The 274,161-nt window shown below is 40.0% G+C and overlaps 1 protein-coding gene and 1 pseudogene across 3 annotated transcripts; both read right to left on the bottom strand.

Annotated features, from left to right (window-relative positions):
- Positions 1 to 107,028: 107,028 nt before the first annotated feature.
- Positions 107,029 to 253,931, bottom strand: TTC39B (tetratricopeptide repeat domain 39B). 3 transcript variants are annotated; one of them, XM_041761387.1, is made up of 20 exons: positions 253,877 to 253,931; positions 204,425 to 204,459; positions 162,794 to 162,889; positions 158,116 to 158,226; positions 155,033 to 155,164; positions 153,866 to 153,942; positions 149,904 to 149,971; positions 146,899 to 146,963; positions 140,193 to 140,298; positions 138,809 to 138,874; positions 137,454 to 137,562; positions 136,742 to 136,809; positions 136,597 to 136,656; positions 134,767 to 134,928; positions 133,821 to 133,912; positions 130,114 to 130,240; positions 127,335 to 127,443; positions 119,129 to 119,246; positions 117,098 to 117,214; positions 107,029 to 113,993 (listed from the first exon to the last, which is right to left on the bottom strand). In XM_041761387.1, coding segments are annotated over exons 2-20 (1,776 nt in total). In that variant the 5' UTR covers positions 204,427 to 204,459; positions 253,877 to 253,931; the 3' UTR covers positions 107,029 to 113,902. The 3 variants fall into 3 exon arrangements, with proteins under 3 accessions (XP_041617321.1, XP_041617319.1, XP_041617320.1); XM_041761385.1 differs by lacking the exon at positions 253,877 to 253,931 and adding an exon at positions 241,826 to 242,092; XM_041761386.1 differs by lacking the exon at positions 253,877 to 253,931 and adding an exon at positions 240,725 to 241,614.
- On the bottom strand, positions 163,296 to 166,056 carry LOC121494688 (annotated as a pseudogene).
- Positions 253,932 to 274,161: the final 20,230 nt, after the last annotated feature.

The raw sequence follows: 274,161 nt of genomic DNA, 5'->3' as shown, positions 1-274,161 counted from the left end.
TAGAGTGCAGCCACTGCATGATGATCGTGCAGATTTTACAGCATAAAAAATAAAGGCTTATTATCCAATGTATGTGAAATAAAGCAGAATAATGAATTGTACCTACCTAAATGATTATAACCATGTATGCATTAGAAATGCAAATCTTTAAGGATTAGATATAAACATTTTAAAACTCCTAATTTGTGGATCCCTGGATGGCTCAGCGGTTTAGTGCCTGCCTTCAGCCCAGGGCGTGGTCCTGGAGTCCTGGGATTGAGTCCCACATCAGGCTCCCTGCATGGAGCCTGCTTCTCCCTCTGCCTGTGTCTCTGTCTCTCTCTCTCTCTGTGTCTCTGCCTCTCTCTCTCTGTGTCTCTCATGAATAAATAAATAAAATCTTTAAAAATAAAAAATAAAACTCCTAATTTGTTTTAATTAAGAAATTGTAGAATGATTTTTTGGAATTCAAAATCCATTATTATTGTTATAATATTATCAAGGCAATAAATCATAAAGGACTCAATAAGCATGAATTCTTTCAAATCATCAAACATTACATTCCGAATGAAATGAATCTAATAGTTTGTATCTAGGACCCACCCTATTAAACCATCTAAAATCATACTGGATGGATAGCAGGGCTGTTAAATTAGTCTGATACTCTTAGGACCTGAGATTTCTTGGATGGGATGAATTTCTAGAGGCAACTTTTTCTAATTTAAGAGTTAATTGTGACATAATATACAATTAAATAAAATTAAATAATAAAAAATAAAGAAATAAGAATCAAATACTTAAAAGGGACCACTTGAAAAGCCAAGTTTAAAGGCACCTGGATGGCCCAGTTGGTTAAGCATCTGTCTTTGGCTCAGGTCATGATCCCAGGGTCCTGGTATCAAGTCCCACATCAGGCTCCCTGCTCAGTGGGGAGTCTGCTTCTCCCTCTCCCTCTGCCTCTCTCCCAACTCGTGCATGTGCGCTCTCTCCCTCTCTCTCTCTGTCTCTCTTCTCTCTCTCTATGTCAAATAAATTTTAAAAATATTTTTTTAAAAAAGTTTCAGAACTAGATAGAGCACAACATTGTGAATGTATTGAATGCCCCTGAATTAAACATTTTTTAATTAAACATTTTTAAGGATTATTTTGATAGTATGTGAATCTTATCTCAATTTATCAAAAAGGACAACACCAAGTGAGAGATGAATACAAAATCTAGACGATGGCAAACAAATGGAGGAATGGCAATTGATGCCCAGAGCAGAGTAAATGAAAACTTACATGTGGGATATTGGAGGTTTCTTCTCTAGGGAAAATTAACAGCTGAGAAAAAAAATAATAACTAGTCATGAAGTCTTAGTACATTCTTCTCTGTCAACAAGGCCTACACATAAGTGACCGTTAGATGCCTCACTCCTAAATATGAAGGAAACTGAGAGCCTCAAGACTTTTGAGGAAATAATACACCCATGAAATAAGAACAAAATGCTATATTTTGGAGAGTATTAAGAAAGCAAGAAGTAATATTGGGAAACAAAATATATGACAGGAGAAATTAAAATTTCAAAATATGGGGCACCTGGGCGGCTTGGTCAGTTAAGCATCCCACTCTTGATTTCCCTTCAGATCATGATCTTAGGGTCATGTAGTCAAGCCCCACAATGGGTTCCTCACTCATTGGGCAGTCTACTGGAGATTCATTTTCTCTCCTTCTCCCTCTTCCCCTCCCACCCCCCACGCTTCCTTTCACTTTCTTAAATAAATAAATAAATAAATAAATAAATATTTTTAAAAATAAAATAAAATTTCAAAAGAAGTTTTAGAAATACAATTGAGAAGAAAAAATAGAGGAGGGAAATAGGAGAGAGAACAAAAGTAGAGGGACGCCTGGGTAGCTCAGTCAGTTAAGAGTCTGACTTCGGCTCAGTTCATGATCCCAGAGTCCTGAGATTGAGCCCTGTGGTATCATCGGGCTTCTCACTCAGCAGGGAGTCTGCTTGTCCCCGTCCCTCTCCCCTGCCCCTCCCCGTAACTTGTGCTCCCTCCCTCTCTCTCTCAAATAAATAAATAAAATCTAAAAAAAAATTTTTTTTAAATAAGTAGAGAGTTTATCCAACTTGTATTTGAGAAAGAGAGAACAAAGATAGATTGAATACTGGCCCACAAAGATATTTTGGTCTTAGCTCCTGGAACCTGTGAATGTTGTCTGATACAAAAACAGGGACTTTACAAGTGTCATTAAATTAAGAATTCTGAAATAGAGAGATTATCTGGATCATCCAGATGGGTCCTGAATTCAAGCACAAATGCTCTTATATAAAGGAAGCGAAGTGAGCTGTGACAAAAAGAGGAGCAGGTGATGTGACCACAGACACACTAGGATTAAGTGGCCACCAGTGGAAGAGTGCCTCATCTCCCGTGGGGGTGGAAATGTGCAGAAAGGTTCTTGTTTTATTAGTTTTGTTTTCTCTTTGGGGGATTTGGGTGGTTTGTCTGTCTTGTTGTATGTTTCTTTTTTAAAATGTCATCAGTAGAAGAATCCCTGAAAAAGCCAACACAATTTCTATGTGTTCATCAGAGCCCTGCTAACTTTCTGAGCTTTTGTTTGCCCTTGACATTATTCTTTCACACAAGTTTGCACATACTCTTTTCTACAGCACCAGTCCATTACAACACCCACGACTGGCTAGAGAGCTTCTAGAATAGAGTGGCAGCTTCCAAAACTGTTCAATAAACTGAGAGATCCCTGGCATGATGGTAATCCTAACAGTGAATTTCACCCATTCAGTTACCACTGGCAAGCATTATCTACAGGTTTTAATAATTTTTACTGGAAAACATACCATAATAAAACTAGAAACCAGTCAATATTTTTCCTGCAATACAAATGAAATTATTCTTCTTTGAATTAAGCTAGTTACAATTGCCTATTCTAACAAATACAAAGCAACAGGAGCAGAAACAAGCGTTTAGTCAGTTAGAGCTGGTTCTGCACACAACTTGAATAAAAAATCCATAGTGGAATTTATGAAATACGTAGTATTCAAATAACAACCTTGAACATTTCTTTCTGGTGCAGACAACAACAAAAACTCTATTAAGCATGTAGCCTAGGACTGTAATTTGATACCTGTATATCATAAACTCTAGTCAGGTACATAATTACACAGGCAGTATCAAAGACCTTTTACCCACTATGATGGATTTGATCTTGATTCATAGTCTTCTTCATACTTACAGGGTTTCACTGCTTCTAGGAGGTTATATACTCCTAATTGTTTTGTCACTCAGTGATAAAGGATACCATCTAAAAAAAAAATTTTTTTTAAGCCTTAACCAGGGTATATCAACTGAACACCTGAATGAGAGATACCCAGTCTTTCCCATCCCACATAATTTCATGTAGTAAGTGGAGTTTGAGGAGCGCTCAGAACTGCTCGTTTCTGATGGGATCTGGGTGGATACTTGTCATTACAAAACAGAGTCTGTGAACTAACAGAGTTAGAAAACATAGAAAGGAAAATGTCGACTTGCCAGATATCCCCACTTCGCTCAATATGTATTTATGTATGTGCATATGCACGTCCACCTTCTTCCAGAAAAAACTGAATGCATCCTTGACATTTCTCCATCTGTACAAAGCAATTCGTTCCTAGTTCTATTCCACAACCTGCAAATATTTACTTCTATTCCCCAACCCAGGGAAATGTAACAATAATATCTACATCTTCTGGAAATTTACTCTCTTGGAAGAAAATGGTTTGTCTTTCTAATTAAAGAAATGCATATAAAGGAAAAGTCTGAAGAGGTGGGGGATGTTGGAGATGTTGGCTATGGTAGAAGAAAGACACTTTGAAGAAATTAGGAAATTAAAAAGAGCCATTAAGATGGATATAAGACCCTTACAAATTTAATGAGTTGGATCAGTTTCCAAGTAAATACACTATAGATTCTATGATTCCATGATTAGGAATTTTAAAAGAATTCCCTGGGGATTGGTAAAAATTCCTGAGAGCACTCAGATCACCAAAAGCTGTGGAAGTGGTGGAGTCCAAGTCTGTATCTCTAAGAAGTAAAAGGGAAGCAGCTAATATCTGGGTCAGTGAGGGGTGGGGTGGTAATTACACTAAGATATATATATATATATATATATATATATATATATATATATATATATATATACTGAGGAAAATAAGAAAGACCAGGAGAGGGGAGAGATCTAGGGGCCATGAACTGGTGGTAGATCCTGCTTGACTGGATGGTAAGAGAGAGCTTGTGGGTTCACTGTTCTTTTTTTGTCCTTCATCTGTACTCAAGGGCCCTTTGTGGCTGTCCCACAATCCTGTGATGGGGGCCTGGCATCGTAGACTGGAGCATGTAATCCCTGAGGCCCATATGCCTGAGACAGGAGTGAGCTTCAGATGGTGGAGAACATTGGCTGAGTTCTGCCTTTTAGTGGGTCCAGTGGCTTTGGTTCTATCTTCTATAATCTGTGTGGGGTTGGGGTCTTCTTTCTGTCTTGTTACCACCTCAAGTAGAATCCAATACTTAAAAAAGACCATGATACCAATCAGGTAGGGGAGTTCTAGATCCAGCTCACAGAAGAGATTGACTCTTGTCTTTTCTTTTTCTTTGCCTTCCCATTTCTCTAAATCAATTATTGAAACAGATATACTCCAGGAATGGGAATTCCAGGGAAAGATTAGGGTATCTAGGCTAGGAGAACAGCTTGGGCAGGGCAAGGGGGATCAGGACTTCTCTCCAAAGCTCACAGACCATCTACCTGTAAGAAGGTTACCTGGTAGAGGACTCCAGAGTAACCCCCAAACTCCATGCTTCAGTGTGGAAGCATGAAATAAACAGGTCCTCAGCATCGCTCATCAGCTGTCTTCCCATCTCAGGTGTCACTAGGCCACACCTCCCCATTTTGTTAGGACTGATCTATGAGCAATGCTGAGCTCCTGAAAACCTCTGATCAGATACCACTCCATCTCTCCTAAGAAAACAGAAGCCCATAGAATGGAGCATAGATGTTCCTAGAGATCTGAGATTCTGTGCCCTTCTTCAGCAGACGACCACTGTCTAAACTATCAATGAGGATCACATACAGAAAATGCTTCTTTGAGTTTTCCAGGAAGGATCAGTAGAAAATACATCCATCCCCCATTAACAATGGATAACATGGAAAGAATAGAGATCACAATTAAATCAATGCAGAAAGTCACATAATTCATTCAATAATGAATACCTTCAACTTGCTTAGAAAGAGGAGAGTGAAAAATGGGTCCCAGACTCTCATTGTTCTTACCTCTCAGCATCAGTTTAGAGGCAGGAGGGATAAAGTGAGAGCTTGAAAAGGAAAGGTTCTACTATTTAACTCCCAGTGCCAAAAGGGTTAACATTCATCTCTCCTCTCCATGAGGTCCCAGGGCCACTAGGGCCAAGGATATCAGAGCTGGATCTCAGAAAGCAGAGGTCCTCAAGAAGAGGCATGTAACAAAGAAAGCCCCAGCTGATGCCCAGGTCCTGCCAGAGTTTCCATCAAAGAGCAAATTTTAAAATAGCAGTGGCATCTGCTACAGAGGCTTCATCCCTGGAAAAAAAGAGAAGGGACAAACAGATCTAAGGCTCAAAGCCTAAACAATGTCCACCTCTATGCAGAGCCCACGGTCCACTAGATATTGATATTAGAGTTGCCTCTCTGGACAAATTTTAAAATAGCAGTGGCATCTGCTACAGAGGCTTCATCCCTGGAAAAAAAGAGAAGGGACAAACAGATCTAAGGCTCAAAGCCTAAACAATGTCCACCTCTATGCAGAGCCCACGGTCCACTAGATATTGATATTAGAGTTGCCTCTCTGGAATCTTGAAACTCACAAACAAGCCCATCACTGGCCAGATCCTAAGAAAGAAACAGGCTTGTGCATGGAGCTCACGTGAAGACAGGGAGTCTACTCGAGGAGGTACTCAAGGACCTGGAAGAGCCAAATATACAAATTCCTGTAGTGACAGCACTGCTTTCTCCCCTGAGTAGAGTTAGGGCTGAGGACCTCATCCCAGCCTTCAAGCAGGCTCTGCTTACCCTGAATGCCCTAAGCATTAATATACAGGTCACAGAGAAACTCAGAAAACCCAAAACAATTGCACAATTCTAAATAAGCAACTGTGTTTGAATGGACCTCCTCTGTGCTCCCCAGGAGCTTATGCCCGCAGCTAGGCCTTGAAGCCCAGACCAGAGATGCCCCAGCCATCAGGCCATGATCCCCGGAGCCCCAGACTCTGTCACGGGAGGTGTGTTTCCTCTGATCAGCCAGAAAATTCTGCTCCACCCACTACCTATAGCAAAATCTCTCTCCAAGAAATTCAATTAGGGAAAATAAATTAGTTCTCACATTACCACACCCTCTGAAGAGGGCAGTCTCTGTTTCCCCTAACTCGCATTGGTTACTTTCATTCTATTGTTATCTTCTTGTTTCTTCCATCTGTGGTATGTTTGGGGGAAGATTTAGGGAGTTCCAGGAGCTCAGGCCTAGAGAAAACAAGGTTCTGTTTCAGCTCCTACTGGGAGGCAGCTTTGGCTTCTCGAAGGCGACCAGAGCCAAGGAGGAAGTCTGACAGTGGCATTGCATACCCACTCTGTTCCTTCATGTGTATCTCTGAAGATAATCCCATTTTCAAAATTTGTGATTATAATACTGCTATTATAAAAACATAAACACATGCACAAATATCCTACCTTATAAACATTCACAGTTTCAAGCAATGGGAAAATTCAATAAAGACCAGAGCCTAGGGGCACCTGGTTGGCTCAGTGGTTGAGTGTCTGCCTTCAGCTCAGGTCATGATCCCACGGTCCTGGGATCGAATTCTGTGTCAGGCTCCCCACAGGGAGCCTGCTTCTCCCTCTGCCTATGTCTCTGCCTCTCTCTCTCTGTATCTAAAATATTTAAAAACAAAACAAAACCAGACCCCAGGAGCTATATCATTCCTCTACTCCCTCATCATTCTGAATGTTACACATCTATGGGGTGGAGTAGGTGTGGTTATACGCCCAGAGTTACTGACTCAGCCCCCAGAAAACCTCACATACCCTAAAAACTAAACTGGAAGTTTGGGATATGAAGCCCTGAGTTCAGAAGAGCAAGGAGAAACCTCCAACAACCCTGAGCCTGTTGGTGGAGAGCTTCACCTGCCCCCAAACCCTCTTCCATTCCTGGTTGAGGCTGGGGAAACAAGCACTGCTCCCCAATTCTCACTTTAGAATTAATGAAAAGGTAACGCTGACTGTCACCTCACCGTCCTTTCTCCATGTGACAGGTTTTAGAACAGCAGGGAAATGAAAAACTCCCCCCTCTGTTTGTGGTTTCACACCAGGGACAGGAGGAGGCCAAAGGAAAGGCAGAGCAAACGTGGAGTAGAAGGGGGCACATGCTGTTCATACCATGGCAAGGAAGTTTCCACAGACCTTCGAGTAGCAGTTGGGCCACTCTTCAGACACCACAAGAGACAAGAACAGAAGAATGTCTTACGGCCGGGTCACCTTGCCCCTCCTCCCATCTGCCAGAAGACAGTCCCTATCTGAAATGATTATGAGAAAGAATATTTTCCTGCCAACAGTACCTTTTTGCATGTTACAAAACCAAGCCACTTTCCAATGGATACCGAGCCGGGTAAGCTCCTGTGGGGAAGGGGTTTGAGGGATATTGTTGAGCAGGGCCCTGGGATGCACGTGGCAAGGCGTGGGAACAGGGTCATGAAGCAAATTCTGAACTCAACCATGAATTCTCCCCACTGAGGAGGTACCTTGGAAAAGGGAATCCTGTCCAATGTGCACTGTCCCAAGTTAAAGTCCTGATTAGCCTTCAAGGAGGATTCTAGAAAATCCTTTGGCTCACAAAAGGTAATATCTATACCAATGGATAACACCTTGATAGTCAAAGCCCCTTGGTTCTTGTTGCTAAAATAAATTCAGTTGATGGCAAAAGGTGGCTGATAGACCCTCAGAGAAATGTTCAGAGTATTTGAAACCAAGTTGGACCTATTAGAACAAGCTAAAAGAAGGACTAAATAGTGGCCTTGAAAAGAAGAGTAAAAAAGTAATCTTCCTCTACTCTAGTTTCTGAGGATTTCAGAAACCTACACAAGGTGAATTACAAAGGAGGAAAATGCAAAAATAGGAATCCCAGATTGATGTCTGACACCAATAATTAGAAACACAGAAGGAAGGAAACACTAAAAAAAAAGAAAGAAAGAAAAAAGGAATGTTTTTTAATTCCAAATCCACATACCAACAATGACAAATCTTCTGCAAAGTGGCAGAGAAGTCGATGCCAAATGTTGCAGAGAGGTGGGGGGGAGGAAAAAACTCAAGAAACCATCCAAAAGGAGACCGCATCAGGTGCGGTGTCTTCCCCCCACCAATTGCTAAGTGAACAAGCCACATGCTAACGTCATAGCAGAAGCAGTTCCTACGAAGGACTGACTACTAAATCAAAGAAAAAGAATGGGAAAAGCAGTGAAATGTAATTACCTGGGTTCCTCCCATTCTTGCTTCCACGGTTTCTTTTAGTTCAGGGAACGAAATAACAACAGATATTTTAATAAAGTTTGCCTGAGTTTCCTGCCCATTAGAGCTTTATGACCTTCACCAGAATGTTAAACTTCCTCCCAAAACATTTGGCCTTTGTAAGGGCTTCAGATGGATTATAAAGCAAACCATGTGTCGCATTTCATATTCAATCACAACTCACACGGGCCTTTTAACAAGCGCTAAATCACAGTTTCTTGGAAACCTCCAATTGGAAACAGTCACTCGGACATCTTGTCTGGGGCCAGGATACGGGTCCCCTGCCCTATATAGCTAGCTACTTGCTCCGTTTCCTTTTCATTGCCTTCAGGGATGTGATATTTTTCTTCTCCACGTTGAGACACCGCCTGCCATCCTATTAGGACCCACTGCGAGGAGATGCTCTGTGAGGTTTGCCTTCTGCTCTGAATATTCTAATATTTCTCATTAGTGAGTAACTCTACCCAGCAGGAAAGAAGAAGGAAGCTGTGAATAATGCAGCTGGAGATTTCAGAAAGAACACAGAAACTGGGGGCAAAATACACTAGTGAATAAATGGGCTCCTTATTGTCTAGGTGCTCACGTTCACCGCCTCCTGCCCCAGGACTGTCCATCTCACTCTGTTTAGCACTGTTGTGTTCATGCCTATTTCTCTCCGCTCAAATGGGAGCACACTGAGTTCACAGTAAATACATGTCACATGTGTACTGGTGTGCCCAGTGAAGAGAACTTAAATTCCTTTATCATGGCAAGGAAATGACTGTTTGGGTTTTGCTGGGTGATTCTGGTTTCCAGAGATGGAAAGGATAACTCATGTCAGTATAGAAAGCCTTGTATGGGGGTCAAGCATCAGAATGGTCCGTTCGTTACCTAAACATTAAACAAAAGGATGCACGTTATTCTGGTTGCGGGGGATGTTAGCAGCTCCAGGCTCTGACTCTTCAGACAGAGAGACTGTGATATCTTCCTCCGGTCACTGCTACCCCAGCCTTGCCTCAAGCTTCAGTGGGAAAACAGAAACCGACGGACAAGCCTCCAAACATGCTTTGACCACCAAATCCCCAGGCCGGCTGTGGCTGTGACTCCCCTTCATTAACTCCTCCCTGATGAGAGAGCGTCAAAGGCAACTTCGCACTCTGGGCCAGGACTCTGTCCCCTCTGTCTCTCTCAGAAACTTCAGTCCCTCACTTGGCTGCTCCTCCTCTGCAGAGTCCTCCACTTTCCCCTCCACAGGACCACTCCCAGGAGCATTGTAGAGGCTCTAGTATCATCTAGTTGAAAATACAGCCCTTGACGTCACAGCCCCCTACAGCTATCAGCTGTTCTCCTTCTCAGCTAAGACTCAGACCTTTTCTGGGCATCAGCCCTCTTCATGACACCAAGTCACCAAAGCATCCCTCATTCTAGTCCACTCAACCATTATCTTAAGAAGACCACCCTCCCCTTCACGAAATACTCTCCTTTCCCTCCTCGAACTCACTTGTGTTTCTCTCCTGACTCTCTGGTTCTTGCTTAGTCCCCTTTGCTGGTTCCACCTGCTCATCCGAGTGGCTCGGTGCTCAGTCTATGCCTCTTCTCTTCCTCCACTGCAGCCCATGCAGAGGTGACCCCACCCAGTCTCTTGACTTCAAAGAAATCTGCTGGCAACCTCTGATCCTGATTCTCCACACCCCAGAGTCATCTACAACTGCCCACTTAACACGCCCACTGGCATGTCTGAGACATATCTCAAAAACTTGAGATCTACAAAACAGAACCCTTGGTTTTCCTCTTCTTCCCCCAGGACCCACACAACCAACTCACTCCCCAGTCTTTTCTGCCTCAATAAATGTTTCCCCATCTTTCCAGTTTCTCAAGCCTGACACCTGAGTCATCCTTGACATCTTTCTTTCACAAATTCCCATAACAGAACATCATATCATATTGATTTTCGATATCCAAAATATATTTAAAATCTGTCAAATTCTTGGGGCACCTGACTGGCTCAGTGTGTTAAGCGTCCAACTCTTGGTTTCAGATCAGGTCATGAGATCGAGCCTCTCTGCCAGCTCAGTGCCCGGCAGAGAGTCTGCTTGGAGATTATCTCCCTCTGCCCCTCTCCCCACTAGCTCTCTCACTCTCTCTCCCTCCCTCCTTCTCTCTTTCTCTCTCAAATAAATAAATCTTTGAAAAAAATTGTCAAATTCTTTACATCTTATAGGCTATAAATGGTCTTCCTGTATCCACTCCTGTCTTCTCTAACCTCCTTCCCATATGTCAGCCATTTTATTTTCCTTTTTGATTTATTTATTCATGAAAGACACAGAGAGAGAGAGGCAGAAACACGGGCAGAGGGAGAAGCAGGCTCCATGCAGGGAGCCTGTTATGGGACTCCAACCCAGGACCCCAGGATAATGACCTGAGCCAAAGGCAGACACTCAACCACTGAGCCACCCATGTGCTCCGGCCATTTTAATCTTCTTTTAAAAACATTGGACTATGCTGGTGCCTTGCTTCCCATTGTATTCTAGATAGAATATAAATCCCTTAACATGGCCATATGGTCCTCTTGATGTGGTCCTGACTACATCTCTCCCCTCCCTGTCACTCCCTGCACTCCAGCCCCATTGAGTCAGTTGGAGTCTGGGGATCATCTACCCATGCCCATCTCATCTGCCTTGCATGACAGGAAAGCTAAGAACTACATTTCCTGGACATTTTCCCCTTTGCCCCCCTTGCAGCAAGAGACCAGCATATGGTTTCATCCTTTCAATCACAAGCGCTTGACTTTGGGCCTCAGTTGAGGAGGGGAGAGGCAGAGGATGAGGCATCAATTTGGCTGGTGCAGATTGGGCCAGAATCAGCACGGTTCTGAAGTCCCTGGCTTCCAGATTTGGCGGTTTCCTGTAGCCAATAGTGGTTTCTCAGTCATAGAAGAAACAACGTGTTTCTGGGAGCAGGACACTGTCTCTGGAAGCTCTGCCTGGACCATATGCCCAAGAGCCTCACTCCGGTTCCTTCCGCACTCTTTAAACCACTGACTACCTGATAAATCTCTTCTTCCTTAAACTAGCTAAGGAGGTTCCAGTTGTTGGCAACTGAAACTTCACAGATGGACTGACCAACTTTTAGTTATTTAGTTGAACCAAGATTGCAGTTTAGAATGTGAGTATTGAATCATCCTGGCTGAATTTGAAGCCTGGTTCCAGCACTTCCATGCTGTATGACCTTAGTTTAATTATTTAACCTCCCTAGCCTCAGTGATCTCATTTATAGTTGAGGAATAAAAATAGCACCTATTCCAGAGGGCATCTGAGGATAAAATGGGATAATACTGGTAAAATACATAGTATAGTTGCTGGCACATAATAAGAGTTCACTAAATGTTAGCTTTTATAATTACTATAATTAAGTAATATTATTATTTCTTTGCTCTGGGCCTTAAATTTTGCTCTTTCTTATGCCTGGAGCATTCTGACTTCACCAAAACCAATTAACTGCCCCCCTCATCTTCAGTTTACAAATTATTTCCTCAAAAGTTACTTCCTGGCCCATTTTAATTATGCCTGCCCTCTTGGTTTCCTCTTATAATAACATTTTCCCCTCTTAGAACATGCATCAAAATTTTCAATTATGTATTGTTTTGTTTGTTTATGTTTTTATGTTTTTAACCTAGTCTCCTCCAAGGAGCTTCCACGAAGGTGGCTGTCATGACTACATATGTCCTGTCATATAGGGAAGACCTAGCATTTTGTTGACACACAAATGAGCTCAAGAAATGTTTCTTAAATGAGTGACCCAGTCAAATGTGGTGGCAAATATAACAGAAGTTGTTGAACGTGTGGAGACCTGTGTGACCAGCCAGTTCTAATATAGAGAGGCCAGGTCTGCTTTGCCATAAAACAGCCCAAGATGAGTTCGGGTAATTACCCATAAGTTTTCTCTATCGTATTAAACATTAATAGCACTCCACAGTTTTCTATGACTGTTTAAATCTATTGATTTTTTTAATCCTTCTAGTAAACCCAATTATCTTTTTATCTCATCTTACCGAAGGAATGCAAGCTTCAAAATGTCTGCAAGATGCACATCACACAGAGAAGAAGGAACACATTTCACAAATCACTGGTTGACATGAGTTCCAACACTGGCTTTGACATTTTCTTGCTGTGTGACGTTGGGTAAAACTCTCAATCTTTCTGAGATTTTCATCTGTGAAAAGGACTAATTGTGTGTTGCTGGGAAGATTACATGTATAATATCTGAGATGTGCACTGTGTAAAGAGCAGATAGCCTACATGTCATCATCATCCACATTGTTAAGTACTCACTTACACTCAGCAACGTGGTGAATCAGGTTTTTCCACTAGAATCTTGGATTCTAGGCCATTGATACCTTAGGATTACATATGTTAATCAAAGCTGTGGCATGAATACCATCCTTCATTTTATTTTTATTTCTTACAGATTTTATTTATTCATTTGAGAGAGAGAGTGCAAGTGAGCACAAGTAGGGGGGATGGCAGAGGGACAAGCAGACTCACTGCTGAGCAGGGAGCCAGAGATAGGGCTCGATCCCGGGACCTTGAGATCAGGAACTGAACCAAAGATAGATGCCTAACCAACTGAGCCACCCTGGTGCCCCCCATCCTCTATTTCATTAACTGAGAGATTTAATGCCCCACATATCAGACACAAATGCACAAACCTAGCTTTCATATGAGCTCACTCCATCTCTGCAGACTGTAACTCCTTGATGACAGAAACTAGAGCTGCCTTTTTCCAAAGTGCTCTGCACAGAGGTTGTGATTATTTGTTAATGGATAAATGAGTGGGGGGGGGGAGCTATGGACAGGAAATCCAAAGCGCTTTAAAAAACCAGTATTTCAGAATGAATTCTGCAAGGTAGATGATCTAAATCAGAGCCAGGGGCCCCTGGCCTCACGCTCAGAGCGTCTTTAAACCTTAGGCCAGAAAAACCAGTCCTGCATCCTGTTTCTGAGAGGAAACTGACTCTGATGAGTGGACTGTTAGGCCAGGAGCCACAAACAACATTCATGGTTTTTGCTGTTGTGCAGGCTGACCGGGTTGGGCCATCGCGAAGCAAATAGACTGTCACAGGGAACTCAGTGGGAGAACAGATGGCAGTAATTAGGAGACAAGTGATGGGGTGAGTACTGAGGTTTATGTGTTCAGTATCCTCTAGATGGTATCTGCTATAACCACAAATAAACTGCATATAACCAATTACAGGGGTTCCCAGTTCCTTCCTCAGGGCCATGACTTCAACATCTCGAGTATCCATGTTAATAAGGATCCCTGGTTTTAATCCTATGAGATTGACCACATCATTTCCTGTTTGTAACTTGGATGAACACATGGCTGGGATTTCTCTCCAGCTCCCCCACCACAGCAAATCCCATGTCTTGACGGACCCTCTCTGAGGTACCTGGCTGCTGTGTTTCCACACTGACGAGAGAAAGCTCCTTCCTTTCCTGAGGGGAAAGGCTGCTCAGGTACAGTGAGGCCCGAAAAGCAATGAGTATGTGGCCACACTGTAAATGACAAGAAACCAGGCTTATTATTAAATCAGTCTCTGTGGTGTTACTTCAGAAATTCACGTCTTAAATGGGAAAACAGCTAATGTGTCTTGCAATAGTATAGCCAGTATTTGTTTAACACTTAGCCTTGCCAAGCACTGTGTTAGATTTGGGAGAAATCAATTCCTTAATCTTTATTACAGCCAGGTGAAGTAGGTCTCACAATTAACCCCATTTCACAGATGAGAAATGAAGGCTCAGAGAAGTCAAGTAGCTTTTCTGAGGTGACACAGCTAGTTAGCAACAGCAAGAGCACTCAAACTCAGCTCAACCTGACCTGAAAGCCATCCCTAGTGTAGATCTACCTATACAAGGTCTTTCATCCCTGAGCTACCCAGCCCTAAAGTCAGCTCAAACGGGATCATATTCCTCTTCTCCTTTCATCCTTCAGCTATCAACTTAGCAGTCCCCCTCCTCCAGAACCCCCCCCGCCACTGTTCCCGACTTGACTTAGGCTCCTCCTGTACTGATACACAGCACTTGTAAATCTGATCTCTCCCATTAGACCAGGAGTTCAGAGGAGGCTGGGGCCAGGTCTGTCATGTGCATGGTGAGTAAGAGAGTGTCTTGCACCTCATAGGCACCATGGACATATTTGTGGGATTTATGGATTCATGACTAAAGATGACACTCCACAAAGGTTCTTTCTGTAACATGAGAACAGGAACTCACTGCTTCTCTCCAGAATTTCCTTTGTCCCAGAAATCAGAAAAGCAGGTGAAAGCTGGTGGTGTGTTTTCTGAAAATGCTATAAATCCCCTGAGATCAAATTTCTTTGTAGTATGTGAAAGCCTTAAGCCCAAATTTCTTTGTAGTATGTAGTATGCCTTAAGCCCACCACCTGCGCAACCAATTTTTAGCCTTCTTAGAGTGGCAACAGAGGGAAAGAAAGGCTGGTGTCCTAACACCTTCACAAAGGTAAAGGTTTAGAATATGAAGTGTCATGTTATCCTCAGCAACAAAGATTGCGTTAAAGGATAGTACTAAGGGAAGAGCATAGTCTGTCTGGCCTCTTTACAGCCAAACAGGAGCCAAGATGGGTTATGCGGACCCCAGTGCAAAACAAAAATGAGGGGCCCGTGTTCAGGAATTATTAAGAATTTCCGGAGTGACAGCAGTGTATTAAATCAAGTGTCGGCTCTTCGAAGCCTGAATCCCTCCCTGTGCAAAGGCCCAGGTCATACACACACAACCTCAGTCCTGAGATGGATGCCTGCAGACCTTGTATTAAGTCCTTTGATTATTTAATTTATTTCATTTCATTCTCATGGCAGCTGCATGAGGTCGATGTTTACACAGACAAGACATTTGAGCACCAGACAAAGAAAGATTTTGCTCTAACTGAATGGAGGAAAGGGGCCCATGGAATAACCAGCAAAGGAAGTGAGGTAGATGATGAAGACAAGAAGTAGAGGCTGCTGTGCCACCCTGACCCATCCCAAATGAAAACTCAACTGGATCTTTCTTTTTCTGACCTTCAGTAAGGAGAGAAGTCTTGAGGTAGAGTAAATGGCCTCAGAGAGTTTAACCCAAGGAAATTATTCTCTGCCCAGCAGATAATAAATACTAATAACCCCCTCCCTCTGTTTCTCAAGAACCAAGACCACTGCAGGTCCCAAATACTGTCCCTATGGTCTGACCAGCCTCCCTCACCAGCCTCTCACCATCTAGTAAATTCGACCCCAGCAGCACTTTGCAACCACCACAGCAGTGGGACTGGTGTGCTTGAGAACTGGAGGAGTAGAAAGTGAAGAAGACAAAAGCCACTTCTCTCTGGCCACCACTGACTCCTGTTACAACTGCCTGGCTGCCCTCTGCTCCACCCAGAGGGTAAACAGTGGGTCTGAGCAGTGCCCCAGGAGATCATTCATCTTTTCCCGACACAGCACTTTTAATTAAAAGCTCTAGGTTTGGCAGGAAAAGCCTTTAAGTACTTGAAAACACAAGGAATATTTCAAAACAAGTCTCAGTCTCACTCAGGGTGCGATCTACATGGACTCCTAAGGTTTAACTCAAGAGCCATCATTGGGAAAACATACAGTATTACCCAAGGTCTCTGGATGTGACCACCAGCAAGACCAAGAATCCCAGATTCATAAGCTTGAACAAGATCGACCATCAACTGATGTGTTGCTCATTCTTCCTACAAAATTATTTCAGTGAAAGAATATTGGGCTGCTTTTTAATTACAAAGGTTATTCTTAACCTTCAGTTAAATACCATTAGGAATGAGAGTCCCACAAATACCGAAATACTGGCTTTATGGCTTCTGTGCTTTATGACTCTGGGCTAGTGACTTCACCTCTTCAAGCTTTGGTTTTCTCAAAGTAATAATAAAAATAGTATAACAATGGCAACCAGGAGTGTCATGGGGATTCAATAAGATAATTATGTTAAAACACTTAGCATGGTGGCTGGTACATCATGAACACTGAACAGTAGTTCTCTATTACTAGCATTACTATGACACTGAGGTTTCAAGTTGGCAATGCTTTTCTCACTGTTACCATAGTCTTGTTGCCTAGAAGCCAGGAAGGTGCCTGTCAGGAACATACACTTAATAAATATTTGTTGAATAAATGATTCACTGAAAGTCAGTGTCTATTTACAACACTAGATTTCAAGTTTTATTGAGATTGGGACCATCCCAATCTCTAATCCAAGAACTAACCATCCCTGCATTTTTTTCAAAAGATATTCATTGGACTTCTATTAGATTCCAGGTACTATGCTTTGTGGTGTCTATTTCAGACAAAACAAGTGCTTAAAATTTTTTTTTTCATTTTAAAGAAGAGCTCTTGGGGTCTCTGGGTGGCTGTCAGTTAAGCGTCTGCCTTTGGCTCAGGTCATGATCTTGGGGTCCTGAGATGGAGCCCCATATCAGGCTCCTGTAGTCTGCTTTTCCTTCTCCCTCCCCGCTGTCCTCCCACTTGTGCTCTCTCTTCTCTCTCTCTATCTCTCTCAAATAAATAAATAAAATCATAAAAAAAAAAAGAAAAGAAAAAAAGAGCTCTCAATCCTGGCCCTACAATTCAGTTGCAATACAATGGCTAGTCCAGTGGACCTTTAAAAAGTCCTGATGGGGGACACCTGAGTGGCTCAGCAGTTGAGCGTCTGCCTTCGGCTCAGGGTGTGATCCTGGGGTTCCGGGATTGAATCCCACATTGGGCTTCCTGAGAGGAGCCTGCTTCTCCGTCTATGTCTCTGCTTCTCTCTCTGTGTCTCTCATGAATAAATAAATAAAATCTTTTTTTAAAAAAAGTCCTGATGGTCTCTTTTACATAGCCCACAGTTTCCTGGGATCCTTCATTCCAAAGAAACCAAATCTGTAAAAAAAACCACAAAAAAGTTTTCCCAAGGAACATAGCCACTGGATTAGGTACTACTCTGTCAAAAGTGAACAAATGTTCACGGAAAGCAAGGATGTTGGGTTTGGTTTTTAGTTTTATCTTTAAAAAAAAATTGAGGGGTACCTGGATGGCTCAGTGGTTTAGTGTCTGCCTTTGGCTCAGGGCGTGATCCCAGAGTCCAGGGACTGAGTCCTGCATGCAGCTCCCTGTAGGGAGCCTGCTTCTCCCTCTGCCTATGTCTCTCCCTCTCTCTGTGTGTCTCTCATGAATAAATAAAATATTTTTTTAAATTTTAAAAAAATAAATGAATGAACACACACACACACACACACACACACATACACACCCTAAGGGGTTGTAAGTAACTAGGATCTCCTTTAGTTTATGACCATAATTCCAAACCCTCTCTGAGCTCTAAAAGTCTAAGAAAAGGGCTCTTACTCTACTGATTGAGGTAAATTTCAACAGCCACTGTTCTCAGGGGCATTCGGGAAGGGAACTAGGTGTACATGTCCATGCCCCAAGAACTATCCATTAAACAAAATACCACAAGACTGCTCAACTCCCCATCTGCCATACCCACAACTCTGCCTCTGGTGACCTTCCATGAGATGCCATTGCATAGTGTATCAGAACCAGAAACTTGGCCCAGAGGAAGCTCCCAGGTACCCAAATGCTCTCTGGAACAGAGGAAGTATAAGGAAATTAATTTTGCAATGAGTACACTTTTCGAGAATAAGGCCAACAACTTGCCTTTGTAACCAGCGCACAGTACATACCTGATATTTACTGATTGATTGAATATGTGACTTGTCAAAATGGAGATTTTTCTGGTCTTCTGGGCAGTTGTCCAATCCTTAGTGGCTGTTGAGTTATATCAAAGCCTACAATCTCTTTCTTCATTTCTTTTTGTTGTTGTTGGGTTTTTTTTAGAAAACAAAAATACAGAATTTTGCAGTAATCACTTATATATTCTGGCAATTTGAATAAGAAGAGTTAGTATTAGAATGTCAAAATATATGCCTGGCTTAACCAGGCTTACCTCTGGGCTGGACATAATGAACTGCTAAGGGGTTGCTGTCTGGGAGGCATTGGCAGGCTTTAGCTTGTCAGAATCTTGGAGCTTTTCAGTGAAAAATCTCCCAGATAAGGTAAGTCCCTCCATTTAATTACAAGTGGAGGCAAGGCCACATAACAGTCTTTCCAGACTCTTTGAATAAAATATTTTTTTAAAAATAAACACACGAGGTATTTTTTATGTTGGATTTGCAAAGCTTATTATTTTTAAGAATTCCAGAAAGCAACATGTCACTGGAAAAACACAATAGACAATAAAATGTGGTTGTGTCTAATTCTCTGGTCTGCTTTAAGGTACTAGTGAAAAATCATCGAAATGAATCTAGGGATAAAACATTGCCTTCTTCATGTTGCCTTGATTTTGTTCATTCTCCAGGCCATATGGGTGTAAAACGGAAAGGCAAACACCAAATATATATTATTTTTTCCCTCAGTTTCAACTAGCAGCATGTGCATCCCTTGAAAAAGAAAAGCAAAACTATTATTTTAAAACATCTGAGACCAGGTTTTCTGTCTGTAGAGCACACTCAATGAGAAGCCAGCAAAGAAGAGAGTTCTAGAGGCAATGCCTTTCATGTCTAGGCAATTATTTTAATTGCTCCCAGGATTGGCTTAACAAATGGCTTCATGGCCTCTGAACAGCTAAGAATGTTTGGGACACAGATCAGACGCAAAAAGAAGATAGGAAAGTTCCACAAAAGACCACGTAGTGTGCCGGAAGCAACACAGATTTCAAAATCAAAACTCTACGTTCAAATCCATAACCTGACACTTCCTGGCTATGTGGCCGAGGGCGCGTGTCCCATGCTCTTTGAATGTCCAATTCTGATGTAAAACACAAAATGTAGATCCTAGTAACCAGAATATAGGGCAGAATTTTTCAAAATGCAAGCTGCTATACGTTAGCAGATCAAAATGTTATTTTGAGGTGCACTTGACATTTTAACAAAATGAAAGAATATAGAATAAAATGCATTGAGGGTGCATTATATGTTTCATAAAGTAAGTATTGTTTCACGAAATTTTTCTTCCCCGTTCATATATGTCTAATTATGTTACATACATACATTACAAATACGTGCATACATACACATAATTGAAATGTAGTTCTTGCTAAGGATCACAAGCAAAGTTTAAAAACAATTCTTGTACATATTTCATATAGATTAGAGAGATTATGAAAATATGTAGCACGTAGTAGATGCTCTGCTATTGGTGATTTTCCTTTCCCGGGAGAAACTACTATATTTGGACAAATTTGTTATGAAATCACCATTTGTTATGGGCTGAATGTTTGTGCCCCACCCCCAAATTCATTATTGAAATCCTAACCCCCAATGTGGCTGTACCAGGAGGGAGAGCCTTTGGGAGGTAACAAGGTCATGAAGGCAGAGCCTTCACGAATGGGATTCATGCGCTTAGGAAAGTTGCCTCAGAGAGCTCTTCCACTGTTTCTATCATGTAAAGATACAACCAGAAAGGGCACCTGCATGGCTCAGTTGCTTAAGCGTCTGCCTTCAGCTCAGGTCATGATCTCGGGGTCCTGGGATCGACGCCCACATTGGGCTCCCTGCTCAGTGGGCAGTCTGCTTCTCCCTCTCCCTCTGCCCCTCCCCCTGCTTATGCACTCTCTCTCTCTCTCAAATAATAAATAAAATCTTAAAAAAAAAAAAAAAGGTAGAACCAGAAAATGGAAGTCTGCCACAAAGGGGTCTCACCACTACCCAACCATGCTGGCACCCCGATCACAGAGTCCTAGCTTCAAAACTGTGAGAAAATAATTTCTGCTGTCTCTAAGCCATCCAGTTTATGGTGCCTTGTTATAGCAGTCTGAATCAAGACACCGTTTTTACATATATGCCCGTTGTTTCTCTTTTCCTTCTTTTCTTTTCTTTTTTTTTTTTTTTTATTAACTTTTATTGGTGTTTAATTTACCAACATACAGAAAAACACCCAGTGCTCATCCCGTCAAGTGTCCACCTCAGTGCCCGTCACCCATTCCCCTCCAACACCCGCCCTCCTCCCCTTCCACCACCCCTAGTTCGTTTCCCCGAGTTAGGAGTCTTTATGTTCTGTCTCCCTTCCTGATATTTCCCAACATTTCTTTTCCCTTCCTTTATATTCCCTTTCACTATTATTCATATTCTCCAAATGAATGAGAACATACACTGTTTGTCCTTCTCCGATTGACTTATTTCACTCAGCATAATACCCTCCTAGGCTCTATAATTAGCCCTCTTTTACAACTCTGTGAGGTATGTATTATTTTTGCTTTTGCACCCATGAAGAAATGAAAGGTCAGAGGAGGTGAGTTACTTGCCCCAAATCATTCAGCTAGTGTAAAGTGGAGCCTGGATTGAAATCCAAGTCTGATCCCCAAGACTATGCCTTTCTCATCTGACAAGTAATAGCTGTGACCCCACATTTTTCAAAGCAATTCATTATTCCCTTTGACTCCCAGAGAAAGATGGCTTTTACCTCTGGTGACACAAAAGGTGGCTTTTTCCACCAGTAGTGGTGTTCTTGATCAGAAAAAATAACCCACCGCCAAGTGCATGAAGAGCTGTCAGGACTTCATTTATTCCCAAACATGTGAAGACTACTTTTCTAGCCTCCTCACTCTTTCTGTGGATGGCCGGGTAATTCCCACACTTGTTCCCCAATGAAAGTATTAAAATGAAATTTAAAGAATGGAGAAACCGAAGACCTCACATAACTGCACATTTGTCTTACACGTGCGCGCACACACACACACACACACACACAAACCCCATGCCCCCCCACGAGTTCTTCTCCAAGTGGTACCCCCCAGGAGCATAAAGAAGTTCAGCCAACGTTATCTTACATTTGACAAGAGCTGGAATGGGCTGTCTATTCTTGACAAAAGACAGACCAGGCAATGCACAGAATGGAAATGTCTATAAATTCCAGTGTCAGGAAAATAGAGTGTTCTTATCAATGAAATGTGAGGGGATGAATAAAAACTCCTGACATAGCTCCAAATACCAGGATAGAGCACTGTCATACATAGATAAATGAATAAGGCTTGTCCCGCACTGTGCCTGAATCTAAAGGTGAAAACAAGGGTTTTACAGTACATATCTTCTGTATCTTCCATAAGAAGTGGTGAAGTTTATCCCCCCAACCTCTCACTTGCACTCTTCTTTTTTTTTTTAAGATTTTATTTATTTATTCATGACAGAAAAGAAAGAGAAGCAGAGACACAGGCAGAGGGAGAAGCAGGCTCCCCGTGAGGAGGACTTGGACCCCAGGATCACGACCTGAGCCAAAGGCAGACATTCAACCACTGAGCCACCCAGGTGCCCTTGCACTCTTCTTGATCAGAGATAGTTTTGACTTCTAGGTTTCTTTTCCCCCTCCTTTCATCAAAAACAACTCTCAAAAATAAGGATTCTTGCCTATTTGTTCCCATTAAAGTGAAAATTAATGATGTGACTCGATACGCTACCTATTCCAGGGGCTCCCACCTCATATACAAGCAGGGACAGATAGAGCAAACACTTCTAATTTCCTCCTAATTTTGTTCCTTAATGGAGAAAATAGTTTTTCTTCCTGATTCCTTTTTATCACAAAAGGTAAATAAGCCATGAGGCTGGGAAGGAAGAGGAAATGACAGAGACAGTCCAGCCAATCAGGGAGGAGAGGCCCAGAAATGCCTGCCTTTCCTTGTTGAAGGACTAGAAGGGGAAACTAGGGTAAAGTGAGACAGTTAAGCTCCAGATACCTTTCCCTCTTCCACCAGCTAACCTCAAAGATGAGGTAAGTTCAGAAACATCCAGAACATTGGAACTGGTGGCCCATCTTATTCAAGCATTATATTGGGGAAGTCTGGATTTAATGTACATCCAGAGGTAAACCTTCGCCTTCAACTATGCATAATATTCAACCTAGTCTAGAAAAAAGAGGGGCTGGGCTGGGGTGTCAGTGGGAGCTTATAAGCAGACCCAGGAATAAAGAGACTGTTTAAATGATCATACCTGGATGAATTTACTACTGGGTTGACCATGAGAAAGTATTGATATTCAACACATTTTGATCAACGAGCCAACAATTTGTATGGCTCGACCTGAAAACATGGAGCAGGGGTTCATAAGAAAGATGAGATTAGTTAAACTACATTTCAGATCCTTGTACATGAGTATAGTAATATTAAATGATTAACCTTGCTACAGAAAGGACAGGCACGGAGGAGATCGTTGGCCCCCATCTCCCAACCCACCTCCTTCCTTCTCCCCCTGTTCTGTAGCCTGCAAAGCTGACTTCTGTGGGCTTTATCCACAGGCTCCTTGGCCCTGTAGCTTGGGAGGGACCAGAGAAGGGAGGACCCTGAGTTGACAGTATTTATTTCCATGTCCCTCCCTGCAAGGTCACTTAGCTGTGTCCCTCCACCATGGGTCACTGGTCCTCCCACATTCTCTCCAAGACTCTCTGCTATGAAACCTCTTCCTCCCCTCATCCTATCTGGCCTAGAATCAGCTGCCACTCCACTGTTACTGGCCCCAGACCACTCTGCTCTTTGTACTTCTCTTATGTGCTGCCCAGCTTTGTAAATTATCCTAATTTCAGTGTGTCAACTGCTTCTGCCAGGACCTAACCAATATGAAAGGAAACTAAAATTTTTTTTAAAGATTTTATTTATTTGAGAAAGAGAGAGAATCTGAAGCAGACTCCATGCTGAGCACAGATCCCAATGCAGGGTTCAATCCCAGAACCACGAGATCATGACCTGAGCTGAAACCAAGAGTCACACCCACAACCGACTAAACCACCCAGGTGCCCCAGGAACTAAAATATTGTAAGCAGTGCCTCTGTATCAAGCACTGAGCTAGGCATGTTACATATGTCATCTCATCCCATCTTCATAAGAGCCCAATGAAGCAGCTATTATTCTTACCATTTTACATATGAGAAGATTGAGTCCCAGAGAGTGTAAGTCATTTGCCCAAGGATGCAGAACTAGTGAGTAAGTCAGACTGGTTCTGAACCCCATGCTCTTGCCTTTGTTACAGAATAACCTTGCAAGGCAGAGGTTGGAGATGCCACCAATGTTTGAACTAAATCCTAAAGGATATATTTTTGTTGGGCAAGCAATTGTAGAAAGAGAAGAACATTCCACTATGAGAGAACACAAAGGCACGAGAAAGTGCCCTAAGCTGTATCCCGGCAAAATACTTGTGACTTGGATTCCATTGTATCCTTGTCAAATAGTCACATCTGAAAACAACCAACAAATGCCAAGGGTCTACTATAATTTGGTATCATCAGGCTTTTGGATGTGTCTGGCAATGGGGTGAGATGATAATGCGCTGGATCTGATCCAGGAGATAAGGAAGGTTGATGCGAACATTGGGTCAGCTAGGGTTGTGACTGCCAACAACAGAAATCAGCTTGGCTAAGATAAACAGAGAAGGAATTTATTAGAAGGATATGGGCTAGCTCCAAGAGTGAAGAAGAGCTGAAGAACTAGCATAGAATGTCAGCCCCATGAAAGTAGCGACTTACCTATCTTAGCCCCAGATCCACAGGACCTTAAATAATATACAATAAATATTTACTGAATAGATGATGAATGACTAAATGCATCAGGCTTCAGGAGAGATAGGAACATAAGCCACTCAGGATCTAGAACAGAAATTAAGGGACAGTATCTTCAGGGTAGGACCCACCCACGAAGGACCTCCATGCTTTTAAGTTTGGGGTCTTTCTTCTTAAATTTCCCAAGACAGACTGGCCTTCTGGCCTTACACCTCATACCCCCTTTTTGGCTAACTGGCTACAGAGTTGGTGCCTTCACTGACTGTCCGACAGGAACATATGATAAGGGAGAGATAACTCTCCAAAGCAATTCAGGAACCTGTTACCAGGAGAAGGGAGAATGGATGCTGGGCTGCAATTGCAAGGACAGTCCTTATACCTGCCCATCCCAACTACCACCATCCCAACTAGCACCCATCCCAACTACCACCACCCCAACTACCACCCATCCCAACTATCACCATCCCAACTACCAAGAGAGGTTTTAAAGCTCTAGTAGTATAAGCAGGAAAGAGATTAATATCTTTCAGCAGATGGCTGCTGATTCTGTTGAGCCCCCTTTTCACTTAGTGACATCTAGGACAGATTCCATAACTTCCTGGCCACTTTCAATTATCAGAACAACTCCTTTTCAAGATTAAAGGCTCAGTTCTATTCATCATACTCCTGTAACTAATCTCAAACTTACACCAGTTTTGACTGGATACAAAAAACGTTATACGTGCTCCTGCTGTGACAAATGCCAAGGGCTAAGAGATGGCTAAGTCATGAGTATTACCTTCATGATCACTCAGAGTATCTCCAAAGCAGCAGACAGGGAAGAGTGAAAAACTCAGCCATGGAAGATATGTTCGAGATGTGGAGGTTGGGTAAGGGAAACAGAATGATCAGCTCCTCAGAAGGGGGTCAGGAGTAAGAGGGGGCGTTCTGGAAGTAGTAACATCTGAACTCCAAAGCCCTGAGAAGTGAAGCTCAAGGGGGCACTTCGGCAGGGAAGTAGGTGAAGGCAACTGAAGCATACTGTTTTCAGGTAAGCTCAGTGGATTGGAGGGAAGACAAGGGGGACGTAGAAGCCTTGGGCTCTCTCTCTTTCACATGGGTCACTCATTTTAATTCTCCTTTCGGGAAGTGGCAAAACCATCATCAAAGAAAAATAAATAAAGGTGCTCTCTGGGATGCCCAGGTGGCCTAGAGGTTAAGCACCTGCCTTCGGCCCAGAGCGTGATCCTGGAGTCCCGGGATTGAGTCCCACGTCAGGCTCCCTCCATGGTGCCTGCTTCTTCCTCTGCCTGTGTCTCCACTTCTCTTCTCTCTATGTCTCTCATGAATAAATAAATAAAATCTTAATAAATAAATAAATAAATAAATAAATAAATAAATATAAATAAATAAATAAATAAATAAATATAAATAAATAAATAAATAAAGGTGCTCTCTGGTGAACGCTAGAGAGACATTTGTTCAAGCTTGTTTCAAAATATAACAAGCATGAGGCCCATATAACCCCATGACCCAAGCCAAGAGGGGAGATGGTTGCTTCAGTTCTCTTTCGAATCCATTCATTTTTCTGGAGGCTGAGATGCTCAAGGTGATGGGTGAAGAATGTTTGCCTCATGTGTCACGTGGGTAAGTGCTTAAGTAACTTGACAATTCTTTCCAGTCTGACCAGTGGATCATAGCTAAGATTATTTATGAGAAAGTGAATTTCCAGATGATGTATTTCCCTATAACAATCCTTATTAATTAATATTGTATGGACAATTCTCACATTCTGCTAGACATAATAACTAAGGATTTGGTTAGCCCTTAAGGTTAATAAAGACTTAGGTTCATGTGACAATAAAGATTATAAGAACACCATTTTTCTGGTTTTGAATCATCATTTCTTGGATTTTCTCTAGAGTGGGTGCTCTCAGCTGCATTTAAATTCTTTATTGCCTATCTTTTCCCATTCAGATGGGGTCTGGGGAAGCAGCATTCTTGTCTCCTTTCATTCAGAACAGTGCCTGGCCCATAGCAGAAGCTCCATAAACATCTGCAATTTAACCAACCAGACTGAAAGAGGTTGGGTTATGGGTTTAGAAACCTGATCCAAATCCTAGTTTCACCATTACCTATTTGTGTAAGCTTGAGTGGGCAAGTCACCTAATATCTGGGAGATTGGTTCCTTTATCTTTACTGTGGGAAAAAATCCTTACTTCACCAGATAATTTATTGTTCTGTGAAAGAATGTACATGAAAAAGCCTGGTGCCACTACAGGGGATCAATAAATCCTAGTGGAACTGAAACTTTAAGTAGTCTTAAAATTGTTATTACCTACATATAGTTCTAGGATATCATAACCTCACAGTTTAACATGGATAAACCTTTAGTTAGTACCAAGTGATTACAAAAGACCTCAAACTTCGGTATGCTTTGGAATCTCATTAAGTGCAGATCCCCGAGCTCCACCCATGAAGATACGCATTCATAGGACCAGTGTGGAACCTGAGACTCTACATTTCTTTTTTAAGAATTATCTATTTCTTTGAGAGAGAGAGTGAGCACAAGCAGAAGGGGCAGAGGGAGTGGGAGAGAGAATCTCAAGCAGACTCTGCACTGAGCACGGAGCCTGACTCGGGGCTCGATCTCACGACCCTGAGATCACAACCTGAGCTGAAACCAAGAGTCAGATGCTTAACCAATTGCACCACCCAGACACCCTTGGGACTCTGCACTTCTAACAAGCACCTTGGGTCGTTTTGATGCAGGTGGCCTATGTCCCAAACTTGGACAAAAATTAAACTAAGGACAACAGCATGATTTAATTGGCAAAAAAGAGGTTGATAGCCCATCGTCAACCTAAATCCTAAAATACAGGGGGCCAGAGAGAGAAAGAGAGATGGAAAACAAACAGGAAGATGTTCACCAGCTCCCCAAACTCACAAGAGTCGTAGGATTCTGGTTGAATGGCAGCATTGCTCAAAGAACAAGGACATCTGTACTGCTGGGGGAGACCGCCCTAAAAATATTTCTAAGTGTTTGGATATTACACAAAAGGCAAAACTCCTTTTTCTCCCCCTCGCCCTGTGCTACCACTACCACAGACAAACCTTAAAGCCATGTTTATCTCAAAACAAATCTAATCCATACATTTGTCCTGTTTAGACTTGTGTCAAAAATGTTTTTAGTGTTAATTTATAAGCAAGAAAAACCTTTTACCATGAAAAGAGCAAAGAGGAATTAATCTACCTTTGGTAAACATTTTCACAGTAGATATTCAGAATTAAAGACAGGGGGCTGAAAATAGGAAATGGAATGTTGCAACTCAAAAGCAGTCCAGAATGATTCTTCTAGAGCTGCTTAATCTTTCATTTGGTCCAAAGCAAACATTCTCAACTGCTTTGAACTCCTCATTTACTGCTCTTGTGCACACATCTTTTTACTGTGGGCATATAAAAAGGGCACATTTTAATTAAGAGTAAATTAGTTTTGATACTTCGTCATGATAGTTAGATTACTTTCAGCTACTTTGTAAGAGATAAATTTTTTTCATGCAAGAGACTTGCCTTTAATCACAAAGCAGCTACAACAAGGTTATTTATGTTTATTTCTTGGGAATGAGCCAAGCACATCAGGGAAGTAGGACAGCTGTGCTGTCCTGTAGGTCTAAACATAGTCGATGCTTGTGTATGGCTCTTTTCATAATCAAAGCTAACATCATAAGAGCTTGATGTACCAAAGACAACCAAAGTATTTTTGTCACTAGGGACAGAATAGGTACTTACCCATGGCCCAAAGTCATACTCTACCCTCCATGAGGGGAGAAGCTGATGAGAGAGCAGGGATAATCTGCCAAATCCTAGAACAGAAAAACAAAAACAAAAACAAAAATTCCGGCATCCTGATGTATTTTCCATGCTGCCTTCTGGAGCCAGGACAATGTATGGGGACAGGACCAGTGCACACCTGCTGCACTAGCCCGAAATTGTGACTCTCAGTTCCTTGCCCACAATGTCCTTGAGTGAGCCTGGAGTGTCCTTCTAGGCTCATCTATAATCCTTATAGGGTGAGGACACCTGGGTGGCTCAGTGTTGAGCATCTGCCTTTGGTTCAAGGTGTGATTGTAAGGTCCTGGGATCAAGTCCTGCATCAGGCTTTCCAAAGGGAACCTGCTTCTCCCTCTGCCTATGTCTCTGCCTCTCTCTGTGTGTCTCTCATGAATAAATAAATAAACTATTTTTTTAATAAATAAAATCTTTTTTAAAAATCCTTGTAGGATTATTCTAAGTGGTAAAAAAGATAATATATGAAAAGTTCAAAGCAGTGGCACATCAGGCTGGGTCCCGAGAGGCATTCACCCAGGTGCAGGCAAAAACTTGGTACATTACCAGAGAGAATTTAAAAACAATAATAAGATCCACTAGAATTTTACTTGTTTCTTGTTATTACAACCCACAGATGATTCTAAATGAACCCAGTTATTGAATACTTCTCCCGCTGGGGCGGGCAACTCTCACTGTGCCACTCCACCACCATGGTATGTAATTGGCTTAGTGGCTGGTGCGTGGTAGGTCCTCAGGAAATGTTAGTTCCCCCTTGGTGGAAAGAGGCCAAATCTGTGTGAAAATAGATCTAACATAAGAGAAAAGCCTTTGGACATGAATCTTACTTACTACGGCTCCAACCGAGCCCCAGTTAAGGACAGTAAAAATGACATTTATGGGATTTTAAAAAATGATTCATGTAACCCAAGTGTTGACTGCCTTTACACGCTGTCTCTGTTTTCACCCTACACTTCACCTCCTGCACAATGAAAAGACTATGTAGCCCAGAGGTGTCAGTAAGCAATATGGATTTTATGATGTCTCGGGGGAGATGGAGATGGTTTCTATCACACACAAAATATTTCTCTTCAAAAATCCCCATTACACATTTCCATTTCCCCCAAATTCCTCTTGAACTACCATTCAAAGGGTCATCTCTCTATCCTTCCCCATGTAGACTTCAAGTCTCCTCAGGTTGCAGCACCTAACTGTGGTCTTTCCTCTGAGCCTCCCTGTATCTCTCTCCTGTTTTTACCAGATCAATTTAGATCCATTCCAGATCCTTCCTGCTGTCTTCAAGACTGAGAAAGACCAGCAAACATCAGATCCTTCAGTTACCACGTGTTGAACTGGGCTAATAGTATATAACCATATAACAACAATGATAGCAACAAAACCTTCCTTTTTTCTTGTTCACATGTGGCAATTTTTATATGTTGCCTCTGTGATCATTAATACCCAGAACAGGAAGGTACAGAAAGAAAACCACTCCATTAACTTTATAATAAATCACTCAATTGAGTTTTAGTTCATAAAATAAACTTTAAACAACCAAAAATAGTTCTGTGGCTGTTAAATATCATACTGATACTTAGTTCTCTGCTCTTTACACTTATCTTCTCAAAAGACAATCCCAGGAAAAACTAGAAACTTAAGCTTAATATAACACACTGCTTTTATTTCTTAAGAAAAATAAAAACTTCACTACAGCACATACACTGATGAAACAGAAGCAGCATAACAATCAAGTGGTAAAAAAGATGAGATTATCATGTAGAGATCTATACATTTTTAGCCTAACTCTCATTTTACAAAGTTAGAGCTCATGGTTGCAAACAGTAGGAACTACTTAAGCAGAAAAGTTATTTACTGGAAAGCTATCAGATAGCTCATAGAATCAACATGAAGATTAAAAAATAAAACTGAAAAAATGGTCAGGAATCAAGAGAGTAGCCAAATGAGAGACATCAGAATCATTCCACAGGAATGGCTTTGGACTCTGCCATTGGGGGAGCCAACACCAACACTCATCATTACACCACTGGACTCTTACATCCACCACTACTTAAATAATCACTGGATGTCTTCCACACCTCTGTGCCACACCTTCAGGGGTCAAAGTCCTATGGTCAATTAATCTCTGACAAAGCAGGTAAGAATATGCAATAGCAAAAAGACAGTCTCTTTAATAAATGATGCTGGGAAAACTAGACAGCTACATACAAAAGAATGAAACTGGACCAATTTCTTACATTATACACAAAAATACACTCAAAATTGATTAAAGACCTAAAGGTAAGACACAAAGCCCTAATACCCCTAGAAGAAAACATAGGATATGAAGAAAAAGCAACCCTAATGCATTGTTGGTGGTAATGTAAACTGGTGCAACCATTATGGAAAACAGTACGGAGGTTCCTCAAAAAAAAATTAAAAATAAAACTATCATATGATCCAGTAATTTAATGACTGGATATTTACCTAAGGAAAATGAAAACACTCATTTGAAAACATATATAACCACTATGTTCAATGCTGCATTATTTACAATAGCCAATATATGGAAGCAACTCAAGTGTCCCTTCATAGGTGAACGGATGTGTGTGTGTGATGGAATTCAGCCATAAAGAAGAATGAGATCTTGCCATTTGCAACATGAATAGACCTAAAGGGTACAGTGCAAAGTGAAATAAGCCAGAGAAGGACAAATACCATATGATTTCAATTATATGAGGAATCTAAAATATAAAACAAACAAACTGAAAGCAAAAACAGACCTATAAATACAGACAACAGCGGATGGCTATCAGAAGGGTGGGGAGTAGGGAAGATGGAAAAATGACTGAAGTAGCATGGGAGATACAGGCTTCTAGTTGTGGAACGAGCAAGTCATAGGGAAAAAAGGCACATCAGCAGATACACGGTCAATGTTTTTGCAATATCATTGTGTGGTAACAGATGGTAGCTACACTTGTGATGAGCATAGAGTAACAAAGACTTGTCGAATCATTATGCCATATATCTGAAAATAATGTAATATTGTATGTCTATTATACTTCATTAAAATTAATGAATAATAAGATCCACTTACTTGGAAAAAACAAAGAGGCAAAGTCTTAGGTTGGCACACCCAACTGGATCAACCCTGGGTCACATTTCTAGGAGCAATGAGCAATGACTCCTTTACCCTAACATCATACATGTATAGGAATGCCAAGGGGGTTTCTGCAGGTGTCCCAGCCTGCAATGTCAGAGAGTCTCTGAGTTGGGGAGTTAATGGCATGTGCTACAGCCTGGATGAAGTGCAGTCAGATTGTACCAGCATGAAGCTTGGTCAAAGCCCACACATATCTGGCCATCTTTTTCAACAGTGGCCAAGGAAGCCAAGATGATTTAAAATATCAACAAGAATGTGGGGTTTTTTTTCACATACTTCAATATTAACATCAATGATACTGGGTTTATCAAAATATGGCAAGATCACAGTAAACCGTATTGGGATGCATTGGCCCTTTCAACAATTAAAAACCATAACTCTAAGCAGTAGATCCCACATCAGCTTTACAGGTATTAATAATACAACAATTAGAAAATGAATATGAGCCAGAGGAAGAAAATGAAAATTGTCACTGGTAAATATGTTTTCACATAAATGAAAGTCATTCTACAACATCGTTTTTCTAACTCTGTTTAAGCTATTAAAAGTTTGGCTAAATATGATTCACAGCAAAATATAATATTTTACTGGTCAGCAGATTGATAGTTATGATGCTTAAAACTGTTGATTATAGTAACAGCCAAAGTACTGCTTCCAAGAACAGAAATAAAATTAATAGGGAAAAATAAAGAAAAAAAGTCACTGCTAAGTACCTAATTGAGCAGTGTTAATGATCTTCTCTTAAGACTGTCTCAAGGACATGCTTGGACAATTACTCAGGTTAACTCCACCTTAACCCGAGAAATCCTATACCACAGAAGTGTCACTAAGGAATTAAAGGAAAAAAAAATAAAGAAGTGATGGCAAACAGCTACATGATTAGTTACTATACTCAATCAGATAATTAAATCTCAGCAGCCTGCGCAAGGTAAGTATCAAACACTTGTTGACTGATAAGTAAACGGTTGAGAAAGTCAAAAGGAAACCCAAGACCTCTTCTTGGCTACGCGGTTTCAGCATTTCTCTATCAGACAATATTAATATATGGCACACTGTATATATGTGCTCTGTCTTGACCTTTAAAATAACCACCAACTTTCTTAACTGCAAGGTAACAGTATCAAAGTCATGAGTTTACTAAAACTGAAGCATAGGACAAGGCGTATTTGTAAGGGAAACTTAAATTAGACAAATCATGGCAAATTGTTCATGTGATCAGCAATTTGGGGTAGAATGGATAGAGGGTGATGATACTCAACAGAGGTATACACACTCTGGGGATATATGATCCGCAAATAATATAAACTCAAAAACCTTATGTTAGAAGTAGCCTTAGAACTTAATCATCCCAACGACCCAATTGAGGAATTGGCTTAACACAACCTCTAGAAAATGGTACTTACAGAAGTCTCTGGCAGAAAGAAAATGTATGTAAGGTTTAGCAAGGTCAAAAGATCTTGAGAACATATAAGTAAAGCTCTTTTCCAGCTTTTCAGGATGAAACAAACAGAAAATAGTTACAGGAATTTGATTCACAGTGAAAGATTTTAAAGAAAATTGGAACACCATTCAGCCTTGAGAAAAGACAATGACAGTAAACTTCAAGGTTTCCCCTCAGGGTATGATCCATTTCTAAATACCCACAGAAGGCCACAAAAGGAAATTTTTTAAATGATAAGCCATTTCATTCTCTTTTTTTATTCTATTTAAATTATAAAACAGAGAAATGACCTAAAAGGGGAAAAAAATGAAACAGACTCCTGAGGGAATGTAGCTAACTCACTCATCCTGTGAAGATGTTTGAAAACCAGCCTGATTTAAGTATAGCCTAAAGGCAAGAATGGCTGGACCACCTCCAAGACCCCAAACAGTCTGGTATCAAACACATCAGCACTCTCATCAAATCTTTCATGTGCCTCAGAAGAATTCAGGAAGTTCACTGATTTTAGAGGTCAAAGTTAAGGAGTCCAAGAATTCTATCTATAGCATTGCCAAAAACCTCAGAGTTTATGAATGGTTTTTAAAGATGAACAACTTCATGAGAGACAGAGGAACAGAAAATGCATTGGTGAAGACTCACGTTCTTTCTAAACATTTCTACAAATAATGCTTAGAAAGAACATGAGTTTCTTTTAGGTCTGCAGTTTAATTTTAACCTTTAGGTCTGTGGTTTAATTTTAACCTTTAGGTCTGTGGTTTGATTTTAACCTAGCTACAAACTAATAAATCAGCTCGTTACTATTTCATGGATGCTGGCAGGACTGAGATCTCTGGGTTAGACTCAGAGGACTTTACTCATGGCAAAGCACACAGCATGAGCATTAGTATTTGGCATCAGTCACTTGCCCTCCAAACTCTGCAGAGGAACAGAGGGCCCAGAGGGCTGCCTGCACACAGTGGTGGCATGATTGGCAAGGAAGGCGGAGCGTGGGGAACTCCTCATTCCATTGGAAGCAAGCCTCCACTTTGTCCCAGAGGCAAATCTTACTTCGTCCCTCGAAGCTGTTCACTGCAAACCCAGCCCTGAAACATGGTCTGGGTGTCAAGCGATCTTGGCCTTGCTTTCTTGGGCTACTTAGCAAGACATGTAGGAACACAGGACACCAATGGAAGACTGTCTCTCCCATGATTTTCTGTCACTATCCCATTCTCTTCCCTGATTCCCCTTTCTCTCCTGAAATGTGAAGAAAAGGAAACTTCAGCAAATGGACTCAGACCCTTCCCACAGCCTCACTCATCCAATCTTGAAGGTCTGTGGCCTGAAGAGAACCCCTCAAATTCAGAGTTTCTTACACCATTTCAGATTTTGAGAAATCAGTGTCATCCTCTTCTGCGATCCCCCAAGAAGCGAAGTGGCTGTTCTGTGTTCTCTTGGTTTCCTCAAAGACTAGCTGTCTGCAGTTTTAACCTGCACCCCTTCTGGTGTCTAACTTCCATCTCCTTATTGTCTCAACAGCACTAGAACTATCTTATATTGCACCATATTTGGATCCCCTAAGGATCCATTTTCATACTCTGTCCATCATTGAGACCCTGTATCCATAGGCATTTCTGAGAAGAATGAATTTCAGTAAACAACACATCGACTTAATAAAGCATTATGGTTCTACTTCAAAATAATTACTGGCAGGGCACCTGGGTGGCTTAGTGGTTGAGTGTCTGCCTTCAGCTCAGGTCATGATCCTGGGGTCCTGGGATCGAGTTCCGCATCGGGTTCCCCACAGGGAGCTTGTTTCTCCCTCAGCCTGTGTTTCTGCCTCCCTCTCTCTCTCTCTCTGTCTCTCATGATAAGTAAATAAAAATCTTAAAAAAAAAAAAAAAAAAAGAACCATTACTGGCTCAACACATCCCATTTTCTGCCAGTTTTATCTTCACACAAACTCTTCACCAGAGCCATGACCAATAATGTCCACATCTCAGGTCAGGGAGGATTCCTACCCACCAGCCATCACCCCACTCTCCTTTTGTCACCTGGGAAAGCATAATAAAATCAGGTAAAAGTGATGTCATTGTAGAGACATTTTTTATTTCGTCTTCATTTATTTGGTTAGAAAGTAAATCGCTTGCAAGCTTGCCCACTTTAAGGACTAATGATGTTACCATGAAGCAGTTCACACCCCAGCTCACGGTGGTAAATGCTGACCTGCGATTCAGACCTATTGAAAGCTTCAGAGTATTGCCAATATAAATGTCTGTGAACACATTGCCTGACTGGATTGGCTTGAGTCTCAGCATTTTAAGGTGAATTTGGAGAAAGTACTAAAAACCTGTAGCCGAGATTTTTCTTTTTTTAAAGCTTTAGAAGTATTTCAAGTATTGCTAAGAGAAGGATTTGATTCTATTAGCTTCTAACAAACACACACCCACACGTACAAACACAGAAATGCAAGACATTGTCTCAAGTAAGTCTTACACTTGAAAGAGAGACAGCTTATCACATTTGCTTGGCTTTTCCACCAACCAGATACTTGTGCGATGCCTATGGGGGGAGGGTGGCAGGGAGGGAAAGCAACCCCCTGGGGTAGGCTTTCTTCCACAATGTTTTGGAAAGAAGTTAAATCAGCAAGTGATAGCTCCACTATTTCTCCTGTGTCTATATGGGGAAGCTCTCAAGTTTAGTCACATGGCTGTCAAAGAGGCACAAAGTGTGAAGGCTGATTGGCTGTCTCTATTTCTCCCTTTCTCTCAATATCTAATGCCCTTTGATCTCTGATTTCAATATTCATAGATCACACTCATTATTTATGGCTCATGGAGAGGTAGGAAGGAGAATCAGTAGCATTCCCGTGGGAAGAACCTTCTACCATGGTGGTTCCAGGAACTTACAGTGCCATTTACCAGGATCTCACCACATGAGGGCGCTGTGCTAAGTGTTTTGTCAGTTTAAATTCTTTTAATTCTCACAACCATCCTCTGAATGTTTTCTAATAGTGGAGGAATCAGATGCTGAGAGGTGTAAAGCCTTGCCCAGAGACCCAAGTGTCAGGCTCCAAAGCTCATGCTCTGTCCATGGACTATACTACAAAAGGTCCACTTTTGTATCTTGGATCTTTCATTCATCTACAAAGATAGCCCTAAGGGCCATTTTTTAGAACTTGAACCGTTACCTCAGGGAGGACATTGCCCATTTGTTCTTTCCACTAAAACTAAAAAGAAAGAATATGAGCATACATTACACTGAAAAAAATTGGGGTAGACAAGTTGATAATGATCCACTGAAACAGGGAGCTGGGAAATGGGTGGTCACTTCATCTTTAAGAGCACCTGTAAGGGCAACAGCAACTGCCCACCTTCAGTTGTATAGAGAAAACACAGGAAATCTTTTTTCTTTCAAGGTTAAGTGATCCAAAGGGAAAAACAGAATCAAGGGAATACTAATTGCAAAGTTCTAATGTACTGATATTTCTGTGCTCGACTTTATTCAAGTGCTTTAAATTAGATAATAAAACTAAGATCAGAACAAGTGAGGAGGTGCTCGGGTGGCTCAGTCAGTTGAGCAGCCAACTCTTGGTTTCAGCTCAGGTCATGATATCAGGGTTGTGAGATCAAGCCCTGAGTCAGGTTGGGTGCTGAGCATGAAACCTGCTTGAGATTCTCTCTCTCTCTCTCCTGCTGCCTGGTCCCCTACCCTGAAACCACACACACACACACACACACACACACACACACACACACACACACTTCTTGTGCACTGTCTCTCTCTAATAAACAAAAACAAAAAGTCAAGCACAATTTTTTCCTTGGAAAAAATTAAGGTTCTCCTCAAACTCTTTTAAAATTACAAATAATAAAACTCCGTTTCACTAATTCTTTAGCTCTGTGGGCAGTTAAAAAATTGGTGGAGGCAAGAGTGAAGAAAAGGAAAAGAGTGAGGGACACCTGGGTGGCTCAGGGCCTGATTCCGGGGTCCTGGGATCGAGTTCCACATCGGGCTCCTGCAGGGAGCTTGCTTCTCCCTCTGCCTGTGTCTCTGCCTCTCTTTGTGCTCTCTCATGAATAAATAAATAAAATCTTAAAAAAATAAATTTAAAAAAAGGAAAAGAGTAAGAGAAAGGCACGGGGGCAGCAGTGGGGAGGAAGGAGTAAGGAGAATATGAAAATAAAGGAGAAAGATTTAAAGGGGAGAAAAGAAGAGAAAGAATCAGAAGGAAGAACAGGAGAAAAACTGGGAAGCAAACAAATCAAAACAGAAGCCGAAGGAAAGGAAACCCTGGGAAGATCATTTTTACTCCACACTCTGCTATTCAGTTAGGTTGTAAGTGAACTTTAGGACAAAATATCAATGGGTTATTTGCCTCTACGATGGTTTGTTAACTGCTTCACTATTGTTCACAAGTCTCCAATGTCTCTTATTAAGCTTTTAGAGTCTTGGCTCCAACTGATGTAACTACAGTGGCTATTTGGAAAAGCAATTGTTCAGGCCACTTGCAGGGAGCTGAGAACTATCACTTTCACACTGAACAAAATCAAAATGAAAGACAAATTGACCAAGTCTGAAGCCACTTTAAGGCTATCTGAGGAAGCAAACTGGACCACATGGCTTATACTTCAGTTCAACGCCAAGAAATAAAATGAAGTGAAAGCGATCAGAAAACCTAATATAATTATGAAGTATTTGCCACCAAAAAAGCAGACCCTGAGCTGGATTCTAGATTTCCTCCCTTTCCTACATCTGTTCCTCAAGCCAGTCATGGTCTATTTATCTTCCTTTTGCTCTAAGTTCTGTTGGCCAGTTTCATCACCTCCTTAAAGCAATTCTCCAAGGTGTTAACTACATCATAACAGTACAGGAGGTGGCTTTCCTGACCTCACTCATCTTGGCTTCCCATTCATTGCTATGTTCCACCCCAGCTCAAGATATTGAGGAATAGTAGCACATATTTTTTTAAGTTAAATTGAAAATTTTCCAACTTCCATACTTCTCTGCAGTCAACTTTACAGATTTGTAAAACACAAAATAGAATTTTGAAAGTAGTGTAGAGCTGCCTTGGAACAGTCAGAAAGTCACCAGATGTTACTGTCACAGAGAATATAAAACGCTTTCTTCTAAATGTGCATGTGATTAGATCTTGGGGGAGCTACTCTATCATTATAGTAATGGGGATTTTTTTTTTCTTACCAAGTTGCATTTTTCCTACTCAGAGTCTCTTTTGACTAAATGAATTTCATATGTGTAATCAAAGCATTATGCATGTCATTGTACTTGGAGTTAATTTGAGCAATTTTTGTTAAAATTTACCCACATGGCAAAACACTCTGAAAACAATCTCATGAAAGAGACTTTTTAAAGTTATTATTTTAAACATAACCATGCATCTTTACTTTAGCTGCAATATTTTTTCTCTTCAACCAAACGAGTATCCTTAGACACAACGTGTTTTTATATCAGTGTAGGAATTACATTTTGGTTCTTAAGCAATGACTAGAAGCTTGTTTATTGCTACACAAGAAAATTTTAAAATATCAAAACCTCCTAGAAGTAAATAATTTTTTAAAAATAGTATTATTAGTGAAAAATTGAAAGCAGCTTCAATAATATTCATTCATTCATCAATGAATATTTGTTGAGCCCCTACCTTTTACTAGCACTGTTCTAAGCACAGGGAAATCACAGGTCAGGACTTGGAATAGTTCCCATTGCATGAAGCTCCCATCCTAGAGGAAGATAAAATTGGTTATATAAATTACACTCTATTCAAAGAGTAGAATATTCTAAGGTCCTATTAATAGTGTGGCACAAGTATATTTATCAACCAAAATGATGTTCATAGTATAGTAAGTGAAGCAGATAACAAAGAGGATTGCAGTGTGATAATTTCTATTTAACATATACAGTAATAGAAGAGTTCATTATTTGTAAGAATACTTTGGCTTAAAGTTTTGGTTAGAAAAATTATCCAAGTTTTACTATAAGTAGCAGTGTTCTAAATGCTTCACATAGGGGCACCTGTGTGGCTCTCAGTCAATGAAGTGTATGCCTTGGGCTCAGGTCATGATCCCTGGGTTCTGGGGTTGAGCCCCACATTGGGCTCCCTGCTCAGCAGAAGTCTGCTTCTCCCTCTCCTCTCCCCCTGCTCATGCTTTCTCTCTCTCTCTCAAATAGAAATAAAATCCTTTAAAAAAATTATTACTTCACATAAATTATTTTCTCTTATCTTCATTCCAACCTTGTGCCAACTTTGGGGTTAATATCTTATTAACCCCATTTTTAAAATGAGAGAATGGGGATTGAGGAGAGATTAATTAGCTTGCCTAAAATCACACAGCTTGTTAGTGAAGGAACTGGGATTTAAACCCAGGAAGTTCAGCTCTGGAGAAGTGCACATTGATCAACGTGTGGTTTTGACTCGCGAGTGCTTAGGCTCACACAGTGTGAGTTCAAATCCAGGATAAGCTACTTGTCAGTCATGTGATCTTGAGCAATTTCTCTAACCTCCCTAAGTCTCTGTGTCTTCCATTCTGAAATGCAGCCAACAGTAGTCGACCTAGCACAGATTGTTAACATGTGGATTGAGTGAGGAAATCCAGATAATATCTGGCACACCATAATACTCAATAAATGTCCTTCTTCTTCCTCCTCTCCTTCTTTTCTTCATCTCCTTCTCCTCCTCCTCCTCCTTCCATCTTCTTTCTTATCCTTCTTCCTTCTTCTTCAAATTCTAGGGGAATAGATGCCCAAATATTAACAATGGTAATCTCTAGAAAGCATAATTACAGACGACTCTCCTTTTCTTTTCTTTTTTTTATTTAACAGCATTTTCTAGTTTACAATATATATGTATTGTGTGGTTAACAAACTATTGGATATAAAATAAAATCCATACTTCTCAACTGTTGCATGCTACAAATATAACAACTTTTATAGAGATAGGCACAATGCTAACAATGCTAAACTTTTATCGAACATAATCCTTTTATCAGGCACCATTCAGGTTGAGGAAAACATAAAAATGAAAAGACAGAACAAGTTCTGACAGGACTTACATTATAATAGGTAAAAAAAAAAAAAAAGTATAAAGGGAGAACTATCAAGGCAACCAAGGAATATTTTAAGAGAGACATGTACACAATGTCTTATAAGTCCACTAGAGACTGGGAACCTGCCCAGGAAGCAAGAGAAGAATTCACACTGAAAAGGATAGGAGTCTGAGTCACAGGGATCAAGAAACACTTCCCCATAATCTTTCCCAAGAAAAAATAGAAAATAAAAAAATAAAAAATAACTATAATATGACAGAAACGCAAAAAGTAACAAAATCAGCTGCATGAACTATGGGCTGTAAGTCATACTTATATTTATAAGAGACATAAAACATACTAGTACCATATCTGTGTGCTCCCCTACCTCTCATCATGCCTACAGTTGAGCTTTTAGTTTAAGTCCTAAGGATGGTAGGAACTCACTAAAAGGAGAAGTCAGGCTGGGAGCAGAAAAGACTTTTCTGGACAAACTAACTAAAGGCAGGGAAAATAACACAAAGTTCTTAAAGAAAAGATTCAGGGAGGCGCGCCTGGGTGGCTCAGATGGTTAAGCATCCAACTCTTGACTTCAGCTCAGGTCATGATCTCAGGTTTGTGAGATTGAGCCTCAAGTCAGGCTCCAAGCTGAGAGTGGAGCCTGCTTATGATTCTCTCTCTCCCTCTCCCTCTGCCCCTTAAACCCCCTCCCCCCACACACACACTTATGTGTGCTCACTCTCTCTCTCTCTCTAAAAAGAAAAAGAAAAAGATTCTGTGATAAAAAGAGGCCTGACTCACAAGGGGTGTCCATGCTATGAGAAAGACTGATGTGAAGCAAGATAACAGGTCTTATTTGAATTCCCAGAACACCGCAGGTGAGAGAAAGAGGGGCTTGGCAAGAGAGAAGAATGCTGTGTTGGATTTTGAGGGGGGACATAAGCTGGTAGATCATAGATTGCATGTTTCATTCTCTGTCCCACCACTCCCTGAGAGACCAGTATTGACCAGAAACTCTCTTCTGATCAAAAAGAGTGAAGTGCCTGAACTAAATCCAAGGATAAAGTGTGATTACCAGTGGAGAAAGTCAATTTTGGATGTTACTTGGATGCTGTTGCTCATATTTGTTATTCTTTCAATTCTTGAAGAGTAGATGTTAATTTTTTTAAAGACAAACAAAACTCTCACATTCTCTTAACATATCAAACATAAAATCTCCAAGGTTGTCAACTGAGATTCTTAATATAAGGGCAAAAGTTGGAACTACATCAATAACTTGATAGAAATCACTAAGATAGATGAGAACACTCCCCAAAGTAAAACATGTAGAAGTCATAAACAGGTAATTTACAAACACAGAAAAAGCACAAATGTGTGATAAATGTAAGAAGATTAGGATTCGCCTCAGAAATAGAAGAAATATAAATGAAAACAACAATGAACTACCATTATTTTCTATCAAATAGAAAAATACCTTAAAAATTATAATAACCAATGGTTGTATTAGGGAAACTTCACAGAATAGTTTGATAATAGGCATCACAATATGTATACACTTTGACTCAATATTTTCACTTCTAGGAATGTATTATAAGGAAATTAATAAGCATATATACAAAAATTCATGACAAAAATATTCAATACAAAGTTATTTTAAAAAAGAAACTTTAGAAATGATCTAAATGGGGCATCTGGGTGGCTCAATCAGTTAAGCATCTGCCTTCGGCTCAGGTCATGATCCCAAGGTCCTGGGATCAAGTCCCATATCAGGCTCCTTGCTCAGTGGGGAGTCTGATCCTCCCTCTCCCTCTACCCCTTCCCTTGCTCATGTGTGCTCTCTCTCTCTTTCCAATAAATAAATAAAATCTTATTTTAAAAAATCTAAATGTTCAACAGTCAGTGAGTAGTTTAATAAATTTAACTTTTTATTTTGAAATAATTTTAGACTTATCAAAAATTTGTTTAAGAGCACAAAGAGATCTTTATAATAACTCTGAAATAAATTCAGACTAAACTTCTAGAACCTAGAAAACCTAGAACCCTAGAAATTGTGGTTAGAATTTTCCAACTGGCCAAGGGGAACTTGTTTACCAATTCTGGAACTTTTTCGTGGGGTGGGTGTGGACAAAGTGTACTTCTGTGCATGCTCAGAAACTCAATGGTCATATTGACTTTGACCAGGCTAATTAGGGCTGTGAGCTCCCATACTGCTGATGACTTAGTTATAAAATAGTAATACTGACCCTCCATCCACTGTGGACGGTGCTGCCCATAGAGGACAGTTGGAGAAATGTAAATGATCAAACAATATTCAGATAAAAATTCTGAATCATACAAACCAGTGAAATCAATAATCCCTGCCCAGGAAAATTCTAGAATTGACTATTACTAAGAATTTAGAAAATTTTATTAAAGAAAATAGCATCACAGGGTTCCTGGATGACTCAGCCAGTTAAGCATCTGACTCTTAATTTCAGCTCAGGTCATGAGCTTAGGGTGGTGAGATCCAGATGTGTGAAACTCTGCACTCAGTGGGGAGTCTGCTTGAGATTCTCTCTCTCCCTCTCCCTCTGCTCCTCACCTCCCACTCACATTATCTCTGTCTCAAATAAATAAATAAAAATCTTAAAAAAACAAGAAAGAAAGAAAGAAAAGAGAAGAGAAGAGGAGAGGAGAAGAGAAGAGAAAGAAGAGAAGAGAAGAGAAGAGAAGAGAAGAGAAGAGAAAGAAGAGAAGAGAAAGAGAAGAAAATAGCATCTCATTGTGAATAGGTTCACAAAAATGAGTCAGGCCAGATTAACCTCTCTGACTTTTGTCAAAGGGCCTCAAAACTCATAGAACAAGAAACTATCATAGACACAGTAAATCTAGATCTCATCAAAGTACTTTGTCTTTTTTGATATCTTTAACCAGCAGCAATTGATTATTTAACTAGCAACTAGTTGATTAAAGCACTTATCATAATTTATTAAATGTAATTGTGTTGATGTATCCCACTCTCATTTTTCTATTCTTTGCATAATGTCTACATATAGCAGGTATTCAATAAATGCTTACTGAATTGATGAGCAGAAATGATGCTACATTTAATTTTTGCTGGTGATTCTAGTAAACTCTTCAATGGAAGATTAGTTTTAGAGAAAATGTCCTAAAAAAATGAATGTGAACAAAGGGCTCTCATTTCCTTTAGCACTGGAGGAGGAAATAGAGTTTTCCTTTCTAGTTCCTACATGAGAAAAAAAAAAAAAACATATTTCACTGAGCCAGATGAGGGGAGGAATCTATTAGTGCTTATAAAACATAAACTTTAGTGGGGAGCACCTGGGTGGCTCAGTCAGTTAAGCATCTGCCTTCAACTCAGGTCATGATCTCAGTGTCCTGGGATGGAGCCCCGCATCAGGCTCCCTGCTGAGTGAGGAGTCTACTTATCCCTCTCCCTCTGCCTCTCCCCCACCCAGGCTCATGCTCTCGCTCTGTCTCTCTGTCATCAATCAATCAATCAATCAATCAATCAATCTTTTTAAGAAAAAGCACTTGGGGTTCCAGTATAGTCAATCAGTCCATAATTACTACACTCTGCACCCCTCTTTCCAATCCTTGTACCTGAGTGGTGTCAGCCCAGCTCACTTTCTCTAACATCCTTGGAAGCCAATTTTTCAGGATAATAAATTTTACTATGTTCTGAACTATAACAAAATAGTAAGGAAGCTGAACAGTTAGTGAGAAAGAGGCACATGATATGATGAGCTTGGGTCTCATAAACCGCTTAAGAAATGTCCTGCCCTCATTTAGACAGATAGTTTGGTTAGCTTTGCCTCATTTGCTTACACTTTCCTAGATTGAAACTACACATATGTTTACCTTCTGAAATGCTACCATTTTAACAATTCGAACCAGAGAACAGAGGTCCTGATTTTCTAACCATCTTCCTGGTGGTTAAAAATTCATAGGAGTGTTGAGCTTCAGGAAGAAGAGAATAGAAAGAGAAGAGAGAAAGAAGAGAAGAGAAGAGAAGAGAAGAGAAGAGAAGAGAAGAGAAGAGAAGAGAAGAGAAGAGAAGAGAAGAGAAGAGAAGGAAGAGAAGAGAAAGAAGAAGAGAAGAGAAGAGAAGAAGAGAAGAGAAGAGAAGAGAAGAGAAGAGAAGAGAAGAGAAGAGAAGAGAAGAGAAAGAAAAGAGAAGAGAAAGAAAAGAGAAGAGAAAAGAGAAAACGAATTCAGGTCTTGAAATGAAGGGAAACAGCTAATCTTAAACATTTAAGTTCGAACATAAATTACAGGTAACTCCCACCAGAAACACAGCTGCACCATCTCGTCTTGTGACACGGAACGCAAACAGTCTTCTGTCAGGATCTCCGGAAAAGCAGCAGAAGTCTGCCTTTGTGGGGAGCAAATTAAAACAGTCCTGCTGGCATCCCCAAAATGCAGTATGTTTGAAGATGTGGGCAAACAAACTCCTCCCTCCCATCCACTCTCTCTGGCTTTGAGATAAGTAGGAACATTTCCTTTAAACAGCTTCTACATGAAAGGCAAGGCTTTCCAGCTGGAATGGGAGCCTACGTGTCAATGACACACACATGCACTGAATGTCAACAACACAACAGTTTGAAACATTACAGGAAGCGCCTTGAATGGCTCTGTTCACTGTCGGCCTGACTGGTCATGCTATTGAGACATAATTATAAAGGACCCACAGGCAAAGCTCCAGAACTGGCCCCATGCAAGCAGAGGCTGGGCTGAGTGAGGACAAAGAGGCAACAAAGTAGCTCATTCTTGAACAACTCCCATAATCTCTGTGTCACTGAGCCAGTCAAGAAGTCCCTAAGGTAAATTTAGATTAAGATGAAACTGTTTTGTTTTGATTTTTCAATAGAACTATGGCCTTGACTTCTCTACTCCCAATGGCCAAAAATAGAGACAGGGAAGAACAGAGGAAAGAGGAGGAGCCAGTCTTACCAAATCTTGGGTTACCATCACAGAACGTTAGATCTAAATGGAACATTAATGATATGACTCAGTGCTTCTTAAGCCTAGTTGTATCTCACACTTACCTGAAGAGATTAAGAAGAGTGAGATATGTAGATAGGCAGACCAACAGTCCCCTGTTCCCCACCCCAAAGAATCCAATGGGCTTGAACTAGAGTAGGGCTGGTGGAAGGTATAGTGGAAGCTCCAGAGCAGAGCAGAGAATTCTCTACTAAATTTGAATCCTGCATGCACACAGGAGTGTGTTCTCTCTCTCTCTCTCTCTCTCTCTCTCTCAAATAAATAATAAATAAAATCTTTAACAAAAAAAAAAAACTGTCCAGGTAGACAAGGCATATATAATATGCTAAGGAGTTTGGTGATTATCCAAAGACATTTGGGAGCTGTTGCAAGACGTTAAACATGGAATGTCATGTACATCTGTTGCGTTTGCCTGCCAAGGCTCCCTTCCCCTCATTAGCTAACAACAGCACCCATCCGTGAGGTTTGGGTGGGGCTGACTCCATCCTCCAAGCCACAGGGGATGATTGTATAACCCGGGTCAGCCCAAAGAAAGGCCTTCATGACTGGAGCATGAGCAATTGATTCATGGACCAGTCTATGATCTTCCTTGGACCCATTCTGCCAAAACCACATGGGAAGATGTTCTGTTTCTTCTGGATTGGCGGCTAGTAGAATCTGAGTCCTGGCCTGCCAGTGACCAATATATCCAGCAGTATCTTTGAAACTTTATGTCAAGCTGGGCCTATAATCAAATTCACTTCTCTAGATTTCCCACTGACGTGGGCTAATACATTTCCTGATTTTCTTAGTATAGTTTGAGTTAAGTTTAACTCACCTACAAACAAAAAACCCTAAAATAGGATGCATGACTATAGGACAGAAAAGGCAAGCCGGCTGCAAGGTAAAGAGTAAGACACCATCTCCGAGGCCATGTCAGTAAAGCAGGTGAGAAATAATGAAGGCCAGACTGAGGCAGTGAGGACAGTGAGGAGGCGATAAGAGACAGACATGGGCCGGGGGGTGGGGGATGGGGGGAAGTGTCCGGGAGGAGATTACTGGAGAAAGAGAAAAGAATGGATAGATTTACGCAAATGTTCATGTAATGCTTACTGTACCTAAAACAGGGAAAATACTCAGGAGGAAGTTGTGAGACTCCAGTGAGTGGAGACACATACAAAACACGCCTCCGCAGCCACCAGGGTGCAGGGTCAGTGTAAAAGAGAACTTGACTTATAACAGCTGTACTTTGGTGTCTTTGGTTCTGCAAGCAGTGCTCCAGCCCTTTACTCTTCCAGTATTGCCTGATGTATTTTGAGGTATCCTGCAAAAAGAGCTACTAAAACGGAATTGATCTAATGAATATTTCAGGAAGAAACTTCTTTCCAAATCCGCCAACAAGATCATCTCATTATATCCAGCCGTGTGATATTAGTAATGACTTCATAATTTAAAAGGAAAGCATTCTATTGATGAATAGTTGTTTTAAAGCTAGTTTCACTAACTTAAGCTACTGTAAGGTAATATCCAGGGATAAAAAGAATCAAGTTCAGTGGAAATAAATGAGATTCTCGTAGATCTCATTTCAAAAAGTTGGAAAGGAAAACCATTTGTGCCTGCCCTTAGATGGATTTGCGAACAGAAAATTAACGGACAGCAGTATTGGAAATTCGTCAAAAGAAAAAGATGGTTTGATTTCAGAGAAACACAGCAATTATGCATGTTTGACAAAATTAGAAAGTCTAATACAATGACTCAGAGAGACCCCAAGAGATCTGAAGGCACACAGCAAGGAGATAACATCAGTATGGGGACCCCTCAGATCAAATCTCCAGTTTTAAATAACAAGTTCCTACAAGCTCAGTAAGCTCACTGATTTGTTCAAGGTGAGTGAAGAAGGCACCCTGAGCCTGGTGGGACTCACGAACACTACAGCATGGTACATATTGACAGGAAATATTTCTTTTTTTTTTTTAAGATATTTATTTATTATTTATTTATTTATTTATTTATGAGAGAGAAACAGAGACAGCAGAGCAAGAGAGAGAGCATGAGCTGGGGGGAGTGGCAGAGGGAGAGGAAGAAGCAGGCTCACCACTGAGCAGAAAGCTGGAAGTGGGGCTCCTTCCCAGCACCCTGGGACCATGACCTGAGCCAAAGGAAGATGCTCAGGTGCCTCAGGAAACATTTCTTTAACATAAACCCAGACATCTGCACCTTGGTGCCTGATTGTCAGCATAGAGAATTCGATGTGACTTATATAGGAAAAAACTCCAAAAGCTCTTCTTCTCATCTGTTTTGCCCCATGCATCCTCTATTAATTCAGTAAGATATTGTCAACTACCTTCTGGGTGTGAAGAGCGATCCCTCATAAACTGAAGCTTTACTTCACAACGTATTGACATATTACAAAAAGCAAATGAACAGAAAAACTCTGTTGTGGCTGGATCCATCAGATTCGTGTCAGACAGACACAGACAGATTTTTCCACCTCGGGAAACTGGATATGATTTCTTGTTTGGCTTCATTATCTCTTTTCCATCATTGCATGGCATTTAAATGTAGTAGACCTTTTACATGCATGTTTTAGCTTCCACATGCAATAATCACGGATCAGAATCCTTCACCAGGTTCAGAAAACCCCAGATGCAGACAACATAAGACAGCCTTGTCCAACCCTTCTTCTAGGGCAGAAATCCCTCCCACATCCCTCTCCAGTGATTTCTCTGCTTCTGCTTCTGACTTCTGAAGATGGGAAACAGTCCCATTTATGCTATAACTATACTCTATGCTTGCTTTCATATCTTCCTGTTTGTAGAACAACTTCTATCACTACTTAGATACTACTTTCTAATGAATGTTTATTTTCTCCAATAAGCCACCAAGTAAAGAGGTGCTTTTCAAATCTCCCCTATCATGAGGTCAGCGTGCACTCAATCACAGCTATAATTTTGGATACACTCAGACTGATATGCTTAGATTGTTGAAGCAGATCCCTCAAAATCCCCACTTCCTGAGGATCACAAGAACCAGAGTTCTCTGCAGCTTTCTCTACAAATCTCCTTCCCCATGAAGTGCAAAAAGCAGTCCTTTCTACAGCTGCTCCAACTTCCCCTAGACTGAATTTTTCTTTAAGATTTTATTTATTTATTTATTTATTTATTTATTTATTTATTTATGAGAGAGTGAGAGAAAAGAGAGAACACAAGCAGGAAGAAGGTCAGAGGGAGAAGTAGACTCCTTTCTAAGCAGAGAGTGTGACTCGAGGCTCAATCCCAGCACCCTGAGATCATGACCTGAGCCAAAGGCAGACGCTTAAATGACTGAGCCACCCAGGCACCTCAGACTGAAATTTCTTATCTACTTACTTAGTCCTTCTCTCTCGGAGCCAAAGCCAGTAAAGCTTTCTCTTCACTACAGATTCTACCCAGAAACACAGATGCTGAATAATTTCCATCTTAATTAGTATCATATTCACAGAGGCAACAGTTCTCAGCTAGAGTCAGAGATAATTTGATAATCACCTAATGCTTTGGTTTTTAAATTTCTGTGGAGCCCTTTCAGAAGCAGATGAAAATAATGGTCCCTCTTGTCATAAAAAACACATAGACCTTACATGTAAAATTTCAGAGTCAAAGGACACCAACTGGAGGAAATCTCATGGGTGAGAATGCTGACAGGCCAAGCTTTACCCTTAAGAGAGAAGGAAAATAAGGAATATAAAAGACAAACACTTGTCCAAGATCTTAATGCTTAGTAGTGGCAAAACTTGCATTATACTTTGGGTCTCCTGATTTCTGGCTCTTTCTACCTCCTCATGTTGCTGCTTATGTTGGAGGCTAAACTGTTATTAAAAATTGGGCAGATAATGGAACTGATTCAGTTGCAACAAAGGCCTCTGCCAATCCTGCAAGGAACTGAGGAACCAGGGTGGCCACTCAGAGTTGTCCTAACTTTAAGCAGGGATGGAGGGTGAGATGGATATCCTAGGCCCTTATCTTCCCACATCGATCAGTCAAGAGATGTGCACTGCCTAGAAGACATATGACCTTGGGCCAGGAGGGCCTCTGCAGGGCCTCAGCTGAAAGCTACCAGCCATCAATACTCCCAGCAGGACAGTGGAATCAGCACCTCTGTCCTCGAGAGCAGGGATCCTGGGCAGGGCACCATCAATCTCACTACAGTGGGCTTCGGAACACCTGCAAATAGCCTCCCCTTCCTTTTCAAAAAACCCTCAAAGTGTTAAGGTACCAACATATTCCTCTCTTCCTTTCCCCTTTCTCGAACAACTACCATCAGCCCATGGACCATCAAGAGAAGAAAAAAAGCAACTACAATAGCCCAAATATATCTGAACTATGCTGGGGACTCCTCTAAACATTGTAATGACAATTGACCTTGACCAAATCAGGGAAGTCCATTTCTAAAAAGAGTCTCTGGGGGATCCCAAAAGTAATGGGATGAAATTCATCGAGCAATGCACTGTTTCGCTTTATAGCCTTTCCATTTGTCATACAAATTATAATGAATACTTATTTCTTGATTTACATTTCAGCCTCCACACAATTTGCAGACCCTGCCATGTTTTCATGCACCATCTGGAAGAACTAATGAGCCCAGGAGCACCAGAAATTATAACTTGCTTTGACTAAACCTAGAAGATTTTGCTGGCAATAAAATGAGTTTGCTTTTTTTTTTTCCTCCTTTCTGGATTTGCAAGGAGATTAAAACCTGAATTTCACTGAGTATAGGGCAGAAATCTGCAAAGCTAATTTTAATAGAATGAACCTGAAGGCATCTGGCATTCCTAATCAATTCCGAATAATTTAGGCATAATGGCAATCGTCTCACGATAGAAAGTCTCTTCTGACATTGGCATTCTTAAAAATGATTACCTAGCCCATACGCAAATGTCACCATGGGTCTCAGTGGACATGAGAGGAAACACACAGGAATGCTGAACAGCAAAGAGTCTGAGGACTTGGAGTCTGGCCCCCCATGGGTCTGGGCCTGGCTCTGGCACTACTATTGATAGGACTCAGGACAACTTACTTAGCCTCTTTAGATACCAAGTGCGTTGTACATGAAACAGGGATAATAATAGGAACTACATCATGGGCTTAAGGTGAGAATTAAATGAAATAATTCAAGTGAATATAGTTGAACTATATTCATAAAGTTCACTGTATATATAACAAAGTTTCCCTGGGTGGAGAGTAATTCAGGATAACATGGATGAATTAAATAAATAATCTGTAATTTAGTCCAAGCACTCCTTTTTGTCACATGACAGAGTGTGACCTTCTTCTAGTTAGTCCTGATGTTGCCACCTAAGTCCAGTGGACTCCAGAAAATGTAAGTAGGTATACAGATGGGGCCAACTGCTTAGCAGACATTTCACATTCTATTCTTCTTAAAAGCTAAATTTAGAAAGGGAAATAAGTGACTGTCCTAATCATTTCTCTTGCCATAGCAAACATCTTCTCCAAGGGCCAAGTGAAGGAAGGAGGACTAACCATGAAGTCCAAAAAGATGGAGTCATAGTCCTTGGAAGGCTCTTGTAAAATTAATATACTCAACTCAGCATGTCAACATTAATGTGATTTTGTAGTTTTTGTGAAATAGTATTTGTTATTTATGATTATAGAACAAAAAAATACACATATTGCATAAAATACATTAAGCTTTGAAGGAAGATAACAGAAATCACCCAAATTCTATAACTGAAATTACCCAAATCCTTCAATTTGTGGTGATGAAACACCTAACATATCAATGGGTTTCTTTCTAGTTTTTTTCCCATGCGCAAAAAGAGTTGCTTTTGTTTTTGTTTCAAAATTGTGATCATACTGCCTATTTTGTATTTGATTATACTTTTTTTCATTTATATTATATGTAAACACCATTTTTTGAAAATGTGACTTTAGCAATATATGGTATCCCCTTACATAGATTTTATCTATGAATCATTAGTTGTTTTTAATTTTTTCCTGTAAAAAAATAAAGCTGCAATAAACATCCTTATGAATTAGTTTTTATCCTAATCTCTGATTTTTTAACAGATGGATAACTAGAAATGGTAATGCAGCAAAGAATGTATTTTTAAGCCAATTACTGTCCATTGATTGCTTTCCAAAAAAGACAATACCAGCTTATATTCCCATCAGCAATGTATTAGTACCCATATTAGTACCCACCTTACCAAACCTCTTCTCACACCAAACTTGCAATTGAAAGAGTACCTCATACAAATAATCGATATCTTGGTAATAAGGGTACTTAATTACTGAAATTAAAGTTTTAATTACCTACACTAAAATGTGAAAGTGAATTCATGACGCTTAGATCAACATTAACTGTGTTTCCTACTTTGATCGGTCTCGTGATCAAATAGTGGCTTGAATCACCTACTGCACCATCACTAGTCTAGGAGTCTCTGGAGGGCAGCAAACAGTTTTACATACCTCCCACACCTCCGAGCACAGTGTCTGTATGCAGCTCCTGCTCAACAATTATTTGTGGAATGCAGCCTATTATGCTATCCAGCCTTTATGGTGATATCAGCCCATCTTGTGAAAGAGGCAGATACAGATGACAAAACCCAGAAATGCCTACCTCCCCATCACCACAGTGTTATCTGGACCCGGGAAAAATGAAAACAAACCACAGGAAAAAGGCTCTGCAGTGATAACGTGGCACATCTTATGCTACAACAATAGCTTTCCAACTCTTTTTTGACCATGACCCACCATAAGAAAAACATTTACATCATGACTCATCACACACAAACGTATAAATACTGCACACTTCTCTTATTATGATGCACTCTGGTGTTTTCTATTTCAATTTTTAAAGAGTGTTCATCACAACTCACCAAATTATCTCACCATATAAGGTTTGGAAAAAAAGTCAGTAAAGCAGAATCAGAACAGGCCACCAGCTGCACGACAGCATCAGAGGCCATCAGCTTCCATATCTTTCAGGAACTGGGGAGACCTTCCTTGGCCTTCCACTACCCCTTCCCACGTAGGCAGGTCTGTGGAGTATGCTTCCACCATCTGTGGTCTCACTGCTGTGCCCTGGTTTCCTTAGACCACAGATCCAGGCTTATTTGGTAACCTGTACTAGTGTCACAGTCTGGCTTGTGATTCTAGGCCATCCGATGAGAATATTCAATCGTCAAAGGTAAAACTTAACACAGTGAGAATGGATGGCAACTATAACCAACTGAAATGATGAAAGTCCTCAGGAAAGAGGCATGATTTCACATCAAGCTCGCAGATTCAGCTAATTAGTTTGCTTTAAAAATCAGAGCAACTCCAAAATAGGAGACTTCTAGCTTTATCATCTACCAAATGTCAGTGTCCATCACTGGCTGCTGAAGGCCATGATACCCCTCATAGGATTCCAGGAGCTGCCTTCTTCTTTATATGCTCTGGCAACCATTTCCTGACTCTGAAATTCACAACCAGTCTACTCTTTCCACTGTTTGGGATGCAGATTTGGCAGCAGGAGTTGGAGCAACTGTCTCGGGCCACAGAACAGAAGCTAGTAGAACAACAAGAAACTAGATACCGTAAAGTTGTCTCATCAATCCTAAAGCATGTACTCTGTTATGTATGAGAGATAGAAGCTTCTATTGAAGCCACTTTGCTGCATCCTTTGCTACAACAGCTGAACGTGTATTGTAACTAATTCATTATCTGGGTCATACCGTGAATAAATAACAGAGTCGGTCATTTGAATCCAAATCTGTATGGCTCTAAAGCCCAGTTTCTTACTGACTGTACAATGCTGCCTGCAGAAACCAAAAAGAGAAAGTATATCAGAAGGAGGGCAAGCTGGCACCCAGAGAGTGCTAAGTGCAAACTCATTTTCACCCAGTCAATGCCTAAAACAAGCCTGTGGCACATCACATTGAAAGCTTGCTCAGGCCCCCCTGATCTTGGATGATAAACCGGTCCACAGCTAGAAGGTCAGAGAGGCATGCCATAAACCCCAACAACTCTGATAGTTACGGATAAGAGTTCAGGTTTGCTGTGGGAATCAAGCACTGTAAACACCCTGTAGAGGGAATAATACTATGTCAGTGACACTTCCCCGCTGAAGTCCCAGGTGGCAGCGCCAAGCTACTCTGGCTGTGGCTCCCCCTCAGCCTGTTCACCAAAGGCATGGCTACCACCCAGCTCCCAGGGGCACCCTGGGGCCTGACACTGGAAAGTAGTCAGTCCAAAGTCTCCACTTTGAAAGAACCAAGCTCGGCTGGTTTCAAGCACCCGAGCACTCCTGTCAGCAGGAAGGCCTCACTCTTCACACAAAGGTGATTTGAGGGGATCCCTGGATGGCTCAGAGGTTTGGTGCCTGCCTTTGGCCCAGGGTGTGATCCTGGAGTCCTGGGATCGAGTCCCACGTTGGGCTCCCTGCATGGAGCCTGCTTCTCCCTCTGCCTGTGTCTCTGCCTCTCTCTCTCTCTCTCTCTCTCTCTCTCTCTCTGTCTATAATGAATAAATAAATAAAATCTTTAAAAGAAAAAAAATTCTTTTGAGGCATCCATTGGTGTGGCTGAAACAAACCAACAAACACTGAGTGACCTGCTCTTAGACCTGACAGACTTTCAAATCCGGCAAGGAGGCACTCTTCCCATGTCTTTATATGGGCGCCTCGCCCCCGAGCACCCTCACCCCTTCCCTGCCACCCCGTGACACTGAGACCCCATGAGGGAAGGCTTTAATATAAACAGGGGGAATCTTGAAGAAATTATAGACATTCCTTTTGTTTCTCAGGACCTGAGGGAATCACGAAAATCGATTCTGACCCAAATGTCAGAACTAAGAACCGCATGTCACAGCCAAGCAACAAGGCTTCCAAACCAAATGAGCCCAGCTGTTTGTCCCTGTGGAAGAATGGAGGCCGAGAATGGTTTCCAGCCAGCCCACGGGCAGAAACAGAAACCCAACACCCCAGAGAAAGTCCCAATTCCCTGTAAACAAAGAAGGGAAGAACTGTTCATTACAGCCACTGAAATCTTTTAATATCAGGCTCCAAGTATGTCAAGCACACCAAACAAATTTAGCTTCACCACCTGTTCCGGAAAAGAAACACCCATGCCAAAATCCCCCTAAAAGCGCATAGATATTCTCAGTGTGGATTAGCTGGGAGTCTTTTCAAATATGTTCTATATTAGAGTTTGTAAACTGGGCACTGGATGTACACCACATGGCTGCCGTGGAAGACATGTGAAGTTTTTGTTCCGTGCCTTAAAAAAAAATAAAAATCACACTCCTTTGCTTTACAATTTTTAGATGAAATTTGACAAAATGGTAAGAAGTCCTAAAAAACAAAAAAAAAAAAGTACCTCCTTTGAGTGTGACTCTGAGTTAGGGTCATGGGGAACCAAGGAGGGAGCCTATAGTCTTACCGCAGGGAAAAGACATATACTTGACAAATCCCATCATCCAAGAGAGGTGCCAAGAGAGACGGTGGTTAATTGCCAATGGAGAGGGCTAGACGGTAATGGATAAAACACAGATGTGTAAGTATGTTGGTGCCAAGGAGTATAAAATGCCATGTTATAAGCAGATGACAGAAAAAGCAATGCCTTATTTAAGCCATATAAAAGGGTTCAAAAGACAAAAGTTAGAGAAAATACCTTAACATAGTTCCACTCAACAACTTATTGTAAAGCACCTTCCAACCTATGGATTCTGATAGATTAAATAAGAAAATGTCTTTAATGGGTTTAGTAAAATGCCAGGCACGTACCAAATTTTCAATACATGCTTGTGACTATGGCTACTGTTGAAATGAAACTGTGCTCCTGGGTATCTCCTTTCCCACCCTGGAACTTTGAGCTCCTATCCTTCCACTAAGACCCAACCCAAAATGCCTCTTGCAAGCCTTTCTTCCCTGCCCCAGGCAGTGCTAGGAGCTACTCAGCCAGCACTCCCCAAGCACGGGGAGTTTTACATACCCAGATCCCTTCCTGTGAATTCAAGAATAATTAAAAAGCAGGATGCTTGGGTGGTTCAGTGGTTGAGCATCTGCCTTGGGCTCAGGTCGTGATCTCGAAGTCCTGGGATCGAGTCTGCATCGGGCTCCTTGCAGGGAGCCTGCTTCTCCCTCTGCCTGTGTCTCTGCCTCTTTCTCTCTCTGGGTCTCTCATGAATAAATAAATAAAATATTTTAAAAAGAAGAAAAATTTAAAAGGGAGGCATGTAGACTATTCATCTATGCATCTAACTCAGTGAATGAAGGAGCCCTAGATGTTAGAAGGAAAAAAGTCGGGAAGGCGGGCCAGTGCAAACGTGCTTGAATGTGCCCCACCCTCGCCAGCCTCTGGCTGCGTAGGAGACCTCACCAACCTTAATACCTGAGCATGGAGAGCAAGGAGCCTATCCGGCCGCTCAGGCAGGAATCCAATCCTTTGCAAAGTTCCTCTGAATTATGTCTGCAGTTCTCGGGAGCGGCTCTCACCTGCGCTCAGGTCAGTGCTGACCACCACCTCTCTTTGTCCTTGCTAATCTAAGCCCACTTCTGGTGTGATACCCCTGCCTCAGCAGCGCCCCCACCTGGGCCCAGATCCCCCAGGGATTTGCCCAGCGCAAACTCTCTCGATTGGGGCCTAGCGTAAGCAGCCTGAGTCCCCAGAAAAGTGAGACTGGGGAAGCAGGCTCTCTTGGCCCCACATGACACTAGGGAGTGGGTGGGGGCTGAGGATGGAGGTGGGTTAGAGGGTCAGAGAGCTGAAACAGGTTTTTCAGGCAACATACAAGGCAGCCACTTCTCCCCTTTCTCCCTGGGGTGCCCGTGAGAACTCAGAGAAGTGGAGCTGGGGTGGGGTGGGCACAAGCGCCAGCCCCAGAGTCCTCAGGCCTACTGCTAGAGTCTGCACTGGATGACAGTCCCCTCCTCCTCCGTGGGAAACTCCCAGGGGGCCCTCCCTCCAGGGCTTTTAGGCGCTAGGCGCTAGAGACACAGTTCCCACGGCCTTCCAGCTGTTTGATCAATAGCCTCTGAAAATACTGAGTCTTATGCAGACAAAAAAAAAAAAAAATGTATTTGTTCCAATTTTTTTTTAAGTCCTGCAAAATTAACATGAAGAAATATTCAACTAAAATGTTTACCAAATGTAAAATTACATCAGCTCAAATGATATTTCCACATTAAGGAAGTTTATCCTAGAACATGGTGCATTTTCATATGTTAGAATGATATGAGATGGGTTCTTCAAAGAGCTCTGAGAGCCTCTGAGGGTCAAAATTGGCCATTTCTCCCCACAGCCTGGTTCCTCAGACCATCTCCAGCTTCCTTGTCTGCCAGATTTGTCTGAAAAGACAGAAATGCAATTGTAGGTACACTTCGGTGCTTCAGGAAAAAAAAAAGTTCTGTTAGAAAATGTTTGAATATACCCAAAAGAACGCAGCAAGCAGGAGAACCTTCCTCACTCTGATAGAATAATTGGCGGTGATCTTTGATGGCACAAGCACCTCCATGGAAACTTCATCAACTCTCACATAATAAGCTTCATAAGTCTGCTCCTCTTGAGGAGAAAATATGTTTTTAAAGGGTTTCATTTTTGGGCACCTGGGTGGCTCAGTGATTGAGCATCTACCTTCAGCTCAGATCGTGCTTCCCCGGGGTCCTGGGATCAAGTCCCACATCAGGCTCCCTGTAGGGAGCCTGCTTCTCCCTCTGCCTATGTCTCTGCCTCTCTCTGTGTGTCTCTCATGAATAAGTAAACAAAAATCTTTTTAAGAAATAAATAAATAAATAACTGGGTTTCATTTCAAAGTGGGCTGGCAAGTCAACAGACACAGGCAGGCACACATGGTACGGCGTCAACAGCAGTTTTTTTCTTCTCATCCACATTATGCAAAACATTAACTTGAAGTTCTTACCAAAATGTTTTCCCTTCACAACGTTCTCATTGAGAAGGAAACATTTGTTCTCCCTCTTTCTGCTGAGAAAGACCTGGAAGCACTATGCAAGCAAACACAGACTTGTGCAACACTGAAATGTACTCATAGCCATTTCCATCATTCTTTGTTCTTCATGTATAGTCACATGGTGGTGGCTTCTTCCTCTCTGTGCGACAAAGCAGTCTCTTTGCCCTAGAACCCAGTCAATGCCCACCAGACCCAGCTGACCTCAACTGTTAGCATTCCCCAAGAAATACTCCTTTCATCTTCTTCTATCTCTCTTTCATCCATTCCCTTAACCCTAGCTTTGTCCAAATCCTGTCCTCTCCCGCGCACCACCTCTTGCTAGGAATGAAGCCTCATTTTCCTCCCACAGGCTTTCTGTCTGGCGAAACTACAACAGCCCTCCTTTCTCTCAAGTCCCAAAACATAGAGCTTTACTCCCACCTTTAAGTTTATGCTCTTGCATATCATCGAGAAATTATTTCTGCTTATGTCTTATTTTGCTAATAAGATTCTCAAAATCCCTCAAGGGAAGAACTGTGACTCACACATCTTTTCTATCTAGCACAGCGCTAAGTACCTGGTAAACGTGCATTGCCTGTTACTGTAAGTTGGAATTTCAGATCTAATGTGGGAACTGGCACTTCAGCTACTTGTAGGCTCACCCAGTGGGATTTCATAACTACATAAATACATATGCAGAGATTTACATTATGATACGGCAACAGTGAAGTAGAGCAGCATCTTTCATTATAGTCAACTTGACATGTTTCCATTTAAAGTAAAAAAAACTACCATTGCCATTTTGGCCAATTCATTTATTAGAACCAGAGAGGAGTATCCCAATATGGGCTCATATACAAGTATCTGTCAGTGTTCCCCAAGGAGAGTGCATTGAGCTTTCCTTTTAGTTCTTCATGTCAGTATCGACAAATATACTTCTGGCATTCTATTCAATGAACTCCAAAAAGAAAGAAGAGAAAGAAAAAGTATTTTGTAATTTATCATTAGTTAAATTTGATGTAACAAACAAGGTAGGGAAAAAATGCATCATTTTAGCAATTTTATCATACCCTCCTAGGAATGGAATAGTCTCTGAGAAACATTTTGATGAGCACTTGGAGTGTAAACTGAAACAGTAGGGATCTGGCTGTCCAAGAAGAGCTTGAAATTGCTCTGAGGGAAACAAGGAAAGGAATTTCTTTGTTGTTTTAGAATGAGTGGGGGAGGCCGAGGAGAAAAAGAAGGGGAAAGAGTGGAGCAAGGACACTGCCTTGTGATAAAGTCCTTCTCCCTTTTCCCTTTGGAAAGAGACAAAAGATGACCCCAAAAGGATGTTGGGGAATTTGTTATGGACTTCTGTTTGTTTATTCTACTGTGTGAAATATGACCCCTACTCCATAGGTCCCCCAAATCTGCCACCATGCCATTCAATTAAACCTCTGTATAACTCACTCTTAATAAAACTCAATCTCTATATAATTCAAACTTTTCTCCACTCAACCTCTACCCGAATCAAATTCTTCTCCCCTCAATCTCTACTCAGTAAAGACCCCTCTCAATTTGATACTGACAGATGCTTTGAGTGAGGGTGGTTTTTTGGAATTTGAAGAGGTCTGAATTCACATGCAGGCTGTAGCAGTGTAGCTCAAATTAAAACACACATGCAGTTGTCAGAGAAGACCATCCAAATGTGAGTTCCTTGTGAATTTTCAGAAATCTTACTGGGGATGGATTTCTACAGGCCACAGCTTCAAGGCACTAGAATAAAAGTATTGGAAATTAAAGGAAGATCTCTAGTTGATATGACAGTTACACACATTGTTTAAAATTTGGAATAGGCCACATGAAGACTCCACGAAAGTAGGAAAAAATCCTTTAGTCCAAGGTGATGTTTAATGTTGTCTATGCTTCTAGAAAAATCATTTCTAGCTATGAAGATACTCTTGATACCAAAAGAAATAGAAATCCTCCTGGAACCTGTGTGACCACCATGCAATGCCATTAGTACAATGTGAGAAGAACTCGAACCCAGGATAGGGCCTGAAGGTGCCCAGCCCAGAAAGCAGAGGTTGGAGAGCAAGGCTATGACAAACAGCAAGTAGAAAAATAAGTCATCGGGATCCCTGGGTGGCGCAGCGGTTTGGCGCCTGCCTTTGGCCCAGGGCACGATCCTGGAGACCCAGGATCGAATCCCACATCGAGCTCCCGGTGCATGGAGCCTGCTTCTTCCTCAGCCTGTGTCTCTGCCTCTCTCTCTCTCTCTCTCTGTGACTATCATAAATAAAAAAAAAAAAAAGAAAAGAAAAATAAGTCATAATCAGTAGTCAGCAACAGACATTTATTTTACAGAGCATCCTTGAAGGGGTAATAAACCTTCTTCGGAATAACATTCCTGAAATCTTTATTATTTATTTATTACCTTAAAGGGTACATCTGACATAACAAGTAGAATGAAGAAAGGATATTATCTACTACCTTTTGAAATGCCACTAAAATAAATTACAGGAATTAAAAATGTACAAATGCACAAAGACAAAAATTGGGGAGGAGACCACTGCCAAGGAGTGAGATCAACAAATTTTCAACAATGGAAAGCAGACAGGGGAGTGTTAGCAGCTCTAACAAAGGGGAGAAATCCAGTATCTAAGACAGAGAACAATGAATTTAAAAAACAAAGTCAGATCACCCATGGTACTGCAAAAAGGCTCAGAGGTAGACGCACCAGGAACCAGGAAATGAAATGAGATTGAGGAAGAAAAATCTGTATACAAAGTAAGGAATGATCAACACCAAGGGCCCTTTTCCTTTCTTCAGTTCCCTGCAGCCTGGCCCTGGCCTTCTCCCCTTTGCTTAGGAGACTGGAAATTTCATGTCTGAAAAATATAGACCAGAAGGACTCAAAATTATCAGGTAGTGGAGAGTCGGGCTGAAGCACATAGCTTTGGAGATGAAGAAAGGCCTTCATAGTAAACATTGGGCCTGCATCCCCTTGCCCTGCTGCTGGGAGCCATATAGCCTGTAGGAAAGACAGTAACATATACTGATAGAAACTGAACAGCACGAAAGGGGAGAAAACTCGACATCGATAATGGGATTCTCTCAGTGAAAAATGTTAGATCACAGCCCTAAGCCCATGTACTCTTCCTCTAGATTCCAATAAATAACAGTGATTCCAATTATCCAGTAGTGATTTTTGTTTTAATGAGAAGATAGACAAGGATCTTCTCACCCCCAAGCAAAGTTGGTAGCCTTTCACTAATGCATTTCAAGACCTAGGATAAGTTGCAGTAATGTTCACATAGGATAAACCTATAGAATAATGAAACAGAAATGGAGTCCTATAAATACGGTCAGTTGATTTTTGGCAAACTCAATAAGGCTCAAACTTGATAAGTCTGAGAAAAGAATAAAAGAAGGATATCCATATAAACAAAATTAACTTCATTGTGTGCATAGAATTAACAGATAAGAGCTAAAACCACAAAGCTTCAAGAATAAAACGTAGGAAAAATTTCTCACTATCACGGATTGGCAAAGATTTTTCTTTTTTTTTTTTTTTTTGGCAAAGATTTTTCATACACAAAATCATTTTTTAAAAAACTTAAACTGAAAACATGTTTTAAGATGAAATTTTTAAAATTTTTTTGAAAGTCATGTTAAAAAAAAAATGAAAAGGTCAGCCACACAATTTGGGTGAAAATATGCAAAAGATTTGTACCCAGAAAAGAACTCTTAGTTCTCAATAAGAAGACAAATAACCCATTGTTTTAAATTAGCAAAATACTTTGACAACTCACAAAGGAAGCTAAACAAATGACAAAGAGGCACAGGAAAATATTTTGAACGTCCTTAGTCATTAAGGAATTTCAAGTTAATCTCAATGAGATATTACTACTTACCCACCAGAGTAGCTACAATTTTAAAAAGTAACAATACCAAGTGCTGACAAAGATGCAGAGCAACTAGAATGCTTATACATTACTGGCAGGATTGTAAAGTGGTACAACCACTTGCCAATTGACCGTATACTTTTTCTAATTAACCATAAAATGCCATACATAACCCAGCAACCGCTCTCCTAAATATTTCAAGATTAAGTAAAACATACATCTATACATAAACTTGTATATGAATTTTATTACAGTTCTGTTCATAATACCTCCAATCTAGAATGTCCCTATAACACAAATGTCCATGGATAAAGGGATAATCAAAGGTGATATATCTATATACCACTCAGGAACAAAAAGTAACAGATGTAGATACAATATGGATGAATCTCAAAAACATTATGGTGAACAAAAGAAATTGGACTACATCATGGATGATTCCATTTATATGAAGCTCTAGAACAGGCAAAACAAATCTGTGACAAAGAAAATCAATGTTTGCCTGGCACAGGGGCAGATTGACTGCAAAGGAGTCTGCGGGAGTTTCAGAGATGATGGAAATGTTATAAATCTGGCTTGCAGTGCTGGTTACCCAGGTGTACAAAACTCATCAAACTATATATCTGTATATAGGAAATTATTTTATTATATGGAAATTATACCTTAATAAAGTTGATTTTTTTTTAAAAAAATCTCTGATACTATCTTTTCCTTCCACTACTCTGCTCCTTGACAGCCACACTCTCAGAAGGGCTATTGCTTCTGAGCCCACTGTGAAAGTCAATGTTCTTTCTTTTTTGGTTCTCTTCCTACTTCATTAGCTGTTACCCATTAGTCAACTTTACTGGTTCTTCCTCAGCTTTCCAACATCTACTTGGAACTTCCCCCGACTTAGAAATCCTCTATTCTTTCTCTACACTCATTTGCTAGGTGATCTCATTTAGCCCCTGACTTTAAATATTACATGTAAGCTGATGGTTCCCAAGGCTGACATGCCAGCTGCCACTTGACATTCTACTTGAATGTCTAAAAAGTGTCTCAGACTTAAAATGCCAGTAGAAGGCTGAATAATGTACCTGCATAGATATCCAGGTCCTAATTCTTGGCACCAGTAAATCTTAACCTTGTATGTTAAGGATCTTGATATGGGGAGATTACCCTGGATTATCCCAATTGGCTCTAAATGTAATCACAAATGTCCTTATAAGAGAGAAATAGAAGGAGACTTGACTATAAAAGAAAGCAAAGATATATTGACTAATGATGGCTAAAGTGAGACACAAGATTGCTGGTTTTGAAGATGATAGAAAGGGCTGCAAGTCAAAGGATGGAAAGAATAAAGTTCTAGAAGCTGGAAAAGTCAAGGAAACAGATGCCCCCTTAGAGCCTCTATAGAAAGCGTATGTAGCCTTGCCTACTCCTTGATTCAGGCTCAGTGAAACAGATTTTGGACTTGCAACCTCCAGAACCATAAGAGAATAAATTTTTGTTTGTTTTAAGCCACTAAGTATTATGTGGTCATGTGTTATAGCAGCCACAGGAAACAAATACAGTTCCTAAACTTAACTCCTAATCTCTCTCCTCCAAGTACCCATGCCATTCTGATTCTCAGCAAATAGCTCAGGCCCCAAAAACCTTGGATAAACGTTCTGTGAGAGCAGGGACCATGTTTCATTCACTACTCTATCTCTAGGTATGAAATAATGCCAGACTCCTAGGAGGTATTCAAAACGCATTCTCTGATGGTAGAATGAATACAGAACACAGAAGATCACTATCATACCATCCTTAATATCCTAAAAGTTAATGGCGGATCCTGCATCCAAGAAACAAGAAAGAAAACAATGCAACATTAAAAACCAGAGCACCTCACTAGCTCAATCAGTGGAGTGTACAACTCTTGAGCTCAAGGTTGTGAGTTCAAGCCCCATAACGGATGTAGAGATTATTTAAAAATAAAATCTTCAGGGCACTGGGTGGCTCAGTTAGTTGAGCATCCAACTCTTGATTTTGGTTTGGGTGGTGATCTTAGGGTCATGGGATCGAGCCCCACATTGGGCTCCAAGCTGGGCATGGAGCCTGCTTAAGACTCTCTCTTTGCCCAACTCTAAATAAATAAATAAATAAAATCTTTTTTAAAAATCAAAAATAAAGAGCTCTTTGAAATTGAAAAATGTCTAGGCTAAAATTTTTTAAAACTCAATATGAGGGTTGGAAGAGTACAATGAAAAGCCAAGACTCATATAGAATAAAAAAATATCAGGTCTGACTCCTAATTCTAACTCAAAATTAGGCTTGACACCTATGATCCAATTAACAGAAGATCCAGGCAGAGACAGCAGAAAGGAAGAAAGAAATTGCTAAAGAAATAAAGTTAAAAATTTTTCTAAAAGCAAAGGGCATGGGTCTCCCTGATGAAAAAACCCATCACTTTAAGTATCTTGCAATTTTATCAGTTATACCTCAATAAAGTTGGAGGGAGAAAAAAAAATACCTAACTTATGAAACACAGTAAGCAAGGCTTTCAAAATCCTGGCAGATGTGAACAGAATTCCATACCAGGCAACACTATTTTTTTTTTAAGATTTTATTTATTTATTCATGAGAGACACAGAGAGAGAGAAAGAGAGAGAGAGAGAGAGAGAAAGGCAGAGACACAGGCAGAGGGAAAAGCAGGCTCCATGCAGGGAGCCTGATGTGGGACTTGATTCCAGGTCTCCAGGATCAGGCCCTGGGCTGAAGGCGGCGCTAAATCGCTGAGCCACCTGGACCCAGACAACACTATTAATTAATCAAGGTGTGGTGTACAATAAAGACATTTTCCAACTACCCAAGAATTCAAAAACACGCTTCTCAAGCAAGTTAATGCTTCAGAAAATCAATATATGGACAAGAAAGACAAGGAATCCAGAAAATAAGTGCTACAGGCCCAGAAAGAAAAGTCTCCAGGTTGAGTGAGGAGCCAGTTGAAGATGGGGAAGATGGAAGGGAAGGAATCCACAGATTTTTTTTTTCAATCGTTTACATGTTTAAAAAAAAGTATTGAAAGATGCTTGACAAATCTGTTCAGTCACCTGGAAAACAATCTATTAATGCATACATAGCAAACAAGGCAAATGAAAAAATAAAGCAATTATTAACATTGAGATTAAAAAGTTATACAAGAAAGGAAACACAATTTCCAAACATTACTTGCTTCTGCAGTGAACAACTTATATGGTCATAATAATGGAAATGCTGAGCAATGGTTTAACCAAAACTGTGGGACATCTAGAATATGAGGAAGGATACCGGAGCAGAATAAGCAATGAAGATGGGGGAGAGAGAAAGAGAGCTAAAGCCTCATCCACAATAAAAGAATAATGTCTAAAATTGGGAACAGATACAGACTATCAGCATAGGCATATCAGTTAGAAATACTATAAAAAATACTAAAAGAAACAACTAAAAGAGTTTAACGCCATCTCTTTCAGGGAGGGCTGGGTTGGAGGGTGGGAGGAATGGGGCGGGGGCTTTAGAAGTCCTTAGTCCTGTTCCATTATGTTTACGTATGTACAAGTATTACGTTGATACAAGACTTACTGATAAAGTCAAAACTAGTAAAACTAAATAAAGGGCTCAGAGCCAAGATAGATAAAAGAAAGAGAATTTCCCCCAAAATATAGTAATAAGGGCTGTGATGCAAGGGAGTGACGTCCCTCAGTCACCTAGAGTAAGAAGAGCCAGAGAAAAGGTAATAAAGGCAAGACAAAACAGAGACCATTTTCTAGACACAACTGGCTCAGAGATTTTTATCGATCCTTTTGTGAGGAGACCAGCGAACCCTAAAACCAGATGTTGTTTTAGTGTCCTGCACATCTGCTTATTCCCATGTAAAAACATGTGTTTGGTTCTCTTCCCCCGTGTAGATGCAACCACACTCAACAAATGTGCTCCTTATCCTCAATAAGTCCTGAGGTCAAGAGCCTTTCGGGCATGTCATAGGTGGACACCTGCACTGTCCAGAACCAATGGATGAGTTCAAGGAGATTTCCTCTGACAGAATGCTAATATGAATTGACTCTGTTTTAACCATGCAAACACACACAAACACACACACACAGTGTGTGTTCGTGTGTGTGTGTTCTTGGGAGGGATTTTTTTTTTTAATTGTTGTCTTCTGACTCTTTTACTCAGTAGTTGCAGGACTTCTTAATTGAACATTCACTTTCGTCTTAAGTAGATGATGAAGTGCAAATTGCATTGCGTGAGCTGAGCAAAAGCACAGAATGTCCTAGTCCATAGCATGACTTGGAACAACAGATTATGATAATGCCATAACTGACCACAAAAGCAATTAAACCATACCAGAAAATTGTTCTGATTTCAAAGGATCCTGCTATATTGGAGACTTCTTACAGCTAAGACTCTATGTTATTGCTGTACAGTTACATCTTCATAAACATATATTCATTATTGAAAACAGCCCACCAAGCTTGAAGGTCTGCCATATATAGTCCGTAAAATAAACTATGACTTAAAAAAAAATAAAGCTTTGTTTAAAAATAATACAGTTACTTTTTTAAAAATCAAATTATGTTCAAAGAGTTGCTTGTGTAACCCAAAGGCAATACAGTTTAAAAAAAAATCTAATGGCAAACCCAGCATGTGGGCCCATACTAAGTCTCCAGCAAACCCTGGCTGGAAAGAAAACAGGCAGTAAGCTGGTAAACACAGAGGGAGGTATTTCTAAGTAAACTGGGGGACTTGTAAGCATTTTTAAAATCTAAAACCAAGGAGGCCTCTAAAATCCTTCCTTTCATAGTTACAAAAAAGACCATTTTGCAATAGTCATTACCAAGGCCTGTCCACCATGACGAATATTCCAGGTGACTTTGAAATTCCTGTGGCCCTGAGAAGCCATTTCAGTCACTTCTTGCCAGCAGACTGTGCAAGGCCAAGCATGAATAACTCTAGAACAACCCCAACAAAGCCTGTACCTCATGTGCAGTTGCTCCATGAATATGCACATGCATGTTGACACATGGAAAGGAAGTACTTAGCTATATCTGGCTAAATAGCGTGGAAGGAAAAATAAATAAATAAATAGCGTGGAAGGAGGGAGTTATCATGTGGATGGTTACATAGTGGGGGTTCAACTATTTAGTGTCAGGATGGCATGGTGATTCCTGCCACGAACCCTGACACTCAATCTGGACTCAAATCCCAACCCAGCCACCTACTTGATGTCTCTGTGTTTCTGATCCCTCACCTATAAAATAAAATGATATCTCCTTCACAGGATTTTGTGAAAATTAAATGAATACATATATAGCACTTAAAATAGTGCCCTGCACAGAATAAAAACTACATGAGGATTGTCTCTCACTACTATTCTCAGCTTATATTTTTGTTACCGTAAAGTCTAAGCTAAAATATGGCAGATTAATGAAAGGGAACTGAATATGGTGCAGACAACCAAACTTTGAGGCCAAGACGGTCATGTCCACATTGGGGTGCCCAGGGGGGCTGGACCTCTGGGTTCAAATCCCACCTCCCCCAATTTTACCACTGGAATAAAATAGAAATTACTCTAGTAATACCCAACCTGAAAAATGTTGTGAGGATTAAATGACATTCCATCAGGGAAAGGAGCTGAAAGTGAAAGTAACACAGCAGGTGCTCCCCGAACAGTATTTTACTTTCAATTCCCTTACAAAAGTGGCAACCTACCAGACAGCAAGCTCCCCTGGGACTGAATTAGCTCAAGGGTCTTGTTTCCTGCTGTTGTCACCAATGCAGTAATAAATGGCTGCACTGAGTATATGCTCAGTCGATGGCAGCTGAGTGAATGAATAAATGAATAAATGAACATACTAGCCGATTACTGATTAATAAATGAGTGACTATATTTGCAAACAATATATTCCTATGAGCTTGTGCCATCCCTTACAAACTGATATTCAAACAAGAGATTTCACTGAACTGATCACCCCTAAGCAATTGATACAAATGAAATGTAATTAATATACGAGGTGCTGAGGGACGTCTGGGTGGCTCAGTTGGTTAAGCAGCCAACTGGATTTTGGCTCCAGTCATGATCTCGGGGTTGTGGGATCAAGACCCTTGATGGGCTCTGCATTCATTGAGGAATCTGTTTAAGGATTCTCTCTCCCTCTAAAATAAATAAATAGGGATGCCTGGGTGGCTCGGCAGTTGAGCATCCGCCTTTGGCCCAGGGCATGATCCTGGAGTCCCGGGATCGAGTCCAACATCGGGCTCCCTGCATGGAGCCTGCTTCTCCCTCTGCCTGTGTCTCTGCCTCTCTCTCTCTGTGTGTGTCTCTCAAGAATAAATAAATAAAATCTTTAAAAATAAATAAATAAATAAATAAATAAATAAATAAATAATCTTCAAAAAATATAAGAGGTGTTGGGAGTAACTACAATAACTAAAATAGGTTTTGGATATAGGAAATTATAAAAAGATTGAGATTAACCTAAATTCTGTATCATAATTCATATTTAGGCAAAACACTCTCTAAGAAAGCATGGCAAGACTTTATGAAGAATGAAAAAAATTAAAACGGACAGAGTATAGGGATATATTTATGTATATTTTTCTGTAAATTAGAAAATATGTTTTCAATCCTAAAGATGTCTGACCTCGGAGATGTGGGAGTCCAACGGAAATTAAAGATCCACCCACAAGTGGTGTAGAGACCATTGAAGTTCCTCATTTCTCAGGTCAGACACCAAGATTCTAAGGAGTAAAGTCTTCTGTACCCAAATTGCAAATGAGAGAATGTTCGAAGCCCGTCCTGAGAGATTAGAGGAGACATTAGTGCATTTGTTACTCCTAGGGTGATACAAAGCTCAGGAGATAAATACCATCTGGAGAGCACAAGAATGCTAAGGGGTGTGCAGAATTAAGACCTAAGGATCCATGGAATGACCTCAGACCCGAGCTTATTCCACCACAACAGGCTCTGAAATAAAACCTAAAGAGAAGTTTTAAAATGTTTTAAGACACTGATTTCAGCGCTAAAATAAATATATGGCCCTTCCACGTTGTTTCTCTGAAGAGCACAACATATATGTAGAAGTACACATTTCCATTTGCTTGCTAAATTTCTATCTCAACTCCTATTTACTGTACTTGTTTTGCACACATAAATGAAGACAGTTTGAGGTAAAGTGATTCTAGGGGTTGGATGATCTGAGGGAAAACAACACAGGAAGTAAAATTTACAGTAGGGAACCAAAGCCCTGGAGGGATACTACAAGAAAAGGAAGTGCACCTGTCGTCCAAGCAAGACGCCTTAGTGAGTAGCCACAGTCAAGGTATGAACTGAGAGAGAGAGTGATCTTTATCAAGTGCAATGCCTATGTCAGGTTTCCAGAAGGCTCCGGGCACCTAATGTGCCAGTGTCAGGTACCAAACTTCTCCATCTCATAAAGCAACCAATTCTCAAACATTCTTGTTAAAGACAGAACAAATCCTAAGTGATATGCCCCGTTTTTTTATGTTGTTGTCAATTAGCCATCTACCGTTGTCTTTAAAAACATTCTCCCCTTCTTCTTGCTTTTAATGATAAAGATCCCTACATACAACTTTAATATCTTCATCATTTTGTGAAAAGAAAAACTGCATACCAAAATTGAAAAAAAAAAAAAAAGGATCATGATTCCTCCCTCACTCTCTGGGAAAATAATAATAATAAAAGAAGAGCTTTGTTTTGGTATCTTCTGATCTTCCAAACACATGAGCGCTGGAAATGGAATCACTTAAATGACAACTCAGACTGTTTCCCTTCACAAAACAGAATAATAGTGGGAACATTTTTGTGACTCCGAGGAAGCGAATGTTTCTAATTAGTGAACAAGATCAGCTGAGGTAGCTGCTCGAGGCATCTGCGCCTCTCATTAGGGACACTAGCCTGTAGAGCAAAACCACCAAATGCCTGAATTCCGTTTGTGAAGGCTGCCACCTGCCGAAGGACGCGCGGTACTGCAGCCCGCTTCCAGGGCCGAGCGCGGCGGGACGGTCGGGGAGGGGGGCAAGGCAGGCGACCCTGCGACCCCACCCCACCCGGGAGGCTCTGGCCGAGAGGAGGCAGGACGGGGGGATGGCACTGGCTGGGCAGGTGCAGCTGTGGGTGCAGGAGGGTCAGCCCAAAGATACAGATGCCGTGAAACGCAAGGACACCTGCACCCCGATGTTTCTAGCAGCAATGTCCACAGTAGCCAAACTGTGGAAGGAGCCTCGGTGTCCATCGAAAGATGAATGGATAAAGAAGATGTGGTCTATGTATACAATGGAATATTACTCAGCCATTAGAAACGACAAATACCCACCATTTGCTTCGACGTGGATGGAACGGGAGGGTATTATGCTGAGTGAAGTAAGTCAATCGGAGAAGGACAAACATTATGGTCTCATTCGTTTGGGGAATATAAAAAATAGTGGAAGGGAATAAAGGGGAAAGGAGAAAAAATGAGTGGGAAATATCAGAAAGGGAGACAGAACGTGAGAGACTCCTAACTCTGGGAAACGAACGAGGGGTGGTGGAAGGGGAGGTGGGCACGGGGTGGGGGTGACTGGGTGATGGGCACTGAGGGGGGCACTTGATGTCATGAGCACTGGGTGTTATGCTATATGTTGGCAAATTGAACTCCAATAAAAATAAATAAATAAAAAATAAAAACCTAAGTCAAAAAAAAAAAAGAGGGTCAGCCTGAAAAGCTTTGTGCGGAGAAGGTAGATACTGGGCCTTACGGGGCCACTAGGGTTTAGCAAAGGAGGAGAGCGTGAAGTGGAAGTAGTTTGAAGTCAGATAGAGGGAAGAGAGGCCACAATGAGGACAGAGTCCGGGGAGACTGGCCCTAGAGGAGCCTTTACACTGGACACTTGCAGGAAATGAGATGAGATGCTGAGGGCCTTGGGCTTAGTGCGTTAGGCTTCTTCCCCAAAGCAAAAAAGAAACCCCCAAATATTTACCAAGGCCTCTGCAGAGGAGCCTCAATTAAGAACACTGGGGTACTCATTTCAGAGTACATATGTGGACCAAGTCATCAAGCTGTACACTTAAATTCACATGATGCTATTTGTTGATTATACTTCAATAAAGCTGGGGGAAATGTAAAATTAATAAATAACCAAAAAATGTAAAGAACCAAAGGATTATGGAAACAGAGCTCTGTGAGAAATTACTGTGCAGATGGTAGACCTCTTGACTCTTTGGAAACTGTCTCAAAGGAAACTACTTGAAGATCAATGCAATGACCTGACAGAAGAGTGATCCTAATGCCATCCTAGGAGCTACACACCTGTGGCTGCCCCCCAGATCCGTCCATATGGGAGCCCCAACCTTGCCCCCAAGACACTGAGGCCCGGATTCTTCCCACAAATGCACCTCTCTCTCTGCTCCCATAAAAGCAGAGCCCCCACTCATCTGTTCTAAATATATGAACGGAGACCCAACAACGCTCCTGGTGGGGGAACAAAGGTGAAGACAGAGAGGGTCCTTTCCCCCACGGAGCTTACGTCTAGTGAAGCACGGAGACAGTAATTACGTTATTGCACAGATGCTAGTATGAAAGTCACGAGTACTCTAAATTCAAGGCTGTGAGAGCCTAACGAGGGGCAACTGAGCTAGTCCGAGGGCGGAGGAAGGCATGTAAGGGGATTCTTACTAAGGAAACATTTGAGCAACAGGCATTGGTTACCGCTACTTGCGGGGGGGGGCAGGGGGGGGCGGACCGGGCCTTCAGGAGCACTGTTGCCACAAGGGGGCAGGGAAGAGCACAGGGTTCGGAGGCCTCAGACCTGGTTTCACATTTTAACAGCTCTATTTCTCTGGACAAGTCCCTTGAATTCTTAGTCTCAGTTTGCTCATGTATGAAATGGGGAAAGTAATGGGAATTAAATTATAAAATATACAGAATATGCAATGACTAGAACATAGTATACCTACAGTTAATATTAGCTGATGTTATTTTTGGTATTATTCTCTGCTTTCAGCTGGAGTGTGGACAGTGAGGAAGAAGAGGAAAAGAGAAGATTTGCATTTAAAGACTAGCGTGAAAAAAAAAAAAGAATAAAGACTAGCGTGGCTGTATGCTATTTATATGTGATATGTTACTGAACTTTTAAATTCCAGATAGAACATAGGATCCATTATGACACAGAAGCAAATAAAAACCAATGATATTATTAGAACTCTGTTAGCCATCTAGCTGGAAATTGAACCATTATGTTTAACATTATTTATGTGGGAAAATGTTTCTTTTTTTTCTTTTTCTTTCTTTCTTTCTTTTTTTTTTTTTTTAGATTTTATTTATTCACGAGAGACATACAGAGAGAGAGAGGCAGAGACACAGGCTCCATGCAGGGAGCCCGACATGGGACTCAATCCCAGGTCTCCAGGATCAGGCCCTGGGCGGAAGGCAGGCGCTAAACCACTGAGCCACCTGGGCTGCCCAGAAAATGTGTTTCAATCCAAACTGAATTAACCAAAAAATCCTTTTGAATACAATGCATTTGTATTTTGGTGACAGAAGAATTCTATAGGTGAGAGCAGTGTTTTACATACAATGGAAAGTCCCTGAAACATGGCCTAATGCCTTTCCATGGCTGTTGGCTATTCCACCTGGAAAGGACCACAGTAATACCCTGTCCAGTCCCTCATCACACCTGGGAAATTGTCATGGAAGTTACATGACTTACCCAGGGACAGGTAAATGCACCTGAAGGCTAAAGTCTCTTCATCAGTTTCCTTCCTTACATCTTATTGAAGTGCTGCCCCTATCTAAAGGGGATGTTTTCTCTCTTCTAAGCCTATTGTTATGTTCACAGGACCAGTGTATGTCAGGAAGAAACAAAAACAAGCAATTTGGTGAGCTCTGATGACTCAGTACATTTGAATAATTGGATAATTCAGAGAAATGTCTGGCTAATTTCTTTGAGTAAACGTAAGTGAATATCCTACCTAAAATGAAGTCTAGGATGTTAAAATGTTTTAACTCTTTCAGAACGATTTACAAACATGTGAGAGAAACCTATACACATAAAGAAAAGATGGGGGGAAATGTATTAAAATGTATAAAAAGTGATTCGTTTCCTGTGAAGATGACACAAATAAATGGAGAGACATTCCATGCTCATGGCCTGCAAGAACAAATATTGTAAAAATGTCTATACCACCCAAAGTAATCTATACATTCAGCTCAATCCCTATCAAAATACCAACAGCATTTTTCACAGAGCTAGAACAAATAATCCTAAAATCTGAGTGGAACCACAGAAGACCCCACATAACTAAAGCAATCTTGAAAAAGAAAAGCAAAACCTGAAGGCATCACAATTCCGGACTTCAAATTGTATTACAAAGCTTTGTAATCAAAACAGTTTGGTCTTGGCACAAAAATAGACACATAGATCAATGGAACAGAATAGAAAACTCAGAAATTAACTCGCAATTATATGGTCAATTAATTTTTGACAAAGGAGGGGCGCTTGGGTGGCTCAGTGGTTGAGGTTCTGCCTTCGGCTCAGGGCATGATCCCGGGGTCCTGGGATGGAGTCCTGCATCGGGCTCCTTGCAAGAGCCTGCTTCTCCCTCAGCCTATGTCTCTGCCTCTCTGTCTCTCATGAATAAATAAATAAAATCTTTTTAAAAAATGGTTTTTTGGGACACCTGGGAGGCTCAGCAGTTGAGCATCTGTCTTCAGCTCAGGGTGTGATCCTGGAGTTCTGGGATCGAGTCCCGCATCAGGCTCCCTGCGTGGAGCCTGCTTTTCCCTCTGCCTATGTCTCTGCCTCTCTGTCTCTCATGAATAAATAAATAAAATCTTTTTAAAAATGTGTTTTTTTACAAAGGAAGAATGAATATCCCATGGGAAAAGGATAGTCTCTTTAACAAATGGCATGTGAAAACTGGATAACTACACACAAAGGAATGAAACTGGACCACTTTCTTATAGCATATATAAAAATAAATTCAAATGTATTACAGACCTAAATAAGAGGCCCTGAAGCCATAAGTATCCTGGAAGAGAGCACAGGAAGTAACTTTCTCTGACATTGGCTATAGCAACTTTTTCCAAATATTTCTCACATAAAAAAGATGCTCAACATCACCCATCATCATGGAAATGCAAATCAAAACTACAGCATAGACCCTACCCACTCCTGGATTCAGGAGCTGCCTTCAGCCTTCTCCTCTGTGAATGAGTTCCACACCCTAATGTCCCGACCCCTTGCCCACCGTGATTGCCAGCAGAGGCCCGAGAGCGGTTGCCACCCAGGATTTCTACTAGCCTACAAACAACAGCATGGCAGACATCCCCTCCAGCAGCTAGCTCATGGCCACTCACGATTACTACCAGCACTACTTGGGGTCTACTTCCAGTAACTGTTCCTGGGGAAGCACCTGGAGAACCTCCCCCTCACCACCCCAGTCTCCCCATGGCCCATCAGGGTCACTGGTGGGCAAGCTTCTTCTTTAGAAATCGCCATTCATGGCTACAGTGCTGGAGTCCCCAGAATGCTCAAAGTCTTCTCAGGCCTCCAGCTGCACAATCATCTGTGACTTGGCTCTGGAAGCCATGAGGAAGCAGTCTTATGGCCAGCTTGGCAAAGCCAACAGCAAGCCTAATCCTGAGTGGGCCATCACCAGGCTTCAAGAGGCTCTAGGCTCATCAGAGTCCCCCTTCCCCTCCTATAGACTAAGATAGGCTGCAGCAAGCAGTAATGCTTGGGTTCTTTTATATCAAAACAGCAAAACACCAAGAAGGAAGTTGAGAGAACCCCACTCTGTACTATCCAAGCCACACTCAAGCCTTCATGAAACCCTGTAACTGTGTACTTAATACCTAGTGGAAAATAAACTCCAAGCAGCCAATAAAAAAATACAAACAAAAACAAAACAACCTGCATGCAGTATCTCCTCACATCTGTCAGAATGGCTAAAAACAAAAACACAAGAAACACATGTTGGTGAAGATGTAAAGAAAAAGGAATCCTTTTATACCACTGGTGGGAATGCAAACTGGTGCAGCCACTGTAGAAAGCCACAGTATGGATGGAGGTTCCTCAAAAAGTTAAAAATAGAATTACCCCATGATCCAGCAATTGTACTACTAGGTATTAATCCAAAGAATACAAAGACACTAATTCAAAGGGATACATGCCCCCCCACACTGTTACAGAAGCATTATATACAGTAGCCAAGCTATGGAAGGAGTCCAAGGGTCCATTATCTGATGAATGGATATATACATGTAATGGAATATTATTCAGCCATAAAAAAGAACAAAATAAGTAAATCAGAGAAAGAAAAAAATCATAGGATTTATGGAATATATGTGGAATTTAAGAAACAGAACAAAACAGCATAGGGGGAAAAAGAGAGGGGCAAACCAAGAAATAGACTCTTAACCACAGAGAACAAACTAATGGTTACCAGAGGGGAGGTGGGTGGAGTATGAGTGATAGGTGATGGGAGATTAAGGAGTGCACTGGTTGTGATGAGCACTGAGTACTGTAGAGAATTGTTGAATCACTACATTGTACTCCTGAAACTAATATCACACTGTATGTTAACTAACTGGAAATAAAATAAAAACTTTAAAAATATGTGTTTTCTCTATTTTTCATATTTTCTCCAAGGGGTGTATCAATTTAACATAAAAAGGAAAGTCTTTTACTACATGAGACAGAAAAAAAAAAAGGCATATAACAGACCCAAAACATGAGACTTCTCATAACTGAGGAAAGGATACTACTCACTTTCCACAACTCTCAGTAATTTCTCTTTATACTCAGGCACCATGGAAATGCCAGAGGACTGGGGTAAATATTTTTTATTTTTTAATCATATCATCTGGAAGCAGTCCAATTCACTAAAAATCAATTCCCACAAAACTATTTCAGTGAATCGCCAAATTAGAGCAAATTAGTTTTCAGGAAAAAATAAAAGGACCTAAAGCTGCATTATCCAATTGTTGGATAAAATACACGCAATTCATGTTATAAATAGCAGTGCTGACAGTGAGTGGATGCTCCGTGCTTCTCCTGAATTTAACTGCTTATCATTTACCAGGAAGAGTTCAGTGATTTCTAAGACTGTTTCAGTAAAGTGTTGACGCTCACAAGTGCTCCTGAGAAAGAAGCTCTTTTTCTTACTTAGATGTTAAAACAAGACAAAGGATTGGATACTCTCAGATCAGGTTCACCGGAATCAAGGATTTTTTTTGCCCTTAGGTGTTATAAACAGCAGGGAGAGGCCCAGGACCCCTGATTCAGCTTCCTAAGTCCTTTCTTGTGTTGTTTGTCAATATCTAACATATGCAATCGTCACTTACACCAAAAAAGCTATCTCTGGCATCAAATATCTTTTTTATTCCTATAGTTACATTGCTGTGGCTGTCACACTGGCCCCAGCCCACGGGAGGCAGGGAGAGACTGGGGAGAGAGGCCGAGCACCCTAGATGGACAGCTGGCAGGTCTAATAATCAAGGGAACTTAACTTACAAGGCTTGTCTTGGGTGGCCGTGAGACGAGTCCATCTCCACACCCGGCTGCCAGTCTTTACAGTTTATACAGAGGTCTCAACTGGGTTTCAGTTACATATTCAGTCCAGATGATCTCAATAACACATTGCTCTCTCCAGGCTATGTCCTTAAAACAGCTCCAGCCACAGGAATGCTGGGCCGAACGTACACTCCCAGGACAGGAGAGGACAGGGGAGGACAGGGGAAGGGGTCACGAGCCTCGGATCGCTGGAGTCCAGCTGGAGGGTCAACCAGCAGTGGTGTCCTCTCGATGATCTCCCCCAACCATAGCTTATGTGACTTTTTCCAGGAAGCCAGGCCCCATAAATCCATAGATCCTGGTCTGTTTACCATAATCAATTCTAGACAGACCAGGTACATTCTGCTATGCTAAAAATATTCCACAATTAAGACTCTCATCTTAGAAAGCCATTAGGGCGGCTGCCAAGAAGTCTGTCATTAATATGTTTATAAAGACATTTGACCAAGACATCTTTCTTGCAAGGGAGTCTCTCAGGAAAAGGGAGACTGGGTTGCATGCCTGTGCCACCTTCCCAGCCATCAAGAGAAAAACAATCTGTATTTATTTGCTTCTTTTATTAAAAGCTTTTCTTTCTCATTTCAAAAAAAAATTGAGGCAAAAAAAATACAGATAATAAAATAATTTTTAAATGTTTAAAGTACTTAAATCAACATAATTCCTCATCCCTCTGGATAACAATTAAGAGACTGTGAGATATTTTTTCCATCTTTTTAATAAATGTGTAGTATTAATGAAATGACATCAGGCTAATGGTCCTTGAGACACATATAAATTATAAACAAGACGGGGAGGAGGATAGATTTCTAGAAGAGCGGTGAAAAAAGCTCTGCAAACCTCCCCAATGAAACAATTGTAACTGGTCAAAATTATTATTTTTTAAAGAATTTTATGCCTCTAGAAATTCTCCTAAGAGCATACAACACTTTAAGAGCCCTTAGAGAAATATTTACTCGAGAAAATCAACTAGATCTCAGTTAGAATAGCAAGAAGTAGTGGCATTTCCCTTCCCTCCAGCCCAACATGATGGAGACACTAATTCAGTGGGTGCAGCCCAGCATATGGGGTGTCCGAGTGCCCCAGCCCTCAGTGTGGGGCCCCAGTATCTCTCTGGGAGAACCAGGCCACCGGCATTAATCCCCCCCAACTTGGTTTATGTTGCAGAAGTTCTATCCCAGGCAAGAATAGCTGAGAGGTCCAGGGCTACTTTCCATCACCCTCAAAGCATTTAGACAGAAGCTCCATCCCAGGCAGAGCAGGAGAGGCAAGCTGAGAAGACCACAGGCTACTCCCCCAAGCAGCACCCAGCTCAGCAAGCAGGGGCATCCTTCAGAGAGACATAGACCATGTCCCTGCCCCAAGCTCTACAGCAGTTGAACATAGACCTTGCCCAGAGACAAGCTGTAAGAACAGAGAGCTTAGAATCTCTCCCCGAAGGAATGATTTTATTTGAAACAGGGTATGGGGAAGTTTCAACCCTGGGGCACTGTGGGAGCAGTGGAGATTTTCATGGTAAGCATTTAAGAGAAGGCTGGTAACTTTATAAGAATAAGCTAGATGGTAGTGGAAGTTAAACAGAGAGAACGAAGGGAAAAGACAGCTAAAAATAACCCTCTTGGATCAAAACAAAACCTCAAATCCTGACCTCAAAGACTTTTACTCCTGAAGAAGGACTCAAATTTAGTTAGATAAGACTGTAGACCAATTCAGATCCCAGCAGAGTGTTCCAAACAAGAGAGCAACCAGCTCGATATGAGTGAAGACTATTAGCTGGGTGTAAAACCAGCAGAGGGGACAGGCTAACAGGGAGATGAGGGGAGAGATAGCCCAGGCCAGCCCTGCTAAAGCTACTGTCATCCCACAGGGACCGTGGGCATGCCCAGGGCTATACAACATCAGACACTTTACCCTGGAGCACGGAAACTTCTAGCCACATCACCAAACAACTAAAAAAGAAATGACACATGAAAGTAACTTAAATCCAAAGGGACAAAAGAAAAGAAGCAGAAAGTAAGTAAAGAGGGTTAACGTAACAAATACTACCTGTAAAGGGTTAAAAGGCCTGATCTATGAAAACTGGCCCTTCAGTTGACATTCTAGCTCTATGTTCTGGAGACGTGATTAAGGTAAGGGGTCTGACTCCACAAGGCAAATACAACACCAGGTGGGAGGTGCCTTTTCTGGCCTCTTGCACTGAGTGAATAAAGGCTGGACTGTCACCCCAGCCTGGCTCCTGTCTTAAACTGACCACCAAAACACCTGATTCCTCAACAGGTGGAATGTGAATTATGACACTAGCGTCCATCCATTTTGGCATCCGTAACAAAGATACCAAGGACTCGGTGGCTTATAAACAACAGAAACTTATTTCTCACAGTTCTGGAGGCTGGAAAGTCCAAGATCGAAGTACTGGCAGAGTCTGATGAGGGCTCACTTCCTAGACCACCTGCTGTAACCTCATAAGGCAGAGGAGCAAGGGAGCTTTGTCAGTCTTCTTTTATAAGGGAACTAATTCCATGCATGAGGGCTCTGCCTTCATAACTAATCACCTCCCCATGGCATCATCCCCTAATCTTGGGGGCAGGGATTTCAACCTAAGAGTTTGGGGGGAGGGACACAGCTATTCCGTGTATAGCGATAAGCGATGTTGTTTAATGATTCAGATGAGCCTTGGCTGGTAAATTTCATCTGGGGTGGGGAAGGCTGTAAATGAGCTTTATTTTTTTTATAGTTTTAAAATTTATTCAGTTGAGAGAGTGAAAGAGCCAGGGAGAAAATGAGCAGGGGGTAGGGTTGGAGGGAGAGGGAGAAGCAGACATCCCCCACCATCGTAAGCCCCGCACTGAGCAGGGAGCCCAACAACACGGGGCTTGATCCTAGAACCCTGGGATCATAACCCAAGCTAAAGGCAGATGCCCATGTGATTGAGCCACCCAGAGGCCTCTGTAAATGAGCTTTAAATCAGAAAGGGAGGTGTAGATTCCCTTGAGTATGGTGATTCTTGTTAGTGGAACGTCCTTTAGAGACCTAGAAGCTTATCGAGTTGTTATTTAAAAAAAAAAAATTAGCTACTGTCAGATATGAGACGTCCAAGCAAATGGCAGCTCTGGCCTTGCCTGGTGTGGCTCTTCTGTCCTCCCCCAGAGCAGAGGAGCTGCAAGGTCTCCCACCAGAGAGGAATGCCTGATACTGCCTTGCAGATGAGCTGGGGCTCCCGACCAACACCCCCCAAGCAGCCTGGGCCAAGGGCATTCCTGGCTGTCTAGGCTTTCAATGTTTAGTTGGCTCTAACAGACCCCCTGCTGGACCCTGAAGACACACAAACTTTTTTCTATTACTTTACATAAAGCAAATCATACCACAAAGGCTTGCTTTGCCCGTTTTTACCACTTAAAATATGATGGCCATCTCTCTGGTATTAAATATTCTATATTAATTGCAATAAACTACATAATATCCATGGGGTGAATATACCATAATTTACTAAACCTGGTATTGGGCATAAAGGTTTTTTCCAGTTTTTCTACTATTTTGAACCACACCCTAAGAAACAAGTATGATACTAAACATTTTAATATACACATGATTTATTCCAAGGATATATTCCTAAAAATGAGAAAGCCATTTCTATCCTGCCTGGATTCAGGATAGTCCTGAAATTTCTACAGAAAACCTTCTATGACTATTTCTTTGAAATGAGTGCTTTTACTCAGCTCTTCAATTCACTAGGTAAAGGCCTTTAGCCATACCTATTTTTTTCAATTATCTGGTACTGGATTTGTAAGATTAACTAAGTAGTAAATATCACTTTCCAGAAATTTTCCATAGAATAAATCCACTTGATCCAGGCAAACATACTGCTTAATAGCTTTATAAATCTAACAGCCATAGCTTTTTAGTTAGAGTTAAGGAATAAAATTAATTTTATAGCCCATACATTTCTTTTTTCTTGCCAGTAAAATTGAAACAAGAAGAAGTTTCTTTGGTTCCTGGAGCATGTTTATAAACCTCTTCTAAAATTGGAAGTAATTTATGACTGAATGTTTTGTACAATACAGCTGTGTATCCATCTGGCCCTGGTGCTTTATTACCTGATATGTCTTATAGGGCACTTTTAAAAAATTTCTTTTCATCCACAAGGCTTATTTAATTTCCCTTTGCGTCTGGCCTCAATAACTCCAAAACTCTATTTCATCCTCATGGCAAACACACAAAATAAATCCCATAATCCTGCAAGCAATCTTCCAGTGGTCATATTTATAAGGTCCATAAATAAAGGAGAAGCTTTGAAAAGAATTTTTCTTATATGTAGAATTTGTTCAATCCCATGCATGAGCTAAAAACTAACTGATATTGAAGTTGGCTTTTGTCCTAAGTGGGAATATTCCTTTTTAGAATCATAGATCTATCTGGAAAGAAATTGCCAACATCATACAGATATTTCTTCTCCAAGAAAAGACTTTCTAAAAAGTTACTCACCATATTTTGAGGGGCAACACCAGCAGGTCAGTTAATTTAATAAGCGTTTATCAGGCTTTCTCTGACTTTTGAGTGAGTAGTAGGAAGAAAACAGTGATCACCATTGGTTCCAACAAGACTGACCTGGAGAACTATCTTGTGGAAAGACCAGGAATCCTGAGCCATAGCTGCCAGGTGTACACTGTGATTAATTACCAGGGTGGGGAAAAAATTTTTTTTAAAAACTACCAGAGTGGACCAGTGTGGGAGGTTTGGTACAGGCCCCAGTCACTGTCTTTGAGGACCCTCACTCCCACACTCCTCTGCTTCTCGCCTTGAGGGCACAACCATAGATAAGCAAGAGGAGGAAGTCATTTTTAATGCCTAATGTAAGTACAAATGAAGGGAACCCCTATCCACTGTGAATGCAAAATGGCAGTATACTTGTGAAATGGCATATCCTGGATCTTGAACTCAAGCAAAACCTGAGAAAACACAGCTAATTACCTTGGAGACATGGTGAACCCAAGAGATAGAGGCTGTGATCTACTTGGGTCACTCCACTGATCCATCTCCCACAGTAAAATCAAACTACCACTTGGTCTCAATGTAATGGGAACTATGGATCATAGTGATCCCCCCAAAATGTAGGTGTATTGACTGAATTTGGAGAAGATGGAATTGGGCGTGTGAAGGACTGCTTCCTACAGGTCTTCCTACAGGGCGTGTGAAGGACTGCTTCCTGTAACACAATGTTACACATTCTAAAGAGAACCTGACCCACAAGATCGAAAGCCACCTATCTGGGTTTTGTTTAGTGTTCCTAGGCAACAAGGAAAAGAAATTTGAAATTATGAATTATCCATAACATTCTCTTCAACTCAAAGCATCTAACTAAATAGCTAATCATACCTACCATTATTTACTTAAAGCTTAGATTATTCTAAGCACACGGGTAAGCATATCATGAGTGATATCTCATACACTAAGTATCAAAACCAGCAGAGTATGAGTTAAGTAGCATAAGACTATATAATTCTCCCTAGATTTCCTTTGGAGCAAGAACTAGGTCTTATTTGTCTCTGCGTCTGTGAGATGGTACTGGGCTTACAGTGAGCACTCAATAAATCTTAAACTAAATGATCTCAAGCTAGAATGAATTCAAGCAGCGAAAATTCCTCCAAAGAGAAGAAAGTCCTACAATTTTGGCAGTAATTCAGTATTTATTTTTAGCAGTGTAAATGACATCATAGAAAAGTTCTATCCCCTAGAGTATATTATTCTATTTGCTTTAAATATGCCATCTCAGAATACGAAAATCAAAGCCTGAGCCTATTCTAGGATCAGCATTCAATTTGACTTCCTTGCTAAGGGGGGACTTGTCAAGCTTTCCCGCAGCAAGAATAGTCCCCAAAGCACATCCTGCAGAGTACCTGTTCTAAGGGACCCTCCTAGGTGGTGTGCACAATCAGCAATGCCCTTGAATGGGTTCTGTGGCAGATGAGAGTGGCTGAGAACATTTCAACCAGTTTCTTTGCTGGGATACATATTGGAATCTTTACACTGCCCTAGGTACACTGTAAGCCTCCCCCAGAGAGGATCCAGGCTGTGGCATTTCTCAGATTCCTTGGGCAGGGAGTTGCTTTTTCATGATATATCTCGAGAACCGATGTTTTCCTGAACCCACTTTGGGAAGCACTGGCCAAGGTGAGCCGTGCCTCTCCACCTACACCTCCAGTGGCAGTCTTTAGGTTCTGTTTTCCTAATTGGCCATCCATTTGTAGTAGCTGGGACTCTTCTGCTTGTGGTCTAGAATATAAAGAGAAGAGACAAGAAACTGAGTGTTCCAGAATTGTCACTTCTTGAGCACCAGTTTCTGTTGAGGTGGCTTAAGAAATGCCTTCGGAGGCATTGGGAACTATGGCAAAGATGAAAGGATAATTGAGACAAGAGAAACTGAGGACAACCCAGTAGAAGAAGAGAAAAAAGGAAAAGACAACATAATAAGAAGGAATATCTGGTGAGAAGGGAGGTGAAATCACAAACAATTAACACCCACTTTAAGGGCTCCCTGGGTGGCTCAATGGTTTAGCACTGCCTTCGGCCCAGGGAGTGATCCTGGAGTCCTGGGATCAAGTTCCGCATAGGGCTCCCTGCATGGAGCCTGCTTCTCCCTCTGCCTGTGTTTCTCTCTCTCTCTCTCTCTGGGTCTCTCATGAATAAATAAATAAAATCTTTTAAAAACAAAACAAAACACCCACTTTCCACAGTAACATGGTGGTCCCAGAGTTGAGTTCAACTGAAGCCATTAGAAAGAGGGTGTCCCCGCAGGAGCGGCTGACCAATGGCCTGAAGGTAGCCTTTTCCCTCAGTCCTCAGCCTCTCAGCTTGAGCCTCCTGAGCAAGGGAAGTCATCTACATACACAACAAACCTTTACCGTCCCTGTGATGTCTTCTTAATGTCCCTCACTATCCATTTGGCTCTAGACTCTCAGATTCATAGCTGTGCAGAGTGTTCAGGAGGACCTCAGAGGCAACTGTCTAGGCAAGTGACCCTCAGAAATGGGTGTGTGTAAACACTGTTCTTTATCTGAAGAGCATTAAAGGTAAACCACCAACTCACCTGTTCACTGAGGCTTCCTGGCAGGAGGGACAGTTTAGGTGATTTCTTGGCACCTGTCCGCTGTTACTAAAATACTCATATCGCCCTGTATCAGATGCTACCAAGGAACTTGAAATGTTGCCTGCAACAGTGACACCCGGTGGCTGCTATGTCCTACTGCATCCCCTTAAGGCAGGAAATAGGGCCTAGACTATAAGCAACTGATATTCGGTGACAACATAAATGTATTACATGGATTCTGGAAAAGAAATTCAGAAATGTTAAGATTTAACAACTTCCACTCAAAGCTTATGCTTATGCTACTCACTATATTAAAAATTATAACAAAAGAACTATTGTGATATAAGTCCTTGTCCCTACAGGGGACATAGCCAGGGAAATATCCAATTATTTTGCAAGGGGTACAGTCTGTCTGCAAGTGATATTTTAAGTGAGATTTGTTTTCCATGATCTGCTCCAAAATACCCCTCACCCACACACCTGCTAAATGAGTGGCAGCCAGGTGACCCTGCCCATGCACCGAGACTTTAGAAATGAAATGGACAACATGCATTCTCTCCTGAGAACTGAGGAACTGGGATAATAAAAAAAATAATAATAATAACATCATTTATCTGGAGAGATGAAGATAGAGCATCCCACGAGGTAGGTAGGCAAAACGGGCGCAGTATGTGGCAAGGTTTTGAGGAATCAGGGCCTAAGTAGATACAGACAAAGAGTGTAAACAGCGTGCAAAGAGAATAATGAAGCAGTAAATCAATGGAGGGAGAGACAGACAGAAGCAGCTCCCCTTGGTTTCTGCCCTTCTGTGAGCCTCATTTTTAAAAAATTTCATTTATTTATTTATTTGAGAGAGAGAGTGTGTGCCCATGAGGGAGGGGAGGAGCAGAGGGAGAGGGAGAAGCAGACTCTGAGCTGAGTGGGAGCCCCACGTGAAGCTCGATCCCATGACCCCAAGATCATGACCTGAGCTAACACCAAGAGTCAGATGAGTAACCGACTAAGCCACCCAGGTGCCCCGAGTCTAATTTTTCTTTAATTAAAGAAAGAAAAAAAAAAAGTCACAGAGGTAACTTGAGTGATTTCCAAGGCACAAAAGGAGTCTTGGATCTCTTAATTAAAATATCAAGTCTTTCTTACAAATCTGAATTGCTTTTCATCCTGCACTAATTCCTCAGTACTCTTGTTGCCTATTTTCCTTATTTATCTTCAGTGCTCACCAGGGCTGATAGAAAGGGCTTTTCAATTGGAACAAGATTGGACACTTTGCTTCCATGTAGTTGCATTAAAGACTCAGCCATCTGAGAAAAATACAACCTAAGGATTTCTCTGTAACTCAGAAAGGCCCAAATCAGTTCTGCTCCGGTGCTTGTTTAGAGTCAAACTGAACACATTCAAATCCACTCACCCATCTTCCCTGTCTTGCCCTCAAGACCCATTCTCCCCCATATTGCCAACTTCCTCCCCAGCACCCAAGCCAGAAAGCTAGGACTCATTCTAGATCCTCTCTCCTGCCCTACATCCGTTCTGGGGTTACCAAATTTGTTTAACTCAGAATTGCAAAACCATAAATCTTAGCCACTCCTCTAGACTGTTTGTGTCCCCCTCCAAAATTAATATGTTGAAGCCTAATCCCCAATGTGTTTGTATTTGGAGATAGCGTCACTGGCAGGTTCTTAGGTCATGAGAGTGGAACCCTCAAGAACAGGATTAGTGCCCTTATAAAAAGACGCCAAAGAGTTTGCTTGTCCCTCCCTATGAGGGCTGTCTATGAACCAGGAAGACCCTCACTACAACCACAAACATCTGGATCTTTGACTTCCCAGCCTCCAGAACTATGGGAAATGAATTTCTGTTGTTTAGAAGCCACTCTGTCTAGAATATTCTGGTATAGCAGTCCCAATAGACTATGACAGCCACCAACTTGCTTTGTGTAGTCTTCTTACCTAGTGCTTCATTCGCTTGACCTACAACAGGAATGCTTCTTAGATAGTTAACACAAAAACCTAATCAGTTCTACCACCATTGTTGACAGTCAAGACCAATGGGCATTTTTCCTATTGTAAACTGATATAGCTCTAAATCAAAATTGTTTTGGCCTTAAGTCAACATTTATTTATCCAACATATAATGTGACTAAATAATACACATCAGGCACTCCGCTGGGTATGCAGATAACAAATATGAATCAAACACCTTATTTTAAAGAGACATACTTTCAAATAAACTGCAATTCGATGGTTGGCATGCTATAATAAATGTCTGGATGAAAAATACCAGGTAACACAGGAAGAAACAATGACTTCTACCTAAAGAACAGAGATGAGAAAAGAATATTAATGTTTAGAATTGAGAGGGTAGCACAAAAAAGTGTTAGGAATATAATTTGGGCCTGTTGTAATTTGGGCCTTTCCCTCCCGAAGTAAGAAGGAAAAAAAATGATCCTAATACATGATGTATGTGAAATAAATCCTAATACGTGATTTATCTGATGTGTGACTGACTGCATATAAAATGTAAATAAACATTATTTCCCAGTCGCAAAATGGGAGGGAAATGAGATTTGGCTTTCCCAAGGGGAAGGTGGTAAGGCCAACAATTCTCTAAGTTCTCTCAGTGAGAGGACCTGGAAGCAGAGTGGGTAGTCCATGTGCTGACCTGTCCTCAGGTGCTGTCCTCCACTGACCTGTGCCCCACCCTCAGTCAAAATGTCCTCGATGTTCATATGCTCATGATAATGGACAGAGTATCTGGAAGCCTTGTGTAGAGACAGAGGTGTGCAGGAACAATCTTGCCCACTGACCAAGATAGAACAGAACAAATCAGTGAATCACTGAAGAATTTTTCCATGGATCAGAGCTGTAGGAAGCAAATAAGCACTGTCACACTGTATTTTCCTTGTTGGTCAGGGTTGTCAAAATGGATACCATGGCAAAAGGAGACAAACAACACAGCATTTTCACACCAAGACTCATTTTCTGAGAGGAACAGACAATATACTATGCCCCATGTTTTCTTGTCAGGTCAAGGCCATCGTAGGAGGATGTTGGCCGTACTGATACCTAAGTCATCGTAGACTCTTCCCAGAACTTGCTAGCAGTACAGTTTCTTTACTCTTGCAAACATCACAGTTCCCAGTACATCAAAAACAGTGACTTAGAATCGTTCGAAAATAATCCAGGAGAAGAGAAGGAGGGAGAGGCAGAGTGTCAAAAGTCTTTATTTGAGATGCTACATTGAGTCTGAGGTAAACTAAATCAAGTGACTTTTGGCCTCACCTCTGGAGAAGCTATGTCCGCCAGGTAAGGGAGCTATCTTCCTCCTCTGGGGTGAGCATACGACAATTAACAAAGTGATATGGAATTTGAATACAAAATAAATTGTGCTGAATCTCACATATGGTGCCCTAAAAATGTCCAAAATGATGTCATCCAAGGGAGGGGGGCAGCGCCTGCAATTAGATGGATGAGGAAGAGGCATTTGAGAAAACAGATTAATGATGCCTTTGACACAATCAGCCTGAGAGGAATACTGGTTTCCATGACAACCAAACCACTTAACCTAAATTAACAAAGCTGTTAAAAAAGAAAAACTTAAAAGATGGGGAGGGGAAACCCAGTGCATCCTCTTTGGGGAAATTAAGCAGCCTGTCCCATCAGCGCCTGTGAGAGGTGTGTGTGTGTTAACTACATATCCGCAGGGTGTGTATTCTCTTACACTCCCTGGTTCCCAGTAATTAGTTTTCAGAAGCAGTCCAAAGATGTTGAGAAATTGCAACTAATTAGTGCAGTTTTCTGATAGAACGGCCCTATTATCCCGATGCAGCCTCAGCCAGGCAGCAAGGACAGGGAACAGACAAAAGGCCGCTCTTGCTTTCCCCCAACTTTGTGTTGATGTTCACAACATCTTCCCAGAACCACTTTCTCTAAATCAGGCAGGTCAGGCTGAACTCTGGAATTTCATTTGTGGCAGGGAATCCCTGCTTTTACAGAGAAACGCACAGGCCATTCACGAGACAGTGTTCAAATCAAATACTAGAACATGTATGCATTATTGAATGTCTCCCGTGTCGTGAGAGAAATTGTATTTTCCTGGGCTGCTTTTAAGACAGTGTAGAATTATCCCCCAATTTTCCTGGGTCTGAAACGAACTTGTCTGAGGAGGGGTGGACACAACTGGAGGTGAATCTATCAGAGGGAGGCAAGCGGGGAGAAAGCAGGACAGTACATCTCTCTTAGCTTGAAATTCTGCATTACTAATTCCAACCCTGGCCCCCCACTCCGACTGAGCCTGAAAATGACTGAAAACGGGGACTTTGCCTCTTTGTTGTCTCTGTTAAAAATATGTCTGTATGGATAGTCGACTGCTGACATATGCAAAAAAGAAAAAAATAGAAGCCCTAAAATATTGAGGCAACTGTCAAGTTTTTGCATTTCTGATAAGTGATTCTCTGATTTTATGAGAAAATAATATGTAAGTATTATAATCAATTACGTTACAATAAACTCTTAACACATATGGTAGTCCTTCCAGTGGATGCCTGAAACCATGGAGTACCAAACCCCACACACGTGATGTTTTTTCCTACATGTACATACCGATGATAAAATTTTATCCATAAAATTAGACACAGCAAGAGATAGATCAACAATAATGACTAATATTAAAGGAGAATGATAATAATATACTATAATGAAATTTATATGAATTTGATCTCTCTGTCTTAAGATATCTTATTGCGCTGTACTCTGCCTTCTTGTGAGATGACGCAGTGAGATGACAAGATGCCCAAGGGATGAGATGAGGTGAGGGCAAGGACATGGGCACCAGGACACAGCATCAGGCTACCAGTGACCTTCTGACCATATGTGATATGTCGGGAGGAGGATCGTCTGCTTCCAGCCCAGGGTTGGCTGTGGGTAACGGAAACCGCAGATAGCGAAACCATGCAAGAGGAGAACAAGTGTATTAAATTTTATGAAAAAAGGATAAGGTGTGAGGATTTTTAAAAATAAATCTCAAGTTTCTATCAAGTTAAATTTTAATAACTCAATCTAAAAGATAGGAAATACGCAGAGTGGATTTTTTTTTTTTTTAACAAGGAGTATGTTGCACACCCACACAGCATCTATGCGGTTTATCTCCTGTTTCACAACTTCGTTGTAAATTTGACTCACATTTTGCTTCCGATGCTGGGGATAAGAGAAACATCACTTTAGCTGAGAAAGAGAGGCACTGTTAATGTGGTAAAAGAAAAAAGTACCTCATAGCTTAAGTTTTGCCTTGCACTTTTCACACGTCATTGATGACTTTTATTTCTTCCTCCGTATTGTCTGTGCATTTATTCTTCTGCGAGTGTCTCAGAATTTTTCTTAGAACTATTCACCATTTTTAAATTCACCATTTTAAAGTGTATAATTCAGTGGTTTTTAGTAGATTCACAAAGTTGTACACTATCAACACCATCTACTTGCAAAATATCTTCAGCCCCAAAAAGACATCCTATCTTCCTTCAGAGACACTCCCCAATCCACCTTTCCTCCAGCCTCTGGAGACCAACCTACCTTCTGTGTATTCTGGACATTTCTTCAGAGTAGAATCATGTCGTATGTGGCTTCTGTGTTGGGCTTCTTTCACTTAGTATGATTTTTTTAAGATTTATCTATGTCTCAGTACTTCATTCCTTTTTTGAGTAATATTTCAATGTATCCACATTTAATCCATTCAGCACTGGAAGGACATTTGAGTTCTTCCTACTTTTTCACTATCTAATGCTGCTATGTACAGATTTCTGCGTGGCCATATGCTTTTAATTCCCTTAGACGTATACCTAGGAGTAAAAGCACAATATTTTTGTTTCATGATGTCTTTCCCACAAATTTTTTATTTTTGTTCTTACATTTAAATTCCTATCTATATAAGGATCGGTTTCAGCATTAATCTTTTCCACTGTCCTGTCATTCCTTTTGTAAATACTACGCATTTTCCATTTTAATAGCCTTATGTGTTATTAGCTCATAGAGCAGGTCACTTTTAATTTTTCCTTTCTTAATTTCTCCACTATCATTGCCTTCTTACTCTTCCCTGCCCACTTTACCATCATTTGCCTTGCTACTTAATTGGGAATGGGGAGTCAATTTGGGAAAACTGATCGATATCCTTCACAATATCTCATTTTTCTACCCACCAAACATGGTATCTCTTTTCTTTTATTTTCTCTACTGTATCTCCAATTAAGATGTTGTGGCTTCCCTCACATAGGGCTCACCCATTTCCTATGAAGGGAATAACCCAGATAACTCTAATCTCTGAGTAAGTGACGTTAGGACTTAGTTGATGAGAGGAAGTTAGCCAAGCATGGTGGACCTGAAGGAAGATCACTCTAGGCACAGCAAATGGTGAGGGCAAAGGCTCTGAGGAAACACAAGTTAGCACATGGGAAGAACGGAGAGAAGGTGAGGACAGCCAGGACAAAGTGAGCAAGAAAAATAGAAGAAAAGAAGTCAGACTTAGGCAGATCCCAGAGTAAATAAGGCCTCCGTGGTCATGTAAGGAATGTGGACTTGTGCCTCACACAAATAGGAAGTCATGAGAGATTTTAAACCATGCATTGAGGGCAGCCCAGGTGGCTCAGCATTTAGCGCCGCCCTCAACCCAGGACCTGATCCTGGAGACCTGGGATCAAGTCCCATTTCGGGCTCCCTGCATGGAGCCTGCTTGTCCCTCTGCCTGTGTCGCTGTCTCTCTCTCTGTCTCTCATGAATAAATAAATAAAATCTTTTTTAAAAATTAAAAAAAATAAACCATGCATTGACATGATCTAGAATAAAGGCAGCTGGTGCCCTAGTCCAGTTCGGAAGTGACTCTCTCTATGTGGCCAGCGCCAAGACTGAAGAGCCACAGGAAATACCTGGGTGTGGGGAGAAGCTGGTCCATAAACACTCACCTTTTCTGAGTGGCTTCTCAGGACCACTAACCCCTCTCACCACCCACAGGCCACCAAACTGCTCGTACACTTCTGCTGGAGGCTGGTACTGAAGCCACCAGTACCACCAGAGGGAAGTTCAGATCCCAGGAGTACCCATTACCCCTCTGCCCACTCAAACATCTCTGAAAAAGCCCACATGAGGACAGTAGCCACCAACACTTCTGGAAAAAAGCTGTCAGCAAATACCATTCTCCCAACTACTTATTTATGCTTCTCCCTCAAAGCTGCTACCAGAGGGGATCCCTGGGTGGCTCAGCGGTTTAGCGCCTCCCTTTGGCCCAAGGCGTGATCCTGGAGTCCCAGGATCGAGTCCCACGTCGGGCTCCCTGCATGGAGCCTGCTTCTCCCTCCTCCTGTCTCTCTCTCTCTCTCTCTTTTTCTCTCTCTCTCTATCATGAATAAATAAATAAATCTTTAAAAAAAAAAAAAAAAAAAGCTGCTACCAGAAAGAGCATTGCAAGATGAGGGTTTCCACTACATAGAAATGACCCAGAAGTCACTGAAATCACCCACAAGCCCTAAGGGGTTTGTCGTGGCCTCTTATCCAGCTGGAAGCTGCCATCTTCACAGCAGTTATAGCCTTGACCTCATTCCTTGCTGTTTCCCCAACTGTAAACCACAGCAGGCACACAGCACAGGGAGTACCACCGCACTCCCGTCCTCTCACCTGGCAAAGAAGCTGAAGCTGCTGCCAGGCTAAGCAGGCCTCTCCACAGTTTGATCTGTTTCAAATTCTAGAGAATTGTTATTCAGATAACCGCCTTCTAGTAGGCCTTCCTGAAGAAGCCCGAAAGCTAAAAACTACATTTCCCAGATATCCTTGCAGCTACACATCCAGGCAAGAATTCAGTTGGACACCCTAACAGGAACTTGAAGGCAGAAGTGAGGCAGACCCATCTTCCTGTAATTGGGGGCTGTTTCCCCTGGCAAGTGAGTCGTAGAGACAAGGATTTTTCTGCAGCAGGGTTGTGTGTACCATATCTAAAGGGCAGGTGACTTCCTGATACCAGGATTACAGCTACACAGCATGATTTTTAACTCAAGGTTAAATGTGGTAGCCTCTTAATTCTCCACCTTCCTGATTGTGTCCCCTGTTGAGTCGCTTCTTTTTGTCTTCTGGAGTCATTTCTGGATGCCCAGCCTGGAACCTACTTGTCCAACCATTCCAGTCATTTCATAAGCACCTGGTTTCCTGGACAATGTCTTATTCTTCTTAAAGTACCTAGAATGCTGGGACGCCTGAGTGGCTCAGCGGTTGAGCATCTGCCTTCGGCTCAAGGCGCGTGATCCCAGGGTCCTGGGATCAAGGCCTGCATCGAGCTCCTTGCAGGGAGCCTGTCTTTCCCTCTGCCTATGTCTCTGCCTCTCTCTCTCTCTCTCTGGGTCTCTCATGAATAAATAAGGGTTAAAAAAAAAAGTACCTAGAGTGCTGAGAGAGAGAGAGAAACCAAGAAACAGACTCATAATTATAAAGAACAAGCTGATGGTTACCAGAGGGGTGACAGGTGCAGAGTGGGGTCAAACAGGTGATGGGGATTAAGGAGTGCACTTGTCATGATGAGCATAGATGATGTATGGAATTGTTGGATCACTATTTGAATACCTGAAATTAATGTAACACTATATATTAACTAATGTGAGGTAAAATAGAAACTTTAAAAATAATTTAAAAATTTAAATAAAAACACTTCTATGTTAAATAAAAGTACCTAGAACGCTTTCTGTTGGACCCCATCTGATATTCAAATAGCAACAAGCAACCATAAGAGAATCAGCAAGGGAGTTATCTCCTCAGCAATCCCACACCGCCTATTCACTGGATTAGTAAGTCTATTTTGCAAGGATTACTGTCCTAGAGAGGAAATTGCCTACCTCTCCTTGTCTACGCTCAGACTTAGTCATCTATCAAACCTGAAGGAGCCTCCAAGCTTCTCTTCTCTTCTCTGACTCTTCTATGTATTCTACATATTAAATGCCCATGCTTTGCCAAGGCTGTTTGTAAGAGATTACAAAAGTTTTCAAAGTACCCCAAAGCAAATTCTTGGTATAACAGTAATCATGGCAGGGACCAGGAAGTAGCCATCCAATTGTCCCTGCAGATCAAATCTATGTTAACTCTGAAAGAGGAAATGAGCACTTGAGTGTTTTGCTCCAAATGGAGTACAGCAGAAGTGGACTTGGGTGTCTGCCTGAACCTGCTGCCCTCTCTGCAGCTCTAAAACCAAAAGAAGACTTTCAGCAGTGCAGCCTCCTCCCAAGAGATGAGCATCATGCAGCCTAAGGCAGGTGGAAATGTGGGAAAGCCACAGGGCAGCCCATCTAATCTTGAAGTGAAATGTTTCTGCAGAAAGCACACACTCTACATGTGTGTGTCCATGTGTGTGTAAACACGTATATGCATGTATACACACTTTATATTGGTAGGGTCCTTATGAGGGGAAAATAAGGGGGCACCTAGGAGGCTCTTTCAGTTAGGAGTCTGCCCTTGGCTCAGGTCATGATCTCAGGGTCCTGGGATCCAGCCCTACGTCGGCTCAGTTCAGCAGGGAGTCAGCTTCTCCCCCTCCGTCTCTCCCTCTCACTCTCTCTCAAGTAAATAAATAAAACTTTTTAAAAAATAAAAGAGGGGAAAAATATTTCCTGGAGCCTTAGAATTCCAAGCAAATGCTACCTGGCAATGGAGACTTTTTCCTTTGGCTAACAGGCTGCCATCTGAATTGGTTTAAGTCTATCTATAGGTTTTAACATACCAAATAAATTATAGATAGATATATGATATGATATGATATGATATGATATAGATATAGATGAGATACCTCAAGTTTGTTAAAGTAGAGTGAGTTTAATTCTGTTAAATTAGGAATGAAACTTTTTTTCAAAAGATTTTTATTTATTTATTCATGAGAGACAAAGAGAGAGAGGCAGAGACACAGGAAGAGGTAGAGTCAGGCTCCCTGCACGGAGCCTGATGAGATACTCCATCCCAGGACCCCGGGATCACAGCCTGAACTAAAGGCAGACATTCAACTGCTGAGCCACCCAGCACCCCGAAACTGGGTTTTTGAGAGGACTGGTTGGGTGTATCCCTGTGGTCTGCCCTTCTGAAAACTCAGCCACTCTAAATAAGTGCCATGATGACCACTAGTCTCTCTCACTCAGAAGGATACCATCAGCCTTCCCCTAGGGCATCCTGAGATAACAGACTCACTGTGGTCCAGGCTGCTATGTGACCTGCCCAAAGTTCCTCTGACAGGAGTCCTCATGGAGTCAAGGAGTAGAGGTTGATGATGGTAAAAATAGTTTCATTTAACGTATATCTGATGATCTGGGTTCTCGTATATCTGATGATCTGGGTTCTCAGGCTTACTCAGAAAGGAAGGCTTGGAACTAAGAAGCAAACAACTATGTCCAAGGGCAACTGCCAGGAAATGTTACATGATGGCCTTTCCCCAAAAGGATGGGATGTCCTAGATGTAGACGATCTACTCTATTCTCAACATTTCAATTTTGGTATCTGTGTTTTGTTTTGTAAATAGTCATTTTCACTCTTTTGATGCTGCATAATTGCCTATAGTTTTAAATGTTTCTTGCCTCAGTAGGTGTCAGCATTATCTGAATGATTTGGTATAACAAAACAAAATATATTGCAGAGAAGAAAGTGTACGTTTGTTTAATGACACAGTAACAGCCACCGCAACCATCAACCATCTACATTAGACATGAGTTAGAGTCTAACTAAACCCAGGGACTTGAGGAAAGGACAAAAGGCCCTAGAAAGTTCCCAGCTTTTCATCTATTCAGCAGCCTGTAAAGACTGGAAGCATGACTTACCTTCATAAACATGAGTGCCAGAGCAAGGTCTAACAGAATCTCCTTCAGTCCTATGAAATCCTGTTTTCAGGGCTCTTACTAAATAAAAGCCTATGCTACAGTGCAAAACAAGGAAGCCCAGGAGACAACTTGGAAACCCAGTCGGAGTGCCATCACCAGCTCTACTCATGAACTATCTATGTCATCCTGTAGCTACATGTCCAACAAAGACAGGAAAGGAAGCAGCCTTAGCTTCATTTCCAGGTCCTCCCCCAGGAAGGACCACTGCCAGAAAAGCTAAGAGCAGCTGGAGAGTCAGGGATTGCTCACAAAATTCACGGGAGAGCCAACAAAAGGCAGCAATGAGAGGACAGATGCTAGAGGCTATCTGGAGAAAGAAATTGCTGGTCTTGGAACTGAAGACTTTTCCCTTTGAACTAAGCTTTACAAACCACATTTCCTTCAGAGGGCAGAAGATTGCTCAAATAAATCAAGAAATCAACTTTATGGTGAAACAGGTGAAAAGGGAAAAGGTGAAATAAAATATCTGATGCATCCTAAGATTCTGGAAGACTTCCATGGGAAATGAAAATTGAACATTTACTATTAATGGAAAAATCACTATAAGGAATATGGAAAAAGAGAGTTTATCTAGAAGGAAAGATGAGATAGTCATTGAACTTGTACTTTCCTGTGGTTTGATGTTTATTAAGTATGAGCCACGAAGATGGCCTCTAAGCCTAGGAGATTTTGTTGACCTGATATTGACTTGTTGCTCAATAACCAATAGCAGGCATGGGGTTTTAACATCAATAACTAGTAATTTGTGCTCCCTTGGTCTGAAAATTCTGTATAGTATCATCCACCAATGACATGGATTTTGTTAATCAAAATCTTAGACACTTACTGTTCTTTAATGCATGTGAGTAAAGTAAGGCTATGGACACAGAATTCGTCTAAAAAGATGAGGAAGGCATCCTGGAGGCATAGAGAGATACATCAATCTGAAATACTGTCCCTCCCCACAAACCCCACCATCGCACTTTCTACTTATTGGGTGCCTCCTCCCCACTCCACAACCAAAAATCTCAGAACCACTACACTCAACCATGCCATGGCCAGTACTCCGTACACAGATTAGCTGAGGGACAGCTTCTGGTCCTGAAAAATGAATGAAACCTGGTGGCCAAACTGTCCTTGTTCTACAGGTGAGCTGAACCTCCCCAGATGGTTCCAAAAGAAGATTCCTTTCCAACAGCCAGTTTCATTGACAGGGAATAGCACGCAGCTATATTAAAAAGCAGCATTTAAAAACAAAACAAAACAAAATAAATAAAATAAAATAAAATGAAGCATTCATTTTTCTGATGGACAGTCACTAAGTTCCCTTGTAGTGTCAAACTTTGCCCAATTTGGCCTTAGGAAGATCACCTGATTGAGAAGCAGTGGAGGAGGAATGCGTCCTGCTCTTACTGGATAAAAATCCCCAGTGGATATTAGGAAAAAAGATTCTCCCAAAGCACTGGAATGTCAAAATATACATATTTCCTACTAGATTAATGAGCACTATAAATATTTACATGATCCACAGATGGATCTAACTTGTAGGAGGAGTACAGGAACAGTGGAAGAAGTGGACAGATACCAAGTAAAGGTAGATTTCTTAGTATTTGCAAAAAATGCTAAGTATATTATCATAAGTTTAAAAGTATATTGAGCATATTATATATTATAATAGATATATATTATATTTACATATACTAAGTGTATAACATTATATTATTATTAAAATAATTATGCTGCAATCATTTCTTTAAAAACTGCTTGTTTTAAAGGATTCCCTCTCTTATCAGAGAAGCTATCTTATGAACAAGAGACAAGAGGGTTTAGTTCCATCCCTACATCCATTCCATTTTTGCCACTTTCATCTCCATGTTCACCCATAGTTCACCAAATAAACATTTGCCAAATGAAGATAATGGAGGGAAATAAGGATAATACTTGGTGCCTCAGGCTTTAAAAGATCATACACTTTAAATATGGATTTTAAGAAGCTTTAGTGCTATAAATAACTTCAGACCAAAAAAATGAAAAGAAAAAACATTTCCTCTTTTAATGAAGAAAAATATAAAGTCCGCAAAATATTAAAATAACTCTACTTTTAGTCTCAACATAGAAGTGTTTTGTTTAAAGCTATTAATAGTTTACTAACATGAACCATTAAGTGAAGAAAAGGAGAAAAATAAAATGGAAATTTTTAGGGCTAGAATGAGATCTTCTTAATTTCCATTTAATATTTGGGTAGGAACAATTCTTAGAAATGATCACAAACACAATAATTACTGGCTTAATCCTAAATAGATTTGCAGTCATTTCTTTTCATGTTATTTTTGGCATGCTGGCTGTGGTGGTGGCATGCCATAATGTTGATATAACTGGTTTCTCAGAAAACAAGATTTGTGACAATTTGCTCCATTCTGCTCCAGAGACAATCTGAGGCTTTCAAAAGGGGCTAAAAATGCACACAAATCTTCCCCCTCACAGCTGCTTCTTGTTTAACATTGTCAAATTTTCTTAATTAAAATTTCAGATTTTATGCTTGGTGTTTTTTCTCCCCTTTAGCTCAAATGCCATTCTGCCCCTTTAAAAGGCTGCAAAAAAAAAAAAAAAAAAAAAAGCCAGGTAAAGGCCTCATTTTACTGGAAGATCTCATTTTTAAGTTTATCCTTAATATTATTCATCTGTATTAATTTTATTTGAGCCCCAATAGGCTCAATTAAGCTTTGAGAATGCGTAGAGCATGTAATTCACCCCAAATCATAATTATTGATGAAATATCACGGTCACTCCCTGAATCCTCCTTATAAGAGTCTCCAGTCCTATGGCTTTCGACACCAGCTGTATGCAGAGAACTCTCAATTTATTACCTCAACCCAAGCCTCTCCTCCAAATTCCAGAGTCTCTTATCCAACTGCCCCCCTCAATATCAAGACATCTCAAATTCATTCTGTCCAAATCTGATTTCTGAGTATCCCCCCAAATCTGTTTCATCTGTCACTTACCCTATCGCAATTGCGGCAATTACATCCTTCCGGTCGACCAGGTCCAAACCCAAAACATCACACTCTGGTCTGAGTCACCATTACCTCGTTTTTTTTTTTTTTAATTTAAATTCAATTTAGTCAACATATACAGTATTATTAGTTTCAGGGGTAGAATTCAGTGATTCATCAGTTATATACAACATCCTGTGCTCATATCAAGTGTCCTCCTAAATGCCCATCAACTAGTTACCTCATCTCCCACCTACCTCCCTTCCAGCAACCTTTTCTTTGTGTTTCCTATAGTTAAGAGTCTCTTATGGTTTGTCTCCTTCTGTGTTTTCACTTTATTTTCCCTTCCCCTATGTTCATCTGTTTTGTTTCTTAAATTCCACATATGAATGAAACCATATGGTATTTGTCTTTCTCTGACTTATTTCACTTAGCATAACCCTCTAGCTCCATTCACATCATTGCAAATGGCAAGATTTCTCCCTTTCTGATGGCTGAGTAATATTCCATAGTGTGTGTGTGTGTGTGTGTGTGTGTGTGTTGTGTGTGTGTGTGTACCACATTTTCTTTATCCATTTATCTGTCAATGGACATCTGTGCTCTTTCCATAGTTTGGCTATTGTGAACATTACTGTTATAAACATTGGAGTGCAGATACCCCTTTGAATCACTATACTTGTATACTTTGATAAATACCTAGTAGTGGGGATGTCTGGGTGGCTCAGTGTTTGAATACCTGCCTTCAACTCAGGGTGTGATCTCAGAGTCCCGGGATCGAGTCCCACGTCAAGCTCCCTGCATGGAGCCTACTTCTCCCTCCACCTGTGTCTCTGCCTCTCTCTCTCAGTGTCTCTCATAAATTAATTAATTAATTAATTAATTAATTAATTAATTAAAAATAAATAAATACCTAGTAGTGAAATTGCCAGGTCATAGGGCAGCTCTATTTTTAACTTTTTTTAAAAAGATTTTATTTATTTATTCATGAGACACACACACACACACACACACACAGAAAGAGAGGCAGAGACACAGGCAGAGGGAGAAGCGGGCTCCATGTAGGGAGCCTGAGGCAGGACTCGATCCCGGGACTCCAGGATCACACCCTGGGCCAAAGGCAGGCGCTAAACGGCTAAGCCACCCAGGCCTCCCTATTTTTAACTTTTTGAGGAGTCTCCATACTGCTTCCCAGAGTGACTGTTTCAGTTTGCCTTCCCACTGACAGTGTAAGAGGGTTCCCCTTTCTTCGCATCCCTGCCAACATCTGTTGTCTCCTGAATTGTTAATTTCAGTCATTCTGACAGGGGTGACATGGTATCACATTGTGGTTTTGATTTCTATTTCCCTGAAAATGATGTTGAGCATTTTTCATGTGTCTATTGGCCATCTCTATGTCTTCTTTGGAAAAATGTCTGTTTATGTCTTCTGTCCATTTCTTGACTGGATTTTTTGTTTTTTTGGTGTTGAGTTTGATAAGTTCTTTATAGACTTTGGATACTAGCCCTTTACCTGATATGTCATTTGTAAATATCTTCTCCCATTCCATAGGTTGTCTTTTAGTTTTATTGATTGTTTCCTTTGGTATGCAAAAGCTTTTTATTCTGATGAAATCCCAAAAGTTCATTTTTGCTTTTGTTTCCCTTGCCTTTGGAGATGTGTCTAGCAAGAAGTTGCCATAACTGAGCCACCATTATCTCTTGTCTGGATCACTACAATGGCCCCCCGTCTCTCTGTTTCTGCCCTTATCCACCTCACTCTATCCTCAAAATGGAACCCAGGGTAATCTTTTCAAATTATAAGTCAGCTCACATCACTCCTTTGCCAAAAACTCTGCAATGGACCCTCTTTTCAGTCAGGGTAATAGCCAAAGTTCTTTAAATGGCCCCTTCACCTCATGAACATACCTTATAAACCTACCATTGGGAGACAATTCCCCATGGGTCTCTTGCTTTTCTGCACATCTTGCAAGAAGAAATACTTTGTTCCAGAGAACCTTTTCAAAAATATTTGGATAGCAAGCAGCTTTGGAAAATAGAGCATTTCCTTCCAGAGCTGAGAGCAGTTTGCTTACTCTCCAGTGTGAAAAAGATCATGTCTCCCTCCATGCAAAGGGCAGGCAGGTTTCCTTATAGTCCATTATAAGAGACTCATGGTACCCTGCCTGTGGCACAAACCCATTGGGCATGTTGCATCCACCTGGCGCTTCACATCGCCTCCCTGAGACATGGAGGGCAAGGGAAACTGATGTAAATATGCTGCTGTCATGCTGCTTGTTGTGCCATGAATAATGATAAGTCTTATGCCTTCTGCCAGAATCCACAAAACAGTGCAGGCTAAACTTGTTATCTTGCAAATAGCAAAATTTCAGCCCCTACACAACCCTGAACACCTATCTGACCCATCTCCTACTATCAACCCCTCACTCACTTTGGCTCAGCCACACTACTTGCTGTTCTTTGATTACCTTTGGCACATTCCTCTCTTAAGGCCTTTCTCCTGGCCTTTGTTGTCTGCCTGAAATACCCTTCCCCCAGATATCTAGTTAGTTCCTTCCTCTTTGCCAAGTCTCTGCTTTTATTTCACCTTCCCAATGGGGCCGACTCTAATTATCTCATTTAAAATTGCAACTGACCCTCCTTCCTTCCTCAACATTCCCAGTTCCCTTTATTGGCTCTAATTTTTCTTTTTCTTCACCACACATATCACTTTCTACATACTGGAGGGTCTGCAAATGTTTTCTTGAGGGCCAGATAATAAATATTTTAAATCTATGGGCCTAAAGGTCTCTCTCGCAACTACAGATGGTCCCAATTTAACAATAGTTCAATTTACAATTTTTTGAGTTTACAATGATGCAAAAACAATGAGCATGCGGTATAAACTGTACTTGGAATTTTGAATTTTGATATCTTCCTAGGCAGATGCTGGAAAGTGACAGTGATCCGCAGTTGCCAGTCATGTGATCATGAGGGTAAACAACTGATAACTTACAACCATTCTGTACCCATATAGCCATTCTGTTTTCCACTTTCAGTATGTATTACATGAGATGTTCAACACTTTATTATAAAATAGGCTTTGTGTTAATTCTGCCCAACTGTAGGCTAATCCAAGTGCTCCTAGCATGCTTAAGATAGGTTAGGCTAAGTTATGATGTTGAGTAGGTTAGATTTTTTTTTAAGTAGGTTAGATATATTAAATGTATTTTTAACTTAGGATATTTCCAACTTATAATGCATTTACTGGGTATAATCCCATTGTAAGTCAAGGAAGATCTTTAGTCAAGTTTGCCACTGTGGTAGCAAAGCAGCCATAGGCAATACATACATGAACAGGCATGGTCATGTTCTAGTTATCACTTTATTTACAAAAATACACAGTTGGCCTGTAAGCTTTAAATTGCCAACCTCTGTATTATATAATTTAGTTATCACATTTACTGTTTGTTTGCCTTATCCCACTAGAATATAAGAAATTATCCAAGAAATTATCCACCAAAGAAAAGTACAATCAGAGAACACATACTTGTAGATCAATTTTCAAATAACCTAAACCAGAATTATATTTGAACTCACAGACAATATTTGAGATAGACAAAGTCAAGTAAATCTAACTTCATAATGATCCCTTCCCCTTAACTATACATCCCACTTATGAGTCAATAGGGACAAACTTTCCAGCCCAGTTTGTTCCAAATGAGCCTGTTCCTTGGTCACAGTTATTTGACAGGAGGTTCAGAACCTCTCCCAAGCTAAACTGATAACCCTCCTTCCCTTGGAACATATGCTGAGAAAGCCAGTCATCTCTGTAAGGCTAGAAATGTGACATGTAAGTTTAAAACTATAGACACATGTGATAGAAATGTACTTAGCTGTCCCCTTGAAGCTGGGCATAACCACATGACTTGCTTAGAACAATGAAACATGAATGGAAATGATGCATGTAAAAAATCTGAATGAAAGCCCTAAAAGCCAGTGTGCTTTTTAACAAATGGTGATGGGATAATTGGACACTCACATGCAAAAGAATAAAGTTGAACTTCTACTTAACATAATACACAAAAATCAACTCATTATGGACCAAAGATCTAAATGTTAGAGCTACAATTATAAAACTCTAAGAAGAAAACATAGAAGTCTTTGTGACAAAGAATTAGGCAATGGTTTCTTAGATATGACATCAAAATCATAAGCAGCCAAAAAAAAGTTAAACTGTACTTCATCTGTGTCAAAGGACACTATCGAAAAAATGAAAATACAACTCCTAGAATGGGAGAAAATACTTGCAAATCATATTCAGGCAAACCTGTAGATCTTGCAGATTCAGTTCCAGACCACTGTAATAAGGCAAGTCAAATATTTTTTTGGTTCCCAGAGCATATACAAGTTACGTTAACACTGTACTGTAATCTATTAAGTGTGCAATAGCATTATGTCTAAAAAAGCAATGTACATACCTTAATTAAAAAATACTTGCTTGGGATCCCTGGGTGGCGCAGCGGTTTGGCGCCTGCCTTTGGCCCAGGGCGCGATCCTGGAGACCCGGGATCGAGTCCCACGTCAGGCTCCCAGTACATGGAGCCTGCTTCTCCCTCTGCCTGTGTCTCTGCCTCTCTCTCTCTCTCTCTCTGTGTGACTATCATAAATTAAAAAAAAAAAAAATACTTGCTTGCTGAAAAATGCTAACCACCATCTGGGTTTCAGAGTCATAATCTTTTTTGCTGGTGGAGGGTCTTGCCTCGATGTTGATGGCTGCTAAATGATCAGGGTGATGGTTGCTGTGGAAATTTCTTCAAATAAGATGACAATGAAGTTTGCCTCATTGATTGACCCTTCCTTTCATAAACAATTTCTCTGTAGTATTTAAGTCATAGTAGAACTTTTTTCAAAATTGGAGACAATCCTCTCAAACCTTACTGCTGCCTTACCAACTACGTTTACGTAATATTCTAAATTCTTTCTTGGCATTTTAACAATCTTCACAGCATCTTCACAGGAGTAGATTCCATCTCAAGAAACCACTTTATTTGCTCATCCATAGGAAGCAACTCCTCAACCATTAAAATTTTATAATGAGGGGCGCCTGTATGGCTCAGTTAGTTGGTTAAGCCTCTGACTCTTAATTGCAGCTTAGGTCATGATCTCAGGGTTGTGAGATCAAGCCCTGCATCAGGCTCACATGCTAGGAGTGGAGGCTGCTTAAGATTCGCTCTCTCCCTCTCCCTCTGACCTTCCACACCCCCTCACCTCTCTCCCTTAAAAAAAAAAATTATCGTGAAATTGCATCAGTTCAGTCACATCTTCAGATATTCAGATATCTTCAGGCCCCACTTCTAATTATTTGAGTTCCCTTACTATTTCTACCATATCTGCAGTTACCTCCTCTTCTGAAATCTTGAGCTGGTCAAAGTCATCCATGAGAGCTGGAGTCCACTTCCAAACTCTTGTTCATGTTGATATTTTAATCTCTTTCCATGAACCATGAATACTCTTAATGGCATTTAGAATGGTGACTCTTTCCTAGGTTTTCAATTTACTTTCCCAGAGCCACCAGAGCAATCATTATCTATGGCACCTATTGCCTTTTTACAAAATGTATTTCTTAAATTGTAAGATTTGAAAGTCAAATGAATCCTTGATCTATAGGCTGCAGAGTGGATGCTGTATTAGCAGACATGAAAAAACATTAACCTCATTGTCCATTTCCATCAGAGCTCTTCAGTGACTCGGTGGATTGTTAATGAGCAGTAATATTTTGAAAGGAATCTTTTTTTCTGAGCAGCAGGTCTCAAAAGTGGGCTGACAATAGTAAATCATGTTGTGAACAGATGTGCTGCCAGCCAGACTTTGCTGTTCCACTTAGAGGGTAAAGACGGAGAAGAATTAGCATAATTCCTCAAGGCACTAGGCTTTTTGGTGTAGTAAATAGCTTCAATGTAGAGTCACCAGCTGCATTAGCCTGTCCCTTGGAACTCTGAAGGCAGGCCGTGACTTTTCTCCAGCTACGAACGTCCTAGATGGGATCTTCTTCCAACAGAAGGCTGTTCAATCTACACCGAAAACGTATTGTGTAGTGGAGCCACCTTTCTTAATGATCTTAGCCAGATCTTCTGGATAATGTGCTGCAGCTTCTACATCTATAGCACTTGCTGCTTCACCTTGTACTTATATGTCATAGAGATGGCTTCTTTCCTTCAACCTCATGAACCAGCCTCTTCTAGCTTCAAGTTTTTTTCTGCAGCTCCCTCACCTCTCTCAGCCTTCACAGAATTGAAGACAGTTAAGACCTTGCTCTGGATTAGGCTTTGGCATAAGGGAATGTCATGGCTGGCTTGATCTTCTCTCCAGACCACTGAAACCTTCTCTATCTCAGCAGTAGGGCTATTTCATTTTATCATGCATGTGTTCACTTTGAGTATCACTTTTAATTTCTTTCAAGAACTTCTCCTTTGCATTCACAGTTTGGCTGTTTGGCATTAAGAGACCTATCTTCCAGCATATCTCAGCTTTTGACATGCCTTCCTCACTAAGCTTGTTTCTAGTTTTTTATTTAAAGTGATAGACATGTGATTCTCCCTTTCACTTGAACACTTAGAGGCCATTGTAGGGTTACTGATTGGCCTGATTTCAACATTGTTGTGTATCTCCTCACGGAGGCCTGGAGAGAGGGAAAGAGACAGGGAATGGCTGGCAGGTGGAGCAGTCAGAGCACACACAACAATTTATCAAGTTTGTTATCTTATATAGGTGGGTTTGTGGCACCCCAAAACAGTAACAACAGTAACATTAAAGATTACTAATTATAAAAAAAATATTACTAATTATAGATCATGACAAATAATAATTGTGAACAAGTTTGAACCACTGAGTCACCAAAATGTGACACAGAGACACAAAGTGAGCAAATAGTGTTGGAAAAATGGTGCCAATAGACTTACCTGATGCCACAAACCTTCAATTAGTAAAAAATATAGTATCTGTGAAGGGCAGTAAAGCGAAGCACAACAAGGCATGCCTATGTCTGATAAAGGTCTACTATCCAGTTTAAATAAAGAACTTTTACAACTAAACAATAAAGAGACAATGACATTTAAAAATGAGTAAAGAAAAATTAAGGAATGAATGAATGAATAAATAAGAGTAAAGAATTGGGGTGCCTGAGTGGCTCAGTCAGTGTAGCATCCAACTCTTACTTTCAGCTCAGATCATGATCTCCGGATCATGAGACTGAACCCTGTGGAATCTGCTTCAGATTCTCTCTCTCTCCTTATGCAACCCCCATTCACATGCACTCTCTCTTTCAAAAACAAATAACATCTTTTTTAAAAAATGAGTAAGGAATTTAAATGAATGTTTCTCTCCAAAGAAGTTGTATAAATGGCTAGGAAACATATGAAAGGATGCCCCAAAACAGTAGACATTAGAGAAATGCTAATCAAAGTTGTGATGCGCTACCACCAGGATAGCTATACTCAAAAATTAAAAAAGAACTTAGCGAAGATGTAAAGAAACTGGAACCCTCATATGTTGATTGTGGGAATGTAATGTAGTATGGATACTTTGGAAATAGTTTGGCAATTCCTCAAAAAGTTAAATGTATAGGGATGCCTGGGTGGCACAGTTGGTTAAGTGTCTCTCTTCAGCTCAGGTCATAATCTCCAGATCCTGGGATCAAGCCATGAATCTGGCTCCCCATTCAGCAGAGTCTGCTTTTCTCTCTGTCCCTCCATCCCGTCTTGTGTTCTCTCTCAAATAAATAAAATATTAAAGAGAAGTTAAATATACAATTACATATGACCCAGCAATTCCACTTCTAGGTACATATATAAGAAAATTGAAACCATATGTATGTGCAAAAACTCACACAGGAATGTTCCAGCAGCATTATTCATAATAGCCTAGTAGTGAAAATAGCATAATAGCCTAATAGTGGAAATATCCCAAATGTCCCTCAGCTAGTAAACAAAGAAAATGTGGAATAGTAATACAATAGAATGCTGTTCAGCCATAAAAAGGAATAAAGTACTGATACATGCTACATCATGGATGGAACTTGAAAACATTAGTCTAAATAAAAGAAGCCAGTCACCAAAGGCCATATATTTATATTATTATATTCATATGAAATATCTAGAATAGTCAAATCCACACAGACAGAAATTAGATTAGTGGTTGCTAGGGGATGGGAGGAAGAGGGAATCAGAACAGACTGCTAATGGGTATAGTATTTCTTCTTCTTCTTCTTTTCTTTTTTTTCTTTTTTTCTTTTTTTACAGGACTTCTTTTAGAGTGATGAAAATGTTCTGGACTTGTCAGTGGTGATGACTATGACATAGTGACTACACTAAAAAATACACTGAATTGTATACACTTAATTTTGCACTTTAACATAGTGAATTTTATGTTATGTGAATTATATCTCAATTTTTAAAAAACAACATACAAAAAACCCCAATGAGATACCACTTCACAATATAAGACAGTTAAAATAAAGACTAATGATACCAAGCATTGGAAGATATGGAAATGGGAGCCTGCCTACATTGCTCGTGGGAATGCAAAATGGTACTGCCCATTTGGAAGATAGGAAATTTTCTAAAAAGTTAAACATATACTTATTTATGACCCAGGAATTCCACTCCTGGTTATCTATCTACCCAATAGAAATGAAAACGTATATCCACACAAAGACATGAATGTGAATGTTCACAATGGTGTCATTCATGAAAGCTCAAACCTAGAAAAATCCAAGTCCATCGGCTGGTGAATGGTAACCCAACATATGGTATGTTTCATACAATGGAATATAATTCAACAATAAAAATGAACTACAAATATATCCAACATGGATGTATGTCAAAAACATTAAGTGAAAGCCTAAAACCACAGACTATGTATTGTAGAATTCCACTTATATAAATTTTGTATTAAAGGCAAGATTATAGAGACAAAATGTCATTGTTTGCCTGGGGCCAGGGAGTCCAGAGTGGAGACTGACATCAAATAGGGCAAGAGGCAACTTTCTGAGGTGAGTGCAGTGTTCTGAAGCTCAACTGTGATTATGGTTGCACAAAACTATGCATTCCCTAAATGAAAACTTGTATATTTAAAAGGAGTAAACTTGATGGTATTTAAATTATACCTCAATAAGGCATTTAAAACAAACAACGTTAGGGAGCCAAATTCCTTTTCCTTTGCCATGGTGATGAGTATCATTCCAGATGGTGGAGGTTCCAATGGCCTCCATAATAATGTGTAACAGGGTGTTCTCTTGACCTAACATGCATATATAACAAGAGCTAGAAGTATTGTTATTTTAAGCTACTGAGATATGGAGGTTGTTACTAAAGCATATCCTAGCCCATTTTGATTAATACAGAAATTGATTCCAGAGGTTATATTGACAAGTCAATATTGTTTAGTCAGTTAAGTCAAAGGAGGTTGGACATGGGAATTAAAGTGATGTCTCAGAAATACCGTGGTGTGGTTATATAATACAGAATCAAATAGACAAAAAATAGACTAAACTTTTTAGAGAACTGTACTGCCAAAGAACTACCTGCCCTGAAAGAGATGGGATTTTCCGTGACAGAATGATCATTTGGCCTCATCATGAGGCAGGAAAAGTTCTGAGAAAGCTGCTCATTTCCTAAGGAGGGCAATTTTCCTGATAACCACTTGAGACGTGAACAAATAAATCATGGAAAACAAAGCATCTTTCAGCAGGTGAAGCCAGATGCCACAGAGAATGATGAAAAAGGGCAACACTCCCACTGCTTTCTCCAGTTTTTAATATTTTATTTATTTATTCATGAGAGGCACAAAGAGAGAGAGAGAGAGGCAGAGACACATGCAGAGGGAGAAGCAGACTCCATGCAGGAAGCCCAACGTGGGACTCCATCCCAGGTCTCCAGGATCACGCCCCGGGCTGAAGGTGGCGGGGCTAAACCTCTGAGCCACTGGGGCTGCCCTCCAGTTTTTGTTTTTAAACTAGTTCAGGTTGATTTTACTAACACCCAAAGATTTATAACTAATGCAGTCCCAAATTTATCAAGCCCCTTATGTCAAAGAACAACAAAAAAAAAGACAAATGTGAAAGCATAGGTCACACTGGGAGAATCACCATAGATCCAGCCCAAACGGGAATGTAACAGAAACAAGCCAATTGTTGGCCACACCCATTTCCTCTTTTTTCCCCTGAGCTCACAGACTACATTTCTCTGTCTCTTTTGTCATTAGGTGAAGCAAGATGACTGAGCTCTAGCCAATGGACTGTGAACAAATGATATGCACCGTCTCCCTCACACAACTCTCCATGCTTTTTCCCCTTTGGCAGCTTGATGCAAAAGGACAGTGTGACCTTACCAGCCATGCACTGAAGACAGCAGAGCCACAAGACAAAGAACTTGGGTTGCTGCATCACAACAGGAGAAATCACCCATTGGCAGGAACACCTGCTTTATGGCAGATGTTAGCTTAACCTAACTCATCCAAGGGAGTGGAAGAAAGCATTTTATGCTAGATTACCCATTGGTGGCTCTTATATACCTCCTCTTTTGATCCTTCCTGCAGCTGATGAGGCACTGAAACTATCCCCACTCAACAGAGGACTTATGCAAAGTTCAGAGAAGTTGCTGGGGAAGAGGATTCCAGGGCACTACCTTGCCAAGACCAGCCTCAAATACAGACTTCCTGATTCCCCGAGGCCCATTTTTTCCCACTGTGTTATACTGAATGCTAAAGATTCCACGTTAAACTGAACATATTAGCAACTTATCTAAATCTCTAAACTACTAGGTTATAAAAAGATGAAAGGAAGGTGATCCTCTCTCAAGACAACTTTGTCATCCCCCATTTATCTTCATTCCTAGTGTTCAGTCAAGAACATGACACAAAGAGAGACCTTTCCATTTGCTGAAAAGGTTTTAAAGTCTTACCAAGAAACAAAAATTTAAGTACACATCACATTAGAGTTAGAGACCAGCAAAAGAGATGTTGGGTACATCTTTTAAGTGTAGACCAACCACAATAAGAGTAATTTCATCAAGTGGAATTTACTTAAATAACATTTTAACAATTCAATTGCACATTGTAGGTAAATGAGCTGTAGCGATATTAGAATTCAGAGTTCTAAGAATACCTGGCAACTTAAACAGGCATCTAATAATGTAATACTGAGGAATGAAAAATAAAGCATGTTGACTTTCAAGATGGGATGTTTTATTTGCACTTAAAAATACAACTTCTAAGATGGCATCTGTTTTCAAAAATGTCTTAAATGTTAAAAATATGCTACAGGAACTGTTGTCTTCATGTTGAAAATGTAGATGTCATATCAGCATTAGCTTACAAATCATAGGTGATAACATTAACACAAAATCAGCAAGCAAATACTCATGAGGAACACAGTTTTTATATTAAAAATATCAGAGGTTCACAGTTTTCTTCTTTCTTTCTGACTTACATTGATAAAATACTTTTATAGATATAATCTATTTCACTTTCTGGTACCAGATCCAATGCCTATTTGATCAGCAGATGGATGCTACTAACACATTCATCTTACATAGAACTCATACATCTTAAATTTCTAAAAATGTCTTGCTCTGTAAAACTGTGACCACTGGGAATGGAAAAGATATGAAACTAAATTCAAGTGTAATGAGAAGAGAAAGAGGGAAGATAAAATGTTGGCAATTTTTACTAATAAAACATTGAATGATAAAGTACATTCCACAGGAAACCACACACTGATTTACAAAGTCTATGACCTCTAACTATTTTTGTTTTATCCAAATGAAAGTGAAAAATATACATTTTTGAAGAATTTCAAAATTCACCTACATGGCAAGGAAACATTAAAGGTTTTTAGGTAAGCAGATCACAAGACAGGTTTATTTTGTTTGTGTTTTAAGGCAAAGCAAAATTTCCCAAGTGAAATACCTACAAAATAAATTTGCTTTAGAAATAAATTTCAGTAATAAAATAATACTTCTCCCTTATTAAATATATATTTTACCTTTACATCTGATTTAGCAACTTGCATCAAAAAATTCAAGAGTTCTATGAATATTTGCAAATAAATACTTAAAACACTAGCATATAAATGCCTCAGCTGGTATTCATTCAGGTGTTTGGATGTCAACAGTTAGCAATGGGGAAAAAATAATAAATAATAAGCTATTTAAAAATTTTCCCCTTAGACAACATGAGAATGTGACATACTGGTTAAGAATGAAGTAATTTTTCTGGATAGCACATATCAGTAGAACATGTGTGTTCTCCTTTTGCAAATCAAAGTACCCAACCATACTGTTTTCTTCAGCCATTAAATCAATAGCCTAAGATTTATAATGTTTATCGTAATCTCTTTTTTCGTGTAAACCATTTCCTTAAAAAACAAATCACTGCATAGAAAGCAACTGTTTACTATGAAGAATAAAATCATTTCAGGTAAAAAGAAAAGTAATTAATGGAAATTGTTTAAACGCATTTACTAACCTGGAAACTTATTTCCAATAAAGATATGAATGAATTAAAATGTCTGTATGATTTCCCAAGCAGGGAGTGTCATCCCTTCAAATTGAGGATGATCTTCCAGCATTTCAAAATAACATAATTTCTTTAAAACTGAAATGATAAGCAATATTCTTTAACATATTTATTGGATCCAATTTCTCTGGTTATCAGTTCTGTTACACTGAGACCAACTTTTTTTCCTAAATAATGTCAAACAGACTACCAATAATTAAAACAAATTTACTAGAAAATGTTAAGTAGCAATAAAACAAAAGTGCCCACTGGGATATGCCAGCATCCCGTACATTCATCATTTAAATTGTATTTCTAAGAACTATTGGATTAACACACAAAGTATATTGTATATTAATATACAAGATTTACTTTATAAAGCTTAGTATTATACTTCAAAGTACCTTGAGATTTCCTATTAAATACCTGATCTGTAGGCATCAGTATGCATTCTTTATTAAATACAGTGAGAGGGCTGTTTTGAATTTTCCATGCAAGGTCATGTTACAGCATTAATGTGTTGATACATTTATAAACTGGACAGAATGGGGGTTGGACTTCCACCAAAGCTGGATCCACCTACCCCTTTGGGATGGATCAGGCCAAGAACCTGCTCAGCCTTCTGAATCCACTAAACAGTCTTGCATCATTTCTTTCTGCAGTTTTCAAGTCATAAGCAGATTGGAATGGACTTCCACGCCATCAAAATCAGACAAGAATTGCTCCACAGAGAAGGTATTTTCCCCCATGATAAATTCTGATATGTCCTTCCTTACATTTCAATTTCAACAATCTGAAACAACTAAATCTAATAGCAGATATAAAAAAGACAAAGCTATCAACAATGGGAAGCAGGAACAAGGTTTCAAACAAGCAATCTAATATGTAAAGAAAAATATATAAATAACTGGTCTGCAGGAAGGGAGACAATCTGGAGAAATATCTGCATTCTTTCTGAAAGAACAAAATAAAACATTGTCTACTTCATATTTATAAACTGTTTTTTATCTACCTACCTATCTGATCTAAAGATGCCTACAGAGAATAAAAATGTCAATTACATGAAGACAAATCACTTAAGTATATCATACACATTAAAAATATTAGTAATAGGCAGCAAAAGGCTTAAAATATATAACTTTAAATAAACTATCTGCCAAATTATTCTATAAGTGGGTAACCAGTACCTAATATTCCTTAAATAGTCATAGAGGCATAGCTGAGTCATGTCAATGGGCTGAAATTTTCATGAGCTGAAACATTAAAGCTTCAACACTGGATGCCAATTCTTCAGAATAATGTTAATCTTAGAAAATATTATTTTAGGGGCACCTGGGTGGCTCAATCAATTAAGTATCTGGCTCTTGATTTCAGCTCAGGTCTTGATCTCAGGTCATGAGTTCAAGCCCCATGTTGGGCATGGAAACTACATATATATAATATATATATATATATATAATATATATTACACACACATATTATTTTAATCATAAAATCTACTAACATCTCAAGGTGAGTCACTCTACAACTCTAATAGTTTGTGTTGTTGCATCTGAAAAGCAAGGAATGTCTATAAAATAAGACTAAAAAATGTTAAAAATAAGGTCTCAGTCTAGTATTTAAGGAGCTCTGGGAGAGTGGAGAAGAATCAAAGATGACCTTGATCATCTGCAGAATAAAATGATGAAATGAAAGTTTATGAGCAGTTGAACAGAAAAAGCAATCCTCAAAGATACATATTTAAACCAGAATTGAAAATGCAACGATGGTGATTGAATGATCATAGTAGACAGCAAGTAAAAGCCAGAACTCTAGGAAACATGCTTTCAGGGGACCTTTACTTTAAATAGAACTGCAGCATGTATAAGTGAGCACTTCCTGACACTCGGCATCATTCCAACACAGGCCACTAGCCATGTTTCAAGTGCTCGATAGTCCCATGTGGCCAGTGGCCACCATACCAGACAGAGCAGGACTGCAGAGGAAACACCATCCAGAGCCAAGATGGGTGGGGGAGGAGATAATTTCCCAAGATCCATTCCAGGCCCGATGAATCACGTAATCTCAGGGCATCTAAACAATCACTAGAGTTTTCACTAACTAATTTTAACTAAATGCATTTGAATTTATGATTTATAAAGATAGAGAGAATAGGAGAAAAACAGAAATATGTAAAAAGGAAAATCAACAAAGAATTAGAGTAATGCCAGAAATTTTTCCAGTTAGTCACAAAGACCTTTTCAATTATTATTTTCAGTGTTTAAAGGAAGAAAAACTTTAACCAGAAAATATCAATAGACAAAGAATCAATAGATTCATTTTAAAAGAAGGATGAGAAGTAGATTCATAATGGTCAAAGGGACTATTAGTGCCTATCATAATGTAACTACGTCTACAGTAGCTTCAAAAGAAGAAATACTCACTTGTCTTTGAAAGCGGGGAAACCTTCTTTATACACATCCACTGAGTTGAACCCCTTTTCAGTGCTTGCTTCAGTAGTACAGATACTAAAATTGAAGCTCTTATCAAAGACCCATAGAGTGACCTCAAAGTTCAACTGTAAGTTCCCAGGCCAGGTAAGAATGACATCACATAGCTCTGCTAACCTGCCTACTTTGCCAAAGAGGAAGTTATGTTAGATTGCTTCAATGATTAAAAATCTTCCTTGTCTCAGATTAATTTGAAATTCACCCCCCTACAGCTTCTACCCACTTATAGATGAAACAGAATCAATGAGCTTCCTTTGTCTTGAGGCCTTCTTGCATCCAGGAGAGGCACAAAAACATTAAAATATACATCCATGTAAGAGTCAATGTAGTTATTCTTCCATTAATTATCAAGCAGAAATAGTGCCTTTCTAGTTACAGATCCTACAAAGCATAACCTCTACTTGAGTCTTAAATTTACACAGCACTAATCAGAACCCTGGCTCTCCATTTAAAAAAAAAAAAAAAAAGAATGAAAGAAAAGAAAATTATACCAAAAACTACACAAATTGCACAAACTGTCAGACACATTGGCAGTCCAAACCCGTCACATATGCCCCTCAAAACATTAGATAAAATATTGTCACTTCAACACTCATTCTTCACAAAGCAGCCTGAATCCAAAGTAATTCCAAAAATGCAATATTAGCTGGTGCCATATGAAACTGGTGCAACCGGGGTATCATGAACAGGCCCAGGAAACAGATACTTATTTGTAGCATTAATGATATTACAACAATTAAACAGTCAATGGATAGAGTATCCAAATTACCAGGTAACTATAAAAAGATTAGGAGGTAAAAATGAAAACAAAATAAGAAAAAAATAACAAAGGAAAAACTTTATGATAGGAATTTCCTTTATATTTGTTTGGTAATGCAGATTTAAAACAATAAAAAAATAACCACGATAGCTTATATTGTTTTCAAATTTCACCAGAAAGATACGTTTTTACTGACTTTTGTTCTGACCTGCAGCTTCTCACAAAAACAATATGGGAGTTTATACTTTAAAAAAATAATGCTACCAAAGCTCTTCTAAGGAATTCATAAACTATTTCTCAAATTGTATACAAAATAGTTCTGACACATATTTCACTGCTGATATTTTAATAACAGTTCATTTTATTTCCTCTTGTCTGGATCTAAAATAAAGCTACGTAATTCATATTAATAGCACATAGTGAGAGCTCCCACCATGCTGTCTGAAGGGCTAGTTCTCTAACTCAGGTTGTATTAATCATCTTCCTTTGGAAACATACCCTCAGTATTGGTCAAGAATTAGTACCTTAAAGAAAACAAGACCAAAATTCCTGCTGGGTACCGACTCATGTAGTAGGGAATGAACAGCAAGGAGCAAATTCATAATCTGGGTTATTGTCAGTGTCAAACACAAAAATAAATTTAAAAGTGTTTGAATTTCTGCACTTCTTTCATTTCACATCAGAGACCACACACTCAGCCAAAATTTTTGTGTTGATATTGTAATCAGTGCATAAAAACCCTAATTATTACAGCAACTCATAAATTCACATAGCCTTTCGCAGTTTACAAAAAGCTATCTGTGCATTGTCTAACTGAGCCATCACAAGCACCAAGCAGTATGTCACCATCCCCACTGGGGAAACAGAGTCACAGAAAGAACAAATGACTTATTCCACATCAAGGAACTATTGACTACCAGAGGTGAGCTCCAGACTCCCAATCTGAGGCTATTCTGTTTAGCGGCAGAAGTTTCCATGATAGGTTACTCTTCAAAATAGAATAGAAATGGGACCAAACCCTGATTTATGGATCCATGAATGGTTTCTCTTCACCCTGGATGCAATCCTGTCATTAGCCCCAACAATGTACAAATGCGGGGAGTAGGGGTAGGCAGAGACAACTGTAAAATAAGACACGCACTTTGTGGTGATAGTTTGCGTTAAACAGTTTGACACTGCTGAAAATACCTATTACACAGACTCACAGTTATAAAACTGAAAGAGACCTTGAAAAGTCATCTGTTCTTTTTTCCATTTCACAGATGATGAAAATATGCTGATGCAGAGAACGGGGATCTCCCTCAAGGTTACCCCGGCAGCTGCTAAGCAGTAACAGAACAAGGCTTGCTTCCACATTTGGCCCTGACTGTGTTTCCCCGGTAAAGGACTAAGCACAGCCCAGATATTTAGAAGGAACTATCACAGTGCTAGACAGATTAGAAAACTAGATCTCACCAGCATCATGAGTATAAAAATTATTGATATTTTACATTATCATTTAAAGCAGCAGGAACTTTGTTTCCTATAGAAAAAAATAATCAACATTTGCATTTTAGACTTTCATTGCTAAGGTTGAGGATAATTTCTAAAATATGACTTTTTCTTCCCTTTAGATACTTTTTTGAAGTTTGTTATTATAATAGACTTAAGTACATTCAAAAAAAGAATAGTCACTCAAAAATGTTACCATCTTTAAGTTACGTGAAGAATTAAAAAAAAAGAACCCAAAACCTAATATTTCATCATCTTTTCTGGATAAAGTTCCCTTCAACCCATTAAGGACATTATCCTGTCCCTATTCACACACACTACCTGTCTTATTCAGGAGACTTCAGGTTATTGTTAATCTACTTTGAATGTAGGTGATTTTTATTTTCCCTTTTAATTAAATTCAAATACTAGCCAAATCTAAAAATGGCCCAACTTATAAGCCATTTGCTACTTAAACATTGATTTCCACATTAAAAAAATAAATAATCTAATCAGACTTTATTGTACCTGTGAGTCCTTTAAAATACTTCTTCATTCTCCAAATCTAATATGAAATTATTTTTGGAGAGGCAAAATATAAGAATTTTCTAGATAGTACTGAACATTGAACATCATTTCATATGAAAAAAAACCCCACATTTACACAGACCAACAGTAAACCACACAGATAATAGAAAATATTGACAATAAAATTAATTTTTTGTCCCTCGTTCAAAAGATCATTTTCCACTTTAATACAAGGTCTAATCTATAGCAGATGCCATTGCTAACTGAGGCAAAACTCCATCCTTCACGTTCTGATCAATCGGAGGAAGTTTTTTTCCAGAGGTGAAGAGCTGCCTGAATTCGGAAGTGTAGTCTGGACTCCATGGAGTAATCTTTGTAGTTGTTTCTAAAGATAATAACAATAAAATTGTAATGTCAAAATTGTTTTGTATCCAAGGGTAATACTACCACCTCCCCTTCTTCTCATCTTTATTCCTTATTTGCTTCCAAACGTGAATAAGCATTAACAGCAAATTTGTTAAAATGTAGATTCTGATCCTGTGACCGAAGGAGGGTGGCAATATTCTGTATTTCTAGAAGCTTCCTGGCAGTGATTTGAAAGTCATACTTTGAGTAGCAACTTTCTATTTAATGACCAAACCACTCAAACAGAAAGAAGCTTATGAAGAGGGTTTAACAAATTCTGTGAACTATTCCTAAATAGTTGACCTCCTTTTCTAAACCAAGAATTTTAAGGCAGCCTCACATTAACATGATCAATCACCATCCCTCCTGCAAAGAAATCATTCTGAAACTCTCATGCAACAACTACAACAAAGAAAAGGATTATGGTGACATCAAAGTTACTCCAATTCTCAGACAAATTAGCAATGGTTTGGCCAATAATTATTGTGTGACAATGTCAGAAGGGGCCACAGAAATCCATGGATTAATTAAAAACTTTACTTGGATCATCCAAGTTCGCTTCTGTCTGCTAGAATTGTTAAGAATCAGCAGAAGAGAATGGCTTTTGACTTTGGGCTCCTGCTTTCATACACTGCCTTGGCCCGTGGATGACCTGTAACCCCTTCCTTTGCAGTAGCAAAGCCTTCTTGTTATAGCTCTTCATTCTCTAAGAGCTGCTCACTGATAACCTGGATAGGGGTTATTATTCACAAGATGTAACTGAACACTTTCCTAAATGTCTGGCCACTCATTTTAGCAACTTTGTGAATCTCCAATTGCAAAAGGGAAAGTACAGACAATTGAAAGTGTTTTGAAATTACTGGGAAGTCTGTTTAAGGTGGCTTCATTAGCACTGGCTTGAGTTAGTGGTGACTTGTGATCACTGATGGTCTTCCTTTCTAGTAGTGAATTGCCAGTCTTTTGTTTTCATCATTATAAATTTGTCTTACTGTGCACTGCTTAGGTAACACCAAGTAGGTCCAAATAATGAATACTTTCAACAACAGTAACAATTGTTCCTAATTTTCCAATAGCTAGATTTGAAGGTACATATATGTCAGTTGAAATATGAGTCATTCTCACTTTCAACAAATTAGCTTTATTTTTTTTAATCTTTTTTTTTTTAATTTTTTATTTATTTATGATAGTCACAGAGAGAGAGAGAGAGGCAGAGACACAGGCGGAGGGAGAAGCAGGCTCCATGCACCGGGAGCCCGATGTGGGATTCGATCCCGGGTCTCCAGGATCGCGCCCTGGGCCAAAGGCAGGCGCCAAACCGCTGCGCCACCCAGGGATCCCAACAAATTAGCTTTAAATATCAGAGTGACTCACTCTGATATTACCCTTAAAAAAAATAAGCAGCAGCAGCAGCCACCTTTCTCGGCTCCATGAAGCAGCTTCAGGGAGCTTCCTTCCTGTTACTATGCTTTATTCACAGCAAAACATCCTGAAAAGTTACCTAAAGTAGCTGACTCCATCGCCTCCCCTCACTGGTCAAAGTCATTGATGATTGTCATGCTGTCAAGTTGAGCAGCCACTTCTCTGGGCTCACCTTGCCTGACCTCTCAGCAGTCATTGTCACAAATGACCACTCTCTTCTCTTTGAAACACTTTGTTCACTTGGCTTTCCTGGGTGTCTTCCTAACTCACTGGCCACTTCTTCTTAATCTTATGGTTTCATTTCTAAAATGGTGGGATATCCCAAGGCTCTGTACTGGACCTCTTTCTCTAGCTATATTATTTTCCCAGAATGATTTCATCAAGTATCATGGTTTTAAAATATCACTGTCTCTGTGCAGGTGACTTTGAAATGTCCACATTCAGCCTTGATGTTTCCACTGAACTCCGTGCTTTTATATTTGACTGCCAATCCATCATCTCACATGGACAACTAATAAGCACCTCAAAATCCCAGGGTGCTAAACATAAGTATTTTTTTCTCCTTTCCTGGAGCCTACTCTTCTAAGCATACCCCATTTTGGTAAAGAGCATCATTTACCACCTAGAGGCTCAACCTCCCAGTTTAGAAGATTCACAGCTGTGGCTTCAGCCAGGAATGCTCCCCACCCAGTCTTCTGTGATTGATCTTCCCAAGACTGATTTTAAATATGCAAATCTCAACTACAAGATCATCTCCTCAAGGAATCTTTCCAGATTCAACCCATTTTAAGGTAATACCCAGGGACTCTTATCATATTACATAAATCTCAGGAAAGCGTATACCATTGATGGTTTTCCTATTTGTTTATTTAACATCTCCCTTGAATTAAGCAAGGGGAAATGTTGCCTGTTTATACATAGATATCTGTCTGGAGCCTTAATAGTGCCTGGCACATAATAAGTGCTCAATGCATACTCACTGAATTTGAATAAATGAACAAACCAATGAATCACTAGGCTTAAAGCCATTACGTCATTTTTTCTCCACTGTAAGAAGTACTCAAGGCAAATAGATCACAGCGTTTAAGTGAGCTGTGATCACAAGTCTGAGAGCCATTGCCTAGTAGAAATGAAAATGCTCTGAAATTACCACAGTGGACAGAAAGAAAAGAGAGCCAGGGAAAGATACAGAGGGCTTCTTCCAATCAGTGGCTCTTCAAGGCAATGAGAGATATAGTTGAATACACCAGGGGGTCAGCAAATTATGACCAAAATATTGGCCAAACCCAGATACACTCATTTATTAACATGTTTTCTATGGCTGCTTTCAACACAATTAGAAGTTGCAATGAGACCTTATACTGTAAAACTAAAAATACTACCTGGCCCTTTACAGAAAACATTTGCCAATCCCAATACAGAAGAGAATAGGTTAGAAATCTGTCATAGAGATGCCTATAATCACAACATTTGTACACAGTCACAGGGTCAGGCATTAAAAAGCTTGGAAATAGCACAACTACAGCAAGAGTCATGAGCATAACATTATTCCTCATTTTTCAATAATGTTTTAACTTCTAAGTATATAATATTAATGCTGTGGTTATACTGGTATAAAAGTTCCTGACTTCATAGCAAGCAGGAAAAGCTGCCATTGTCACTCACCTTGCAGTTTCTAGGGTCTTTATGGCCTTATCAATTTCCCCTTGGCTTTTGTACAAAAAGGCCAATTCAAACAGGGTAAATGGTACCAGGTAGTGGTCATACTTCAGTAGCTTTTCACTGAAAGAGTGAATAAAAAGTCACTAAGTTTTAACAGAACAAGAAACAAATAATTCTTTTTCAACAATACACTTTCCTCATTCCTCAGGAAACAGGTACAGCACTAAGCCTATTATCAGAGAGGACTGTCATTATATAGTTAAGGAATCTAATAAGCTATGGCAATAAACAGCATGTTTTGCATAATTTATCTTCTATTTTATTCCTTAATCTAAACTCAGCACTGAGCATTGTTTACACATCTTAGGAAGATGAATGTGTGCAGATCCTCAAAGATTAATCCTGGAAAGGACAAGGTCATCCTCCTAAAAAATGACTGTGTTCATGAAATGACTCCATTTAGAAATAAGAACACTATTACTTTATATTGTTAAGTCTCATAAGGCTAAAAAAAAAGGTCAATAAGGAAGTGATTAACACTTCTGTTTTCAGCAATATTATGAAGTCTAATGATAAAATATCAAGAAGCAAAGATATTTGTTTTTTGTTTAAATTAGATCTTTTTTTAAGATTTTATTTATTTATTCATGTGAGAGAGAGAGAGAGGGAGAGAGAGAGGGCCAGAGACACAGACAGAGGGAGAAGCAGGCTCCATCCAGGGAGCCCGATGTGGGATTTGATCCCAGGTCTCCAGGATCAGGCCCTTGGCTGAAGGTGGCGCTAAACCACTGAGCCACCTGGGCTGCCCAATCAAAGATATTTGTAAAGTAATGCCTTCCAAATGCATAGCTCAGATCACAAGAACATAAGAAAAATTCTCAAACTGAAAATAAAACAAAGCCAGAACTCTAAGTATATGGATGATGTCAAAGCAGTCCTGGGATCTGCTTTGGCTTTAATCAACCAGGGCTTTATATCTCAATGTCCATGCTTATGAAGCCTTGAGTCCACATAAGAGCAGAGACTGAGACCTCTATATAAAGCTGGGGCCATTCTCCAACAGAGAAAGGGTGGCTTGGAAAAACCCACTCCCTGGCATAGGAGGACTACAAGGGCAGTTGGCTCCTCAGCCTGCACTCCAGGTTAGAAGGGGAAAAATGTATTCCTTGGGAAATTAATAACCAATTGGCCTGTCCTCAAATGAATTGGCAGTTCATATTTATATGGCCCAAATGACCTAATGACCTCTAAGCAATGACATTAATATGAAAGTAAGCCTGGGCTGAAAAAGCTTTGGGGGCACCTGGCAGAAATAAAAGCAAAAATCACTTTAGAGAGTCTTCAGTCCTAGCCTCAAAAGTGTCTCAAGATAAAACCTATTGAAGGGGAGCTCACGATCCAAAATTACAGAACACATGAGCAAACAATTCACTGTAGATTCGACAAACATAACAGCATAGCACAAATGGGTCATACTTTTGATCCTTCTAGAAACACCAGTAAAACTGAACTCAATGTATACTTCTTTTACTAAAAAAGGGTGGTATTAATTTGGGAAATAGAAATGGTTTCTTTCCTCTTATAAGGACACCTGTGTTTAGGGTGAAAATAGTGTTTAGGGATGCCTGGGTGGCTCAGTGGTTGAGCATCTGCTTTTGGTTCAGGTCATAATCTCAGGGTCCTGGGATCGAGTCCCACATCAGGTTCCCCACAGGGAGCCTGCTTCTCCCTCTGCCTATGTCTCTGCCTCTCTCTGTGTCTCTTATAAATAAATAAATATCTGAAAAAAAAAAAAAGAAAGAAAACAGTGTTTAGTTTTCATGGAATTCAGTGTTCCCCTTAAACACCAAGTGCAAATGCATAAAGCCATGTTCTACCGAGGCTACAAATTTGCTCTCAAAGGACAAAGAGAGCATTACTGGATTCTCTTCCTGGTAATGTCAAACACTAGCAGTGAGAGAGAACACATGACTTTCTCATAGTAACTCCCTGGGAAGTTACTGCACTCAGCTGGGCTTCCTTGCTGGTCGGTACCTTTGGATGACATGATTGAAGCAGAGTTCAGCTTGCAAGGGCCGCTGCAGGTTCTTCAGACAGCATCCCTTCAGCAGCTTCACCAAGCACTCATCATCCACAGAGTAGTCACTTATATCTTAAAACCAAACAAACAGAAAGCACACACAAAAGGAAAAACACTTTGAAAAATCCCAAGGAAGAGGGAGAACTAATAGCTATTTAGGTTTCAGAGGGATCACTGAAATATAAGGAGAATATTTCTAGCATTTGTTAAGCCTTACTTAATAAAACACAATGAAAGTATTTTAAATTAAAAGAAGAATGAGTTACCACATTTCTACACCATTTTATTAAAGGAGTTCAACTCTCTCCACTTAAAACTCTTCAGGTGCTCATTCTCGGAGTTACATGACCTTAGATATAACAAGAGGAAATCTAAACTTTGAGGAAAGGGAGAGCTTTACTAATTCTATAAAAGGTAAAGCAGCGAGAAGCAAGAAGGCTGCCTCCTCCTCCTGTGGTTCTGGCATCTAACTGTGCTGGTTTCATGCAGGAGAGGATAACACTTCCATATGGAGAAGCAGATGGCTTCCTACCCATTAAAAATTCAGGAAGTAGGATACCCTTTCCAGATCATTCTGTTTACAACCTATCAATTCTCCCAGGTTATGTTCTTTTGGGGGTAAATTCTTTCATAAAATTAGACAAAATGGTTTTGAAGTACATGCAAGGTACCTAAAACCCTCGCAAACTTGCAAGTGCTTGAGAACAATGTAAAGGTTTTTCTTTTTTTTCTTCTTCTTCTTTTTTCTTTTTTTTTTAAAGGTTTTTCTTTTACCATGTTTTCCCTTTCAAAAATGACTCTGCCTTCTCCAGCCCAAAGCTATAGAATATTAAACGAAAGGAACCGTATTATGTATGACATCAACCTGACAAAGGTAGCCATTTCACATCTATCACTCTTGAATTTGGGATCTCGTGCAAGTTACTGCAACAAAGTCATTCCCAAGACAGACTGATAATTTAAACAATTCAGGCTGTGACAGTACAAAGGGTGCAGGGGAGTAAACCAAACCAATGAGGCCTGGGAGTCCTCATATTGAGATCCCCCTGGCTTTCAGTACAAACCTCAGAAATTACCATTAACACATGCTGGGGTTTTGGTTAGTACATTGCTTGTTTATGGGAGGTTAATGATGCTACTTAGCCAACTGGAAGGGAATCACTTTATTTCTAGGTGCTGAACACAGCTGATATTCACCTCTCACGTCTGAGCTCTGATGGTTCATTCACCAAGAAAAATCACAGATATCAACATCTTGTTATGTTTCCTATTACTTAAGGACCATTTTTCAATCCCGTGCCACACACACACACACACACACACAAATATATGTATGCTTCTAATCATGGATACTCGCTGACATGTATATATATATATATACACACACACACACACACACACACACACACACACACACATATATATACACAAGAAGCAGCATCTTTCCAGGCCTAGAATCAAACCCTGAGGGTCCATCCTGGATGCTGGTTTTAGTATCATTTGTGTGCATTCTAATGAGTTCTGTATTAGCATTTTATGAAGGTTTGTCTTACCATAAACTTCTGGTGCTCAGTGAATGGTGGTTTTACTGAGGAACAGACACAGCATTATGGAAAATTAAAGTACCAGTTAAGCCGCACTTAGTGTTTATTTGGATCATGAGTTAAGGATGTGGAAAATTGGCCCCGAAGATACCACCTTCCTCCAAACCTTAGCAAAACCATTATTTCCTCTGACCGCAGAGTACTCTCTGTCAGATGATTATTTTCCCTTAAAATCTGAGCGCTTTATCATGATTCTCAACCTCATGGGTGAGTTCACAGATGCGCATTTCAACACACAATTTCCATTTTACATTCCAAGAAAATTATACAGTAATGCCGCCAAAGCACATTTTCATCATAAAAGATCAGCTTAACTTAATAAAACAGAGGGTAGGCTGATGAAAAAGAAAGTTTGAAGCCCAAACTACAAAAATACCCACAGTGAACTTTTTAGAAACTAGCCGAAATGTACCAAAGGAAAAATTCAAAAACAGGTTTAGAAAATGAAAAGCCATAAAGTAGCATTTTCCCTTTTATGTAACCTTGATTGTGTTTGCTATATTATTTCACAAAGCAAATTAACTGCAACAAAGAATCAGAGAAGAACCACTGTACTGACTTTTGGCTACATGTTGAATTTAGTTAGATTTCAAACAGAACATTAATGGAATTAGTGGCAGACACTGACTCCAGGCATATTACACTAAGTGTTCTTTTCTTATTAAACTATCTTTCCCTTTGTATCCATAACCAGCCTTTCATAACCACATTGTCAGAGTAGAATACCAACTGGATCTTCTATCGTCTTTTACTTTAGAGACATTTGCCAAGGAGAGAAGAAGCAAAAACTCAATTTCCCAAGACTGGGGAGAAAGGGGGTGAAGGTTGAAGTCACGTTGGGTTTACAACTTCATTTCACTTTTTCAGATTTTGGATTTTTCCCCCATTGCTCTGAAATAAGAGCTAAAATACTAAAAGGTCATTACTGAGAGGGATGGAGGGAGCAGAGAGGGAAATCTGGTAATTTTCCTGCATAACACAATGGACCTAGAAGATCCTTTATCATAAATTTCATGTACAAAATCTTCAGGAAGGAAAACTTGTTTTTGAAACCCAGAGGGAATGCATACAAAACTAGAAATGTACAAAGTACAGTGCATCTGCCTGTCTGAGCTTTCCCCAGTCCTCCTTGAATATCTCTAAGTCTATCATTTCAACAGATCATTAAAAGAGGAAGGAATTGGGCACCTGGGAGGCTCAATCAGTTAAGCGTCTGCTATCAGCTAGGTAATAGTCTCAGGGTCCTGGAATCGAGCCCCACACTGGGCGCCCTGCTCAGCCTTTCCCTCTGCTCCTGTTTTCTCTCTCTCTTTCAGTCTCTCTTTCAAATAAATAAATAAATAAATAAATAAATAAATAAATAAATAAATAAATTTTAAAAAATGTTTTAAGTAAAATAGGAAGGAAGGAATAGAGAGAGTAGTCTGGTTTTCTAAACTTCTATTGCATTGTATATACTTAATCTGATACATATAATACTCCTTTACATTTTTCCCCCAACCAATAATGGGACAAAATAAACTTTGAGGTAAAGGCTGAAGAGCCTGCTCAAATAGAGAAAAACCCAGAGGTCCCTCAGGACTTCTTAATATACAAAGGCCCCACTCTCTGGTGGTAAATATTAGTCTATAGTACAAAGGATAGACATTCAAACTTCAGAATTTATTCAACTGAACCAAAGTCCTTACATTTGTAGGAAAACACAAGAAACAAGCTGGTCCACTTTCCTGGGGGGGGTGGGGAGGGGGAATACTCTACATATGTTTTTATTTAATAAAAAGAGTTTTTCCTTCACCTCCCAGTTTTAACATATCCATTTATTAAAAACATATCCATTTTCCCATTTGGTTTGTGGATATGTGGGTTTTAATTATAGATAATTCCCCTACTGGCAGGAAAAATGTTTTCTCAGTCTATCACAATTCTATATCTAGTATAGAAAATCTAAGAATGTTCAAATGAGCAAGTTAATAAAATGTAGCCAAATTAGTTGAACAAAAATGAATACTAAAATTTGTTTAAAAATCCAAATGGATCTTACAAGGTGCATTTTGTGAAATCTCATTTTTTCAGGTGAACTTTCATGGAATTTGATTTCATCTAAATTTCAAAATGATGTGACTTTATGCTGACTTTACATGCAAATCAAACTGAAATATTTTTCCGTCTTGAAATTACTTCATGCTGAAAATAGTAAAGATCATCTCATATCCATTAAGATGACTACTACCAAAAAACAACAACAACAAAACAAAACCCCAGGATATTACAAATATTGGTGAGGATATAGAGAAATTAGAAGCTTGTGTGCTGCTGGAGAGAATGTAAACTGGTGCAGCCACTACAGAAAACACTGTGGTAATTCCTCAAAAAATTAAAAAAAGAAATGATACATTATCCAGGAATTCTATTTCTGAGCATATAAGAACTGAAAGCGATTTCAAAAAATATTTACATACCCATGTTCATATTAGTATTATTTGCAATAGCCAAAAAGTAGAAGCAACTCAAATGTGCAACAGTGGATAAATGGAAAAACAAAGTTTTATATCAACAAAGTGATATATACATTCAATGGAATATTATGCTTAAAAAGGGGAAAATTATCACACATGCTACAACATGGATATACCACATGGCCATTATGCGAAGTGAATTAAGCCAGTCCCAAAAGGACAAATAATGGAGGATTCCACTCATATGAGCAACCTAAAGGAGTCAAATTCATAGTAACAAAAAGTAGAACTGTGAATGCCAGAGGCAGTGGGGAAAGGGAAATAGAGAGCTATTTTTAATGGGTATGGAAAAGTTCTGGAGACTGGTTGCACAACTATGGGAATATACTTAACATTACTGAACTGTACAATCAAAACTGGGTCACAGGGTAAATGTTGTGTTATATATAGTTTTTACTACAATTAAAAATTAAAAAGAAGGGCACCAGGGTGGCTCAGTTGGTTAAGCGTCTGACTCTTGATCTCAGCTCAGTTCTTGATCTCAGGGTCGTGAGCTCAAGCCCCATACTGGGCTCCACGCTAGGCATGGAGCCTACTTAAAAAAATAAAAATAGGGACATCTGGGTGGCTCAATGGTTAAGAGTCTACCTTCAGCTCAAGGCGTGATCCTAGATCCCAGGATGGAGTCCCACATTGGGCCTCCTGCATGGAGCCTGCTTCTCCCTCTGCCTATGTCTCTGCTTTTCTCTCTCTGTGTCTCTTATGAATAAATAAATAAAATCTTTTTAAAAAATAAAAATACAATACAAAAACTTTTAAAAATTAAGAAGATAAAATTGTAAAAAGAATATTAAAGAAGCTTAATACAACTCTATACATAGAAAAACTATGCAGACAATGTAACAATAACGGAACATCTAGGACATACAAAGCAAGTCTAAAATGTCCATATAGTGAGTCTGTAAGTCTGTACTTATACATACACTCCAACGGTTCTCTGTTAAATAGTAAAAACTTTGGATTTCTCTTTTGGATTACAGTTTATTGAGCCTTTTCATCCACTTGTTTCCCTGGTGCCCAGAAAGCAGAGAGTCCATGAAGATAAATAACTCAATATCTTGGCTACTCTACCTAAGTTCCAACTCATAAAGGGCTGAAGTTTAAAACTTTTCTGTAAGTGGCAGGAATAAGGAGAGAAAGGGAACCATGGTTCTTTTATAAAAATGCTGCCTTTGGGATCCCTGGGTGGCGCAGCGGTTTGGCGCCTGCCTTTGGCCCAGGGCGCGACCCTGGAGACCCGGGATCGAATCCCACATCAGGCTCCCGGTGCATGGAGCCTGCTTCTCCCTCTGCCTGTGTCTCTGCCTCTCTCTCTCTCTCTGTGACTATCATAAATAAATAAAAAATTAAAAAAAAAAAATAAAAAATAAAAAAAAAAATAAAAATGCTGCCTTTGACATGAGAGAGTGACATTAACTCACTCTCCATCAATCGATGATCTTTACAGGTACCTTTTTTTCAATAGTAAAACAGAATATCCCATTTACCTGATCTTCCTGTGATTACCAGTTTATATTTCTTCCTGTGATTATCGGTTTAACTTGCAGAATGATTATTTGGGAGAACTGGGGTAGGAGGTACCTGTCTGTGGCCTCAGAACATCATTGCTTTTTGTTCTATTGACTTCTTCTGCTATCCTTCCTGAAACTTTGACCTTATTAGCAAATAAGGCAATTGATTTACTTTCATTCTTTTATATTTTTTTTTCCTTATTGGGGGTGAATCTGAAGCTAGAATTATTTCAAATATGGAAAGCAGCCTATATGCCCAATAATACTAAAAGAGTTGACTAAATTATGATACACTAGCTCCATGGAGTACTATGAAGCTTTTGAAATTATTATAGGAGCCATTTAACAACAACTTAAAAGGCTATGATAAAAATAGAACTACCATATGATCTAGCAATTCTACTTCTGGGTATTTATCCAAAGGAAATGAAAACACCAACTTGAAAAGGTATCTGCACCCTCATGTTCATCACAACATTATTTACAATAGCCAAGATATGGAAGCCACAAATGGATGAATGGATAAAGATAATGTAATATAGACATACCACAGACTATTTATTCAGCCATAAAAAATAAAATCTTGCCATTTTGCAACAACATGGATTGACCTTGAGAGCATTATGCTAGTAGTGAAATAAGTCAGACATACAAAGACAAATACCATATGATCTCACTTATATGTGGAACCTAAAACAAACAAAACCAAACAAAAAAAACCAAGCTCATGAATTGGTGGTTGCCAGGAGTAGGGCATGGGAGGTAGGAGAAATGGGTAAAGAGAGTCAAAAGTATAAACTTCCCATTATAAAATAAGTAAATCATGGGGATATAATGTAGTATGGTGGATACAGTTAATACTGTACTGCATATTTGAAAGTTGTAAGAAAGCAGATCTTAAAAGTTTTCAACACAATAAAAAATTTTTGTAATTATGTATGGTAACAAATGTTAACTAGACTTATTGTGGTGATTATTACAGAGTCCACAAATATCGAATCATTATGGTATACACATGAAACTAATATAATGTTATATGACAATTACAGTTCAATTAAATATAATGTTACATGTCACACTTCACTTTTAAAAAGTATGATATATTAAGTGAAAAAAAAGTAGGCTAGTATATGCCCAGGTATACTCTGATTATAACTATAAAAATAAAGCTATGATGGAACAAATAAAAATTCTGAATTAATTGTTATAATAGCAAAAATATGGGTAACTTTTTTCACCTACATCTATCAATCATAATTGTGTTTAATTTTTTAGCAATAATTATAAACAAAAATCTCATTTAGCATTTCAGCCTCATTTTATAGCTCCAAATACAAAAATGAAACAAATGAGGTCCTCATTCCTGGAGCTATATTCAATATTTAATTTCCCATGTGGAGAATATACTGAATATGAGGCTAGCCACTCTGTCAGTGCTCATCATTTTCAAGTTAAGAAATATGAATTAACTTATAATTTTTCCAGACTTTTCCTGAATTTCTATGCCTTTTGCCATGTTTGTTACCATAGAAGTTTTCATTTTACTCCTGTGGTTAGAACATTCCAAAGGATAAATGGTTGGGGAGGTTGGTAAGGAATACTACAAAAGGCTATCATTTATGGCATCATTTCTCAAAAGATAAATCTTCTGTTTGAGATAGAGAATTAGACAATGTCAGAGAAAGAAATCTTTGGATATTATCTGTGTATCTTTGGATATCATCACCCCATTTTAAAAGAAACTCGAGGCCCAGAATGATAAGGTATATTTCCCAGAGTTTCATGCTAGAGCTGGGACAGTAAGCCCAGATGGCCTGATTTTCCTTCTACTATGCCAGATGCTTCCAGGAAATGGAGCTTCCAGGAAACTGGAGAGGGGCCTCCAGTACAACCAGCAGTAATTAGTAAAAAAAAATTCAATTTTAATAAAATTTCAACTTGAAAAGTTCTGTGTCTTCTGTGTCTGCAAAAACATAATAGTCATTACAGAGCAAAAGAAGGCATGGAAAGAGTCACAAACTAAAAACCAGAAATGCACCCTAGAACTCTGATTGTTCATTTTTTTCGGTAACACTTATTTGGGTATAATTCACATACCATACAATTCACCCATTTGAAGCACACAATTTGCTGTTGTACAACCAATACTATGGTCTTAGAACATTTTCATCACTCCAAAAAGAAATGCCATACCCTTTAAAAGGTGTCACACACATACCCCAGTTCTCTATTCCTAGGTAATCACTAGCCTACTCTCTTTATAGATGTACCTGTTCCAAATATTTGACATAAATGGAATCATACAATATGCTGTCATCTGCAACTGGCATCTTTCACTTAGCCTCATGGCCCCAAGGCTAGTCCATATTGCCCCAAATGTCACTCCTCTGACTACAATCATCCAGACCCTTGAAGCCCAAGTATTTTGTCCTTATGATGTGTACAAATGAACATGGGCAGATGTGCACAGGGAAAGGGCAGGAGAGTGGTAATAAAAAATATTTCCAGGCTTTTACTTTTTATACTTACTTTCATTTTGTAAAGCAGCCTCAGCCTTTTCAACAGTGACCAACAGATTTTCAGAAAGGTCTTTTCTCTTGCTCACTACTGGAAAACCATTCCAGACATACATCATTTCCTAATGAGGAAGAATGAAAAGTCATTCACAATTATATGAGGTTATCCAATATCCTTTACAACAACACAACTATTCTCTTGGTTGCTTGTCGCGTGCGCTGGGGGCGACAACCGTCCAGGGCTGAGGGTAAGGGAATGAGGAAAAGAAAGGAGACATAAACAGAGTGGGAGCAGGAGGGACATATGGCCGGATTCAGCCACAATGCCAACTTTATTTGTATTATTCACTCTTTTATAAAGCAGGGTTGTTTAACAAGCAGGATATTTTAAGCTTAGTTCTCCAGACATGTCCTTTCACAGTAGACAGCAACAGTATGCGCCCTTGAATAGATAGCTACAGTATGCGTCCTTGAGCCACAAGCCTTCAACAACAAGGGTGAGACAGGTGGGCCTCGGTTGGAAGAGTCAACAGAGAGCCTTTGCTCGATCCATTAACCCCTTCTTGGCACGCGGCTCCCAACAGTTGCTAGGGATCTCAAGACAACATTCAGAAATCACTTTCCTTAGCTTTCCTCATTTGGAGTGCAGTGAAGAGAATTTCGCCTTTTCTCATTTTATTATATGCCTTTTGCCTTTTATACCATGAAGTGATTCAATATATATAGTATATTATCTTTTTACGGAAAAATTTACTCATTCACTTATACATGTATTGGTATTCCATCCTTTTGGAAGATAGTAGATTACGAATATAGTAATAAATAGAGTATTTTTAACTGATCGTGTGAACAATTGCATTTGATAAAAATTTTGTTGTTAATTTTAAGTAAAGGGAAACATTTTAAAATATCTGCCAATTGTTTACATAAAATGTTTCCAAGGACTTCACTGGAAATGAACATACAAAATATTTTAATGGTTCTTTTATCTCATTAAAAATATGTGACAGTCCAGCAGTGCAATCCAACATGCAGAAAATGCATTCACTTAAAGCCATATGGCTAAATGACAGTCCCTGAAAATGTAAACTAATGATTTCTCATTGCAAATTATATCTCATAGGCTAACAGATGAGAATTTTTTTGGACCAAAAGCAAATATGCTTTTGCTTGAAAATATTTTTCTAACTTCCCTGGTAGTATAGTTCATATTTTTAAGGGTATGAAATAAGCAGGGTAATTAGTATCTTCTTGGAAATAAATGAATTTTAAAATATGATAAAGATATTGTTTGAACAGCTTCTTACAGGCAAGTAGTGGAAATGAGGAAAATACATACGGATGGCAAAGGGGAATAACTGAATAAACTCTGGAATACAAAAAGAAAGAAAGAAAGAAAGAAAGAAAGAAAGAAAGAAAGAAAGAAAGAAAGAAAGAAAGAAAGAAAGAAAGAAAAGGAAAAAGTCAGGAAACCCCAAAGGAGGACAACAGATGTCAGCTTGTACTTCATGGTTTTCCTGTGCTGACTATTCATGCAAAATCAAACCCCAAAGAGCCAGAATAATTTGATATATTCCGTACTTTCAAAGAAGTCTTCATTAAAACAAATTAGGTGGAAGTTATGCTTTTTTTCATGAAGTCTTGTCTAAACAGCCTAACAATTAAGAATGTGGTGCTCTGGGGGGCACGTGGATGGCACAAGGCACAAGGTGGGTAAGCCCCTGACTCTTGGTATCAGCTCAGGTAAGATCTCAGGGTCCTGAGATCAAGCCCCATGTCAGGCTCTACACTGAGTGCAGAGTCTGCTTAAGATTCTCTCTTCCTCTCCCTCTGCCACTCCTGCTCATGGTCTCTCACTGAAAAAAGTATGAGCACCACATTGTTGAATGACCACCCACTTAGGGCACCTGAGTGTTGGAAATGTGGCTAGTCCAAACTGAGATCTGCTCTAAAGTAAAATACACACTAGATTTCAAATGATTAGTACAATAGAAAGGAATGTGAAATACCTTGTTAAATTTTTACTGGTTACATGTTCAAACAAACATTTTACATATACTGGGTTAAACAAAATATATTCTTAAAATTATTTGAATATTTCCTTTACTTTTTACAGTATTTGACCCCTTAATTTTTAATGTGGCTACTAGAAAAGATAAAATCAAATAAATGGCTTGCATTAGAATTCAACTCAACTTTAATTAAGCCAACTCACCTCCCTGCCTGAGTTTCCTTATCTGTAAAATGAGACCACAGAGAGAAAGTATCCTCAACAGAGTTACTGTAAGAACCAAATGATATGTTTTTTAAAATAACCTTTCAGGGGCACCTGGTGGCTCAGTGGTTGAGAGTCTGCCTTTGTCTCAGGTCCTGATCCCAAGGTCCTGGGATTGAGTCCCGCATTGAGCTCCCCACAGGGAGCCTGCTTCTCCTTCTGACTATGTCTCTGCCTCTCTCTCTCTGTGTCCCTCACGAATGAATAAATAAATATTTTTTAAATAACTTTTCAAAAATATTAAATGATATATATTTTAAAATATAATGCTTAGAACATACCAACTAGTCAAAAAATTAGCTATAATTTTTATGATTATTTAATTATTAATAATTTATAAATGTTCACCTTATAAACACTCTTACAATGGCTCTTAATTGAGCTAAACTTCACAGCAAACATAAACTTCACAGGTGTGCTTCCTGCTGCTGTGAATGAACGATTTCTTTTATTTGTTTATTTATTTTTAACAATTTCTTTATAGAACACAAACAGTAAATAAAATAAAGGCAGATACCAGGGCAGGGACGATGAGCTTCACTGGTGCAGGCAACGAGGCAGAGTAACGTCGAGACTTCCTTACAGCGAACTTCTCAGTAGGGATAGATTTCCCTGCAATTCTCTGCTTCAAGCTATCCACCTGTCTGTGAAGAACCCAACCCCAGCCCCAGCAAAAGGTCATTAGAACACATATGTTACTGATACTTGCAGTTTTCACAATGCACTACCCACACCAGCAACAGCAGCAGCATCTGGAAATGTGTCCTAAACACAAACTTTCAGACTTCACCCCAGTGGTGGAGTGACCTAATATTAGTAATTCTAGAGCTGGGCCCAGCAATCTGGAGTCTAGTGAGCCCTCCAGGTGATTCAGATGCGTGCTCAAATGTGAGAACCACTGACTGACACATACTTCTCTCTAGTTAACTTAGCTAGTGTATTTTTTTTTATCAAATACAATCAAGAAAATCTAGATATAAAATTGGCAATGCACCCCAATGGTTATCACAGCAATGTCTACAATAGCCAAAATATGGAAAGAGCCCAAATGTCCATCAACAGATGAATGGATAACACACACACAATGTAATACTATTCAGTCATCAAAAGGAATAAAATCTTGGCATTTGCAATGACATGGATGGTACTAGAGGAAATTATGCTAAGTGAAGTAAGTCAGTCAAAGAAAGACAAATACCATATGATTTCACTCATATGTGGAATTTAAGAAACAAAACAATTCAATGCTATCATAGAGCAGACCTTAAGCTTTCTCCTGAAAATAAGACTGGTTACATGTTTCATGGAAATTGTTTTGATATGAAGAAAACTTATTCTGAAGTGGAAGAAAACAAATGGAGATTTAAAAGATTTCAACATATCTGAATATCCCATTCCATTCCATCGGCTGTGTGTGTGAAACAAGGACATGCATTTCACCAGTAAGAGGTGGCATTAATCCTACCACAGCATCCACTGATGTTGATTCTATAGTTAGTATACATGGTCCTATTTTCAAAAAGAGCTTCTAAAAATAAGATTAAAAAAATAGGCTTGGTATTACCTTCAAATTTGCCTGACAAGTCTTGAGGCTATCATTTATCCTAACATGGGCACAGAATACAGGATTCCATGTAAAAGGTCTCGTCGTTAATTAGGTCTGAAGAATGTAACACAGCTTCTCTGCCCCTTCACTTCCTCCTCTCCAATGGTCATCTCCTCTCTGCTACCAGAGCCTCCCACCCCTGCAGTCATATCTTAGAGCATTTTTCCATTGCCTGCAACTTTTCTACCTTGAAGCGCAAATTCAAGCACACCACTCTGAATACCATTCTCTAAATTGGCTATTCTAGTAAGACTAGATAAATTGGCTATTCTAGTAAGACTGCTGGTCTACTTGCTCTTTGCCCTTCTCCTGATCCACATCTCTCTCTCTCTCCATGTTCCTGCTTAGATGGCTTTGTCCTTTGACTCCTGTACACACTGTCCGAAGTCCTAAATGCCCTCGTCCACTGGCTAATTGCAACGCTCATCTGATAAAACTGCAATCCTGGGTGAGGCTCAGTGTCTGTGTGAAAGCAGACTGGCATCCCTGTAAACCTTAGCACTGACCTCAAATGGTCATTCCTCCTGTGGTGTTTCTTTCAAAACCCCACCGTCCCACTCTCTGCGACAATGATTTTGAACATTTTCCATCCTCCCACACCTGCAGCCCACTCCTTTCTCCCTCAGTAAATGACCCTACTTTGTAAAGAAAAACAAGCTAGCAGATGGAGAGCCCTCCTTCTCATGTCACAACACATAAGTTTGCCTGCCTCTGTACCCACTCTGGACTTCTTCCTGTGTGATACAACAGAGCACCTGGTCCTCCTCCTACATAAAACCAACCATGCCATCAGTGTTTTCGATTCTAATTCCTCCTGCCCTTTAGGACACTTATAAATATCAGTCATCCCATTTCTTGCTTCTATGTGTAACCTCTCTTCTACCAACTGGATCCTTCCTAATGGTATTTGAGAATACTCATAACTCTCCCACTAAAACATTCTCTGACATGACATCTCCCTCCAACTACCAATCTCTCTCTCCCCTCCCCTTCATAGTCAGAATTATCTGGGGATGCATTTATCATCAACTCTGCATTTCTTTTCTTCAGCCACTCCAGTCTGAATTCCACTTCCACTTGACTACCTTATCAGCCTCTGCTAGGGTTACCAATGATCCCTGTCAACTCTGTCTTATATTTAAATAGAATACTGTGTTCTCTGAGACATAGTTTGATGCCCCTTGACCTTTCTTTTCTTTTGACCTATATACAGCTGACCCTTGAACAATGAGGGTTAAAGACACCAATCCCCGCATAGTCAGAAACCCACATATAGCTTTTGACTCCCCCCAAATTTAACTGCTAACAGCCTATTGTTGACCAGAAGCCTTACTGATAACATAAAGTTAATTAACATATATATTATACGTATTAAATACCACAGTCTTAAAATAAAGTAAGCCAAAGAAAAGAAAATGTTATTAAGAAAATCATAAGGAAGAAAAATAAATTTTAAATATTGTACTATAGTTATCAAAAGAAATCTACATGTAAGTGGACCTATGCAGTTCAAACTCATGTTGTTCATCAGCTGTACATAAAATATAACATGATGTCCTATCAAGTATCACCATTTAGTTCTTTAATGGGCAGTGCTCCTTCCTGCAATAGGCTCTTTGGTCTGAAACTGTACCAGCACAACTCCCTGCTGCCTCAGCAGCTCCAACTCCACCTTCAGATACCATCTCAACCATTACTGCCTCTACATTTGTATACATACTTCTCCCATTGGGGAATGCTGGTAGGAGGGGACAGTGAGTGGGTACTCTTGGTGATGCAAGTTATTATCAGCTTCTGGCCTGCTAATTGTGATCCCAATCACAAGAGAGGAAAAAATATCAGGTTTGTTCAGGAAGACTGAGCATGGTGAGTTTAAAATGCTTTCAGAGCATCTGGGTGATATAATTGGTTAAGCATCCAAATCTTGGTTTCAGCTCATGATCTCATGGTCATGCGATCAAGCCCCAGGTCTACTTGGGACTCTCTCCCTCTCCCTCTGCCCCTCACCTACCTTCTCCAAAATAAATAAAATATTTTAAAAATAAATAAAATACTTTCATATATCCAAGTAAAGATGACAAATGGGAGCTGGCTTTATGGGTCTGGAGCTCAGTCAGGTCTGAAGTAGGGATTTAAACTTGGCCTGGCCAAGATTTCCTAAGGTTGAGGCTCTAACACACCAATATTTAATAGCTGGATAAAATAGGATAAGCCTACAAAGATACTAAGAAGGAATGGCAAGAAAAGTAGTAAGAAAAAAATTAGTCATGTATTATGATTTTGCAATTATTTGTGTGATAATTTTACTGATATCTGGTCCTGCTACAAGATTATAAATTCCACAAGGACAGGAACCATGCCTGTTTATTCAGCACTTAACACGGTACCCCTCACGGAGTAGGTGCACAAAAACAACATACAGATGATAGGTACATACTGATCTAGACAAAGTTAAACAGGTTAGTTCATAGCAGACCTTCTCTGAGTATGGTTTTTAAAGATTCCTGCATTGAATGAGTAGAAATTAATGAAAATATGAAGGTAAAGCACGGGAGAACACTCAGGGGAAAAGAAAGATGTATTTAGGATCTTTGTTATAGCAATAGTATCTTGCTTACCTGAATAAAGTTACTACATCCTCCTTAGTTGCTACTACATCTTCCTCTGGAAGCATACTCAAAATTGCAGCTTTCAAGAACACATATGTTGCCTTGAGGAAAAGAAGAAAAGCAGTGAGTACAGAACATCTCTAGGTACATGACATTTCTATCTTGCATGTCAGGAATGACCCACAAACTGTCCAGAGGTAACATTTAAAAGGGACCTAAGAAAAAAAAGAAAATGAAGTCTTACACTGCTTGGTCCTATTGAGAATAACACTTTTCAGTTAATTTTGACCCCTTTCCTATTACATAACAATAGTGTTCACAGATAAGAGAGTATACAGAATGAACAAGAAATCGTTATCTCATTTCTCCCAACTTCTCACAAATAGGTGAGAATTAATTTTAATTATTATGAAACACCTCATCACCAGGGCATCATAAAGTCTCCAGAAAAAATGTTAAGACTATTGATATTTTTTTTTAAAGATTTTATTTATTCATTCATAGAGACACACAGAGAGAGACAGAGACAGAGAGAGAGACAGAGAGAGAGAGGCAGAGACACAGGCAGAGAGAGAAGCAGGCTCCATGCAGGGAGCCCGACATGGGACTCGATCCAAGGTCTCCAGGATCAGGCCCTGGGCTGCAGGCGGCACTAAACTGCTGTGCCACCGGGGCTGCCGGACTATTGATATTTAATAACTTTTAAATGTAAGTGCATTTCATCCTCAGAGATGAAACCTCTGAGGTTTTGTTGAAAAGGACTGTGTGCATGCTTTCAGAGCTGAGGGCAGTACTTATAAGCAGTAGGTATTTAATGCCTATTTCCTCCTTCAATGAATCCCTCAGTTGAGAAAGCAGTGTTGATGTCATACTTCTGAATAAACAGTCCTAAAAAAAAGTCATCCTGGACACTTATTAACAAATAGGTAACATTAATGAAAGCACAGCACTTTACCTTGGACCATTTACTTTCTTTGCAAAGCAGATCGGAATAATAATATGCCTTCATCCAGTTTTGTTGGAATACATAAATCCACATCAGCTCCCAGTAACAGAGATGGTGAAACTGTTTCCATTCTTCTTGAACTGAAATGCATTTTCGAAATATCTCTTGTGCCTATAAGTCAATTGCATAAAGCTGATCATCCAGATAATAGACAAGGAGATAATAACCTAATGGAAAAATACATAAATCACTTTGTACAAAAAGAACAAAAGCATCACTCATTAAACCATTAAGTGTGATGATATAATGATCCTTCCCCTCCATGCAATGATACAATTAAATTCTGCCTCTTGATTTAGCTTCTTGAGGGGGCTGTGGGACTTTATAATGTGAGAGAAGTGAAGTCCCTTCCCAAGTAAGATATAAAATGCAGAAGTCCTTTACAAAAAGACTGAAAATAAAAGCCAGAACTCCCGTAAGTTAAAATATACCTTAAACAAAGTTAAAGGCAGGCTGGGAGAAGGTATCATTACGTCCACAAGTGGCCAAAATTAACCCTTATCATACAACAATTTTATAAAATCCTTAAAAAAAAAGACAACTCAATGGGAAAATTGTCAAAGATATGAATTGGTAAATCAGAGAAAAAGATATACAAGTGACAAACATACACATGAAGAAATCTATACGCTGAAAAATAAAAATTTAAAAATTAGATTCTCAGGGCACCTGGATGGCTTGGCAGGTTGAGTGTCTGACTTTTGGTTTTGGCTCAGGTCATGATCTCAGGCTCAGGTTCCTGAGATCAAGCCCCACGTCGGGTGCCATGCTCAGCAGAGGGTCTACTTGTCCCTCTCCCTCCTCTTCTGCTCCTCCCCCCACTCTTGCGTGCACATCTTCTCTCCCTCTCTAAAATAAATAAATAAATCTTTAAAAAAATAGATTATCATATTTTGGCCATGACATGGGCAAAAATAAAACAGATAAATCAAGAGTTGCCAAACTATATTGGAAACAAGTATTCTCATTTCTTTATAGAAGTTTAAATGGGATAACCTTAGTTATTAACCTTAGTTAGGAGGGCAATTTGTCTAAATTTATCAAAATGCGAACACCTTTGACCTAGAAATCCTGATTATCAGAATCTTATATAAATACACATGTGCATAGAAATATACACGAGAGGTTTACAAAAGCATTATTTATAGTAGCCAAATGTCTATCAGTAGTGGGACGCTTTATTAAGTATCATACATCCATCTAATGGAATGAAATCGAGCCATCAAAAAGACTGAGGGAGATTTAGATATACTGACCTGGAAAGAAATCCAAGATGTATTGTAAGTAGAAGAAGAAAAAAACAAATCAAAGAAAAATACATAGGTTTGATCTCATTTGTGTAGAAGAAAATTATTGGTTAGTATACTTATATGAAAAACTCCATAGTCGTCTTCTTCAAGAGAATTAATGAATCATTTCCCTTGATAAGGAGTATGTGCAAAACAGTGAAGTTGTATCTTATGCAAGGGCTAGATTTCAAAGTCAATATATAATACAGAAACTCATAAAGTTTTTTGAAGAATTCCCTTAAAGGCGATCACCTATATTTTTGTAATATTCTACCCCAAGCTGCCTCATGGACTTATGTGTAAGTACAAACCATATTCAGAAATCTACTATAGAATACACACACAAAATTAAATTGGAGCATTTAAATAATATATTTTGTCTTTATTTCTGTCTAGCATATAAGCTGAACTTACTTATGTTGAATGAATATGACACAGCCCCACATTACAGATACCTCCCCAATTATTCCCCCCCCCCCAAATTAATTACCTCTTCCACATTCCCTTTCAGCAGCTCTATCCGGGCATGATAAAACAACATGAGGGAGCCCTGTGGAGAAAGGAAGAAAACAGATCAGCGCCAGCCCTGCTTGATTGGTTATGATTGAAACACGCACTTGAAATTCTAAGCATACATTTGGAAACTGCCGGAGGAACGGTGCAAGGAGGTTCTCCGCTTCCACAACATTCACTTCTCCTGTACCTAGAAATTCAACAGGAAAAACCTTAGTCTTCACGAAACAGGGTGATACTTATAAGTAGTTCTCCACATTTCATTAAAATATAGCAAACACCTATTCATGGAAAAGATAAAGACTGTTAATTTGGCATTTCTGCATTTGAGAAATAAAGTAAGACAAGTCCCATCTATGACTGTAGTTTAAGAAACCTCTAGGACAGACTAATGCATAAGTATAGAAGCAGTTATCTTTGAATTCTAATTGGGCTTTCTGGTTTTAATAGCAATTATTAATTTATCTTAACCAAAAATTTAATTTTCTACTCAGAAAGAAATGCAATACAAATATGCTAAAATAGATCACCTTAAAGTTTACAGAATGTTTTTAGCTGAGAACAGATAAAAAAAATTCTTTGAAAGAAACCCTCCAGCCCCTCTGCTAAATGTTACTATGACAAATGTCACTATTTTTCATCTTTACTCAAAAAAGAAAAAAAAGTAAACAAATATGGACTACTAGCTCTTGGTAATTTTTTTCCAATTGTTTTACTTGAAATATAATTAACATACAATGTTATATTGGTTTTCAGGGAACAATCTAAATTTTTTACTTACTCAGATGAAAGGTCATCAACTTTCAATGACATAAAATGTAATTCAGTCCTTACCAAGTATTAGGGAGATATAAGTATGAAAAGCTAGTATAGTTAAGCAGCACAGTGGAGACCTCATGCTTCTTCCTGATGCACCTTCCTGTAACTGCAGAAGGCCCAACTCCTATGGGAAGCAAATGCATTTCAGAAGGGGAAAACATGACTGAAAAATTATTCCGACGCTACAGAGGCCTGGTTCAGGTATCTCTACCCTCCAAGAAGGTGGAGTTTGTTTTTCAAGAGCTTAGAATAGGGGTAATCCCTAACCAGAAACAAACTTTATATTGTAAACTGGCATAAGATAATCTCACAAATTTTTTTCACATTATGTGATTCTAGGGAGAGGAAAAAGGTAGTGCTCATTTCATAGAAATGTTCTATTTTTCTGATAAAAAATATTAGTTTATTTAGACATATTGAGGATCTAAGCACAAGACACTATGGTGGGTATGAACAAATAGAGTTTTGTCTTCGAAGATCTTTCCACCAAATAGGCAAGACACTACATGAACACAGGGTTGTGTTAGAATATGGTGAGTGTCATAAGAAAAATAACTTAATGATTCTGAGTCAGGGATACTTGAGTCTCACTGGGAAAAAATAAGGGAAAGTTGGAGGAATAGCTGACATTTATCTCAAATCTAATGATGGAGAGGCTCTCAAGAGAACATTATTTGGGAGGCTGCTGGCTAGAGAGGACATCTAAATTAGAGAGTAGCAGAAGCACAGAAATAAAAAGCACAGGACCTGTATGATAATCTGTTCCCCCAGATAATCTTGTTCTCATATAGTTCTCAAAACCTGCCCTCTTCACTAACATGGATAGCTTTTGCAATAAGGCAATCCAGGTAATAGCATACTGAATATTATGTTTAATAAATGTTATATGCTACAAAAACAACCACACAGAAACATAACAAATGAAATTCATGGAAAACAAAATTTCCTTGCTTAGTTTTATCATGAAACTTGTAAAAGTGCAAGGAAACCCAAAACACTCCCAAAACACTCTAACTATACTTGATCCATGTGAATCATAAAATGTGAGACCTGGAAATCTAGCCTAATTCACTGGTTGTACAGAGAACACTCTGGGGTTGCATATTTTAACCACACAAGAGTACTAAAGTCCAGCAAGTTGCAATATTAGTAAATCATAATTGTAAGTAATGAAGAAAAAAATTTTAGCTTTCAAGAGAAGAACCATCTCAGCTCATGAAAAGCATCATCAAGACCCCCATGACTCTTTACTGTTCTGCAAATAAATTGCCAATAATGGTCATGCTTGTTATGAGGATGTGTTGCATTGCTCTTGTATTCAACACTGTTTTATCTTTCCTGTCAAAATTAAGATAGAATTAAATTTGTACCCTGTTTCCTGAAAATCCTATAAATTCTAGTAGTCTGATGATCCGTGCTGGTAAAAGGGAGAGCATCTACAAGAGAAAAAAAAAAGTATATTTGTTAGTGTATTGAACTATAGGTAAACGTTAACCTCCAAACAACTTAAAGTTTTAATAATTCGGTAATATGAAATATTAAACCAAGTTTAAACTACTATACATATCTAGTCAGCACATACTGCACATACCATAGTCATTACCTGTGAATTAATTTCATTTAGCTAAGACAATGAACCTAAAAATTAAAAAACAAAACAAAATCCTGGCCTTCTCAGGGTGCTCTAGAGATTACTTGATCCTTTTACGTGCAATGATGAAGTGATGAGAAGGCAATCCCTCAGTGCCTAATTCCAAACAAGATTCCTTTTAACATCGTTTTCCAGAAAGCAAGTCTGTTGAATTCTGCATAATATGCTGACACCATCCAAAAGTGAACAGCATGACACAACAGTTCCTTTTTAGGACATCCCTAGGGAATAGTGGGAGGGGAGATGCAGCCAGTGCAAGACTTCAAGCCGTTTACTTGCTTGTTCACTTTGCTTGGAAGGAGAAATAACCATGTATGCAATTCTATACAGATCCACAGACTGGAATCAATGGTTTGTTGAATGGCCAGAGATTCGAAAGGAATATCATTGGAAAATTAATGACAAAGAGGTTTAAGAAAGGGTATAGGCCTCTCTGAGTGAACAAAAAACATGAAGATATTTGTGTTCCATGTGAATGTTCACCAAAGTCTGACTTCAGCAGAGGAGGATTTGAATAATCAAATTGGATGACCTGTTCTACTGCCAGCCATCCTCTTTCCCCAGCCACCCCATCACTGACCAACTGGACTCATGAACAAAGAGGCCATGGTGAAGTACACAGTCAGGTGTATTATTTCATTTTCTCTTTAATCCCAGTCAAACTTTAATAAATTTTAAAATCTCTAAATAATATATTACAATTTGATAAATACTACTCAAACTCTTTGTCTCCCTCACAGCATCAAAATAATGCCTCAAGTTATATCATTACTGTCTCATCTATTTTCAATTCCATAGCCACCAATATTTCAGATGTGGAAATGGATCCAGATTCCAAGTTCCTTATTACCAAAAATGTTGCTAGTCCATTCAGAGTACTGCATGCTTTCCCTCTTATACAATCCAAAACTACTCTGAGTGTGTGCAGAACTTTACAACACATACTAACCAAAGTCACCATTGGATCACAACAAACAAAAACTGATCCCACTACAGCCACTTGTCAACCAAACCCAGGTAGAGGTTCACACACAGTAGAGAAGGCACTGGAAATCTTAGTTCTTTTACTAAAGCCTCTGGCAGCTTTATAACTATTTACTTACCAAATTAAAGGCACCTATTCCAAGCTTGACACCCCCTTCAAACTCATAGAAGAACTGCTGTTCACCTTTGTTCTTCTGAATTACATGCAGAATAGAAAGACATTCTCTGGATCGAAGAAAAAAGTTACCGTGTAAGTATACCATGACTCTGAAAATTAACGTTAAGTCAAATTTCACACTGACACACTATAAAATAAATGTCATTAGCCAAAACACTAGACAGTTTTTCAGTGGAGGCAGCTGTGCTGAGTCTAACCTTAAGTCTACTCTGGTCATAGTCATTAAGGAAAAACTGACATGCCCATTTCTGCACTGTTTTATCAGGACCAATCTTTCTAGGCTGGAAGCAAGACAGGGCTGGGGTATCAGCAGACATGACTCCAGAGCCACAGGACCGCAGGGCTGTGACCTCACAGCTTTCCAGCAATGTTTCACAGAGGACTTCCCAGCTATGCTCTGTCCCGCAGCTGCTGTGCACGCTTCAACAGCCCTACATTCCACGGAGTATCTGAGATGCTACTGCCAAAAAAATGTGAATTTCAGTGTGATCTCAAATAGATTGAATAAATTACAGCTTGCAAGTATGAAAGACTGAAAAAGGACCGCAAATTCCATCAAACTGCACCCATTTGTTGTTTTTCTTTTCCTATTCCATCCAAGGAAATCTTTCTGATTTCTCATTTTCATTTCTTTTCTATTCATTTCCCCTCTTCCCTTCACATCTTCAAAAGGCAAATACTTGATCAGAGAAATGCAAATTCAAACAATGACAAAGATATAACGCTTGGTAATGAATAGGAAGTGCTTACCAAACTGACAAATATATATCTTAAAGGTAATAAGGAATAACCAGATATCATGTATCACCTTGTATAATTACAAAACATACAACTTCATTTATGATGTATTCTAGCCAAATTTATTTAACCTGAATCCAGTAAGCCTAGAGATCTAATTTCCAGTTTATAGGGAATATAAGGGACGAGAAGAATGCAATGGACTTAATTAATTATGCCCCTCTCCAAATTTGTAAATTGAAGCTCTAAGCCCCAGTGTGAGAGTATATGAAGATAGGGATTTTTAGGAGGTAATTAAGGGTGGGGCCCTAATCTGATAAGACTAGTGACCTTAGAAAAAGAGGAAGAGAGAGAGGTTATCTCTCTCTTGACCACTGTAAAGGCTGAGTGAGAAGATAGCCATCTGTCTGCAATCCCGAAGGAGAGTTCTCTCCAGAAGCTGATCATGCGGGCACCCTGATCTTAGACTTCCAATCTCCAGAACTGTGAGAACATAAAATTCTGTTCTTTAAGCCACCCAGTCTGTGATATTTTGTTATGGCAGCCTAAGCTAACTAAGAAAAAGAACAAGCTTAAATGAAAACTCAAGAAAGCCAACAAACAAATCCATGGGATATTCTGCAGGATGACGGACTTAGGCTTCTCAACAACCATCATGAATATAGAGACTATTCTAGAATAAAAGATACCTAATGGACGTAAACATTAGATGCAGTAGACAGTTTTGTATTGCATCCTGGTATAGACATACCAGCAGTAAAAGAAATCTGCGGCCAATCAGGAAAATGTGAAGAGAGATGGAGTATTACATGAAATGAAGACTTAATTGCCATAGAAAAGTAAAGATCATTAACTGAAAAAAAGCAGGTTATTAAAAGAGTATGCACATTAAAAAATGCATGTATCTTTAGATTTGAATAGGAAATATTCTGAAAGAAAATATACTAAGGTTTAACAGCTATTATCACTGTGTGAAAAGAATATGAAGTTTGTATGTTAATATCTGCTCATCTACATTCTCCCATTTTCCTAAATATACATGCCACTTTTGTGATAATAAAGCATTAATTTAATTTTTTTAATGGAAAACCAGTGCTGACAAAGGGAAGACTTTTCATCTATTTTGGTAAAAGGTGGTTATAGTATGGAGATTGGCAAACTATGGGAACGTAAATATGTCCATCCATTCATTTGTTGTCAATGGCTGTTTATACTCCACAGTCATGGAGTTGAGTAGTTGCAATAGAGATCTTATGACCCACAGCACAAACATATTTACTATCTAGCCTTTTAAGAAAAGTTTGCCAACTCAATTATTTTTCAGAATAATTTTGCACTATATACTAAAAATCTTCAACACATGCATACCATTGACCCAATAAATCCAATTTTTTTCTAAGGAAATTACACGGATAAACACAAAATTCTACCTATAAGAGATATCATATTAGTATTTATAATGAAAATGTATAAATAAACTAAACAGGCAACAGGAGGAAATTAATTAGGATAGTCACATGAGTATATCTATTTATACATACACACATGTGGTATAACCACAGAATAGAATGCTATACAGCTATTAAAATCTGTGATGAACTAAAAATATTTAATGACCTAAAATTTTGTGGCATGAACTGAAAAAGGAAATTTCAAAATGACATGAAGTATATGATTTCGTTATATAAAAAGATAATTATATATGCTCATACACATGCATTAAAAACTCAAACAAATGGGGCACCTGGGTGGTTCAGTGGTTGAGCATCTGCCTTTGGCTCAGGTCATGATCCCAGAATCCTGGGATTGAGTCCCCACATCAGGACTGGGGAGACTGCTTCTCCCTCTTCCTATGTCTCTGCCTCTCTCTGTGTCTCTCATGAATAAATAAAATCTTTTTTAAAAATAAAAAAATAAAAACTCAAACATCAAAAATTCAATAGGATGGCAAAAGGTAGAAATGATTTTCAAAATTCTTTTCTTTCTAAATCAAAACATAAATGTTCTATTTTCTGATAATAGATGATTGTTACAAAATTTTCAAATAACATGGAGAAAGTGTGAGTGCCCCTGCATGACTATCCTGCAGAGGATGGTCACTGTTAACAGCCTGGCACATAGCCTTCTAGGTGGTTTTATGCTTTAGTAAGAATGCAATCTTTAAAAACCACAAATGGGATCATGTAGTATGTACTGTTCTATAGATTATATTGAAGATTTTCTATGAAAATGCATGAGAGCTACCTTATTTTTTAACAAGTGCATATTATTCTATTCTGTGGAATAATTTAAATTCCTACTGTTAAATATTTATGTTGTTTCCATGTTTTCCATATTATAAACAATGCTGCTAAAAGTGTGCTTGTACATTCATCAAGTACTTTTCCTACATCAAATACTGAAACTATAATTAATCTATCACAATTATCCTCAGGATAAATTCCTAAAAAAGGGACTTCTGAGGTCAAAGGTGATACACTTTCTTAATTTCAATACATATTATCAAACAACCTTTGGGAAAACTCTACCAATTTAGATTTCTACCAACTTATGAACTCCTCACACTGTCATTTGCCCCAAATCATTTGTATCACATTTCCATTTGTATTTTTTACTACAGTTGGTATATTTTGCCATGATGAAACTGAAATGTTAATTGGTCAAGCCATCCATCTCTTATGATTCCTGATTTTATGTCACACTTAAAAAGGCTTCTAAAATTGATATCATGTATCTACTGATATGATGCACTACAAAAGACACAATATCACTTGAATGGTATCTTTGCCATAGATGCAAAATCCGGATGTAATCATGAAGAAACGTTGGAGAGTCCCCACCGAGAGACATTCTACAAAATAACTGCCCAGTATCCTTCAAAAATGTCAAGGCCATAAAAATAAAGAAGACGGATGAATTCTTTCAGATTAAAAAGGACTGAAGAAACGTAACAACTAAATGCAATATCCCCAATCTTGGATTCATTTCTGGACCAGAAAAAGAACATTAGTGGGACAATTAGAGAAATCAGAGTAAAATCAGTGAAGTAATTGATAATACTGTTAGTTATTGTTAATTAACTGTTATTACTATTAGTAATTGATAATCATTGTTAGTTTTTTGGTTCTAATAATTATACTGTGATTCTGTAAGATGCTAACATTTGTGACTCTGGATGAAGAATATATAAAAATTCTTTGTAAAAATTCTGAAGTTAAAAAAATTATAAAGTTATTTCAAAGTAAAAATTTTTAAATAAAAGTTTAAAGGCTTTTGTGCTTTAGGACTATAAAAAAATACTTTCCTACGTTTTCCTTTAAAAAATATTTTAATATTAGAGGTACCTGGGTGGCTCAGTCAGTTAAATGTCCGACTTTTGATTTTGGCTCAGGTCATGATCCCAGGGTCGTGAGATGGAACCCTGCATGGGGCTTCACTCAGCACAGAGTCTGCTGGAGATTCTCTCTCTCCTTCTCCTTCTGCCTCTCTTATTCATGCACTCTATCTCTTTCTAACTCTCAAATAAATAAATAAAATTTAAAAAATTGTTCATATTAAATCTACATGGAATTTATTTTAATACTGTCTTTTTCCAGAATGAAGAACGAATTTTCCCAAAACCATTTATTAAAGTATCTAATTTTTCCCACTATTTTGAAAGAGACCTATGTATATATAGGAATTTCCTATATTTTTAATTCCCAAGTAAATATCTGTGTGAGTCTGTGTGTATGTATGTACAAAACTACATGTATCCACACACTGATACAGATGTTTGCGCCATTTTAAGACTACTTGAATTTATTCCATTTTTAAGTTTTGGTGACTAGAAAAGAAATTAGTTTTTTACCATCCTTTTACATCATCTCAAAAGTATTTCAAGAAGAAAACTAAAAACAGTATATCAATTTCCCCCAAACACCCCCTATCTCTACCATTTTAAATACAATATAATTTTATGAAATCACTTTGGGTAAAATTATCTCTTAAAATACTAAATCTTGGTTCTGCTCTCACTAGTGGAAATCTGCTTCTAATAATGACACACATTATGTTAGATTAACTCTCCCACAGTAATAATAATAAACGTCAGAATTTAAATATATACTTAAAATGTATTTTCAGGCACTGGAAAATGAAAACAAAAAGCAGTAGGAAACTGGAGAAGAGCTGAACTTTGAAAGATGGGAAAAATTAATTCTCATACGGACTTTACATTTACATGGCTCTTCAGCTGAAAGTACTCTCAAATCCACTCAATGTGGGGTGCCTAGAACTAATATAGAAAGCCACAGTACTATTGTTGGGCCACCTGGATGGCTCAGTTGGCAAGTGTCTGACTCTTGGTTCCGGCTCAGGTAGTGATCTGATGGGTCATGAGACTGAGCCCCAAGTCTGGCTCCATGCTCACCAGGGAGTCTGAGTGAAGATTCTCTCCCTCTGCCCCTTTCTCTCCATGCTTGGGTGCACTGCACATGCTTGCTCGCTCTCTCTCTCTCTCAAATAAATAAATCTTTACAGAAAACAGGTTGACAAAGCATTGTGGGGTTTATAACATATGTAGGTGTACTATCATAAAAACAGTATAAAAGACAAGTAGTAAATGAAACTATATTTTCACAAAAATCTCATAATTTATGGGCAACAGTACAATACTAACTCTAAGTTGACTGTGATGAGTTCAGAAATATAATTACTAGAGTGACCTTTAAAAAAAAATTAAACTACAGCTAAGAAAACAATAGAGGGACTGATTACACTGGAATATATATTTTAAAAATTGTAATAAGGATAAAAAAGGCTAAAAAGAAGTGAGAAAACCAAATGAGACAAGATAACAAGAAAAATGGTAGCCACAAGTGCAAACATATCATTTGTTTGTTATACTGAATTAAAAAGCAAGACCCGGGGATCCCTGGGTGGCGCAGCGGTTTGGCGCTTGCCTTTGGCCCAGGGCGCGATCCTGGAGACCCGGGATCGAATCCCACATCAGGCTCCCGGTGCATGGAGCCTGCTTCTCCCTCCGCCTGTGTCTCTGCCTCTCTCAATCTCTCTCTCTGTGACTATCATAAATAAATAAAAAATTAAAAAAAAAAAAAACCTTATTAAAAAAAAATAAATAAATAAAATAAAAAGCAAGACCCAACTATACACATTTATAAGAAATGCAATTTAAATATAAAAAATATATATATAAACAAAGATAGGTTTAAAGTATAAGAATATATATCATGCAAACACTAATTATAAAGAAGCATGAGTAGCTATATTACTATCAAACAAAACAGACTTCAAGATAAGAAATATTATAAGGAGTTAAGTAGAGACATTTCATAATGATAAAAAGTTTAATTCATTAGGAAGATAAAATCATTAAGATATATGTAAACCTAGTAACAGAGGCTCTAAATATATAATGCAAACACTGACAGAGCTAAAGAGAGAAATGGGTGACCTCAGAATCAAAGTTGGAGATTTTTAACTCTATGAGCAAATGATAGAACAACTAAATAAAAATCGGTAAGCATATGGTAGATACGGACAACACTATGATCCACCTTAACTGAGCATTTGAATCCCTGCAGAACATTCTATCAAGCAGTACTGCTCTAGCATCTGACCAAGACATAACTGTAATTTTAAATACTGATTTTAGGAGAGAGAAACTAAGATTATGTAATTAGAAATTACATCAATAGTTTTATTCCAACTATTTTTCTCAAGATAGCATTTAAATGTAAATTCTATTGTCCTATAACACTGAATACATACTCAGTAGGCCAAAAAATCAAGTGCATTTTTACCAACACCAAATAAAAAAACCTAGTTGTACTTGATAAGAATTTTGAAGTACAAAGTGGACAGAGTACAAGAATCATCTAAAAACCACATCTTAATTTTTAACTTACTTATATATTTGGTAACTCGTCCTAATTTTGAGTCCACCTTTGATGAAGTTGATCATATTTTCATCCTGAAAACAATTCAGTTAAATAATTAGATCACTTAGCAAAAGATCCTTATACTGCCCTCACAGTTATGTATTTGTGTGATTAGAACAAAACACTATCTTTTGAGGACATAGTTTTTAAATTAAAACATTCTTCTTGCTTTACATTTGAAATGCTTTTCTGTAATTTTTCTTCCAAGTTAGATGGCAATAAAAAGTACACATTTAAAAATCTCTGCATTACTTCAAGCAAGTAATTAAGGAAGTAATCCTTATCACTTAGTGGCCAAATATGTTAGTCCAAATCTATTGCAATAAACATCATCTACTGCAAAAATTTTCTCCTGGGTTCAACAGAATCCACAATGGGTAATTTAAGGATATGCTCTAAAGACAAACTATCCAGCCCATCACACTCCAGTAAATGGGATAATGGTTCTTCTTCTGTAGGATCCTTCAGCATTCAGTCTATTTAACATTGTAAATTTTACGCATCTACATTACTAGAACAAAAATTATTGTTCTGGATTCTAAATTCATTGTCACTAATAAACAGTTTTGTTTTGGGGGGAAAAATCATTTCACTTCTCTTTGCCTGATGCTCATCAACCATAAAATTGAAGCAGAGGGTCTAAATGAATGTCATTCTCAGGGTCACCATTCTAGGATTGTAAGAGACTCTCTCAATAAATTATATCAAAACCTGCTTAAAAGAAGTTAATCCAACAGATAGTGCTAATGGACACATTCCCATATTTCACATTTCCAAGGAGGATATTTTTCTAGTCTATTGAAAATGGAAAGATGCTCTGGTGTTTACGTCTTGTGTACTTTAGCATCCTTCTGAAGCAAGAGAAATACCTATTTTAGCTTACAAATTTCATTGATTATTAAATTTTTAACATTTAAATTAGTATAAGAATCAATAAACACGAAATTCACTATGCAACTTAAATGTTTATCTTCTTATTTTAAGGAATCTTATGATTATACAAGTTCTAAGACTGGCCAGGAAAGAATTTCTTAAATCACATTAAAATCTGCCTCAAATAATAATATTTTGTTTCATGATTCACCAAACATGTACTGAATGCCTATTTTACACCAGGCATCTGAATGGAAAATCAGACAAAAGCAATACAAGGTGCTAAGAGCTGGAGTCATGCACATGGATGGAGATAATGAACAGGATGTCACAAGAGCACAGAGCAGGGGAGAGGAGGGAATGGAGAGGTCCACAGAAGCTTCCTGGAAGCACTGGGGCTTAAAGCACAAAAAATGATTAGGAAGTGGCCAGATGAAGAAAGGCAAAGCAGATGTGACCTTTGAAAGCCAAGGAAAACTCAAGGGGCAAAAAAGGCAAGGAAGCATACTAATCATGGCATGCTTGGCCATCTGTGCTTACACAACTCAGTGCTGCTGCAGAAGCTACCACAAAGACAAAACTAAGGAGTAAGAAATCTACCTCTACCTGTGCCACTCAGGTACGCAACACACCTGCCAGTAGCATCTGAGCACATGGGTAAGAGGGAAGGAGGGAATTTGGGAGAAGATACCAGTTTAGTTCAAAAAAGCCTGCCTTCTTTCTGATATTCAGATACAGAACCATTGCCATAGTCAATGAGAGTTACTAAATACTGAAGTATAGCAATGACAAGGTGAGACTCTCATCCCTGAGAGGCTGCTCAGCTGCACAATGGACAATGAGCTGTAGGTAAGAGAAATTAGAGCCAGAGGGTCACTAGGTCGCTGTGCAGTCTAGAGAAGAGCTGATGAACACTCCCATTAGAACACTCATAGAAGGAAGAGGTAGAGATGGCATGGCTAAATCTTCAAAAGGTAAAAGAAGCATGACCACTAAACTGGATATGGAGGCATGAGGAAGAGAGATAAATCTTAGATATCTCCCAGATGTTTAATTTTAAGTCCCCACATATAAAATAAGACTTTAAATCCCAGATTTGATTGTCAAATCCTGATTTTGAAAACACATCAGAAAATTTGGGGGTCTCTGTGACCAGTATTATGTTTACTGAGGCAGTAAGAATGTGGTTCATAATACATAGGGTTTTAGGAAACGGGGTTATAGACCAGATTGATTCAACTTTACTAAACCAGAATCAAGCTAAGAAGTCAATCTTCGGGGGGGAAAAAAAACAAAGAAAGAAAAGCAACTCTCAATACAGTGTAAAACAATTGTGATTGAGGAAGATTTGCAGTTTCACAATTGCATTTCTGCCTCCTTACAATCTTGACCCTACCTCCATCCCGACTGTATCCATCATTGCCATCCATGGGGCCATGATGTTAAGGTCCATATTTTTTAGAAGTGTCGGAAGATATAATGTTAAACAAGGTACTTGTTCTAATAGTTCCTAGAGGTAAAATTAAAATGTCCCTTAAAGGAAGGTATTCACTGTTTGGTTTAGTGACTTTTAAAATCTGCTTTTCCAAAGGAAGAAATAAAAGCAAGAAAGGGGAATGAGAATAGAAAGAGGGGAAAAATAAAATCTGAAGTATATATGAAAAGCCTGGCACTCAATGCATGCATATCTGAGCTTTGCAGAAGCATCTGGTGTAAGAAGGCAATGGGGCCAAGGATAAAGATGCCTCTTTTGCCGGGGCCTGCAACCCTCTACCATTAGCAAATGCAAAGAGGGATAACTGCACACTTCTCATACAGAGAAGCATCCAGAAATTAGATGCAGTAGTTGCAAAACAGTTTCTTTACAAGGCAGTGGTTCCCAATAGACTGAAATTTGAAACAGACTCCAAGTGCATTTGAGTAGGAACAAAGCTCCCTGGGGTCTTTTCTCAGTCAAAGTTTATCCGAACAACAAGTATCTTCCATTACAACTCTAAGTCAGAAGAACTGAAGCACTGACATAAAATGGGCCATATTTTTTCAATGTAGTACTGGCAGGCTTCCCCGGCATTACTGATTCGAAGCCAAACATTTATTACCTGCACAAACGTGAGTGCTGCTTTCTGTAGGAGACACTCGGCATAACAGATTTCGGCATGCATTTCCTCTATTAAAAACAAATAAAATCACATTAAGGAAAATCCTATGTCCACAGTAATTGCTCTGAGATGTTCAGAAAAGACTCGTAGATCAATGAACCCAAGAGAGACACAAAAATCTAGGTTGCTTTGGTACTTCCATAAAAGCAGAATGAGGACCTCGGTTCTCAGTCCCTTGGCAAGATTTTCCTAGAATGTGTAAAATGATTTAAGGAAGTCATCTTTGGCCCCATTCAAATATAACTGCAAAGAGTCAGGTGCTTGGTGCCAGAGACCCAAACTCAGCTCACAAGAGAAAACCAAATTTAAGAGCACTTAAAAAATAGTACTTTTTAACTTAACAGTAACACATAAGCTTAAACACAATTATAGAGACTGAAATAAACTATCTTAAATTTATGAATTCTAGCTTCTAAAATATGAAGGTATGATAATCATGGCAATGATTAGAGACACTATTAACTTAAAGAGAAAGCAACAATTCTCCAGAGTTCTATGGAAAAAGTAGGGACGAGCATGCCCCAGTCATGATTCCTCACACACAGAAGACATGATATAAAAAGAGTAAGCACCAGCACAATTTTAGTCTATGTTGATCATTGCGATATCTAGCACAGAACAAGGCACTCATAAAAGGGACAATGTAAAGCTATGTATATCCCAGGGACAGATGGAGTGCCCCGAAACACATGGCCCATCTTCCTAAACAATACCTTATACTTGCGGAGATTGGGGTAGGAGGGAAATCTTTGCATAAACAAAATCAGCAGATTTCTGCTTTGTCCATGGGATGCAAATTGACATTTTATTTAAGTCAGTGAAGCTTGGGGAATTTAACAGCCTGGGTTGGAAGAAATGCTCTGCCGTACTGGTATCCCACCTCTCTCTACTGGCTACCTCTTTTGATAAGTCCAGCTAGTAACATCTCCACTTCACAACTAAAGACTCAAATGGGGTTGCTGCAAGCAGAGCTCACTATGGAGAGTAAGCACTCGATTTTTGCTAGCTATTTTCACTAAGATCACTGCCCTCAATCCATGCTGGGCTTTTTGGTAAAAGCTCAGAAAGCAGAAAATTTTTATGTGAAGTTAAGTCACTGAACTATGTCTGTGAGAATGCTGTTGGGTCAAAGTGGGTAAGAACTAGTGCTGTATTTCTCTCACTTACACACACAGACCCCATTCTCATCCCCGCCAGCCAACACACAACAGACAAGTTCTCACAAACTGGTTCCAATCCCTACATGCTCATATGCCAAAGGTGGAATTTACAAAGAAGCAACCAGGCAGCGAAGATCCTTCAACAGCCAGCCTATGGATGGGGACAAACTTGAGGAATTAGGGCCTGTGCATGTCTGGCAGCCATCGCCAGTCAGGGTCCCAGGGCTTCAGGACACCTCACCTCTAAGTGCACCTCCGAATTTTCTCAGTGTTCAGTGAGATAAAAAGTGGAGTCTTCAATTTTTACACAGTCACCTGAGTTTCCTCTTCCTAGGTATATTTGCCACAAAGTACAAATGGTTTGGAATTACTTTGAAAGCCTGCTCAGTAACACAGATTGCTTGCTGCCTTGGGTGTGTGCGGGGAAGGCCAGTGGAGCTCCAATGGTGAAGCACAAGGTGTGTAAAGTGAGGAGTGTGAAATGAGTCTGAAAAGGTAAGTTGGGGCTGAATTATGGACAATCTTAAGTGTCTGGAACTGGGCTTGATTTCAATAGGTAACATTGAGTCCATGCAGAGGTCTGAGCAGAAGAATAGGATGCATCAGTGTTAAGTTACAGATGGACAACCCTAAGAGCAGCTAAAGGACATAACAAAAAGGCAGAGATTTAGGCAAGAAAATTTGAGCTCTGTATGCCATATGTAAGTATCCTTCATGTTAAATGCCTTTCACATCCTAAGTACTGCATTTACATATCTATTTTTAAAGGAAATTTGAAAACCATTCAGGGCAATATTCCAGCCAGGAGAGAAGAATGGGTGTGTTCCATGTTAAACCCACGAAAAGTTTAATTAAATATACTGACTCCTGCCCACAACCAGCCACTCAAGGATGTAAATGAAAATTACCAAGGGGAGAAACAAATCACATACTAAAGCTACAATGTTTTGACATGCTCCCTTGAACACAAAGTCTGTTTGGGTTGCAGTGACAGCCAAAAGCATTAGGAATAAAATGCAACTTAATTTATAAAAGTTGTATTCCTTCACTCTGGTTGATATCTATCAGGCAGTTTCCCAGTTCTCAAAATTAGCCATTGGCATTTATTAACAGCTATCTTACAAGAACATCTCTTAATTATAAATTCCTTAGTCTACTGAAGGAATAGCTTCACCCTGGACTAAAATGTTAGCTAAGCATGCCTTTGGATATAAAAGTCTAAATAATCTGTTTTTCAGAATATGTTATAGTAACAAGCTATTTATGTTTATTATTTTCTAATTAAGACGTTATTTCTTTTTTTTTTTAAGACATTATTTCTTAAAGAAGTTTTAGGTTCCCAGCAAAACTGAGGGGAAGGTACAGAAATTTCCCATGTATCCCTTGCTCCATGTGTGCACAACCTCTTCCATCAGCAATATCCCCACCAGTGTGGTACAACTGATGAACTTCCGTTGACACATCATAATTACCCAAAGTCCATAGTTTACATTATGGCCCATTCTTGTGTTGTACATTCCATAGGTTTGGACAAATGTATAAAGACATGTATCCATCATTATGATATCATACAAAGTTTTTCACTATCCTAAAAGTCTTCTGTGCTCCACCCTAATCTATCCCTACACCCCATCCCTGGGCAACCACTGATCTTGTCACTGTCTCCACAGTTTTGCCTTTTCCAGAATGTCATATGCTTAGAATCACACAACATGATGCCTTTTCAGCTTGGTGTCTTTCACTCAGTAATATGCATTTAAGGTTGCTCTGTGTCTTTTCATGGCTTGATAGTTCATTTAGCGCTAAATAATATTCCATTTGTCTGGATGTACCAAAGTTTATTTATCCATTCACCTATTGAATGACATCTCGGTTGCTCACAAGTTTTGGCAATTATAAATAAAGCTTCTGTAAACATCCATATGCAGATATTTGTGTGGACATAAGCTTTCAAACAGCTGTACAATATTGCATTCCCACCAGCCATGAATAAGAGTTCCTTCGGCTCTACATTTTAGTCAACATTTGGTGTTACTGGTGTTTCAGATTATGCACATTCTAATAGGTGTGTAGTCATATATTATTGTTTTCTTTTTTAGTAATTAGTAATTAGTAACTTTATACCTTATTTCAGATTTTCTAAAGTGCCATTTCCAAAGACATTATAAAAAGGTAGGAACACGGGGCACTTGGGTGGCTCAGTTGATTAAATTTCTACCTTCCGCTCAGGTCATGATCCCAGGGTCCTGTGATGAGCCCCACATTGAGTTCACTGCTCAGCAGGGATTCTGCCTCTCCCTCTCCCTCTGCCCCATCTCAAGCGCTCTCACCCCCTCTCTCTCAAATAAATAAATAAAATATTTTTTTAAAAAAAGTTAAGAATGCAGTACCATCTATTTTTAAGATGTCTAACACAGGAATAGTTCAGCATTTCCCTCATCCATACATGAATATTTTGTTCCCTTTTCTATAAGCCTACGAGAAAAAAATGTGGGTGCAGTGGAAAGAGCTGTGACTTATAGAAAGGCAGATCAACTTTGAACTCTGCTCTACTCTGCAGGTAATATTAGGCCATTAACCCAATTATTACCAATGGTTACTTCTTCAGGGTGAATATGATGGGAAAGAGAAAAAGATATTCCATTTACTTTATATTATGAACTTAAGTATTGAATCTTATGAGTATAACCATGTTTTAATGTTTCAAAGACAGAAAACATTTAATCCTTAAATGAGTCTTACCTTCAGTCAGCTGTTCCAATGATCCTCTAGAAAGAAGACTTGAGAAAGATTCTACAACTGTGCATTTTTTCCTGTATCTGTGGAGAGTAAGTAGAAAGGGAGTTGAGAAACAAAGAAAAAGGACAATAAATCAGTCCAAGCTCATTTTCATTTGACATTCATTTTTGCCAGTCACACCAAAGAGTAACCAAAGAGAAATGCTAAACTAAAGTCGATAGTGCAGAGACCACCTTTTCAACACTGCACACCCAGCGCCCAGCACTGGACTGGCATCCTGTGGGCATTCAATCCATGCTTACAAGACACAGGAATGGACAAACCCACACAAAACAATAAATACTAACCCTGCCAGCCAAGCACCTGTCCCGATCTGTATGGCTGAAATCAGTATTTCTGTGGTAAGAGGTACCAGCAGGTGAAGAATCACTTAGAGTGCAGTATTTGGAAACTCTTCATTTGCAGGTTTGCAATATAATTACATGAGGATATAGCTCCATGTTAAACTTCACCAATGCTAGTTAACAGCTTTTGCTGGGATCTTGCTATATACACAGAGCAAAGATTAAAATAAAACTGAAAATCTGTCTCATTTTCACCCACCAGAAGTGTTCAAATATGTCCTTTCAGCCACCCAAGGGAGACCCTTGAGAGATGTGTGCTCCTGATCCCATAGACATCTCCCTTAGTCCTTCCCTGTGGCCCAAGCTACCAAAGAAAGAAAGAAAGAAAAAGAGTAGAGGTATAGATGCCAAGTGTTTGGCCAAACAAGAATCTACCATAATTCACCCCCCCCCTTTTTTTTTAAGATTTTATTTATCCACGAGAGACACACAGAGAGAGGCAGAGACACAGGCAGATGAAGAAGCAGGCTCCATGCAGGGAACCCGATGTGGGACTTGATCCCGGGTCTCCAGGATCATGCTCTGGGCTGAAGGCAGTGCTAAACCGCTGAGCCACCCAGGCTGCCCTCTACCATAATTCCTAATAGGAAATTTTAACTCTATTACATAAAACTACTGAGGTCAGGAAGCTTTGAAGAACCAGTCCCTTATTACAATTGGGGCAAACTTCAAACAGAGCTCTCCATTAGGCAAACCACACTCACTTCATCACACAGACATAAAGGTTTGTAGTCATATCTCAAGTATTTAATTACTCAATTCATACTTTTGGCAGGTTTGTAATGCGTCCTTCATGGCAGAAATGCCATTTTGGATGTCCTGTTGCTCGAAGGTCATGACCGCCTGCAACACCACAATGGTACTGTAGCCCAAGGCATGATACATACTTTCCTTAGCCCTGGAGGCAAAACACAGGAATTAATACCTTTCCATTCAACTTGAAAGCATTCAGCTCTTGTCTGAAATCCTAGTAAATGTATACTGTGACTTTTATAGTGATAACTTTTATTCCTGTATCATAATCACTGAAATAATATAGACTGTGAAAGACATGTCCTGAAAAACACAAATATCAAGCACTTTCCATATTAAGCCTACACGGGCAGCACAGAATGTTCCGCGTTGAGTCAGAAGACCATAATTGTTTAAAAAAAAAAAAAAAAAAAAAAGAAGACCACAATTGTTTTTCCCCGTTTCAGCACACGGGGGCAGCCTGTGGATTCTTTTCCTTAAAAACGTTTCAAAGCAAACCAATTTTTCCCAGTTGAACACCAGGCAATATATCTACTATCTTTAGCTCTGATACAAGTACTAAAAGAAATGCCACTGGAAATGCATTTGGTGACAGAGAAATTCTGATATATTTTCGAATAAAGACTCTTTCTTTAAAACCAGCTCCTCTCCACTCACAGTCAGAAGTCAAAGGAAAGCAAGATTTTTGCAATAAATTAGGTCAGCCACAATGGGCCTAGACAAAAGTATATTTTAGACCTCATATCTAATATAATCCCGTTATCTACAATTCCTGACTAAAGTTCTTAATAATTTCAATTACTAAATTATCAGTGAGAATTGCTTGGATTCTTAAGGGCATTAATTAGTCTTAATGTATGGCACATGCCAGGATTTCAGGCTGTGAAAACCTATCTCTTTCCCAAACTTCTCATTATGTCAATTTTTTATTTATAAGAGTTAAAATATTAATGCACAATTTTGTTTTTTATTCAAATATAATGAACAACAGCCCACAGGTATGCAAAACAAATGCAAGCCACATTATTCTTTTCCCCCACAGAAACAGTCTAAACATCCTTTGGTAATTTGCAGTTTGTCCTGACTAGTGAGGTCACTGGCTGTTCAAAATACCACAAGGAGTTAAGAGCAGCCCAAAGTTAATCATTTATTGTGGTTTTAAACCTCCATTTTAAACAGAAAGCTCCAAGAGGGAAAAAAAACAAAAAGCTACTCAAGTGGGAAAAACATATGTTTAACAGTCAAACTTGCATAAAGAGCAGGGAATATAAAATGTGACCAAATAAAATACTCAATCACTTCTTTTCATTCCACATTATGACTAGCTGGGTATCTGAGACAGAGAAAAAAGGAGTCCTGTGTGAATAAAAAAAACGGAGACAGCCAGGCAGGCTGAGAGAGGAGAGACAGAAAGAAAAAGGTTGGCAGGCAAAGAGAGGAAGACAGAGAAGGAGAGACAGACAATGGAGAGAGAAAGAGGTCTGAGGGACTGAGAAGGACAGAGGGAAATGAGGCAGGAGATAGGCAGGGCAGACACACTGGACAATGTCCTTAGGCTGTGGGTTTTACGATCTATTTTATTATCTGTTCCTAACCTCTGAAATACTAATTGATCACAGCTCTTCTACATCTTAATAGAATTACCACAGCAGCTTCTCAGGAGGTAATTTAATCTCTTAATTTTAGTTTGTAGTTGACGTACAATGTTGTATTAGTTTCAGGTGTACAACATAGTGACCCAGCAATTCAATGCTCACCACTATAAGTGAAAGTCTACGATCAGAGTGACATTACCCTACTGACCAAAGAAATGAGATTCCCACTATTGTGCCCAAGTAACCTTCTTTTTTCAAGATTTTTATTTATTTATTTGAGAGGGAGAGAGAGAGAGAGAGAGAACACAAGTGAGGGGAGGGACAGGTGAAGAGGAAGAAAGCAGATTTCCCACTGAGCAGGGAGCCTGATGCCAGGCTTGATCCCAGGACCCTGAGACCATGACCTTAGTCAAAGACAAATGCTTAACCGACTGAGCCACCCAGACACCCCCTCAAGTAACCTTCTAAAAAATCATTATATAAGGTCTAAGCTTCATCCAAGTAGTGACTGTGTTTGAAGGCACAATGTAAGATTATTCCTGTCGAGTTCCAGTCACACTGTAGGGGGCTCTGGTGAAGAAGATACCTAGTATAAGGGCTGAGCCCAAGTTTTGCTGCCACATTTGAAAAATGAACAGGTATTATTAACTGAAATTATATTGCTTAACTTGTTTATCACATAAATAGGGAGTCCAATAACATTTTTTATTATCTTAAATTTCTTTTTAACTTTTGAGGTTAGCATATTCTAGTTCTTCCCATCCCATTTCAATGAAAACTTTTTTCAATGATATTTAAGCTTGGGATCCCTGGGTGGCGCAGCGGTTTGGCGCCTGCCTTTGGCCCAGGGCGCGATCCTGGAGACCCGGGATCGAATCCCACGTCGGGCTCCCGGTGCATGGAGCCTGCTTCTCCCTCTATGTCTCTGCCTCTCTCTCTCTCTATCTCTGTGACTATCATAAATAAATAAATTTTTAAAAAAAATGATATTTAAGCTTTAGAGGAATATTTATAAAAATATTTCACTGGGGATCCCTGGGTGGCTCAGCGGTTTAGCACCTGCCTTTGGCCCAGGGCACGATCCTGGAGTCCCGGGATCGAGTCCCACATCAGGCTCCCGGCATGGAGCCTGCTTCTGCCTCCTCCTGTGTCTCTGCCTCTCTCTCTCTCTCTATGTCTATCATAAATAAATAAATCTTTAAAAAAAATATATTTCACTGAAGAAAGCAAAATGAAGCTCTACAAAACTACCTGACAATATTTGAACACACATAGAAATTAAAATATGACAAAGAATCAGAAACTTTCTATTGATTAAATTTGAAAAGACAGATTTCTTAGCTGGATATTAAAACTGACCGGCAGTAGGGGGTCTCAAATTAGCTTAGTAATATTCAGGTGGAAATGCAGATAAATTAATTGATAAGTATGACATCAAAGAAAGAATCCCCAGGAACATCTGAAAAAAAATATTTTACCCAAAAGAAATAAAGATAATTACCATGGTCGAAGCAATTCTAAGGCATCTGTAAATTTGTTACTTAGAAATAAGTTCAATGCCACTGCACATTCTTCTAGGCCACACTTGAGATCCACCTTGTTTGATGTTGACCTAAAGACCAAGAAAAATACACAGAATTTCTTTAGCTTTTACTATTATCACGTTGTTGCATAGGTGTGTTGCATGCACACTTGGGGACAGAAAGGCTGGAATTCTAACTCTACCACTTAGAACCTATAGCTTTAACCTTCTGACGCCTGGCTTGCTCATCTGTAAAATGGGACCACCACCACCACCTACTTCATGAAGCTGTTGTGAGGATGGAATAAACTGACGAATAAGGCTCATGGCAGTCACAAAGACCACAAGCGTGGAAACCACCTTTACTCATAGAGGAGAAGTGTTTCAGTTTTATTATGTAGGGAGGGAAAATGTGCTTTAGTGGAAAATTATGCATTACTGTCTTACCTGTAGAAGAGACCCCTTCGGATTGCTTTTTAATTCTATGGGAACTGCCTTGCAACTCTGTAAATTGTACTTTCTTTTTTAACTGGAGCATAGTAGACACACAATTAGTTTCAGGTATACAACATGGAGGGCGATTCAACTTATCTAGTTTGGCTATACTCACCACAAATGTGGCTACCATCGCCATACAACACTATTATAACATCAGGAACTATATTCCCTATGCTGTGCCTTTTATTCCCATGACTTATTTATTGTATAAGTGGAAGCCTGTATCTCCTTTCTTCATCCATTTTGTCCATCTACCCACCCCCTTCCCTCTAGCAACCATCAGTTTGTTTTCTATATTTAAAGGTCTGATTCTGCATTTATTCATTTGTTTTGTGTTTTAGATTCCACAGAGAAGTGAAATCACATGGTATTTGTCTCTCTTAGTCTGACTTATTTCATCTAACATTATACCCTCTAGATCTGTCTTTGCTGTTGCAAATGGCAAAATCTCATCCTTTTTTCATGGCTGAGTGATATTCCATTGTACATATACACCACATCTTCTTTATCCAGTTATCTATGGATGGACACTTGGGTGTTGATATCTTCCATATCTTGGCTTTCATATCTTGGCTATTTTAAACAATGTGCAATAAACATGGGGTACATACATCTTTTTGAATTAGTGTTTTCATTTTCTTTGTGTAATTACCTAGTAGTGAAAATGGATCATAGGGCCTTCCTGTGTCTACTTGTTCAGGAACTTCCATACTGTTTTCCACAGGGGCTGTGCCAGTTTACATTTCCAACAATAAAGCACCAGGGTTCCATTTTCTCCACATCCTCACCAACATTTGTTATGTCTTGTCTTTTTTTTTTTTTTTTTTTAAGTTTAGGCATTCTGACAGGTATAATTGATAACTCTGTGGTTTTGATTTGCATTTCTCTGATGATTAGTGATGTTGAGCATCCTTTCATGTATCTGTTGGCCATCTGTAAGTCTTTTTGGAAAAATGTCTATGCAGATCCTCCAACCATTTTTTAATCAGTTTGTTTTTGTTAGTGTTAAATTGCAACTTTGTAAATCGTAACTGATAGCAATGCAAAATAACTGTTGTCTATAGACATGTAAATTTTTTCTAGACTAGTAGAGGTTCAATTACCTCTTTTCCTTCACTATACAAGAAGCTAGTTTTGCTGACTTTGGACATTAATTTCAACATGCTTTTACTCCATACAAATTTGTGCTGTTTCAATTTCTCCTTTGAATTTATTATAACATCTGCTTAGTTCATGAGTTAAGTAAAATCTTGAACATGTGTTTCATTTTTACATCTGTATAATCATTATGATTTTACCCTTAATGAAAAATTATGTTATTTGTGATTGATAGAAATTTTGCTCTTTAAAATTAGGGCCCGGGCAGCCCCAGTGGCACAGCGGTTTAGCGCCGCCTGCAGCCCGAGGTGTGATCCTGGAGACCGGGGATCGAGTCCCACATCGGGCTCCTTGCATGGAGCCTACTTCTCCCTCTGCCTGTGTCTCTGCCTCTCTCTCTCTCTCCGAATAAATAAATAAATAAATCTTTTTTTTTTAAATAAATAAAAAAAAAAATCAATCAATAAATAAATAAATAAATAAAATAAAATTAGGGCCCTCAGGATGCCTTGGTGACTCAGTCGGCAAAAGTCTGAGTCTTGATTTCAGCTCGGGTCATGATTTCAGAGTTGTGAGATGGAATCCTGTGTCAGGCTCATGCCCAGCGTGGAGCCTACTTAAGATTCTCTCTCCCTGGGGCACCTGGGTGGCTCAGTGGTTGAGGGTCTGCCTTCAGCACAAGGCATGATCCTGGGGTCCTGCGATCAAGTACCACATCAGGCTCCTTGTAGGGAGCTTGCTTCTCCCTCTGCCTATGTCTCTGTCTCTTTCCATGTGTCTTTTGAATAAATAAATAAAATCTTAAAAAAAAAAAAAAAGATTCTCTCTCCTTCTGCCTCTGCCCCCCCAAAAAATAAACAAATAAATAATTAAAAAAAAATAAAATTAGAGCCTTCTCCAAAATGTTTTGGATAATTTTTTTTTTTTTAAGTAGGCTCCACACCTAGCATGAAGCCCAACACAGGGCTTGAACTCAGGACCCTGAGATCAAGACCTGAGCTGAGATCAAATGTTCTATGCTTAATGGACTAAGCCCCCCAGGCATTCCTATATAACGACTTTTAATAGGAAAATATTTCAGTAAGTAAATGAGCAGTATAATGATTTTTTAAAACTTAACATCAAATTTCCATGCCACCAGCCTCTCCAAATTCATTCCTTCAAACATAAAAACAAAACCCCACTTCAGTTACTCCTCTACCAGAAATGGGTTCTGATGATTTTGCCCAACTGCAGGCTAATATAAGTGCTTTGAACACATTTAAGGTAGGCAAAGCTAAGCTCTGATGTTTGATAGGTTAGATGTATTAAATGCATTTTCAACTTATGATGGGCTCATTTAAGATGTAAGCCCACTGTAAACCAAGGAAGACCTATAAATGTTGATGCAGTAGTTACCTAGGAAACTATCAGATGAGTTAGAGGTCAGTCAACCCTGAGGGAGAGACTCATATTCCTAAAGAAAGCTCAGATTTCCATGAGCAGAGACATATGGTGTGAAATCGTAATGTGAAAAATAAATGCCTTAAAAACCTTAGGAGTTATTTTCAACTTCATCTTCATTCAATCCTCAAATAATTGCACCCCTTCCTTGTACTGTGAGAGCTGAGTCCTAAGACTTATTGCCAAGCCCATGAGTGTTATGAACACACTCACAAGTAGCTAAAATTTCAAATGCAAAATCTAAATGCTAAAGATCCGTATAACATAAAGTTTAGTGAACTTATAAGGATAGATAAAAAGCCCTTTCTCATGGTACTAAAACATAGCTTTTACAGAGTTGCCTTTAATAACTATAAAGGAACAACCTACATGTTCAAAAATAAATAACTCATAATAATAATTCTAGAATGGGCAGGAAAAGAACATTACTTAGCAACTGTGATATTATAAAAAAAATATTAACGGAAAGGAAAAATACCATGATATATTGACTTTTAAAAAGCAGGTACAAAAAAAAAAAAAGATGGAGGGGCAGGGCAAAAAATAATAAAATTTTTAAAAAGCAGGTTACTAAATTGTATATTTAACATAATCCCAATTAATTAAAAAAAAAAAAAAAAAGGGATCCCTGGGTGGCGCAGCGGTTTAGCGCCTGCCCTTTGGCCCAAGGCGTGATCCTGGAGACCCGGGATCAAATCCCACGTCAGGCTCCTGGTGCATGGAGCCTGCTTCTCCCTCTGCCTGTGTCTCTGCCTCTCTCTCTCTCTCTGTGTGACTCTCATGGATAAATAAAAATTTTAAAAAATTTAAAAAAAATAAAAAAAACATTGGTTCTATAGAGAGAGAGAAAAAAAAGAAAGGATACATACCCCCCCCAAAAAAAGTGACAGTGATGGTAACATACATTTTTATCTCTCTTCTGTGCTTTTCTATTATTTCCTAAATTTTCTACCATCAATGTTTCGTAAAATGCTCTTTAAGCCAAAATTACAAGAAGAATGTAGGTTGAAAAATAATCTTACTACAACATTCAGTGAAAAACCCTATGGCTACATCCATATCAGATAGAAGCACATGCCCAGGAAAAAGACTAGAATGAATATAGTTTAAGAAGTCATATTTAGGGGTATTTGGGTGGCTCATCAGTTATGCATCTGTCTTCAGCTCGGGTTATGATCTTGGGGTCCCCAAAAGTTTGCTTCTCCCTCTGCCTCTCCCCCCTGCCCCTGCTCTCTCAAATAAATAAATAAAATCTTTAAAAAAAAAAAAAAGTGGTCATAGGTATGGTGGATGTTCCTCCTTTCTTCCACTGTCACTAATGCTTGGCAATGTGGTTATATTATCTTATAAATAAAATTAATGATTCAAAAAATTTTAAGATAAAAGACTCAAAAAGAGAGTTGTACCCCACATGTTGAATTTAGTTTTGTTTCTTTTTATGTAATTGCACCACCCATTCACAGAGACCCTTAGGAGCTCTTTGTCTCCTTCCCTAATCTGTAAAATGGACACTACACCTCCCTATTTCAGTAGTCAGTAACATCAATATTACAATTCACCAAAGGGCTGGAGTGGCTCTCCCCTGATGTCCCTAAAACATCTGCACCTTCTTCCTGACCTGCTCAGATTAGACGATCCGAGCCGTCCAGAGGCCAGTTTGGTATCAAATGATGCAAAGGGACGGCTGCTTGTTGCCATATCTGTGCGAGAAAACCTATTAATTAAAAAAAAAAAAAAACAGAATGAGATTTTTATTTCTTTGTCTTACAGGAAAAGTCCACATAAATTCAAGTATACAACATAAATCCTTCAATTATTTAGTACATCTCACCTCTATAATCAATTTTAAAAATCAAGTAACAAAAATCTATCTCCTTGTACATCGTGAACATTTCTGAAATACAGACCAATAAAATAAACTTATTTTTTTATTCTAGTATACAAAAAGAAATTAACTGAAATCACCTCAAAGTTCTCCACACAAAGACAACATTGTATAAAAATACAATTGTACAATTATACATTGTATAAAAATATCCTTCCAGATCTTTTCCCAAGTAAATTTATACATATATTTCTATATTTTGTTAGCATGAAATATTATTGTAGAAGAAAAAAGTTTTCCCTGACCCTTTTAGAGTCCCTGGCTGGGTCTGAAAATAAAATGCACAAAGATTAACAGGAGTAAAGCATCTGAATTTTATTGAATTCATCCTGTCCACAGGAGCCTTCACAAGAGAATGAAGACTCCCCAAGAATCAGGAAGCTTTTATATTTGTGAAGAATTGTCAAGACAAAGGGGTTAGGGCTCCAGGTAGTTACTAGGAAATTAAGGGTTAGCTTAAAAAGGTTTGCAGATTCTCTAAATTGGTACAAATGCCTTTCTCCAGTAAAAGGATAATTTATTTCCTGCCTTTAAGGTAAAGAAGCAAAAGCTTTTCCAGTGTTTACTGCTTCTTGTTTGCCTTCAGCTCAAAATGATTTTTAGGTCAAATCACGGGGTGACATATTCTATTTTCCTTCATTATATATTTAATTTTTCCTGAATCTTTTCTTCTTGACAAATAGAGTTATTTTAATCATAGTTAGTATAACATAATTTGTTACCCGCCCCTTATTTAGGGACTTGTAAAATGCTCCCTATGTTTTGCAGTTACAAACAATATTGTTACAAGTTCTTTACTCACTTGCCTGATTATTTCCTGATGATAAATTCTTGAGATAAAGCGCATATATTTTGCAAGGTATATTCTTTTTAATACATTTGATACATAATATCGTGGGAAGCTTCATTTCCCACGATATACACCACAGAGTGCTAAAGTAACAGAGGAGGTGGAGACTGATCCGGTTTGCAGACTCAGGCCTTTTTACTGACCCAGAGCTCCCTCCACTACATAAGGAGGCAGGTCCATGCAAGAGAAGAAAACTCACAAGGTAAGAATAAGCCCCGCCTTGTATTGTAATAGAATCACCAGCCTCTTGCGTCCCTTCACCTTAACTGTTACACAAGCCATGTAAAGAAAAGGGTTACTGATTTTCCCTTTAGGGATGCTTTCTTTTTTTTAAATTTGAAGATATGCAATGCCCTCAATTAAGTGAAGTTTGATTATATACATACCTCTCAGATTTCCCAATACCCTATAATATTTCAGATTCAACATTCATCTTGTCTTGAATATATCAAGTTCCCTAATTTTTATGCATCAGGTTAGGAGGAAATCAAGGTTCTCTCACAAAGGTGGTAGGGTGTGGGGTGGTGAGAGAGAAGAAAACTCCATACATAGTACGAAATGTAGTTTATGGCAGGTTGTTTTCTGTCACAAGACCATTTTTACCAGGAGAATAGAGGAAACACCCAGCACTTACACAAACCAGACTCTAGAGCAGGGATGGTAACCTCTGCTCAGGAGCAAAGAGGAAAAATATCTACTCACAAGGCCATCTACCCATTTGGACCATTCTGACCCACATGTTCTATTATAGATTCAGTTATAAGTGCTAGAAAAACATGGTCTCTGAAATTACTGTAAAAATGACTCGTTTCTCATTTGCCTTCAGCTTTAATTACAAAATTCTCCGATATTGAAATTTTTATGTAATCAAAACCAATCACTTTCCTTTAACATTTCTGATTATGAGGTCATACTTGGAAAAATTTTTGCTCTACCAAGATTGTATAACACAAGTTTACCAATGCTGTTACTTTTTGACATTCAATTTGTTAATCTAGTTATAATTTGAATATATGATACAAGAAAGTGCTGCATATTTTTTCTTCTTCTTTAACTATTTTTCTCCAATATTTTTTTAAAATTCTTAAGCGTTTATTATAAACTAGTTTCACAGGCTACAAGGAAGTAAAAGTAAAATGCACAGCCTGACAGGAAACAGGCAGGGAGCTGAGGAGGGCCAAGATGAGTCTAGGGCCTTCGTGGGCCCATTGGGGGGGGGGTGAAGACGACATACTGCATCCCCAGGAGGGCATGCCCATCGGAGTTCCTCATCCAGGAGGGATCCCCATCGGGGGGCCCCATGGGAAGCCTCATGCCAGGTGGTGGGCCCATCATGCCTGGAGGGGGTGCCCCTTGGCCAGTAGGTGGGGAGGACCCCCACGGCCGGACGGGTACTGGGCCGGAGCCCCAGCAATGCTGGCAGTGGCAGCAGCTACAGCGACAGCCACAGTGCCTCCTCCCTGTGGGGTCATCACCTGCTGGAATGGCCCACCAACTCCTCGGACAGGCCCTGCAAGTTCGGCAGGAGTCTAGGTCATTGGAACACCAGCTGGAATTCCTCTACCAGCAGCCCTGCCGATCCCTGGGCTCCCGGCAGCTCCAGCAAGTGGCACTCGGGCAATGCCAGTATCTTTGGGAGGAGGTCCATCTACTGTCACTGAGACCAGGTTCTCCCCACAAAGCAGCACCAGACCAAGGACTCACTTCTCTTTTCTTTCTGCTTGTTTTGAGTTCTTTGGCTTGATCTTCCTGAACCCATCACAGTCACAGAGGACCAAATTTATATCCTTGTCAAAAGCCTTGAAGGTGCCAATGAAGATCTGGCCGTCTTGTAGGATGCACCTCCATCCTGTAGTCGATGTGCTGCAGCACCTTGCTGTTATTGCCCATAGTCATGGTGGTGGTTCTGATGGCTCCGATTCCTGCCAGATTGCCCTCATTAGAGGCCTAGACACCTGCCACTAGTCTGCTTCCTGCGGCCCTCCTCAAGATAACTTTTAGAAGATCACATATTTTCCCCAGTGATTTGACACACAAGAGATATAAAATGCTAAAATTCGGGACACCTACGTGGCTCAGTGGTTGAGTGTCTGCCTTTGGCTCTTGTCATGATCTTGAGGTCCCGGGATCGAGTCCTGCATCGGGCTTCCTGCAGGGAGCCTACTTCTCCCTCTGCCTATGTCCCTGCCTCTCTCTGTGTGTCTCTCGTGAATAAATAAATAAAATCTTAAAAAAAAAAAAAGGAATTTCTAAAATAATAATAATTTTTAAATAAATAAAATGCTAAAAATTTATTAAATTCTGCTAAAACAAAGTCTGCTATGCCAGGTAAATGTTGCATGTTTCAAAGCTACAATTATAGTACCTTTACCAGCCTTGAATTTAGCAGAATTTCAGAATTGTTAATAAAATGATGTTAGATTTTATTCACATTTTCAGAAACATAAAAGTTTAGATTAGATCCTTCTAGCCCTTTATGCTTTTATGTACATGTCCATAAAGTCCCAGAAATTCTATAGTATTTTTTTAATGTTTTATTTATTTATTCATTAGGGACACAGAGAGAGAGAGAGGCAGAGACACAGGCAGAGGGAGAAGCAGGGTCCATGTAGGGAGCCTGACGTGGGACTCAATCCTGGGACTTGATCCTGGGACTCCAGGATCACGCCCTGGGCTGAAGGCAGCACTAAACCGCTGAGCCAATTCTATAGTATTTTAAAATGTATATTAATATCACAGTAAGTACATCAGTCTATGAACTGATTTTTTTATTCAACAGTATTTTTTGATATAGATGTAATTCACTCAGACTACATAATATTTCATCAAGAATCTATTTTCTTCTTTTTTATGATAAATGTTTCAAATACAAAGTGAAAATGACAGGTATATATCTGGAATCCATTTTTGTATACAGTGAGAGCTAAATGTAATTGTTTCCCACATGAATACGCAATTATCCCAACACCAGTGAATAATTCATCCTTCAGCTACTCCACAGATTGGAAGTAACACAAAGAGGGCATGTCCTTTCAATGCCATCTTGGAGCATTAATGGGCCCACCAAGGAATATTTCATACCGTAAGGAATATACCTTTCTTCAATTTACTATTTACTACTGATTAAGGTTCACATTATATAAAATAATATGTAACTTGTAGATTTCTTTTTGTCTGGTAATTATACAAATACTGCCTTATAGGAGATTAACAAGTTTTGCATATAAAAATCTTACTCCAACATTCTTCAGTTGCCCAAATGCTCCTAGAACCAGTCTTACCATCTTGCTAATTTCCTCATCGATAAATAAATCTCTGATGTTAAAAAGAAAACCACGAGCCTAAATGATGTCACTAAGGCTGAGTCCCAACCTGGGGCTTAATAACCAATCTAATTCTAGTTTCAACCTTCCCCGAAGGAAGATGAGGTCATCTGCATGATAAGACCTGCTGCTCTTCCTCCTAAGGGAAAGCTACCTCCCCTGAAAGGATCCTTTTCTTCTGCTAACAACTTCCTTGCCCCACCTTTCTTCTTATAAAAAGCTTCCATTTAGTACAACCCCTCAGAGCTCCCCTCTACGTGCTAGGTGGCATGCTGCCTAATTCACGAATTGTTTAATAAAGCCAATTATATCTTCAAATTTACAAGGCTGAATTTTGTTTTTTAACACTCTCCTTACAATACTACATTTTCACGTTTATACACATTTATTCAGGTTTTATCTTATTTCCTTCAATAAATGCTCCTAATATATGGAACACTGCACTGAGGTTCAGATATCTTCCATGCTAAAAATGCTCCTCAGATTGCTTCACTTTTAGAATCTGTACCACCAAAGTAAGCACAATTATTAAAAATTTAACTGAATAGAATGACTTGATTGTTCTACTTCTGAGCTTATATAACCTAGATGTTAAATTCAGAAGTAAGAAGAAATGTATTTTCAGCTAGTGAAAAATACTGTTATTGGGTTGATGGAGGCTAAGAAAAACATACATCATATTTCAATTACAGGTATCAGTATGTTGAAAAATTGGTTCTTCTTTTGCCCCGATTTAATGCTTTATTTTAAACATTTAAACAGTTTTATTGATAAATAATTTTATTTTAAGCTATATAATTCACTCATTTAAAGTATACAATCAAGGGCTGATTAGTATATTCTTAGAGGTACACAACTATCATCACAATCTAAGATTTTACTTATGCATTTATTTATTTATTTACATATTTGAGAGAAAGCTGAGGGGAAGGGCAGAGGGGGAAGAAGAGAGAATCTCAAGCAGACTCCATGCTGAGTGTGGAACCCCTACACAAGGTTCAATCTAACAACCTTGAGATCATGACCTGAGCGTAAGTCAAAAGTCAGTTACCTAACCAACTGAGCCATCTAGGTGCCCCTATCACCACCATCTAATTTTACAACATTTTGCCACCTAAAAGAAACCCTGTATCTGGGATGCCTGAGTGGCTCAGTGGTTGAGCATCTGCCTTTGGTTCAGGGTGTGATCCTGGGATCCCTGGATCAACTGCCACATCTAGCGCCCCACAGGGAGCCTGCTTCTCCCTCCCCCTAGCCTACGCCTAGCCTATGTCTCTGTGTCTCTCATGAATAGATAAATAAAATCTTTAAAAAAGAGAGAGAGAGAGAGAGAGAGAGAGAAAGAAAGAAAGAAAGAAAGAAAGAAAGAAAGAAAGAAATCCTGTATCCATCCATTAGCATTCACTCCATATTTCCCTGTCACCTCTAGTCCCACTAATCTACTTTCAGTATCTACAGATTTTTCCTAGTCTGGACATTTCATATTAGTGTAATTATACAATACTTGATCTTTCATGACTAGCTTTTTCACTTAGCATGTCTTCAAAAAACAAGTTGATGATGATGTATCAGTATTCTACTTTCATTGCTAAATAATATTCCATTGTATGGATAAAACACATTTTGTTTACCATTTTGTTAGTTGATGAATACATGTTATTTCCACTTTTTGAGTATTTTTTAAAAGATTCATTTACTTTAGAGAGAGTGAGAAAGAGAAAGGAGATGGGGGAGCGGCAAAAGGAGAGGGAGAGAATGAAACTCTCAAGCAGACTCCCTACTGAGCACAGAGACCAAAGAGGGGCTTGATCCCACAACCCTGAGATCATGACCTGAGTCAAAAATCAAGAGTCAGATGCCAACCTTCTAAGCCACCCAGGTGCCCCCACTTTTTGGGTATTTTGAATAATGTTGCTATTAACCTTCATGTACAAGTTCTTATGTAGACATATATTTCATTTTTCTTGGGTATATACCTAGAAAGGTAATTGCTGAGTCATATGGTAAGTTTATATTTGACATTTCAAAAAGCTGACAATTTTTCCAAGTGGCTATGTGATTTTACATTCTTATCAGCAATGTAGGAGGGTTCAAATTTCTCAACATCTTGACCAGCACTTCTTAGTGGGTGTGATGGTATCACACTGTGGTTCTGACTTCCATTTGCCTGATGAATAAGGATGTTGAGCATCTGTTTCAGTACTTAATGGCCATTTATATATCTTCTTCAGAGAAATGTTAACCCAAGTTCTTTGGCCATTTTTTAAATGGGCTATTTGTCTTTTTATTATTGAGTTTCATAATGCTGCAACTTTTAATCACTAGGTAAAACTATTTTCAAATGAAAATCTTATAGCTACTTTTTATACTTTCTCCTCTCATTTAAATCATAATTAGTAAAATCAATTCAAATTTAATTTCCCGGGCAGCCCGGGTGGCTCAGAGGTTTAGCGCCACCTTCAGCCCAGGGTGTGATCCTGGAGGCCCAGGATTGGGTCCCACGTTGGGTTCCCTGCATGGAGCCTGCTTCTCCCTCTGCCTGTGTCTCTGCCTCTCTCTCCCTCTCTCTCCCTCTCTCTCTCTCACTCTCTCTCTGTCCCTCATGAGTAAATAAATAAAATCTTTAAAAAACACACACACACAAATTTAATTTCCCCAGTAAATCCAACACAACATCCTATGTTCCTGAACAATGACATAAAAGCAAGACCATTTTAAAAAAAGTAAATGAAATTTCAAAAATTAATAAAAAGACACTTAGTATCCTTTAAGCTTTTTCAGCAAAGCTAAAATCTCTCTTTTTGGGGAGAAAAGGCATGAAAGTAAACAGACCAACTGTCACACTCTGGGAGGCACCATTTATATAATCTATAGTCTGGATGGTGTCCACTGTAGTTTTATAAACACAAGACTCCAGTGGACACCACCACCAGGTTTCTAGGAAATCTACTGCTAAATATTGTTGACCATATGATCAGCTGTGTTTCTTACTAAAGAAAACTGTTCACCAAAACAAATTCTACCCAAAGGATGAAAATAGCCATTCTCACTTTGATCTCAGTGATCAAAGAAGAGGGAAGGTTGTGGGCTGCTGCAGCTGGTATGGCTGCAGAGCAAAAACAGCCCAGAAATCAACAGGTACCCCCAAATACACTGCACTGCCAACCTCAACCCTAGGTCTATCACCAGTGCTAGCTACAGAATCAAAGCAAAGGAATGTCACCACTTTTTCTTCACTCAAGTCCTGTTCCTTTAGAGAGAGATCTACAAAGCTAAAAAAAAAAAAAAAAAGGACAGCACCAACAAAATATATAATTATTCTATTAAGTCAGATACATGCTTAGACTTATGACAAAGCCTTCCTCAACCAAAACTATAAACTTTCTTTCATATCATCTGTAGAGCTTGAGTGATTTTCTATTCTTTGTGCTTTTCTATGGTTTTTCAAATCTTAAAAAATGATCATGCACTATTTTTAGTAATTAGGGAAAAATATATATTTTGAGCAACTGAAGTTCAAATTCATGAAGGGAGTATTCAAATATTAATTTAAGGAAACACCCTCTGATTACCCCTCTTCCACCACACACACAGCTTACAATAGTTCCGTGGAATCATGCAAGAACAGTGTATTATTTTTAGTCCTTTCCATGTAAGGAAGTTAGAATACATCACTACGTAATGTGTTTCTAATGTAATTTTAGACCTTTTCGAACTCTTCCAAATTTTCACTACTTTGAAAAAGGCAATATTTAAATGCTGTAGTTGCTCTAATTTTATCTTTTCTATTTCTTACACTGACAACAAACTTCAAAGCTATTTTAAGTTTTGAACTTAAAATACCTGTAATAATATAATCCTGAATTGTTTTCAAACTTGTTATCTTATATATACATTTATGATCACAACCTGATTTTTAATATATCTACTTATTTGTTGAAAATAGGTTTATTCCTTTATTGAAAGGAATTGGCTCCCACAGGTGGAAACCAGTAGACACTATCATGAGTTCTTGATACTAGCCCCATTTCCATCTTTGGGGGATCTGAAAAATGCAGTACACAGGGCCCTTGTGCATGTCCAGCAAGCTATATGCCAAGTATTTCCTTAGCTTTATATGAAAGATGGAAAGTGGGATGCCCAGGTGGCTCAGTGGTTGAGTATCTGTCTTTGGCTCAGGTCATGGTCCTGAGGTCCTGGGATCAAGTTCTATATTGGGCTGCCACGGGGAGCCTGCTTCTCCCTCTGCCTATGTCTCTGCCTCTCATGAATAAAAATAAAATCTTTTTAAAAAAAATAAAGATGGAAAGTGAAGGTCCATTAAAATAAATGGATTCACTGGAAAGGTACTTCCTTTTACCCTAATTCTACATTGTAATTAGAAATTGGGATTAATGGGCACCTGGGTGGCTCAGTCGGTTAAGCGTTCTGTCTTGGGCTCACGTCATGATCCGGGAATCCCATGTGGGAGCCTGCTCAGTGGGGAACCTGCTTCTCCCTCTCCTCCCGCTCATGCTCCCTCACTACCTCTCTCTCTCTCTCAAATAAATAAATAAAATCTTAAAAAACAAAAAAAGAAAAAATTAGGATTAAAATTTAAAAAGGTAACCAACTCTGCAAAAATAAATAAATAAAACTGGAAAAGGTAGCAAGGGATGGACTACAATCTAAAAAAGTAATCCACTAAATGAAAGGGTTAATTTAGTAAATTAAATTTTAATTTTCACTCACAAACATCTAGGAGCACGGTACTGTAGGCACTATTAGGAGTTAGACACATAAAGCCATACAATTTATTATCTCAAAGATGATATCTGAGACTAAATTATAGATTTTAAATAACTTACAACTGTTTACTACAATGTTGCTAAGTCACATCTTTTTTTTTTTTTTAAGATTTTATTTATTTATTCAGAAGTGACACAAAGAGAGAGGCAGAGACATAGGCAGAGAGAAAAGCAGGCTTCCCTCAGGGAGCCCGATGTGGGACTCGATCCCAGGACCCCAGGATTACGACCTGAGCTGAAGGCAGATGCTCAACCACTGAGCCACCCAGGTGCCCCACACATCTTTTTTTTTTTCTATTTATTTGTGAGAGCAAGCAAGAGACCACGAGTAAGGGTAGGAGGGGCTGTGGAAGAGGGAGAAGCAGACTTTCCTCTGAGCAGGGAGCCTGATGTGGGGCTCGATCCTAGGACTCTAGGATCATGACACTAGCCCAAGGCAGACTCTTTTTTTTTTTTTTTTTTTTTTTTTTTAAGATTTATTTATTCAGAGAGAGAGAGAGAGAGAGAGAGAGAGAGGCAGAGGGAGAAGCAGGCTCCATGCAGGAAGCCTGACATGGGACTCGATCCCGGGACTCCAGGATCACACCCCGGGCTTCAGGCGGTGCTAAACCGCTGCGCCACCGGGGCTGCCCCCAAGGCAGACTCTTAACTGAAACACCCAGGTGCCGCAAGTCACACCTTTTTTTATCCTGCTTATAAGTTCGTAAATTTGGATCAGAAGTCCAACTGGGGCACCTGTGTGGCTCAGTTGGTTGAACGTACAACTCTTGATTTCTGCTCAAGTCATGATCTCAGGGTCCTGGGATGGAGGCCCTATAGAGCTCCATGCTCAATATGGAGTCTGCTTGAGGATTCTCTCTCCCTCTGCCTCTGTCCCTGCTCTCCTTCGTGTGCACATGTTCTCCTTCTCTAAAATCAATAAATAAATCTTAAAAAGTAAAAAAGTCCAGCCAAAGCTTGCATGCCTGTTCGCAAGCAGTACACCAAGCATTCTCCAGGCAGACCTGCCATGCAAGCTGGAGACACTGACTGCCTGAATAAATAGGCAAAGGAACAAATGGAGGTCAGCAGTACTCCCATCTGCTCCCAACAACCACACCTGATCTGAGAACCACGCTGTTCTAAGAGCACCAACAACTCGATATGCAACTAGGAGCCAACAGCAAGGGCCGAAAAGGGCTCAAAGCCAGTTCAGCAGAAGGAAGTGTTCGAGACAGCAGAGAAACTAAGGAAAAAAGAGAGTTAGAGGAAAGTAGAGAAAAGGAAAGAACAAATATTCCCTCCCTTCCTCATTTGGGGAAGGTTCTAATGCCCTCTCCAGACCACTTTCTCTAGACAGCATCCTATTCCCAAATGACTCAAAAAAAACATAAAATAATGTGTATACAGAGAAAGAATAAGAAAACAAATGTGACAAAATGTTAAAAATGGATTAGAGATATACAAAAGTTCTATTATTCTTATACCCTTTGGCTAAGTTTGAAATTATTGCAAAATAAGAATGTTTTTAAAAGACAACTTAGATGACCCTGGAGCAAAGGGCAAAGAGAGGTCAAATGAGAGCAGCCACAGACCTCAGGCACCCATTGACCAGCCAGTGCCAATGGAGAATGCCAAGCCCTTGGGGTCATGAGCACATCAACAGATCCAGCCATCGAAAGTGCTTTGGTGGCAGAGACAGTAGGACAGAAGTTAATGCAAAAACAAGTAGATGAGGCTGTCAACCAGAAGGCAATTCCCAGAGGAGGGCTCCATCTCCATGGAACTTTTTCCAGCACCTACGTGCTGTTGGAAGGAGGGATGGGGTGACCTTTGAGAAGGAAAATGTAGGCCTGATACAGAGTTTAAATTTTTACTTGACTGGGCACTTACCCTTCCCACGAAAACCTGCGTCACTCCAAGAGAGACTATTGGAAATGTAAACAGATGATATGATCATTTATTGACCACTTAATGTTTTCTTCTGTCATCTTTGGGGATGAGAGTTCCAGAGCAAAGTGAGAACAGTTGAAAAGAACAGAACCTCATTTTCACATAAAACATAAAGCATGCCTCAAAACCTTCTCAGTAAGAAAATGAACAGTAGGACTTGCTGTATCTCCAGAAAAAAAAAAAAAGAAAGAAAGAAAAAAAAGAAACTACCCTAACAGATGCTGTTTTTCTTGCCCACAGACACAGCAAATCAGACAGCGCTGGAAACTAAAACCAAAGCCTGTATCTTCTCAAATTCTTTCCTTAAGCAAAGCAAATTGTACTTCTTCACGTTATTTAAAACAAACAACAATGGAATGTCAGATGGGCAAGAGATAGAGGCATCTCTTATTTCGTTTGCCAGTTTTCAATCTAAAAAAAAAAAAATCCTTTCCCTATTGAAGTGCTTTCCTATTTCCAACACAAAGCTTGTACCTGTTCTACTCATCACCCTTTCTCACTGCCCTATCTGTAGTATGATGTCGGAGAATGCATGGTGGCACACAAAGCAGAAGGCTGGGTTTCCATCCCAGGTGTGCCTGTCACTTGCAAGCAGTGACACATCAGACCATTCACTCACTGCTGGGGATCTCAGTGTCCCCATGCACACAAACAGAGAAGGGATACAAATCATAGAAAGCAGAAAGTTGGTTGCCAGGGGGTGGGGAGAGAGGGCAGTGGGGAGTTATTGCTGAATGAGTCCAGAGTTTCCACTTTCCCAGATGAAAGAGTTCTGGAGACAGACGGTGGTGATGGTTGCACAACAGTGTGAATGTACTTAATGCTGCTAAAACGTATGCTGAAAAGTGGTGAAGGTGGTAACTTTCATGTTAGGTGTATTTATCACAATAAAAAGAAACGGGGAGGAGGGAGGGAAAAAAAAAGCACACACAGAGACAAAGAGCCAGAGGACAGGTAACGATACCTTCCCTGTCTACCTCACACGGAAGTTATGAGGAGGAAATGAGCTCCATTCTGTAAAATAACCTTTTTGGCTGAAGTACCACATAAATTTGGTGCTGATGTTAAGAGTTAAGTGATAGGGCCCAAGGACTTCCCATTAGACAGACCACTGCATTCCTGCTATTTGGCAGCTGGGTATGGTTTTAGTTTGTCTCTCAAAATAGGAATGCAGATATTTTCAAGATGCAGAGTAAACACAGGTTTTCGGTGTCACACTACATGGGGTAGGGGCAGGGAGGGGTGATTATCATGTCTTCTAAAACATTACCAACTACAACAAAGAGTAGACAAAAGAGGAATTTTTAAAAAGCAATGCTGAAAAAAAGTTTTCCTTACATTTGGCTCACCATCCATGAAGGAGAGAAAAAAAATAAAGGCTACCTGAAAGTCATTTTTGTGGGTTTTTTTTTTTTAAGTTACATAATGTGTTTCTCCTATCGGTTCCCTAGTCAGAATTTAAAACTCATCATAGCATGATTATCGCTTTACTTTTAGTTGTGGTAAGTAGATATGAGCTTTTTAAGGTCAGGAATTCTGTGTCCTAGCACAGAGATGCTCAATGAGTTTTTGATGAATAAATGGCATTGTATTTTTGCTTAAAGATTATTTATCCATGAGAGACACAGAGAGAGAGAGAAAGGCAGAGACACAAGCAGAGGGAGAAGCAGGCTCCATGCAGGAAGCCTGATATAGGACTCGATCCCAGGATTCTGGGATCCTGGGGTCATGACCTGAGCCAAAGGTAGATGCACAACCACTGAGCCACCCAGGTGCCCTGACATTTGTATTAATTCTGCATTAGTATCCTTGTGCCAAATACATTCTCAACACCTTACCTTTTATATCTTGTATGTAGATGGAAAATACTCATGAGTATGTTATCATGGGAGTCCTTCATTTATAAACAAGTAGCCCTCAGTAAATATTAGGTAAGACAAACCAGAAGGGGATGCATATAAGTACTCAAGTAATTAAAGTTTAATTTTCTTTAGCTCCTCAATGTGTGGCTGTTTTCAGAGTGTGCTGTATATACTCAGTCTATGATAGCAAGCAGGCACACAAAGTGGTTTTGCTATACAAGGATGCTATTGCTTTAAAAACAAAGAAACAAAAACCCCTAAGCTAACATTAAGGAGGGGGTAATGGCACATAAATGCTATATATATTCAGACTCGGTTTGCTGGAGCACAGAAAGGCTCAAATTCTGGCCCGTCCAGTGCTCAAGAAGACAATGGGTATATAATCCCAAAGCACAAAAGAAATTCAAGTCTTGTTCCCATACTTCCCTGTTTCCTAAAATACAGTCAGTCATCTATAAGGACTTGAAATAAGATATTCTATAATCCACGGATAGAAAAACAATCACCAACAAAGAAATCCATTCATACTACTCACATGGTCACTAAAGACTTTCCACACCTGTGGACTGATGAAATATCAAAAGAAAAGTAAATCATGCAAGAAATTCATATCAAACTCATATCCACATAATCTGCCCCTATATGCAGTCTGCCCTTTTAAAATGAGCCAGGGGTGCCTGGCTGTCTCAGTCAGAGGAGCGTGTGATTCTTAATCTTGGGGTTGTGAGTTCAAGCCCCACGCTGGATTACTTAAAAAATAAAATAATTAAGATGAGCCAAAGACATCAGCATAAACGTGGTATAAAAAAGTGGAAAGCATGGGGTGCCTGGGTGGCTCAGTTGGTTGAGCGTCTGACTCTTGATTCCAGCTCAGGTCATGATCTCAGAGTCATAAAATCAAACCTGGTAGAAGGGAGTTTCATGCTCTCACAGAGTCTGCTTGTCCCTCCCCTCACCCCTCTAGTAAATAAGTAAATAAAATTTTTTTTAAAAAGTGGAAAGCAAGTACAAAATATTAGGAAGATCTCGGGATCCCTGGGTGGCGCAGCGGTTTGGCGCCTGCCTTTGGCCCAGGGCGCAGTCCTGAAGACCCGGGATCGAATCCCACATCGGGCTCCCGGTGCATGGAGCCTGCTTCTCCCTCCGCCTGTGTCTCTGCCTCTCTCTCTCTCTCTCTGTGACTATCATAAATTAAAAAAAAAAAAAAAAAAAAAAAAAATATTAGGAAGATCTCTGGGCATAAGCACCCCCCCCCCAAAAAAAAAAACATTTTTCATGACACATGTATCCAGGAGTACACTGTAGCTTTATTTAAAAAAAAAAAAAGATGAGCAGAGGGCTGCCTATATCCCAAACAATCTATGGCCAATGGACATAATACAACAGCTTTTCAAGGGGTACTTCATCTTTTTCATCTATTATAGGAAAGACCAATTAGCACACTTTTCATTGAAAATGCAAAGACTGACCATGGATACTGGGACTCAGACATTTTTAAAGAATCCTAGTTCATTTCTTCCCCACTAAGATATGAAAATCTTAGTGGATGACACAGCAAAAAGAGAAACCACAGAGCCTCAAAATCCCCTACTTCATGACAGGCTTCAAGCTTTCTACTAATCAAATGAGAAGTTTGACACACACAAAAAAGGGAGAGGGGACATTAAAAAGTATACATTTAGTGGGTTATTTCCTATAAGTTTGTTTATAAGTCACTGCATTGGGAATCAAACATATTTTCTTTACAAGTAATGACTAATATTTCTCTATTTCTGTGCATAAACATACATACATACATAGGTACATATATATACACATATATTAAATTCTCAGCCTCAGCTATAAAAGCCTAGTAAGGGACAGCCCAGGTGGCTCAGCGGTTTAGCGCCACATTCAGCCCAGGGCGTGATCTTGGAGACCCAGGATGGAGTCCCACGTGGCGCTCCCTGCATGGAGCCTGCTTCTCCCTCTGCCTGTCTCTCTCTCTCTCTACTCTCTGTGTCTCTCATGAATAAATAAATAATCTTAAAAAAAAAAAAAGCCTAGTAAGCCCTAAATTATCAACAACTTTGGGCAGAGTATTAGAACGAGGAGCAAGGTATCATATAGGATTGAGCACACTCTCCTTGACCTCCCACCCAAGTCTCTATACTGTGTCAATGTCATCCTATTTATTTTTTATTTCTTAAAGAATTTATTTATTTATTCATGAGACACAGAGAGAGAGAGGCAGAGACACACAGGCAGAGGGAGAAGCAGGCTCCTCACAGGGAGCCCGATATCGGACTCAATCCCAGGACAGGAATCACACCCTCAGCCAAAAGCAGATGCTCAACCACTGAGCCACCCAGGCGTTCCCCAATCATCTTATTTAAACACAAGTCCACACAATCCTCACAATTTTTGAAAACACTTCAGTGGTCTGTCACCGCCCTTGCCACAGCTCCTTGTCAAGACACCCTTGGCATCTGTCTTCCTCTGACCAGCCTCCCCTCACTACAACTGCAGGACTCTCAAGCTTCTTGATGAACCCTGAAGAGAACATGGTGAAGGGGATCGGAGTATGTCACCCTCAAAGATGTCACTTTGACATAAAGACTGTTTTGAGCTGAAGTTGATTAGTTCTCACCCGACTCATTCTTGTGTAAAAGGAATAAATTTCTTTTTGTAAAGGTGTTTCCCTTTTCCACACCAGGAAGAGAAGTACTTCAAGGATAAATATCATCACCTGAGAGGACTCTTCTTTTATTTGCATAACAAAACTAAACAATAACATAAAAACTAAACAATCCTTACTTACCAGACATTTCCTGTGTTACCTTCCTACAATTTAACCTTCATCCAGAAGCCTAAAACCCCTTTTTTGGCCTAGCTGCTTCTCCACATTTTATCATTCCTCATTTAAGATAGTATACAAAAAAGCAGGGTGCCTGGGTGCCTCAGTTATCCTGCGACTCTTGATTTCAGCTCAGGTCATGATTTCAGGGTCATTAGATGGAGCCTCGGGTCAGGCTCCATGCTGGGTATGGAGCCGGATTATCATTCTCCCTTTGGCCCTCCTCTCTCCCACTCTTAAAAAAAAAAAGTATATAAGCCCCAAATTCTAACCACCTTCTTAAGATATGTTTTTTTGGGGGGGAACTCCCATGTGTATATGCAATTAAACATTTTTTTTCTTCCTGCTAATCTTTTATCCATTTAATTTGCAGAGCCTAGGAAATAAGTTTAAGAGTGTAGAGGAGAAAGTTTTGCCTCTCCCTACAATGGCCTCTCATACCTCAGGGCCTTTGTACTTAATAACCCTCCTGCTACACCCAATTGATCATGCCCAGTATCTAGCAGTCTCTGCCTCAATTCAGACATGGCCTCTTTCAGAAAGCCCTGTCAAGTCAGCCTCTGCCCAGACTCCTGCCCATCACACCAGGTTAGGTCAGTCACCCCTTCATCTTTGCTTCTCTAAACCACAGCATTTATCCCACTACATCCCAATGACTGTTTGTTTTTGTTTTTGTTTTTATACAGTTTGTTATCTGTATCCCCCAATAAATTCTAAGTGCCTGAATGACTATTAGTAGGCCAAGAAGTTTTCTCTGTTAAAAGAAAAAAATCCACAGGGTGCCTGGGTGGCTCAGTTAGTTAAACATCTGCCTTCAGCTCAGATCATGATCCAGGGTCATGGGATAAAGCGCCACGTCCGCTCCCTGCTCAGTGGGGAGTCTGCTTCTCCTTCTCCCTCTGCCCATCCTCCACCCCCACTCATGTTCACTCTCTCAAATAAATAAACTAAATCTTAGAAGAAAATATCCTAACTAGTTCACTCGCAAGCAACCCCGAGGCAGCACAGAAAGACCTCTGAATCAGAGCTGCCAGGGGAGGCAGGTCAGGTAGGCCAGGGATTCTTCTTCAAAGCCAAGGCCAACCAAACACCTTTACAGGTTAAGGCTCTTGCTGTTATTTTTGCTTTGTTTTGTTTTATTTGGATGGTTGGTTTGGGTCTGCTCTTTGCTTTTAATTCTGCTTTTGGTTTCTTAGTGTCTTCTAATACACTATGATGAAATCAACGGCAGCTAGGAAATTGGATAACTGGCCCCATTTCAACTTGTGTGACCTCTGTCCTCCCTCTCTACCTGTCTGTAAACTGAGGAAGTAGTATAAGAATGGCTCTTAAACCTAGCTGCCCACAGTCACCCAGGAAGCCTGTAATAACACTGTTCTCCCTCTGGAACTCAGGTAACTGCTGAGGAGCCAGGTTTGGAGACGACCAGATGGGGCAGAGTTCTGGAATCAAGTCACACCTGGGATCCAGTTCTAATTCCTCCACATACTTCCTGTGTGACCTTCAGCAATTTAACCTCTCTGTGTACTTTGGTTTACATGCTTGTTACAGCAGAGATAGTTAAGCAGTTTCAATTCAAATGCACCAATTCAAATTTACAATTAATCGAAGGGAAGATTAAGGTACGCAAGGTATGCAGAATACCAACTAGTGGCTGGCCCACTATAGATGTTTACTAAATGATAGGGAAGTCCTCAACCTCCGTCCCGTGTATTCCTCATGGCACCCTAACATTTCTCCACTACAGCCCTTAAGAGTTTCCAGAGGGCAGGGCATCTCCACCATATTCTCCACCCATCCCCGGTGCCAACAGGGTTCCCATAACATCAGAACAGACACTCACTAAAATACACTAACATAACCAATTTCCCTTTCCCTCTCACTACACTTAACTGTGAGCTCCTCCAAAGCAGGGACCATTTCTTATTTACCGATCTGAAACCAGCACTTAATAGAGTGCCTATCACATGCTTGTTGAACTAATTATTTTCACAATCTCTTTCCAGTTCAAGTAAACCCAGGATCTGCACTTGAGAAGATCTGGGACAGAATCAGTTACAAGTATTCGTATGCCGTTCATATATCTGGCCACAAACTATCTGTTCTTCTATGGTTGAAAAATTACCATTGTTGTAATGAAATAATGAGGTAATTTTGGAATGCTCCCCTCAACTGCTAAAAATATCTGCTCCATGAGGGCACCTATAATGTCTTCTTCAACATCATAGCCCCAGAGCCTGGCAAGAGCTTTGCAACAAATATAAACATTTAGTGAATGAACAAATGCACGCATGCATGTAAGTCCCTTATAAGTCTGGATAAGGCCGATTATCCTATTTTTAGGAATCGCTCCTAATTAAATTCAAAGTTGCTACATTTAGATCTAACAAAACGTTTAAAAATAAAAACAGCAGATGTTTGATCTCTGGGTGGCAGAGTTTCTTTTTTCAAATCCTTGATTTATTTCACATTGCAGGAAATCGACCAAAATACTGATACCCACAAAGCTCATACGTCACCCTCAGTCAGATATATTCTACATCCACAAAGATGACTATTCTGGTTGTTATTTACAAGTATTTTGACTCTTGATCTCTGAACAAATCAACTTTTAGGAATTGTTTTAGCTAATGTGATTTTTACAATAAAGGGATGAGATCAGTAACCAAATGATATGAATCACTGAAATCCTACGACTTTTCATTTAACAAAGGCAAATCAAGAACATACCCGGGTTTTGATAGGAACCAAAACTTAAACCTCTACCTTTACAAAATGTTCAAAGTTGATTCAATGATAATTCAGTAAGGATACAGTTGTAGCCTTGAGTGAATTTCAAAGGGGGAAAGTGGGACACAGTGACTCAGGACAGATGTTTAGGCTAAAGAATCTACGTCATCAGACAAAAATGGCACCAATTCAAATGCACAATTAGAAAAGGGGTGGTCATGCAAAGGTCACTTTTTTGGTAACTCCCGCTCCTTGTAAGGGGCGACAAGACACCGGGAGAGGCTAACCCAGGGCTTCACAGTGAGATGGAAAGTCCAGGACTATCAACCCACGCTATTCTGAGAGCCTGCCAGTGCACTTAATCTTTCTTTAAGGTTTTAATCACCCTAACAAAACAACACCCTATAATGAAACCAGCAAAGGCCATATAACACACACAGTGGATCCACAGTGAGCCGTCATCACCCTTCCATTGTTCTGCAGCCTCATGCACACCTTGCAGCATCAGTAAACCAGCCATGGCATCCTGAGAAGACCACAGCCTCTGCAGCAGCAAGATTCACTATTTTCTCGGCTTCCAGCACTCACCCTCAAGAAGCCTGAAAAAAGGGGGGATGGGGGAGAGCCCTGGCCAGCTTGACATGAAGCCTTTAATAAAGACAATGTCAACTAACAAACACGGCAGGTCTCCAATGAAATTTAACTCCTATTTTTAAAATTTTCATGGCTTTCCTTAAATTAAATCCTCACAGAGCTAAACAGAACACTGCAATCAGACCCTCAAGAACAGCTTTAAAAATGCAACATACTCACAGATTTAGAGCAGCTGTAACTTTGGAGGAATGAGTCTAGCCTCACTGCAGAGATGCCTTTCCCTCTCTTCTACCAGATTTTTTAAGGCAAACAAAAAGAAGACAGTCCTCAATTTAAAGGCCAACAAAAATCCTCAGCTTCTGCTTTGTTTCTTGGTCTCCAGTGAGACTCTCAATTAAAGGGGCATAAGAAGAGAAGTGGCGGAGGCTGCGGACAGGATCCCAGAGCTTCCCAGAGCAGAATTTAAGACATGTCAGTTAAAGTGGCAGCTACCCTCACTGCCGTGGCTGACGCTTCTGCGGGAAGGGATGCCGGGAGATTTTTTTCCCCAGTCCCTGCTGCAGCCTAATTCTGATCCATCACTGTTTAATATCCTAGGGAAACAGGCAAGACAAACAAATGGCCTGGATTTATCAATTCTCCAGGGTCTCTTAGCGATTTTTCACCTAATCCAAGGATTCATCTCCATCTAAAGAGGGCCAACTAAGGAATAAAATGACTTCTTTTTCATTTTAAGGGAAATGTAAGAGCAGGCAAATATTCCCAGGTTAGAGCTAACTTTTATATCACAGGGACTTCTTTAAAATACTAAAATAAGGGAAAATCAAGTTCTCTGAGGTTTTTAATCTAACAGGTTAAATGCACAAAAGTTAAATTAGCAAAGTGAAATACACGTATGACATTACACACCAATATATCTCTAAATGGCACTTTAAAATTAACATTAGAGGGGCATATGGGTGGCTCAGTGGTTGAGCATCTGCCTTCGGCTCAAGTACTGACCCCGGGGTCCTGGGATGGAATGCCCCATCAGGCTCCCTGCAGGAAGTCTGCTTCTCCCTCTGCCTGTGTCTCTGCCTCTCTCCCTGTATCTCTCATGAATAAATAAGTAAAATCTTTAGAATTAAATTAACATTAGATAAAACAGTATTTGAACCGATTCTGAAGAAACTAAAAGTAGGCTTAGAGATGATCAGTGACTTTGCAACTTTCTTATCTTGCTTTGAGTACTCCTCCACATACTAGAGCTGAACCATTTTTATGATGGGGTTCACCATTTTACCTGATTATAAAAGTATAAGGTAATGTAGTCTGATTATTTCCTGGTTATAAAATAATAAACTTCTTGAAGAGAAACGGAAAATAAGAAATATTCACAGCCATAATCTCATAACCAGAGAAAACCATTGTTAATATTTTGCGATATTTATTTCTAGTCTTTTTTGTATACATATATACATACACATACACAGTTTTCTTTAATACTACTGTTTTACATGTTGTATACTACATTTTTCAAATGGCTTTATGACTATTTTCCATACAAGTGACCCATTTCTACAAGTGCTCAAAAGAAAAAATAAAAATAAAAAAGATTAAAAAATAAAAAAATAAAATAAAAGTGCTCAAAAGAATTAGCATATGCAATGACAGTCAGTCAACATATGCCTGTGTGCCCACTATGTGCCAGGCACAGGTCACACACTAGTGTCAAGAATATACATGGTCCCCACTTCTTAGAGCTCACAGTCCAGCCGAGAAGCCAGATATTCAGCAAATGATGGCATATGTGATACCTACTGTAGTTCAAAGGAGAAAGAACTACAGACTCTTTAGAAATATGTTAGGGACCTGGTCTTCTGAAGGTCAGGGTTTCTTAAGGAATGGCAAGCCCAAATACACAATTATTAGTACAGTATATTTCACACTTACACTTTCCCATCAACATGAATATCTTTTTACCTTCTTCTAAAAAATTGTTTCTAAAGATTTTATTTACCTATATGACAGAGAGAGAAAGGAAGAAAGCATGACCAGGGAGAGCAGCAGAGGGAGAAGGAGAAGCAGACTCTGGGCTCAATCCAGGAACCCTGGGATCGTGACATGAGCCAAAGGCAGGAGCTTAACCAACTGAGCCACCCAGGTGCCCCAAAATTTATTTATTTATTTTGGGAGAGAGATGAGATGCCTGGGTGGCTCAGCAGTTGAGCATCTGCCTTTGGCTCAGGGCATGATCCTGAAATCTTCAATGTAAAATTAACTTAGCCATGTTCAGAATCTCATAGAGGCTAAAAGACTCCTTTGAGAAATATGACAATTTAACATGAATCTGACATGACCATAAGTGAATACATGTGAAAGAAAACAACAAAACACCACACACCCAAATAAGTTATATACATGTTCCAAGTGATCAAGGTCAATACCAGTAGTGATAAATCATGTTGGTAGCCAGTACTCTTGAAATGATATGATAGTAATGGCACTCTATCTCTGTGGCCTTCCTCTCCAAAACCTACAACCCCAGTCTCCCCATGAGAAAAGCATCAGACAAATTCCAATATGGGGCATCCTACAAAATATCTGACTAGTACTCCCCAAAACTTCAAGGTTATCAAAAAGAAAGAAAAACCTGAGAACCATCATAGCTAATTAAGGAAAAACAATGTAAATCTGAATAAAGTATGCATTTTAGTGATAACATATTAACATTAGTTCATTGACTATAATAAATTATGTTACTAATATAAGATGTTAATAATGGAGGAAACTGGGTGTAGGGTATATGGAAACACTGTACTATCCTCTTGAACTTTCTGAAAATCTAAAACTGTTCAAAAAATAAAATCTATTTTTTAAAATTCTCTTTCCCAAATTGAAATTAACTTAATTTTTTTCTGATCATTAGTAAAATATATTCCATAAAAATTCTGACAATGCAAAAAGGTATAAGGGGCTTTTTTGAAATTATAAATACCCTATACTCCTACCATGTTCAGATAACAAATCCCAAACAAAATAATTGTGTGTATGTGTGTATTGTTCTACCATACATGGTATTTTTTAGCTGTGTTAAACTCAATAATGGTACCCAAACATGTCCAGGTCCTAATCCCTAATCCCTGTGAATGCTACCTTATGTAAGAAAAGAGCCTCTACAGGTGTAATGAAATTATGGATCTTGAGATGGAGAGATTATCCTGGGTTATCTGAGTATGCTCTAAACACAATCACAAGTGTCCTTCCTTATAAGAGGGAGGCAGAGAGATATCTGACACAGAAGCCAGAAGATGTTGTGACTGGGGCACCTTGGTTTCAGCTCAGGTCACAGACTCTCAGTTGTGAGATCAAGCCCCACACTGGGCACCACTCTGAATGTGGAGCCTATTTGGGATTCTCTCTCCGGTCTCCCCCTACCCACCCACCATCACCCCCTGCCGTTCATGCTTGCTCTCTAAAAAAAATTTAAAAATAAAAGTTAAAAATGAAAGCTGTTTTAAAAAAGAAGATGTTATGACCGTGGAAGCAGAGCAGTTTGAAAATACTTTGCTGCTGGCTTTAAAGTTGACAGAAAGGGCCATGAGCCAAGGTATACAAGAAATGCAGCCATAGAGGCTGGAAATGGGCAATAAAATGGATTCTCCCCTAGAGTCTCTCAAGGGAGCATAGTCATGACCACACCTTAGTTTTGATTCAGTGAAAAGTATTTCAGACTTCTGAACTCCAGAACTCTGAGAGAATAAATCTGTGTTATTCAAACTACCAAGTTTGTGGTAATTTGTTACAACAATCAAAGGAAACAAATACAATAAGTAGCCTTAAAGACCTATCTTTCTTCTTTTTCAGTTACCTGCACATACCCCTAGGATAATTCTTTCCATCAGCGTTCTCTTTCTGGATTTGCTTTTTGGGATTAACCCTCTTTCATATATGCTCAAAATATTCCCACTTAATTCTCTTTTAATCGGGTTTATTGATCAAAACCATCACTCTTTTTTTTCCTGTTGGTGTCAGGGTTAAAATGTAACTTTCCAACACAAAGAACAGAATTCTTTAACTTCACTTGCTTTTAATATTTAAAAAATAAAATCTCCAACTTTTTTTCTTTACTATTAAGAACCATTTAATGTTATACATCTGCATACCCATATCCCTCCACATTTCAGGCCCTGGACTACCACCAATACCAAAACTTGGACACAGAACAAATGTCAAGGAGGAAAACTGGAAACTTCCTAGAGATCCCCACCCATACCCACATTCCCTATGTCAAGTCTATCCCCGCAAACTAGAGAGAATGTGTTTGGCAAACATTTGTCAAACTATAATAGCCAGGCGTGCTCACCTTATCCACGGTCTGATGAAGCAGATCTCAGAAATGGGAAAATAGGGAAATAGCCAAGGATAACAGTTACTTATCTCTCAAATATTTGTGATTTAACTAAGTGTCTTCTTTTTTACTTTTTTAAAAAATGTTTTTATATCTTGAGGTAGCCATTATAAGGCAGTATGAAAATAGTTCTATCTATCTAGACAATAAAATTGTACTGAGACTTTAGAATGTTCTTTCAAAATATATATGCTTCAAACAGTTGATCACGGAATTAATTCCTTGTAGTACGTGCACAGAATTATTTTAATCAAAGCAAACCAATATATTATTAATTTCTTTTAGATTGTGGGCAAACTTTTTAAATGGCAAAGAATCTCCTAAATCAATGGAGATCTGATACACAGAACTTTACACACATACACACACACACACACACACACACACACACAGAGATTTTGGTTTGTTTGTTTGTTTTTTTTTAACTGCATAGAAGTAAGGTCAAGCTACCCCTGCAGAAAATTTTCTTACTGCCAAAATAGAAACAAAAAGCTCATAACTGTATTGCCTACAACGGACACTAAAACTATGCCTATACCTCTAAAAATGTTAATTCATCAGAGTTACATGGAGCTTTAACACATTTGAGCTCTAGTTATAACATCCTGCTTACAGGTAATAAAAAATACTCCTTGCTAGCCTGAATACTTTCACTCTGTACAATAATAATTAAATAAATAACAGAAATTACTTTACACAATAAAAAAATCATACACAAATTCTCAAATACATCTTCAGGGATTTTTTTAAGATTTATTTATTTACATTAGAGAGAGGGAGCATGCAAGAGCACACAAGTGGGAGGGACAGAGGGAGAAAGAGAATCTCAAGTAAACTCCACGCTGAGTGTGGGGCTCAATCTCACAACCCTGAGGTCATGAACCTGAGATCACAACCTGAGCCAAAACCAAGAGTCTGAGGCTTAATCAATTGCACCAGCCAGGTGCCCCAAATGCTCTTTAATTTTAAGCTCTTTAATTTTAAGCAATATCAGAGTCCTTTAGATTTGTTAGTGGCTAAGTCTTCAGACTATTTATTAAATGTGTAGGATACATGATACTAAACTACACATTGTACACAAATGTACCCAATGCAAATATTACTCCCACTTTGAGGAGTTCTACTCATGATGTTCTTCAAACACAATGACACTAAAGGGAGACAGTGGGAAGAAGTAGCCAGAGGGAGAACCATATAGAGTGACTAATTTTCAAAACATAAGCAATGGAGATGTTTGAAGTATTTCAAAAAGCAAAGTTCTCAAGTATCTGCTGTTGGGGGGTTTTATTAGTCATTTTAGGTTGCTATTTTTATTGAGATGGATGAAAGTATCCAAACAGGCATGAAAGTATCCAAACAAGGCAGATAAAGATGGTAGAAAGTTGACAAAAAGCAGGCTAGCTCACTATATCCTCAAGGATTCTGATAACTCATTTACATACTTCTCAGATGAAAAGAGTGTCAGCCCCTATTTGAGAAACATGGCAAAGAGAGACCAACAATCCTGGATAGTGTTTACTACGCCCAAACAATTGGACATTACCGAATTATGTATTTGCGTTGAGTAACCAAACAGCTGTAATTAATCATCATTTAAAAAATACACACCCCAAAAGCTCCCTTTATTCACTCTTCCTTCTGAATAGTCACAACAATTATCATTGTTCCCTGTACTTGATAAGTTCTCCATAAATGATGCCTGGATTTTTTTAATGCACTGAAAATCCTTGCAGTCTTCTTTGAGTACTCATCTACATTTTCCGACTAGTACATTAATTCAACAAATTCATGAATCCGGGGCAGCCCAGGTGGCTCAGCGGTTTAGCGCCACCTTCAGCCCAGGGCGTGATCCTGGAGACCCAGGATCAAATCCCACATCAGGCTCCCTGCATGGAGCCTGCTTCTCACTCTGCCTGTGTCTCTGCCTCTCTCTCTCTCTCTCTCTCTCTCTCTCTGTACCTCTCATTAATAAATAAATAAAATCTTTAAAAAAAAATTCATGAATCCGACAAATACAAATGGAGCATTTTTACCATATGCCAACCGCGGTGCTTGGGTGCAGGGCACACCATGATAAGCAGCACAGACCAGTCCCACCCTCATGGAATTTAGAGAACAAAGGAACAGATGGCCAAAAGCAAGCAACACTAAGTACAAAATGACAAATGAAATGAGAAAAACAAACAGGATGGCAAGCTAGGGAAGTGGGAGAGGAGTAACCTATTTAGGGGGGCATCATTAAGAAAGGCAGGAAGACATTCAAGCTGGTAGGTAAGGATGATCAGTTAGAAGCCCTGGGAGGAGTGGGAAGAAGTCACTCTAGTCTCAGACACCAGCTCAAATCTAGGGCAGCAAAGGGCTAATTCAGTCAAAATCCTGAAGTAGGCTTGTGGCTGGAGAGCAGTGAATGAGGGTGGGGGTTGCCCTAGACTAGGTTTTATACCTGCATGTGGGGGCCTGGCCACCTGAAGTCTTGTGGACCGTGGTAGACTGGGGACTTTATCTGCAGATACACATAAACTCATGGACAGATGCTAGGTAAGGAAGTGACATCACACAATTTAATTTCTAAAAGGATGACTCTGTCCTAATTCAAATAAACACACGGTTAAAAAATAAATTATGAGACAACCGGGGAAATGTGAACACTGATAGTATCTTTGATGACTATTGTTAAATTTTTTTAGGTGTGGTAACAGTCTCATGATGCTTTTAAAAAGAGACCTAACTTTTACATTTGTGTACTAAATGATACCATAGAAGACATATAGATTAGATAATAGTTCTGTATCAATGCTAATTTCCTGATTTAATCACTTAAAGGTAATTCTGTAAGAGAACATCTTTGTCTTTAGGAAGTACATACTGAGATATTTAAAGGTAGAAATAAAAAAAAAAACAAAAAAAACAAAAAAAAAATAAATAAAGGTAGAAATAAATTGTAACATCTAGAATAGGATTCCAAATAACCTGGGGGTGGATTGTAAATGAAATAAAATTGGCCTTGGGTTCACAATTGTTGAAGGTGAGTTCAGTTTACTCTCCACTTTTTGTACATGTTTGAAAGTTTTCATATTCAGTTCTCTTAAAAATAAGATAACATTGGCTGCTGTGTAGAGACTGAGTGAGGTGCCAGTGGGAAGGTGAAGGACGGAGAACAAAGGAAACAAGAAAACACACTAGGGGCGCCTGAGTGGCTCAGTGGTTGAGTGTCTGCCTTTGGGCTCAAGTACTGACCTGACCCCAGGGTCCTGGGATCGAGTCCCGCATCGAGCTCCCTGCAGGGAGCCTGCTTCTCCCTCAGCCTGTGTCTCTGCCTCTCTCTGTGTGTCTCTCATGAATAAATAAATTAAAAATCTGTTTAAAAAAGAAAAGAAGTCACTAGACGGCTCTCAAAGAAATTCAGGCACACCTGAGACTGCTTTGAGCTAATGAAACAGAAAGGAGAGGAAAAAGTGAGCAGATGGGAAATAAATTCTGGAGGTAGACTTCATCACACGTGGTATCATGGAAGGTAGAGGAAAGAGAAAGAATCAAAGATGTCTCCCAGTTATCTGGCTTGAGTAAGTGAGTGCAGATGCGGAAACCCGGGAGAGGACAAGGTTCCAGACAAAGAAGGCAGATGAATATCATGAGTTCAAGTCTGTAATATGTACATGAAGGTGTCTGTGAAACATCCAAGTGAGTGATCACATAAGCAATGACTGGGCCAGTTTCTCAGTACAATTGTGGACATAGCCCCAGACAGAGCAGCACAGAGCAGCTGGCATGCCCAGAAGGGCACTGGTGGAGGAGGTGAGGAACTCAGCATTGGGCAGGGTCCTCTGGCTTTCAGACACAACCTGGACATTGCTAGCTGGGGTTGAGTGACAGAGAGGCTCCTGAGTCCACAGAAAGGGCAACCACAATGGTAAAGGCCATACCCAGAGGAGTTCACCAGTCATTCGTTTTGCCACCAGTAACACCAGTCTTCTTCATCCATAGGACTCCTTGGTAACACGAGACAGTTGGACCACAGGGATGCTTAAGGAGCTTTACTTTAAGCCTGAATCCTGTCAGTCCTCCTCAGAGTGAGCAAAAGAGAGCATTTATAGAATATATGTACCTTGACTAAAAATGTACATACAAGGATGCCTGGATAGCTCAGTCATTGAGCATCTGCCTTCTGCTCAGGTCATAATCCCGGGGTCCTGGGATTGAGTCCCCCACATCAGGATCCTTGAAGGGAGCCTGCTTCTCCCTCTGCCTAAGTCTCTGACTCTCTCTCCTTGTCTTTCATGAATAAATAAATAAAATCTTTTTAAAAAATCAAAATGTAGGGACATCTGGGTGGCTCAGTAGTTGGGCTTTTGCCTTTGGCTCAGGGTGTGGTCCTGGAGTCCCAGGAACGAGTCCCACATCAGGCTCCCTGCATGGAGCCTGCTTCTCCCTCTGCCTGTGTCTTGCTTCTGTGTGTTTTTCATGAATAAATAAATATTTTTTAAAAATTAAAATGTAGATATAGAGATATACATATACATATACATATAGTGTCTCCCAATCACCTTATATAAAGAACTTCCCATTTTGGAAGCTCCCAATACAATAACAAATCATTACAGGACATCTAATAGTACAAAAGGAAATGCAAAGAAGAACAATTCAAGTAATGATAATATAGGTAGAAGGCACTAGGGATACTGCTCAGTCTGGGCTTTTTCAGGGAACTTTATTTCCATTTACTGTATTCATTAACTCTGACCCAGGACTTTTCATCATATAATATCCCTGAAACCAGGATACATCTTCAAATTGACAGCAACTGGGGTGCCTGGGTGGCTCAGTAGGTTAATGTCTGCCTTTCGTTCAGGTCATGATCCTGGAGTCTGGGGATCAAGCCCACATCGCAGGGGGAGCAGGGTGAGGGAAGGTCCCTGCTTAGCAGGGAGTCTGCTTCTCCCTCTCCCTCTGCCCTTCCCCCTGCTCCTTCCCTCTTCTCTCTCTCTCCCTTTCTCAAATAAATAAATAAATAATATCTTTTAAAAAACTGACAGCAACTTTGGCCTAGTTCAAAATTCTTTTTTTTTAAACACTTTTTTAAAAATTTTTATTTATTTATTTATGATAGTCACAGAGAGAGAGAGAGAGAGAGGCAGAGACACAGGCAGAGGGAGAAGCAGGCTCCATGCACCGGGAGCCCGATGTGGGATTCGATCCCCGGTCTCCAGGATTGCGCCCCGGGCCAAATGCAGGCACCAAACCGCTGCGCCACCCAGGGATCCCCGGCCTAGTTCAAAATTCTTAAGGAGAGGATCTACATTTGCTTCTGCCAACTACCTAAGGGCACCACCAATCTGACCCACTTAAAATTAAATTACCTGCTTGGAGTTATTTGGGCCACTCTGATAACTAATATTCAGACTGCAAACCAGTTTGTTATTCAAATTCTTAAGAGTGTTAAAAAGGTAAACATAGGACCCATCAATTGCGTTCCTAGGTATGTATGCCAGAAAATTGCAAACATATGTCCACAAAAGACTTGTACTCAGTTATTACTTAATGGAAACTGGAAACTGGAAACAATCTGAATGTCCATCAACTGGTGAATGGATAAAGAAAATGTGGTATGCATACATTTGAATAGTATTCAGCCATAAAAAAGAATGAAGTACTCATACATGGTACAAAATGGATGAATTGCAGAAGCCAAACACACAAGAACACATATTGTGTGATTCTATTTATATGAAATGTCTATAGAAACAAATCTAGAGACAGAAATTAGTGATTGCCTAGAGGTAGGGACAGGAATGGGGAGTGACAGTAAAGGGGCACAAGTTGTCTATTTCAGGTTATATAAAATGCCTTAGAATTATAGTGATGGCTGTATAATTCTGTAAATATACTGCACTTAATTGAATTGTACACTTGAAATGGGAATTGTTTGGGATATAAGTCAGCATTGTAATAGGGCTGTTTAAAAAGAAATGATCAGGGCAGAGAATCTCATGAGAGGTTTTTTTCCCCCTCCCTACCTAGTACCAAGACTGAAATACACAAGTTTCCTTCCCATGTCCTGCATGACAGTTTTATTTTTCATTCCCTTATGCAAGGTCTCCTATGAAATTCTTGTGTTTTTTTCCTCAGTGGTCTATAAGATAATGATGTAAATGCCATCACAGGGGCACCTGGGTGGCTCAGTTGGTTAAGCGTCCAACTCTTGATTTCAGCTCAGGTCATGATCTCAATGTGTTGTTGGATCCTATTAGCTAGTATCTTGTTGAGAATTTTTGCATCCATGTTCATCAGGGATATTGGTCTGTAATTCTCCTTTTTGGTGGGGTCTTTGTCTGGTTTCGGAATTAAGGTGATGCTGGCCTCATAGAACGAATTTGGAAGTACTCCATCTCTTTCTATCTTTCCAAACAGCTTTAGTAGAATAGGTATGATTTCTTCTTTAAACATTTGATAGAATTCCCCTGGGAAGCCATCTGGCCCTGGACTCTTGTGTCTTGGGAGGTTTTTGATGACTGCTTCAATTTCCTCCCTGGTTATTGGCCTGTTCAGGTTTTCTATTTCTTCCTGCTTCAGTTTTGGTAGTTTGTGGCTTTCCAGGAATGCGTCCATTTCTTCTAGATTGCATAATTTATTGGCGTACAGCTGTTCATAATATGTTTTTAAAATCGTTTGTATTTCCTTGGTGTTGGTAGTGATCTCTCCTTTCTCATTCATGATTTTATTAATTTGAGTCTTCTCTCTCTTCTTTTTAATAAGGTTGGCTAATGGTTTATCTATCTTATTAATTCTTTCAAAGAACCAACTCCTGGTTCTGTTGATCTGTTCCACAGTTCTTTTGGTCTCGATATCATTTAGTTCTGCTCGAATTTTAATTAACTGTCTTCTTCTGCTGGGGGTGGGGTCTATTTGTTGCTTTTTCTCTAGTTCCTTTATGTGTAAGGTGAGCTTTTGAATTTGAGTTCTTTCCAGTTTTTGAATGGATGCTTGTATTGCGATGTATTTCCCCCTCAGGACTGCTTTTGCTGCATCCCAAAGATTTTGAACGGTTGTATCTTCATTCTCATTAGTTTCCATGAATCTTTTTAATTCTTCCTTAATTTCCTGGTTGACCTTTTCATCTTTTAGCAGGATGGTCCTTAACCTCCACGTGTTTGTGGTCCTTCCAAACTTCTTGTTGTGATTGAGTTCTAATTTCAAGGCATTATGGTCGGAGAATATACAGGGGACTATCCCAATCTTTTGGTATCGGTTCAGACCCGATTTGTGACCCAGTATGTGGTCTATTCTGGAGAAAGTTCCATGTGCACTTGAGAAGAATGTGTATTCCGTTGAGTTTGGATGTAAAGTTCTGTAGATACCTGTGAAATCCATCTGGTCCAGTGTATCATTTAAAGCTCTCGTTTCTTTGGAGATGTTGTGCTTAGAAGACCTATCGAGGGTAGAAAGAGCTACATTGAAGTCACCAAGTATAAGTGTATTTATTATTATCTAAGTATTTCTTCACTTTGGTTATTAATTGATTTAAATATTTGGGAGCTCCCACATTCGGGGCATATATATTGAGGATTCTTAAGTCCTCTTGTTGGATAGATCCTTTAAGTATGATATAGTGTCCCTCTTCATCTCTCACTACAGTCTTCGGGGTAAATTTTAGTTTATCTGATATGAGGATGGCTACCCCTGCTTTCTTTTGAGGACCATTTGAATGGTAAATGGTTCTCCAACCTTTTATTTTCAGGCTGTAGGTGTCCTTCTGTCTAAAGCGAGTCTCTTGTAGACAGCAAATAGATGGGTCCTGCTTTTTTATCCAGTCTGAAACCCTGTGCCTTTTGATGGGGTCATTAAGCCCATTCACGTTCAGAGTTACTATTGACAGATATGAGTTTAGTGTCATCATGATATCTATTCAATCCTTGTTTTTGTGGATTGTTCCACTGAACTTCTTCTTAAAGGGGAATTTTAAGAGTCCCCCTTAAAATTTCTTGCAGAGGTGGTTTGGAGGTCACATATTCTTTCAGTTCCTGTCTGTCTTGGAAGCTCTTTATCTCTCCTTCCATTCTGAATGAGAGCCTTGCTGGATAAAGTATTCTAGGTTGCATGTTGTTCTCATTTAGGACCCTGAATATATCCTGCCAGCCCTTTCCGGCCTGCCAAGTCTCTGTGGAGACTTCTGCTGTTACCCTAATACTCCTCCCCATAAAAGTCAGGGATTTCTTGTCGCTTGCTGCTTTAAGGATCTTCTCTTTATCTTTGGAATTTGCAAGCTTCACTATTAGATGTTGAGGTGTTGAACGGTTTTTATTGATTTTAGGGGGGGATCTCTCTATTTCCTGGATCTGAATGCCTGTTTCCCTTCCCAGATTAGGAAAGTTTTCAGCTAGGATTTGTTCAAATACATATTCTGGCCCTCCGTTCCTTTCGGCGCCCTTAGGAACCCCAATTAAACGTAGGTTTTTCTTCCTTAGGCTGTCGTTTATTTCCCTTAATCTATCCTCATGGTCTTTTAATTGTTTGTCTCTTTTTTCCTCAGTTTCCCTCTTTGCCATCAACTTATCTTCTATGTCACTCAGTCGTTCTTCCACCTCGTTCACCCTCGTCGTTAGGACTTCTAGTTTGGATTGCATCTCATTCAATTGATTTTTAATTTCTGCCTGATTGGATCTAAATTCTGCAGTCATGAAGTCTCTTGAGTCCTTTATGCTTTTTTCTAGAGCCACCAGTAGCTATATAATAGTGCTTCTGCATTGGCTTTCTGACATTGAATTGTAATCCCGATTTTGTAACTCTGTGGGAGAGAGGACTGTTTCTGATTCTTTCTTTTGAGGTGAGGTTTTCCTTCTAGTCATTTTGCTCAGTGCAGAATGGCCAAAACCAAGTTGTATTGGGAAAAGGAGAAAAAGAGACAGAAATAAGGAAAGAAAAGAGAAAAAGAAAAAAGAAAAAAGGAAGAAAAAAAGAAAAAAAGAGGAAAAAGAGAAAGAAAAAGAAAGGGAAAAAAAGGGTGGGGGAAGCAAACAGAAATCAAAAAGCAAAAAAAAAAAAAAAAAAAACATGGGGGAGTATCTTCTGATTCTGTGTACTTTAAGTCCCTTGACTTCCCTTGGAACTGGTCCCTCTAGCTGGTCTTCTGGGAGAGGGGCCTGTTGTGCTGATTCTCAGGTGTTAGCACTTGGGGGAGCTGCTCTGCCCCTGCCTGGTGCAGGGCTCAGTGGGGGTTGTTCACCCCCTGAGGCCCCAGGAGGAACAACCGCAGTGGCGGGGCCAGCTCTGGAGCCCTGGATTCAGCCCCCGCAGGAACTCCGGGGCTCTCCGTCTGCAGGGACTCGAGGCTCCTGGGCGGGGCCGCTGATCTGCTCAGCTCGGGGCAGGAGCGTCCTTGCTGTCCGGGGCCCTCCCGGCCTCTGCCTGTCCCGGGGGAGGCCGGATCCTGCGCTGTGTCCCTGCGCCCTGTGCTCCGGGGCCTGCGCTGTTGGATTCGCGCTCCCGCCCCGCAGCCGCCTCCACACTGAGCCTCTTCCTCTGCCGGAACCGCCGCCGCCCGAGCCCCTCCGAGCTGCTCCCGGTCCAGCCATGCGCGTTGCAGTCTTTTAGGGAGCTCGGCCTCGAGGTATGGGGCACTCTCCTGGGTGCACAGGTGCCTGTTAGTGTCCCAGGGAGCCCGAGGGCATCCCCGCCCTCCTGGGTCCTGCTGTAACTCCCTGCGAGGCCTTTCTGCCCGGAAAGGTTGGTCCAGCTCCTGCTCCTCCGGGACGGGGCTCTCCTGCCCTGGGGACACTCGCCCCGGCCTCAGCCCGGCTCCTCGCGGGGCCCCTCCCCCTTGGAGGCCTTTTGTGTCTTTATTTCTTTTTCCCCGTCTTCCTACCTTGATAGAAGCGCGAACTCTTCTCACTGTAGCATTCCAGCTGGTCTCTCTTTAAATCTCAGGCCGAATTCGTAGATTTTCAGGATGATTGGATGGTTTTCTAGGTAATTTGTTGAGGACAGGTGACTTGGGGACCCTGCTCCTCCGCCATCTCGCCCCTCCCCCTCAGGTCATGATCTCAGAGTGTTGTGATAGAGCCCTGAATAGGTCTCTGTACCGAGCACGGAGCCTGCTTAAGGTTCTCTCTCTCCCTCTCCCTTTCTCCCCTCCCCCAGCTCATGATCTCTCTCTCTCTCAAAAAAAAAAAAATTGTTTAACTTAAAAAACATAAATGCCATGTTAGATCTAATAAAATAATTGTCAACCTGGTTGAGAAAAGGCAGGTGGGGTGGGGGAGGAGTTCCTCTCTAGATTTGGGCAATAATTGTATCACCTAGGAGGGGAGAGTTGGGACAAACAAAATCAGAGAAAAATGAAAGTAAATCCAAATCTGCCTGGAGTTACTATTTATGATTTAACCTCTATGAAGAGAAACATTAACTAGATGTTTTCCAACTAGCATTCACTGACTTTCACCCTAAATAACCTTAAAAGAGGGCAAACTAGTTGATTATAATTAGTCTACTAATAAGAAAAACAAAATGGCCTTAAAAACTTTATCTCATTGTAATCTACAATTTATAGTTCAAAAGAAGGTGTAAAGAAGGAAAAAGCCCATAAGAAATGCTAGGCTACAAAATATTTTTATTTCCATCATAAGCTTCTTATCACTTGGTTTAAAATGTCTACCCATTTCAATTTCTAGAAGCAAAGATAAATTCACAGTAGTTTTTGCACATAAACACATTCATCCCCCACTGCATTCATACTGCCTCAGGACTCGACTCAACACATACACATTTCTAGGTAAGGATAAATTCAAAAACTTAATAAGATGCAATGGAATATAAGAGATCATTGCTGACAACATACTAAACCTGCATCTGTTCTAACAGTCTTTGAATAAAAAAGAAAATCCTAATTAACTAGTACCCAACCAGGGCCCTCTAGTTAATTAGATTTTTGTTCCATTGCCCCCTATGGTTTTTACGAGAAAGAGATTAATCAAAAACACTACCAAGCCACTGGGGTGCCTAGGTGGCTCAGCCAGTTGAGGGTCCAGCTCTTGGTTTTGGCCCAGGTCATGATTGCATGGGTCCTGGGATTGAGCCCCAAGTCAGGCTCCACACTCAGTGAGGAGTCTGCATGAAGATTCTCTCTCTCTGCCTCTCTCATACTCGCTCTCCCTCTCTCCCAAATAAATAAATAAAATCTTAAAAAGAAAGAAAGAAAGAAAGAAAGAAAGAAAGAAAGAAAGAAAGAAAGAAAGAACGAAACAAAACTACTAAGTCACAATGATTCCAAGTGGTTAATCCAAGCTCTCCACTCAACAGAGGCCAGGGATCCTCTGTGACCTATCTTCACTGGCGTCCACAGATGTCTCAGGTCATTCCCATATACCTCAAAACCCAAAACCAGTGCCAGGCTCCTATCTCCTAGCTCTTGTTTGGAACCCCTGAAACATTTCATTTATTCTTTGTGTGTCATATCACAGTGAATTTATAAACAGACTTTTTAAAAGATTATTTATTTATTTATTCATGAGAGACACCGAGAGAGAGGTAGAGACACAGGCAGAGGGAGTAGCAGGCTCCATGCAGGGAACCCGATGTGACTTGATCCCAGGAACCCAGAATCACACCCTGAGCCAAAAGAATATACTTAACCGCTGAGCCACCCAGGCATCCCTTACAGACTCTTTTTATACACACCACTATACTGTCAGAGATGGTAGTTGTGCAAAGAAGGATACCGGTCATCACAGAACCAAGAAGTCCATGCCAGCAAGGAACTTGTTAAATCAGGAAGTAAGTCTCTAAGGCACTACTAGTCCTCTGTCAAATTTCTATAGATCATAGCAGGGGTCTAATTTACCGTCCCTCCCTAAGGTCATCTCCTCATACTGAGCAGGAAAGTTCTCAAACAATTTTAATTCTTTTTAAAGATTTTATTTATTTATTTTTTCATTCATTCATTCATTCATGAGAGACACAGAGAGAGGGGCAGAGACATAGGCAGAGGGAGAAGTGGGCCCCCTGAGGGGAGCCTGATGCGGGACTTGATCCCAGGACCCCAGGATCACACCCTGAGCCAAAGATAGATGCTCAACCACTGAGCCACCCAGGTGCCCCAAAGATTTTAATTTTGAAAAAGGACCTGTTCAATGTGCCACTAACAATTAAAGAAAAAGTATCTTGGGCAGCCCCGGTGGAACAGCGGTTTAGCGCCGCCTGCAGCCTAGGGTGTGATCCTGGAAATCCAGGATCGAGTCCCACATCGGGCTCCTTGCATGGAGCCTGCTTCTCCCTCTGCCTGTGTCTCTGTCTCTCTCTCTCTCTCTCTCTCTCTGTGTGTGTGTCTCCCATGAATAAATAAATAAAATCTTTAAAAAAAGAAAAAAGAAAAAGTATCTTTTTTCCCCTTCAGTTCTAAATGGTAGAGATGTCCATATGATCTAGCAGTTTGCAAACCTAGCAACTTCCCAAAAATAGTCAGTTAAAATAACACAGTTGTTACCACAAAGATTCAGAAGTAGGAAATATGTCTGCAGTGGTAAATCCATTAAGCAGAAAAGGAGAATGGGAAATAGTTTTTTGTGGAAACAATTCAGGGCCTCCCTCATCTGTTAGCTTTTCATCTTTTCATTAGAAATTCAGGCAGAAATATTCACAGCAATTAATTAATCATCAGGTTGGCATGGGGACCATCTCTTGCAGCAGAGAAGTTGAAACATCCCTACCAGCACTAGAAACATTAAACCAAAATGCGTGGTTCAATCAGCATAAGGAAAAAGAGCTCTACTGAGCTTAGCACTAACCGGTCATGAAAGGAATGTCACGGCATCACAGATTTAAGAGGAAACAAGAGAAAAATACTGACAAGCTGAAATAAGGATAAACTAAAAGTTCACACAGAAAAATAATTCAATAATTGTTTACAACTAAATGTATTTGTAATCACAGGGAAAACAATTTGTTAAAAGAAAAAGATTGAATATTGGATTACCTCTGCAATATTTTTAATTTCAAAAAGGGTCAGTAAACATAGGAGACTAAAGTATAGAAACACCACACTCTGTGTTGAAGAAATAAAAGGAACCATCCAAATGAGGTTTCCCTGTGAATGAAGTGTATCCTATTAACTTTCAAAATATCATCTTAAAACATTTCTGGTTATTCTAAAATTTCCTTAACATATGTGACACAAGTTTCTACTTTCTTAAATAAAATATATTAGATATCATTTAACCTTTTTCCAAAGTCTCAGAGACAGAATTATGAACATGATTTTCTCATGGGAGACTGAAGAGCAATCAAGGTTTGGGGGATGGGGGGAATAGGAAGGTAACCAATATTTACAGAGCACCTACTATGTGCTTTAGTCCCATTACCACATTTAAATTAAATTTCATTCTAACTTCCCAATAAATTTATGCAAGGATGAAGAAGCTGCGACTTGGAGAAATTAGTCCCAGGCCTCCTAGCCAGTAAATGGTGCAATGGAACTGAAGCTCAAGTTAGCCTGTCAAATCCATAGGCTGGTCTCTCCAGAAAGGAGCATCTAGATTGTGTACACCATGTGGCTGTGCTTTGGAATGCCATGACTGTATGTCACAATTACCTTCTTCTTTCACTGCCATTTTTGGACCTGACCTCTAAAGCTACCCCCTCACCATACCTTCCAGAACTCCAGCAAAATTAGGCCAAAAAGCAAAGTTTATTAGAATCCGGTCAAAACTAATCGTAGACACACTCTGGATGGAAGCCACTCCTGCAGGTAAAGGGCAAAAGTTTTAGAGCATGAACTCTGATATCTACTTTGGCCACCTATTCTGGCTTTGAACTCTATTTCAAAGAGGTGAGGTTCTCTCTTAGGTGATATATCACTATAACTTATCTGGTGATATAGTTACTATAATGTGTTGCGACATATAAGAACATATACCAGAGACACTTTGGCAACACTGAAAAGGAAACAAAAAACTGTTTAAGAGATAGTCTTGAGGGACACAAGAAATAATGCAAACCAGAAATCTAAAAGAGCAAGATAAATTTTAGAATGGGTTAAACCTTTGGGTTTGCTAACCTGAGCAGGACAGGGAAATAAAAATTAAAAGAAGAAAATGCTGGCAGATATATACAGCTGAAGAGAGGCTGAAAGAGGCAATTAATGGAAAATAAAATGTTAGATATTTAGCAAGTGAGGTAGTGTTAAAAAAATTATTGTTTTAAGAATGAGAAAAATTATAACATACTTGACAGTAGAATAAAAAAGGCCAAGACATACAAGGCTTCCATCATTCCACATTTTAAAAGTATACAAAATGTGTCTGATAGGAGGGAATCTAAAGTATCACCATCACAGGAGTCACTGTTGGATACTGTTCTTCTAAGAACCAGTCATACTAACATTGAAACACCTAAAACAGTTGACCAAAGAGTAATTTTTATGCAAACAGACATACAGATGAAAGGAACAAACAGAAAGCCCAAAAACAGAGCACCATTAACTTTAATGAATTTATTACTTGATAAAGGGGGCATTATAAATTTTCCTTACTTCACAGACAGCAAATGGTGGTGTAATAGCAGACTAGCAATTTCAGGGTTGGTAGGAGATAGGGATCTAAATTAAATCCAGTTGAGTTAAGTTCAGGGGTTTTATGTTTGGTTGGTTTTTGTTTTGAGTTCAACTGTGCCCTTACTGATTTTCTGACAAATGGATCTGTTCATTTCTGAGAAGTGCGTTGAAGCCATCAAGTATGATAACAGAGTCATCTATTAGTTTTTGCCTTGTACTCTGATGCACTCATTAGACACATACACATTAAGAACTGCTATGTCGTCCTGGAGAATTGATCCTTCTATCGTTATTTAATGATAACTTTCCTTCTTTATCGCTGATAACTTTCCTCACTTTGAAGTTTGTTCTCCCTGAAATTAATATAGCTACTCCTGCTTTCTTTTGATTAGAGTTAGCATGGTATATTTTTCTCCATCCATTTACTTTTAATCTATATGTCTTTATATTTAAAGTGAGTTTCTTATGGACAACATATGGTTAGGTCTTTTTTTTTTTTTTAAGAAATTTTTTTTTTTTTTTTTTTATGATAGTCACAGAGAGAGAAAGAGAGGCAGAGACACAGGCAGAGGGAGAAGCAGGCTCCATGCACCAGGAGACCGATGTGGGATTCGATCCCGGGTCTCCAGGATCGCGCCCTGGGCCAAAGGCAGGCGCCAAACCGCTGCGCCACCCAGGGATCCCTCATTTTTTTTTTTGATCCATGCTGACAATCTCTGTCTTTTAATTGGTACATATAGACTGCTGATACTCAGTGATTATTAATATATAGTTGGATTAATATATACCATATTTATTACTGTTTTCTATTTGTTGCCTTTGTTCTTTGTTCCTATTTTTCTCTTCTACTCTCCTTCTGCCTTCTGATTTTAATTGAGTATTTTATATGATTTCATTTTCTCTATTTTACATTATCAGTTATATTTTTCCCCCCTTTTTTAGGGGTTGCCCTAGCATTTGCAATATCCATTTACAACTAATTCAAGTCCATTTCCAAATACTCTCTGCACTATCTTTGCAATAATCCTATAAATCTAAAACTTTTCCAAAATGAAGAGCTTATTTTTTTGTCTTAGTCACAATTAAGTTCTTTTTCTCTTTAAATTACAAAAACAAACATTGAACAATATAAACATTAAAACTTCTAGACAACACAAAAAAAGTATAACTAACATGAAGAAAAACAATGATTAGGGAAAATAGCTGAAGCAAACAAAAGATTACACTGTATAACTGTTTTAAAGTTTGCAAGTATGTAAGAGAAACAGTGAGTAGAAGTTAAGCATGTAAAAGAAGACTAGAATTTATATAAAAGGACAATGTGGTAAACAATGGTACTAAAGAAAAAATTTTTAAACTTAAGCAATTAATTATTATTTGAGTAGCAAAACCCGTCAAATAGTACCTAGTGGCAGGGGCACCTGGGTGGCTCAGTGGTAGGGGCACCTGGGTGGCTCGGCTCAGGTCATGATCCTGGGGCCTCAGAGTCCGGGGATTGAGTCCCAAATCGGGCTCCTCATGGGAAGCCTGCTTCTCCCTCTGCCTATGTCTCTGCCTCTCTCTGTGTGTCTCTCATGAATAAGTAAATTAAAAAAAAAAAATAGTACCTAATGATACTATGCTTTATTTCACTTACATGCCACTTACTTACATGGGATTAGTAACCACATAAACTGATAAAACTCTTTTGAAAGTGCTATGGACTGAATTGTGTACCTGAGAATTCATGTGTGGTAGCCCTAACCTCCTCTGTGATGGTGCTTGGAAATGAGGCCCCTGGGAGATAATTAGGTTTAGATTAAGTCCTGAGAGTGGGACTCCCATGACTGGATCTGGGCCTCTGTAAGAAGAGGCCCCGTCTGTCTGTTGGTCTATCTGTCTGTCATGTGAAGACCTAAGAGAAGGCAGCCATCTATAAACCAGGAACAGTGCTCTCACCAGAACCTGTCCATGCTGGCACCCTGATTTCAGACATCTAGCTTTTGGCTCTATGAGAAAATAAATTTCTATTGTTTAAGCTATTCAGTCTGTGGAACTTTGTTATGACCCAAGCTAATTCAGAAAGTGCAGAGGCTGCTTCAGATTCTCTCTCCCTCTCTCTCTCTGTCCCTCCCACTAATTCTCTCTCTCTCTCTCTCTCTCTCTCTCTCAAATAAATAATCTTTTTTTAAAAGAGAAATATATCATTTCTCTTTTAAAAAGAGCAATAAAAATCTCCATCCTTTTTAATCCAGTAATCCTACACCTGTGAAATTAATCTTTGGAGTTAATTAAAAAATATGACAAATCTATATACATGAAAATACTCATTACTTAGTTTCAAGGTAACTGGTTAACAGTAAACTGGTTAACAACCTAAATGTTTAATAAAGGAGAAATGGATAATTGTGGTGTTCCACTTGATCTAATAGGATAGCATGTAAAATCAGTACAAAAACTATGTAGAGGCAGGAAACCACAAATGTTGGAAAGGATGTGGAGAAAGGGGAACACTCTTGTAGTGTTGGTGGGAATGTGAACTGGTACAGCCACTCTGGAAAACTGTGTGGAGGTTCCTCAAAGAGTTAAAAATAGATCTGCCCTACGACCCAGCAATTGAACTGCTGGGGATTTACCCCAAAGATACAGATGCAGTGAAACGCTGGACACCTGCACCCCGATGTTTATAGCAGCAATGTCCACAATAGCCAAACTGTGGAAGGAGCCTCAGTGTCCACTGAAAGATGAATGGATAAAGAAGATGTGGTCTATGTATACAATGGAATATTACTCAGCCATTAGAAACAACAAATACCCACCATTTGCCTCGATGTGGATGGAACTGGAGGGTATTATGCTGAGTGAAATAAGTCAATCGGAGAAGGACAAACATTATATGGTTTCATTCATTTGGGGAATATAAAAAATAGTGAAAGGGAATAAAGGGGAAAGGAGAAAATGTGAGTGGGAAATATCAGAAAGGGAGACAGAACATGAGAGACTCCTAACTCTGGGAAACGAACAAGGAGTGGTAGAAAGAGAGGTGGGTGGGGGTGGGGGTGATTGGGTGACGGGCACTGAGGGGGGCACTTGATGGGATGAGCACTGGGTGTTATGCTATATGTTGGCAAATTGAACACCAATAAAAAATAAATTTAAAAAAACTATGTAGACTTACAGGAAATGCTTGTTAATAAAATTAAACAAAAGCAAAATTCTGCAATATGAGATTACTCATGTAAAAACACATAAACAAGATGTAATAGGGTTAGGTATAAACAAAATTAAATTTGTTGGAAAACATTTCTTCTTTTATTTTAGTTTAATTAAGGTTGTAAGAAATAATACTCAAAAATATATTTGCTAGTAACTTTAGATACATCCTTTGCTTAAGCATCATCACGGCCTAATTCTTGAATTATAGAAAAGTGATTTCTTTCTGGCAGTATTCACAACTCTCAAAAAGTAAGAATGAAATATTTACACATTTCATATAAAAGAATCATTTTTCTTTACTATATACTTTTTATGTTACTACTTACATAGAGATGGTTTCCAATGCATCTTCAAAGATGTCCTAGAGGGAAACAAAAAAATACAATGAGTTTCTCAAGAATTAAGAACTCCAGATGTAGAGAAAATGAGTGTGTATACATATGTGCGGGGGTAAGGGTTATGGGACAGTCTGGGTGTAGTAGATTCACTAAACTCTTACTAATGGACTGCCTTCCTGAGAAATCAAGCAAATGAATTTTAGTGGTTTATTTTTTTTAATAATTAAGACTGATAAATCTAGCAATCACACTGGGCTAATTTGAAAAGTGTGATTCTTTAATGGAATTATCTTTCACTCCTCAGTCTCATTCATCCATATACAGAATAAAACAACTGGATTTGCCCAATTTAGTCTTCTCTTGCTCCCTGGCCAAGCATTCTTTGGGACTTCATTTCACATCCAGCTCCACTAACTTCCTAGCTAGTCTTCCTGCCACCAACTTTCCCCCAGTTAAATAGTCCCATATAAGTCATGCCTTTCCTTCATCCCACTGGTCTGCCCGTTTAAAAGAAATAACAGGAAAAAAACCCAAGTGTGTGCACACACACGCACTCATATGTGTGCACTCTACACAGGCACCTCACACTGATGCATACTAACACACACTCATAAACTCACAGTCATACACACACATTCACAAATACACATCCATGCCCAAACTTACATACACACAAAGCTCCCCCATAACTGCAAAACTCAAATCCATGCTCCTCATTCATATATTTCAGACTCATCATAACTTAGTCCAATTTTCAAAGCATCTTTCTCTCTACATGTGCCACCACCACCATACCCAAGCACAAGGACCTCACTGGTTTCCCCCACTCCTACACTTGACACCCTCCATCTGAGTCTTCACACAACAGCTGTATTCTTTTCTTTCCCTTCTTTCCATAAGTCTGTGCCATTCCACTGCCCTAGACCTTTTTACAATTTTTTCATTGCACTTACAATAAACCCGAGTTCCTTCCCATGATCTACAGAGCACTAACCAGCTCTACCACCCTCTGACCACCTCTCCATCCACCTGTACCCTAGCTCACTCCATTGGATGTGCATGTCTGTCTTTCTGTTCCTTGAACAAGCCAAACTCATCTCACACCTCTCTTCATCATTCCCTCCTTCCTAGAATGCTTTTTTGCTCAACTCTTCTAATGCATGGCTGACTTATTCTCATCCTTCCATTTCCAGCTCAGAAAGAGACTATCTCTAATAACCTCAATTAAAATTACTAAGAAGGGAGATCCCTGGGTGGCGCAGCCGTTCAGCACCTGCCTTTGGCCCAGGGCGCGATCCTGGAGACCCGGGATTGAATCCCATGTCGGGCTCCCGGTGCAAGAAGCTTGCTTCTCCCTCTGCCTATGTCTCTGCCTCTCTCTCTCTCTCTCTCTGTGTGTGACTATCATAAATAAATAAAAATTTAAAAAAATAATAAAATAAAATAAAAATTAAAAAAATAAAATTACTAAGAAGGGAGATCCCTGGGTGGCGCAGCGGTTCAGCACCTGCCTTTGGCCCAGGGCGCGATCCTGGAGTCCCAGGATCGAGTCCCACATCGGGCTCCCAGCACGGAGCCTGCTTCTCCCTCTGCCTGTGTCTCTGCCTCTCTCTGTGAGTGTCTCTCATGAATAAATAAATAAAATCTTTAAATAAAAAAATAAAATAAAATAAAATTACTAAGAATAGAAATCTATAGTTTCTCATCATCTGATTTATTTCATTTATAAAATTTATAATCTATAATCATCTTGTTTACTTACTTGGTTACAGTCTGTCTCCATCAGGGCAGGTTCTTATTTATCATACCTACAGAAAAATCACTAAGGCTTGGCACAATAGTTGCTCAATAAATATGTGTTGCCTAATGAATGAGCAAATTGAGCTGAGGCTGTCAAGACACTGATTATATCACATCATTTATAGCTATAATACAGAAATGAGGAAAGAGGGCTACAGAACTTTTCTTTCATATGACCATTGATACTGAACAATGTTTAGACTACATCAAGCTCTATATTTAGGCAGGAAAGGGGGGAAATGCATAAATTGTAAGAAGAAACAACACTATAAGAAGTGCTAGAAGTTCAGACTTTGGGATCTCTAACCCATTAACCTACTACATTGGGAGGCAGGTAGAGTCAAGGGCAATTCAATTATTTTTTTAAGATTTTATTTATTTATTCATGAGAGACACAGAGAGAGAGAGAGAAGCAGAGACACAGGCAGAGGGAGAAGCAGGCTCCATGCAGGGACTCTGATGTGGGACTCAATCCCGGGACTCCAGGATCACACCCTGGGCTGAAGGCAGGCACTAAACTGCTGAGCCACCCAGGGATCCCCAAGGGCAATTAAATCTTAATTGCAGGGCAGCCCCGGTGGCTCAGCAGTTTAGCGCTGCCTTCAGCCCAGGGTGTGATCCTGAAGGCCCGAGATCAAGTCCCACATTGGGCTCCCTGCATGGAGCCTGCTTCTCCCTCTGCCTATGTCTCTGCCTCTCTGTGTGTGTCTCTCATGAATAAATAAATAAAATATTTAAAAATAATAATAATAAAATAAAATAAATCTTAATTGCACTCTCCTGCAGCAAAAGTAGAAGTTCATAAACCAACTAGTAGAAGAGAAATGAGCTAGTCCTAAAGCAAAAGTACCTAGGCCAAAAGTAAAAAGATGCTTCTCTGGCCTCTATTAAAAATGACCAATTAGAGGTACCGGGATGGCTTCGTCAGTTAAGCATCTGACTCTTGGTTTCTGCTCAGGTCATGATCTCATGGTTATAAGATCAAGCCCCGTGTCGGGCTCCGTGATCAGCTTAAGACTCTCTCTCCCTCTCCCTCTGCCTCTGCCTCTGCCTCTGCCCCACCTCCATGCATGCTCACACATCCTCTCCCTCTCTCAAATAAATCGATCTTAAAAAAAAAAAATTACAAATTGACTTTTTTTCCAAATCAAAACTCTGCTGAGGCTGTTGGTATCACAGATTTTGTCATTTTTTTTGTTGCTGTTATTTTTAAAGATTTTATTTATTTACTCATGAGAGACACAGAGAGAGAGGCAGAGACATGGGCAGAGGGAGAAGCAGGCTCCCTGCAGGAAGCCTGATGTGGGACTCGATACCGGGACTCTGGGATCATGCCCTGGGCCAAAGGCAGATGCTCAACTGCTGAGCCACCCAGGCATCCCAGATTTTGTCATTTTGAATCACAGCACAATGTCTCACATGCCAGCATGCAGGTTATCTTGAAAGAGGCTGTGGATAAGGGAGTAAAATCTGCTCTCCAGGAACCCCAATCTGGCTGTGATCATCCACTTCCTATACAAGACATCAACTCACAGTCCCTCTGGCGCCACCATTAACCCTACCTGGGCTGACCTTTACCAAGTAAGGGGAATGTAAAGATCATACCCTAGGAAGGCTACTGGGCATCTGGGTCTTGATCCCAGAACCCCAGGGATCTGAGCCAAAGGCAGATGCTCAACTGCTGAGCCACCAAGGCGTCCCAAGGCTTTTATTCTTAAGCAAGAACTACTTCCTCAGAAAATAAAAAACTAAAGTATATCAAATAATCAAATAAGAAATCATCTTCACTTAAGTAACATCCTCCATTTTGTCATATGCAGAGAATTCTCTAAATAAGCATGCCGTACAACATGGTGACCACAGTTGACAATATTGCCTTGTATATCTGGAAGTTGCTGAGAGAGTAGATCTGAAAAGCTCTCACCACACACAGAGAAAAGTGTAACTATGTGAAGTGATGGATGTGTTAGCTAACCTTATTATGGGACTCATATTACAATATGTACATATATCAAATCATTACATTGTACACATCAAACTGACACAATGCTAAATATTCATTACATCTCAAGATAGAGGCTAGGGAAATTTTTAATTAAAAAAAGAATATGAAAAGTCTTTTTTTTTTCCATTTAGGTGAAAATGAAAGTTGAAAAGAATACCACCATTAGGAACGGAGAAAATGCACCAGAGTTCTAGGATATTATTCTAATAAACTAGAGATGAGAAAGAGAGGGATGGAAGGAGGGAGAGATAGAGAGAGAACTTCATCTCTGAAGGCCAGACAAAAGGTGAAATTTTTTTCATTTGAAAAGAGGAAAGGCAGGGTACCTGGTGGCTCAGTCAGTTGAGTGTCTGTCTCTTGGTTTCAGGTGCAATTGTGATCTCAGGGTCATGGGATCGAGCCTGGCCCCAGGCTCTGCATCCATTGAGGAGTCTGCTTGAAATTCTCCCCCCCCCCCCGTCGGCCTCTGCCTCCTCCCCCATTCACATGCTCTCTCACTCTCTTTCTAAAATGAATAAATGAATAAAATCTTAGGGGGAAAAAAGGGAAAGGTAAAGAGAAGAACTAAGATTGATTGAGTACCTCTCATGTACCAGGCATTTTACAAAAGTTATCTCACTTGTTCCTCCCAATTCACAGCAAGTAAATCCAGGTAAATCATACATAATTACCTGACCCACATTACACAGCTGGTAAGTGAAGGCACTGGAATTCAATCTCAGATCTTTAACTCCCAGGTATTTTTTTTTAATGTCAAAATTATCCACAACTTGGAACTCAGGCAGTTGGGTGGCATATCTTCTCAAGGTCATATAGCAGCATTGTTGAACAACTTCTCCCAGGGATTATCTCATTCTCTAGGAGAATATCCTTGTGTTTGACTTTACTATTTACTTTCTGATTAGAGTGCAGACACTGTGAGGTTATATGTTAACTTCTAGATTTCTGAATGGCAGGAAAACCTTAATCTGGTTTTATCACTCTGTAGGACATTACCCAGTTTTACATATAACCTAGCAATCTTAATCTAACATTGTTTTTTAAGCCTGTAAATACCCGGTTCCTCAAATACTCTTTGAATCAGTTTACCATCTCACTGGTTTCCACCACTGATGGTCAAATAAAACTTTGACATGTTCATTTTCTATCTTTATGGGAATTATATTTGTAATTTGTGGAAATTACACTTTGACATTAACAGTGATGACACACTCTCACCCTAGGTCTCTGCAAATACAGCTTCCCAATCTGTGAGAAAACTGTTATAGATTCCACCCAGGGGTAAGAAACACCTGCAGTCAGAGCCATCTGCTCAGACCTCCCACAGCACATACACAAGGGCCAATGGCTTCCTTTTCCTTCTGTTTGTCTAGGTTCCCACACCCAGCTCAAGATCTATCCTCTTCCCGCCGCTGCCTCAGGAGCTCCATTCCTCTGTGGATTTCCATCAAGACCCCTAGGTCTGGCACTAGATCCACAGCAGACTGCTAGTCAACAGCCTCCCACCCAGCACTAAGTATTCCCACATATAATTTCCATGGAGCATAACCAGCTTTCTCTACCTGTGGTCTCTTTGCCTTCCACTCACTAATTTCTCAGTGCTTCTCCAGTGCTGGTTTTTATTTCCCCAGTGATCACCACAAACTGTTTCCCTTAAACTTCCTAGGCCTGGGTCCACAGAGGCTCAACATGTGGACTTCAGTTGAAACACATACAGTCAGAGAAGCATCCAGAGTCCTTCCAGCTTAATGACAGTAAGAGAGGGGATGTCTGGGTGGCTCAGCAGCTGGGTGTCTGTCTTTGGCTCAGGGTGTGATCCTGGGTCTGGGGATCGAGTCTCATATCGGGCTCCCTGTGAGGAGCCTGCTACTCTCTGCCTATGTCTCTGCCTCTCTCTCATGAATAAATAAATAAATATATTTTTAAAAAATGACAGTAAGAGAGAAAATATCATGCTGCTGACAAATATGACGTGCTCCTAGGAAAGTCCCTGTGTTTAGTTTCTTCCTGGAAGCCTGCTCCATTTGCCTCCACCACTCCCACGCTGATTTGAGCCACACTTGGCTCCTAATCATGCTTTGCCTCAAAATGGCACCTGAGGGCAGCCAGGGTAGCTCAGTGGTTTAGCGCCACCTTTGGCCCAGGGCGTGATCCTGGAGACCCAGGATTGAGTCCCTTGTCGGGCTCCCCTGCATGGGGCCTGCTTCTCTCTCTGCCTCTCTCTCTCTATTCCTCTCTGTGTTTCTCATGGATAAATAAATAAAATCTTAAAAAAAATTTTTTTTTAAATGGCACCTTTTTCCAGATCCTATCTTGACTGCTTGGCTGGAGTCAAGGGCCATCATACTCCTTTTGAATCCACTTTATAACCCAGCATAGTACTTGCACTTCATAGACTCAGCAAATAGTCGTTAGCTGACTGGCTGGTTGAGTACCCTTGTCTTGAGAGGAAAGGTCCTTACCTTGAGCGGTTTCATTTTGCAATTTAGCAAATGGGCTAACCCTGTATGTGAAAGATTCCCCAGAGGACATTCTGGATGCAAGGCTGGCACTCCAGGGCCTGCTCCTGCTGGGTGGGGAGCCTGAAACCCCGCCCCCTGCCCCCAGATGGATGGAAAACCCTGGTCATGGGAACAGAGAAGTGAGGAAGGGGGATAGGGGTATTGCATCAACTACTAAGGCTTTGTAAGCAATTTTCATCTTAATTTGTTAAATTCATCATATTCTGTGTGGCACAAATGCATGCAAGTGCACTTAAGTGATGGCAAGTTCTTAGCAAATGTCTGTTAAAGAATCTTTTTTTTTTTTAATTTTCATTTATTTATGATAGTCACACACAGATAGAGAGAGAGAGAGAGGCAGAGACACAGGCAGAGGGAGAAGAAGGCTCCATGCACCGGGAGCCCGACGCGGGACTCGATCCCGGGTCTCCAGGATCACGCCCTGGGCCAAAGGCAGGCGCCAAACCACTGTGCCACCCAGGGATCCCTCTGTTAAAGAATCTTAAACAATGAAGATACCAATGATGAAAATGTTTACATTCTGTTTATCTCTAGTGGAGCACAACAAAGAATAAAGATGAAAAATATGCTATTACTAGTAGTAATTTTAATACTCTGAATGGAGCACCTGGGTGACTCAATCAATTAAGTATCTGACTCTTGATCAGGTCATGATCTCAGGGTCATGAGATCAAGCCCCACCTGGGCTCTACTGAGCATGAAGCCTGCTTGGGATCTTCTCTTTTCCTCTCCCTCTGTCCCTCCCCCCATCACAGGTGCACGCACACACTCTGTCTTAAATAAGTAAGTAAATAAATAATCTGTATTAAGATTCTTCCAAAGAGACCCAATGGATTTACAACTTTTTTAAGCCTCTCCATCTGAATTTTACTTCATTTTGCGGTAGGAAAAGGAGTAGTGGCAAATGTCACTCCAAGAAAAAGCAGGAAGAAACATGATGAAAATTAAAGCTAGATACCACAAATCCAAAAGGCTGATTTGGTTCACTTCTCTTGGACTCTTCTTTTCTCCCTTTACCTCCTCTTCCTCTTCTTCTTCCACTTCCTCCTCTGCCTCCATTTTTCCCCCTCTCTCATATGGATGATTTCCGGGGTCTGCTAGCTGATGCTACCTTGTTCTCATTGAATTGTTGTTCTTTAGGAAGAGATGACAAGGTGTGATGGGGCTCCTCAGTGAGAGACCTCTACCCCCACCCATAGCTCCAGACCCTCTTTGCTGGAGCTTTCACCCAACATTCCATTCTACTTACAAATGAAGCTGTGTGTTTGGTACCATGGACTCAAAGAACCCTAGAGCTGCCAAGAACTCTGACAAGTCACAGATTCTATCCTGGCTCTGGGGCACATCTGGACCATTCCCAGGGACATGAGACGTGAAGAGGATGCTGAAACCTCCCCCAAGACTAGGACAGGGATTAATAGCCATAGATATTGGGGTCCTATGGACTGCAAACATTCCTCTGCATGACATTCACCCCTGCTGAATCAAGATGCTCAAAACAGTTGTCAAACCACTATATTGCACATCTAATACAACATACAACACTGTATGTTAACTATATTGGAATTAATATAAAATTTAATTTTTAAAAAAAAGATGTTCAGGGCAGTCCAAGTGGCTCAGCGGTTTAGTGCCACCTTCAGCCCAGGGCGTGATCCTAGAGACCCAGGATCGAGTCCCGCGTTGGGCTCCCTGCATGGAGCCTGCTTCAGCCTCTCTCTCTCTCTCTCTCTCTCTCTCTCTCTCTCTCTCTGTGTCTCTAATGAATAAATAAAAATCTTAAAAAAAAAAAAAAAAGATGTTCAAAATGGGAAACCAGAATGACATCTGTTATAGTTTATCATTATCATAGTGACATACTAGGAGAGTTTTTCAGATATTAGATGAAAATCTTTTCACACACAAAAAGAAAGAGCACGTTGCTAGTTAGAGTAATCATATGAAAAATACATGAATTTAAGTGACATCATTCCCCACTATAATGTCAACAAAGTATTGATTTTTCTAAATCAAGGTTAACTCATTTAAAATACATCTTAAGGTCACCCGGGTGGCTCAGTGGTTGAGCGTCTGCCTTTGGCTCAAGTCATGATCCTGGGTCCTGGGATCAAGTCCCACATCAGGCTCTCTGCAGGGAGTCTGCTTCTCCCTCTGCCTATGTCTCTGCCTCTCTCTGTGTGTCTCTCAAGAATAAGTAAATAAAATCTTTAAAAACATAAAACAAAATACATCTTTATTGTGTGGCCATGAAGTAATTTTCAGAGCAATGAACTTTTTAAAAATTATGTGCAGGGGATCCCTGGGTGGCTTAGCGGTTTAGCACCTGCCTTCAGGCCAGGGCGTGATCCTGGAGTCCTGGAATCAGGTCCCATGTCAGGCTCTTTGCAGGGGGCCTGCTTCTCCCTATGCCTGTGTCTCTCCCTCCCTGTGTGTGTGTGTGTGTGTGTGTGTGTGTGTCTTATGAATAAATAAATAAAATCTTTAAAAAAAATTATGTGCACCCTGGGTGCCTGGGTGGCTCAGTTGCTTAAGGGTCTGCCTTCAACTCAGGTCATGATCCCAGGGTCTTGGGATCGAGCCCCGGGTCAGGCTCCCTGCTCAGCAGGGCAAGATCTGCTTCTCCCTATGGTCTTCCCTCTGCTCAAGTTCACTCTCTCTTCCTCTCAAATAAATAAACAGAATCTTAAATAAATAAATGTTTTTTAAAAATAAAATAAAATATAAGCACCCTAAGCTCATCTCTCAGGAATAATTTTTCATTCTGCCCACACCTGCCACCCATTTCTCTGTAATCTCTTTGTCAAGCTCAAAGAGAAGCCCACAGCCTTCTGGAGCTAATTTAAACTCCCCAACTGGATCCCAAGTGTTTCCACCAGCTGTGTCTTATATGCAATGATACTCTTTTTTTTTTAATTTCACATTGTATGGAGCAGCAAGGCCCTGAAACTCTCTGAAGCCAAACATAGAGCCCAGCTTCAGCATCCCAGCTCCTGGGTATGAAAGGTGCAAACACCACTCCCACTCCCATAAGAGGATTAACATCAAAGCAAGTTCTCTGTGAAAACTTAACTGACCCACTGGGCTCTTAATCAAAGAGAAGGAAAGCAGCCAGGGCCCATACACTAGACACTAATATTCCAAATTCCTATCTGGTCTTTGCAGTGAAAAAAATGTGACCTTCCCAAAATTTATAAAGATCAGACTACGAGCATAATTCTCAAATATAGCAGATAAAAAAGAAAAAAAAATTGATAGAGTTCATCTTCTGAACCTGCCCAAGTTTGTAAAACCTGATTTGGGGGGATACACAAAGTAAAAAACTGGAGGTTTTCAAACATTATTCAAAAATAGTTTTTTAGAGGCACCTGGCTGGCTCGGTTGGAAGAGCATACAACTCTTGATCTCAAGGTCATGAGTTTGAGCCCTACACTGGGTATAGAGATTACTTAAATAAACTTTATTTTTAAATCGAGGGTTTTTTTATTGTAATAATACAAACAATAATCAGCTGCCAGAAGAAAAAAAATGTGCCTTAGAAATTATTTTAAACACTCTTCACTTGAGATAGAAAATGTGAAAATTTCACATACTAAATATAGCATTAATATAGTTCTCTAATTCCTCTCATGTCAGGAAATTACTCCAATATTATCCCACAACTTCTGTCCTTTTTTTTTTAAGTTTTACATTACCAAAAATCACATATCTGATAGTGAAAATTGGGGATACAGAGTAACAGTTCTATAGGAAGGATTACTTTGAACATAAAAATAAATTAAGCACATTTTTACTAAGCAACCATTACATGTTGGTGAGTGAGGTTTTATTAAATGATTAACTCAAGCATTACAGTGGTAATGTAGTACATTTTCACCACAGTAGAGTAGAAAACACAAGTTCAGGCCTGGAAGTTATATTTAGACCTGCCTGGGTCAGAAACTCAGCCCTTTTAATCCTCCACTTCCCCACCTATAGAATGGGGATTCCAACCACCTCCTCAGATTATTGCAAGGATGCTAGCCAGATAATACAGGTCAATAAGTCCGACTCAAAACAGAATCAAACACAAAGCCATAGGATACTAAATGCTCAGCTATGGGACAAATCAGTGGACTCATAGAGACAGACCCAGGATTCCTCAGGATTTCCTCCATAACTCTTTCACACTACAGATTCTTCATCCTGTTTCAGAAGAGAGACAAAAAACTACAATGGGAATATTTATAACAAATAGGTGCTCAAAAATGTTAACTGCCTTTACTTCTACCATCTTCAAATGTCCTTCACCTTGTATTCTTTAATAACCAGACCTTCCTATTCGGTGCTTTACCCAGCATGATAAACATAACTTACAGGCACAGAGCTCAGGACCTCAGCTCACTGGGAAGCAGAGTGACCTTGGCCAACAGTGTGACTTTAGCCAATAAAGTCAACTTCTCAGGGTTCAAGCCTCCTCATGAGTAAAGCAAAGAGGATGGCACAGATAACCACCCCTTATTCAACATCCTAAATTCTCTGAATTAAACAAAAATCTCACATCAATAAGGCAGCTATTTGTCCATTATACATGTTACAATAAAATCCCTCAGGGAAGGCTGGCATTCAGAGGAACCCTATCTAAAAGGAATGCTGTGCTCTTCAATGATTGAGCCAACTCAATGGCACTAACTTGATCCTCAAAAGCTAGTGAGTATGTTAACTATCAAGCAAAGCAGCTCACACAATAATTCTCTGGAATTTCTGAGAACTTTAGCCAAGCACAGAGAAATCATGAGAATTAAGAAGAAACCACCAGATGTCACTCTCACAAAAAACAGCATTGCTTTAGTTTCTAACATAGATGAGTGTGATACAAAAAGAAGAGAAAGAAAGGAAAGGAAGGAAGGAAGGAAGGAAAGGAAAGGAAGGAAAGGAAGGAAGGAAGGAAGGAAGGAAGGAAGGAAGGAAGGAAGGAAGGAAGGAAGGAAGGAGAAAGAAAGAAGAAAGAAAGAAAGAAAGAAAGGAAGAAAGAAAGAAGAAGAAGAAGAAAGAAAGAAAGAAAGAAAGAAAGAAAGAAAGAAAGAAAGAAAGAAAGAAAGAAAGAAAGAAAAAGGAAAAAAGAAAGAAATTAACTTTACAAAGGGGGAGAGGAATTTCCCTTTCTGCATTTTACTATAAATATGGAACTGAGCTACAGCTCTGCTATGCTCAGGTGAGCACTTACAGATTTTATTTATTTATTTGAGAAAGAGAGGGGTAAGGAGAAAGAGAAAGAATCTGAAGTGACTACACACTGAGCACAGAGCTTGGGGCTGGGACTGGGAGATCATGCCAAGAACAGAAAGCAAAAGTAGGATGCTTAACCAACTGAGTCACCCAGGTGCCCCTAAAGTGAGCATTTAAAAGGAAAATTGTGTAGAGTCAAAATTAACATTGAACAAATCCATAAATTACCATTATTTAATAGAGTACACATGGCTTTGGATATAATCTAATAGAGGAATGGTTAGGTGACAAATATAGTATGTGCATAGTGATATATGGTATGTAATTAAGAGTACATATGCAAAACATTTTTTACAATTGTGTGTTACTGAATTTAACACAAATGACTAAATTAGGGGTGCCTGGGTGCCTCAATTAAGCATCTGCCTTTAACTCAGGTCATGACCTCAAGGTCCTGGGATCCAGCCTGGGCATTGGGCTCCCTGCTCAGCAGAGTCTGCTTCTCCCTCTTCCTCTTCCCTCTTCCTCTTCCCTTCCCTTTGCCCTTCCCCACCCCCACTCATGCATGCTCTCTCTCTCTCAAATAAATAAAATCTTTAAAAATAAATAAATGACAGAATTATTTTATTCACCTCAGCTACACAGTCCTCAGCTACTATTTTTCTAGTTGTAAAATGAACCTTGCTAATCACTTACCATCTCAAATACTCCAGTCCTCTGATGCCAACCCCACCTAATCTATTATAAACAATAATATCTAAGACATACCATTTTTGCAAAGGAATAATTTTACACAAAATGAACAAACAGCAACAAACAGAACCAATAGGCTGAGTTCTAACATTTTAAACTACCTAATTTTGAAACCATCACAAGTAGAGGTATTTTAAAATTAAAAGGAACATAGTTTGTTGCCTTTTCTTATGAATAAACTATTGTAAAGGCTATTTAACAACATCCAGACACTATGCTGGACTCTTGGATGCTTATTTCTAATTGATAGACAATTATAAAAAGTGAGATTCCCACCTCTGCTACTACTGTGTTCTGATAATAATAGTGATGGTAACACCTCTGAGTCCCAATCCTTAGCATGTATTAATTAACTCACTTAATTTTCATAATGACCCTATGAAATAAGACTATTATTATGTACAAATTAGAAACTAAGACTCAGAGATTTAATTAGCATATCTAGGATCCTATAGCTGAGCCTCAGTTTCTCCATCTGTACAACTGCTTTAATACTACTGAATTTATAGCATTGCGGGGTTTACCCAAGATAATGTATTTAATGCACCTAGCACAGTGTTGGCATAGTAGACACTAATAAACAATTTTTTCTGTTATCATTGAAGTGTTCCTATATCCGTTCCTATAGTGCAGCCTAGGGATGAGCAAAACAAAACCTCTTGCATCATCTTGCTGGACCCTCAAATTTTTCAACTATTACAGAAAAATGACAGAGTTAGCATTCCCTTTGGTCGCTCTGCTACAAAGTAAATGCCCTAAAAATAGACCACAGAATCTTGTTACTTAGTGCTCAGAAGAGGCAGTTCCTGTAGAGTACAGCTTCAAAGAAGACCCCAAACTGAGAAAACCCAAAAGTCAAGAGAGATGAAGAAGGAAGACTTGAGTTCAAGTGTGTTCAAATCCCAGTTTCACCACTCACTAGCTCTGTGATCTGCGATGAACTACTGTTCTTCTCTGTTGTTTCCCATCTCACTGGGTTGTCCATGGATTAAATGACACAGTGAAAAGCACGTAGAACAAATAATGAGTACAAGACATTAGCTTTTACCCTATTATTGTTGGGACTTATATCTTCTAAAGGCACTGGTTGAGTGGTACTGTGTGCTACGGCCTGGACAGCTGGGGAGTGAACAAGGCACAACACTTGGCACTAAGTGTCCTGGTTCTGCCTCCCTCTGGTTGACATGTCCTGGTGTCCCCAAATAGATCAGTCCACCACAGCAAACCTATGCACCAAATACAGCCTGCTGGCTGTTTTTGTAAATAAAGTTTTATTGGAACACTACCACACTCAATCATTTATTTATATATTGCCTATGGCTGTTTTCCTTATACAACCACATAGTGGAGTGGTTGCAAATGATACCACATGATCTAAAAACCTGAAATTACTTACTCTCTGGCCTTTTACCAAAAAAGCTTGCCTATAATAACACAAATGGATAAATTTTCTTCCCTACTGCAATGGATGTTTTGAGGATAAAGTAAGAAACAGATGTGAAAAATCTATAAAATATAAGGATTATTTACCAAAAGCCCAGAGTCTTCAAGCGTTAAATTCAAAAGGGAAATAATGCTAAGAACATGGGCTGTAGAGTCCCACCATCATCTCTATCACTTATTATATGTGGCCATGCGGAAGTTACTTAGAGTCTCTGATATTGGGCAGCTGGGTGGCGCAGCGGTTTAGCACGCCTTCAGCCCAGGGTGTGATCCTGGAGACCCGGTATCAAGTCCCACGTCGGGCTCCCTGCATGGAGCCTGCTTCTCCCTCTGCCTGTGTCTCTGCCTCTCTCTCTCTCTCTCTTCTTATGTCTCTCATGAATAGATAAATAAAATCTTTTAAAAAAAAAAAGCCTCTGATATTCATATTCATCATTGTAAAATGGGAATGGCAAAAATACCAAACTTCTGGGGCTGAAAGAAGTACCCAAGATGTATGTAAGGTTTAGCTTGCTGTCTGGTCTATAAGTACTCAATAATGTCACCTCTTATTAAATTATTACTTTTGTTGTTAACACTGCAGGGAAAAGTTATGTGTCCAAATACTGGACCACCCGGATAGTACCTTCCCTCTCAGGGTATCTACTCTCATGAAAATTAAAGCTGCTAAGCAAAGATGTTGCAGACAGTAATCTGTTCTTTTGGGTTATTCTAAGGGAAAAAAAAGGCTAAGACTCAACATACTCATTTCTCTCAAGACTAAATTCTCCTCAGGGGCACCTGGTGGCTCAGTTAGTTAAGTGTCTGATTCCTGATTTTGGCTCAGGTCATGATTTCAGGGTCACAGGATGGACCTCCAGGCTGGGTGGAGCCTGCCTGGGATTCTCTCTCTCCCTCTCCCTCTGCCTCTCCCCTGCTCGCATTCTCTTGTGCTCTCTCTCTCTCTCTTAAAAAAAAAAAGAAGAAGAAATTCTCCTTCCCTCTCACCATTTCCCTCTCAACATCAAGAAATTTTCAGCAAGGAGCTGAATGCCTACCTACATATTCAATGCAGATAAATAAACTTTATATTGTAAGACAATAACTGTATCAATCCCATCACAAGTGAAATGCTGACATGTTGGTTTCTAACAAGAAGCAGTTAAATATGGAAACTTACTCAAAACTAGCAGAAAGAAGAGGCTGCCACAAGGGATTAGCAATAGTAGATCATATAATTAGTATCTTGAATATGCACTATACATCAAAAAAAAATTTAAGAATTTAACATTCCTTAGAGAATCCAGAAGTGGACCCTCAACTTTATGGCCAACTAATATTCGACAAAGGAGGAAAGACTATCCACTGGAAAAAAAAGACAGTCTCTTCAATAAATGGTGCTGGGAAAATTGAACAGCCACATGCAGAAGAATGAAACTGGACCATTCTCTTACACCATACACAAAGATAAACTCAAAATGGATGAAAGATCTAACTGTGAGACAAGATTCCATCAAAATCCTAGAAGAGAACACAGGCAACACCCTTTTTGAACTTGGCCACAGTAACTTCTTGCAAGATACATCTATGAAGGCAGGAGAAACAAAAGCAAAAATGAACTATTGGGACTTCATCAAGATAAGAAGCTTTTGCACAGCAAAGGATACAGTCAACAAAACTAAAAGACAACCTACAGAATGGGAGAAGATATTTGCAAATGACATATCAGATAAAGGACTAGTATCCAAGATCTATAAAAAACTTATTAAACTCAACAGCAAAGAAACAAACAATCCAATCATGAAATGGGCAAAGACATGAAGAGAAATCTCACAGAGGAAGACATAGACATGGCCAACAAGCACATGAGAAAATGCTCTGCATCATTTGCCATCAGGGAAATACAAATCAAAACCACCATGAGATACCTCACACCAGTGAGAATGGGGAAAATTAACAAGGCAGGAAACAACAGATGTTGGAGAAGATGTGGAGAAAGGGGAACCCTCTTGTACTGTTGGTGGGAATGTGAAATGGTGCAGCCACTCTGGAAAACTGTGTGGAGGTTCCTCAAAGAGTTAAAAATAGATCTGCCCTACAACCCAGCAATTGCACTGCTGGGGATTTACCCAAAAGATACAGATGCAGTGAAACGCCGGGACACCTGCACCCTGATGTTTCTAGCAGCAATGTCCACAATAGCCAAACTGTGGAAGGAGCCTCAGTGTCCATCGAAAGATGAATGGATAAAGAAGATGTGGTTTATGTGTACAATGGAATATTACTCAGCCATTAGAAACAACAAATACCTGCCATTTGCTTCGACGTGGATGGAACTGGAGGGTATTATGCTGAGTGAAGTAAGTCAATCGGAGAAGGACAAACATTATATGGTCTCATTCATTTGGGGAATATAAAAAATAGTGAGAGAATAAAGGGGAAAGGAGAAAAAATGAGTGGAAAATATCAGAAAGGGAGACAGAACATGAGAGACTCCTAACTCTGGGTAACGAACAAGGGGTGGTAGAAAGGGAGGTGGGCAGGAGGTGGGGGTGACTGTGTGACAGGCACTGAGGGGGGCACTTGATGAGATGAGCACTGGGTGTTATGCTATATGTTGGCAAATTGAACTCCAATTAAAAATAAATTTAAAAAATAAATAAAAAATAAAATCTAGTTTATCTGAAAAAAAAGAATTTAATATTCTTTAAAAAAATTAAAATTCTAAACATGTAAAAGACAAATACTAAAAATCTGGTAAAACTAATGCATTAAAAAGAATTTGAGGGACGCCTGGGTGGCTCAGTGGTTGAGCATCTGCCTTTGGCTCAGATCGTGATCCCAGAGTCCTGGGATCCACTCCTGTATCAGGCTCCCCGCAAGGAGCTTGCTTCTACTTTTGCCTATGTCTCTGCCTCTGTCTCTGTGTCTCTCATGAATAAATAAATACATAAATAATCTTCAAAAAAGGAATTTGAAATAACTGCAAAGGAGTACCAGGGAGCAGATGCATTTGAGGCTGATGTAAAAGCTCAAGATCTCAATTATAGTGGTGGTTAAATGGGTATACACAATTAAGAAATTTAACCTGTACATTTACTATGGATGCATCTTAGTGCATGCAGATTATACCTCCATAGAGTTTTTTTTTTTTTTAATTTGGGAAGGAGCACCTGGGTGTCTCAATGATTGAGTATCTGCCTTCAGCTCAGGTTTTAATCTCAGGGTCCTGGGTTCGAGTGCCACATCAGGCTCCTCGCAGGAAGCCTGCTTCTGCCTCTGCCTATGCCTCTGTGTATCTCTCATGAATAAATAAATAAAATATTTTTAAAAAGAATTTGGGGAAAAGCTAATATAAAAAAACTTCCATATGAAGTGTTAGAAATGTGGATGCCAATATCATAAGGATATCATCATAATAATGGTGTCAGTTCCACAATACTTTTAACATGCCAGGCACCTTTGCATATGTTAACCCATTTGTTCTTCTTAACAACCCTCTGAAATGGCTTAGTATTATCTCCACTTTACAAATGATGAAACTGGGACATAGAAGGTTTAAATAAGTCTCCCAAGGTCACAAAGCACCTAAGTGACAGAACTGGGATTTGAACCCACAAAGCTCAATTTCGGAATCTGTGACTTTTATTCACTGCCATTAAAGCCTTTAAAACTGCCTCTGACAAACAAATTTTGTAGATTCAACAAACTGAGCTATTTGACAAAATGACCCTCATCAAACCACACCAGAGCTTTGGAGATACAACTTCTCCCACCAGACAGCTCACTTGCAAACTTAGGTACAGGGTATCTCAGCTCTGTGTTCCTTTCTGCACAAGTGTGTATACATACACACTGGTTACTTAAGTCAATGAAAAGATTATTCTGATTAGTAAACTATAAAACTGTTATCGAGGGGATCCCTGGGTGGCTCAGCGGTTAAGCGCCTGCCTTCAGCCAGGGCATGATCCTGGAGTTCCGGGATCGAGTCCCATGGAGCCTGCTTCTCCCTCTGTGTCTCTGCATGGAGCCTGCTTCTCCCTCTGTGTCTCTGCCTCCCTCTCTCCGTGTCTCTCATGAATAAATAAAATCTTAAAAAAAAAAAAAAGCTGTAATTGAACACATCAAATCTCTGTCACTACGAGAGTCTGTAAAGTATTTGGCATGTTTTATACACCTAGCATTATGCTTTGTCTTTTAATATATTGCCTCACATAAAACAGGTAGCATTTCTCTAAGAGTGTAATTATCATCCTAGAGCAAATAAACGGTTTACACACAGGCCTATCTGACTCCATAGCTTGAGCTCCTATCCATCATGCCAAGAAACCCAATAAGTAGTTCTAAAGTTATCTGAAAGGAAAATGGAACTTTCCTTGCCAAATTAAAGCTGTAGAATTGGCACGGGAATGTATGTATGTATCAACAGAACACAATAAAGTATATAAATACAAATTCCTGTACATACAGGAATTTATTTTATGATTCAGTTAAATTTTTCAACTGGAAAACAAAGAATAAATTATTTAATAAATGATGCCAAGGAAATTGATTCATCTGTTGGGACAAAAATAAAATTAAACCCATACACAAATTTCCATATAGATTAAATATACGCACATGCACACACACAGAAGAGATGAATGTATAGAGAATATTTTTTTTAATAATTTTGAAATAGGAACAATCCTCCTAAGACAAAACCCAGAAATGATAAAGAAAAGAGTGAAAGATTTGCCTACATGAAATTTTTAAGCTTCCACGGCAAGTATATGGCTAGGAGAAAATATTTAAGGAAACTTTACCAGACAAAAAATTACTTTCCATTTGAAATAAAGAACTCTTACAAGGCAATAAGAAAGAGACAATCAAAAAGCTCAATAAAGGATGTGAAAATACAGTTCACCGAAGAAGAAACCCAATAGCCAAAAACTCAGAAATATGTATCTAAAAATGGGTGCCTGGGTGACCCAGATACTTAAGTGTCTAACTTTTAACTTCAGCTCAGGTCTTGATTTCAGGGTCATGAGTTCAAGCCCTGTGCTAGGTGCCATGCTGGGTGTGGAGTTTACTTTAAAATAAAAAATGCACCTAAAAAGTAGTATTATTTTGTCAACATGACTGACAAAAATGTACAAGATTGATAATATCCACACTTGGCAGAGATGCTGGAAAGTGAACTTATAACTTTGCTATGGTCTGTTTAGAACTTTGCTATGGGGTCTGCTATGGTCAGCCTTACAGGATCTATTTTTAAAATTAATGCATATACATTGACACAGCAATACTACTTCTAGGATTCTATGCTTTTACAATATTCTTAAACATGCACAAGGGTCCATCTGTTATGGAGCATATTACATTGGGAAAAAATTAGAAACTACCTAAATGATCTTCTATACAAAAAACGTAAATAAATAATGGCACAGTAACATTACTCAATTTCCTCCAGTCATTATATAAAGAATAAACCAAACAGTGGAAATATCGGTAAAATATATTAAAGGAAAAGCCTAACCCCAGTAAAGGTGTATGGTATATATTTATAAAAACTCTTAATGCTGATTTCTTCTGAGAAGGAAAAAGGAAGGAGTGGTAAAGGGAAAGATCACGTTTTGACCTCAGCATCATTTAGATCTTTTATAACAAGAATGCTTTTATGTATTATTTGTATAATGTGAAAATGAACAATTAGAACAAAATAAAAAAAGGTTAAAATACTTCAAGATAAGCAGATTAAACACACCTACAAAAAGACTCCTGCACAATAAAGTAACATATTTCAGCTGAATTTGTTTTATAACCCAGTTGCCTCCATGCCCAGGATAAGTAAACAGCACTTCCAGTCCCTAGATAACTTTTTTTAAAAACCTTTTTATTTAGAAATAATTTTAAACTTAAAAAAGTTACCAGAATAAGAATAGTAAAAAGAACACCTGTATGCCATTTATACAGATTCGTCTATTATCTACACTTTGCCTGTTTGCTTTATAGTTTGCTCTCCCTTCCCACCTCCCTTCTCCTTTTCTACTTACTACTATTTTTTCTGAACCATTTGAGAGTAAATTACAAATATCGTGGCCCCTTGCCTGTAAATACTTTCGTATGTATTTCCTAAAAATAAGGTAGTCTCTTATGTAACCACCGTACAGTTATCCACTTCAATAAATTTAACTACCTGAAACTACTGTCCAGATTCCAATTTTGTCAATTGACCCAACAATTTTCCTTTTTGGCACTTTTCCCTTACAATACAGGGTCTATCAAGCTGTCATGTTTTCTTTACCCCTTTTAATCTGGAATATTCTCACAGTCTTTATCTTTTATGACTTTACTATTTTTAGAGAGTACAGCACTCCTCTCTTTTTTTTTGTAAACAGAACCTTCCTTATTTAAAGTTTCTCTGATGTTTCCCCATGATTAGGTCCAGGTTAGGCTACTTCAGAAGGGACACTGTGTCCTTGTCCGGTCATTTATATCCAGAGCCATAGATGTTCATCTGCCAGCACTGGTGATATTAATTTTGATCACCTGGCCAAGGTGTTGTCTGATTTCTCCATTGCACAGTTACTATTTTTGTCTTGTAAAATAAGGAGTTTGTGGTTGAGACAGTGTAAGATCATGTAAATAGGCTGAGCATCCGACTCTTGGTTTCAGCTCAGATCATGATCTCAGGGTCGTGAGATCGAGCCCCACATTAGGCTCCATGTTTGGCAGGGTGACTTCTTGAGATACGCTCTCTTCCCTCCCTCTGTCCTTCCCCTACTTATGCGTGCAAACTCTCTCTCTCTTAAATAAATAAATATTCTTTTAAAATGTAAACATTCTCCTCAACCAAATTTGCCCTTAGATTCAGCACCTATGGTGATTTTTATTCATTTACTCATGAGCGACACAGAGAAAGAGGCAGAGACACAGGCAGAGGGAGAAGCAGGCTCCATGCAAGGAGCCCAAAGCAGGACTTGATCCAGCAACTCCAGGAGCATGCCCTGGGCCAAAGGCAGATGCTCAACTGCTGAACCACCCAGGCATCTCTTCAGTTATTTTTCTAATTCTCCTAATAAAAACTGAGGTATATAGCCTCTGACTTACACACCAACGTACCTTACAAAATGGACTTTATTACAATGAGAATATTAAAGGTCTACTGGTTTGCTGCCACCTGAAGCTGATTACCAATTCTTAGCTGTTTACTCATTGCTCTAAATACCTGGAAGGGAACTTAAAGGATCGTTGGCATTTATATCAGATTAATAGACCTCGAAACTCTAAAACTAGGTCTCTTTAAATCACTTCTAGGGCAGCCCGGGTGGCTCAGCGGTTTAGCGCTGCCTTCAGCTCAGGGTGTGATCCTGGAGACCAGGGATCAAGTCCCACTTCGGACTCCCTGCATGGAGCCTGCCTCTCCCTCTGCCTGTGTCTCTGCCTCTCTCTCTCTGTCTCTCATGAATAAATAAGTAAAATCTTAAAAAAAAAAAAAATCACTTCTAAGAGAGAGCTATTTATAGTAAAAGCTGCAAAAAAATGCGCAGCCAATCTGAAAACAAAGAACTGCCAAAATTAAGAGACTGAGAAGCAGCTAGAGACAACAGGAGAAACCAATCGTGATAAAGTTTTACTCAAGTCATAACAGACATTTGAGGAACTTCAGTACACTTCACAGACACAGAAGCTCCAGAGAGCCTTGCAGATTTGCAGCTGTAGAGGAAGTGAACTGACTCTGGGGAAAGATGAAGCTATTCCAACTAAGATACACCTGTACAAGAGCCAGAAGCCTGAAGGCCATTTTACTGCCCCTTTCTGGCTTTTTCTGCTGTCAAAATTAAAGCGAGGAAGCTGAGATAGTTTCATATGCTTTTTGTTTGTTTGTTTGTTTGTTTGTTTGTTTGTTTGTTTTTAGTATGCTCCACATTCGGCATGGAGCCCAATATGGGGCTTGAACTCATGACCCGAAGATCAACACTTGAGCTGAGATCAAGAATGGGATGCTCAACTGATTGAGCCAGCCAGGCATCCTGGAAGCTGAGGTACTTTCAAAAGCACTGCTCCAGCGTCCATTTTCCAGCTTCCTGTGTCTAAAAAGGAGTGGCAATCGAAGTTACTGGATTCTGGCTTCTTGATCCATGAATGACAGCTACAGTATTATGTAGCTATGAACATTTAGCTCTAGAACAGCCAGCCAAGGAGAATGAGCACCTCCCCTAGTGAGTCAGCTCCAGAGGAGACCGAAGGTCATTCCTACAGGCTCAGCCTAGAGCTGCTCCTTCAGCGGCTCTGTGCAGTCTGTAAACACCTACTTCCCTTCTTCGTATTTCTTCAAAACCCCACAGCAGCTTCTGCTTCCTGCGCTGAAACCTGACGGAGTGAGACAGATGACCCAGAAGAAAATAAACAAGATAATACAGACTATGATCATATCAAAGAAGAAATACACAGGATGCATAATAGAGTTAAGAGAAAGGCTGCTCTGAAGACAGAACCACAGGGAAGCCGCACTTGGAACCTGATCTTTCCAGAGAGGGCGGAAAGTTAGAAGGAGCAGGTCACGTGAAGGCCTGGCTGAAGTCCGCCAGGCTGGGGAAATGTGCAAGAACACCACAGCGGGAAAGAATGGGGTGTGTTCAGGAGATCTACTGGAAGCCAGGGTGTATAAAACAGCAGCAGCAGATGAGGAAGAGGAAGGCAAAGTCCTGATCATGGAGACCACAGGAGGGAGCATGCATTTTATTATAAACACTCTAGAAAGCCACTAAAGCTTTAAGCAGGGAAGTAACATGTATCAATGTTTATGAATGAGCATGTGGGCCGCAGAGTTAGAGTGGACTGCAGAAAGGCAGAGGCAGCAGGCAGACCAGTTAGGATGCTGTCCAAGAGGTGAGGGCATGAGAAGACACTGGTGTGTATGGAGAGAAGGGCCGGGCTGCAATAAGGAGCCATGCTCTGGAGCTAGAGTCCAGAGGACTAGCTGATGACACAAATGTAGAAGTAAAAGAAGGGGAAAGTGAGGGTAGCAGAGACAGGGAATCTGGAGGAGGCACAGGGAGGGCTGTTTGGATTGAACAATGCTGTTTTAAATTATTTCCCCAAAGCCTTGAATTTGCTCTTGAAATAATTATAGAAAGGACAATTGCCTCCAAATTGTCACAACTGAAATGGAATGCTTTGTGGTCTTAAATAGAGTGGCAGGAGTTGGGCACCTAGGTGGCTCAGTGGTTGAGTGTCTGCCTTCAGCTCAGGTCACGATCCTGGGGTCCTGGGATTCAGTCCCACATCAGGCTCCCCCTGAGGATCCTGCTTCTTCCTCTGCCTGTGTCTCTGCCTCTCTCTGTGTGTGTCTCTCACGAATAAATAAATAAAATCTTTAAAAAAGAGAGAGAGAGAGAGACAGGACTTCCTTTAAGCCTGTCACATGTCCCTGAGAGGAGCTTAATCTACTGTCCTGTGAAACCTGCTTTCCCAGGCAAGCAGACCCCAAATGCTGACTGGGACTGGGCTTGCGTAGATCAGAAAGCAGGACATTAAGTTCAAATGCAACCTCCTCCTCCGCAAACTACAAAGGGAGATGAAAAACAGGAAAGCCTTTAGAAGAAGAAAAGGATTTTTTCTAGGCCAGTAGCTTTACTTTTTAAATGCCAAATATAATTAGATACATTTTTTTTAAGATTTTTATTTATTTATTCATGAGAGACACAGAAAGAGAGAGTGAGAGGCAGAGACACAGGCAGAGGGAGAAGCAGGCTCCATGCAGGGAGCCCGACATGGGACTCGATCCTGGGTCTCCAGGATCACGCCCTGGGCCAAAAGCAGGCACTAAACCCCTGAGCCACCCAGGGATCCCCAATACATTTTGATTTATGGAGCCTCACATTTTAGTGAAGTCTTCTCAACTATTTATGAAATTGGAGTAGATGTGCTTTATGTGTGATGAAAAAGACTTCCATGAATCTCTTCCATCTCTTCTATTTGAAAAAACTGGGAGAAATACCACATATACGCATATGCTATTATTACTAAATAAGCAAATTGTCAGAAATGTGAACAGCTCAAGCTTCTAAAAACAATGTAAGAATAAGTTCTTTTTTTTTAATTTTTTTTTTATTTATGATAGTCACAGAGAGAGAAAGAGAGAGAGGCAGAGACATAGGCAGAGGGAGAAGCAGGCTCCATGTACCCGGAGCCCGATGTGGGATTCGATCCCGGGTCTCCAGGATTGCACCCTGGGCCAAAGGAAGGCGCCAAACCGCTGCGCCACCCAGGGATCCCCGTAAGAATAAGTTCTGGTGTATGAATAAGTTATGTGTATGAATAAGTTTTGGTCATCCTACGTTTGTGAACACTCCCTACCCAGCCAGACTACAAGCGATATCTCGCTTACCCTCACTGTGGGAGCAGAGACACTATGGCTCCAAGTGCCTTGCCCTTGATTACCCAGCTTGAGCCAGTTCTCCAAAAGGATATTAACCACTGTTTGCATTTTATTTTTTTTAAGATTTTTTATGTATTTATTCATGAGAGACACAGAGAGAGAGAAAGAGAGGCAGGGACACAGGCAGAGGGAGAAGCAGGCTCCATGTAGGGAGCCTGACGCGGGACTCGATCCCAGGATTCCAGGATCACACCCTGGGCTGCAGGCAGCGCTAAACCGCTGTGCCACCGGGGCTGCCCCCACTGTTTGCATTTTAAAATAAAAACAGAGAAAAAAAAAAAAATAAAATAAATAAATAAAATAAATAAAATAAAAACAAAACAAAACCTTCTCTCCAGAAACTGAACCTTCAAACTAATATCGGCAAGTGAATATTTAACATCAAGATGTTCAGTATAGCTAGTTGCTGTATTTGATACCATCTTACCATGATTCTCTCCTGCTCTATAAAATTCTAGCCATCCGAAAGTACTGATAAAAAATGAAATCCATACATAGTTGCTATTCAAATTAATGGCTGCAGTTAAGTATTTATAGTATGGCCAGCACTCAGTATGGTGCCAGGACCACACATAGCACCTCTAGGAGGTGGGCATTAGAATCCCCATTTGATTCTCACAGAGAATCAGATTATGTAACTCGCCCAAGTAACTACCAGCAAATTGCAGAACCTTGATGGGTGATGCCTGCAAGCCCACCCATGTTCTTTCCCTCTCTTTCACGTGCCTTCCTAAGAAGAGACACAACAAATCTGAAATTCAGAGACACCTAAAAAGAGGCTGACTTCATTAGACTCTGTCCCACTTGAGACTTCCGCTCTGGAGACAGTCCCTTTTATTCAACTGCTAATGGCTTAGAAATGGAACTGCATGCTTATTTCTCTAGCAGGAGCTAAACATATTGAATAAATAGGATCTGCCTTGGGGAATGAACTAGGAAATCAGGAAAAACCCTTTATCCATGTACACTACACGTCTGCTTTCCTGCAAACGGGACAAATTCTTCATTTGGACAGGGGTAATTCATGCAACCCTCGAACCTCTCTTCTGGTGAAGTTACAGTGTAAGAGCCAAGTCAAGCGCTGACCAAAACGCACCTTGTTGTCCAGTCCTGTTTTTTGATACCTAACACTATTGTATTATCCCTATCATATATAATGGCATCTCATTTTTATATCTGCCTGAGAAATTTTATTTTCTTCTTGTGATTTTAAATTGTTCAATTATTTTAAGAGTTAAAAGTGTACTGAGGTGAGAGCAAATGGGTACAAGGAATCTTTATGGGGTGATGGAAATGTTCTTAAATTGGATTGTGGTGGGGAGAGAGAGGTGGGCAAAATGGATGAAGGGGGTCAAAAGGTACAAACTTCCAGTTAAAAAATAAAAAAGTCCTGAGGAGATGAGGTATAGCATGTTGACTATGGCTAATAACAATACATTACACATTTGCAAGTTGCAAGAGAGTAGATCTTAAAAGTTCTCTTACCATAAGAAAAAAAATGTAATTAATGTATGGTGACAAATGTTAACTATCCTTGTGGTGATCAGTCTGCAATATGTATAAATATCAAATCATTATGTCATATACCTAAAACGAATATAAAGTATTATGTTAATCATACCTCAATTTCAAAAAAACTGGATTGTGGTGATCTGTGCACAATTCTGTAAATGTACTAACAATCCCTGAACTGTACACTTAAAAGGAATCAATTTTATGATATGTATTCACACGTCAATAAAGCTGTTTTGTTTTTCAAGTGTATTGAAATAAGGCCAACAGATTGCAAAGGCAAATTCTCCTTCCTGGTTGAGTAGATAAAAATATCATATTGTTAGAAACCCCTTTAGGGGTTTAGGGAGTTCCTTTTCTGCTGTCTCCTGGAAAAAACCACCCTTTCCTTTTGGAACAACTTGGAACAACGGGAACCTCTGTCTTATCCCCACCAGGTGTGGTGGCATGTATGCAGAAAGAGAGATACTTCTCCTTCCTGCCAGCCAAGAATGCTACATAGTTATTGAGCACCTTCTGAAGGGGAGAAAGGGAGGGAATACCTAGAAGGGCTGGAGGAGAAGTGCCCACAAGTCTTAACGTATGAAGAGGAACTGGCCAGGTGGGGGAACAGCATATTAAAAGCTGGGACTAAACTTTTGGGAGCTGGAGGGTGGAAGGGAAACTATAAGCACTTCAGCACTATTAGTCCTGTTAGGAATGAAAACTTCTGGGAGCGACCCTAGACCTACTGAGTCGGAATGGTTCTGTGGAAGGCCTAGGAATGTGCATCTTAACAAGTCATCCACTCCCCTAACGTAGTGATCTATGGACACCGAAGTATGAGAACCAGTGAGCTAAGTCCCAGGGAAGGCCTTATATGCCGTGCTAATGTGCACAATACCTCCAAGGCAATGAGAAGCTGTGAACATATTTTAAACAGGACTTGAACTTAAGGAAGAGCAGTCTGGCATGGCGCATTGCTTTGGGGTTAATCAAGAACCCTAGAACCCCCTCCAGGTCCAAGAGTGCACACGCAGGCATACTGTCACTTCCTTTACCTTTTAATCTCTTACACTAAGTAACGAAACACAAACACAACTTTTACAGGTCACAGTCTCCTGTTAGCATCGAGGTGCTACATAAAAAAGCTATAAAGAATGTTACAACATTTGCCAATGTTAAAGAGGAGATCATCTTGCACAGCAAAATGTTTGGAAAAACCAAAGGTTACATACCATTTATATGTCAACAGGGAATGTCATTTTCAAAATATAACTGCTACTGCCAAATGCCTTCCTGACAAATACTAACACGGTTCTGCACTGAGCCCCTGTTTACCACTCTCTTTTGCGGTAAGTGGTTTCCCCTCCGGTCCTCAGGGAAGGAAAGTGTGAGGACTGGAAGCTTGCAGAATTCACCTGAATGGATTAATCTGAGAGCTAACTGCATCTATTCTAAAGGGGTCCTCCTGCTGAACAGGAGTTGCACTGGAGCCTGGAGTGGCCAACTTTCACACAGCCGGCTCCTCATCTGGTTGGGAAAACAATGTCAAGCATCCACATGTGCAGTCTCAACAATAAATAGAGCTAAGTGCCAACATTTGCACCCCATTAGCTAAGCATTTTACAGGGTTCTCATCCCCACCATAACCCACTGAAGCAGGTTCTATTCTCTTCACTTTACGGATGAAACTGAAGCTTAATTCATCCAAGGTTGTACATGGAAGAGTAAGAATTCCAACCCATGTCTAACTTCATTACTTGTAACATGCCATTTCATGGGATGCGTCAAACAGAGTTATATTTTTTCCTGGGTTTTGATGCTTATATGAGTTTTAAGGCAATAGGCAAATTTAATTCATAAGGCTTGTAAGATATTATAAACAAATTTACACATATCCATGAAATTACTTAGTACAGGGGTCAGCAAATGTTTTCCATAAAGAATTGATAAATATTTAAGTCATGTGGGCCATATAGTCCCTGTCCCAACTATTCAATTCTGTGGTTGCAGTGTGAACATAATCACAGGCAACACCTAAACAATCAGGTATGGCTGTGTTCCAAAAAACTTTATTTTCGGGGCCCCTGGGTAGCTTAGTTGGTTAAGTGTCCAGTTGGTTAAGTCTCAGGGATGTGAGATCAGAGGGGAGTCTGCTTAAGGATTCTCTCTGCCTCTCCCCATTCTCTCTCCCCTCTCTGAATCTCTCTTTCTCCCTCTAAAACAAATAAACAAATAAACAACCTTTGCTTACAAAAACAGGCAGGAAAAAGGCAGAGTGCATATGTCCTTCTGACAAAGTCTGCCATCCTCTGACCTAATGGGAAGGGCACTAAGTGTAAAGTTAGAGCACTTAGTTTCTAACGCCACATCTGTGCCTAAGTAAGTCCAGGCCTGGGCCACTCACTTTCTGTTTCTCAGATGTGTGCTAACACAGAATCTCCTTCTCAGTTGGCTACAAAAATAAAGTAAAACTATAATTTGAACACACTAAAATATTTGCTGCAGATTCTTCAACAAACCCACAAATAATAAACAGTAGCAGCAATATCTTAAGGTAAAAGTATATAGAAAAAGAGAACCACCATTTCTGGAGTAATCCTATATGCCAAATGCTTTGTTAAGTAGACTCTTATTCCATCCTCATCCACAACCTTATAGGGTAGGTATCATTATTCCCATTTTATAAATGAAGAGCATCAGGCAGGTTAAATAGCATGCCCAAGGTCGCAACTGGGAAGACAGGATCTGAGCCCAAGCTGGCCCTCTTCAGAAGCTCAATACTACTCTGCATAGGGAGTAGCTGCTCTTTGGCAATGAGCACTCCATCAATGATCCTGAACCGATGATGACACAGGAGTGCTTCTGGGAGAGGTTTTGGAGTCAGGCCCCATTCCCCTGTCTTCAGGAATCTCCCACTCTGTCATCTGTCTTGCTCACCACCTTTTGAAAAGATCACACTCCATTTGGCATGAAAAATGATGTGGCAATCTGAGGTTTGTTTCCTTTAGGTCTGAATGGAAGGACGGTGCCTCATGAGTTGAAAAAAGACCACAAACCCCAGAACTCTAGGACAAAGTTGTCTAAGGAAGCATGGGGGAAGAAAAGGACTAAGGGGACCCCCAGAGAAACCTGGACTGGTCCTGATGACCACACCAGAGTGTGGGTCATATGGTTCTGCATGTTGGAACTTAGTAAGAGGCTATGTGATGAAACATAAGCCTATGGAATTACTCAGGCATGTCTGACTTGTCTGCCTTCTTAATCATTGCAATGAAGTTGACAGTCATTAGCATAAAATTTCAGATACTAGTTGGGAAAGAAGAAAGGGATACTAAAATAGAATCATAGATTCATCACTGCTTCCTTTATCGGAAGGAAGGGAGCGAGGGAGGGGGAGGGGGAAAGGGAGAGAGAGAGAGAACAAGAGAGCAAGAGAGAAAGAGGAAGGAAGGAAGGCAGACCTTCCCTAGATACAGAAAAATAGATGTGTCTCCCCACTGTCAAAAAAATAAATTAGGAAAAAAACAAACCCAAGCTCCTTAGCTGAGCACTGAAGGTCTATCAGAATCTACTACAACACACAGTACAGCTCTGCTGCCTCAGCCCATAGCCCTCGCACACCCTCTGCTTCAGCACGATGGCCTCCGTGATGCTTCATCCATGCCTGAGCATGTTTCCTCTGCTGCTCCCTCTGCTTGAAGAAATCAAAGTGTGACCCATTCCACTGTTTCCTGCTAAAATGCACCCCTCACCATCCAAGTCAAATGCCACTGTCTACATCGCAGATGTCAAAGCTGAAAAGAACTTTAGAAACGGAGGGTCAAAGTCAATTCTTTCCCTGTTACCTATGAGGAAACCGAAGCCCAAAAGGGTTAAGGGTCTTCCTCTAAGTCACACAGCTGGGTAGTTCTAAGTCAAAGACATAGTCAGGAAACCAAATCAGCTGACTTATGGTTGGGGGCATGTCATTGCTATGATGCCCTGATGGCTGCCCTGTGAAAAAGTCCTCTCCTCTTTCTAGGAGCACCAGAGTATTTACACTCTGTCTGGAATCTCCACTACTTTAGGTCAGAGCTGTGTGTTTGTGTCTATATTCCTAAGTACCCGCTCTGTATCCTACCCATCATGTTATCCCAGTGCTCAGTTACCACTGCATATAGTCAGCCTTCAGTGGGCTGTAACAGTCATTGGACAAACAAAAGAAAACACCAGAAAAATCACCTGCTTCCCCACCTTGGATCCTGTCTCCCTCCCATCAGCTTCCATGCAGTGCCAGAGAGAGCCGCCAACCACCTGCTGGTCTCTCCATACTTCTCTTCAGCTTGAACCCTTAAATGCATACAATAACATCCACAATTTGGCAAGAAAGTCTTGGACAGCCCAGCCCTTCTTACCCTTCCAGACTGGTTCCCTGCCACCCAGAGCACCACCAACTCTCCCTCACCTCTTTATTTTATGCCTGCTGTTCCCTCTCCCTGGGACACACTTCAAGAGTTCTCTTCATTCCCAATTCTCTCCTACACAGCTAACCCCAATTCACCCTGTAAGATCCAAATTTTCTAAGAAGTAGCCTCCTCCAAGTAACCATTCTTGATGACCCACCTCTTCCTTCAGATGAGGTGCCTCCCTCTCTGTTCCCAAAGCACCATGGCATCCCTCCTGTGGTTCTCAGCACAGAGTATTACGTCTGCTTGTCTATGTACCTGCTCCTGTTCCCCACTAGATCATAACTGAGAGCCAGAGCTGTGTTTGCCCCTACAGCACCTAATGCAATATTCAACACATTAAATTGGACTGAAAAATTCTTATTTACTAGGTGCAACTAGACCCAGCAAATACATATATGTGGCATTATTTCATTAAAATATTTAAAAATATGTAGACCTTATGTACATGTCAGCATAATATCAGCAATACTAAGGGGACATGTCCAGAGATCTCAGCTTCTTTGCACTTACTATAAATCCAGTCTTTAAATAAAGAGCATAACATATTTAATGGCGTTATGAATGAACTGCCAGGCATTCAACAATTTGAGGAGTTCCTTTAGTATGGTGACCCAACCAATACAGCCAACCAGCCAGGGTGTATAATCAATATCCAGTAAGCACATGAGTGGAAGAAGAAAGTTCTGATACGGTTGGGGACAGAGCAGAAAGCTCTCCACAGGAAGCCTCACAAGCACCAGGGCAGTCTCCATGGATTCATCTTCTAAAAAGTGCACACAAAGTGACTTCAGGAGACCCACTGGAGATAGCCACTGGGGTCCCCAAGACTTGGGGCTGGGCAGTTGTCAACAGATGGTTAGATGGAAACCCTGAGCCTCAGAGAATTCGCAGTATTAGATTCACACTGTGAAGAATTAGTGACAGCATCCTTGGGCAGGGAACTAAGATAAAGCCAACAGCTAACCCCAGGAAGATCTGACAGCTGCCTCAAGAGGACATACCTGTGCTACTGGACTTGAAAAGAAGGAAGGGAGTATCCAAGTACAAAGGGAAGGGGAAGAGAAACTCCAAGTTTCCCTGAGAAGGTGGCATTCCAAGAAGAGATGGCATTTCAAGAGACTCAAGATTGAACATTCCAGGAAAATTGCCTGTTGGTTAACCTGAGCAGGAGTTAGAGGCTGATGGTATAATCTGATGCTATTTTTTCCTCCCACTGACCTGCAGAACCAATTTACAAACATGCTTTCTTAAGCTGGCCTAAATTCATGCCCTCATAAACAACCGGTTCATGCTCCCTTGGTAAGAGAAGTCACAGTGAGCCACAAAGATGAGTATATTCTATGTAAGATCCTCCCCATCCTCTACACCCACTCCTCCTGTGTTAAAAGCACACAAGGAACCCAGAATTATCACCGAACAGCTCCCCGCCTCTCCCCATTTACTGACCCTCAAACTGGGGAAAAGGCCCCCAAGCCAATTCCTCCTCCAGGCTCTTCCTCTCAACTGGCCTCTTCTCTCGAAGCCTGCAGCCTCTCCTCCCATTCAGGTCTCACCTCCTCCCACATTAAATGTTGCAAGAGCCACTAGCCCTTCCTGCTGCCACCCCCACAATCTGGCTGCATCAACTTGACCACATTTATCTTCCTAAAACAAATAACCTTATTACACTTGCCCAGCTAAAAAACCTTCTAGATTCCCATTTGTTAGGAGATTTGGCCCAAACTCCACTCCTGCATGATGTGATAATGCACCACATGATCCAAGCTGGACTTTCCTGTCTCAGCCCTCACCAGCTCTCCCTCCCTCGCACTGAGTGCCCTGCTAAACCCATGTGTGCTCTCATTCTCGCCCCTCTCAACTTCTACCAGGCTTGGTAGTTCACTTGCTCTGCACAGCACAAGCCTGCTCACATTCATGACCCAGTTCAAATACTACCTCTTTCTTAAAGTCCCTGCCAACCCCTAAACCAGGGTGTTATTCCTGCATTGCACCTGTTGTCCTAGGGTAATTACTGAGAGCATGCACTTACTCTCATACTGCCTTGCTATGGATGATAAATTACATGGCCCTTCTATGTAAAACCTACCTTGAGCCAAAGATAGAACTAGTTACTCATGTAACTGTGTCTTTTGCTAGAGTGCCTATTCCTCAAGGACAATAATACTGTCTTATCTTAGCGGGCACTTAGTGTGTACTTCCAGTATCTACGGACTGTTAGGACCTGAGAGGTGCTCCACGAGCACTAGTGGAATGAAAGAATGAATCTGATTCTTAAAAAATATTGTAGCAATCAACTTTCTCTAAACTTCATCTAAAATTCCAATGGATAGGGATCCCTGGGTGGCGCAGCGGTTTGGCGCCTGCCTTTGGCCCAGGGCGCGATCCTGGAGACCCAGGGATCAAATCCCACATCAGGCTCCCGGTGCATGGAGCCTGCTTCTTCCTCCGCCTGTGTCTCTGCCTCTCTCTCTCTCTCTGTGACTATCATAAATAAATAAAAAAATAATAATAATAAAATAAAAATAAATAAAATAAATAAATAAATAAAATTCCAATGGATAAATTTTCTAAATTAGAATTAAATCTGGAGCACCTGGGTGGCTCAGTCGGTTAAGCATCTGACTTTTGATTTCAGCTCAGGGCATGATCTCAGGGTCCTGGGATTGAGTCCAAGTCAAGTTCCACACTCAGCAGGGAGTCTGCTTGTCCCTCTTCCTCTCCCTCTAACCACCCCACTCCACTATGTGTGCTTGCACATGCTCACTCTCTCTCTCTCTCTCGCAAATAAATAAAATCTTAAAAAAAAAAAATTAGATCTAAAAAGAATCCTGAGCCAAAAAAAAACTTAAAATTAAATTTAAAATACTTAACTTTAAAAAATTTTAAAACCCTGGGCCAAAAGGCAGACCATGAAAGCATCTGCCAAATGAGCCCTTTCTCCAACTCAGTATTTCTCAACTTTTTTTCATTATTTCCCTCTTAAGGAGCCATTAGATATTTTTTCCTAATCATACCCACCATGATTTTTTAATAGCACTGATATATATATATAATAAATACATATATATATATATGTATTATACATTAAAAGAGCAAGTATAGGGCAGCCCGGGTGGCTCAGCGGTTTAGTGCCACCATCAGCCCAGGGCCTGATCCTGGAGACCCTGGACTGAGTCCTACGTGGGGCTCCCTGCATGGAGCCTGCTTCTCCCTCTGCCTGTGTCTCTGCCTCTCTCTCTCTCTCTCCTCTCTGTGTATTCTCATGAATAAATAAATAAAATCTTAAAAAAAAAGAGCAAGTATAAAGTTTATTCTTTTTATTCAATAATGAATTTGGAATAACTGAATATTTTAAGTTAAATTAAAAATTCTAATGCTAACATTTAAATTTATAACTACATTTGCTAAGTAGCTTTTAATGTAATGTATCAAATTACACATGCCAATTTCCAATTTCTACATAATAGCAATGTAACCAAATTTTTTATTTATTTTTTATTTTTTGTAACCAAATTTTTTAAAAAGACATTCAGTAGTGCTATTTCTCTAGCAAAAATAAGACAATTGAAAAATTATCTTCTCAAAAGTTATTTTTTAGGGACACCTGGACAGCTCAGTTGGTTAAGTATCCAACTCTTGACCTCAGCTCAGGTCTTGATCTCAGGGTCATGAGTTCAGGCCTTGTGTTGGGCTAAAAAAAAAAAAAAAAAAAAATTTTAAGTTATTTTTTAGGATGCCTGACTGGCTCAGTCAGAAGAGCATGTGACTCTTGATCTCATGGTTGTGAGCTCAAGCCCCATCTGGTGTGTAGAAATTACTTAAATAAATAAAAATGAAAACTTTAAAAAGCTATTTTTAGTGAAGTTAACTTTTTTTACATGAGAAAATAATTTTTAACTTAAGTAGCTGCTAGATATTCAGATACATTGAATATTTTCTCCTTTCATTACTTGACAACTATTGGTGGACTGAATAACTTTAGTAGGATTAAATAATAAAACATAAACTATTCCTATTTAATCCTCAAACACCAAGTCATGCACAAAAACACTCAAGGCCAAACATGAACAACATCCACAAGACAGCCAATGGGCAGTCTGCACATATGAGGAGGTCACCAAGAGAGAGATGACTTCAAGATCAAGTAAATGGTAGAAAGTCCTCCACTCCTAGCCATCTATTTGCCATAGGTTTATAGTATTGACCTTGCATACATTCTGTGTATCTCCCAAGAACCTGATGTCAACATAATACCCAAGAGAAATTTTAATGAAAATAAGATATTGTTGACCAAGCTCTGAAGGGCTACAAAACCACTCCAATATCTAAGATGTTTCTGCCTCCCTGCAGAAATAATTTTTGCCACCCTTGAGGTTGCAAGCCCTAACTTCTATGTTCCCCCATTTATCCTCCTAGCAACTAAACAGAAAAAAAACAAAACAACAAACACCAGTTCACCCAGGAAAGCACCCCATCTTCCAGCTACCATGACAGCTTCTCTATTACTATCATTTCCTTAGAAACTTTGAAAGAAAAGGAATTCCCATATTATTAGCTCTTCTCCCAAAAAGGAGCCTCCCTCCAAAAAAGCACAGACTTCTGTGGAAGAACACTTAGGACTCATCCAGCTCTGCTTCTTCAGATGAGGAAAAAGATGAGAGAATGAAAAACTTGCTCAATGAAATCACTAGTTACAGACAATGAGACCCCATCAGTCTGGCTCACTGCTCTATCTGCAGGCAGATGTTTCCACACGCAATGAATAAATGGCTACTGGACAAATTAGTGACAGAGAGCCTGGTTCCTCTAATCCCTAGCCTACTACTTTTCCAACTACACCACTTTGTCCCCTTCTACTACCCTAGAAGATAAAACAATGGCCACATAGACTATCAAACATATATTGTTTAAAAAGCTCCCCAACTGAAATAAGCCACCTTAGTTTCACATGCCAAGTAAAACTGACCAAGAGGGTCTTGTTCACTTGTGGTACAGTGCTTGCTTCAGCCCCCTGAAAGATAGGGACTTTTTACAAATAAGTCAAGTGTACCCAGTCCACAATGCAATACTTCTTACTTGCTTACCCTGCCTGGAGCTCTATTCTAGAGTTCCTGCACACATGTCATATATCCATCCTTACCTAGCCAGAGAATCCTTGAGAGCTAAAACTATGTCTTCTCTTTCTAAGGCACCTACCAAGTTTGAGAACAGAGCAAATGTTCAATAAAACTCTGCAAAATCTCTACCAATAGAAATGATGTATCGTGAGGGACAAAAGTGAATTTGGCATGAACAAAAAAAGTTGTTTGTACTCTGCTCATCTCCTAGGACCCATATAGTACCTTACATGTAACAAGAATCTAATAACTACTGAATTTTAAAAATGAAAGATACAGCAAACACTGAGAAATTATTAAGCAACATCATCTCTGCTCCTTTTCATTCATTCAACATATGTATATTTACCAAGAATCTGTGTGCCAAGCTGTCTGCTGTTCAACACCTAACTTATTCCACAGAACTAGAGTCCTCCTCCCTAGTCAATGCATTTCAACGCTTCAATTCATACTGTAGATAGTGGGTATGGCTAGGCTGGCTAAAGGTCTCTATATGCCCAGGACAGTCCCAGTTTACACCTATTGTCCAAGTATTAATTATTAATAATATCTCCTTTCTCTCTCAACAACACCCTGGTCTTGACAATTATATTGCCCTAAGAGTACCAAATCTTTTTAGACAAAACAGACTAGGGATTCAAAATTTTCAATCCACATTTACTGTGTACCGCCAGTCTTCTTTCCTCATTTATAATAGCAGCATAACACGGACAAAAGTAACCGGTTATACAGAGGGAAGTAGCTGGGGATCGGATGGAACACGAAATTGAGATCACACCGTAGAGGGCCTTGCATGCCAGACTTATGAATATTTAATTTAACATACAATAGACAGCCATAAAAACTTTTAAGGGAGTGTATGCATAGTCAAAGCACCATGCAAATTTAACTACCTCGATTATAGAAAAGGACTAAGACAGGAGGAAAGAAAAACAGAAGGCTCCAGGTCATACCAAAAGACAGTCTAAGGCTATAAATAAAGAAAGGTTGTCATGGATGAAAATAGCAACAAATACGCTATTTCATCATTTGCCTTTAGGTGTACTTTAAAAGTTTCGACAATAAAAAGATGCAACTTGGCAAGCTTCGGTACCTTGGTCTGTGGTCTCGGGGGTCCTCGCTGCAAGGGGCTGGCTGTAAGGAAGGTTTTTAACAGCTAACAGCCTGGCCTGCCCTATTGCCTGTCAACCGCGTAAAGGAGTTGTAGTTTGGTTTTTGTTTCGTTTTTATTTCAAGGACTACACTGAAAACACTGCACTCATTGTCAGGAGTTTCCCGACATTAAAGAGATGCACAGGAATCTTAACCTGCCTCCTCCAGATCTTCCACTATTGCATCATTTGAAACCAAACCTCCGGCCGCGACTTGTAAAATTCAAGTCAGGTAAGATGGCAGCAGCAGCAGCAGCAGCAGCAGCAGCCGCCGCCGCGGCAGCACCCCGATTCGCCCGGCCTCCACTTCCAGCGCGAGAGGGGGCGCGTCCCCGAGGCTGCCAAGCGCTGCAAGTGCGCCAAAGCGCAGGTCCGGCGCGCGCCCCCGGGTGCGCAGACCCCCGCGCGCCCGCCCCAGGAGGAAGTGGCTCGTGACTCAGTGACTTAAGCGCAGTCGAGCAGTCGGGAGGCGGGAGTCGGTCCTCGAAGCCACAAGCCGCGGACCCGACGGGAAAGGCCTGTGCCCTGGGGACGGAGCAGAAAGCACCAATTCCCGGGCTGCTGCTCCGGTCCCCCAGCCCTCCGGCCCCCCGCAGCCCCCGCCCTGGGGCCCGCTCGTGCGGACGCCCCTGGGGCTCCTTCTTCCCGCGGTGTCCTCCTCCTGTCACTGCCTGGAAACTTCCACAGAAGTGAGAGTCCCACAAAACCCAGAGGGCGGCCGTCGGGACTTCAGGGTCAGAGCCCACACGAGCCCAGGCGCTGCGGGAGCGGCTCAGACCCGCGCAGGGCTGCGGGCCCGGCGCCCCCGCGCGCTCGCACCCAGCCACGCGCGGCCCCAACGCGCTGTCCCCCCCACGACCCCGCGGGGCCCGCGCCCAGGCGGTGCCCCCCCGCAGCCCCCGCCCCCGCCCCCGCCCCCGCCCCCGGGCTGGAGGTTGCCGGGCCCGGCCTGGGGACCAAGGGGGCGGGACCCTGGCTGTCCCTCCGGCTCGCTCATCCCTCGCGGACTCGGAGGCAGCGCCTGCACCCCCACCAGCCGGTACCTCGTCCGCCTCGAGCTCGGCTCCGTTGCCCACCAACGCCATGTCCCTCCTCAGGCCGCCGCCACCCAAAAACCGAACAGGGAGCTCGGGGCCGACTCGGTTTCTGGGCTCCCGGCTCAGCCCAGCGCCGGCAAGGGAGGAAGGGGGCGGCCCCGCGCTCCGGCCGGTCCCGGGCGGGGCCAGCGCGCAGCGGAGCCGGCGCTTTCCCCGCCCCCGGCGCCCGCGGACCTGCGGAGCATCCATTGCCCCCGCGGGCGCCGAGCCGGCAGCCCGGCCTCGCCCCGCCCCCCGCGGCCTCGCCCCGCCCCCCGCGGCCTCGCCCCGCCCCCCGCGGCCTCGCCCCGCCCCCCACGCGGCTCACACTGAGGAGCCAACCACGTTCCCGCAAAGCGTCTCAGGCCCCAGGCTCCGGACCCCTCGGGGGCGGGGTCGCCGGGGGCGGGGCCCTCGGGGGGCGGGGCATCTCGCAGAAGGTGACTTTGGCCTTTGGCCCCTCTTCGCCCCGGGTACTGGAGCGGCCCAGCGTCCTGCGCTGGGCGGGGGGCTGGTGCCAAACTGCAGCCCAGAGGACGCCAGGCTGACCGGGTCGAGGCCAAGACCGCTACCCTTGAGGCGGGTGGAAGTGTCTACCTGGCCCTTGGGCCAGTGCCAGCCCGCCTCCCTCATCAAGTGGACACCCCGTCTCCCAGGTAGTGGGGACCAGAGGGACACGATCCCCCGTCACCCAGAAACTTCTGTCACACCGCCTTTCCAGACACTATGTCAGATAGAGGCACGCAGTGTTTGCTTCTGTGTATGTTTGAAAAATAAAATCCATGAGACAGGTATTGATACAACTTGGAGCTCCTCTACCTCTCCTCCCGTTCCCCTATCATGTTATGTCCCCATAACATCCTACACTGACCCCTTTTGTAACCCCAAATATATGTATCTAATTCGTGCGTGAACTGTAAGCTCCATGAGGGTAGAGATGCTGTCCTCTTCCAGGCTGTGTCCCCAGAACCTAGAACAATGTCTTACACATAGCAGATACTCAACAAATATTTGTTGGCTGAATTTAGAAATTTATTCTTGGGGCATCTAGGTAGTTCTGTGGTTGAGCTGCCACCTTTGGCTGAGGTCGTGATCCTGGGGTCCTGGAACCAAGTCCTGCATCAGGCTCCCCACAGGGAACCTGCTTCTCACTCTGCCTATGTCTCTCTGCCTCTCTCTGTGTGTCTCATAAATAAATAAATGCAATCTTTAAAAAGAGAAAAGTTTATTCTTTTTTAAAAATTTTTTTTGAGAGGGAGAAGGTGGGAGACAGAGAATCTTAAGCAAGCTCAACCCCCAGCAGGATGGGGGCAGGGCTCCATGTCATGACCCAAGCTCAAATCAAGAGCCTCCACTTATCTGACTGAGTCACTCAGGCACCCTTAGGAATGTATTCTTGCTTCTAACATGTAAAATAATTAAACTATCCAAATAAAAAGTTAAAAGCTGTATCTTTTAGGGCTGGGGGCATATTTTGTCTGCTTTATTCTACACACAAAAAAATTCACCAAATTTAAGTATGTAATTCTATGACATGTTTACAAAACGCCATCCCAATCATAATATAGAGCACCTTACAAAGTTCCCTGTGCTCCTTTGCTATCAATTTCCTACCCCCACTCCCTTGCCTCTGACAACCACTGATCTTCTACTTTCTATCCCCATTGTTTTGCCTTTTCTAGAATTTCACATAAATTGAATCAGAGAGCATGTGGTCTTTTGCATCTGGCTCATGAAAAGCTACTTAATCACCATTTAGTGATAATGATAAAAATAGCTAATATTTATTGAGTACTTACTAAGTATCAGGACTATGAGCACCACCTATACATATTATCTCTCTCTCTCTTTTTTTTTTTTTTTTTTTTTTTTAATGATAGTCACACAGAGAGAAAGAGAGAGAGGCAGAGACATAGGCAGAGGGAGAAGCAGGCTCCATGCACCGGGAGCCCGACGTGGGATTCAATCCCGGGTCTCCAGGATCGCGCCCTGGGCCAAAGGCAGGCGCTAAACCCTGGGTCAGGGATCCCCATATTATCTCATTTATACTTCATAACCCCATTAAGTAGGTACTATTATCAGTAAGCTGAGGCTAAGAGAGTTCAAGTGACTTGTTTCAGCTCAGACAGCTATGAATCAAATAAGGATGCCTAAATCTGAACTCCAGCAGTCTGACCATAATGGGTACCTGGTAACCACTGTTCTGTACTGCCTCCAGCCACTCTGCTTCTCTTATTTGTTTCTGTACACCAACTGCCTACAGATGTCTATTACACACATTTTCAGAGTCCCCTCTGCATCTTTGAAACTTCTCTAAGATTTTAACAATTCATTATGTAACTTTATAAAAGAAAAATAAAATGGTTTCTATCCCATATACAACATGAAAAAATATGATTGTGGTGATGGTTGCAGAACTCTGAATTTTCTACAAATCATTGAATTGTATGCTTATGGGTGAATATTATGGTTATCTACAAAATATCTCAATAAGGACATTTTTTTCACTGGTTGACACATTTCTTTAGATGCTCTTAGGATCAAATGTATGGGACTAGGAGGGAACTAAAGGTCTTTTAATTCCAATACTCCTGAAAATTTCCATTCCTCTTCCCCACTTCCTCCCTTTTCTGTTTATGCTTCACTTTCTGAGGCTAGATTTCCTGTCTCGATCCAGATTCTACTCTGTATTACTCACACATGATTCTGCTTTCATTGGTTTTCATTGGTTCCTAAATTAATATCACATCTTTTTTACGTGAAACCATCTATCTCATTGGTGGCTTCTTCCTTTCCTGTATGCTTTGTTACTGTCTCACAAATTTCATCTCAAATTTTGAAAAAATACAAAAGAAGTTGGCTCTAATTAGTGACATGATGATGTTGTAATGAGAAGTCTGATTTTTCAGGAATCTATTCTTATAAAGTTCAGGGTTTGTTTTTGTTTTTTTAATATCCGATATCAAATCTGAAGATCTGTATGTCTTAAATTCACATCACTAGATAAAGCAACACTCTAGATCAGCAACACTCGTTATTTCTAAGAAAGCCAATTGTAAATATTGAATGAATACGTTCTAGCCACTGGCACATCTAATCAAATTTGCTTTGCTCCTGGCAGATGCCAACTTTCTCTGCACACGTATGATTTTGCGGGGTCATGAATCACAAATATAATACAACCTTTTTCAAAAAAGTATTCGAATGGATTCATTTTTGCAACAGAATTCATTGCCAGTTTGCTGATAACATTGTACTCTTAACAGTCAAGTGAGAGTACTCAAATATTTAATTTCCCAAAAGTAACTAACAGAGTGATGAAGCAAGAGTGAGTGTCTTATTTGTTTTTTACTTTGAAAGCACACCTACTGGGATCTGTTTGGAATTCAAAATAATTCTAATATTGCTCACAATCTTATCTTTAGTATTCCTGAACCTGTTACCCTTAGTTGACCTAGGGTTTTCTGTGCATGCTTGATTTAAATAAAAGTTGCATCTTCATCATTTGTGTAGTGGGAAAGAGAGTGGTTGTCCATTTAGGAGAGAATAATTTTAGATGTTCGTATCCATGAAATAAGTGTTCATTGTAAATTAAGCATTTGTCAATGGCTTTGTCTCACATTCCTCAAGGAGAATTTTCCCCTCCAACATAGCCTTTCCCTCCCAATTACAAGCTCCCATACCCTCCTACTGCCTTCATAGCACTTTTTCCTACCTGAACCATCTTGTCCATTTGTTTACATGTTCATGGTCTACCTCCCTCGACAACACCCCCTCACACACCCTATAATGTAAACTCCATCTGGGAAGGCACCCTGTGTTTCATGTTTCTAACAGAGAACCCCAGTACCCAAAACTTATCAGATATTTAATAAATGGTTATTGAGTGAACAAATGAAAGTATCAAAAGTTCATAATACACAAAGAATTTTGTTTAGACCAAATGCCAATACTATAGCAGAGTACATTTTTTTAAAAGCAGATAACCAATAATAATGAGGGAGATTAAAGATGGCAAATTGGGCACCTGGATGGCTCTGTGGTTGAACATCTGCCTTTGGCTCAGGGCATGATCCCAGGGTCCTAGGATCAAGTCCCACATCAGGATCCCTGCAGGGAGCCTGCTTTTTCCTCTGCCTATGTCTCTGCCCCTCTCTCTCTCTGTATCTCTCATGAATTAATAAATAAAAGCTTTCAAAAAATAAAGATGGCAAATTACATGAAACCCAAAAAGTACATACTGTTTTTCTTAGGATAATGTGCAAGGTATGATAACTGTCCTTTTTTTTTAAGATTTTATTTATTTATTCATGAGAAACACAGAGAGCGAGAGAGGCAGAGACACAGGCAGAGGGAGAAGCAGGTTCCATGCAGGGAGCCCGATGTGGGACTCGATCCTGGGACTCCAGGATCACATCCTGGGTCGAAGGCTGGCGCTAAACCACTGAGCCACCCAGGGATCCCCTGATAACTGTCTTTAATGTCAACTCATTTTTTCAAAATTATACAAGAGCTAAGCACTTAGAGTTCTCTCAGTGACCTAAAAGGGATTAATTCATGTTTCTGGGAGAGGCTTAAATGCTAGGGGGAAAAAAACCGCATTATTTAGTGGAGGCTGAAATCCTCCCTTAAGAATATCCCTATTCTAGGCATCTGGAGCTGGGTAAACATTCATTTTGCCCTATTTGTCAGTTCTTTGTTATAAATATATATTTGTATGTAAATACATGTTTATAAATTATGTATATATATATATATATATATATAATCTTTCCAGTCACCTTCCTATTTATTTTCCCTATATCTCTTTAAATTACATTAATCTCATTTTTTCAGGTGAGGAAAGTGAGGTCCAGAGAAGAGAAAAGCAACACAAAGACTAACTTTGACAAATGAGACCTCTGAGTAGTGTTGAAGATTTAAAACCAAGAATACATATAGAATCTGTGGCAGAGACTGCTCATTGCCACCTGCTGTTCAATCTCCCTTTGTTCCATCAGTAAGAGAACCTAATTTTTCTTAAAGAATTTATTTATTTATCTGACAGAGAGAGAGAGAGTACAAACAGGGTAGGGGCAGAAGGAGAGAAGCAGGTGCCCCACTGAGCAGGGGGACCCCCCCTGACTTAGGGCTCTATCCCAGAACCCTGAAATCATGACCTGAGCCAAACGCAGATGCTTAACCATTGACTGAGCCACCCAGGCGCCACAGAACCTGATTTTATATAAGGTAGCCCGGTACCCAGCTAAAAGACTACATTTTCAAGTACTTCTTTACAACTAGGAATGGCTCATATAATGAAATTCTGGCCAATGAAATATATTATATTTGACTTCCAGGAAAGTTATTTAAAGGGAAATATGACTCACCAAGACATGTGCCTTTTCCCCCTTCTGCCTCTTCTCCTTCCCACAGCCTAGAAGAGATGTCATAGTTGGAGCTCCTGCCATCCTACTAGACCATGAATTAATACCTTGACAATGGAAGCCATGAGCTAGAATAGTGGATCAAAGAGACAAAAGGAATCTGGATTCCTGATAACAGTGGAGCTGCCTCACAAGTACTTGACTACCAATCCCATATTTATATTATATGAACAATAAATCAATTGTTACTTTGTTTAAGCCACCATTATACTGAGTTTTCTGTTAGATGCCAACAAACCTAAATCTAAATATACACGTATCTAATTCAAAGTGTTATTAGATGTCCTGGGTTTCCACATACCTTCCCACTTACTCAGCGGAAGCTTCTGTAGAGCTTCCCGTTAGTGTTGGACTAGCATAGGTGACTTGGAGCAGTCTGGCAGCCCATGTATACCTCTCCTGAGGGCATTTCCTGCAAGTCCTCCTTCCCTGGCAATGCTGGGCCTTTTTTTCTGGTATGTATCCCTTCACATTGCTAGAGGTTTTTCTTGTCTTACAAGTCCAAATATTTTCCACATTCCAAAGGATACTAGCATCTTTTTTTCAGTGATCTTCTCACTGTATTTCATGCATAAGTTTAGTAAACCAATAATTATCTCTGACCATCTTCAATTCTATTCTCACAGCCTCCTTTAGGTCCAGTATTTACAACACTATTGATTTGGCACCTTGGCTTAAACAGGCAATTCCTGCACTCACCTAGAGGAGGAGTCACAGACACAAACCTTCTTGGTAAGACTTACAGGTAGTAACATCCATATTCTGAAACCAGTTTTGACTTTTGACTTGTAATAACTCGCTCTAAGTGTCTCAAAGTGATGATTCTCAAACTTGAGGATGCATCGGAATCATCTAGAAGGCTTGTTAAAACACAGATTTCTGGCCCAACCCCCAGTTTCCCATTAGGTAGACATGAAGTGGGACCCACTTGTTACTATAGCTGTTGGCTGCTGCTGGAGCTCCTAATTCAAGAACCATGCCTTATCAACCACTGTTCTAAATTATGGCAAGCACGTGAGTCCTTCGGGCACAAGCAGCCTACCTGCCAGATGTAGCCCACCAAGAGCTCAGGATGAGAAACGAGATAAGTGCTTTTGTGTTGCTACTTAGCACACAAGGTTTCACATGAACATTCCATCTCAATGAAAGGCTGTGACAGTTTTCTCCTTGATATTCTTTCAACAACAGTAAAATCCAAGTGGTAAGAATATATCTTTACTTTTCCATGTGACTCAATAAAACCACCTTCGTTTCATTTTCATAAATTTTAATTTTTGTTTGGTTGATTGATGTGGAAAAAAAAAGGTAGGTCTTCACTGCTCCAAGTGAGCCTGACTTCCAGGCAGATATCAGACCACCAGGAGTAAAGTCTCACCTCCTGGCTCCTTGAAACCTGGATTTGTGACCTTTGAACAATGCACTTTAATATTTTCATGTTTTGGGGGTGTGTCAAATATAGAATACAGGATTAAAGTACATAAATGCTTGGATTCTAATTGTCGGGCTGAAAAAAGCCTCCGAGGGGTGCCTGGATGGCTCAGTTGGTTAAGCATCCAACTCCTGATTTTAGCTCAAGTCATGATCTCAGCCTCATGAGACTGAGCCACATGTTGGGCTCAGCACTCAGCAGGGAGTCTTCTCTCTCTCTCTCTCCCTCTGTTCCTTCCCCAACTGCCACCTCATATGCATATGCTCACTCTCTCTAAAAGAATAAAATAAAAATTAAAAATAAAAGAAAGACACCCTCCTTCACTTACAGTTATGATGGCATGTGGGTGATGAGTGGAAATAGCCAAGTAAGTAATTTTTCATGTTCCCAAATTCCCAGATATCTCAAGTAATTTCCCCCACAATGTCATATTAGCTAATGTGCTTAAGGGGAAAAAAAGACTTGTAAGGTAAAACCATTTTTGCTATTTGATATACTTTGTACTACCTATATACCATCTCTTCTCTTTGATGCTTTCAACTGGCTTGGAATTCCCCATTGGTTTCCCAAAGGACAGCTTTATCTGGAAACATATATAAATATTGAAAATTAGGCTCATATAGTCAATAATATTGTAATAACTTTGTGTGGCAATAGATGGTAACTAGGCTTACAGTGGGGATCACTTCATTATATATAAAAAATACTGAATCAAGGATCCCTGGGCAGCTCAGTGGTTTAGCGTCTGCCTTCGGCCCAAGGTGCGATCCTGGAGACCCAGGATCGAGTCCCACATCAGGCTCCCTGCATGGAGCCTGCTTCTCCCTCTGCCTTTGTCTCTGCCTCTCCTTCTCTGTGTCTGTCATGAATAAATAAATAAAATCTTTAAAAAAAATACTGAATCACTACGAGGTACACTTGAAACTAGTAGGATATTATATGTCTGCTATACTTCAAATAGATAGAAGGAGAGGAAGAAAGGAAGAAGTAAGGAAGGAAAGAAAGAGAGAAATTATAAGAAAATAAAGTAGGCTCCAGGGTGACAGCCCTCAGGTGCAGCATGGGGGCCTCTGACTGGCTCAACAGTGCATCTGGGGGGAGGGTCAGCACAATATTATTTCTGCATGTCTGGACTGTTCTCTTGTCTCCTAAGCATTTCCACAACAGCCCTGTGAGGGAGGCAGGGCTCACATTACACATGAGAACACCAAGGCTCTCAGATGACTTGCCCAAAGTCACTACTGAGTACATTTCGTCAAGGCCCTTTACCAAAAGGTTTTTGTTTTTGTTTTAAGATTTTATTTATTTATTCATGAGAGACACAGAGAGAGAAGCAGAGACATAGACAGAAAGAGAGTCAGGTTCCCCACAGGGAGCCTGATGTGAGACTCGATCCCAGAACCCAAGGATCACACCCTGAGCCAAAGGCAGATGCTCAACCACTGAGCCATCCAGACATCCCATCTAAAAGGCATTTTTAAGAGATATAACCATCACCTGGAGGCCATTTCTGGAGAGATTAGAAAAGACTTAAATACCCCAAATCTGCCCCAGTACCACAAATATATCCCAGAAATTTGTTAACTCCTCTACACCTATCTGCCACCCCACTGGCTGTTAGTTTTGGCATTAGCAGGCAATTCCAGGCCTTGGAGGACATAGACCCTTGAGAGACTCAAAATGTGTTTTGATGGTGCTATTCATGCACAAGGGATCGATAAAAATCAGAGTTGTCAAACTATGAAGTATGTCAAAGTAAGTCCAAAGGAGTGCCTCCTGTAGCTAACAAGTCTTGACCCAAAAAATCTGTCCAAAGGCACCAAAGAGACCCAAAGAAAGTAGATTCTGAAGACAGTTGGGGGTCTCACAGCTGAGAGAGAATTTACTAACTTACTCTGTGACTTTCTTGTTTTTTATATTAGCCAGAGGACGTTCTGTGCAGTTAGGTTGATTCAAAGAATCTGAGGACAGAGTGCAGGGTAACCAGCACAGCTGGAAGTAGAGAAGAGATACCCAGGAAAGGGAAGAGGTAGAGGGGAAAGCTCGAACTTCTTGGAGCATATACTCTTGCCCAGATCTCTGACTAACCCCCAAGCCATGTATATGGGAGGCCCACTGGAAGCAGCTCAGCTAGGCTTAAAAGAACCGAAATAAAATTTCAGCAGCCCCTCATCAAAGGGGAAAGAGTGTTTATGTTTCCGTTCAACCAAGTTAACCGATTAAAAGAGAGTGACCATGGAGATCACTTCATAATGTATATAAATGTTGAATCACTATGTTGTACACCTGAAACAAGTATAATACTGTGTATCAACTATACTTCATTAAATAATAATAATTCAATCCTCTGAAGATGATCTAAAAGAATCCAATTCAAACTCTGGCCTACTTGATTCCAAAAACTATCTTCCTGGCTGCTGCACTTTCTCTCCTTACACTCTGCTTAAGGGATCTCTTTTCAAGCATTGTAGGTGACAAATGGCAAAATTAGCACATCCTCCTTAAGAAGTTTGGCCACAAGGGTTAAGAGTTTAAAATTTTGAATAACTTTGGATTCAATAATTCTTCTCCAGGATCTTACCTTTTAGAAACAAGCAGGTAAGAGTGCAAAGATATATGAAAGAAAGATATATGGAAAAAAATTGTAATCGTAACACTGTTTTTAAATTTTAAAATTGCTTATTAACTATCAGATTGCCAAAGATCAAAAAGTTTGATAAAATGCCATGTTGAAAACGGTTATTATTGATAATGGGACTCTCATGTTACAACTCTGATAATTTGGCAATAACCTACAAAAACTACAAAATCTCAACAACCCCACATCTGGGAATTTATCTTACAGATACACTCACATATACCTAAAACTACCTATGTACTAGGTTACTCACTGCAACAATATTTGCAATAATGTAAGTTTGACATCTAACTACCCATCAACAGGAGATTACCTAAATAACTCGTGATACTTCCAAATAATGAAGTGTTATTGAGCCTTAAAAAATAAAATACATAAGAATAAGGAAGTACTGTAAGTACTGACACAAAATCACCTCCAAGATATATTATTCAGTGAAGTAAGAGAGGCACTAAATGGTGGTAATTGTTCCCCAATATTCTTTGACTCTTCTTCCAAAATTTTTAGCCAGATATTTAGTCATCTGGAATGCATTGTTTTTCCCAGTGTCCCTTGCAGCTGGCCATGGCCATGTGCTTGAGGTCTCCTCAATGAGTTATAAATAAGACAATTACTTCCCAGCTTTCAGGATCCTTCCGTAGGCACAATGTTCTGTAGCCCTGCCCCTTTCTCTTCATCGGACACATCCTTCATTGGATGCACTCCATCCTGCTGCCTGGAACATGATTGTCTCACGCCAGTTCATAAATGTGCTGGAAAGAACCTGAATCCTTCTTGGAGCTTAAGCAAGTACCAGCTCTAGACCACGTTCTCTTGGAATTTTACACAAGGGAGAAATAAGCTTACATCTTGTTTAAATCCTAGCTACTGTGGTTTGGATATTATGTGAAGCTGACTCTAATCCTAACTCCTCCGCAGGTATAAACATGCAAGGCTTCTGTTAGATATGGCTAAACTGCCCTCCAGAAAGGCTGTGCCAAGCTGTACTGCACTGAGTACTAGACGAACAGGTAGAGGGCTCTCTTTGCTGCACTGTGCTACCTCTCAAATACCACCTCCCAAATGCCAGGTGCCAGCTGTCTTCTGGATCCAGAGACAGATAGAAAGGACCCACAAACATGACCTCAATGCCAGAACAGTACCACCAGTATGAAGGGACTTCAAAGGTTCAAAGGTCCAGGCTTTCCTTACTGACACTGGTTTCACCTAACCCTTTCTCTTCCACTTTCTGTAGATGCCAGAGCTCTTCGTCTCTTCCCTTCTTTTGTTGTTGTTCTTTTTTTTTTTTTAAGATTTGTATTTATTTATTTATTCATGACAGACACAGAGGGAGAGAGAGGCAGAGACATAGGCAGAGGGAGGAGTAGGGTCCCTGAGGAGACCCCAGTGAGGGACTCGATCCCAGGACCGTCAAAGGCAGAGGCTCAACCACTGAGCCACCAGGTGCCCTGCTGTTGTTCTATTCTGAGTCTCCTGTGTCACCTGACATGGTCCCATTTCCCAGTGGGAAACTAAGAATTTGGATGTCTGCCCCTCAAATAGAGCAGGAAAGAGCAGCAATCCTGCCCTCTGTCTGCTTCCTGTCCACTGAGTGGAGGGTAGCACTGGCTAGGAGGATGGGGCTCCCCATCCAGTCCTGACCCCGAACATCAAACTAGCAGAAAACGACAAGCAAGAAGCAATTTATTTCTTTCTCCAACTGCCCCTTCTTTCTGGTTATGTTATTTTCTGCTCCTGGGTGGAATTGGGCAGGTGCCATAGCTTGTTGCATCACTCAGAGATATTCTAGAGTCCAACCAAATAATCATAATACTCCAAATATCATTCAATTTAAATCTTCCTTCCACCCTGTTTCAAGCTTTTGCAGCAGAGAAAGAGTAAACAGCCTGTTTTTTTCTCCTGTCTTATGCTTCCTCCCGACTTCTGTCACTAGCTATGGTTTTGGGACCCTCATAGGACAGCTGTTGGAGGGTGCACACTGGTAAGTCCTGGAAAGCTAATGCACAGGGTAGTGAATATAAACAACCTTATATTGCAGTCCTCAAATTTGCTAAGAGATTAGAACCTAATTATTCCAACCACTAAAAAAAATGATAATTATATAACGTGAATAAGGCACTAATTATCAACTGCTACAATGGCAATCATATTATAATGCATACATGTATCAAACTAATATGTTGTACACCTTCAATGTATATGATATTATATTTTAAATTCATTTCCATTAAAAATAAAAATAAGTAAAAATTTAAAATTGGGGTGGGGGGAACCCTACAGGGTTGGAATAACAGAAATAAAGAGCATAAAAGCTCTTACTTGGGCAGCCCAGGTGGCTCAGCGGTTTAGCACCGCCTTCAGCCCAGGGCATGATCCTGGAGCCCCGGGATCAAGTCCCATGTCGGGCTTCCTACATGGAGCCTGCTTCTCCCTCTGCCTGTGTCTCTGCCTCTGTGTGTGTGTGTGTGTCTTTCATGAATAAATAAATAAAATCTTTTTAAAAATTTTTTTAAAAAAGCTCTTACTTGACTAGTGCTGGTGCACTCTTTGTGTGGTAGATTGCAAACGTTGATCCTTCCTCTCACAGAGGGCCTTTGCAGATTCTTTGGAAACTTCTGTGTGAAAAAAAAAAAGAAAAGAAACTTCTGTGTGTATGGGTTTTAGTTTTCCCCATCCCCAGTGCTTCCTACAGAAGATGCTTCTTTTGGGGATGGAGCGGGTAAGGAGGCAGGACCCTTCACCTCTCCAGGTGATCTTGGAAAATGTCCAAGGGTCCCATTAATGACAACCTACAATCAGTCCATTGTGAAGGCCTTATCTAATGGTATCTGAGAAATACACACTTGTCCCTAATGTCAGAAGACCTCCAGCTTGCCCTTCCTTCCTGCTCTGTCCTCAGCCAGCCTTCACCTAGAGCTCCCCCAGCATCGGCAGAGAACAATGCCTATGCTCCCAAGCTCCAGTGATGCCTATCACATTTTCTGAGTGGTCCTAACTGAAAACTGCTTTGCTAGAGTAGAAGAGAAGGAACCGTCCCCAGCTGCCTCTTCTCTTCTACAAGAGTTGGGCAGAGGGAGAACTTGCTTCCTTTGCATGTGCCCCAGAGTTGGTCTAGTCTCTGCCTTGCCTGTAAGTGTGCCTTTGGCACACATTGTTTTATAGGCCTTTGGGGCTTCCCAAGCCTAAAGGCAACAAGTTTCACATTCAGCATCCTTTATTACTTATATATGCAGACAATAATCTGGAAGGATACAGAAGAAACAAGTAACATTGTTTACCTCCGGGGGCTCCTGGCTGGCTCAGTTGGGTTAAGCATCTGCCTTTGGATCAGGTCATGATCCTGGCTGGGTCCTGAGATAGAGCCCAACTCAGGCTCCCTGCACAGCGTGGAGTCTGCTTCTCCCTCTGCGCTCCCCCTACTCTCCCTTTGTCCTTACCCTGTGCTCTCTCTCCCTCAAATAAATAAATAAAATCCTAAACCAACAACACTATTTGCCTTTGGGCAGAAAAACTGTTAGGTCCACAGGGGCAGACCAAAGAATTTTCAGAATACGCTAGAGAGATACCCTGCCAAAATGTCTCCATTGCTTTTCTCGTAGACTATCTCTTAGTTTTAAATAACCAAACTTATTAGAACACACCTATTTCTCAATACATTAACCAAACTTATCAGAACACACCTATTTCTCTGATAAGTTCGGTTATCAGGAAAAGTCTTGAGTTATATTCTGAATACAATGGATAGACTATCAGTATCTCATTTAGAGGCTTTTGTAAAGTCCACTGAGTGTCAACAACAAGGTCCTTCCTCAAAGATGTTGCTGATGCAGAGACATTACCTGTTAAGTAATTATTGTTCACAGCTATACTGTTTAGTGAGATGGAGCCCTTTCCAGGCTAACAAAATTGTTTAACTGTGTTTTGATGACATTTTAAGAAACTTAGGACAGTTGGGGTCGATATTTAATGCATTATAATTTTTCTCACTTAATGTATTTACTAGAGTATTGTCCCTTAATACTGCCAAAGTAGGGGCACCTGGGTGGCTCAGTGGTTGAGCATCTGCCTTTGGCTCAGGGCGTGATCCCAGGGTCCTGCGATACAGTCCCGCATTAGGCTCCCCACAGGGAGCCTGCTTCTCCCTCTGCCTGTGTCTCTGGCTCTCTCTGTGTCTCTCATGAATAAATAAATACAATCTTAAAAAATATATATGCCAAAGTAGGATTAAGCTCTCTGTATCTTTTATTTGACTAATTTGGCTTATTTTATTTGACTTTACTCAACTTATTTGAGTAATGATATGTCCCCAGACTCTGAAAAGTTAGATGTTGGCTTATAAGTGTTTGATAAGTTCTGTTCAGAAAAAAAAGTTTTCCCCAAAGGCTAAAGTTTTACTGCCCTGTAGTACCTTAAGCAGTTTTTGCATTCCAGTTACCAACCTTATTTTATATTCTTTCTTTCAATGGCTATAGGAACATACATTTTTCTTATGTTCCTCTGAACCAGTGTTACTCTCCTACTGGTTCCCTTTTTAATGAATTAGATTCATTTTCTTAGCATATGCTCTCCAATGTTTATACAAGTCATGTTTTTAACTTTCTGAAAATTCTAAAATTATAATTTACAAGCTGAATGAAGAAATTATATAATCACAATCATATCGTTACATTTATATAAAATGATGTATGCATATGAATATGTAAAAAGAAATATTTGAAATAATTTTATAGAAATAGTAACATTCATGGTTTTCTTTGAATGGTAGGATTCAGAGTTTTTTACTTTCTTTTTCATACATTCCTCTATTGTTTACATTATTTTACAATGAACTTGTATGACTTAAAATTAGAAAAAATCGTAATACAACTGATCCTCATTATTCATGGTAGTTGTGTTCTATAAAGTTGACAAACAACACATTAGCAAATACTGAACCATTGCTCCTTGGAGAAATATGGGGGTAGTTTCCTGCAAGCTCTGGCCACACATTTTTGCCAACTGATGAATATATAACCTTGTTTTATGTGTGTTTTCTGTCCAAAGACATGTATTTATTTGATATACATTGTTTACTAATTGTATTGATTCATGATCAATAGCACTATAACTTATGCTCAGACAAAGCTTATCCACACATGTATTTTCTCTGGAAGGTACATCACAGTCTTCTTGCACTTAGGAACTAAGCAGCACTTCAGCACTACGGTTTGGGGACCATTTTAAGCAGTAAATTCAGCAACAAAAAGTACAATACAATAAAACATGGCACTAAATGGACTACAAAAAGGATACGGTTTATAGCAGGAGAATGAAACAGGAGGCAGAGCATTGCCATGTTTGACATCTCCTGGGAACGTGAGCATTGGATGACTCAAATGTTCCACTGCTTTGCACGTCATGATTTAGAACATATAACAATTCTAAAATTCTAATTTTAGAATGTCAGAAAGTTAAAAACCTGACTCTGATACAAACATATCATGAACACATGCTCAAAATCTACTAGTTCGTTAATAAGGGAAGCAACAGAATAGTACTGCTGATTCAAAAGAGCATAGGAGAGACTTTAAAAGCACCATGAGTGTTGATTTAAGGGTTAGAAATAAATTTTAGTGAGTAGGTCAATCAAAATAGCAAGTCCATAAATAATGCAGATTGACTATAGAGTTATTTTCACCATCTGAAACTACAATACAAAAAGTGTTTTGTATTCCCGTACATAAGTTTTGCATCAGGTACTGGACTCTGAGCTTTAGAAGATGGAGCCCATTCCTTATTCACCACTAAAGCCCCAACAGCTCCTGGAGTGCCTATAGCATGTGCTTAATAAATGTCCTTTTCTCACCATCACTCCTTCCGTGAATGATAAACTTAAGGACATAACAAGGTTTATCTTCAATCCTATAATGAAGTTCTGCTGTTTGGAGATCAGTGGGTGGAAGCATGAACCCCTAGAGGAGACATCTGTCTTTGTTTTTAGCTACCCAGCATTTAAAACTCTGACTGGGTTTCTGAGAGCTCCGATCCATCAGGCAAAGCTTACCTCCTATTTTAAAAAGCTAAAATGCCAGTGGCTTGCATTCCCAGCCTCCTCTAGAGCTAGGATACCATCAATTACGAGTGTGCAAACTGGGCATTGAATTCAAAGCTTGTACATGAACCAGCAGCATCCTTCAGAATCTATCTTGAAGAGGGGCAGTGACTGTGGAAGCCACTACAAGCCATTTCCAGAATCAGCTGTAGCCACAGTCCTAGTGGGGGTGGTGGGTATCTATTCACTGCCTCTAGCATTGGCAACACCAGGTGCAGCATCTGTGCATGGTGACACATGCACCGGAACATAATAGAGTATTCTTTCTCATTGTGGACAAGCAGACTGCATGTGGAGCATGGATCTGGACATGGGGCTTGATCCCAGGACCCTGATATCATGACCTGAGATGAAACCAAGAGTCAGGGATCCCTGGGTGGCGCAGCGGTTCGGCGCCTGCCTTTGGCCCAGGGCGCGATCCTGGAGACCCGGGATCGAATCCCACATCGGGCTCCCGGTGCATGGAGCCTGCTTCTCCCTCTGCCTGTGTCTCTTCCTCTCTCTCTCTGTGACTATCATAAATAAATAAATAAAAAAAAAAAAAAGAAACCAAGAGTGAGAGGCTTAACCGACTGAGCCACTCATCCACAGCTTTGGCAGAGTACAAATTACAGTATATTAAATAGTATGGAAGGTTTACTACTTTCTGACAAAAGGTCAAGGTTGAAAGGTGGTCTGGCAAATGTGAGAGACACAGATCCTCAAGATCACTTAGGGGTCCAGGTGCCTTCCATTTTGTTCTTCCCTCTAGTCCACGGTTAAAGCCAGGTTAGCACTATTGAACATATTTCAGCCTGCAGGATTGGAACAGAGGAAGTAGAAAGCAAACAGTAACCTTCTAAGTACATGAACCTACAATGTACACATCAGTTCTCACTTCTCATTAGCCGTAATTTAGTCACATACAAGACAAAATGAAAGATGTAGCCTCTAGCTGGGTAGCAGTATACACAGCAAAACTCAGAGGGTTGTATAACTAAAAGGATGAAGTTGGGGATTAATACTAGGGGGCAATTTGCAGTTCTGATTATATATTTGTATTCCACAAACAACTGCTAGCATTTGGTGAGCATGCCCAATGTGCCAGGCACTTCACTTACATTGTCTGACCGATTCTATGTGGGAGATTCTGTTTTGATTCCCACTTAACAGAAAAGGAAACTGAAGCTTAAAGATATAGGGTAAAAAATGTGGTTACCTATAGTCATTCTCCCCTTCCTCCATAGCAAGAGAAAATCCAGTTTTTAGCTGTCCATAAGTACCCAAAATAGAGATTTACATTTCTCAGACTCATCCCCTCCAACTATGACAATGTTAATATTAAGATATATTCAATAATATGTAAACATTAGCATTTTCTGGGTATTTCTGAAGAACTACCTTTTAAGGAAGTTTACATCATTCATTATACATTAGTATAAAACAGAACTAAAAACATCTTAACTTCTGTCCTGCTGTCTTAAATAGAAAACTTGATGTGAGCTCCTATTGCATGAAATTCTTAAAGCAAAGCTCTCTGGCCTGATCTTGAATGAAGAATGTAAAATATACTAGAGAGCCTAGCTCTACAATAATCTCCTTTTATGAATTTTTACTGTAGCATTCTGAAGCCAGTGGAGGGAAGGAACATATGAATTATTTTTGAAGCTTATGCTATATCAAACAACTGAGATTTAAAAAAGAAAACAACTCTGCCATATATACTAAGCCTGACTTCCCCAGATGAAATTGAAAAGTCCTGAGAATTTTTCTTCTTCTGGTCTCTTCTTCCCCACCCCAGAGCTGTTCGCGCACTTCAACGCCCTGTTACATTTCTTATGATTCAGGACCACACTGCCTCTCCCAAACCCTGGGACTTTCTTAACTTGCGATTTATTCTGCTACATTTATTCATTCAACAAACATCTATTGTAGCTTACCTTGAACAAGGCACTGTACTGAACCTGCAGGTGTAAGAAGGAACTTAAATCAGGACAATTCACTCGCTATTGACTAACAATAAAAATGATACATAAAGGGCAGATCTATGTTTTATGGACCTGAAATGTATAAAGATTTAACAAAAGGAGAATTGGAGGTACAAAACTAGAAACATGAAATTAGATATGAGTATTTAGAATGAGAAAGTAAATAAGTTTAAAGGGTAGAGGCACAGAGATTCAGATTCCTGTCTTATGACATCTCTTTGGGCAATTTATCAGAAATGCTTTCATAGAAATGCTTTCTGGTTGCAATGGCTCCCTGCCAGACACACACTTGAAAACACCCTACAACTCCCAGCAACTCCCAGCACTCACAGCAGCCTGAGCAAGTGAGGAGCCCAGAAGTTTAAATCTCATCAGCTTCATGGTACTAACAGTTAATCTGCCTCTGGGCACACACACCTTGTAAATTCTCCAAAAGTAAGTTCAAAGTACCAGAGGAGCTTCAGGAGAACTGGCTTTGCTAGAGCTGGGGAGGACTTCTTAGAGCAGTTCATGCTTAAGAAAACCAACAAAGAGAAGAGTGAAAAATGGAAGAGAAACTAGAATTTCAGCCTAGTTGAGAATTTTGGAATTTACAAAGCACCACCCCAATCTTGTTTTGAAACTATCCTAATTGTCATCTTCCTCCCGGTTTTGTCTTCCCTATGATATTAAAGATGGCATATTCTCTTTCTTTTATATTCTAGATTCACTGCTTCCAAATGGTTTTTAATCTCTTCAGTTGAATGTCTGCTCTTAAAGTCCAAAGGTTTAAAACTAAACACCAGAGCTCATTAATAATCCAGGCTGGGGAAAGGCGGAAAAAGTATGTCTAATAGTAAAATTCTAGTTAGGACATGCTCTAACCAACAAAGAATATTCTCTTATAAAAGGGAGTTTGTTATTGATGAAGTCTGTGTTGTCATGGAGACAGAGGTCTGAGACCTTCTGGTAGATGCACTCTGCTTCTTAGGCTTCCTTACTCCTCATTCTCTTTCTTTCCTGGTAGGCTTCCATACCTCCCCTGACCCCACTGCAAAAGTTGTCATGACACTTTTCTCATTCCATGCTGTCTTATCTCTGGAGGACCTTAACCATTACACATGTAAACTGTCATCTAAATGTAGAATTCCCAAGTCCGCATCTCCAGCCGGACCTTCACCCCAGCTCCAAACCTGTGCTTTGTCAGCCAACTTGACATCTCCTCCCACACTTCTCAAGGCATGTCAAACCCTTCCCAATCAAACTGCTACAACATTCAAGAGTCAGTGTTGACTCATTACTGTCCCAAAATCCCACCTTTTTTTTTTTTTTTTTAAGAAGAGGGAGTGGGGCAGGGACAGGCAGCAGAGAGTGGGAATCTTAAGCAGGCTCCATGCCCAGCTCAGAGCCTAATGTGTAACAGTTAAGGTCCTCCAGAGAGAAGACAGCATGGAATGAGAAAAGTGTCATGACAACTTTTGCAGTGGGGTCAGGGGAGGTATGGAAGCCTATAGTTCCCTGGAAAGAAAGAGAATGAGGAGTAAGGAAGCCTAAGAAGCAGAGTGCATCTAATGCAGGGTTCAATCTCACAACCCTGAGATCATGACCTGAGCCAAAACCAAGAGTCAGATGCTTAACCGGCTGAGCCACCCAGGCACCCCCTGACCATCTCATATTTAATCAATCACCAACTCCTGTCATTTCACCTTTGTAAGCCTCTTCTTTCCACCCACCTAGAATCTGGGTAGTAGCATCTCATCATTTCTATCTTGAATTTTTAGCTGATCTTGCTGGGTCCAATTCCTTAGCCCATCAATGGATCCTTCACATTGGAGGTAGCTTAGCACAGGGTAAGCAGCCAGGTTCCAACGTGGGTTCAAAAAGAATCTCAGTTCCCCTGCTTTGTGACTTCTAGCAAGTCACTTAATACAACTAAACTTCAATTTCTTCATATAGAAAATGAAGGCAATTATAAATCATACAGATGTTCTAAGGAGTAAAAAATCATCTACATAAAGTATGTAGTACACAGATATATTTAATACATTTTTACCTATTATTATAATAACTTTTATCAAAGTTGTAAACTAAAAATACTAACTTGGTCATGTGCTAGAATTACTAGTACAAATTACATCTAGGTCTTGTCTACTTTGGGGTACATGGGAGATTGCTTCCTGGTCACTTTCCAGTTAATGGGGCCATGTGACTAGCTCTAGCAAATGGATCAAAATATAGAAAATTAGATATGAGATTTTTATGTGTCCATCTGAGTGACCATAGAGCAGAGCCCCGCACTACTTTGCAATGGACATATAGTGTGAGCACCTCAGATCTGGGAGACTTGAGAGTTGTTAATATCCACCAACAGCCTAGCCCACTGTATTCTGATTAATATAAAATATCACATTTCCACTGCTAAAACCTGATGGTGAGGGGCACCTGGGTGACTCAGCTAAGTGTCTTCTTCAGCTCAGGTCATAATCCCAGGGTCCTGGGATAGAGCCTGCATCCAGCTTCCTACTCAACAGGAGTCTGCTTTTCCCCCTCCTTCTGCCCCTTCTTCCACTTGTGTGCATTCTCTCTCTCTCTCTCTCTCTCTCAAATAAATAAAAACTAAGATCTTTTTTTTTTTTAATCTTAAAAAAAAAACACCTTATGACTGACCAGCAGACACCAAAAGTTCTAGCTCTTTGGGAACAAAGGAATGACTATGGTTTCAATTTATTTTTCTTTTTTTTTAAGATTTTATTTATTTATTCATGAGAGACACAGAGAGAGAGAGACAGAGACATAGACAGAGGGAGAAGCAGGTTCCCTGCAGGGAGCCTGATGTGGGACTTAATCCCAGGACCCCAGGAATCAAGACCTAAGCTGAAGGCAGATACTCAACCGCTGAGCCACCCAGGCCTCCCTCAATTTATTTTTCAAAGTTATTTTCTCTGTATATATTTACTTGAAAATGATTTTTAAAAAATGAGGGTAGTTTAAACAAAATAGGAAATTTATTAATCTACGTGAGTTAAAAGTCCAAGAATGGAGTAAACACTGTATGTGCTGGATACAGAGGCTCAAGCTAGTTTCGAGGACTTAGTCTTACTCTCTCTAGCTCAGATCTGTTTTTTTGTTTTGTTTTTGGCATGTGTGTGCCTGTATGTGTGTGTGTGTTAACAATGTTTTCTGGCAAAGTCTCCTCTTTCTTTGGAAAAATCGCTGCCAGCAGTTCCAGTATTAGACTGTTCTCTCTTAGTAACTTCCCCATAAAGAATGATTCTCTCAATAGTTCTGTCAAGTCCTAGAATTCACTCTCATTGGACCAGATCGAGTCATATAATTGCCAATACCTGGAACCAGCAAAGGTAACCAGAGGAATACAATATTCCAATTGGCTGCTCTCCATGGTGTACTGAGCCCTGATTCTGGCAGGGGACAGAGAGAGTAGGGAGGCACTTACGAACTAAGAGAAGTGGAGTTTTCCCAGAGTAATCTATGAAATGCTACTAAAATAAGGGTGAATTGACACAGAAGAGGAAAAAAAAATAACACGCTCACTATGTACATTAATATAATCCATATAGTGGGGCGCCTGGGTGGCTCACGGGGTTAAGCATCTGCCTTTGGCTAAGGTCATGACCCCAGGATCCTGGGATTGAGCCTCACATCTGGCTCACTGCTCAATAAGAGGTCTGCTTCTCCCTCCGCCCCCTCCCTCCACTCATGCTCACTCTCATTTTCTCTCGTTCTACCAAATAAAATCTTTTTTAAAAAAAGATTTTATTTATTCATGAGAGACAGAAAGAGAGGCAGAGACACAGGCAGATGGAGAAGCAGGCTACCCACAAGGAGCCTGATACAAGACTCAATCCTGGATCCCAGGATCACACCCTGAGTGGAAGACAGATGCTCAACCACTGAACCATCCAGGCATCCCTCAAACAAAATCTTTAAAAATATATAATCCATATGGCAATTTTGGAGAAATATGTAGCCAATGAAGGAATTTTATGAAGAAGATACTGATGATGAGATAAAAACCTATATGCCCAGGGTACCTACATGCTTCACTTGGTTTGGTATCTGTCTCTTGATTTTAGCTCAGGTCATAATTTTGAGGTCATGATCTCAGGGTTGTGAGATCCAGCCCTGCTTCCAGCTCCACACTCAACCAGGAGTCTACTTGAGGATTCTCTTTCTCCCTCTCCCTCTGCCCCTCTTCCTGCTCTAGAATAAATAAATAAATCATTAAAAAAAAGAAACTTATATGCCTTACCATGAAAGGACCAACTTTCTTCTGAGTGCATTATGAGTTTCAAAATAGTACATTCCAAAGCTATATTCCACTCCCATTACTCACCAGGCCCATGTGCAGTAGGGTTCTTAATCAAAACTTTGCAACTTTAGATTACTTCTACATTATTCATGTTAGTAAATGCAAAATCTAAAAGGAAAAAGAAAGTACAACACTGTATATGGTTTCCTTTCCTTTCTTGTCCTTGAAGTGTGTGAGCCTGTGTGTGTACACATTCACATGCAGATAATTGTGCATGTTTACATTTTATTTTTTTTGTTTGTTTTGCTTCATGTATCAAAGCCTTGGAGACTTAAAAAAAAAAAAAAAAAGCCTTGGAGACTTGCTAACTTGGAAGATGGGATGAAACTCCCAAATCAACCATTTTACTTTTCACATGTTTTCTCCCAGGTGGGCTGCTCCTCTGGAGAGTTTCCAGCTTCAGCAACTTGAATGAAACAGTAACAGACATAAAGTGATATGTGGAGAGGATCAACCCTTCAATCTGCCTCTTACTGTGACTGGGGCTTCAAGAGAAATTGAAATGAGACACTGATCTTTGGCTCCTTCACAGCTTGAGGAAAGAAGATAAGGGGATTTATTGGTAAAACCATCTCCCTCACCAGGTTGTGAGTACTTCCAGAACTTGGAATACATTTTATGGATGTCTGACTGACTCAACAGCACCCAGCAGTGTAAAGGATTAAAGGATGATGAACTCTGCCCCCAGATTGTTCATAATCTAGTAGAAGCATAAAACTGGTATATGAATAACCAAAATACAGCACAGAGAGTGTAACCTACTAACAAAAGGGCACTGGGATTTCAAAGAAGGAAGCAAATCCATCCATCCAAATGGACAAGGAATCTAATAAGGAAGTAGCTTTAAGAGAAGTAGAAGAGAGAGGAGCAGAGCTGGGGGCGGGAAATGCCAGACAGGAGAACAGCTACTTAAAGACAAAAAGGTGACATTCTTTTTTTTTTTTAAGATTGTACTTATTTATGTGACAGAGAGAGAGAGGGAGGGAGGGAGAGAGCACAAGCAGGGGGAGCAGCAGACAGAGGGAGAGGGAGAAGCAGACTCCCTGCTGAGCAGGGAGCCAAATGCAAGGTTAGATCCTAGGACCCTGGGATCATGACCTAAGCCGAAGGCAGGTGCTTAACCTACTGAGCCACCCAGGTGCCCCAAAAGGGTGACATTTTTATCTTAATCACTAGTACCAGAATAGGAGAAAACTTTGTTGGGAAAAATACTTTGGTAGGCTACTAGACTAAGGGTGAGAACTTGAAGCTGATGAATGACTACATGACCCGAGCAAATATCATGATCTCTGCCCTGTGCTGGCTAAGACTCTGACACATAGCCGGTTGGGCAACCAATGGCCTGAGCCATACACCCTCACATAGTATGCTGGAATGCTCTAAGCATTTTGGGAAATGGCAAGGAGTTCAGAGGGGCTGAGATACCAGGATTGCCTAAGTTTGCTATGGAAGACAGACAACCTAAAAATATAAATTGGGGTCATATACTAAAGTGCAAAATGCTGTCATATGAATTTTGGAATTTATTCTGATATACGCAGACCATTCTGATAGCCTCAGACCATGGCTCTTTGCAGTAATGCTCCTACTATCCAGTCATTTTTTTTCTCTTAAGAGAGATTCTATGTGCACCTTACTCAGTTTCCCTCAATGGTAACATTTTACACAACCAGAGTACAGAACCACATCCAGGATATTGGCATTGGTAGAATTCATTGACCTTATTCAGATGTTCCTAATTTCATTTGTCCTTGTGCATGTCTGTATATTTTGTTCTCTACAGTGTTGTCACATGTGTGGGTTTGCAGGTCCACCATCACAGTTGGCTGAGCAGTCAGTCCCAACACCACAGAGATACTTTTGGTACCTGCACCCAGTCCCTGCCATGCCCCATCACCCCCAACCTTCATCCCTAACCCTGGACAACCAATAATCTGTCTTCCATTTCTAAAATAGTGTCACTTCAAAAATGTTATATGAGTAGGATAAACAGTAGTTTTGGAGGGTTGGCTTTTTCATTCAGCATAATTTTCTCATGACACATCCACGTTCCTGCGTGTATCGGCTCAACTGTTCTATTGTTGCTAAGTAGTATTCCAAGGAATATGTCAACTACAGTTTTTTAAACCATTCATCTAGGGGTTTGGGGAGGTTTTGTTATTGTTGTTGTTAAGATTTTATTTATTTATTTGAGAGACAGCATGAGCAGAGGCAGAGGCAGACTGCCCCTTGAGCAGTGAGCATAAGTGGGGCTCAGTCCCGGCATCCTGAGATCATGACCTGAGCTGAAGGGAGACAATTAACTGACTGAGCCACCCAGGCACCCTAATCATTCCTCTGTTGAAGGACATCTAGTTTTGGCTATTATAAATAAAGCTGCAATGATCATTCATATATAGGTTTTTGTATGAAAGTAAGTTATCATTTCTCTGGGTTGCAGCCCCTAAAAGTGCAACTGTTGGGTCATATGGTAATTGGATGTTTAGTTTTATAAGAGACAGCAGGTGTGCCATTTTACATTACCATGGGTAATGTACGTGTGACCCAGTTTTTTCAAACCCTCACCAGTATTTGAGTGGTCACCATGTTTTATTTCAGCCATTCTGACAGGTTAAGTACCGTTAAAAAGAAAACTACAGGCCCGAAATGTCACTTAGATTAAGGCCCCACCCAAGTCAATAAACCAAGACTTAACATCTACCCTAGGAATGTAACCTTTAACCAGTCAACATGGAAATTTCCTGGTTAGCACTAGGAAATTTACTAAGAGACCCTTAAAAGGTGACCTTGCCTAAAACAATGGATTCTTTGCTAATAATTTCCTTTTCTCCACTCCAACTCTACATTTAAAAATCTGTCCTTTTCTGTAGCCTTTTGGAACTTCCTTTTATTTGCGAGATGAGATATTGCCTGATTCATAGATAATTAATATAGCTAATTAGATCCTTAAAATTTATTTGGTTGAACTCTTGCTATTTAATACTAATCATAACTCACTGTACTGTTTACTTGCGTTCTCCAAATGCTAGCGATGCTGAACATCTTTTCATTGCTCTATTTGCCCTCTATATATCTTATTTGGTGAAATGTTTGTTCATGGCTTTGCCCATTTCCTAATTGGGTTGTTTGTATCTTTACTCTTGAGTTCTAGGAGTATCCTGGATGCTGACTTTTGTTCGATATGCAGTTTGCAAATAGTTTTTCCCATTTTATAGCCTGTCTTTTCACCCTCTTCACATGAGTGTTCACAGAACAGAATTTTTCATTTTGATAAGTTTAAATTGATCAGTTTGTCCTTTCACGAATCATCTAAGAAAACTTGTCTAGTCTTGGGTCATGAATTTTTTTCTATTTTTTTCCCAGAGTTTTGTGGTTTTACATTTAAGTTCATGACCCATTTTAAATTAATTTTTGTATTAGATCAACTTGTGCTTGGGTAGAGTTTCATTTTTTTACTCTGGATGTCCCATAGCTTCAAACCTGTTTGTTAAAAAGGCTATCCTTGCTCCATTGAATTGCTTTTGCAAATCATTTGTCTGGGTCTGTATCTGTGTTCTGTGTTCTGTGTTCTGTTGCATTGACTTGTATGTTTATCTCTACACCAAAACCACATTGTGTTGATTACTGCAAATACACAGTAAGCCTTAAGAAGAGTGATTCATCCTCCATAATCTTTTTGTCAAGAATGTTTTAGCTATATGGGGAGTTATACCTTTCCACAAATTTGGGGATAACCTCATCTCTATTGCCAAAAAGCTTGGTAGGACTTTGATAGAATTCCATTAACCCTATAGATCAATTTGAGAGGAATCGACATCTTTACCATGTTGATACTTCCAACCTATAACACAGTATGTCTCTCCATTTTTTAGATGTTCTTTGATCTTCTTAATCAATATTTTGTAATTTTCAGCATACAGCTCTTATACATGTTTTGATAAGTATATACCTGAGTATTTCATTTTCCTTGGAGCAACTGTAAATGGTTTTGCATTTTTAATTTCAGTTTCTGCATTTTCATTCTTATACAGAATATAGAGTATACAGAAATGAGTATACAGGAATGCTCTGAGTGTTCTGTATTGATCTTGTATCCTGTGACCTTGCTGAACTCATCTATTCTAGGAGTTTTTTTGTAGAATCCTTGGAATTTTCTATACAGATGGTCATGTCATCTGCAAATAGAAACAGGCTTATTTCTTCTTTTCTATCTTGTATGCCTTTCATTTGTTTTTCTTGCTTAATAGCAGTGCTAGAACTTCCAGTACTATGTGGAATAATAGTGGTGAGAGCTGATATATTGTTTTGTTCCCAATCTTAAGAGGGAAAGTATTCAGCCTTTCACCATGAAATATGACCTTAGCTGTGGGCTTTTTTGTAGATGTTCTTTATCAAGTTGAGGTAATTCTCCTTCATGATTAGCTAGCTAAGACTTCTCACCCTGAATAGATTTTCAGTGCTATCAAATGCTTTTCCTATACCAACTGGTATGATCATATGATTTTTCTCTTTAGTTTGTTGATATGGTAGATTGCATTGAGTGATTTTGAATCCAGAACCAACTTTACAAGCCTGGAATAAATCTCATTTGGCTATGGTGTATAATTCTTATTATACCTTATTGGTCCACACACTTTTGAAATCCAAAAGCCAAGGTGTCATCCTTAGCACTTCCCTCTCCTTTTCACATATTGTCCCATTACCATGCCTTTTATCTTCATTTCTTTTTTTTTTTTTTAAGATTTTATTTATGTATTTGAGAGAGAGAGAGAGAGCACAGAAGAAGAGGGAGAGGAAGAAGCAGTCTCCTGCTGAGGAGAAAGCCTGATGCAGGACTCAATCCCATGACCCAGGGACCATGACCTGAGCTGAAGGCAGATGCTTAACTTACTGAGCCACCCAGGTGCCTCTTACCTCCATTTCAATCCACTGCCCTGATGCTCAAAGTCCCTGTTCTCTCTTGCTTGTTCTACTTCAACAGCCTCCTAAGTGGTACCCCTGCTTTAATTTTTGCTTTCTTCCCACCATTTTCTACAAAGCAGCCAAGGATATGCTCATAACATAAATCTAATTTTTATGCCTCTTTCCTGAAAGTTCTTCAATGGCTTCACACAAGTTCTTTTTTTTTTTTTTAAGATTTATTTATTTATTTATTTGAAAGAGAGAGAGTGTGTGTGTGTGTGTGTGTGTGTGTGTGTGAAGGGGGGGGGGTAGGAGCAGAGGAAGAGGAAGAGAGAGTCCCAAGCAGACTCTGAGCTAAGCACAGAGCCCAACATCAGACTCATGACTTGAGATCATGACCTGAGCTGAAATCAAGAGTCAGGGGCTTAACTGACTGAGCCACCTAGGAGCCCCGCTTCACACCACTCCTTAGGTTAAACTAAAGCTCCACAACCTGATTGTGGCCTCTCTACTCCTGCCTCTATTTAATTTGAAAACCTATTCCAACCCACTCTCTGAGCCTTCTTAATTCCCCTAGATTCATCTGCCTTCAGGCCTTTATATATCTCATGCCCACAAACTCCTTCCCCCATTTTTTGTCACTATGAGTCTTAAACTAACAAATCACTTTTCCAGAAAAACCCTCTTGGCCTCTCTAGCTTGATGAAGTCCCTGTTATACTTCTTTCATGCCCTTTTTCCTTTGAAGCATCTGTCACAGTTTGTAGGTATACATTTATTTATATAATCACTCGATTAGTGTTAGTCACTCCTGAGACTATAAACGTTGCATGAGGGCAGAGACTATAATTGTTTTGTTCAACAAATATATTTTTTTTAATTAATACATGAAATAAACTCTTCTACTTAATTCATTTATCAAAATATGTTTACCAATGTACCTTATCAGAACAGCAATTCATTTAAGAGAACAAGGGGGAGAGAAAGAGAGAGACAGATACCAGAGCAAATGCTTATTAGGTACATATTGCATACAACCAAAATAATCCCTGTGTGCTGTGTCTTGTCATTTTCAAGGGCTAAGGATGTTTTCTGCTAATTTAATTAATAAAAGAATTATTAAATAGGATGGTCGAGTCATCTCTGCGTGATAGGATTCAAAATCATTTTATTTTCTTCTTTATAGTTTTTTGTTTTTCTTCAAAAATTGTAAAATGGGGCAGCCCGGGTGGCTCAGCAGTTTAGCGCTGCCTTCGGCCGGGGCATGATCCTGGAGATCCGGGATCGAGTCCCATGGCTGGCTCCCTGCATGGAGCCTGCCTCTCCCTCTGCCTGTGTCTCTGCTCTCCCTCTCGTGCTCTGTGTCTCTCATGAATAAATAAATAAAATTTTTTTAAAAATTGTAAAATGAAGGGTGCCTGGCTGGCTCAGTCAGTAGAATATGTGACTCTTGATCTTGGAGTCATGTTGGATGTAAAAATTACTTTAAATTTTTTTAATTAAAAATTAAAATAAATAAATAAAAATTTAAAAAGGAAATTACTTAAAAATAAAATCTTTAAAAATTGTAAAATGAGCACCTGCTACTATTTTAATATACTTTAATATATTAATGAAGAGATCTTAGTTCATCAATGTATTAACCAATAAAGCATTCCTGGAAAATGCTCTAGCTTTATTCACCTTTTCTTAAAATATGTAATCAAAACAAATTGCAAAAGATAAAATTATATTTTAAATATATTAGTTCTTAAAGAAATGATAGAATATTAAAAATTTTAATTATATCTCTTATGATCATTTGTATCAAAAATACTATACCATGCTTGAATTATATTTCAGAAAAACATAACATTCTCTTTCTATTTTCAAAGAAACAACTTTGTAGGAATATACCAAAAAACTGTTGGCTGTGATTTTTTCTGAGGTTTACAATGGAACTGAATGATAGAATTATGAGTCAGGAAAGAAATTTAACATGCACTTTATGTTGTCTGTGCTATACTTACATTATTTACTTGGGCATACAATAGTTTTCGATCTTAAAAAAAAACACTTTTCAAAAATGCATTTGAAGATTTTTTAAAAAGAAACCAATGACCTTGATCCCGATGAACTACCCCATCACTTCCCCTTGTCACACATATTCATCAACAAACACAAAAATACACACACATTGCAGGTCCAACGGAGCAGTTCCATTATCTATGCCAACCTCAAAAAGAAAGTGACTTCTGCTTCTCAACGAGATAGGGTAACAAGGCTCAGATGTATCCATCTGCCTAAGTAAAAAATGTGTGCAATAATTGTGGGTGGAAACAATGTTTTTCAGATATTGAACTTTAGGCAGTGCAGGATAGCAGTCTCTGAGAGATAGGAAACAAATCAAATAAAGCCCTACCACTGCCCACACTTACTACCTGGAAAGAGTTTCCAGGCTGCAGCTTAGGGTGGCAGAAATTAGCTGAAGCCCAATAGTCTCCCTGAATGGAAGAAACAAATGAAAGTCCAGTGAGGCCAAGGTAGCAGGAGTTCACAAGGCAGAGTACTCAAGAGGGGAGAGTGGCAGAGAGAGAGAGAGAAATCTGGAAATCTGCAGAAGATCCCCCTTCAGTCCTCAGCTACTTAATCATCAGCGCATCAGTGACTAGAAATAATCCTGGGAGATCATACAGTGCCAATAATAGTTAATAGTCCAGACAGAGTAGAAAATATCATAATTCATGGGACATCAAGTAGAATATTCAGAAGGGAATTGCCTCAGTAAGTGGCCCAAAATTAGCCCTTGACCAAATGCTGCTGTGGTCCTCTTTAACTAAGATTAAAAACAAGACCCAGAAGTAAACTAATGTCTCCAAGTAACTTAACTGTGTCCCAGAACAAAGCTCAATAGTATTTATAAAAATACTAAAATATACAACACTCGATAAGATTAAAGTCACACTGTTTGACATTTGACTGAAGTGGGCAAGCAAAGTAGGAAAAATGATCCATATGAAGAGAAAAAAAAAATCAGTCAATAAAAACAGATCCAGAAATGACATATATAATGGAATTAATAGGCAAGGATATTAAAATAGTTATTAGGATATTCCATATATCCAAGAAAGTAGAGGAAAGATCAAGCATATTAAACAGACACATTAAATATATAACAAAAGACTCAACTTGAACTTCTAAAGATGAAAAATGCAAGGTGCTTGGATGACTTAGTTAAGTGTCCAACTCTTGATTTTGGCATAAGTCATGATCTCAGAGCTCGGCTCCACACTCAGCAGAGAGTCTGCTTGAGGATTGTCTCCCTCTCCCATTGTCTCTCCCCCACTAGTACTCACTCAAATGCTTTCTCACTCTCTTTCTCTCTAAAATAAATAAAACTTTAAAAAATATAAAGATGCAAAATGCACTGTTAGAGATGAAAACTACTCTAAATGGTAGTAATAGCAGGTTAGATACTGCATAATATATTAACAAACTTGAAGATACAGCAATAGAAGTGATCCAGAATAAATACAAAAATAAAAAGACCAAAAAAGCTAATAATACATAGAGGATTAGAGAGCTGTGGGGCAACTTCAAGCACCTTAAAATATGTATAATTGGAGTCACTAAAGGAGAGGAAAGGAAGGGGAGAATAGAAAAAAATACTTGAAGAAATGGCAAAATTTTTTCCAAATTTGGTGAAAATTATAAATTCACAGATCCAAGAAGATAAGTCAACCTCCATTACAAAAATAAGAATCTTCTTTGGGCACCTGGGTGGTTCAGTGGTTGAGCATCTGCCTTCAGCTCAGGGCATGAGCCTGAGGTCTTGGGATCAAGTCCCACATCCTGTTCCCTGCAGGGAGCCTGCTTGTCCCTCTCCCTGTCTCTACCTCTCTCTCTCTCTCTCTCTCTCTCTCTCTCTCTGTCATGAATAAATAAGTAAAACCTTTAAGGAAAACAAAACTTCTTACATGTAGCAAGACTGATGTTTAATTATGCGGACAACTCTACTATAGGCAGCTGCTACAGTCTGAATGTTTGCATGTTTGTGAAGATAGCCCTCACCCAACGATGATGGCCCCCTGATATCAGACTTCCAGCCCCCAGAACTGTGAGAAATAAATTTCTGTTGTTTATAAGCCACCACTCTGTGGTATTTTGTTGTAGCAGCCCAAAGAGACTAAGATGGAAGCCTTCAGTTGTCTTCAACTTTAATATACTTATACTGCTATATCATCTGCCTAGACGTAGTCTTGATTTCAAGTTCTCACATGATGACATCACCTGCAAGCTACTGTTACTGTAGCACATCAGTCTTAGGCTAAGTGTCAGGGAAAGTTGTTTGCCTTCACTCATGCTGTCACCATGCAGGTCAGCATGGACACCCCTCCTCCAGGTCTTAACGTGGTCACACAGCTGTCCCTACCTTACCTAAAAGGATGACAGACTTCACAGTGCTTGCCATCCAGAGCCCTGGAGCTTACTCCTCCCCACCATGCTCTGGGGAGTCCATCTGAGCATTTCTCGACTGAGCCCATCAACCCCTTTCACCTTCCCGCTGCCCTTAACCTCACCCCATGCAAGGTGAATCCAGAACCTCTGTCTTGTGATCACTTTCCTGCTTGCAAGGAAAGAAGTCCCTGCATAAACCTGACACATTTTAGGTCTCTGGGAATGGAATGCTCTTCATTGCATAGGAGTTTCTTACTTGACTTTCAGCTATTCAACCTACAAACACACTTCCAAGAGCATGTTATGTACAAAAGTAGAGACTGCCTGTACTAGAAATAACAAAAACTGACCAAGAGTAACATAATAAGGGACACTGTGTTTTCTTATCAAAAGGAACTCTTCCTGAAGATATCAGAAACAAATAGACCAGGCTTTAGAAAAAAAAATCCCTGAATATTATTTACACTATTTAACGCCCCTTCAATTTATATCTCTAATTAAGGCTTAGAACGAACATGGTATGGCTAGAAGAGTATTTTCAATTAAGTGTCTTGATTATCCTTCTGACCTACACACTCACAAAATACCACACAATCACAAACGCTTGGCCAAGGAACATGGAATGCTATACACATATCCATACAACTTACACATACTTAAACACTCATTCATTCATTTTGCAGCCCATAGATTTTCATACAGCTTTGTGAGTGGAATTCAGAATGGTTGGGAAGAGCATTGCCCTCAGCAATCTTTTATAAAGTAGAAAAAGCACAATCATCACCTTGCAGGATGAGGCATTTGGCTGCTAACTCGAATTTAATCTCCCTCTCTAAACAGAGTTGGGGGCAGCCCAGGTGGCTCAGCGGTTTAGCGCCGCCTTCAGCCTGGGGTGTGATCCTGGGGCCCCGGGATGGAGTCCCACGTTGGGCTCCCTGCATGGAGCCTGCTTCTCCCTCTGCCTGTGTCTCCGCCTGTCTGTCTCGAATAAATAAATAAAATCTTTAAAAAAAATAAAATAAAAACAGAGTTGGGGTGGTAGGGGAGGGGGCAGAGCTGTCTGGCTCAATAAATAGAATGAGCCACTCTTGGTCTCAGGGTTGTG

Source organism: Vulpes lagopus, chromosome 7 (genome assembly GCF_018345385.1).
Source record: "Vulpes lagopus strain Blue_001 chromosome 7, ASM1834538v1, whole genome shotgun sequence".
In the NCBI taxonomy this organism is placed as follows: Eukaryota; Metazoa; Chordata; class Mammalia; order Carnivora; family Canidae; genus Vulpes; species Vulpes lagopus.
The sequence above is the reverse complement of the archived record's forward strand: the minus strand, read 5'-3'. Positions and strand labels throughout refer to the sequence as shown.

Coding starts and splice junctions, on each gene's coding strand:
- TTC39B (XM_041761385.1), bottom strand. CDS start 242,068: ATGGATGCTCCGCAGGTCCGCGGGCGCCGGGGGCGGGGAAAGCGCCGG. Junction 153,943..155,032: donor GCATTACAAACCTGCCAAAA/GTATGAATTGAG, acceptor TACTCTCCACAG/ATACAGGAAAAAATGCACAG. Junction 119,247..127,334: donor GGCTGCTTTACAAAATGAAA/GTAAGTATAAAA, acceptor TTTGGTTTTAAG/ATATAAGTGACTACTCTGTG.